Source organism: Equus quagga, unplaced genomic scaffold, assembly GCF_021613505.1.
Source record: "Equus quagga isolate Etosha38 unplaced genomic scaffold, UCLA_HA_Equagga_1.0 146_RagTag, whole genome shotgun sequence".
Lineage (NCBI taxonomy): Eukaryota > Metazoa > Chordata > Mammalia > Perissodactyla > Equidae > Equus > Equus quagga.
The window spans coordinates 7,707,961-7,996,318 of record NW_025796728.1 but is presented as its reverse complement, the minus strand read 5'-3'; the positions used below and the strand labels follow the sequence as shown (position 1 = coordinate 7,996,318).

The 288,358-nt window shown below is 38.5% G+C and overlaps 2 protein-coding genes across 4 annotated transcripts; one reads left to right on the top strand and one right to left on the bottom strand.

Moving 5' to 3' along the window:
• Positions 1-53,457: 53,457 nt before the first annotated feature.
• On the top strand, positions 53,458-57,908 carry LOC124232973 (protein shisa-3 homolog). Its single transcript, XM_046649953.1, has 2 exons — positions 53,458-53,745; positions 56,391-57,908. The coding sequence occupies exons 1-2, from the start codon at positions 53,469-53,471 to the stop codon at positions 56,828-56,830; spliced, it is 717 nt and encodes a 238-aa protein (XP_046505909.1). The 5' UTR covers positions 53,458-53,468; the 3' UTR covers positions 56,831-57,908.
• Positions 57,909-63,456: 5,548 nt separating this feature from the next.
• Positions 63,457-284,373, bottom strand: LOC124232959 (phospholipid-transporting ATPase IA). Of its 3 annotated transcripts, none has more exons than XM_046649924.1 (37): positions 284,086-284,373; positions 255,661-255,775; positions 254,360-254,459; positions 253,075-253,173; positions 246,072-246,117; positions 232,653-232,693; positions 226,366-226,439; positions 220,486-220,555; positions 219,264-219,391; positions 215,294-215,405; positions 213,783-213,948; positions 212,391-212,518; positions 199,060-199,137; positions 197,983-198,071; positions 190,971-191,015; positions 183,540-183,612; positions 181,222-181,327; positions 179,854-179,936; positions 177,384-177,433; positions 173,604-173,673; positions 167,628-167,712; positions 165,086-165,225; positions 150,487-150,625; positions 147,255-147,319; positions 131,535-131,707; positions 113,389-113,572; positions 113,186-113,296; positions 106,392-106,466; positions 106,165-106,287; positions 102,605-102,683; positions 99,311-99,372; positions 96,996-97,052; positions 95,973-96,080; positions 77,663-77,751; positions 76,871-76,963; positions 69,345-69,433; positions 63,457-68,132 (listed from the first exon to the last, which is right to left on the bottom strand). In XM_046649924.1, exons 1-37 carry the CDS (start codon positions 284,132-284,134, stop codon positions 68,035-68,037), a joined length of 3,492 nt encoding a protein of 1,163 aa, XP_046505880.1. In that variant the 5' UTR covers positions 284,135-284,373; the 3' UTR covers positions 63,457-68,034. The 3 variants fall into 3 exon arrangements, with proteins under 3 accessions (XP_046505880.1, XP_046505879.1, XP_046505881.1); XM_046649923.1 differs by lacking the exon at positions 226,366-226,439 and adding an exon at positions 223,118-223,191 and having other exon boundaries at positions 284,086-284,265; XM_046649925.1 differs by lacking the exons at positions 226,366-226,439; positions 254,360-254,459; positions 255,661-255,775; positions 284,086-284,373 and having other exon boundaries at positions 253,075-253,165.
• Between the last annotated feature and the right edge of the window lie 3,985 nt (positions 284,374-288,358).

The window sequence follows — 288,358 nt, the reverse complement described above, 5'->3', positions numbered from 1 at the left end:
TCTTGCTCTCTGGGGAGGAAGTCCTGTGCCTTTGGCCCAGTGGACCTCCACCTCTGGACCTGCCCACAGAGCAGGTAAACTTGCCTTTTCTAGAAGATCTTTGTCTTTGAAACCCTTAACTCAGTGATGAATGTTGTCATTAAAAGTCCACAGCTGAGCAGAAGCCCTCCTGGACTCTGAGTTATTGAGTCTCTCTGCCTCTGTGAGTTGGTTACTGGTCAGGTGGCTCTGGGTGACCCTGTGAACTTCCCTTACCAGTGCAAACAACCTCGCCCAACACGCATGAAACCTAGTTGTGCCATTTAAGAAGATTTCTTATTCTTCAGCTTTTAAAGGGTCCTAATTTGTGGCTTTTGAAGTAATTTAGTCCCAAACAAACCCCATAGACTGATTGGCTCTCTTTGGCATTTGTTTCCCATAAATCCAACTCGGCTTAGGTGAACCTCGACTTGGACTGGAAAGAGAATTTGTTTAGTTATGCTGGGCTGTAGGCACTAAATTGGGCCATATTGTCACTTTTCTTTGGTAATATAAACAAGCCCACAGACCGCTCAGCTCTTGTCAGTGACTGTAATCGGTCAAGTCTGCTTGCTGAGCTATAATTCAGAAGGAAAAAGTCTGATAACTTAGTCTGAGCTTCACCTTTCATGAGCCATCAGTTCATACATCACCCATGACATAAAAAGGGCCTCATTCCCACAGAGTTAGCCCCAGAAGGTTTTTCCTGGTGTTAAGTTCTTAAAAATAGCATCTGTGCTTAGGACATTATTCTCCAAAATTTTACACAAGTGCCAATGATTCTACTAAATCAGGCTTGCCGGATAATTCCTCAGGCCTCCTTCTGTTTATTTAGGCCAGAGTGAGTATCCAGGAAGGTAATATTTTGCAGGTCAATATTTTATTGCTTGATCCAGCCTACAATGTGTACTACACCTTGAACACCAGTCAACAGGGGCTCTGAGGGGGTAAGTTCACCTGCTTGTCATTTAGGACATTAGTCACTCAACACATATTTATTGAACACCTACTGTGTGCCAGGCTCAGTATCAGACACAGGGGCTAATGCAGAGAATAGGATGGGCAAGGCTTTTGGTCTCCTGAAGCTTGTATTTGTATGGAGAGAATAGGCTGAGTAAACCAGTAAAATAATTACAGATAGATAGTAGAGCTATGAAGGAAATAACTGGGATGATTTGATAAAGAATACTGAAGATGAGAATGGTCATGGAAGGTATCTCTGAGACAAGACATTTCAGCTGACCCTGAAGGGTGAGAAGGGGTCAGCTGGGCCAGCAGGGAGAAGTGAGCCAGGCAAAGGACCCCTTCCTCAGTTTAGTGGTCTTGGACAGACAATTGCTCATGGCTTTTTTTATCCACCTGATTGTTAGAAACCTGAGCTTTGTCTCCCTTAAAATATTGCTTGAAACTAAGTAGTTATGATGGTTGGAGATTCAAAGCATTATCCTGACTAATTGTGCAGTTTGGGAGAAGAATGCTCTTCCGCACACCCCCTGCTGGAGGCTGGGGGCTGTTCTGCCAGCAGGAAGAGTGAACCTAGATCGCCCCCTGCCTGGTTCACTGCAGCCCTGGGAGAACACCAAGAAGGAACTTGGTTGACCCACTGGCTCCCGGTGGAGAAATTACTTCCTGGTTGTAAATTAGCCCCCAGGGTGAGTTGGGTTTCCTTCCAGAGGTCAAGCGTGCTATTTAGTGCTGAGATTCCCAACTTAGAGAGAACTGGGACGCCCTAATGTCATTTGTTAGAGTTCATGATGACCTCATCCTCTGAAAGTGTTACAAGCCTTGTGCTGGTTTTAAGTATTTAACTGGATATAAAATTCATTTCACTTTGAGGAATTTTGAGAAATTCATGAAACCCCAGGTGTTGCAAAACTGTTGCTAGGAATTGAAAACTACGGTGATCCCTTCAGGACCCTAATAGCCAAAAAGTATAGCTAGTTTCTTAAAATGCTTATGTAGCTCAGGAAGGGAGGCAATCTAATTATCTGAAACAAGGCAAACTCTGAAGAAAAAAGAAGTGTGAGGCTTACATTTGGCTATTTGGGTAAAATGATGGGTGATTTGCCCTACCTTTGAGAAGTACAGACAGTTCCTGGGGTTACCACAGCTACACCTGGCTAATTCTTAGAGCTGCTGCTCTCCTCTGATGGTGGTGGTTACACTGGAGCCCCCATTCCTCCTTCCATGGACCAGGAGATGCAGAGACTTCCTCTTCCACTCCTTCCTGAAGCTTGTCCCAACATTTCACCAGGAGATGCTCAGTGAAATTTTTCACTTACTCACTGTTGTGGGTTGAGTTGTGTCCTCTAAAAAAGATGTTGAAGTTCTAACCTGAGTAGCTGTGAATGTGACCTTATTTGGAAACAGGGTCTTTGCAAATGGTCAAGTTAAGATAAGGTCATAGTGTTAGGCCCTAATCTAGTATGACTGTGTCCTTATAAAAAAGGGAAATTTGGACAGACAGATAGACAGACATAGAGGGAAGACCATGTGAAGACACATGGAGAAGATGGCCATCTACAAGCCAAGGAACACCTGAGGCTACCAGGAGTTGAGAGAGAGGCCTGGAACAGATTCACCCTCATAGCCCTCAGAAGGAACCAAACGTGCTGATGCCTTAATTTCAGACTTCCAGCCTCCACAACTCTGAACCAATAAATTTCTGTTGTTTAAGCCACCCAGTACAGTGTCATGGCAGCCGTAGGAAACGAATACACTCACCGTGCATTCTCTTACTAAATATAAAGTAAACACAAACTCAGTCAGGAAGCTTCTTAGACCTTCCATTACCTTGGGTTCAGAGGGGCCTAGAACCCAAAAGATTTTGTCATCACTGTCATCATAACATTATCACTGTTTATTCTGTGCCAAGCCCTGTATTAAGGGCTTTACTTCCATTATTTCATTTTTCCTTAAAAAATGGTATCCCAAAAAAAAGGTATCAATATATCCATTTTCCAGGAAAATAAACTGAGGTCACCCGTCTGATTAACAATGGAACTCGGATTTTAACTACTATACTTGGGGGCGCAGGATCTTGGCTTTTGGGCCTCTGAAAGACTGGGAGCCACCTGTCATGCTAAAGTACACTTCCCTATGGGCAAAGGAGTCTTAGGGGAGTGGCCTAAAAATCTACCACCAAAAATAAGATCATGACTTTAGGAAAGTATGTTCTGAGTTTCTTATAACTGACTTGCTAATGAATCTTTGAAACATGTTTATTAGTTAGTTGTGGTTTTGTTTACAGCCTGGGTCATTAAGTTGGAATGTTGCATTACTCATGACAGTTATTCAGAATTTTTAAAAATATGCAGAGGTGTGCTATATTTAAATGTATCTTTTCTCTCTGTTGGATGAAGCAAAGTGTTAGTGGAGCCATTTGATTATGGATTAACAGGATGGAAATGAAATTGGGGGGAGTGAGAAAAGCTTTATGTTTTAGTACAGGCACCAACTTTTACAAATTAAAAATGGGGAAGAGAGGAGCGACAGTTCCCAAGAAATCAAATAACCACACTTTTTGAATTGATAGAGATGGCCCTCTCCATTCCCTTTTCTCCCCATAAATATTTTATTCAGAAAAAGGAGTATAATTATGATAAATAAATGTATAGAATAAGGGTTTTTTTAACCTTAAAAATCCTATGACTAGAATTACTTAAGAAAATTGTAATCATAAGGTTGGTATATCCATTGAATAGTTATAAAAGTTACTCAATAGGTAATCAAAAGAGACTGATTTTCTCATTTTTTTGGTCAACACATTTTCTGAGATACTGTATTAATCAGAGCTCAATAGCATGCAAGTGTCAGAAACTTAAGTCAAACTGGCTTAAAAAATGGGGAATGGAAGTGGAATTAATCAAGTCACCTAATTGAAAAGTCTAGTGCAAGCTCTGTTACTCAGTAAAGACAGATGTATGAACCTAGAACATAACCAGTCTCATAACTTGTTGCTAATAAAAATGTGGTGTGAACGTAAATCTAAATTTCATAGTTCTTTGTTCATTATCTTTGTAAGAGTTTGAAACTACCCAATGGTAGCTTAAAGACAGACATCAATTCTGTGTAATTTTTTAATTACCATGTGTGTGTTGGTTGCTTTTGAATATCTGGAGAGCAATTTTTAAATTTGAAAAAATTTTTAATTTGCTTATAAAGGTTATTTTATCTTTAAATGTTAGGAAGAATGGGAAATGGATAAAAAGTTAACTGAATAGCACTTCAAATAAAATATCCAATGCTATCCCCAGGTAGTACTTGACCCTCATCACGTACTTGAAAATGGCCTGCTTCGATGGGATTGCATTTGAGCTGCATAATTCTTTGAAGACATTTTGCTTACATGTTGGACTCTTGTAGGTTGGAGAATGCCTCTTCTCTCTGTCTTACCTTCTAGACCAATGAATGTTCCATTAAGGTGTATGAATTTTACATGTATGTCCCTACATGTTGCGATGAGGCCTGACTTCCAAGCTGTAGATTAAAAGATGGGGAGGTGTGAGTTAATATGTAGATCTTACTGTTTGAAGAGGGAGAAATGCCTTCCTCAAGAAAAGATATTTTTCTTTTTATTGAATCATGGGACTTGAGAGATCCAAATTCTACAGACTCTATTTTGCAAATATTTTGCTCATGGCTGATAAAAACTTCACTTGTTGGTGGGAGACAGTGGGATGACATGGAATGAGCACAGGAATAACAGTCTAGGTTCCAGTCCCCATTCTCCCATCATCTCAGAGGCTTTTCTAGAAGGGTGGTGATGCTGTTCACCAGGGCAGAAAGTATAGGAGGAGGAGTGAGAGGGATTCGTGCAATCCCACATCCACAACAGAGCTGCCCAAATTTCCATCTCATTTCTACTTGAGATCGAGCTGTGCTTCTTTGACCATCTCAGCACTGAGTACTTTGTCAGTCCCTTTAAAAATGGTAGTAACAAGACTCTCACTCTTATATTATGCTCAGCCAAGTGGTAACCAGGGGAAAGCTACCTGGACCCCAAAGTGTTACCACTCTCAATAATTACACACATGAGGACGATTACCCAGGGGCAAATGCTCATTCCTGGGTGGCTGTGGTGGGTTTCAGTATCAGCTTATTCAGAGGCCTCCGATCGCTTAGGTTTTGTTGAAGACTCTGATGTTCAATGCAAAACAGTCCATTGTTTTGCATCTTCCTAGTAATGAGGACAGGCTTTAGAGTCTAAATTCCTTTTTTCCCAGGAAGTGCAACCATGCTTAGGAAATCTGTGTAGGCTCATACGTTTTTGTTAAGAAAAAAATGTCACCCATCTTCATTTACCATGAAGCATCCAAATCCCCAGTGAAAATGGTAAAGTTGTGAGAGAGAATTCCCAAATTCACCATTGGGGCCACCTTCAAAGTCGAGCAAAAATATCCTTTTACATTTGTTTTCAGCCTCAGAAATTCCTCAAATTTGGCAAATGTGATCCTGATGAGAAGGGATAGTAGACTTTTACAGAAGTGGCACATTCCACTGCAACGCGGTTCCCCAGGTTTTCTCATCCAGCCGTCTTCCTGCATGCTCTGGCCTAAGCAAATCCTACATCGTTCTGTAGAGTCAACAATGACCGTAACACTGTAAAAGGTCAAGGTGGATTGACAGACGAGGAAAGAAACGTCAAAGTCATCAACAGGACACAGAGATAATATGATTATATAAGCATATAATGAGGGGCATATGCAAAGACTAAGAATGTAACTTCTCAGAAAAGATTGCACAAATCTCTTATTTTTTCTGTCCAGAGTATTGAGTAAGATGGTGACCAGGGTTGTACCTTGTGTGTGTGGGTACATGTGTGTTTTGTTGTTCTTTTTTCTATTCTTGCTTCATGACCCTGTTACATTTTTAAAGGGTGCTCAGTAAACCATGTACCAGCACGGCAGGAGAATATAGTCGGAAACACATTTACAGACAGAAGCCAGGAGTTTGAGCGCTGATGGCCACTTGTTACCTCAGTGACTCTGAGCAAATCATTCAGCTATCCCTGCACAACAAGGGTAATGGTATCAAACCCCCATGTGGTTGTTGTGAGTATCAAATGAGATTATGTATGAGAACATGCTTTGTAAAATGGAAAGCCTTGAACAAAGTCTACTTGCTACTACGGGTCAACTTGTAATGGACAACGATTTTATACACTTCACTCCCATCGGCTTTCTCGGTCCCTCCTTTGGGATCACTAACTTCCAGTAGCCACAGCAAGGTGTGCCCAAGCATGGAAATCATCTCATCATCACCTACCATAGAAACAGTAGAAAAGCACTTAGGCACTCAAGAACACATTTGTAGTAACATTTCTGGGCTTCAAATCAAGTTGAAAACTCATGTCAAAAGGCCTATGCTCGATCAAACTGTTTTTTTTCTCACTCTTCTCAGTACCTAAAAAGGATCATATAGTCCTAATTAGGCCTAGAGAGGCCCACAAAAGAAACGTGTTTCTAAGAGGTTTGGATTTATGAACTGAAAACTGTAGGCTACTGTGTCCTTTAATATATTCAGAGAGACAATTAAGATAACTTTAGTTGTGGTTTTGGAAAACCGTCCGGGCAGCATTCAACTGAACATATAGCCTTTCTCTGTCAAAAAACAAAATGAAATGACATTTTTGGAATCAGCTCGCTCTGTTAAAAGCAACCAACCATCTGAAAACACTCAATGAATTGGAATAAAGTTGTACAAAGTTTTGTGATCCTCAGGAGAGGAACAAAAGTTTGGAAGAACGTTTAGCTGCCAAACTTCAGGAACAGACAATTCACAAAGAAGGAAGTTAAATGGCCTACAATGTGTGAAAAAATGTTCACCTTCACTGATATGTCAAAGATATGTAAGCTAAAACAATAATAAAATGCCATTGACAGAGATAAAAGTAAATTCCAATACTCAGTGTCAGCCAGGTTCTATAAATGTGGGCACTCCTGTGCCCTGTGGGTGGGAATGTAGATTAGTATAGTCTTTCGGATAGCAATTTGGCAAGATCTAAAGTAAAACTTTAAAGTCATAACTGTGCTTCAAGAAATTTGTTCTAAGAAATTTAGTATAGATTTAGAAAAATTATGAATGAAGATGTCCACTGCAACCTTATTCATAATAAGGAAAATTGGAAAAACCTAAATGTTCAATAACAGAGGAATAATTGAATACATTGGGCTATAATCATCTGTTATGAACTGCATGCTTGTGTGCCTCCCCCCACCCAATTCATACGTTGAAATTCTAACCCTCAATAGAATGGTATCAAGAGATGGGACCTTTGGGAGGTAATTAGGTCATGAGGATGGAGCCCCCAAGATGCAATTAGTGCCCTTATAAGTAGAGGAAGAGAGTTAGCTTTCTCTCTCCCCAGCATGTGAGGCTACAAAAAGAAGACAGCAGTATGTAAACCATGAAGAAGGTCTTTACCGGAACCCAGCCATGCTGGTATCCCGATCTTGGACTTCCAGCCTCCAGAACTGTGATAAATAAATATTTGTTGTTTAAGCCACCTAATCTATGGTATAGTTATAGCAACCAAAATGGACTAAGACACTATCATATAAAATGTTACTTGGTCTTTAAATTTTATTATTTTGAAGTTTAGTTAATGACGTGGGGAATATTGTTCTATAATGTTCATTATAATAAAGGTGGATGCAAAACTGCACACGATATATAATGCCTATCTGGGAAATCTATGTGTAGAAAAAGAGTGAAAGAGGAAATAATAAAATGTTAACAATAGTTGCCACTGTTAGATAAGGATATGCAAGGCTTCTACTTTCTCTTTTACATATTTTTGTATTTTCCAAATTATATATAATTAACACATATATATTATTATTTTAACAATCAATAAAAATGTAATATTAAACAGAGTAAATATTTGGTGTCCTCTCGAAACTTCCAGCTAAGGTAGCTTGAACTGAAGATGGAGGCTCCACCTGCCCAGCAAGAAGGGTCAGCCTGACCTCTGCTCGTTTTCCTGAGAAGGATTCCAGCTGGAGCAGGAGATGCATCATCAGAGTGAAGGCACAGGACTGTGAGTTCTGTCAACCATCAAAATCCTATCAAGTAAGTACAAGAATTAAAAAAGAAAAGGGTGAAAAAAATCCCCTTATAATATTTCTGTTCTTTTTCAGTTTTTTCCTCTCCCCTTCAGTGTAAATGCTGTTAAGTTTTATCTTTACCTTCTGGCCAATTGAAAATCTGGAAACAAAGATAAAGACAGTTAGACATTTAGAACTTTTCTGATAAAGTTAATTAAAATGGCCTGGGAAAGGCATGACTGAGATCTTTCTTTTTATTTAGGTTTGAGATGAAGCCGTTTATTTCAAGGGTTTAGCTGCACACTTGTGAGTCTAGTTGTTTCTAGTTTTGCTGATAAAAAAGTGCTTTCTCTTTTAGATCACATAGAAAATAACTCAAATCTTGTTCAGTACATCTAAAAAATAGGCAAGAAATCACAATGCAGAATCAAGAAGGAAAGAGCTAGTTGACATCTGTGCTAGAGGTTTTCCATTTGTCCCTCCAGATCTACTTTGCATCCCTCAGCCTGCTCTCTGTCCAAGAAGACTGACCTGGCTGCACCTACAGCCTGTGCCTTCCGAATCTGGTCGGGTTTGGCCAATGGAAGGCACAGACAGGAGGAGGGGAAAGACCTTGAAGTGTTTCCTCCCCTGGCTCATCTGCCTGCTGGGCCAGGGCTTGTGAGCAGCTGCATCTTGCAGGCAGCCTCTTCCTATAGCTACAGCTCTCCCTGGGTTCCAATGGCTGATTCCTTACGTAGCTACTTCCTGTGGGTGCGAGTCCCTAGGTGCTTTACCATCCCTTGTTGGTTTTCCTTAAACCCGCCCAAGCCCTTGTAAACAGTGCCTTCATCAAACTCTCTTTAATCTCCCTTTTGCATTTGCCATCTCTTTCCTGTCAGGACCCTGAGCTTGAAAACATCTTTACGGGACAGTGCAGCTTCATTCCGTGTCATGACTCTCCATGAGAATATTCTCACAGCGTATTTGACAGAGCCCACTTTTCATAATTATTATGGTTAATACAAGAGTTTTCAAACATCTCATGGTGTGACAATGGTCAAGCTTAGCCCTCAGGATCTATAATAATGGATCTTAGCAACTGGGCTTCACAAAACACTGGGTGTCAAAACAGAGGTATGCTGGAGTAATTTATTAATAATAATGAAGAACTGAGTTTTGTGCATTAAAAAATCAGCTAATAAGAGCAGATTTGTTGTTTTTGTAATTATGCCATTTTTACTCACAGAAATTCCATGCTTTCTTGAGACATAGGGAAAGAAGTTCCTAGGGAGAATTGCTAGGGAGTTCTGGCTAATGCACCTGAAATTGACTGTAATCTGCACGTATCCTTATCTACATGCCAGTCCATAGGAATGACCCTGGGAATATGTCCCACATGTGATATCACCTATCTATCTTACATGTAGTGCTGGAAAAAAGGTGGGGAACTATTGTTGGGTCACATGGCAATTCATTAAGGGAAGTCCTTTGACTCAGTAGCTCTACTATTTGTCATCCAATTTTTCTCATCAGTCTGTGTAGCATAAAATTACTAATATTCTAATTACCATACCACTAATAAGTACCTTAGATACATTATCTTATTTAATCCTCATAACAATTCACATTTTACCAATTAAGAGTTGGTCATTAGGCTGAAGGGGAGACAGGCTTTGGAGCACATTGCGTACCTATACCAAGGAGTTCCATCTTGGGTCTCTTGGTATATATCTGAGCTGGGTAATACTCACTGGACTACTTCCTGCTAAGGCTGTGGCTAATAGATCTCAAACGGTGCATAGAAAAAAAGTTCAAATCTCTTTCTCTGGTCAATTTCATTCAATTACATTGTTAGATCTTGAGGATATCAAGATGAATGAAATACAGTTTTGCCCTCCAGGAATCTGAAGCCTAGCTGGTAGACAGAGAGATAAACAAATAATGAGAGAACTATAATAAAACATGATTAAAATGATAATAGAAGCATGCTTAAAATTTAGTGGGGAAACAGATGAGGGAGCAATTACATCTTTGAGAGGCAGTGGAGTGTCATGAAAAATTAAGTACCAAAGGTAACAGTTAAGCTTGACCTTGAAGGGTGTTTAGGAGTTCAACAGTGAACCTAGTGGAGAAGAGGTGTTACAGGAAAAGAGCTCAGCAGGGGTCTTCTCATTCTTGCCAAAGGCTTAGAGTCTCCAATTGCTTTAGGTTTCCAATTGCTTTTTCAACATTGCATCTCCTATGGCCTGTCTAGATTTCTCACTCGATCCCCTTTGGGTCTAAAGAATTAAAGTAAAAGAGGTGCATTGGGAGAAAGGAGAGCTGGTTGGCCTGGAGTAAAATCCAACCATTGGTCTTAGTCTCAGCAGGACCATATACCAGTTACCTGAGAAAACCAGCTAGATTTCCCTGTGTTGCTGGTCTGGGTACCCTGCCTGGGCCCTGGGACTGAGAACGTGGGTCCTTGGGCAACCACAGGAAATAAGTCAAGTGAGAGCCACAGAATAAAGTATGAAACAGTTTTATAAACAATTAAGCAAAACTTAGATAAGGGAAAGGACCAGGCTACAGAGAGCCTGGGCTGTCCCGGAAAGCAGAGAGAGCAGCCTTGAGGTGGGTCGAGGGGGCGTTCTTTAAGGGGTTCTGGATGGGGAAGTGGTCGCAGCAGCTGGGGACTGGACCTTGGGATGCATGATCATTTGGCTGATTCATTCTGTAGCTGCATGTTCAGTTTGTGGTCCCTCTGATGAGTGGTTTGCAGCAGGCATGGATGGATTGCTGACTTGCTCCATGTCACAGGATGTGTGGCCGACTTCAGGTGGATGTGGCTTCCTGTATGTGCAGACTTGTTTGACCTAGGGCCCCACCTAGCCAACCGAGATGCCTGTCTCACCTGAATCTGACATCTGACATACATGTACAGTCTGAGATGTGGACCAAAATTCATGGGGCCTGCCTTCAACCTGGTTTTACAGATAGCTTTGGAGACAACTATCTATCAGAGATTCTTGTGGCCACATGGTGTTTGGATCATGAAAGTATTAGGGAAATATTAAGAAAGGAGAATTTATTGAAGGGATTTATCAACTCAATACTATTACTCATGAGTATACTGTATCATATCAGACCAAGAAGAGGAAGGAGGATTTAGAAGATTGTCCAAGATGTCACAAAGATTGATAGAGTTTACTTGACGGAGAAAAGCAGACCAGTTAAATCCAATTTCAGATTTTTAAATATGTGAGAGTCCTGCAACTTCTTATCTTTGCCCTGAGACAGATGTGAATTCTTTCTGCTAAGACCTGAAGACCTTATTCACCACTGTCTTATGTCATCTTGTCTTAACCCTCGGCCTACTATTGTTTCTTGTTCTCCCAATGTGGTCAATAGAGATACCCTCAAGTCACCCCAAAGAGACTAGTGGACCAGGCAAAGGGAGAACAAAGTGGGGTGGAAAAGAATATGTTACTATTTTTTTAGAACCCAAGATCAAGTTCCTGGATCAGCTTGGCTTCAAAAAACAATGGGATGTAGCAACAAAAAAAGATACAACATTTAGTAGTAAACATAAAAATAAGTGTGCAGATTTTGTACAGGAAAACGATTTTAAAACACTCTTAAAAGACATAAAACTAGACTTGAACAAATGGAAAGAAATCCCTGTTCTTGGATAGGATGACTCAGTATCATAAGTATCATAGAGATATCAGTTCTTCCTACATTAATGTGATCCCAACAAGAATACTAATAAACCTCTTTCTGGAACTAGGCAAGTTGATACGAAAGTTCATACACAGAAACAAAAGAAAACATGCAAGAATAGTTGGGAAAATACTCGGGGAAAAGAGCTACCTACCAGATACTATAATGTAGTATAAAGTCTCTATAATTAAAACAGTGTGATACTAGCACATGGATAGACAGTTAAACCAATGGAATAGGATAGAAAGTCGAGGAATAGACCCAAATATATGTGGAAACTTAGTACGTGGAATCTCCAATTACTGGGACAAAAATAGACTTTTTAATAAATATTTTGAGGACCACTGGAAAGCCATATACAAGAATAAACTCCAATAGGATGGATCAAGAATGAAACCCACCTGTGTTAGGAGAAAATATGGGTGACTTTCTCTATGACGTAGGTGGGAGGAGATGCTTTCTAAATACAACTCAAAATCCAGATGCAACAAAAGACTAGTAGTCTGAACTACCTAAAAATAAAATAAAATATATTTGCAAGGAAAATTAAAAATGATCATGACAAAGTCTAAGACAACTGGGAGAAATATTTGAACTGAGAAAACATGTGAAACATATATCAAAGTTAAAGGGCCAATTCTCCTAACACATGAAGAGTAACCGGATGTGGGAGGTGAGACTGCTTCTCCAGCTTTTTCTGAGCTTGTCATTCAGTCTTCACACTGGGTTTTGTACATAGGCCACGGTAATTAGCTCACTGTTGGGTTGATCTGATTTAACATTTCATGGCCACTTTTGTTGTTATTTTTTGCTAACTTGTACTTTCACTCCCTGGGACCTGTTTGATTTATAAGTGTTTTCCCAGATCACATTCTGCGCTCAGCTCTGCACCTGGTGTTTTCCCTGGGCCAGCAGCGATGACTGGTTTGCTGGGCTCTCATTTTGCTGAAGGTTTCTAGTGAGATCCGCCCCTGTGTGGGCGGTAGGAGACTCAGGGAAGGGGGTTGGGTTGAGGGGATCCTTTAGCAGAGTTAATACACTCCAAAATACGCTTAGTTTACAGACTTGGGGATTTCCAGGTGTTATTAGACACAGAGGACCCTTTATGGTGTCCCAATGGATAAGTTTTCAAAGGAGGGGGGTAAAATAAATAGGTTTTATGTTATAGATATTTAAACCAAATCTTCATTTTCATCTTTGTTACTTGAGGAATCATACTTCAATGCACACAGACTAAATTTCATTGTCATCGAATTCATTAAAGTGTCATAGATGGACAGCAGGAAGATAATGATGTTCTGGAATGAGAGAATGTTCTGGAAAATGAAAGGAAACGTGCCAAAACTGCCCCACCCCTACCCCCCTCCTGATGCTGGGGAGCAGCTTTAACCAGAGATTCATGTTCACATCAGGACAGACTAATGCATTTCCTGGAAATGTATTCTTGTAGGTCTTTGGTCTGGATTTTGAGCTTGGTTGACCCCCAACTGACCTGCTAATACTACTACAACAGCATTTTGCATTAGTCGAGGGATTTCAGCTTTTTGAAAGCTTTTCCACATCATCGATCTCATTTGATCAGTGGCCCTGTGAAACAGGCAGGGGCAGATACTGTCCCCATTTTGCAGGTGAGATGACAGGGGCTGAGAGAGGTTAACAGATGTGGAGAGACAGCCCAGTGGAAGACTCTGGATTAGGAATCAAGGCACCTGGGATAGCTTCCAACCTGGCCATTCACCGTATATGGTGTCTTGAGCAAGTCAGTTATATAAAGGTTTCTGAGCCTCTTCTCCAGCTTTGATTAAATGAAAGGTTGCACAAGATGGTCCTTGAGGGCCCTCCTAGGGTTACTGTTCCAGGATTTTATCACTTGCCAGACTTTACCAGGAATTAGTCAGTGTATGCAAGACAGCATACTAGGCTCCTGAGCCGCAAAATTCTCCCCCTTCTTCTACCCCACACAGTGCAGAACTAAGGACTCATTTGGGATGGGGGTAGAGGTTTTCCTTTTGTAGACTACAGATGGAAGGAATAAGCTTTTCTGCCTGATTACAGGAAATTTTTTAAAGTTTATTTTCTTGTAATTTGTCAATCCCTCTAATGTATTTTTTCATTAATATTTTCCAGGTTTATTGAAGTATAATTTGCATACCATAAAATTCACCCATAGTAAGCATATAATTCAATACTTTTTAGTAAATTTATGGAGTTTTGCAACCATCACCACAATCCAGGTTTAGAACTTCTCCTTCAAGGAACCTCCTTTCAGAAACCTTAGAAAGTTCTTCTATGCCCTTTTCCATCCATCTGCACTCCCTTCTTCAGCCCCAGGTAACCACTGATCTGCCTCCTGTCTCTATAAATTTGCCTTTTCTGGACATTTTATGTAAATAGAATCATACAATATATAGTCTTTTCCATCTGGCAGGTTTAACCTAGGATACTGTTTTCAAGGTTCATCTATGTTGTTGTGTGTATGAGCACTTCATTCCTTTTTATGGTCAAATACTATTCCATTGTCTGGATATACCACATTTTGTTTATCTGTTCATCAGTTGATTGACAGTTAGGTTGTTTCCACATTTAGCTATTATGAGTAATGCTGCTATGAACATTCATGCCTAAGTCTCTGAGTAGACATATATTTTTTATTTCTCTTGGGTAAATTTCTGGGAATAGAAATGCAAGGTTGTTTTTCTAAGTTTTTATGCAGTATTTGAATCTCTACTTTTAACTTTCAAATTTGGATAAAAGATTCATAGAAAATGTGTGGCAGAGTCAATGTACAACCTGTTTTAATAAGCTTTCTTCTTGCCAGGTAGCTTTTATAAAAGTGTAATCTGTCTTGAAGTAATGTAATCATGCAGAGTGCTGGTTGTTATGGACTGAACTGTATCCTCCCAAAATTCATGTGTTGAAGCCCTAACCCCCAATACCTCAGAATGTGACTGTACTTGGAGATAAGGCCTTTAGAGAGGTAATTAAGGTTAAATGAGGCCATATGGGTGGACCCTGATCCAATAGGACTGGTGTATTTATAAGAAGATGAAGAGACACCAGGGGTGCCTATGCACAGAGGAAAGGCCACCTGAGGACATAGCAAGAAGGTGGCCATCTGCAAGACAAAGAGAGAGGCCACAGGAGAAACCAGACCTGCCCACAGCTTGATCTTGGACTTCCAGCCTCCAGAACTGTGGAGAAAATGAACATCTGCTGTTTAAGCCTCCTAGTTTGTGGTATTTTATTATGGCAACCCTAGGAAACTAATACATGGTCCTATATATATATTTTTTCAAGATTTTATTTCCTTTTTCTCCCCAACGCTACCCAGTACATAGTTGTATATTCTTAGTTGTGGATCCTTCTAGTTGTGGCATGTGGGATGCCATCTCAGCATGGCTTGATGAGTGGGGCCATGTCCGTGCCCAGGATCCGAATGGGCGAAACCCTGGGCTGCTGAAGCAGAGCATGCTAACCTAACCACTCAGCCACAGGGCCGGCCCCACACATGGTCCTATATTTTAAGAAATTTTGGGGCTGGCCCTATGGCATAGTGGTTAAGTTCAGTGCGCTCTGCTTTGGTGGCCCAGGTTTGTGGGTTTGGATACTGGGCGTGGACCTACACACTGCTCATCGAGCCATGCTGTGGTGGTGACCCATGTACAAACTGGAGGAAGATTGGCACAGGTGTTAGCTCAGGGGAAGCTTCCTCAGCAAAAAGAAAAAAGAAATTTGCTGTTAAATGCTGTTGGCAGAGTGTTTCTATCATGTTAATCCCCTTCACACATCATATATTCTAGCGAAACACTCTTGTCCTTCATGCACCCCTTTCGCAGCCAGCCTTTATTCTGTTCTTTCATGTGGTGGGCTCCTCTGGGCATCACTCTAGTTCATGGTCACATCTCCAGTTACTCCCCATGGCAGCCCCAAGGCCACCTCCTCCATGAACACCTCCTCCCATTTGGAAGCAGTTCTCCTCAGAACTCCCCCAACCTTTTCTTTCTGCATTTTGATGGCAGGACTCTATCTACCCTGCATACCAACTATTGGGTACATCTTATACTTCATGCTAGACTAAGAGCTCCTTGTGGACACGAGAAGTTGTGTTTGTCTTTATTGTCCTTATAACCTAACCTCTGGCCCAATGTCTGACATGAAGTCATTAATTGTTTTAATTAATTAAAACCAGCAACTCCAGCTACCAAAATATTTATAAAGTTTCAGAGCTTTGTGAAGACTTGTAAAATACTGGTTAGTGAAGTATGAGTAGACAAAGAATGGCTACAAATGTGGGAATAGCTAAGTGCATACATCAGAAAGTCACTGTTAGTGACTTACAGCCAAGTCACTGACCTGCTCTAAACCTCAACTTCCTTATCCACCAGAGAAAGGGTTGATCCAGCAAAGGTCTGTTCTATGGCAAGTGTTTTATAACTCTATGGCTTTTCCCAGATCTTTGAAGTGCCTCCCTGGTTATCTGGCTGGCTGAAGAAGTTCAAGGTCTAAATTATACTACAACTCAATTAAAATGAGCTTAACATGAATTTTGGGTTTCTATTTTCCATGTAGAGCTTTTCCAAGTATATAGAATTTAGAAGTGCTAGTCATTGCCTTCTGGGGCCCAGACAGACCCTTAAGAGGGAAAGAAGGTATAGGAACCTATATCACCCTCCTTTTGACAATGAACAATTTTAAAGGAGTGCACACACACATACACACACACACAACCAGCTTGGAACTATAGGGCATCATTTTCAGATCAGACTCCACCAAGAGAATGGTTTGTGTGGGAATTACACCATAAAATAAAATAAAACACAAAAATTCCCCAAGTGATAAGAAAAAAGAGCCTGTGTGGTAAACAGCCCCAGAAGGGGCAAGTATTTCTGTACAAGTGGCCTCTGACTTTCTTGGCCCAAGTTTTCACTTCTCCTTTGGGTTTCTTTAACTTTTTCCTTCACTCTCCCTACCACACTTGGTCTCCAAGGATTTGTAGATCTTTATTTCTTTAGGCTGAGCACAGACAAAAATTCTTTTCTTTTCCTTCTTTCACTTAGCAAGTTTTTGAAACAAAACAGAACAAAAAAAAAACATAAGAAAAAGCAAGAGAGAAAAGGGAGGATGGAGGAAGGAAGTACCTCTCAGCTGGCCATTCAGGGTATGGGGTTCTGATCTCCAGGTGATTAAATTTCTACTCCAGGTTGTTAGGCACTGCTGGCAGGCCCATAGACCCATGATCCTTTCTTGCTAATCCCTTCCTCTTCTGGTCTATAACACCATCTCCCTGCTCCAGAATGAGTCCACCGAATTACCCTGAACCTTCACTGGCAAAGGAAGACCAGTTATGTGGCCTTTAGGAAGTTCCCTAATCCTCAGGGGTCTCCTACCAAATTATCTTTTTAGCTTCCATTTATAGTTCTTATTTCATTTGCTGAGCATCCATCATTGATGCAGCTAAAGCCCAATCGCTTCTAGACTGTTTCTCAACTCCACACACAGTTCAGATGTTCTAGTTTGCAAGTAGTGGGAAAGAACAGATTTCTAGCCATGCTGGTTAAGGAAGACTTGACTTCCTTTCTCCCTTACCCTATCTCTGATGGGAAGGGTCTCCTTGGTAGAGTAAGGAATCTGAGACTTTGTTAGTAAAATAATATATTGAAGTTAAATTAAGTAGATGGTCAATATTAAGAGGAAAAAAGTTTGTCTTGCTTAGAAGAAAATGCTAGTGGTTTTCCAAGTGTGGTCCCCAAACCAGCAGCTCTAGCATCACCTGAGAGCTTGTTAGAAATGCAAATTCTCAGGGCTGGCCCTGTTGCCTAGTGGTTAAGTTCAGCACACTCTTCTTTGGAGGCCCAGGCCAGGTTCCCAGGCTTGGACCTATACCACTTGTCAGTGACCATGCTGTGGCAGCAACCTACATACAAAATAGAGAAAGATGGTCACAGATGTTAGCTCAGGATGAGTCTTCCTCGGCAAAAAATTAAAAAAATGAAATGCAAATTCTCAGAATCCTCCTCAGGCCTTCTAAATCAGAAACTCTGGGGATATGACAGTCTGTATTTTAATAGGCCCTCCAGATGATTCTGACATATGCTCTGAGCAACTGGGGTACACAAATTTCCATTCTGCATTCTCCTCTTTTTTCATGATAACAGAACACTCAAGGCAGCAATGTGCCCAGCTAAAAGGTAACATTTCTTATCCTCCTTGCAGATAGAATTGGCCAGTGTGGTACAAGCAGAAGTCATTGAGTGAGGCTTCTGGGAAATCTCATTACAGAGGCTGCCTCCACTGGCTGGAGTACCCTTGTTGTCTTTGCCCCCTTCCTTCTACTTTCTGCCTAGAACTAGAAGTCCAGCAGCCATCCTGGACCATGAGGTAACCTTGAAGACGGAAGTGACAAACTAAGGATAGTGGAGCACAGAGATTGAAGGAGTGTTGGCCCCTGATAACGAGGTGCTGCCATACCAGCAGTGGACCCTCTTCCTTCAACTTCTTTAGAAGAGAGAGAGAGATCTCTGTCTTGGTTAAGTCACGTAGGTTTTCTGTTGTATGCAGTTGAATCCAATCCTAATACATTTTGTATGATTTTGAGTTATTTCTTTTTCACTACTCTGAAAAATGTTAAGAGCTAAAAGCCTTCTCCAGCAACATATGGTAAAGATGGCATATGATTCTCCAGGATGAGAAGTGGACATTGGAAGAAAGAGGAAGAAGAGAAAAAGTGGAAAGGATGGTGGAGGAATAAAGGAAGATGGGGAGAGACCAGAGAGAAGGTCATTCTCAGATGCCCACCCAAGATGGGCTCTTCAGGGACTCACAAGTTGACTTCATAAATAAAAGACATATTTCTCCCTATCCTCTGGACTTACATATATCAGCTAGTAATAAGAATTTCCTTCCAGTAAGGGATTATACTTACAGATATAACTTAGGGGTCAGACGTTTTTATAATATCTGAATTTTCTTGTGCTCCTCTTTCACAGGCTCCTGTGCCAGAGATTGTGGTAGGAATGCAAAGATGAACATTGCAAAGTCTCTTCCTTTGAGAAACTCAAGATTAAAGAAAAAAAAAATACATGTGCTCAGTAAGAGGAATGTCATTGTCTTTTGCAGGCATTCAGAGACTCGGCCTCAAGAATGCTTAACATTATTTTTTGTCTTTTTTACCCTCCGCTAAAAGCAGTGCCCCTCTGCTAAGGTTGGCATGATACTTCCAGGGTTTCCCCAGCACAGGTTAAGGGTCATTTTATGCGGGTGGTTAACAAAAGTGGCTAGCTTTGAGCTCTCTATATTGGACACCTGATTCAATTTGAGATCCAAGTCAATTTCCTCCATTGAGGAAATAATCCAAGGATGCTTCACTCTGTCCTTCTGAGTGTTCCTTGGGGTGACTTCCTCTGCATCTGACCTTAGACATAGCCCACCCACCCGCTTGGCCAGGGCACCCTCCTTAGAGCTCTCGCTCAGTGGAATTTGGAATCAATGCAGCGAAGAGCTTCTCAGAGCAGCTTGGTGCACTGGGCCTCTCTGGAGAAGGTAGTCCTTCATTTGTTTGTTCCCTAAAGGGACGTTTGCTGACTGCCTATTATGGGCCAGGTGTTATCTCTGGAGTTAAGAATTCAATTGGCTAGACCCAGTCCCTTCCCTCAGAGCCCACAGCAGAGCCAGGAGACAGGCTGGAAGAAAACCAAAGACAAAAAGTGAAACCCAAGAACTGAAAGTAAACCAGACAGTTACAAATTGTGATGGGAGCCCTGAAGGAAACACAGGAGACTGACAAAGAAAAACCAGGCTCGGGGCCACGGACCTTTGCTGGCTGTCAGGAAGGCTTCTCGGAGGAGGCAAAATTTAAACTGAAGCCCAAAGATTGAGAAGGAGGCAGCCAAGCTGGGAACCAGCGGTGAGGTTTCCTGCTGGAAAGAACAGCACGCTCAAAGGCTAGGAGAGCATTGTTGAATCCTAGGAAGTGAAGCAAAGACAGTGTGGTGGGACACTGGGGAGGGCATGAGGCATTGGGCAGTGGCCTGGTTACCATTTACCTTGGAACCTAAAGGATGAAAGCCTGGGCGGTCCCAGGGCAGAGAGTTGCTGCCCAGGCAGTTAAATTGCCTCAGGGTGGGGTGTCAGAGTCGACTCCTCTTTCTCTAGCTCCTTGTACTTTTTCCTTTGCATTTTGTTTCAGATATTTATTAAAAATCATTAAAGGATCTGCAAGTACACGCACAGGGAGATTGAGGATGAAAAGAAAATTGAAGACGCAGAAGGAAGGCGGGAAAGAATAATCGGAAGTGGAGGGGCATATGACTTCTCTGTCTCAGAGAAATTGTAAAGCACAGCCATTTGAAGGTAGATGCAAAATTATTATTTTCTTAAAGCTCAGTTTGTAAAGTAAACAAAAAATTTTCAAATTAGAAAACTTAAATTAATCACCAGTATGAGCTCTTAATCTACTTCGACTTTTTTTCCCTCCCTCAAAATGTAGAATTACATTTCATGTTAACTTCCAGTGAAATTGCAGTAACAAAATTGTTTTCCAAGGAAGGGGAGACAGTGAGAGGGTCTTGTCACATAATGTCCCCTCAGTCAGAGTCCAGAGAAGATCATGTATGGGACAGTCTGATTGTTCATATGGGCATAAGGTTAGAGAGGAGTTTTCAAATTAATTACAACAGTAAGAAAAGAGAAGCCATCAGGAAAAGGGTATCACATCACTCTGACCAGGGCAAGATGTCCATCATGTGATCTGTTGAGTGTGGAAACAAACAGCACAGGTCTCCATTGGAGATTGTGATGAGTGATCTCAGATTGCCAGGGGTGCACTGGGGGCCCAAGAAGAGGAGGGAAGGGTTTCACCAATGGTCAGGAGGAAAAGGGAGTAGGCCTTTCTTTTCCAGTCCAGTTCTCTCCAGCTACTCACCAACCAGATGTGTATATAGGAGGAAAATTACAAGCTGTCCTTTTCCACAACCAATGTCCAGTGTGGTTGCAGGTATTAGGTGGTTGGTCTCAGGAAGGAGCAGCATGACCCAGGTGACAGTCAGAGCTTTCCCAAGTCCTGTCTTTATCTGCCTCTTCACCAGCAACAAGCTGGAGTCTGGCTGGCCATCAGAGTCCAGGCACCTAACGCATTCCAAGACCACCTTGACTTCATTTCCAGATGCCCCAGAGTGAAGCCAATCCTCAAAAAACAGCCAACTTAGTCTGTATTGTCTTCCACTGTTCTAATTAAACTGTTCTAATTAAATATCTCACCACCTCAGAGCATGTGCTCTGGGAGTCAGATTTAATTTGATTTATTAAAATAATGTGCTGTTGAGTGAAATTTATATCTGTTTCGTTAAGTTTGTCTATACATGGTTCATGCAGAAGCCTGACCAGGAGAGGGCTTTTCCCTTCACTCTCTCCTCATAAGCACAGGCCACGGAGCTCCCTGCTCCAGCTGCTTCAGGGAAACCTGAACAGAAACCAAAGAGAGAAGTGAAGCAGCAGCAACAGCTGGGCCAGGGATGGAGGAGGAGAGCCAAAAAGACCTGAGGGACCGGGGAGGGAGGAGGAGAGGGAGGGAAATCAGAGAGGAGGGACAAGGGTAGACTCAAGGGGCAGAGCTGAGAACTCTTCCACTATTCTCTGGATTTTGTGTTTAGCCTGAGCACCCCATCGTAAGATTTTCCATCTGCTAATGGACAAGGGCTTCCCACCCTTACAGCCATTAGGGTGACACCGGGTCACATGACAACTCCTAGAGCCAGGAGGGTGGGGTCTACTGTCAGGTCAATCCATTGCTTCCTTCTATGTGTTGGCCTTCTTCTCTCTTCCTTAATTTGGCCCTTTTAACTCAGTGAGAGGAAAGTCACTCTTTCCATATCCATTTTATAATCCCAGGGAAGGATTCTGATTGACCTTCTGGTAATCCAGAAACAATAGCTCCCAAAGTCCATTAACCACAGTGAGGACAATGCCATGGGCAGTATGGGAGGTTGTGGGAAATACAGTGAGTGAAATAGTGCAGTACCAGATAATGGAGGCTGAGGAGTGTTAGCTGTTAGTGGTACAGAGCAGGGAGCAATGGAAAGTTCTAATCAGAGGAAGGCCATGATAAAAGGGTTCTAAGGAAGCTCATCTTGATAGAAGTATATAGGTTTTATTAGAGGGAGAAATAATCAGAGATCCATATGCAAAAAATGAATCTTGACCCATACTTCTCACTTTATATAAAAATTAACTTAAAATGGATTACTAAAAAAAGACCTAAATGTAAAACCTAAAACTATAATCATCTAGAAGAAAACATAGAAAAAAACCTTTGTGTTATGCAAGCATTTCTTAGCTAAGACACCAAAAACAAGATCCATAAAAGAAAAAATGGATAAATTGGATTTAGTCAAAATAAAACATTTCTGCTCTGCAAAAGATACTACTAGGAGGATGAAAAGACAAGCCACAGACTGTGAAAAAATACTTGCAAAACACATATCTGACAAAAGACGTGTATGCATAATACATACAATGCTCTCAAAACTCAATAATAAAAAAATAAGCAACTCAATAAAAAAATAGGTAAAAGATTTGAACAGATATTTCACCGGAGATATGTAAGAATAGAAAATAAGCATATACAAAAAGAGGCTCATCATCAATAGTTACTAGGGAAATGCAAATTAAAACCCAAGTGGGAAACTACCTCACATCTACTAGAATGGCTAAAGAAATTTTAAAAAATTAAACAATCAAATAAAACTGACAGTGCAAGTACTAGTGAAGATATGGAACAACTGGAGCCCTCATACATTTCTGGTGGGAATGTAAAATGGTACAGCCACAGTTTGGCAGTCTCTGTTTCGTAAGGAGAGAGATGTGAGGTATTAAGACCTATTCTACAACCTCAAGAATAATGGCGGAGGAAGTGATAAATATAGGAGTTACACTGAAGCAAAAATTTATGAGACTTACTGGCTAGTGGTTTGTTATTGATGATGAAGGAAAGGAATATTGGTTAAATTAAATGATTGTTCAGCAAACATTTACTCCCTTCCTTCTTCTCCGCTTGATGCATGGAAAGGGGGCATAGACTTTCTTGTCCCATTGACTCTGGGTTTGGGCTTGTGACTGGTTCCAAATCAAGGTTTTAAGAGGTTTGGCAATGTACAGATTCAATACAATCTCTATCAAAATTCCAACGGCAATTTTTACAGAAATAGAAAAGCAATCCTAAAATTTTTATGGGACCACAAAAGACCTTGAATAGCCAAAGCAATCCGGAGAAAGAAGAACAAAGCTGGAGGCATTACATTTCCTGATTTCAAACTATACTCAAAGCTATAGTAATTAAAACAGTGTGGTACTGGCATAAAAATAGACACATAGACCAATGGAACAGAATTGAGAGCCCAGAAATAAACCCTTGCAAATATGGGCAACTAATATTTGACAGGGGAGCCAAGAATACTAAATAGGGGAAAGGACAGGCTCTTCAATTAATGGTTTTGGGAAATTTGGATGACCACATGCAGAAGAATGAAATTGGATCCTTGTCTTACACCACACACAAAAGTTAACTCAAAGTGGTTTAAAGACTTAAATGTAAAACCTGAAACCATAAAACTCCTGGAAGAAAACAGGAAAAATGTTCCTTTAAATAGGTATTGGCAATCATTTTTTGGATATGACACAAAAAGCTCAAGCAATAAAAGCAAAAGTTAATAACTAGGGCTATATCAAACTAAAAAAGCTTCTGCACAGCAAAAGAAACCATCAACAAAATGAAAAGGCAACCCACAGAATGGAGAAAATACTTGCAAATCATTTATCTGATAAGGGGTTAATATCTCAATATATAAAGAATTCATCCAACTCAATAGAAAAAAATGAAACAATCTGATTTGAAAAATGGGCAGAGGGGGCTGGCCCGGTGGTGCAGCGGTTAAATTCACATGTTCTGCTTCAGTGACCTGGGGTTCGCCTGTTTGGATCCCGGGTGCAGACATGGCACTGCTTGGCAAGCCATACTGTGACAGGCATCCCACATCTAAAGTAGAGGAAGATAAACATGGATGTTAGCTCAGGGCCAGTCTTCCTCAGTAAGAAGAGGAGGATTGGCAGCAGATGTTAGCTCAGGGCTAATCTTCCTCAAAGAAAAAAAAATGGGCAGAGGAATTGAATAGACATTTTTTCAAAGAAGACATTCAAATGGCCAACAGGAACATGAAAAGATGCTCAACGTTGCTAAGTATCAGGGAAATGCAAATTAAAACCACAATGAGATATCACCTAACACATGTTAGAATGCCTATTGTCAAAAAGACAAGAGATAACAAATGTTGGTGAGGATATGGAGAAAAGGGAACCCTTTTGCACTGTTGGTTGGAATGTAAATTGGTTCAGTCACTATGGAAAACTGTATGGAGCTTCCTCAAAATATTAAAAATAGAACTACCATATGGGATCCAGCAATCCAACTTCTGGGTATATATCCAAACGAAATGAAAGTATCGAAGAGATATCTACACTTCCATGTTCATTGCAGCATTAGTCACAATAGCCAAGATAAGCAAACAACCTAGTGTGCATCACTGGATGAATGGATAAGGAAAAATGTGATGTATACACAATAGAATATTATTTAGCCATGAGAAAGAAGAAAATCCTGCCATTTGCAACAACATGGGTGGATCTTGAGGGCATTATGCTAAGTGAAATAAGTCAGACAGAGAAAGACAAATACTGTATGATATCATTTACATACGGAACCTAAAAAAGCCAAACTTGTAGAAACAGAGAGTAGTGTGGGGGTTCCCAGAGACTAGGGAGTGGGGGAAATGGGGACATGCTCGTGAAAGGGTAGAAACTTCAGTTATAAGATGAATAAGTTTTGGGGATCTAATGTGGTGATTATAGTTAACAATACTGCATTATATAATTCAAAGTTGCTAAGAGAGTAGTCTTAAATGTTCTCACCACAAAAAAGAAATGGTAATTATATGAGGTGATGGACGTGTTAGCTAACACTATTGTGGTGATCATTTCACAATCTATAAATGTATCAAATCAACATGTTGTACACCTTAAACTTACATGATGTCATTTGTCAATTATGTCTCAATAAAACTGGAAAAAAGAAGAGGTCTGGCAAGTTCCTACCCACACTCCTGAAACTTCCATCCTTTGCCATAAGAAGAGCACGCCCCAAGTAACCATTATTCCGTTACTCTGGCCCAAGAATGAAGATCTACGGAGCCGACCCAAACTCTACCTGAAATCCAGCCTAATCCAGCCAATCCCAGGTGAGATCATCTGAGCTGCAACTCCTTGGTAGACCTATAATTATGAAATAAATACTTGTAAGCTGCTGACATTTGGGGATATTGGTTACATAGATTATTACAGAAGAAATCTGACTAATACATAAAAGAATAGGACCAAGAATTACAGCTTGGATGAATGAGGGGCTGATTACAAATAGAGAAAAAGGGAGTTGGAAAAGAGAGGAACAAAGTAGACTTGGGGAACAAGAAGAGGAGCATGTTTTTGTTTTGTTGTGTTTTGCTTTGATTTACAAATAATTTGACATAGTCCTTACCTTACAGTTCTACTGAGCTGTCAGCTCTTGGAGAGCAGAAATGGTATTTTGATCATCACTGTATCTTCAGGGCCTCGCACGGTATTTGCCACATCATAGACACGCAATAAATATTGGTTAAATAAATGAATAAGTGAAATGTGGGGTGATAACAGGATAGCCAAGAAGAAGTTCTCTATACAGAAATGTGAATCAGAACTCAGGTGACAGAACTGAACTTAGAGATAACAAAATCAATTAGTATGAAAGTGATGATAAAGCTGTAAGTTATGCATTCCTGAGGGAGGAGTGCAGGGACGGAATAACAAAGTGCTCCGGACAGGCCCTTTGGGTGATCTAGTATCAGAGGATGGGAGGACTAAGAGGGGGCTGTGGAGGAGACAGAGAAAGACCGATGGAAGAGGGAGGAGGAGAGCTCGCGCCTCGTAGGGTCAGGCCAACCAAGGGAGGACAGGCTTTCAAGGAGTGAAGGGTCAATAGTATTAGTTGCAGTCCAGAGGTCAAAAAGTACAAGACTGGGGGGAAAAACCTAGAATTTCTCTCAAAATGAAGTCATTGGTGAACTTAGAGAGAGGTGATTTCTATGATGTGTAAAATTTTGAATTAAGATCAAACAGAAACTATAACGAGAGAGTTGAAACAATATAGAAATTAGTAAAGGTAGAGACAGCTCTCTTGATTTAAGACAGCAAACAGAACTGAAGAGCAAACTTTGGCTTCTAGTGTCATTGTCAAGAAAATGTCATATGAAACTGGATGCACAATAATCATTTTAGAAATAGAAACAGACACCATCACCTCCCTCAAATGCTCTAGAGGTATTTTATCTTTTTTCATTCTTTTCCCTTTGGAAACAAAGAAAGCAGCTACAGAGAATTCTAGCAGAGAAAACATCTATTTCCATCTAAGCCAAGTATTTGGAAAGCAGAGGCCATCTAGACTAGGTTAACAATGCACTAATTCACAAGAGCAACAGCCTTCATAAATAATAACTGGATTTCAAGAAGAGCCTCTGACATGAACTAGAACTTAGATGGCAAGTCGAGAGTGAAGTGTAAAACTAGTTAGTAAAAATGAACGTAGGGTTCCATGTTAAATGGGGATTATTTACTGGGCCAAATGTGGTAATTAACCAAAGAGTGATTATGGAGCCTGAGGGATTCATTTGTTTGATAGAGAGTAAGAAGCCTCTTTCACTGAGCTTTGTGATGCTAAAGAAGTGATAAGAATGCCCTGTGTTTGCAGCAAATTGATACCCAACTGTCAGTGAGCAGCTAACTTCAGATATACAACCAGAAGACTCTGAGAAAGGACTCTGTTGAAACAACAGTAAGAAATTCTACAGCTTAATAAATACCGTAGGGAGAAAGGAGTTAGAAATAGTGATAGTTTAAAGTTCAATTATAATGAAATTATTAGTAACTTAATAGTAATAGAGAAGGAAACAAAACAGTAACTCCTTAAAAAGGATTGACCAAAATATCCCAGAAGAGCAATATAACATGCCCATTTGTTTTTCGGTTTCTTATCATTATAAATGATGAACTATCAAAGCAACAGCAAGCCCATTAATCAAGACTGTAAACAATTAAAATCTTTTTCCAGATCCGGGAAAGCATCAGAATGATCAAAACAGTGCCAAAAAAAGGGAACATAAATTTCAGCCAGCTCTTTGGATCTGGGAAGTGTTTAGGCTACCCAGCCAAAAAGTCAGAGAGCAAAAAGTCTAAACTAAGCTGATAACAACTGATCATTAATTAGAACTGAAGCCAACTATCTCAGTCTAGAGAAATGTCTTGGCTACTCAGCTAAGAGCCAGAGAGCCAAAGGTCCAAGTTGGGTTCATGATAATTAATCACAGGCAAAGCCACTGCCCAGAAAAGCCCCTATTAATGAAGGGGCGCCTTTGAGAAGAAGCAGCCCCAAGAGTAGCTGGCAGGGACGCTCCTGGGGAAAGTGAAGAGAAGATGGGGACCTGTCCGCTCTGCTTAGAAGTTCCAACTAAGGCTGAAGCCCTGGAATTAATAATCACGTTTAACAAATTCTAGCATTAAAAGACGAACCGAGCATCTGATAATGCGTCTTTACTGAAAGGATTTTTTTAAAAGGAGATTCTGGTCTTTGTATACCATTGAAATAGGGGGCAGAAGGTACAGGTAGTAGAGCAAGGGGAGCAGTAACGGAGACTGTTTAAATAAAAGATGTCCAGAGGGAAATTAAATGATAGCACCAAGTGGAAATATGTAAAAACGACAGGATGTGACTGTGGGAGAGAGAGTTTGGAGAGGATTTATGAATTGGAGGTCATTTATAAGTTCATGCATACTGATGTTTAAATTCATTTCTGCATCTATAAGAAAAAAAGTGGTTTTTTTTCCTATCTATTCAGAGAAGGTACCAGTGTCTTTTTTATGCGCACATCTATTTTCCTTACAATAATACTGTATTTCATGGATTCTGGGCTACACGTTATTTTCACATTTTAATATCTCTGAAGTCAGAATGTGTCTTACAATTAATGACATGTCACGATTTAGTTGCAAGTGTTTTAACTTTCCCATTGGTACCAGAACAATGACATTTCTTACAATTGATGCCTTTTAGATATGATGTGGTTCACGAATAGCTCTTATTTGTTCAATAGTTACTGTATGTTTCACTAGGTGGTCAGGCTGTGCCATAGGATAGAATATAACATCAGCGGGGCCAAGGTCAAAAGGCAGGTAAATGCCATCAAGGGAAGAGACCAGTGCATGATTTGAGGTCACTGAGGACAGACAACACACACACCAGGCTCAAGTGATAACAGCATTTACTCACAGCAAGAGGGGAGAGAGAGTGCAGAAGACCCAGCCCCTTGCAATGTGTGGTTCCCGTGGCTATCAGATCCACTTTGCAGCGGGTGGGCCAGGTGGCTGCACCTACCCCACTTCGTGCTGCAGAGAAGGACCCCAACCCTTGCCCCCTGGGGTCTGAAATACAGAAAGTGTGCCTGAGGGCCATTGATGTATGTATTACTAAAGAGTTCCAAGAAAGGTTTGCATGTGTCTGATACAGAAGGAATAGGGGCATCATGTCTGTGAGCTGAGATCTGTGGAGGCCATGTGATCTGTGAGCTTGCCAGCACGTCCTATACCGAGCACAAGGTTCTTCTTGGGAACATAAGGGAAGAGTCAGGCAGCGCTTGGATCCTTCCTTCACACTATATATCTATATTGTGCTAAGGGCTCATGAAAGCCTCATAACAGTGCAGTACAGCTGGCACTATAGTATCCTCCCCATTTCCAGATGAGGAAATTGAGACTCCAACAGGGTGACTAACTTGCCAAATGTCACACTGCTAATAAAATGTGGAGGCCAGGACCTGAACCACAGGTCCATGTGGCTTCAGAGCCCATGCCCTTAATCTTTACATCACCCTGACTCTCCCAAGAAGACAGTCTTTGGACAAGAAATCGTATTGGTGATTTACACGGGCCAGGTAGGAGAGAAGGTGATGGAAGAGAATGGGAAAAAATCAATTTTAAGCAAGAGGAGTAAGTACAGGTAAGGAAGACCCCACCCTCAAGCTTTGATATCATCTATAATTGTGGGTTTTCATTCCATGACAGTGGCTTTGCGAATGGCGGGACTGGTGGCTCTGAGCACACTCTGCTTCTATGTCCCTGTATACAGGCCTCAGGAACCTGAATGAGTAAGATACTCAGTCCCTGGGATTCAGATGGTGTCTGTAAAACCTGTACCACTTTTCTACCACCAAGAGATGCAAGTTTTATTCTGGAATGGATTTAAATTCTCAATGTCTTAATTTTCCAAAGAAGGAATCAGGCAAACACTCTATTCAAAACTGAACTCTGAACTCTGTGTGTATATGTGTGTGGTGTGTGTGTGTGAGTGTGTGTATGTTCGGAGATTCATACCATTTTAAAAGCTGTAAAACGTAATTGCTTGGGTAAGCTTTGAACATGTGTGACATTTCACAAATACCACTCTGCTGTATCTAGGTCATGTTTACATATTTTAGGACACAGTAGGGTAATTTCCATTGGAAAAAAATGTGTATTTCTTCCCAAATTCTATGTAAATGGTAATTTTGAATGCATAAGTACATTTTTGGTTAAAGAGAACATCACTGTCACTTAATATATTACTGGAAATATACGCAGATGTTTATGTTTGTGTTTTATGTAAATTTCCTTTCAGTGGAGAAGAAATGTATACATAAGATTTAAACTTGCTGTGTTTTATGTATTTAGTTTGTATAGTTTGTTTATATTTCACAGAAAGCAAATATAGGAAAGCAATAGAAACTAGCATATTGCATCAAGTTTTCTGATAGTGTTAAATTAAATGCCTTGAATTTAATTTAAATTTAAAATGCCTTTACAAATGCTGAGAAATTATGAGACAATTCAGGAAGAGTGTATCTCCCACTGTACTCCATGTACACCAGTTTCAGTAGTTTAATGGCTTTTCACTGTTGCCTGAATTCAATCATTCCCACCTTTATTTCTTTGCTCACGATGTCTCTTCAGAATGTTCTTCCTGTGGCCTTGTCAAATCATACCTGTGTTAGTTTCCTGTGGCTGCTGTAACAAATTACTATAAACTTGGTGGCTTAAAATAACAAAAATTTATGCTCTTGCAGTTCCAGAGACCAGAAATTTGAACTCAGTTTCACTAGGCTGAATCGAGATGTCCGCAGGGCTGTGCTCCCTCCGGAGGCTGTAAGGGAGAATCCGTTCCTTGCTTTTTCCAGCTTCTGGTGGCTGCCGGCCATTCTTCACTTGTGGCCACATCACTCCAAGCTGCCTCCATGGTCACATTTCTTCTCTTCTTCTGTATTTAATCTCCCTCTGCCTGTATCTTGTAAAGACACTTGTGAATGGACTTGGGCCCACCCAGATAATCCAGGATAATCTCCCCATGTTAAGATCCTTAACCGAATGATATCTGCAAAGACCCTTTTTGCTTTACAAATAATATTTACAAGTTCCCGGGATTAGGACCTGAGATCTTTGGGTGGCCATTACTCAACCTACTACACTACCCATTCTTCTAATCCATCTCAAATCCCACCTTTTCCTTGAAGTAGGAAAATGGAAGAAGCTCTGAACTGGGAACTAGAAGAGCTAGACTCTACTTTTGACTTAGAAGTAACTTGCTTTGTTACCTGGGGCGCCTCACTTCTCTGGACCTCTGTGTCCTTGATTGTAAAATAGACGGGTTAGATGCAATTTTTTCAATAGGGCTGCCTTGGCATTTTGGGTGGGATCACTCTTTTCTGTGAAGGATTTAATACACTTAGCATACCTGACCCTAAATGCCAGTAGGGAGCCCAGTCAGTATTCCATCCCCACCCACATTTCCCAGTGTCCTGGGTGGGGTGGGGAACAATATTGCTCCAGTTGAGAGCCATTGAAATAAGACATCTCTAAGATCTCATTAAAAAAGAGTACCACATTTATTGACGATATTTCTCCCAACTAAGAAATAATGCATATCATGTCAATTAAAAAAAAATTGAAAAATAGTTGAACAAGAAAGAAAATCACCCAAGATAATTGCTGTATTTTGACATTATCCATCCAGTCTTTTTTCATCCATTTCTACACATTTTAAACTCAGATTGGATCTTGCCATACATTCTGTTTCCTAAGCTGTTCGTTACTCTAAACAAACTATGAACATTCTTCCATGTCATGAAATATTCTTCTGAGATGATTTTTAATGAAACTTAGTATTTCATATGTGTCATTGATATAACACTATGGCTCACATCACTCTCATCCTATGAATACATACTTTTTTCTCCTGTTTTCCACGCCATCATTTTGGCAGCAGATTATGTTGTGCTTTTTATTTTCCTTTTTTTAAAAAAATGAATGTATGAAATCCTTGAGGGCAAGTACTGCAAAAAATGCTAATTTGAATGAAAATCAACTAAATGTTGGAAGCAAATGATAGATTCCTATTTAAATGGGTAGGCATTCCTATCTAAATGGATGCCCTTCCTCCACTCTGTTCTATCCTGGAGGTGGAGATATCAGCAATAATAGTAATTAACACTTATGTAACATCTTTAGGTGTGAGGCACATTCTAAGTGTTTGACATCTATTAATTCATTTTACCCTCACAATAAGCATATTAAGTAGGCACTCAGATCAAAACTGAGACCAAATAAGTTGTCCAAGGCCACACAGCTAATAAGTGGCAGAGCTGGGATATCAGCTCAGGTAGTGTGGCTCCTGATGTCTGTCCTCTTAATCATTGTACCATTTAGTCTTAAAAGGGCAAGAAAAAGGAGAAATAGGGAAGCCCTGGTGGCTGGGAACCTTGTCTCTATCTCTCAGGGCTCTAAGAGGAGAGTCAGTCTGCGTCCTATGGGTGATAGATTAAGCATTTGGTGCACTTTTCACTGGAAACTCTGTAGATGCTTCTTTATTTATCGAGTTGAGTTAGGATTAACAAAAAGAGTTCCGTTATTTCTACTCTAGAGCACTATCTTCTTCTGGGTGAAGAGGATAAATTTAGATTTTTCTAGTTAGGTAAAGTCCTGTTTGGAGACCTGAGTTATTTCTCAATTATTTCTGATTTTTTCCCTCCAATATTTTAGCACCCTTTAAAGATTAGCACCTCAGTCTGTTGTGCAGCTGGCCAGCCCTTAATCTAGGTCTTTCTAGAAGCTGAGGATGGTGTTCCCTTGGCTGCCTCTGGCACCTATTGAGGAGTGGGCATTCTCACTTCTCTCTCTCATCGGCTGTTGACTGATGTTAAGAGTGACATTCTCCAAACTAGGAAAATGGGTGGTCAGGCCAAATATTATTTAAATGCTGATGAAATGCTTCAAAAGAGGAATCACATTTTTAAAATGTTATTCACATTATTATTACATGTGTTGTTTAAATGTTATTTATGAATAATTATTCCTTCAGTGATGGCATGGTTTTCTCTCTGGAGAGACCACATCAAATAATGAACAAAAGATGCTAGCATCTCTTTTTGGTTCTTTCTTAGGATTTCCATCTCTCTGCTTACATTGTCCATCTGTTCTTGCATGCAGTCTACTTTATCCATTAGAGCCCATAGCATATTAATCATAGTTGTTTTAAATTCCCAGTCATAATTCCAATGTCCCTGCTATGTCTGGTTCTGATGCTTGCTCTGTCTCTTCAGTTGTGTTTGTTGCCTTTTGGTATGCCTTGTAGTTTTTTCTTTATAGCTGGATATGATGTATTGGGTAAAAAGAACTGCTATAACTAGGCTTTTAGTACAGGCACACCTCGGAGATGTTGCCGGTTTGTTTCAAGACCAATGCAATAAAGCGAGTATCACAGTAAAGTGAATTATAGGAATTTTTTGGTTTCCCAGGACATATAAAGTTATGTTTACACTATTTTGTGCTCTATTAAGTGTGCAATAGCATTATGTCTTAAAAACAATGTACATATCTTAATTAAAAATACTTTATTGCTAAAAAATGCTAACCATCATCTGAGCCCTCAGGGAGTCATAATCTTTTTGCTGGTGGAGGGTCTTGTATTGATGTGGATGGCTGCTAACTGATCAGGGTGGTGGTTGCTGAAGGTTGAGGTGGCAGTGGCAATTTCTTAAAATAAGACGACAGTGAAGTTTCCTGCATCAGTTGACTCTTCCTTTCATGAACAATTTCTCTGTAGCATGCGATGCTGTTTCACAGCTTTTACCCACAGTAGAACTTCTTTCAAAGTTGGAGTCAGTCCTCTCAAACCCTGACACTACTTTATCAACTAAGCTTACGCAATATTCGAAATTCTTTGTTGTCATTTCAACAATTTTCACAGCATCTTCACCAGGATCAGATTCCATCTCAATAAACCGCTTTCTTTGCTCATCCATAAAAAGCAACTCCTCATCTGTTCAAGTTTTATCGTGAGATGGCAGCAATTCAGTCACACCCTCAGGCTTCTCTTCTAAATCTAGTTCTCTTGCTGTTTCCACCACATCTGCAGTTACTTCCTCCACTGAAGTCGTGAACCCCTCAAAGTCATCCATGAGGGTTGGAAGCAACTTCTTCCAAACTCCTGTTAATGTTGATATATTGACCTTTTCTCATGAATCACAAATGTTCTTAATGGCATCTAGAATGGTGAATCCTTCCCAGAAGGTTTTCACTTTACTTTGCCCAGATCCATCAGAGGAATCACTATTATGACAGCCATCGCCTTACAAAGTGTATTTCTTAATAAGACTTGAAAGTCGAAATTACTCCTTGATCCCTGGGCTGCAGAATGGATGTTGTGTTAGCAGGCATGAAAACAACGTTAATCTCATTGTACATCTGCATCGGAGCTCTTGGGTGACCAGGTGCAGTGTCAATGAGCAGTAATACTTTGAAAGGAATCTTTCTTCTGAGGAGTGGGTCTCAACAGTGGGCTCAACATATTTGCATTATCTGTGAAGCGCAGTAAAGTGAACAGTGATAAAGCGAGGTATACCTGTAATGTGGTGGCGAGGTGTGGGGGCAGCGGAAGTGTTCTATAGTCATATGTTTAGTGAGCCTGTGCTCCTGAACTGTGTACTTCAAGAGTGTTTCTAGTTCTTTTATCCCCCTGTGGGTGGGACAGGATGGCTAGAGTGGGCTGGGGTTGTGTATTTCCCTTCTCCTACTAGAAGGCTAGAGCTGGCTGGAGTTGGGTATTTCCCTTCCCCAGCTCAGTTAGGCTCTGATAATACCCCAGCAGGTTAGTCTCTGGTTAACTAGATTCCCCTGAGGGTAGGCCTTGTTAAGAAGGACAGAGTGTTCTGGCCTATTTCAAAATGGTTCCTTTTCTCCTCCACCTGCCAGAAGACCGAGCGGATTTTTCTCTGATATTTATTGTGGGAATCTGGTCAAGCTCCTGGAGGTGAATCTCACAATATCGTGGGGGTCCCTCTATGACTGGGTACCCTGGAGATTTTCACTCTCAGACCTGTCTTCACTGAGCCTCCAGCAAGCTGCCAATTGCAGTTCCTGTTTTCCTCTCCCAGCATGGTTCCTAGGATGGTTTCCACCCACGAGTCTACGCTTGATTAGGCACGACTACCTGTATTCCCCTGTCTGTCTTCTCCAATCTTGAGAGCCACGTTTGGCTCTGTGTCCTCCCCTCTCTATGGATCCACAAAAAGCTGTTGATTTTTCAGTCTGTCCCACTCTTTACCTGTTGTTACAACAGAGTGGTGACTTCTAAGCTTCTTAATGTGGAACTGGAAACTGGAAGTCTCCAGAGGAAAGAAACATTTCAAGTTCTGCCCTCATGGAGCTTATTCCCTAGAGGGAAAGCCAGACAATAGCCAAACAAACATAGGCTAGACTCTCAGGTAGTGGTGGCTATTAGGAGGAGAAATAAAGCGCAGTAAGAGGACTGAGTGGGTTGGGGTGGGGTAGGAGGAGCGGGGCTGTTTGAATAGGATGGTTGGGTGACGTCATCAGAGCCTGGAATGAAGGAGCAAACCACACATACATCTGAGGAAGAGGCACAGGCTATGGGACCCTCATGAACTTGATGTGATGAAGAAAGCCAGTGTGACTAGCAAGGGGTGGGCTAGGAGCAGAGCGATGAGAGAGGAGACTGGAGATGAAGACAGGAGCCAGATCACTCAGGCCCGGAACGTGTTGTTAAAAGCAGGACAGGAAGACCGTGATGGATTTTGAGTCAAGAGGAGATATGATTTGATTTTCATTTCACACATTTGTTGCAGTGCCCTGTGGAGGACAGACAGTAGGAGGAGCAGGGTAGGAGAAGCTAGGAGACTGTTAGGAGCCACGGCAGCAGTGCCAGAGAGATGATCGTGGCTCGACTGGGGGGCAATGGAAGGGGTGAGAACTGGTCAGATTCTGAACATAATTTTAAAAGTAGATAGGACGGATTGGTTGTGGAGGTGTGAGAGAAAGAGAGAGATCCAAACTTTGCGTTTTTCACCCCTCAGGAACAGGTGTAAGCGGGGAGGGATGCCAAAACAAAATCAAATATTAAATTTGGTTTGCCTGTTAGATATCTAAGTAAAATGTTGAATAAGCATTTGGATGTATCAGTCAGGTCTGAGTTTCATGCTGCAGATCTAATTTGTGGCATAGAGATATGATTTAAACCCATGAAATAAACGTAATCATCTAGAGCTGTGCTTTCCAATATGAGCTGCTAGTAACCATATGTGGCTACTGAGCACTTGAAATGTAGCTAGCAGGACGAAGAAACTGAATTTTATTTAATGTTAATTAATTTAAATTTAAATGTAAAAACTGTCACTTGATTCAAGTATTGGAAATCTTTTAAGTATGTTTGAAAAAACTTAGGTATGGTTTTCAACTGTAAATGTTATAAAATCAGGCATTTCCTATGAAATGGAGACCAGGCATTTCCTATGAAAATGTAACTTCTGAATTAAGATGTACCAGAAGTGTAAAATATCTACCATATTTCAAAGACTTGGTACAAAAAATGTAAAATAACTTATTAATAGTTTTAATATTGATTACATGTTGGAATGATAATACTCTGGATATGTTGACATAATAAATATGTCATGAAAATTAATTTTACCTGTTTCTATTGCTTTTAAAAATGTGGCTACTAGAAGATGGAAAATTACATATGTGGCTTGCGTTATGTTTCTATTGGCTAGCGCTTAGATGGACTGAAGAGAGTGTAGTAAAGAAGTGTCTGAGGATTGAACTGAACCCTTGGGGTACTCTACGAATTAGAGGTTTTGGAGAGAGGGATAGTTGTGTGAAGAAACCTCAAAAGAGGCAGCCTCAGAGGGAGACCAACTAGGAGAGTGAGGCATTCTAGAAACAAGTGAAAAAATGTGTTAGGAAAGAGGGAGCAAGCAACTGTGTTGAGGATGCTGAGAGGTAAGATACAATGTAGACTGAGAATTGGCCATTGGATTTAGCAACATGGAGATTGTTGGTGAACTTGATGGTTTCAGTGTTTGTGTGTGTGTGTGTGTGTGTGTGTGTAGCGGGGCACAAAAGGTTGATTGGAGTAGATTATAAAAAAAAATCAATTCAAGAAATTTTGCCTTGCAGAGAAGCAGAATAACGGAGCCATTGGGGAATGGGGAGTTCAAGGAAGAATTTTTGTCATTCAATGCCAAATATATTTTTATCAGAGCTACTAGCTTTTTACTTGTATTAAGTTTTTGACCTAAATAAGTCATCTTGCAAATATCTATTAGCTAGCAGGATGATTCTAATTTTATTTAACTAGAGTTGAGGAATGCTAAGAATTTCAAATGAGTACCTGTGTTTTTTTTGGTCCACTAAATAAGTGTGGACAAAGAGGTCTCAGATTACTAAATCCCTTTTTAAGGTTACTAACATGACTAATGACTAACACAATGGGCTGTATACAGGTCCCTAAAATATAAAACTGTGACATCATCTGTGTTGCAGAAGTGTGTAGAATTCTAGAACTTTGAAATAGAAGACAAGTGCCAAACTTGTGTTAAATTTTGATTTGTCACCATGGTTTATCTTAATTTCCATAACACTTAGTGTAGGTTTTGGCACATAGTAAGTGCTTAGTGTAATTGAATGAATGAGTGAAGATGCTCTCAACATGCTGAAATACTAAAGGAACTAGCAATACCCAAGAATTCACCAACAGATGGCACCATGCTGTTTCCTATATGAATTTATATGGAGACAATGTTAATATGGCCTTCAATTCTGAATTTGAAGTGCCGGTTAGGGGGAAAATGAAATCCCTGGGAATATATTTTGCTCCTTCAAATTTTATAATTGAATTATTAAAGCATATTCATATGTATTTATATATTACAAATGTCTATGTTTCTACTCTAAGTTAGACCCTTTCCTTAGGTCAGACCTTGAAAGAAAAGGAAATGATTGACTTATAGATAAGAGAGAGAGAAAATATCCACAGGTTATCATTTTTAAAGTGTTCGTAAACACTAAGAAGTCAAGTTGCTAGTTCATTCCCCCTAAGAGATTAATATCCTTCAATGGCAGTAAAACCAAGGATGTTTTGCATACATTTGGCGCACTGGCAGGATGCTGTGGAGAGCAGATGTTGCATTTTGCACTTCTAGAGTGTTCAGACTGAAAGTGACAGGGACTAAACACACATGACACTTTAAAACAAAACAAAACAAGAAAACTCCCAGCCCCATATGGTCTGCATGCCCAAAGTGTAAAATAATCATTTGAGTGCCATATGTAAACAGTGCTCCCATTACTACCCCCAATTACTTTGATTTTCTGTAGAATTGGTTGTAATTTTCATAATTTCCTATGCCCGTTATTTCACCTGCAGGTCTGAGACGTGAATGGATGTGTTCTAAGATAGCAGTGATGTGAAAAGCCAAGCCTGGCAGCTCCCGTGAGTGTGGAGTCCTGGTCACACGTAAGACAGACGGACAACAGCAGCAGCACAAACAACCTTGTAGTATTAGTCATCTGCCTAAAATTTCAGAACAGTGGTTACTGCCACAGTTAATTTTTTGATCTCATCAAGAAATCTGTATTTCAGGTGTGGATACATCCCTGCAGATAAATGAAACTGGTCAAGGTAGGAAAGTGGGTGCTTTCAAATTGACTGGGTCCTGCTATAGTGGAGCAAGACAGCAGATGCCTGCAGTGCTCAGCACCCACTAACTCTCTCCCTTGGTGAGCCTAGTGTCTAAGGTTTCAGGAGCCAAGCAGGGCTAGTCTGGGCCTCCCTGGAAGATCAGTGAGATTCACCCAGGCTCTGGTATATCTGATATGGCCAATACCTTGCCAGGAGTGTTATCACTGAGTTTCTTGAGAATAACACCACTATGAATTTAAAAACATATGCACATAAACTACTAAGTGTTTAAATGACATGTCAATTATTCTCTCTGTTTTCTTCTAGCTGAGCACACTCCTCAATTGTCTCTGTGGGTTTCTTCCATCTTCTTTAATTGATGCTCACCCCAGGGTTTGGTAACTCACTCATTGACTCAATTACCACCTGGAGGATGAAGATTCCAGACCTCTCCCAAGCTCCTGATTCTTCCTTCTGCCTTCTGAACCTCTCTTCTTGAATGTTCCATTAGTATTTCAAAAGCAATATGTGGGAGAAGAAAACACCTCATTATTCTCTTCCAAAACCTGCTGCCCTTCTGCATTCACCATTTGAGTGTTTGCACGTGTGTGCATGTGAAAGTTTTTCAGTATAATATTTGATACTTTCAAAAAAGAATATGACTTATGTAAGTTATGAAGCATAATTATAAAATATTCATGAAGACTTCACTTAACTTAGGAATTAGTACATGAAGCCATATTATTGCATCTGTATGGAAGTTCACTGTCTCAAGCTCTTGACTCATTCTCATAGTGTATCAATTTCCTATTGTTGCTATAACAAGTCACCACAAATTTAGGGCTTAAAATAACACAAGTGTATTATCTTACAGCTGTGGAGATCAGAAGTGTAAAATAGCTCAGCAGGGCTGCTTTCCTTCTAGGGGCTCTGGGGGAAATGTTGTTCCCTTGCCTTTTCCAGCTTTTAGAGGCTGCCTGTATTCCTTGGCTCATTGCTTCCTCCATCTTCAAAGCCAACAGGATAACTTCTTCAGATCTCTCCCTCTCTCTCTCACCTCTGCTTCCAGGGTCATATCTCCTTTCTGACTCTGACAGTCTTGCCTCCCTCTTACAAGACCCCTGTGATTACGGTGGACCCAGCCATATAGTCCAGGATCAACTTCCCATCTCAAACCCATGATTTAATTACACCTGCAAAGTCCTTTTTGCCATGTAAGGTACATTCACAGGTCGTGGGGATTAGGAGACGGATGTGTTTGGGGGGGCCATTATTCTATTTACTACACTATCTTTAATTGTGTGATTATTTCTTTAAGATAGCATTATCAAATATGTATGTATCCCTAAGATTTTAATGTTAAATTTTTTTTGGCTTTTAACCACAGAAAAATGGTAAAGTATAATACGTAGTCTTCAATTTTGCTACTTAATAGTATGATTTTGACTCACCCATGTTAAATGTAGTTCATTTATTTATATTACTGTATAATGCATCTTGTTAATATACCTAAAATTATTTATCCATTCTATAGTTGATGCAAATAGTGCTGCTATGAACATTGTTGTGTCCTTGGGAAAGAATGTACATGGATTTCTCTAGTGTTTATATCTAGGAGTGGAATTTCTAGGTTAAAGGGTACATTTTAGGGCTTGTTCAAAATAGTGGCAATTTATTTTTGAAGCTATTTTACTCTCCCACCAATAGTGTATAGATGTTACCATTTCTCCATATCTTTGCCATCTAAGCAATACAGTGAGTATGCAAAGGCATTTCGTTGTGGTTTTAATGTGAATTTTTCTAATTGCTTATAAGAGTGAGCATCTTTTCATAAGGTTTTGGCCAATCATTAACTCTTCTGGGAAGTGCTTCTTCATGTAATTTGCCCATTTTTTCATTTGCAGGACTTCTTTATATATTTTGTAGATTAATATTTCAAATTAAGTCTACCAGGCAGGGTCTTTCTTTTTTTTTTTTTTTTTACTTCTTTATAGTATCTGAGTATCAGATACGAAGTATCAGATTCTCAAATCAGACACACATGAATCAGAAGTCTCACCCAGTGTTAAGCTTTACTCATAATTCAAAGGATGCAGGTAATTTTGAGGCATAGGCAAAGCAGGGGGAGGTCAGGGATTAGTAATATCACTCTTCAGAGCCTTTCCTGCCACATTGGATGCACTCCAGATTAATACATGAAGTCTCTAAGCAATGTGTGAGATTCACATCACTTATACAGAGGGAGGTCATTTTGAAAATAAAATTTCTCCGTCTATGCACCATCAATCCCTAGATCTCAAGTTTGTTTACCGTGATCAGTTCTAGACAACCAGATCTATTCTGCTAAAAGCCTTCCACAGATAGGGACGTTTCCATTCACAAATTCCATCAATTCACTTGCCAAGATGTCTGTCATTAGTGTGTTTACAAAGAGATGAGACCATGTTCTTTCTTTCCTGGATTCCTTGCTCCTCATTCTCCTACTGGAGAGAATGAATTACAGGCCTGCTTAACCATTTATTTCCCAGTGTCTTCGATTAGAATGTATGGTGTGAGGTAAAAATCCAATGTATTTTTTTCTGTATAGATAACCAGCTGTGCCAGTAATTTGTTGAATTTCATGAAAAATTTTTCATAGATTGCAATCTATATGATACTCAGTTGTTGAAATATGAGTGATGTTTTAAAAATGTGAATCTTGGGGCTGGTCCCATGGAGTAGTTGTTAAGTTCAGTGCAATCTGCTTCAGCAGCCTGGATTTGTGCGTTCGGATACTGGGCATAGACCTACACTACTCATCAGCTATTCTGTGCTGGTGACCCACATATATAGTGGAAGAAAATTGGCACAGATCTTAGCTCAGGGCTAATCTTCCTCGAACAAAAAAAGAAGAGGAAGATTGGCAACAGATGTTAGCTCAGAGCTAATCTTCCTCTGCAAAAAAATTAATAAATAAATAAAAATGTGAATCTCATCATGCCGTTTCCCTAATAAACATCATTCACATTCTGGGTATAATTAAAACTCCTTAGCATGCTAAGGTACATAGGTCTCCATCTCTTTCTCTGACATCTCAGGTGCCTCATGCACCGCTTGCTCCAGTATTACCAACCTCATGGCCTTTTCACAGAGTGTTCTCTGCCCTCCTTCAGGGCAAAATGATTTCTGACTAGATATAAGTTATCAGATCCTTTTTCTTGGAAGTCTATTTATTCTTCCTTCTATGCAATAACTCTGCTCCAGAGGCCAATCACTTTTCAACCCGAAACATTTAGTGAGGGTTAAATATTACACAAATGTGAATGAAAGAAGAAATCTCCAAAGTCGATTTTAATATACTACGTAACCAATCTATTACTGAAAAAAATTGCTTTTAATTGCAGAAAGAAATATCCAAGGATGAAAGCTTAGTTCAGTTGTGATCCTTGAAATCTGAGCTTTTTAATTAAAAAAAATGAAGCTATGGAGTGACACTCCTCCAACACTAGCACGTTTAGACTGTCAGCCAGGCTAAGGGGTGCATAATGTTCAGTGTGAAGGGGCTGTTTGAGGAGCCTAAGTCCTTAGCTTACTACAAATCTGCCAAGTGACTTAAGAACCGTCTGGGGGCCTGGGCTCCCCAAGTAGAAGCTAATCAGTAGACTACATCTCAAACTATGTTGGGTGAATTGAATAAAAGCAAAAAGATAATCTATTTATCGAGAAAAATGAATCAATTCGAATTTCTGTATCATGTAAATAAAGCAACCAATTAATTAACGAACTATTTCCCCATTGTTCTCACTGTGTGGCAGTCTCATAGTGAGTGGACCACCCAGGGGATGGATTTAGACTCTGGAGTCAGTGAGAACATAGGTGCATTGGGCAAGTTACTTAAATTCTGTCTTCTCATAAGGTTGATGTGACCATTAAACAAGGTAACAAATGGCAAACACCTACCATAGTACCCGACACAAAGTAGGGGCTTAAACAGTATTCAGAAAGACCCTCCACACCAAATAATGTAATGTAAAATTAACTGTCATTTTGTGACCTTTATATTCAGAGGATTTTTTTTTTTTTACCTATAGCGATAACTTAACTGAATGCAAATAAGTTAATGTTTCATTTACAAAAAAGTGATCAAAAAGTTACCTTTAATGAATCAAAAACCCCAATGTTCACTAATTATCACCATTTTATATGAAGTTCTCCTAAACAGAGTGTTTCTTGTATGAATAACTTATTTTTCCTTCTTATAATGAAACCTCTGAGGTCTAGCTATACCATCAAGATGTTAGAATATTTTCATTCAATTAACTTAAATTATGTAATGTGAAAATGAATGATGGCCAGGAGGCTGATGGCCAGTGTAATTCTGGTGAGAAATTATATTTCACACGTTGGTTTATTTAGTTAGAATTTTCTTTGGGTAATAAAAATAGTGTTATATAGAAATTAGTTGTATCTAACCTCACACCTACTGCCATAAATGACTCTTGCAAATCCTAAACTATGAGTGACAGTGACAAATCTCCCAGAAGGCAATTTTATACTAAAACAGAGGTATCCCAGACCTGCTGGGAATGAGTTGTTCTGGATAGCTGAACGTTCCAGATAGCTGATTTAAAATAACAAAACAGTGAATGTTTCAACTATTTTGATTGGAACATTTTCTAATTGTATCATAAACTTAGTTTTTTCTTAAACAGATTGTACAAATTTATGACACAAGCTTTTCTTTCTTTTCTTTTGAGGAAGATTAGTCCTGAGCTAACATCTGCTGCCAATCCTCCTCTTTTTGCTGAGGAAGACTGGCCCTGAGCTAACACCCATGCCCATCTTCCTCTACTTTATATGTGGGACACTTACCACAGCATGGCTTGCCAAGGAGTGCCATGTCTGCACCCGGGATCTGAACCAGTGAACCCCGGGCCGCCGAAGTGGAACGAGGGCACTAAACCGCTATGCCACTGGGTTGGCCCCATATACAAGCTTTTCTTAATGACTCATGATGCATCCCTTTGAGGCCTGGATGTTAAGAAATCAGATTTAGATCTTGGTATTTGAATTATTTCCTCTATGTCACTCTTGAGTTCACTTTTCTTCTTATGGATTTGCCAAAAGCACAAGACAATTCCAGTGACTTGTCACAGCACATTGTTCTGGCAGGAATGCCACCCAGCTCAGCAAAGATGGAGGTCTCAGCAGACTGATCTTGCACCACCTTCTCCTCTTGCCATTTGAGCAGAGTCCTCCATGATGTGGCTTCTCTCAGTGAGTGTGCAACCAGGGAAGGAACTCAGGGGACTGGTGAGGAGGCATCAAGAGTTTCTGTGGGTCAGTTGACTGTATTTTGCAAATCTCGAAAGTTGTCCTCAAAATATCCAGGAAACATACTCATTGTTTGATGCAGATGTGTGATAGCATTTCTCTTGTAGGTGCCAACAAGGATGGAGAGGGTTGGAAAGTCAGTAAGTTAAAACTGGCCTTGGTTGCTGCCAGTGCTACATTAACTTGCATCTTAATGGGAGGAGAGAGGAAATAAAAATATCTAAATTTAAAAGGGGGATCTAGGGCAGAGGTTGGCGAACTATGGCTTGTGGGCCAAACCCAGACTGCTGCCTATTTTACATAGCCCACAGTTAAGAATGGTGTTCATGTTTCTAAATGGTTGAAAAAAAAAAAAAGGAAAATACGTTGTGACAAGTGAAAATTGCATGAAATTCAAATTCCAGTGTCCATAAATAAAGTTTTACTGGAACACAGCCACATCCCGTCACGTATGTTCCTCTATGGCTGTCTTTGTGTTATAACATCAGAGCTGAGTAGTTACGACAGAGACCATATGGCCCACAAAGCCTAAAATATTTGCTATCTAGCTTTTTCACAGAAAAAGTTTGCTGACCACTCATCTAGAAGAATAAATTTTCATTGGCTTCTGTCTAGAAATTTCTTTTTTGGACTGAGAAGTAGGGCTAATTCCATGCTTATAAAAGCCCACCCACTCTTATAAATAATGATGAGGAATTATCCCAAAATCTCACGGTGGAAATACCGAGAATATATGTATGTGTTTATGTGTAGAGACTCTAAGTATTTAAAATACCTAAATGTATTTCAAGATGACCACCACATGTGATGATAATTATGAACATAAATTATTCTTGTAAAAGGATAATATTTATTAAATGATGTCAATAATTTAAACAACATATTTCAATTTTTGTAACCTTCCCCCTGGCCAGCTAAGGGCACTCATTTACTCAGGGTGTTCAGAATTTGTTAAAACATGAAAGAAAGGAAAAGAAAAGGTCAATGCCCAAGTTTAGACAACCAATATGGAAAATTTTTTTAAGTCCATAGAGAAACAACGGTCTTGAGAATCTTGAGGATTTTCTAAATTCCTTAAGCTCTCCTTCACTTATAAAGTAAGTAAGTATAAAGTACTTATAAAGTAAGACACATATGCCTATGTGTCTTCAGGCTTATGATAAGTCACTGGTAGAAAGAACTCAGAAAATGATGTAAGGAAAGTCCCTGACCCATGGGAAAAATGGACAGCTAGCCCTCTCAGGCCCCAGTGGAGTGTGGGTAACAGAAGGGGACACATTTAAGAAGCAATTGGTGAGATAAGTGTGTTCTGGTTACTCCTTTCCAAGCCAAAGTCCCAGAGGGAGCAGGGAAATGGAAGGGTGTCAGAAAATTCAGAGTAAAGTCAAAAGCAGAGTGGGGTTTGCCCCTTTTCCATTTGGTACTCTTAGGGGAGACAGCCATGATAGGTGGCCTTGCTCCAATGTGAGGAAGCCAGTTAAAGTGGCAGAGAGGGGTGGACAGGCAGAGAGAAAGACTGAGTTAGCATTCTGGAACCTCTTCTGTCTCCTGTGTATTGTGGGGATCTAAAAGGTCCCTCATGCTATATAGGGCAACACAGAAGAGAGCTGATGGTGCTGGCTGGCGGGTTGCTACATTGAGGGTGATTTACCCCATAGCCAAGGACCAGGGATCAGCTGCTCATGACAAGCTAGACCTGAGGCAGAGGTAGAGGGAGGGTCAAGATATCCACAGCACCAGTGAGAGCCGAGGTGGGGCTGGGGAAAGCAGGGTCATGGGACCTTTCTAAGCCTAGAGTATAAACCACATGCTTGCCAACCCCAGACTTCTTCAGTGGACTGATTCTAGAAACCAGGTCAGACCAGCGCCCCTGTGACAGGTAACTGAGAATCTGGAGAGCAACATCTGCATTCCAGACTCTCTTTCCTGCCCTCACAGCTGAGGTAAGATGCTTCTCTCCCCAACCCCTTCCACCCAGGAGGAGGACCAGGAGGTAAAACAGCCCTGATAAAGAGAGGAACTTCAACTAACTGAATAAATTGACTTAGTCACTCAGTTAGGAATAGGAAGCAGCCTTTAATCTAGAAGAGCTGGATGCACCTTTAATTACCTACTTTAATTCCATGCATGGCTCCCACCCATCCTTCTTCCACATGCATATTCACCAAGGTCAGTACTAGGGCATCAGTTGTGGAAAACAGGCAGCTTCCTTTTCTTAGAACATAGGAATAGTAATGTGCTAAATATTTGGATTCTTCTGCTCTCTTCACTGTTATGATGCAGTTTTGTTCTAAGCAGTAACTATCAAATGTTTTGCTCATGCCCCTCAGTAGAAAAGACACTTTGTGGCACTATCCGGAACATATATACTTACACATACACCTGACATAAAATGTCTTGAAATCAAGCTTACCTTTACAAATGTGATGTATTCTCTATTTTGTGTTCTATTCTATCATCTTTCAAAAAATGCCATTCATGTCCCACTAAATTGATTTCATGATCCACCCAATGTATCATGACCTGCAGCTTGAAATATACTGTCCTAAAGGCCTAATGAGGTGAATGAAACATTTGTCCCTTCACAATATAGCACCAGATGCGCTTTCATATCGTTCTGTTTTGAGAGCTTTACTGCCCACCCCCCGGCCAAGGTCAAGCGGCAGTTATCTATTAAAGCTGTCTCCATAATATTTATTGAAGTAGTCAAGATGCTTTAAGTTATATGTGATCAAAACCCAACCCACAGTGGCATAAGCCAAAAGTGAGTGTATTTTCTCATTAACAGGGAAGACAAGGATAGTGCAAGCTTCAAGCACAGCTGGATCCAAGGACTGAAAAGTTTTATGTCTTTCCCTTTTGCTTCTTCTCTTGACTCTGCGAGTTGGCCTTTTTCTCAGTTAGGCCTACTCTACAAGGCAGGGATCATGTCTTCAACTGCCCCAAGCAAACATCTCCACAGTTCAAATCTAAAAGGATGGTTAGCTTTCCTCTCCTTCACTGTCCACATATCAAACCTCACGGGAAAAAACTCGGATTGGCCATGCTTGAATCATGTGCACACCCCTGGAACCAATCGCAAAGTCCAAGGAGATAAGGAATTCTGATTGCTTCACTAAGATCTCATGCCCAATCCTTGGCTAGGAGTGGAGCACCATGATTGACAGTCCCTCCAGGACCACATGGAATGGGGGAAAGTTGGGTATTACTATTAGATTAGGGGGAGGAATTCTTCTCAGGACAAGAGAAAAGTCAAGGGAGACAGAATGGATCAAAAGATAGGCCCTGTGTGAGGTGATAAATCACTCTCTTATCAATATACCAAATTTGGTACCAGACTCTGCGACTTTTTATGCCTTTTTAGGACACAAGGTAGGTGTGTGCGCGCGGTGAAGATTATTTCCTGAACTTCCCCTGTCTTCAAGAGAGCTGAGGCTGACAAATAGTTAAGTTCTAGATGGAACAGGCAGAATGGCACATAAATTAAAGAATTACCAAATCCTAGTTTTTTATATACTAAATTGAAATAGCTATGCAGACAGCTACAAATGTGGTCTCCACTTCAAGCTCAATTTAAGTGGAGAAGCCAAAAAAAGATACCAAGGACGAGTTTTCTTCTTGTCCTTGATTACGAAAACTACGTCAAAGAAGTAGAAAGTGGAGTGATTGTACAAAATGAATTGTTGGGTAAAATTAGATGGTGGAGCTGATAGAGCAGAAAGAATTCCAAAGCACAGTTCTGAGGACAGGATGCAGGGCACATGAGTGCTAGATATGAAACGCTGATATTTACGAAGATAACGCTGTTGACCCATTTGCTGTAGGCATGGATAACACTGAGTTATTTTCCCCGTGGTATATTTGATCCTGTCTATTTCAACCAAGTTCTCTGGCTGATGCCCTCAAATAACTCACAGCAGGTGTTTGTAAGCCAAGGTCAAGTGTGCCTTCTGTATTCCTGAGACAGAGGAAACTTAGCTGACCCATGGGGTGAAAATTAGGACCCTTGCCTCATTGGGGCCCCTTATGTTACCAACAGAGCTAACCAAATATGGCCTATTTGAAAAGGAGAAAAATTAAAAGATACCTTTGACAGCAATTATATAGTAGCTTTCAAAAGAATTCCGTATGATTTACAAACTTTGAGGGTGACAAAATTTTTCAAAACATTCTGTAAGGCTGGTAGAGGTGAGAGGGGGAGTAAGAAGACAGAAATAAGACAAGAACCCTCTGTTTCTTGCTCCTCTAAACACCTTCCCCCACCCAAAGAACACATGGCCACAGAGCAGCAACTTACCATTTTTCCAGGGTCAGTTCACTTTCAGAGCTGCTCTAAACCCTGCTGAAAACCAACTCCTTGGGGAGCCCCAGGAATTGGGGCTGGCCTCTCTTCAGTCTGCAAGCACGCAGAAGGAAATGCCCCTTGCTGAGAAAGGGGTGGCGTTGGGGGAGAATCCATCTACTGTCAAGGAAGTTTCAATTAAATACGGATGCCAATTAATTTAATTTATATTTCTGCATGAAAAATGGCATTTTATTATACATGCACTGGAAAGATGCCAGGAGCCCAGGTTAATAAATTACATCTCTACTGACATAATATGGAATCACAGACTAATCAGATACTTATTAAATGCCCACCTGTGCTTGGGGCTACACCTTGTAGAAGCCCAACTGAAATAAGGCCTGTCTAGCAGGGCCTGTCCCTACACTGTGATCATCTGAAACCCACCCTTATCCCCCTCTGCTCCTAGCTTTGGGGCATGTCTCAGGAGACCAACTCTAAAAATGAATAATCAATATTCAATTGCCAGCAGTTATGAATGGGTGTACTGAATGAATAAGGGAATGAATGATGGAGAACTGTAAATAATCCACTCGAATCAAGCAGGGCATAGGCCTATTCTAGTTAGCAGGAAACTTGCCATGATTATTTGACTATAGATTCAAACCAGCTGGTGGTGGGTAATACCTTCTGGTTCTGAAGCCCCTAGTCGGTGCCAGACTTGCTACATGTTTTATTTTGAATCCTTGCAACAATCCTTCAAGGTAGGAGTTAGTCCCTCCCACCTGCTCATTTTAGAGAAATGGAAGCTGAGGTTCAGTCAGCTGAAATGACCTTGCTCGAGGTCACGTGATCAGAAGGAGGCACACTCAAACCCAGAATTCTCTGACTTGAAACTAGAATATTCTTTCTACTGTGCTGGCTGATTTTCTCTGGAATATACCTCTATTCTTTTGGACAAATGTCAGCACTGTCTCCATGGGGGATCGGCTGGTGACTGCCCCGTTCTAGCAGTGCCGATGCACTGGACCGTTCTTGATGAGCTACATTTACAATTAAATCACCAGGGGTTGACTTTACAAAAATTCCCTGTCCCAGAAATTCACTCTACTCTCCACTGGTACGGCACCCAGATACTCACTTGCTGCAGCAAGTAGTGAGATGGATGTTACTCAGCTGTCACAAGTTCTCAACCGGTCATTTATTGTTTACAGTTAGTTATTTACTCAACATTTACTGAGCACTCACTATGTATGTACCTGGTGTCCTGCTAGGTCCCAGGATACAATAACGAAAAAGGAGGTCAAAGGAATGGGGAAGACAGATGCCCTGTCACCAGATTACAATGAGATGCGGTAAATGCTATGGAACTGCTAAGGGAAAACACTCATTTTGTCATTTATTCAATCATTCACTTATTCTCTCTCTGACTGTTTACTGAGTCCCATTGATGTGCTTGGTAACAGGCCCACTCTAACATGTGCGAGCCAGGGCAAGAATAGACATGGAGGCTACAAGCCTGGGTCTGCCTGGCCCTCTCCTTCCCAGCCCTAACTCCATCTTGCGCTGTGCAGAGGCCTCTCATGTATGTGTTTGAACACCCTAACTTGCATTTACAAATTTTTACCCATCTCTTCCTAGAGCAATTTACAGCCAGGAGGAGCCTTCTGCATACCCTAGAAGAAGGCTTGGGTCTGTTTGAGTGGGACTGCTGGGATCCCAGGCCCAGACTGATGGAAAGGGAAGAAATGGGCTTTAGGGGAAAACGTCCCTCGGCTCTGTTCATTCCTTCCCTGCATATGGGGACAAGGACAGAGGAGGCCCAGAGGGGTGCAGAGGATGGTCCTCAGACCAGCAGGCTTGGCATCACCTGGGAGCTTGTTGAAAACGCAGAATCTCAGGCCCCTCCGCAGACCCTGGGAATCAAATCTGCATTTTAACAAGGCTCCCAGGTGATTCGTATGCACGTTACGGTTTCAGAAACACTGCTCTAAGGGCCCGAGGTCTAATCCCCTCTTTATAAATGAAGAGTCGAGGCTGGCTAACGCGCAGGACGGGGGAGGGGCCGGGCTTGGGCTGGGCTGCCCGGCTCTATGAATATCCTTCTGGCACCTTGCTCTTCTCTAGTGGTGGATATGTGCCAAGGCAAATCTGAGAAAAAATACCTCTCAAATAACTCAGAGTGACACGGTCCTGGAGTAAGAGATGTATAGTGAGTGATCCAAGGAAGAGAATTCCACGAAGCAAAGGCATGAAAGGAAGGGTAGTGATAACAAGTCTCGCCAGGAAGGAAATTGAGGGAGGGCTGAGAAGCTTTTTGTTTTCTATTTTATTTCTGGATCCAATGCAAATCAGCCAGAGGGGACTTCCATAGTCAAAGTTAATGGTCGTTTTTAATGTATTTATTTTTTCATTTCTGCATCCTTTGGCCTTTTCTCCCCTCTTCCTGAGTGCAGTTCAGTTCCCAACCCTTTCTGATGCATCCATTTTGCCCTGTTTTCCTTAACTTCTCTGCTTTTGCTTTTCTTAAATCTTTCATTCTGCTCCAAAGAATATGAAACAGAGAAGAGAACAGGATAGGATTTAAAAATAAGGCCCAGGACTAGTTTCATGCCTACCAACTCCCATCGATTAAAAAAATTTACGATGTAATTTTTATTCATACATAAAAATGGAGAGAATTGCATTTTGATTTTACAAGTACCCTTCATCCAGCTACAATTACCAACATGTTGTCAATCCATCCATCCCGGCTTCACGTCTCCATTTCTCCTTATCTTTTTTTCCTTCCTTCCTCCCACATTCCCTCTCTTGTTTCTCCTTCTCTTTCTCTCCCTCCCTTCCTTATTTCTCTCTGTCTCTCTTTTTTTCTTTTCTTTTTTCTTTCTTGCCGGTGTTTATTAAAGCAAATCGCAGACATCATATCATTTAACTCATTTCCTATAGACTTTTCTGGAGGCAGGGCCACAAGAGAATGTAGCCTGAGGAAATGATGTCTTAGGATTGTGTTCTTCACCAAAATATGGAGTTTGTGTTACTGAGATAAGGAAAAATATAGAATTTCTAAAACTTCTACGTAATACCCCAGATGGTGTAGATTTTCCTTTCCATCTCCATGTCCTCCCCTTAGAGTCTCTGAGGGGGGCCTGCGAGAATTTTTAAATCTTCCTTGAGTTTTAAAAAATAACAAAATAACAGAAACTTGGAATGTTTATAAACCTAAAAAGTAGTGTATGTTCCCTGACTGTTTGCAAAGAGCATTCTGAGAAGATTGCTGTTGCAGTTAAAATTTGTCCATGTAAAATTTGAGGAGATTTTCTATGACTAGGAACTAAACACATTTTTCCCCCATGTGCAAACCCCTGAGTTGATTGTTTTAACGGTGTAAAGACACTTTGGGTCCGGATCTAGACATGAAAGCATGGCGCACAGTTGTTTTAACGTTCACACACATCAAATCTTTGGAGTATCAAGTAATCTGGAGGTTTGGTTATTTTCCACTAGTAAATATCATCCAACTAAATTTGAGTGAAATGCCCTCTAAATAAGTCAAATAGACAGGGGCTTTGAATGAGGGAATTAATTATAGCTGGTGTCCTAAGGAAAAGAATCCCTCTGTGGCATGGAGAATGTAATTAATGGGAGGTAAGCACCAACAAATCACTCCTTAAAATATTAATGCTATCAAAGAACAGCTGGATAATGAGAGAAACTTGACCCCTGGGGGACTAGCAGAGGCTGCTGTTGCTGCTGCAGACCTTCATGCAGTTGTGATGTAATGGAATGCCTCTAAATTTAACAAAAATAGTATTAGGAGGTGTGGTTCTGGGAAAGTTATTAGCAGTAAACACGTCTTTGTAGTTTTATTATCTTATTACGGTCCCTATGTCTTCATTTTGCTGTGGTTCTAAATGACTTTCCCCCTTAACTGCTCGGGATATATACAATCCAAACAAAGCTCCTGAAAAACAACTTTATCAAACCCCTTTAAGTCTGGTAAGAACATTTTTTTTGCTGTTTTGGTAAATAAAAACACAGTAACTAAAAAATTCCTGCAAAACAATTTTCCACATGCTTAATTTAAGTTTCTTACGTCAAGAAAAACTGTCCCATTGTTGTTTGTGGATAAAAGCCTTAAAAACTTAATCTGGCTTTACTTCATAGCTTATTATTGTCCCAAGAAGTATCTATTTCTAAGACAGCAATAAAGTTAAATATGTACACAGTCCGATAATATCTGAAATGTTGGACATTATTTTTACATTCTTATAACGAAACGCTAATCTCAATATTTAAAATCAGAAATCAGAAGTAATTCTTCACTTGGAGTATACTTGAACTTAGATTTTTAAAAAGAAATCGTTTTATTCAGAGTTTAAAGAAAAAAACGCTTCTCTGGACTGATTCGGACCATCGGGAAGCTGCGGGCGTGGTAAACGCTTTTGACGCTCACTTTTACTGCTGGTGCGCAGCAAACTTTGTTTTGTTTCAGTCCACTTGCCAACATCTAAATCAGTGACACGGGCATTCAGCGTTTGACAAATAGGTTAAGATACGCGGAACATATTCACACGTACCAGTAAACGATGAGAGGAAGTTCAAGATGCAGTAAAAATAAATTCTTGAGTTTAGCCCAGGTTTCACGTAACACCAGTTTCATAAGACACTTACGCCGCTAAAGGAGTGGTGCCCCTGAAAATAGCACACAGGGGACACATCGTTTAAATAAATGTGTTTCTCTGCCCGAACAGAAGTTCAGAGCTGCTCAATTATCATCAATTTTGTCCTTTTATTTCCTTTGCGGGCGCGAACCGAGAAGTCGAGCTCTCTGCGGTTTCGCGCGCTGCCCTGGCTGGTGGTGGGGACCGGCGAGGCTTCACGGGCGGCGCGCAGGTTAGGGGCGTGCAGGATAGAGTGCGAGGGCGGGTGGATTTGTAAAAATGTGCCGTCCCTCTTAGAAAAGTGGAAGAAACGTGGATGGAAACCTCAGTGCAAATGTTGGCAGCCCCTAAAAATCCTGTTACCCCTCCTGAACTCTTAGAATCGGTGCCCCGGGAACGAGTCCGGATCTGTGCAACAGGCGACAGAAGATTCGAAAAACCTCAATCACCGCGCTCGTTTTTCTTTTTTTTTTTTTTTAATCACATCCGTAAAAAGCAAAACCCGAGTGGATAGACACAGAAAGCCGGCAGCCCTCTCCCTCACTCTGCGGAGTTTTTTGGGCTGTGCGGAGGGTGGGGTGTGTGTGGGAGGGCCTGAGCCCCTCAGGTTTGGAGTTGGGTCCTGGGGGAGCCCGGGGGCGGGGGTGGCCGTGGAAAAGCGGAGGAGGCCCCGCGGTCCGCGCCGCGTCCGCCGTCATTAGCTCCAGCGGCGCGACCCGGGAGGGCGGACTCTTTCTTAACCCTCGCTGTCTCCCCCTCCCTCTTCCTTTTTAAAGGACGCTTTGCAGGCTGAGCTGTCAGCAGCCGGGAGGCCGTTTGTACTTGGCCGCGGCCAGGCTGATTCCTGCTCCCGTGACAGATAGGGGCGGGGGCGGAGGGGCCGCTGGTCCGGGGACACGCACGTGGGGGATCTCAAATTCTTCTTCTTTTGGCCTCGGCTCGGGGACCCGGCGACGGCCACAAGTCGGGCCGCCGTGCAGCCCTGGAGTGACCAGCCCCGGGGGCGATGGCTCCTTTGAGGAGTGGAGAGGGAGGTGGCCGAGGTTTCGGCGCGCCCTTCGCGCCAGGAGCATTATGAGCCGGGCAAAGGGCAGCAGCAGCAGCAGCCTCTGCCGGCGCCTTCCGCGGGCCCTCGCCGACTCGCCCCTGCGCACCATGCTGATCCTCGGCCTGCGGAGCCCGCAGCCCAGCCCTTGCCGCCTCCCCGGCCCCTGCTAACCCACGCGGGAGGCGCAACCGCGCTGCGCCCGGCGCCCGGCGCCCGGCCTCAGCCTCTCGCTCTCCAGCCGCGACCCCCTCCCGGCCGCCCAGGACGCCCAGCGGCGATGGGGGCGCTGCTGGCGCTCTGCCTCCTCCTGGGCTGGCTGCGCTGGGGTCCGGCGGGGGCACAGCAGTCCGGAGAGTACTGCCACGGCTGGGTGGACGTGCAGGGCAACTACCACGAGGGCTTCCAGTGCCCGGAGGACTTCGACACGCTGGACGCCACCATCTGCTGCGGCTCCTGCGCGCTGCGCTACTGCTGCGCAGCGGCCGACGCCCGGCTAGAGCAGGGCGGCTGCACCAACGACCGCAGCGAGCTGGAGCACCCGGGCATCACGGCGCGTGAGTGCGGGCCATCTGGGGCAGACCCCGCCCGGCCGCCGGCGGGTGTGCACGCGGGCGGGTGTGCACGTGGGCAGGCGCGCCAGGCCTTCCTGGGTCTGCGCAGAGTGGACACAGCGAGGTGGGGTATCAAGGGAGGAGTGGGTGGTCGCGTTTCGGGTCCAGGAGCCCTATTCCTTTGCAGTCCCAATTCCAGCCAGACGCGCAGTCTCCGCGGGTCGGCGGCCCCAGGGAAAGTTTGCAAGGGGCAGCGAAGACCGCGGGGCTTGCGCTGGGTGACCCTAGGGAAGACAGTTGGGGCTCCCGGGCACTCGGAAGGTGGGGAGAATGGCTGGGGGGGCGGGGGGGGTGCGGGCAGCGCCAGGCTGCGCTTTGGTTTTCAGGAGCGGTGAGGGCGCTCCATTGCGCGCCCTGCTCGCTCCGGGAGCTTCGGGAAGCGCCGATGGCGCGCGGAACGCAGCTCTTGGGACGCGCTCATCTGCGGCCCTGCAGGGCTAAGGAACTTCAGCCACATTTTACTCCTTTTCTTGTGGTCCTTTGCTAGCGTTTCTAAACCGCTGCCCCATTCTCGCGACTTCCTTTCATTTCTCTGCATCGAATTACCCTCTCCGGCCCACCCCCTATTGTCACGCCTTTCAGAAATGCCCAGGTCCTCGAGGTGGAGATTTAGAAACCGGGGTCGCAGGGGCTTCCCCGCCCCCTATTCTCACGTCGGAAAACACGGGTCAAATTTCCGCTCACTTCAGAGCGGAATAAATCACGACCCCAGCAAAGCAACTTTACACCTGGAAAAAAAAAGCTTTCCACCTGAATCGGAACTTCAGGGAAACCCTTTAGAGCTGGAGGCGATGCTTTTACCGCCGGGAAACGGGCCGAGCGGGCGGAGCTCAGAGCAGCGACACCCCGGGACTCCAGAGTGGAGGGCCGAGCCGGGAAAGGCGGGGAGAGGTCGGAGACTCAATGGTGCCGGCGCCCCCCTCCCCCAGAGACTGATACCCTAGGGGAAAGGGGAGCCTGCTTTTCTTAGAACTCCGTTCGACTTTTAAGGAATTTAACTTTGGAGGTCAAAATTTCCAATCTAGAGGATTTGGGAAGTGATTTCTGGAGAAAAGATGCTCAGTGGAACGTAGGGGAGTCTAGGCCCTCCTGGCTTGTTAGAAAAATGCATATTCTTCCTGGGGCCCTGCTCCTCGTGGGGCCGGTTCCTCTCTCAGAGTAAGTGCCCAGTCTGCAGCAGGGACTCCTTCCCGGGCTTCCTTGCTCTGCTCGGAGGAGCCCGAGGACGGCAGGAGCGGGGGCAGTCTCCGCGCTCACTGAGGCTGGCATCTGGCAAACTCACGGACCGCGGCTCTGTCGCTTGCCAGCTGCGCAAGCTTGGGCAAGTTACCTAACTGCTCTAGGCCTCCTCTCAACTCTAAAATGGGCATATTGCTCTCGGAGGAGTTGGGATGCGCATTATGAGAGTGTATGAACGCTTAGCACGGTGCTGAGTAAGTGGTTAGTTGGTCACTTTGGCCTTGCCTTCCCCAGGCTGCTACTGTACACGCAAGCATGGGTGGTACCCTGAAGAACTTACACCTAGGAAGGAGCCCACAGATCCTGAGGGTTGATAGTTAACTGACCGCCTGGGTGTTTTTGGGAAAGTCAGAAACTCTCTGGTGGGTTTCCCCATCTGGAAAATAGAGCTTATCATGCCCACCTCACAAGGAATCCATGAGACTTGAGTCAGATAATAAATAAGAGAGAACCAGACACAGGGTACAGCCTTAGTTAATGCAGGTTTTCTTTCTTCTGCCTCTAAGCGGGAAGTTTCCTCAGAGTGTGGCTCAATCAGACAGGGCAGACACCCGGAGAACTGCCCCCAGGGTGCCTCTGGGGTGGGAAATTTTGTCTGCCTTGTAGAGAGAGAAGGAAACGGAGGTTTGCTCTGTCTGAGGGATGCTTTCACAGAAAGCCTGGGCCACCAACACCCAGAACTGTGTCGTGATCTATTTAGAGTTCAGCCTGATCTCAGAGTGGAAAAGGTGGGTGGAAATCGAGAGGCAGAGGCATGGCAGCTGGAGTAGGGACCCCAAATCATTTCTGGAAAGAAGCATCCAGAAATAACAATGTGTGATGCACTAGGACACATGGTTAATTGGGGCCCACTATGGATTCTTTTGTACTGTTCTTTCCATAGTCTCCTAAATTCCTGGGGGATCCCATGTAACAGGCTTAGATTGGAGGTTCCTGGGATGAGAGATGAATTTTCAACCTCAGAGATGGGTCAGAGCCCTAAGTGCCCCACTGTGATAAAACTACCAAAACTTGGATTTAAGCCCAGAATTACCGTAACCAAACCACTTTAGCTTTTCCCTCCCTCCGGTGGGTGAACAGGAGGATAGATTCTGTTCCTTCTGACTTTCAGATGTGCGATATGATGGCTAATTGCTAACAGAGGCTACAATGTCAGTTTGCTTTCTCCTCACTAGGAGCAAGAATATTCCATCCTTATAGTTTGCACTTTAGAGGTCCCAGGAATAAGCTCTGAGAAGTTGGGCTGACAACGGTAGTAATACTCAGCCCCTGCCCCGCTCATCCTGAGCTGCCAGGAGTCTGGGAGACCCTTGTCCAAGCCTCTGTGTATGTCTGTTTTTGCCTTTTAGAGCCTGTCTACGTTCCCTTCCTGATCGTCGGCTCCATCTTCATTGCCTTCATCATCCTGGGCTCTTTGGTGGCTATTTATTGCTGTACCTGCTTGAGACCCAAGGAGCCCTCGCAGCAGCCAATCCGCTTCTCACTCCGCAGCTATCAGACAGAGACCCTGCCCATGATCTTGACCTCCACCAGCCTCAGGGCACCTTCCAGACAGTCCAGCACGGCCACCAGCTCCAGCTCCACAGGGGGCTCCATCCGCAGGTTCTCCTTTGCCAGGGCAGAGCCAGGCTGCTTGGTGCCCTCGCCACCCCCGCCTTACACCACAGGCCACCCAATCCACCTGACCCAGCCATCTGGTTTCCTGGTGTCACCCCAGTACTTCACTTACCCGCTGCAGCAGGAGCCCCCGCTGCCTGGGAAGAGCTGTCCGGACTTCAGTTCCAGTTGACAGGCCACGGTTATAGGTCCACCACGTAGTACAATGGCAGACAGGTGGAGGGCTGCTGGCATTGCCACAAGGATTTCTGAGGAAAGTTCCTTGAACCCGGCAACGTCATGGAGGAAAGTGCTGGAAAATACAGCACCTTGTAGTCTTAAAGTTCCTGGCTCCACAGAATGGCTGTTAGATAATTGCTTTCTGGCCTGGAAAACATGGTGATCATTATATTTCAACTTATGGTACTTTTATTAAAAATATGCAGCACTTCGACTTTCAAGTTACAAACTGGCTGAAGATGTTTTATTGGACAACTCCACTCTACTGCTTAGAAAAGGGCTACGTGTTCTTTTTTTCATTATAAGTTGTTTAGTGAGTTATAATACAAGTAGATACATAAATAAGCAAAGAAAAATACCTGATTGTCATTATCGAAGGTTCACTTAAAAAATTAACTACTAAGTGAACTGAGGGGACGGTGAACAACCTATTTATGATTTTGGGGACAACCTAACCATGAATAATATTAGCTTCAAGAGAACAGGTACTTTTTAAATTAATAACTAAATTTCGTTTAAAATATAAGAGGATTTTCAGAATACAAGGTTTCAGTAACCACATGAGGAGTTGAAAGTTTTACGTATTTACTCAGATGTCCATTGTGACACAGATCTCGTGAAAACATTTCCCTGTCCGCCCAAGGGAATATTTATTGCAGACTTTTGTCCAGCAACGTTTAGTGTTTAAATGAAAGTTGGACATTTAAAAACATTTGTTTGTAAAATGAGTTATGTACAGATGTAAAGATTTGTAATTTAATGTATTTACCACATGACGGTACTAATTATTTAGTAGTTACACTGTAATTTTTATGTTGATAATAACTGTGGAGTTTAAAATCCAGCTCTTGGTTATAAGCACCTAATATTACATATTTTAAGTGCCACTGAATTCCATGTCTGATGACTACATATTTGGGCATATATCCTGCTGGGTTAGAATAAATAAAATACTTATGTTTTCGTGAAATCTATTTGAAATTTTAGATCACAGCACTTCATTTTATCTCTTTAATGATACTATTTGCTATTCAATAAAAGGCAATGTCTTTACTTAATGCTTTCTATTTTGAAGTGAAGAAAAATCCTATGTTGATTTTGAATTACGTTAACAAGCTATGTTTTGCATTGCGGCTCATGAAAGCAGCAAAGGAAGTGAATTTTTCTAGAAGTGTCAGCCTATAGGTTTCATGCAGACTTCAGATGTATTATTTGGCCTGCACAGATTTAAAATTGGGATATTTCTCATAAGAATCTGGATTTCTGACTTCTTGTGACCCTAGGAAGATCTTGCATCGAGGCACGTGTACCGCCATGGGGTCAGGCCAGCCCTTTTCAGACAGGACATTTGCCATTTGCCTGCCTCCTGCCTGGTCTCTCCCACACCTGGCCCATCTCCCTCAGTTTGGTTACCTGCCTGGCCCCTGCGGGTGTTGTTTGGGAATCCAGGTGGATATGACTTCATACTGTCATGTGTCACCCTCCATAGCTCTTTTCTAATACAGCCAGTTGGAGTAGAATTCTGACCTAAGAGAGTCATTTGGTCCTTGGTTTCTAGTTGAGGAAACAAGTTTGAAGAAATTGTGCCTGTGCCTGGCCTAACAGCAGAGGGCCTCTGGCTTCTCATCTCCTGCTTTCCTGAAAGTGGCCTGACTTCCGGGCATCCCAAATTAGCCAAAGTAATTAAGGAATGAAAGAAACGGAAGGAAGGAAGAAAGGAAAAGAGAAAAGGTGGAACATGAAAGGACAAATGTTTGTGAGCATTCTGGAACACAACTTATGGCATTAGGCTGGTTTTATCCATGTTCGTTACATGCTGCTCCTTTGATATTTTTAAGGTAATCTTTCCTGGGCTCTTATGAGCCAAACGCTATTCTAAATATTTACATGCTGTAACTCATTCCAAACCACCCCCACAGGGAGGTATTATAATTCCTATTTTACAGATTTGGAAACTGAGGCACAGGAGTCAAGTAACTTGCCCAAGATCCCACAGCTCGTCAGTACTGGAGCTGTAGGCAAAAACATTCAAACAGCAGGAAGCACCTGCTTTGAGGTTTTGCTGCCTCAGTGCAAGAAATCACGGGGGAGTAAAGCATGAGGGCCAGCCCCTCTCTCTAAGGCAGTCATTCTCAGCTCTGTTGGACCCATCCCATGAGCTCTCCAGAGAACAAATATTTTGTGCCATCCCTTCAACTCTCCTTAAATAAAATCCATAGATAATATCACTCACTACACATATAATTAAAAAAAATCAATACCATGCCCTCATGATGAATAGAAAGGAGAAAGAAAAGGAAAATAATTTATTTCAAAATATCATGGCTTGGACTAAACAAAGGATTCAGATGCAAACCTCTTATGAAGAATCACCGAGATGTGACAATTCCAAAAAGGGACCCATCAGGTTTGCTAGACTAGCAACTCAAACACCACAGTTGCACTGTCGCTATTAATGTGATTTTTCTAAAGAAAGCAAAGTTTGATCTTCCTTTGATTTGCACAGTAGTTATATATCTTGAAAATTCAGTGTATAATATAGGCAGTGCAAAACATAGTTTATCAGTAAAATGGGGTTAGGTTTTTCCACTGAAAGGAATGGCGGGACATTGCAAAGTCAGGCCAATGGACCTCAAGTCATTGTTGTGCAGACTGTCCCATGTATTGCAGGATCTCTGTTATAACTGAGTCCCACCCAATGAATGTCCATAGCACACCTGCCCACACCCCCAAACATTCAGATGCCAAAGATCCCCTCACACAAATCCACAACATCCTCTAGAGGGCAGAACTACCCCCACTGAAAACCATCTATTTTGTCATTACTGAACCATCTATTTTGTCTCTACTGAACTTTTATTTGCCAACCCTCTGGGAAGTGGTTTATATCCATCAGGCAGAATAACTCTAAGAATTCAGAAAGCTCACGTTTGCCATCTTCCCTTCCTTAGCAGGATGCTCCAATCAATCAAGTTAACTGGCTCTAAGTTGTTTAAAATTAGGGAGGCATTGTGTACCTCACTGTAATATTTATTCAGTGACACTGAATCAAGTCACATCCCCACATAGTCGTTGACATATAACATGTGTCTTTGAACTTCTCTCTGGAAGCTATGTAGTTAATATTATTATTGTTTACGATCCTAGGGTGATCAGGCCATCCTGTGGCAGATTTCCAGTTACCGTCCCATTCAACAAGCATTTGTTGGACACCACCATGGGTCAGGCATAGGCTGGAGGTTGAGAGTACCAAGATGAATAAACCTTCGTTCTGACTCAAGGAGCCACTATCTTCATGCACTCAGGCATGACAGCAAATACTTGTGATAAGATGTTATAGGTGCTTTATAAAAGAAGCACATTACCTGTCCTGCTTTCCAGGAGCTCACAGTCACACAGGGGAAGATGACCCCATCAGTCAACACTTAGAATTCATTTTGGTAATTGCAATGATCGGGGAAGTGCAGACTGCCCTGACAGCACGTATGAATGGCACCTAACTCATCCTGGAGGGGTTGAGATTGGACCTGAGCCTTGAGAGATGAATGGGATCTAAGTGAAGAAGGTTGGGTAGGGGGAGGGAGAGAGGAGTGCTGGAAATGAGGGGAAGAGCATATTAGGCAAAGTAAAGAATTAGTAGAAAAGCAGAGAAACACCCGTGAACATGGAATAAGGAACACTCTGGAAACTAGACAAAAAATTCAGAAAAAGAATGAAAGTAGAGAGAGAAGCAGGGCAGATGAGAGATCTTGAACACCATGCTGACTGGATATATACCAAATGCAAGGGGGGGAGCCTTGAAGGATTTTATAAGGGAAAGTTACTTGATCACTTCATTTTAGAAAGATGAGACAGCAAGGGTCAAGTCAAATCACTTGAAGTTTCCCAGACGATGTTCACCACAACCTGCCACACCACCAAATACAGTGGAAACTTAGCAATGCTTTATTACTTTCATAAAGCATTTGAGTCCTAATATCCTGAAACCACGACTATTTTGAAGAAGTTCCATATTTCGAAAGATAGTTGTGCAAATAATGGGTAACATTTATTAAGCACCATGTGTGTGTCCCAAGCGTTTTATGACTTCTAACATTTAGGCTTGACAACCCTGGAGTCAGGACCGTTATCATGCCCGTATTGCCGATGAAGAAATAAAGCAGAAAGGTGAAACACTGTGTCCAAGGCCAGGCAGTAACAGCAGAGCCCAGATTTGAACCCAGGCGGTCTGCTTTGAAACTCCACATTTTTTAGGATACACCTAGAAGGTCTAATTTTCTCAGGAAAAAAATATCCAACCTACTTTTCAGAAAATCTATTGAGGCAAAAAGGATTGTGTAATATTGTACATACCCTATAGATAGCAGGGGATTGTAACAGTCAATAGAGTTTGTGCTACACTATGAGAACATAGAATAATATAAAATGCAAATAGAAATACTAGATGAAAAACATCTCTCCCTTTACACATGAGAAACTTGAGAGACCAGAAGGTGACAGCATGGATTTTGCAGTCACAGTGTCTGGGTTAGTCTTCTGGCTCTGTCACTTGTAAACTGAGTGACTTTGGGCCACTTACTTTACTTCACTGTGTCTCCGTTTTCTCATTTGTAAAATGGAGATGTTAATGGTACCTACAGCTTAGGGTTGTCTTGAGAAATAAGAAGTTAGAGTCACTGTCTCAAATCACTTGCCTTCTAGTGGGGAGGGAGTGTGTAGTAAATTAATGATAAATCACAGAATGTAGATGAAATATCCTAGAATAAAAATGGAAGGCTAAGTACTGGGGGAGGGCAGATGTAACTGTTGATTGGAGGGCAGGGAACGGAGAAAATGGCCCCACGGTTTGATGGAGTCAGCCTGTGAAAATCCATGACCTCCTCTGATACCTGGCCAACTTCTGTCATTGCTTGGGGTCAAGCACTCTCCCACTCTGTTGGGCACTCATGGCCTGTATGTTTATTTTATCATTTGCTTTAAAAAAACGTATTTAATAAATTTGCTTTAAAATGGTTATTCATTCCAAAGCCAATATTGTACTTTTAATTGTCCAAATGGAGAGATTTATCTTCCCTGTTTACTCTTTATTGGTGTTATCATTAGCTACTTCTTATGGTGGAGAATTTGCCAGATTAACTTAAATCCATAGGAAATTTTCTTTCTAAAATGGGACAACCAAAAGTTTCCTGAAAGTATAGACAATCACAATAAGGAATTTGATACATTTCATTGAGTCAGGATTAGTTTACTTAGGCGTAACCTAAAAAGTTTATTTAGTATACGTTCAGGAAAAATAAGAATTTCCAGGCATGTTAAACTATTAAGGGAACAAGCTGTTAACATATTTTTATATGTACATGGCTATTTTAAAAAGACAAACAGTAGTTATTAATGAAATTATTCTGACAGAGAATTCTTATTTGAATTGCTAGTTACATAGTTTGTACTTGAAATAAAAACTGGATAGTAAAAAAATATTTCATACTTTCCAACAAGTTTTATTAGCCTACTAGTGAAATTATCCAGGTTAGGAAGATCTTTCTTCATTAAAATGAGTGGGCCTGCGTTACCGAAATGGAAGCTTTAGGTTAGAGAAGCCATAGCATACAAAAACAAACTTTAAATGGGGATGATGTATTGAATTTATGGGAACGTATTTCAAGTTTGCTGTTTCCTTACAGCTGTGTTAGAAGGCATCTTAAACTACATGGTCAGTATAAACACAGTACTTATTTTAAGGAGATTGGAGTTGACTGTGAAAGTCATTTGATATAATTCGCAGGTAACTTTTCTGTACATCGTTCTGCCATGGTTTTGCTTGGGGAACCCACACCAACGGTTGTCCCTGGGAAGGAAGACTGTGGAAAGGACATGGGGCCCCGAGGGCTAAGCACACACTGCCTCATTCTAATAAAACCAGGGGCTCCTCAGCCTGCTTCCTCAGTGCCTCTCGGTGAAGGAGTCCTGTTCTAGCAGTTTCCCAGATGGCAGTGTCAGTCTTTTCTCTTTTACCTAGGGATGCTGATTTTTGATAAAGCTCTTGTTCTCATTTCTGATGTTTCCTATACTTTTGTCTCACATGGCAATTTTAATATTTTCTGGTTACTTGCTTCAAAGGTTATTGGCTCAACTTGGCCACTTTCTCATGAACTTAAAAAAAGTGGGGGGTTTAGAAAAACTTAAGAAATTCATCCTAAGTGAAAGGATGGTGCCATGAATTAGCTGTTGACTTGCAGGCTGATTTAAATATGTAATGAGACAGTCCTGGGAGACTTTTCTGACTGAAGAATCCAAATACAGTAATTTTATTAAAAGAATTCTTTTTTGATACTTAATTATCAAAATGACTCTTCTTGTCAAACTAGAGTTAATATACCCCATTTAATGTTTCATTTAGCTGGATAAAAATGAAGGAATATTTTGTATATCAGTGGAGTTGTAAACAAAATATGTTAAAAGGTCATTGAATGGATTCACCTTCTCACACTATAGTTACCGTGGATTTGAATGTTTTATAAAGGAATATAATTTCGAAAACTAGCAATTAAAACTTCAACAATTTTCTTTACGTAACGGTAAAGTTTATTTCGTTTTTAATAACAATTAGAGGACAAAATGTGTAAAATTTGTAGTTTAAAACATGCACATTCACAAAAGGCCAATGACACATAACACTGCATAGAATTGGGTATCACTCAACTTTAATAACTATTTATAAAACACAGTGCATTGAACATCGAGATCAACAAACCTGAGAAAACTACTATAATCACAGATTCAATACTCTCCACTCATGCAGCTTCACAATTTCTACAGCAGTTTCAGCAGGAATGGTTTTTAATGGAGCTGAAAATACTATTTTATCTTTAATGCAAACTGCAATTTTCCATAGTAGCTGCCTTCCAAGGCTGCCTTTTTTTTTAACCTAATAAACTTGAAAATGTGAAAAATGAAGCTTGAAGTAGTAAAACAAACAACAAATAGTATTTACTGCATTTCTGCCTTCTATTCTAGAACCACGAAACATAAAAATATTTTTTAAAATATTCTGCTCACATCTTTGCAAGAGCAGATTTACCTACGGAAAATTGCTGTTAATTCGAAGTAAGCAAGTACGAAATCTAGCTTTTTCCTACTTAAGGGAGATTTATTTGCTGAGAAGTTTTGTGAGCTTTATTAAGAAAAGTTCTTAGAGGCAAGCTAAATAAAAGTTTCAATTAAATTTGTTCAAATTTGTTTGTAAAATAATTTACTTATTTAAAAAAGTTGTGCAGAGAACCAATTAATTTGTCCACTGAACATTAAATTCCAGGTAGGCCATGATAGAATGTTATAAGACAGAAATAAACATCAAGATTTATAGCAATAGCCATGCATTGGCCGAGACCACTTTAAATATTAATTCATGCAAACCATAAACCTATCAAAAACACAGCTGCTCTCATACAGAAAATAAATCAAGACGAAAAATGGAAAACATTTATTTCCTTTCCTTCAAAATTTAACTTACATTCCATTTTAATAGCTGTTGAAGGTTAATTAAAATGCAGCAAAGTATAAGTTTCACAAGTGACTTCAGTTATTTTAATGTGAGAAAAATCAGACTATGGTCTCTTTAAGAGGCATTATGGAAATGTTCATCATTAAAAAGCATTTATTAGGCACCAGACTGCATGGTGTTACATTAAGTAATTTACAAAAAGAATTCCATAGGCGTGATCCATATGATGTGAATGGGGTGGGCATTTTCTCAATAAATTTTGTACATGATTACAAGATTATAGATTTATTTGATAATATGAGTTTTAAAATCAGGAACTATTAAAGGGCAACTGCACAAAAATAAACACCAATGATTATTTAGCTTTGTAATGATGATGACATTGTTATAATTTAAAAACTATATATATACATTCTATTACTTTCAGACTAGCATTCATTTCCTGAAAGCACATTTTAAATGACAAACTATAACTGATATGCAGTGCGCACGATGCAGAACAAATTAACATATGACTTTCATATTGGGTATTTAGAATGCTGAGTTGCAAAATTAAAATATAAAATGTAATGATGAGAATAAATGTTGGTTTTTTAAATTCCTTTTTTTCCCCTGGAAATTAAGAGGAATCACTGATTCCATTTAATGACCCTACAATTCATGTAAATGGCTAATATTATTGAGCAGAATACACGTTCACCTGACTTAATTAGAAGTTCTCCATGAACTTGGCAACACTGCTGAAGGAGGCTCACACCACACAGGGCGGGGCGTGGGAGGGCGGGCAGCATACACATCATTTTAAATTTACCACATTCCTGAGAAAGACCATCTTCCTGCTAGTAATTTCTACCATAAAGCATCTTTCTGGGTGTGAGACACAATATATTTTTATGTGTATATATAAAACATTTAGAAACTTCATGCTCAATATCACTGTGTACCATTCAACATTAAAGAAGCAACCCCAGCTTTTCAACGGGAGAGGAAGGAGGATTTTCTGCGTAAGTAGTATTTTCTGAATTGTAAACATTGTAAAGCAATGGCGTTAGCATCTGCCACAGTCCCTACCAGGGACTTTTTAATTGAAGAGTACCTGTCCTTATTTCAGAAAATAAACGTTAAAAGTCACTTCAACTGTTTATTTTAATCCTGGTAAAACTGTGTTACTTTTTTCCCCCTTAGGAAGGTTAAAAAATCAGAGGGTTTTCTCTAACTTAACACTACAAAGTCATTGCAATTGCAATGTCATATTTTAAGTTTTACCAAGGAGGTTGACCCCCTATACCCACCCGAGAAGCAAAGAAATGGACTTAACATTGATAATTCAAAAATAGGACCATGGGACAAAAAGACATAAATTAATCATATTTCAGATCATGATCTTACACATTAAATTATTAACTATAAGTATTCTACTCATGTTGAAGAGCTCCACAGAAACAATTCATGTTTCAAGATAAAAATAAAACTTTTAGCTTTCTTAAGTCAGAAAATTCAGTTCTATTATATTCATCACATTGATATTAAAATTTTGGAGAAGGATGCCACTGATGAAGTGAGGGCAAAGGGAAGTGGCTCTTCTCTGTAATTGCTATAAAGTGTTTCTCTGGAGGGATGTACTTCATTCTTGTTTGATTTTTGTGGTTTGACCTCAACTATCACCATTGGGAGGCTCAGAGAAGCTGCTCTGAATATCCATTCGGTACACGGTTAAAGTGTGTGACGTCAGAATTTTGAAGATGATCTTAGCCTTTTACACCTGTGCTCTTGCTAGAGGTTTTGATTCCCCATTCTCTTAATCTGAATCCCCAATGGGAAGGCTCTGGGAAGGGATGTCAACTCCTTGCCTCCTTTCGGTTAGAATCATGTATGTGTTATAACTTCTCTTATTTGTAGAAAACATGGGACGCATACCTGTAACTAAATAGCTAATGGAGAAGGAAATGATATATAGCCCAATTTTATACCTAGATTGAGAAAAAGGGTGAAAAGAATGAGAAATTATTAAACTCAAGGAGTGATTTTGAAAATCACCTCTCTTCTCAATTCTAGTTGACTTTGTTTTTTAAAAGAGTAAGTTCTACCTATTTTGCTGGTAAGTCCACTTAAAGGCAAACAGGCTTTTGAATAAAAGGCAAAAAGTTTGCTTCAATCTCTGAAGTGTATCTGAAAACTAGAATTCCTTTTTATTTTTTTCTAAATGAAAGCGTTATTTTAAAAATAGTGTAGAAAACCGGTGGTGGTTTTTAAACAGCCCCTTCATATATTCTTGGTAGCAAAATAGGCATTTTCAGGAGATGTCTTGGAAATGCTGAAAATAAGTAAACTGAACATACATTTTAAAACATATTAATGAAAGCTACTTATGATGAAAAGTGTTCTTTGACTGTAAAGTTACAGCCTTGAGTAAAATAGGTGTTTTTAAAATGGGGAAAATGTACTACTTCTTTGTCCCAATTAGCAGCATGTGACTACTTTTGGGAGCTGCTTGACCAGTGAACTGTGAAGTAATGCTCCGTCTTAAGCGCAGGGGCAGTCACCAGAACACGGGATTGCTATATAAGACAGCAGGCAGCTCCAGTGGGAATCATAGGGAGACCCAACATACAGGACAAAAGCCGAGAGTACGTATGTTACAAAAGCCCATGCGTTTATCCGACATGGTATTCCAAACATCTCGACAGAAGCATTGGACATCTCACATAAATACATAAGCATATTTTTCTTGAGAGAGAAAACATTAAGACAAAATGACATCACTCAGTCTACAGCAGAAGCCAGATTTTTAGAAGAATCTAAACAATGATGAAACTTCATCAGAAGTGACTGAAACATAAATACAGGTTTGAAAAATCAGTATCGTAGCGACAGTCACATTACCACATGTGCCCTATAGCTTTAACAAATAAACAAGACAAACCAGAAAGAAGCATTTGTAAGGCCAAAGGTGCAACATGACAGATTTTAGTAGCAAATGCCTTGAAATACTCATTTTTGTATCACTCTTACATTTGAAAAGTCAAGCATGCAGATCTGACAGCAGAACTGGAGGTAAACTTTCTCTTAAATTTCCGGGCAAATGACTACTGAGTGAGAAATACATTTATTGAACTTCTTTGGCAAACATTTATCAAGACAGTTTTTGACGCAAACACTTATTAATGTCTTGTTTAGAAATTTTGCTCAAAGGTGAGTCAGTTCCTTAAGAATGCTGGTTTTTTTCAGCATATTCTGAAATCTAAGTCTGGATTTCAAGAGTCCCTTTAACTTATTACCAATTTAGAGTTTTTTAAATGGTGGGTTGCCTTGTGGTATATCCAATAAATTGATAGTCAGGTACAGCCCCAGAGTAACGGCATAATACTGACCTATTCTCAGTTTAAGAAAGCACTCTGGCAAGATACAAGGTCATTTTCAATTTCTGTTTACAAAGACTTAGCAAATACTTTAAAACATCTGAAAGAGATGGTGTTACAGTATAGTTGCACAGTGCTTCTGTCTATAATATACATGAATCTGAATGTCAATCAACGAGATGAGCTCAGATCCACCTTTCCCCTCCTTGGACCAGACTGGAATTGGTCAGCAGATTCCGGTGAAGACCTGGGAGCTCTCCTTAGACACAGCAGAGCCTGCCTCGCAGCTCCTTCCCATCACCATTCATCAGGTCTCTGCTTTGTGGTGTCATATGCTCTAACCACTTCAGACTGTGAGACAATTCCATTTTCATCTTGAGAGAAAGCATACCCATCTGTAAGTGAAAGATAAAATAGAAATGGCCATCATGAAGTCACTGGAAATCTCTTGTTACTCTGAGTTTTGAGTGCTCATTTTCTAACTTGGGAAACTAATACATCTCTCCCATCTTCAAAAGCACGAAGACATTAATTTTTAATGTCTAGAAAAGACGCAGACTCAGCTGCAAAAGGGAGAGTGGGATGACTGTAGGTTGCCAGCTTAGATTCTACAAGTTTTGCTTCTAGATGAATGAGTAGGCACTCTCAAGTCCCCTCAATTCTCTGTTCAGCATCTCAAGTCCAACCCGTCTAATTTTTGCTTCCCGAATACTAGAGAGGGTGGGAGAGTCAGTCACGTGAACACACGTATTTCCATACAGATCAGGTGGAGGAGGGGGAAGGGAGAATAACAGTGAGGAAGAGGAGCAGATGGAGATAAACACACACAACTGCGAATGGCGGAAAAGTGGTCTCTTGCCCTCCGACAACATTCTCCTTGGCTCCCAGCATCTACAAATAAACTCCCCCATGCCCCGGCATGGTTGGAGGGGGCATGGGGATAAGAAAGGGCCCCCAAAGGGATCACATCTTTAGAAAAGGCCTCTTGAAGTATAAAAAGCAAAAGCATTAAACATGAGCATATATAAATGAAAATAAATTATATGTGGAAACAACATGAAACAAAAGATATATTACTAACACAAATACATCTACTACAGGGCTTTATATCTTATATTCTTTTTTAGATCCTTGAAATGTTAAGAGGGCGTGATACCCAATAATTTCCTACAACTCTAAATATTCATAAATATTTTTGAAGGGGAAAATATATGTTTCACTGTGCTGTACGAAAGCTGAAAAGGCTCTTGCAAAGTTATTCAAGTAGAAAAGATAACAATACAGAGGCAGCTTTTAAGAGTTAAGATTTATTTTACTGGTTCTTTTTAAGATTTAAGGTAGCAAGGGGCATGTGGAAATGTTATTTTCCTTTAAGTGAGAGCAGCAAGATTTTAAAATACTCTCTCTCTTCTGCTAAAAGTGGGATGGTTGTGGTCAAAGGATTTGCTAAACATTTGTTATTTACATAACATGTTGCAAATATGCAAAACTTGCTTTAGGTGTTAATTTTAAATACTTAAATATCCCTAAAGTCAAAGTACTGCTCTCATAAATGCTATGAAATAATGCCAGAGAATTTTTTAAAGAATAAGAACTCAAATACTTACGGAGGTTATGTTGCACCGATTCAGACCGGTACAAATTCACGTGGTTCTTCTTAAAGACGTTCTTGAGCAGTTGCGCCCTCTCTGTGAGGCTGCAGAGCAGGTGCAAACGTGTGAAACGAATTATCAACTCGGCAGAGACCCCAGCATGCCCAAGGACCACCAGACAGAGTTAGACTTAAACAAAAGATTGCTTGAGAAATCAGGAGTCTAGTGATTTTTTTAAATCCCATTTTCTCAGTAAATGAGATTTCAAGTATTTAGATAAATACTTTTGAGGCTATTTTTTTCCATAGCTAAGGAGAATTCTGTCTCCAATAATCCAAAGACTTCCCTACCTCCCAGTTATATTTAAGTCAAAGGGAGACACAGAACCTGCACAATACAATGAATAAATACAAAATCTCCCAGTAGTTTATTAGCTTCTAAAATCTTGGTTGACTTACTACTTGGTTGAATTGCTTACCATATTCTAAGTATGCATTTTTAGAGTTAAAAAATTATTACTAAATCTTTTTTCTACTTTGCACATATTTTGGTGCACAATATTTTTTGTTATATAAAGAAATCCTAAAAATTATGCAAGGAAGAAATTTCATAAACTTTTTAATTAGAAAAATTCCACTCCTCCTTCGATCAAGTATGAAATGTATTCCTTAATTTGATATTAAAATAAACTATTTTCAGAAATTATACTCAGAAATATATAAATTATATTTTCAGAAATATAAAAGGTAAAACGACATGGAAAAATATTTTTCAATAAACATTTACAATAATCTTCTCCAAGGAAACAAATCCATTTAATTAATTATGTAACTTTGAAAGGCACACTGCAAGAAATAATGCATCTATTTTGTTCCCACTGCACATAGAACAGTGTCTCGCAGAGCAGTAACTCAAGTGTTCGCTGAATAAATGAATTTGAGTAATAACTCTGAAATGTATTTCTATTTTTTTTTTGTTTGTTGTTTTTTTTGAAATGTACTTTGAAACACCATCAATCCTCTCAGTCATGCCATTTCTGCACTGGCTTATTTATAAAACTCTACTTTGATATCAAAGAACATAATCAGCATGAAGAGCTAATAAGCAATCCACATGCATTGCAGCAAATGTTTATGCAATTTTGTTTTAATCATTGGAACTGACTCAGTTGAAAAATTTCCATCTTGTATTTTCCCCACTATAAAAACTTTAGTTAAACTGCTGTAAATTATGTTAGTTCTGTATTTTGCCAAATTTTTGAGACATTGAAATGGAACAATTTTTATCATACACACACAAAAAAAAGGATCCTCTGCAAAATGAACTCATAATTACACAAACATTTAGGCTTTTGCTGAAGTAAAATATTTAGAAATGTTGACATTTGTAGTAATCTTCTACACATTTTTTTTAAAGTTTAAGGGGTGTTAACTGGTACTTATTAGACATACTTTATTGTCACTGGGAATTAGCTACATTAAGGCAAGAAAGCTAATTAATCTAAAACTCCAGTGGTTTTGCAAATACTTGTAAAACTTGTTTTTGCCAGTGAAATAAACAGAGATGGGGAATTGGAAAGGGCCATTTTTACAGTCACTTTTCTGACTCGACTCTTAAAATGATCTAACATTACAGACCCCAGGACCCTGAGGGACATGAAAATATGGAACTGCTTTGAGGAAGTCGGCAGCTTTGGCAGCAGGTGGCCTGATTTTGTTAGCAGAGCACTGCGGATGGGGTGCTGGGAAGTCCCGGGTGTTGAACACTGAAATGACTACAGAAGACTAGAGGAAGGCGACGTATCATTACGCAGCTGCTTCTTCCCAAAATACATTTTCCAGGTTTCAGGCTGGCCTTCCTAAATGCATAATACTTTAATATTACAACACGAAAGTGTTAAGAAGGCAGATGTGAGAATTTCATCTTTCCTCTTACGGCAACTTAAATATATGACATAACGTAATTTTGTTTTGTAATGGTTCACATAAGGCTGTACTTTCACTCGGCTGTTACATCAAGTTAATGTCTAGTGTACTCATCATACACACAAAAAAGCAATAAGAAAGTCTCTTTCTTTGGAAAGGAGCACACTACTGTGGCAAGAGCATGGGCTCTGCAGTCTTACTTTGGTTTCATTCTGAGTCTGTCACTTATCAGCTGGGTCATCTTAGGCGAGCCTTTCTTGGTCTTCTCATGGATAACAGGACAAGCCCTCAGGCTGACTGTGAGGATGCAGGCAGTTGCACATCTTGCAGCACAGTGATTGGCACTTAGGAAGCATTCAGTAAAGGCTGTCCCTCCCATCCTTACCACCCCCCAGATCCCAAGAATTTATTATAAAAAATCCACTAGAACAGAGATTATCACAAAACAAAAGATACTTTGCAAGGATCATTTCTGATGCCTTGGTTTAGATTCAACGTTAGCTCAACACAAGATGTCTATGGCTGCACAGGAGTTTTAATTTATAATGACCCTACTCCACTTCCTTAGTAGGAAAACTACTAGGTTTTTGTTGTTGTAATGTTTTTTGTCTTAGCTACACTGAACCTCTTGCTTTAGTTCCTATAGAGCAAAGAATCTCTCCCACAGAATACAAATGCCATTCACAGGAGGCTGCTTAATAAATAATAAGTGATGATGATTTGTATTTCTCTAATCTTGTCCTACCCTTAGGGTACTACTCATCATTTCAAAATTATACAATTCTGTGCCATCGACGATTGTGGGTTCTGATTTTACTATCAAGTCACATTATAAAATGTGCTGGTAACATATGAACATTAATAGACACGTTAAAAGTTCAGTTTTTGTTGAACAGCTTAACACAGTATGAGAAGGGAAAAAAAAAGACTGTAAGATACTTCTAACTAAAACCACATCCTATTCACAACTCTTGGTCAGTAGTTTTACTCAATTTGTATGGTCTTTCATTTACATACCAAGCTATGCAAATTCTGGATTTATTTAGTGCAATCACACAACTACCACTTAAATATTGTTACCTTATTGCCAAGCCCGCTAAAACGTTGCAACTTAAGATATCTGGTGGCGGGGATGTGGAAAGACACCATGTTTTAAAATAAGATTTCATTTAGAGACACTAAAAAAAGTATAGATAAAAACCCATTATTGTCCCGGGACGCATCGTCTTAAGGTATTTTCAGTAATCTTTGAAGAGCGGTAAATTTGCATTTGTCTTTATATTGGGTTGCCAAGTTATTTTGGTTGACTCATTAAAATGGATCTCCAGAAAGTAAATCACCATTCATTCATGGAATGTTTTAGGGTATAGCATGTGACAGCTGTCCTGTACTAGATGGTGGTGGCGGGGAGATAAACAATGACTATAACAGGCTTAATCTCTGCTCTGGAGGAGATAACATTTCATTGTTCTGTCAGTTTTCTCTGCAAATGCTGGATAGAACCATTAACACCATGATAAGAATAGGCTGGGGGAAAACAGTTGATACATTCTCCTATTCGAAACCCCTACCAAAATAGTTGTGTAATACTGGTATAAAGTCCAGTGTAAAAATTGAGAAATACAGTTTCTTTTCTATTAGTTTGGCAGCAATGTTAAAATAGCTTTTTATTAAGATAAAAAATACAGAAAAAGGCTGGGATAGACCATCATCACCACCCACATGACCGAATTACCTGACATGTGTACTTCTCTACGCTCTTGATCAAAGCTAAGGCTAGGGGCCAAACAACGGTAATGGACAAATTAATGAGGACTGACCTGAGGCTCCTGGGCTAAAATTCTATATAGTAATGACTGCTGATGATATGCTGGCTAATGTCTACAGTTAGATATGAAAAAAATTATTAATCTCATTATCATATTTGCCTGTCTAGAAGATGCATTGCTTCTCAAACATACACAAAAGATATCCAAAAATAACTGCCTTGTCTCCAATGAGCCCACTGTCCATAATCCCTTATTTTAAACTTTTGTGGATTTGAATTCACTTTTGTTTTGTTTTGGAAAAGGTAAAACATTACATACAACTTATAGACATAATAGGCCCCAGTGGTATTTGAGAGGCTCATATTCCAAAAAATTCATGTTTTTGCTATAAAGTGTATAAATATTTTACATTGCAGAAAAAATAAAGACCATTAACACCTTTATATTTATATAACAAATGATTTAGATTTTTTCAGGAAATGTTTCTTATAAACCTATGGAAAAGAACTGAATTTCAAAGTTTTTGGATTTTGGAATTGAAGATGCTAATGCTCCCTAGTGTTAGAGGCTGCCCACATAAAAGTTACTGCAAGGAACAGGTTTTTGCAGCTTCTAGTCATTTTCTTAACCAAAAATAATAAGCCATGGCTACACAGTGATCAGGAGGTAAAGTTTGGGCTTATTCTGCCAACATTTTAGACTTAAATCGATTTCTACCATAACCCATGGCTCGAAAACAAAATACCTAGATGATGAAACACACCTCTCTCCTCAAAATTTCCATGTAAAACTTGAATATATCTAATTTGCTGGGTAATATTGTAAGTGGCATACTCCTTCTACTAAAAACGACTAATTATTTTAACCAAGATGTTTTAATTTTTAAAAATGAGTAAAGATGAAAAATTAATACTAATCTGGATACAGTGCTCACAAGTTATAGTTTCTCTGACACAGTTTCATTTTATGTATAGCTTGACTTCATAGGAGTGCTTAGTGAAGATTAAAAGAAAATTGAGGATGATCAACTCACAAGATGGCATCATTCTATGACAAAAAGTAAACTGGTGTTCCTTTGGAGATTACTAGTTTTGGAAACGTAACCTGTATAATTGTGTTCTTATGTACCACATTTTTATTTAACTACCCACAGGTCAATCATCTATTTACTACCCTCTACTCAACTATCCTTTTACTCACTCATTCATTCATTCATTCCTTAGTTTACTCTCTTGACCATTCGATCATCCATTCAACAAATATTTATCAAATGCTACTATGTTCCTGGCGCTGTGCTATGTGTGAGGTTGCAGTAAAGACTAAGACAGAGGCCTCTCCTTCAAGGAGCTCAATTTAGTAGGGGAAACAAACAGGGTAAACAAGTAGATTATAATACGATACAATAAATGTCACAACAAGTATCAAGCACAGACATAGCAGAGTAGGAATTAATTTTATCTGTGGAAGTTGAGGTAATTGCATCTGAACTAGGTTTTGAAAGCTAGGAACTGGACTGCCCAGTCTGTAAGAGGCTATCAGCTTCTACACAAGCAAACAGCACATGCAAAGACTGGAGGCATAAAACAACGTGGTGTTTGGGACTAAAGGAGGTCTGATATCGCTAAATACATAGAAATCACGTCTCCCACTTTGAAAATGTAGATAAAATTAGCTAACTTTTTTTGAAATTTGACTTCAATCCCGTTCTCCAAGGTTCTTAAAATCATCCTGACAGTAAAATCAATTGGACAATTCTTTAGTTGATTTAGAACATAATTAGTTCAGCGTGAAGACTTTTCCAACCAGTTGCTGCTCTATTTTTCTCCTTTCACAGATCCTTTTTATTTCCCCCTCCTCTAGCTTTCACCTTGCAGGAAGACACGATGGTCGCCCTGACCAGGACCACCCTTCTGATCACTGATAGGCAGCAATGGCAACACAGGGTACATGTTGTACCAGGGTTTTTTGTCTGTGGTATTCAGTTAACAAGTAACTCATTCCTGAGTTCTTGAGAAAAGTTGAATAGCTATTTTAGGCAAATGAGCTGGGCAGCAGAAGCAATTTATCTGATGCATTTTCTATGGAGAAGTTGGCAGTCATTTATGGTGGAATTCACTTCTTTCCTTTTTAGGCTCTGACTTATTGTATTTAATGGAAGGGGCTACATATATACAGACTCCCTGAATCTTTAGGACCTAGAAGTCATTACATTGAACTCTCAGCCTGATTTATGAATTGTCAAAGCCACCGACATGCTACAAACCACAAAAACTAAATATCACACAGAAGGGCTTAATGTATGTTGTAGCAACATACTTACACATATGAGAAATTTACTCCTAAAGGCAATAACAGTATTATCCTTTCCCTAATAATTGTTAATAAATGGTTTTATTCACAATTTTGTGAACTAGAACTCTTACCACATCCTTTATACAACTAAAGTGAAAGAGGAAACATTTACTGAGGGACTACTAATGCCAGCCAATGGAGCAGATGCAGACTTTTAGATGTAGGGACAGAGATGCAGGGGAAGGTGGAGGGAAGAGAAGACCCATAACCCTGAAAGCAGGTGTCATCATTCCCATCACACACACAGAGAGGATAAGGCCCTTTTCAAGCTAGTGGTAGGCTGTCTTGGCTGCTCTACCACATTCCTGAAAAGAAGCAAAAGGAGGCAGAACAGTGAGTGGTTAGAAGCAGGGGCTCTAGAATCAACTGACGTTGGCTCAAGGCCCTGCTCTGTCACTTATGACTTTGAGAACTTAGACTCTCTAAGACCCGGTTTCCTCATCTGGAAAAAACGAGGATGACAGATTTGTAGAGGCTTGTTATAGGGATTCAGCGAGAGAGCACACAGGAAGCGGTAAGCTCAGCGCCCAGCACGTCGTGAGCGCTCCACAAGTGCCAGTGCTATCACTTCTAAAGGAGAGGCACAGACGGGTGTGTGACATGTTCCCCTGGCCTAATGAAAGCCAGTGAGGGCTGCAAGCCAAGGTCTGAGTTCCCAGTCTGACACCTACTCCATTGTGTCAAACTGAGTAATGACAGTGAATCACGATGCAGGTGACACATACCGGTGCAAAACGTTCCCTGTGGTTTAGACAACACTTGAGCTCATTTTAGTGTGATGAAAGAGAAGAAATACAACATATCCCTGGTATTCATAATTGTGCTTTATTATAGATGGCTTTCAAACAATTTTAATTTCTTTTTTATAAAGCTCTGTGAATTTAGTAAATTTGGTTAGCTTTCTAACCTTGCTTTTTTGGGGGTGGCAGAGGTAAGAAAGAGGACTTAGAAGTCATAACTCACTTCATACATGATAGATGCCTATGTCGGTGCCTAAAACGCCCTGAACCACAGCAAATGTAGGGCAGTACGCCCTATGTAATGTGCTGATTTTCATTACATACTACTTCATCATGGATACTGTTTCAAGCTAAAAGTCTTTTTTCCCCCCTTTCAGTTTAAGAACACAGTAATATTGGTAACTATCAATAAACCATTTATTTAATGCTCATTAAGCACCAGGCACTAAGCTACCTGCTTGATCTATAGTATTTTATTCAATTCTCAAAAACTAGCCATGAGGTAGGTATTATCATGCCCATTTTATAGAGGAGGAAACTGAGGCTCAAGAGCATTAAGGAACTTAGCTAAGGTCACACACAGCTTAGTGAATGACGGATCTGATCAGAATCCACATCTCTCTGATACCAAAATCTGCCAAGGACACTGCTGGCTCCAGGCTAAACTGCTAAATGTTTATCACTTATTTCCAACCACTAATAAAAGATAAATTTAACGCTCACTTGGAAAAGAACATATTCAATGTGTGCTTTACCTTTTTCCAAGCACAACTGCTCCTGGGTCTTGAGATTTTGCCTCCAGTTCCTGAACTTCATCTACTAATGTTTTAAAAGCAGTCCTCTTGATACTGCAAAGGAAGGATTGGCATGGAAATATTTGTGTGAAGACTTAAGACTTTACGAAACTGGCTTATTATCATGCCGATGCTAAGTACAACAGTAAGCAGAAAACAAGCAAGAGTTTCTCAATAGAATCTAAAAAATTATAGTAATCTTGAGTATTAACATAATTATAGAAACAACAGTCTTTGAATCATTCAGGTTTATAATATTAAAACTCTCACAGTTATACATAAATGTTGTATAATTAATGTTAATGATGTTTCTTGTGGGAAGAGATAACATTTTAAAACTTATAATCCTTGAGAAAAATTAGTAAAATTTTAGGTTCTATATTTCAAATATATGTTTAGATTCAGGCAAGCAAAAAACTTCTTTTCATAACTATTGCTCACCAACAAAAAATATATATGTGTTTGGAGATAGAATTTTTTTCTTTTACCTTGAATGGGTTTTTCAGGCTGACATCTAAAAACATACTCTCTGATGGTAACTGAAACTATCTGCCTTACTTCTCGTTTGGTCTTTTAAGCTAATTTAGTTTTCTAGTTTCTCAGTCACTCCTTTCTTCTTTACTTATGTAGAATTAACTAATATTACTAATTCCTAGTCTGCAAACTACATTCTGGAGTTGATATTACAACTAGGGTAATCTGAGGATTAACATGCATCTATATTTTTAGCACGTAACTGGGTATTATACTTACACCTTGTACGCCACGTCAAGGAGCAAAGATGTCACAGGGATAAATAAAAGACCCATCCAAAAGATTCCGGAACTAAACAACATGGCTGCCTGCGTAAACCACCAGAAACAATATTAGAACAACTTTAAAAACCAAGAAATACATCATTCAGGTTTATTATTTATATGATTTTAAGTAAAATGATTTTAAGAATCTCATTCTGCAAGATAGTACATAATAACTCTGAATTCAAACTTGTGAAACATTTGGAATTAAAAGTCAAATGTGTTAAAACATGCATTGACTATATATTTTTTTTCCCTCAGCAGCTAGTATAGCAAAGTTGTGTCATGTGCCAAATCTTTTTCGTATTTTTATGTGAAATTTTTATTACTGTGGTCAATACATGGAATAATAAACTTTGACCTTCATTTATAACTTAGAATATAAAAATCAATCTTTGTGAGCAAACTTCAAACACACTCTGGATGAAATTCTCTTATAACACAACATGTAAAATAAATCCTGGTTAGAAGTTAAATTTATTATTTCTGACAGATGAAAATCAACTGTACTTTTGTAAAATATTACACAATATTAAAAAATCATCCAGATAAATCATAAACATAGTATAAACAAATTAAGATATATATGAAAATAATAATTTGATTATTTTTGGCTGATATCAGGTAGGAAAAATCTTAATTTTTGTTCAAAGATTTACATAACTTGTATCGATGCATTCTGGTATTGCTAAAGTCAAACCAAATATCTAGTATACAAAACCCAAATAAAAGTGTGTTAAAAATAACTTTAATCATTCCTTTGTATTAAATCCCAAATTACCACATCAGAGTCCTTGAGTTGCAAAGAAAATGATTCCATGATTAAAAAATCAATAAAGTCTATTAGTTATTTGCGATTATAATAAAAATCCCCTAACGTAATTAGATTACACAGAGCTTAAAAGGAATAATATTATACAATAAAATCAAAAGAAATATTCTGTTTCACTTCTGAGTCTGTTTATCAAGACTAAGTATGCAGTACCTATTTAAATCCATAAATGTATTGTTATAATTCCATTAAAAAGCAGCTGACAAACACATGCACATTTATACCCTACTAAAAATCTCACAAGAAAAATTTTTTTCACTAGGTGTGATTCAGGAATTAAAAATGACCTAGAGTCTAATTCTTACAGGCAATTTCACAATTACACATAACAGTCCTAATCAATCAATCCTTAAAATATAAAGATTACTAATTTTCAACTACGCTTCAGATTACCTATTCATTTGGACTCTCAACCGAAGACCAGGAACTGCTGTTCACGTTTTTCTATGGAGACATGGGCTTCCTTATACAGACTGTTGGTTCAAGGATGCTAAAGCTTTTCCCCATGTAGGATTAAACAGCTCTGACGACGTTTAAAACATACACATGTATCACCCAAAATTTCAGAAAATAAATATTGCCTCATGGATTCAATAGACAAGCACCCATATTTTAGACACCAACAAAATGAAAAATATTCACATAAAAGTCACTTTATTTTATAAGCAAAACATGATCTTCAATATGTTTGCTGACATCCTCAATAGTGAAAACCAACAATAACAATGTAATAGGAAATGTCTCTCAAGTCAGTGGGTTTTATTTAGATTGAAGGAAGCTTTTTAGCACGGTAACGACTGTAAAAAAACCCACATTTCTTTTTCCTTCAGGGTGAGGGGGAAAGGTAAGATAAGATTCAGTCAAGTAAGTGAAAATACCTTTACGTGGCTTAATTTTAATCTATTTTAACTTGGGGGGCAAGAGAAGAAAGATTTATTCTTGCCTTTGCCACCTTGTATTAAATGTCCGCTGGTGGAAAAGGCAGAAGTGGTGGTGGAGCCCGAGGCTGCTAATTCTGACCATTGTGATGTTAACTATGAATGGTGAACAACTGGCACCCACTATTCAGTCCACCAGCCTTTGGCTTTACAAATGAACAACATGAATTGAGGGGAAAAAAGTTTTTCTGCGTCATATCTGAAAGCCTGTCAGATTTTTTTTCCTTTTGCAGAGTTAATCCAAACCTAAAAGATTTAAAGCCGACATTCGCATTAAAGACAGAGAGTCTCTTTGTATTTTTTGGATGAAGAGGGGAGAAAAAAATAAAATCCCACAGAGGTATTTCCTTCCTTTCTGTACAAGAAAGCTCCCCCTCACTCTGTAGAAAACATTTTTGTCTCTAACTTTTCACATCTCTCCCCTCGCAGGCAGGTCAGCTGGGAAAAGCCGCCCGATGCCCGCAGACAATGGGGGTAACAGGAGCAGCCTGTTCGGGGCTGGGCTCGGGCTCCCTCTGAGAGCAGCCTGCAAATTGCTCTTAACGTGGGAGATCGGTGGGCCATGCCAGGGGGCCCCCACCGCCCCTCCTCGAGGCCCTGTGAAACCAAATGGAATCTGCCACAAAAGTGGCTCCCGGGGGACTTGAGAAAGGCTCCGCCGAGGGAGCCACAGAGCCCGTGCACTGGAGGGCACAGCCCCTGCGTGGGGAACAAACACCCGCTTGTCTCTGTGGAGATGCTGGCTCAACGTTGGACCACGCGGGCTGCTTGAAAACACAAGTCGCAGCAGAGGAAAGAGGGATTGTTCTGAAATTTCCATGTGAACCCGCAGAGAAAGAACGTTTGAGAAAATCCGCGCTCATGTCATTTAGCCAAGCCAAGGGGCTTGACCAGATAAGAGGGGCTTACCTTCTGACCCACAGTGAGGTGATCCCTTGCACCTCCGTTCCCACACCAGAAAGGAACACTTACTTCTTCACCTTCAGGGGCCCGGGCCAGTCTTGCAGGAGAGAGAATTTCAATGTGCTACCTGCCTCCAAACCTTCAGGATGTGGTTCTTAAGTCTACCCCTCCTACACTAGAGATGCCAGAGTGTGCACTAGGACTCTTACTCTTGGATAAGGTACAGACGCTGTCTAAAAAAGAAGGCCCTTTGGGGAATCCTAAGACTCTATCGGTGGACCCTAGTTGGAGCCGGGCTGGTGATAAACAGCCCTGGAAGGAGTCCTGGCTCTGCCCTTCCCAGCTCTCAGACCTGGGGGAAGTAACTTCTGAGTCTCTGCTTCCTCAGCTGTAAAGTGGATTGTGAGAAAGAAACTTGAGAATGTTTGTAAAGTGGATGCTTTTATTCTTCACACTGATTATTAATAAACTTTCCTTTCTTCATTTTAATTTTCAAATATCTTTAAACACGCTAGTCTTTTGTCTTTTCTAGTGATCTCTCCCATGAGCTTCAAGGACGGAAATTTTTATTACAATATCAAATTAAGTGTAAGTCAGTTTATAAATGTCATGGTTTTCATCACATGAATATCACAATATATGCTCATCTCCAGACTGAAACCGCCATTCAACTCAATTTGCTAATTTAGGAAATGGAGATAAATTTTTTTTCATAAAAATTATGAAAGACTGCACAGGCATAATATGTTAATTTGGGAAGAGAAAATTATTCAGAAAACAGTGCTGTAAAACTTGGTTAGTTATTTTTTTGGAGGGGAGAGCAGCAAGATAAATGAATATAAATTCCAGAGGGGTTAAGAGTTAATGTTAATAACAACAAAAAACCAAGAAGTGATTATTAAATGTCTAGATAAAGCTCTATATAAAGACCTTCGAAGCTTAAAAATAGTGAAAAAACTACAAAAAGAAATGCTTGAACTGACTCATAAAAATTTAGAAGTTCCACATGTTCAAAAAGAACATAACTAAAACATAAAAGATAAACAAAAAACTGGGAGAATGTCACAAATACATGACATTCTGCATTAATATCTCATTATAGGAATAGACCATTTATGTTCACAAGAATAGCTAAGGTGCCAACAGAAGACCCGAGAAGGTATTCACAAAAGCCGCAGCAAGTAAGGAATAACAAGGAAGAGTGCTGAGCCTCTCCGTAGTCAGAAACACCACCACATTAGATCGGATTTAAACAACTAGTGAGTTGCAGGGGGGAGGAATGATGAAACAGGTCTTTCTAACAGTTTATATTTCCATCAGCAATAGAATCGCCTTTGGGAAAAGTATTTCACAATGCGCATCAAGGACACAAACATTCATTCCTGTTAACTTGATAATTCAATTTCTGGAACTATGTGTTGAAATCTGGGACAGCTTTTGCACCCAGGTTAGTATCTCAGGAAACTGTTCTATAATCACTAGTCCTGAAGGCACTGCCCCCAAAAGGCACGCCACGGCCCAAGGCTGAGAAAAGGTATAAAAGAACCACAGGAGCATCCTCTCGGAGAGTCACAGCGCAGAGTCGCATATTTAAGGCTTTGAGAAATCACCACAAAGAACTCTACCGAATAGTTTTTTAAGCCACAGTTTCCAAATGTATTTATCGACCATGAAACACTTGTCCCATATACTGCTTACTAACACCCCATGGAACTAATTTTGGGGAAGCAAATATTCTTTGTAGATTTTTTAAAATAGTAAAACCTTAGTGAAAACTAACAAGATACTATGTGACTGGTTAAGTAAATGTACATCCATCTGAGAAAATATTATCCAAGCTGTTAAAGATGCTGTTCACAGAATGTATTATTAGAAAATCGTCTGGAAGAGTGTTAAGTAAAGGTAAAGGTAAGATACCCTGGTATTGTGTCAGGAGCCCTCTGTTATCATATAAATATACTCCCTGGGAAGACTGGCAGTTTCTATTATTTATATGGTGATCAGGCACAATCTCACCCTGTAGCTTAGATCTCTTGCCTGCATAGTCATCCCTTGGTATTTGCAGAAGATTGGTTCCAGGATCCCCCATGGGTACCAAAATCTGTGGATGCTCAAGTCCCTTAGCTTGTCCTCAGCATCTGTGTGTTCTATACACGTGTCTGGGGATGCAGAAGCTGCGGATACGGAGGGCCAACTGTACTTCAAACAGACTATCCAGCTCTAAAGTTTAATATCGCACAGATTCTTTGAACTTAACACATCCCAAATTGAACGCACATTGTCTTTTCCCAAAACCTGCTCTTCCTTTGTGCAATCTATCCAGTGAATGGCTTCATCACCAATTGCCTAAGACAAAAAACTAGGCTTTATTCTTGAATTGTCTCTTTACACCACACCATCCAGTATACCACCATGTTCTGTTGTTCTTTAGTATCTTCCAACCTACCCACTTCTTGCCAACCCTGCTGCCATTATGCTAGTCCAAAAACTTGCCTGTCCTCCTAACAGCCTCCTGGCTGGACTTACTGACTCCAGTCTTGCTCTGCTTCTAGCCATCTCCACTCTGCAGCCAGAGAGATATTTCCAAAGCACAACTTAGATTTTAGTAGTTCTTAGGTTAAACCCTTTCAATGGCTTCATACCACCCTCAGGAAAGAGTACAAAACCCTTACTATGATTTTAAGACTTTTCCTACCTGACTTCTGATTGCTTCCCCTGTATCATCTCTCAAGCCAGCCCCTGTCTGTAGCTACACAACACGTTTCAGTCCCTGGAATGTGCGCATGCTTACTCTCATCCTTGGGCTCTTGCATCTGTGACTCCTGTTGCTCCTCAATTTTCACGTTGGACGTCTCGTCCTTCCTTAGACTTGGGTTAGCTGACCCTACTTTAGGATTCCATTTTGGTGGCACCTATCACCCATTTTCTACTTGCTCCTTTGTCTTGCTGTTAGAGTATAATCTCTGTAAGACATTCCTCTGTAAGAGGAAGAAACATATCTTGATGAATTCTCATAACTCAAGTGCTTAACCACCATGCAGGTGTTCAATAAATAATTGTTGAATAAATAAGTCCTTACAGTCTAGTGTTTGGAGAGATTAAAAGCCAAAAACACCAGAGCCTTGGGACTATGTTCCTGAGATGTAGCGGTTACAGTTTGACTGGTTTTCTTGTGTTCTGGCAGGGAGTTATCCTGGGAGCAATTATAACTAGATATTTATGTTATACTAACACAACATACTAACATAAATATACTAGATATTTAGGATTATTTCCTAGGCTAGATTACAATCATGAGGAGAAGATGTATTTTCTTTTTCTTTTCCCACAGTGGTTCTCTTAATTGGGAAGAACTGACGATTCAATAGTGATCGTCCTATTCAGAGAGACGGTATGTTTATTTTTTCAACTTGTTTTTTCTCTTTCTCTCATTTTTGTCAGATTTTCTAATTTTCTTCCCGTTAACTATACACATATCTGGCTAACGCCTCTCCTTGTTGTTGCTGTCAATGGAACCCTTCACCTTTCTTTGTGTAGGAGGGCTATTTTACCTTTGAAGACTTAGAGCTTTTCCAAGGGAGCTAACAAGTTTTGGAGAAAATTCCACAAGCTTTCATATATATATTTCATATATAGCTTACATATCCCATTACATGCTTCTTAGGATTTGGTCAGTTATGGTGTCAGATCCAAGAGTTTAACTGCTCTTTCTGGCTATGGCTCCTTTGCGACATCTTGGTAGAGCAACTCTTGGGAGCTGATTTGTACTATGAGGTGGTTTGGTGATCCTCAAAACCCACAACTTCCATCTTTCTCTTTTTTTAAAAGCCATCTACCATGTAACAGGATCGCAACCTCGCTTGCTTCCTCCTATGTCTCAGTTAATCCTTTTGGTCTTCTCAGGAAGCATCATCCTCATGAAATTGTTTTCATAAAAAAAAAAAAAATCATCACTAAACTTCAGGTTTGCAGGTATTGTTTCTTTTTATACAAACTTTCTGGATCTTTCCCACCAAATTGGGGCTCTTCCTCCCTACTGCTCCTCAATCATTGGCCCTGCTCTGTCAGCTAGACATTTCTTTGGAAAAGGTGGGCTCTGTGTTGCTGTATACCCATTTCATCCAACTTCAGTTAGCCATCTGGTCTTTTCTCCTTGAGCTTCCTTTTTCAGTCACCCAATCTCAGGGGACTAGAAAAGGCAGTTCACTGAACCTGAGACACAATGATACTCTCTTTTTTTTTTTTTTTAAGACTGGCCCTGAGCTAACATCTGTTGCCAATCTTCCTCTTTTTTTTTTCCCCTCTCCAAAGCCCCAGTACATAGTTGTATATCCTAGTTGTAAGTCCTTCTAATTCTTTTATGTGGGACGCTGCCACAGCATGGCTTGATGAGTGGTGCGTAGGTCTGTGCCCAGGATCCAAACTGGTGAACTCCGGGCTGCTGAAGCAGAGCACATGAACTTAACTACTTGGCTATGGGGCCAGCCTCCACAATGATACTCAATAGCACCTTGAAAGCTGAGATCCACAGCTTTAACATCTGTGTTTTTATGGCAAAATATAAATTTTATATAAATAGAATGCTATTTACTGTATCAGAATTGTGCCTTCTCCCTGCAACACAACCACGGATGTACAGGAACTTAACATTGGCTCATCAAAATCAACTCTCCTTTCAGACAACGAAATGCTGTGTTATTTGAATTTGAACTTGCAAACATTTCTGAAAGTGTCTTTGTGTCCAAGGCCTGGGAAACAGCATGGTGTGACACTGCCAAGGTCTCTAAGTTATGTGAACCTTTCCCAGAATCTTGAGTCTTTTTGTCTGAACACATTACGGTACCTGAGCATGGGGCTGAACTTGGAGGTACATAAGCATCACTGGTCAGTCCTAAGTGGTAAATCTGCGACACTGCACTTTAACCAGAGACAAATTTCAAACTCTCATGAACTTTGTCTTAAAGACGTGAACTTCCACTGACATCCTTCAGTGGCTGTACATCTTGGGTAGTCAAGCTCAAAACTTTCCTCTGATAAAACCCATAGACAGAGGAATGTACACGCTAAGTTCTACATTCTGGTGCTTATCACTGAGAAAGGTCCTTGACGTCTTATTTTAAAGAATTCTTGTAAATTTCTAATTACATTATATGATCTATATTCATGTTAAAATATAAAAATGTTTTCATCATTTACATTAATAGCATTTATTTTATCATGTCCTCTGACCCAAATCTTTACACTATGGCTTCAGGTACTTTCTGGAACACTGTATATTTCATAATGAAAAGCCTCCTTGCCACGGCTTAATGTAGTGATGTTAACGGCATTCAAGCAACATTCTGTGATCTGGTCTTTGCTTAACTTTTCAGTTCTAGCTCCAACCATTCCCTATACTGAAAACCCCAAACTCCTTCTTTGCGTGGACTGTTGTCTACCTGGAAAGCCCTTCTCCCACTTGCCTTGCTGGACAGACCAGGGAACAGCCTTACCGAGAAATCTTTCCAAACTATCCAAACTATAGCCTGGGAGTTGAGTGCCCTCTCCCCTGCTAGCAATTGTGCATCCTGATCATAATAATTAGCATCTTACATTCTAATTATCCGTTGATCTGTTGGTTTGCTCCAGGAGACTCAAGTTCCTCAGAAGGAATCTTTCAATTCTTGATCCACTGACACCCAGTGTAAGTACTGACACATAGGCACACTCCATAAATCTCAGTTGAATTGGGCTCTTATACAGGATGAATTATTACTTTCTCCATAAAAATAGACAGGGCAGAACACCCAGAAAATAACTAAGGAGAAGGGTGTTTTGGATAAACTTCAATATGTTTGCAATTATTCCCAGAAGCTCTTGATTACTCAGAGACAAAGAAAACTTTTGGCTTGGATTATCCCAAAAAAACAAACAAAAATCTTAGAAAATATGCAAATTGTTCCAAACAAAGAAAATCTTAGAAAATAGGCAAATTAGATACCAGCTCACAGCATTTATGTGCCTTTTTCCCCTTGGACATTTCTGGGTGGTGGGGAGGGACTGAAGGAGGAGTGATCACCCTGTGGGACTCAGAACCGGAATTCAATCTAGCTGTACGATGCAAGAAACTACCTTCGCATCTCCACCCTCTTGCAAAGGTGGCTGTGAGAAAATAGATGACTGAGGAAAAGGAGGAAGAGCTATTTGGGACCCGGATCAATCAGAAGTTTTGTTTTTTTAAAAAAAGTAAAATTTGACTATATATCAATATATACTGAGAACAGAACATGCAAAATAGTCTTTCTAAAAAGGAAACAAGAGCACTAGGAAATGTGTGGTTCTGAAACTTTATTTTCTAGGGATATGGTTCCCAGAATAGTAAAAATAATTAACAACAGAATTCGTTGGTTGTTTTGTTTTGTTTAAATCTTCTTTACTGTGTTATTTAAAAAACTTAAAAGTACCAGAAAAATGAGGACAGAAGTGGTAACAAAATATTCTCTTTATTATGAGAAATATAATTTAAAAATGTTATGATGTTACTGGATAAGTTGGATAAGATAGGGTATGTTATCTCAATGCTCAGTGTTTACTTGTTAAATCACTCTTACAGGTTTTTATAATTTTATGATGGCTTTATATTTTATCTTTTTAAAAACCAACTCATAGAGCATCAATTGTTTGATTACTAGTAATTCAGTCCATGGTCTATATTTCAGATTGTAGGAAACTATTCTTTTTTCTTTTAAAATTTATTATTTTCCAGCTATACTGAGATATAACCGACATATAACATTATTAAATTATGTAAATTTAAGGTGTACAATGTGTTGATCTGATACATTTATATATAGCAAAATGATTACCACCATAACATTAGCACCTCTAGCCTGTCACATAATTACTATTTCTTTTAGGAAATTATTTTTTAAAAACTCAAAACTTTGAAAAGCACTTAGCTACAGACAAACATATAAAAGCCAATAAATGGCTTATGTAGACCAATCGTTGACTTTCAGGGCAGAGAGTTCTAGTTGCCCCCCAGTATAGTCCCTCTCCCCTTCTTCTTAGATGCAACCACATGATTCTTGGTTGGACACCCTGTCCTCCAGCTCAAAGACTACATTCCTCTGGCTCTCCTGTTGTAGCTAGCTGTGGCCATTTGACTAGCTTTTGTTCAATGAGATCTAAGTGGAAATGTGGTGGGCAATGTGTAGAAAAGATCCTTGAAGAGAAAGAGTTAATCCTCCTTCTCTTTCTTGCTGGCTAGAACGTTGCTAAAATTGCTAGAGCTTAAACAGCCATTTTGGACTATGAGGAAGTATGCTAAGGTTGGCAGTGCAGCAAGATAGAAGAAACCTAGTCCTTGATGACTGCGGAGCTGCCACACCAGTCCTGGACTGCCTGCCTCCACCAGATGGCTTTTACATGACAGAAAAATAAGTTTCTATCTTGTTTAATCCACAGTTCCTTTTTTTTTTAACATAAAAAAATATGCCATAAAATAACTTCCTTGGATGATACATGCTTGGGAGACTAAGTGATAACTTGGAACAAAGTGGCTTTTGACCACTCATTGACGATCTCTTTATCTTACCATCTCACAGAACGCAAAAACTGTGTCCAATTATGAGCTTTATTGAAGCAGATGGCACAGTAACATTCATGGTTTCTTTTACAAGCATTTCTGATAGCATCCCTGGCATGCAACTCAACACCAAGCTGTACTACTTTTATGAGCTAGAGAGCTGAGCTTGGAGGGGTGGCTTGCCCTCTGTCTATCTCACTGACCCCATCTCATGCTCTTTCCCACCCTCTGCTCCAGCCACACTGGCCTGTTCATCTTTGAACCTGCTGGGCTCATTCCTGCCTCAGAGCATGGACACCTGCTGTTGCTCTAGCCCCGAAATGTTCTTTTTCACATGGCAGGTATCCCCACATCATTTGAGTTTCAGCTGAATCATTCCTTCTTCAAAAAGATCTTCCTGGAACAACCATTATAGCCCTGCCCCTTATAATATCCCCTGGTTTTTTCCTATCACTGATCACTTTGTGAAATTATCTTTAGCCATTCATCATTTAGTCATTGGATAACTGATTTAGTGGCCTTTTCTCCTTCCCATTCCCTGGTCCCCACAACCTGAATGCTCATGGGTATCAAGCTTAATTAACTCATTACCTGGACATGGTGCCCAGTACCATTTAAGCACTCAACACATATTTATGGAATGGATGAATGCGAGAATGAACTGATTCTAGAGAAGAACCAAAGCTCTGCCTCACTAAGAGCAAGCTTCATTCAGTTTTCCATGGCTTGCTCACTGCTACAGCACTTTGGGTACACTACAGCATCTCTCACATGTATGACGTCAACACCCCATCCTAGCAATGAGATCCTTAAGGGCAAGGGACCAACTCCATTCATCTCTGCATCCACCACTGCCTAACGCAGAGCCTGGGTTACACTAGACAATATACATGTGCTCTGTACTGTAGGAAAAGATGATGTGCTTACAGAGAGCAATGCCAGCTCTTGTAATGACTCTAAAGAAAGTTGTAAATTTAAAATGAGTGCAAACGTCCTGATTTGCCAATTATGTTTGTCATTGCCATGTCTCTTTTTCCTTCTCAGTGTTTCTATGCAGGCTTCTCTTTACAAAATGGGCTTGGAAGTGGCTACACAGCCAGCTGCCTTAAGAACTGTGAAGGTCTGGCCTGTCTCATTTACTGTGAGGGGCACAAGGACTCTGACCAATGACATGTTTTACTGGATGGGCTCACAATTGTTGGCTCATTGAACAACATCTGACAGAGTTTAGGGTTGTTGTTCCCTCCAGGCTACTTGGCTAAACACAGTAATCTTGGATGAAACTCCATTGGATCATAACACCGCCCTACCCCATCCACAAGAGCTGGTCTTGTGACCAATAAATTATTATATCCTATCTAGGTAATTAAAAACTGATAGAGGAATAAGGACTATTTTAACCAGGAAATTCCTCATATGTAAAGTAATTTATTGTGTTGGTAAAACGGGCAACAGCACAATTTAGGGAAATCATATCACTAACGTTGTTTATTAATACCTTTCCTACGGGGGTGACACCAAAGGGTTCAACAAAGATTTTTATTGTTTTTCAGAGAGACTTTACAAACCTCAATCAAGAGATCTGAAATTCTGTAAAACACATGCTCGTTCCTTAACTTCAATTTCCTTCAGTAGTTTTATAGATCCCTTAGGCCAGGGAGAGCAGAACCAGATGGCGCTTGGGAGGACTTTACCGTGCATGTCTCTAACGCCACGATAAATTTAAACGTTTTGCCAATCCTAAGCTTCTGGTATTAATCGTGATATGAAATGGTCCTTGATGTAGCTTGCTATGTATTTTTTAATCTGGTGTACTAATCATAGCGGTTAAAATATTTTTAGTGAAAATTCAAAAAATACCCAGTAACATCATCTAGACGAGTCAGAAAAGCAGGCCAGCATATGTTTATATAACATAGCACTTCTCCCCAGGGCCTACCTTGCCCCATAAATTGTTGTACTGGTGTGAAAAAATACAAGTCAGGTCTGAAAAAAAAGTTCTCCTCTTAAATCACAACCATATTTGTGAGAGAAGAGGAAGACAGCGACATATTTAAAGTTGCAGCCAAGCTCGTCACACTGTTTTCTCTGTATTTTCCTTTCCTAAATAATTTCTTAGTGTTGTATTTTCTCCCTTTGTATAACCCACGACCAGCCCCCCCACCCCCCAATCCCCATGTCATAATTCCTTTTCAATAGCTAACTATTCCAATAATTTGTGGTACTGGGATACTTGTTAATCATTATCAGTTGAATCATTATTATGGGCAGAGATGTAGAAACAAAGCACAAACTATAGGAAGGAATGTTTCCCAAATGGGAACACCCTGCCCACCAACTGAGAATAACCCACTCTGGCTGTGGCTGGAGCAGCTGAAGTCTGAACTAAACTCTGAGATATTTGGGGAACAAATTTCTGGTGACTTTAGGCATATAGAATGTGCTGAAGGGGGAAAGAAACTATGTGATGCTGTGAAAAGGACTCCTGAGCAGTGATACAGCCAGCTGAGTACAGCTGAAGATGGAAATATCACATGCAGATAATGGACTGCTTACTTTACTCACTAGATGGAAGTAAGTACTTTGACTGGTGGCACTGACACTAAAAGACTGTCACTCTTTTAAAATTAATAAGGCTAGGAGAACAGCCTGAAGGGAAGGGAATGGAAAGGTGAGAGAAGAAATGTAAAAGGAACAGAGACAGTGTGTGTGGTGGTTAAGGGGATAGACTCTGGCTGGGTTCCATTCGCAGCTCAGATACTTATAAGCTGTGTGACCTTGAGAAAATTATTTAAACACTGTGTGTCTGTAAAATGTATAATAGGAACTATCTCACAGCGCTCCTGTTAGGTGCTCACAGTGTTAAATGAGTGAAGACATGCCAAGTGTTCTACCAGTCACTGGCCTTCAGTCAACGAGACTCTATTATTATCGAAGTGGTAGCTCTGATAAGCTAGGATGATTGGGTTTTCAATCTCATGTATATATTTTAAATGACATGGGTATTATTTATGCTAATATTGCTGTCATGGAGAGGCAAGAGGCTAGGATACAAAGTCATATGGAATTCTATAAAAGGGGATGAGGGAGTTAGGTGGGTGTTGAAAAGAGGGAATTAAAAATCTAGGCACTTTTAAAAAAGAGATGGGCACAATTTTATATTTGGTTAACTTAGGGAAATTGATCAGGGCCCTAGATACCCTGGGAAATAACAGGGAAATTGACAGGATGCAAGGAAGATGGGTGCAAGAAGAAAAGAGTTCCTGCCTGGGAGTAAGGAATAGCACCGGGCCCCAAAGAGAAGGTTTTTAGTTCTTCAGGATGTTAGAGGAAACCAACGGGGTTTGAAAAAAAAACCTGGAATGAATTCTCTGGGTCACTTGCTATTGCTCTGCTTACCACAGAACTTTGTGCTATGGACTTAAATAAAATAAGGACTGCCTGGGATCAAACATGGCGCCTGGAGAGCATAGTGGGTGCATAATAAATTTTGATTCCCTTCCCTCCCCCAGAAGAAGAAAGAGCAAGCCTTTTCCTTCAACACATTGAGAGAAACGGCTCTGTGTTCAGATGGAGCTGCAAAGATGAACCAAGAATGTAAATTGGAAATGACTATAAAATCCTGATACATGTGTGAATATGTGTCCAGCTGAATATTGAGGCATGAGAGCTGTACCTGTAAATTGCCTAATTTGTGTATAATTTGCACCCTGAGATCCTGTTAACTAGAGAAAAATCATCTGTGCCCTTTCAACAGTTAACATAATATAGTGAAGAGAAGCACACCGAGAATCCGAATCTTAGGAGCTGGAAGGCAGCACCGGAGGTGTAGACAAATGAGGCTCTGCCTACATATCACTAGTGGCCAACAGCTCATTAACGATGGGCACAGGAAGGATTAGTTAAATGAGATTAGCATCCTGTTCTGCTGCTGGAAATCTCTGGATGTTAGGAAGATGTTCTATTTGAGCTGAAATCTGCCTCGCGGTCAACTCTATCCCATTGTCATTTGTTTGTTCAAAACAAACAAGAAAAGCAAAAAAAATTAGTTAATGATCATTTATTTAACAGTTATTTATGGGGCACTAGGGGCCCGACATGGTTATGCTGGGGTGAATGAGTAAAGAAATGAAGAGGCAGTGGACTTTGAGAAGTGTAAGCATTCTGGATTGGTTCGCACAGCTCCGATGTGGAGGACAGACTGAGGAAGAACAAGACCACCGAAACGTCTATAGAGAGTAGAATTGTGGGGGAGGCAGTGCTGTCAGGAAAACAGAAAACAAAGATTTCCTCTCCTACACAAATCCTTGAGATACCTGCCAGGAAGGACAGTCCCTTCAGACTTCTAATTTCCAGATTATATACCATGGATTCCTCTGAATAACACTGATCAGAGAAGCAGCATAGCCCAGTGTCTAAGGTAGCTGACTCTGGGACCAGACATCTAAGTCAAAATCTTATCTTTGTCACTTAGTATTAGTGGGATGTCAGATGAGGTACTAATTTCTCTGCGCCTCTGTTTCCTCATCTGTAAAATGGTATAATAACAAGTTTGCAGTGAGGGTCCAGTGAGGTGAGAACAAGCACTCCCTGACAATGTTCACGGTCAACATGATGGAGTCGTCCTTGACTTCTTTTCCTCACATCTAGTCTGTCAGCAAATCCTATTGGCTCTACCTTAAAACCAGATTCAGAATCTGATCACTTTCACCACTGCAGCCTTCCTGGTCCAGGCCACTATTATCTCTCACCTGGGTTATTGCAATAACCTCCTAAGTGGTCCATAACAGAGCAGCCGTGGTCCTGCTGTGGAAACATAAGTCAGATCACGACACCTCTCTTATGCCCCTCCAGTGGCTCTTGATCTGACCATGAGTAAAAGCCACAGGGCTCTACGGGAAACACAACGGAAAGCTCAGCTCTCAGCTCCTCCCAGCCTGCTGTATTTTTCTGTACAGTACTTTTATCTGTCTATATTTATCAGTTATTTTATTTATTGTCCATCTCCTTTCACTGGAGGAAAAGTGAGCTGAGAAGGGCATGGGTTTTCATGTTTTACTCACTAGTGAATCCACAGTGTCTAGAACAATGCCTGACCCAGAGAAGAATCTCAAAAACTAGTTGTTAAATCGATTGAATGAATGCATATACAGCACTCAGAGAAGCACGTGGGATTAAGTGTTTGATAGACCTGAGGTATTACTAGTGATATTCTTCTCAGATCTTGGCTGCCACTTTGAAGAACTTCCCTATTGTGTTGATATCCCTTTAAAACCACCCACTATCTCATCCTTCAAAATATCACCTGAACCAGGACAGTGGGGGACAGGGTTGCTATTTTCAGTTTCTCAACTCCATCTCTATTAATGCTGGACCATCCTGGAGGCCCTTATTAGGCTTTTAGGCAACCAAAACACACATACATAATTAATCAATTAATCAGTTTTAGAAGGAACTGCTGCCAAATCCATACAGGAAAGGACTGCGAGTCCTAAGGGTATGATCTTTGGATTAGACACTTATGACCCTATTAGTGGTGGTGACAGAAAGTTGCCTACACACCACACCATGAATCCTGTGGAGTAGCCTTACGTTCTGAGGGCTGCCCGTGCTGTGTTTCATCATGTGGATTACATAAAACATGTCAAGTCAGAGAATGCTAATATTTATACTTATCCTTGTGTTAGTCACAATAATATATTACTATATAAAATATATAGTAATATATATGTAATATATTACAATAGTATTTTGCTATGAAACATGAATAAGCAAATTTTATTTAAGATGGCTGGCCAATTATTTATATATATATATACACATATACACACACACACACACACACAAAAGTACAAATATTGGCACATAAATGAATTTTTCATATGTATGTAAGTATTTGGCTATACTCAACTAAAATATAAAATTTTAAGATTAGAAAAATGTAAAACTAAAGGTAGTTACTTCTTGCTGTAATTAACTGGATTTTAATAGAACTAGTGACTCTCTACATATAATAAAAATGCTCAAAAATTGAGTATTGAGTATTGCTACAACATTTTTGGGGATCTATTACCCGAGTGCCCAGGAAACAGTAAATGTAGGCTATCTATCCTTGAGAATCTGAGTAGTGTTCTTGTTATTTCTTGTAATCATCTTTTTTGGGAGTTGTTTTGAGGATTATTTACACACACACACCCCCACACACATATATATCAAAATACTTTGCAAACACTAAGTACTACATAAATTTAAAGTATTATTCTTTTCTTTGAATCAATTAAGCAGACATTTTAGACAAGCTAGTTAAGCCTACAGCTGAATTAATCCATTCTTCATATTTTCAAGGGAGCACCAGCTATTTAAACATTATATTCAAAGTATCAGTAGTAATAAAACAACAAGAAAAAGAATCCCTGTTAGCACTCCCCACCGTATCTGTAGTGAAGAGACACGTGATGGTGTACTGATATTCATTTCACTTTGAATTAAACACAGCATCACCACAAATCTCAGGAGATGATATTAAATTTTGTGTTTGGGCAATACTGGGAACTCTACAGGCAAGGGGAGAATTATATTTGGTTGGCAAAAAGCCAGTCAAACTTCACACTTGTCCTAGAAGTAGGTGGTCAGAAACTCCATTCTTGTCATCAAAGCTATTGGCTACAGCTGCTTCAACTATCCCACTCTCAAAATCTTATGTCATTGATTTTGAAGATAAAACATTAAGAAATGTGATAAAATGAGGTCTTATGAGAAAGATATTAAGTTACAATTGACCTTGGAGAAAAGCAGGTCCAATCAGAGCACAACAAATAAAAACAAAGAACAGAACTGGATTTTCCAAGAGGCATCATCAGACACATATAGTCTTTGATTTTTGTTTCTTCAGGGAAAAACAACTCAGAAACCAAGGTAAGGAGGAGATGCATTCATGGCTTTCTCTCTGTTCTCCTCAAAATATATGCTGTAAACTTTCTAGAATTCACAGACCATGTATCACTAGAAGCCTTCACTTTTGGTGGAAGGAAGTACATGATTCTTGATATGTCTGGTTTCGCTGTAATAGTATATAATGTCTTTCTCTAATAAATTTAACCACAAAATTTTTTTTTAATGTGTCTGCATTCTGCTAATTTATAAAAAGCAGGATGCTGTCAGATAAAATTTCATGAAAATGATCTATAAACCAGACTGTCAAAAGTGAAAGGTACTCAGGCAGTACTTAGGGGCAACAAATACAGGGAAACCACTGGAAAAGTTTCCGGTGACTGCGGGAAAACAATGTCCTGTAACGGAGCTCACATTACCTTGATTTGCAAGTTATTGTGAGGTCACAGGAAATCCTGAAATGTTTTCCACATTTTCTTTTATACATTTTATGTTAAATTTCCTGCAATTGAAATCATAAACCCTCCTACTGCTGGAATCTCTTCTGAAGGAAAGGAGATCCTGTGACACTCCCCCATGAACACCTAATAACTCAATTCCTACCAGTGTAACAAGAAACTGAAAGACAGAACTGAAAATGGACTATGACAAGGCTGAAATGTCAGACGCCCTAACTCTTTTAAAATGAAAACCAAGCTGATGTCATTACGACAATGCTAAAAGTGCATTTAATATAGTGACAGTAGATTTCTCTTTAGAATAAGAGATAATAAAAGAAATGACAGACTGTCCCAGGGACACAAGCTCACCACTTCCCAGACCTCTTATCCAAAATGTATTTGGGGATTTATGGTTTAATTTTAAAATGGCATTTTCTCTATGGATATTCTTAACATGATTCAAACTCCTGACAACCATATTTTATTGTGCCAGCTACAAAGAAAGGGATAAGTCAGATTTAAGTAAAATATCCAAGTTTAAAATATTCTCTCAAGATTTATCACTCACGACTGTGGAATTTAAAAACAGCTTTTAAATTGTCAAATACTATTTTAATATAAATCCAAGCCAAACAATTAAAGTTCATTACCAACTTTTAAGGATGGGGGGAGCATGATTTATTAGGACACCTTACCTCTCCTGACATATCAGGGGCCATCGGAACACTGGGCCACAGGCACGAGTAGATTCCAAAAAACACCACCCAGAGCGCGATGCTGCCCCAAATCGCTATGTGGCTGAACTGTGAAGGAAGGGAATCTGAGTCAAGAGACTTTTAGATAGACTGAGGACACAAACACTAATGAAGTTTTCATAAATGCCCTTATTAATTTTTTACTACTTCCACAACATATTATCATGGGAATTTGTAACTGTTTTAACCAGATCTTTCATTAAGTGCTAACCTCTCCTACAACAGTTAGGATGCTTGTGGTATTGGCATTTAGAACTATTTCTTCTCTACCTCCTTTGGTGGGTCTCTCCTCTTACTCATTTTTTTTTTTTTTTTTTTAACCTCCTGCCATCTTTAAGCCTCCTTAATTTTCCCTCTGCATGCTCTCACTGAAAGATGTTAGACCCTTGTGTGAGTACGGTCTGCATGCCGATGACCGTCAAATCCAAATTTCTTGTGCCAGTCTTTCCCTGTGCATCAAACTTTCATTTCTTTTTGTTTACTGGGTCTCTGTACCTGGATGAGACTATACTTCAAAACTAATGTATCTGAAACAGAACTTGTTTTATCCAGATTGAATATTTACAAATGTTTGAGGATAAATCTTTTGCTAATACTAATGGTCTTCAGAATCATTTTCCAGTGGGTTTTCTGCCCAATGCCAGTCTTGTGACACCCTCTACTAAGAAAAGATTCCCAGTCAGTAAGTTTGAAAGTCTTCCCCCTTCCTGGGATAGTCACGATATACAACAATATATTAAAGGCTCTGAGAAATCTTGTGGTAAAAAAACTTGTTTGTTTTACTCCGTGTTTCCAAACTAGAATCTCCAGTTCTCTCCCTTCCACCCCTGATTCCCCACAATTAACAATCTGTGGAACTAGGGCACAGGGATGCATAAAGTTAAAATGAAAAACAACAACAAAAAAATCAGCAAGAATGCATGAGTAAATATGACATGCGTAGGGTGTGATCAAAACTCTTACCCATGTCCAATATGATGTCTCCAATCCAGCTTTCAAACACACAGTTATCACCACAAACTAAAACAGAAAGGAAAATGTTATTTTATTTAATAATCTAATAGTTCATCGAATGATTAAGAGGGAGATTTATAAAAGAACAAGCGTCTCTGAATTAGACTATGGGATGGTAGATTATTCACAGTTTGCCTTGTACATCCAATCAGCAAAGAAACAAGTGAATTAGCTGGGTGGCTGAACATTATCACCATGACTAGTCAGAGCTGCCCATTCGCAGCATCACACTCCTGTCTCCCTTCCCTGCCTCTCCTTACCTCCACAGCCTTACGGTCCACCCACAAGGCTCCAGAGCATGTCTGCCTGCTTCTCGTATAAGTCATGAATAGCAACTGAGAATATACGTCTACAGTAACATGGGTTTTCAAGCTTGCTTTAATTTTATTTTATCTGTAATACTTAAAGCCCCACTTTGTGCATTTTGAAGATAAATTGCAAAAGTAATATAAGTGGATATTTAGAAATCTAAACACTTACTCTGTAACGTTACTTACCGAAACCCGGCAGAGCAGGATATAAGAGCCCGTTATACCTCCATGATGTACATACCCACCGTTGCCAGTGACTATGCTACTAGTTCTGAAGTAAGGGACAGCAGGACAGCATAACGGTTAAATGGACTAATCTGAGAGTCAGACTGTTTGTGCTCAGACTCCATCATTTACTAGCCGTTTTGGTTAAGGAACAAGACAAGTTACTTGACCTCTCTGTGTCTCAGCTCCTTCATCTGTACACTGGGGCTGATAAAGCTTACCTACGTCACAGGGATTTGAGTCTAAAACACTGAGAACACTGCTTAGCACTGCAGCATGACCTATTATTATCTATCTATAATTCATAATAAAATTTTAGATGTTGTTGGCAGCCAAGGGAACTCTGGGCACTTTCAGCAGTTTGTGGCTATGGAAGTGTGATGTTTGTCTAGCACTGGTGATGAGTAAATGCTTGAAGCGCTCACTCCTACTTTCAGGTACTTTAATGGTTTTCACACAGTATTTGCTTAGAGGCTTCCCAGTGGGGTCATAAAGGCAAGTTAAAGTGGAGCATTGGGCTTTCTCAGTAGGATATCTAATGGTAATTTAGAATTAATATTCGTAGAAATAAAACTCTTATTAAAATGTAAATATTAACTAACTTAAGCTATACAAAAAGTTCCAAAATAAGAGATATAGTTCGACATAAAATTAAAGAAAAACATCCTCCTGAGACTTGGGTACTTTAATGTGTCCCTAGGAAACACCTATGATATATACTCTGATTAATTTCTAAACTTACTCTATCAAGTATTTACTTATTTCTGTTTTGTACTCACGTTGTATGAGAACAAATTACCAGCCCCTCTAAACATATTTTTCCTTCCTGTTACTACTTCAGTGAGTTGATGTCAATGGAAAGGAGACCTCTGGAAAAACCTGCTCCCTCTGTTACTTAATGACCTTAATATCCTATCATTCAGTCATTTAAATATCTGATATTTAAACATCATATTATAGTTTTTCTAACAACTGAGTCAGCCATATGAACAGCCACTTAGTATTTAGAACAGCACACTGCCCTGTTTGGAGGTCATGGGAAGGACACACGAGTAGAGAGGAAAGGTTGGTCTGGGAATTCAGAATTGAAGGTTGGAGTAAACTTTTATCAGATACCAGCTGTGTGACCTCGGGCATTAGCATTTAAGTAGTGCTTTTGACTGTTAAGGAAAAATGATTTAAAAATATTTTTTGGCTCTTTATGGCAGGAACGAGCTTGCATTCATCTGTGCATCTTCCACAAGCATTTGGCACAGTGACTTAACACAGTGCGTTCCACGCCTCATGTGGGTGAAATGGTCCCAAAGAGTGGAGATTTCTCTCCCATTTTAGTTATCATGAGACTCTAGAATAATTACTGGTTAAACAACCAAGAATAGTATGATAATATTTGCCATAAATTCAGGAAAGCAAGAAAATATTAACAAGGCCAGTAAAATAAAAGGGACAAGGAAGAGAAAAAGGGCAAATGGGGGGCAGTAAGAGCAAAGAGGGAATATTGACAATAATAGCAACCAAAAGTCCTATAAAGTCAGCGAACCTAAATGACATTTTTATCACCTAATACAAAAGAATCTCTTAACAGTCAAAGCATCTCATTTCATTTTTAAAGGGAAGTGTAAACAATCCTTAAATTCACAAATGCACACATTTAAATTTGAAAATAAAATGAGCACATATGAAAGGATTCAATTTTATATGCAAACCAGGTAAACCTCCCATACTCACAGTGTAAACAAAGTTTCCCAGCAGCAGATAATCAGAGGTTTTCCCATTTCCAAATACATTACCTGTATGAAAAGAAGAGAGCCTTGTTAGAAAAGAAAATAAATGAGGTCCTTTAGAAGCCTTTCAAAGATCAACTAATTTATAAGTGTTGAACAAAAGGGGAACTAAGGGCCACACAAGGGAGCCAGAAATGAGGCTAATTAAAAAAACACTGAGTTAAAGGTTGGCATGCTGTGCTTTGGCGGCCTAGGTTTGGTTCCCAGGCACAGAACCATACCACTCATCTGTCAGTAGCCATGCTGTGGTGATGGCTCACAAAGAAGAGCTAGAAGGACCTACAACAAGAATATATGACTATGTCCTGGGGCTTTGGGGAGGGAAACATACAAACAAAAAAACAAAAAAACCCCCCCCAAAACACTGTAAGAAATCACACAAAGTTGCCATTAATATGGTCATAAATTTAAAACAAATTTCCAATAGCCAACAAGAAGAAGAAAATCTGACTTGTTAACCAATTCTTTCTCAGGTTCCATGAAATTAAAAAAAAAAAAATCAAACTACTTGTTCAAGCAAAGCTTAATGTTATGGGCATTGAGACAGGAGAAGACATTCTGATCTCTTAATAAAGAACTTTGTTAACAATACAGATGAGGGTTTTGGGAGCCTTCTTACTATCTCTCAGTAAAGTTGTTGGCATTGCACCAACAGGGATTCATAAAAACAACTCATAGAAGACTAAGGAGCATCAATATGATTCCAGGCATACGGCTCTTTGAGGATACGGCTGAATTTAGGGGTATATCTTAAGGTATTTTGTTATTCCAGCAATGACTAACAAACTTGGTTTTAGATGAAGGGAGTGGTAGTTAACAAACAAAAATTACTATTATTGATAAAATAAAATGAAAAAAATAACAATAATTAAATCATTGGCACCATCGAAAAATTTAAACCTCACGGTACGCATAATACAATATTTTATTTATGCACATTTTCAACAATACTTATTCAAATACGTATTCAGTGCATAAGGACAAAACACATTAGAATAAAGTATGGGACAAGTCAGGGAGAGTGATGCTGGTATGAAGAGAAGAGATAGTCTGGTGAGTTCTGGAGACATAGACTAGGCTTGGTTCCGTTACTAGTTGTGTCATTTTGTGTTATTTATAATCAATCTCCATGGGACTCACTTTCTTCACTTAAAAGATGGAGTGAAACTACCCACATCAGAGAAGTTCTGAGGTTAAAAAGATGTTTCATATGTAAAGCACTGAACATGGGGCCTGGAGCATGGCAGATGCTCCATAATGTGACGCTTCCCTTTCTAAAGTATTTGGTTAAAAGTAGCCAGGAAGGGTTGCTTAACAGTCAGTCCAGCAATCTAGACCCCATTCTCTGTGGGGGTATTCCATGATTAAGGACATAGGATCTGATGTGCTATATCTTGTGGGTATATTGTGGACAAACTTATAAATGTCTACAACTAATCTGCAAATTTCCATAAAAACGAATGAGGTACTGATTCACGCCACAACATGGATGAACCAAGGTCACATATTATATGATTCCATTTATGTGAAATGTCCAGAATCGGCAAACCCACAGAGACAAAAATTAGTGGTTTCTAGAGACTGGGGGAAAGGGTGGGGAGAAACGGGGAGTGACCGCTGATGGATATGGGTTTTCTTTATGGGCTGATGAAAATGTTCTGGAATTAAATAGTGGTGACATTTGCACAACTCTGTGAATATACAAAAAAAAATTCTATTGTGGTTTTCCTGGCCTACTGTGTCAATACTCTATACTTTAATTAGATTTTCTTACCACACTCACTTCCACGGCCTATAAAAAGAGAAGTATTTACTGTTGCATTAGCAGAGCAATTAATAAAGAAATGAGATGGAAATCTCTAACTAGGACATAAAACCACTGCTTTCTCTGTAACACTCTCTCACCCCACCCATGCCTCATGCTCTCGTCATTCACTGACAATTTACTCAGTGCCTACGATGGAGCTAGGCACTGTTCTAAGCACTGCAAATACAACAGTGAACTAAACTGACAATTCCCTACCCTTCTGGAGCTTTGACTCTAACAGAGGAGAAAGACAACAAAAAATAGACACACATATCACACCCTACTAGGCAAGTACCAGGAAGAAGACACAAGAGGGCAAGGGGACGGAGCAAGAGAAGCGGTGTGGCTCTTTCTAATGGGGTGATCTGGGAGGGCCTCTCTGAGCAGAGACCTGGGAGTGAGGGAGACAGCCAGCTGGTATCTCCGGGTGAAGAATGAGGGATCGCACAGAGGCTGGCAGGCTGAGGAGGAAAAGCAGGGGAAAAAATCAGGTGGAGGATTTGGGTAAGGTTGGGGCTGCGGATTTCCTTCTAAACGTGATAGAAGTCTGTGGGTTTTCTGAGGAGAGAGGCACCTGGTCTGATTTACGTTTTACAAGGATCATTCTGGTTGCCTGTGGAGAATAGACCGTAGGTGGGCAGGAATGGATGGACAGCAGGCTCTTCTGCTGGCAAGCATTACTCAGAGGCAGCGAGGTATGACCTGTACTTCTAAAGGACTGATGAATCCTCCAGTGGAGCATGTGTTGTGTTTTTAAGTACTGTAGTTTGGGAGCAGATGCACTGAATGGTTGGCTGTCTTCCTCAGGATCTCAAGGCAAGGTCTGCTCTGGGACACAGCAGCACCAGCTTAAGCATCACAGGGATCTCTATCCTAAAGTGGCTACTTACTCATTTTTATGTGAATAGGAAATTCACCATGATCCTATCTCTCAAAACTGACAGAATAAAATCACTCCCTCAAAACAAGCAGAGGAAAAGCCTACACTCCAAGATGAACATAAAAACGTATTAAAAATCTCATTCAAAACATCGGCTCCAGTATACTTGAAAATACTAGCACTGATTAGGTTCAGTATAAAGAGCCTGATACAAGCCTCATAGGTATCATAAACAGACTACATAAAATATTAGCACTATTGTCTTCAAACTATACATCAACAGAGGAAAAAAGGGCCCTAAAATTTAACTCTGTAAGTTTGGAAAACATGAGTAGTAGAGAAGAAAGGCTTTGCATATATTAAATCACTTTGCTCCCAAAGGAATAATAAAACTCTTTAAAGTGTGTACAACTTTTGAATGCATGTATTTCAGGTTAAGGAAAATACCATAAAATGTAACACTGCTATAATTTTTAACATATATTGACAATGAGTTATTTTCCTAAAAAAGTAAAAAGTCATCTCTTAGCATTCATATTCTTTCTACTTACCATACTGAAGGGCTTTTAGTGGAAACCAAAACAGAATAACTGAGTGGAAGAGGCCATTTAAACAATGAACCCAGAAAACCTGAGGGAAAACAAAAATCCATGAGAACCATTTGCGATAAACTAGCTCTGTGAACTCTGACCTTTCTTTTTATCTGTGAGCTGGATTCACAAAACGTGTTTCTGTCGGGCCACCACTGTGAATTAATAGAACTGACAGACACTTTCTGCCTCTTAGACCTTCAGGGGTCATTTATTTATTTTTATGTTTCTCAAAATGTTTTTTCAGCTTCAGTGAAAATTCTTCTACTTTTTAAAAACCAAATATTAAAAGTTTAAATTTCTGCCTGAAAAAGAAAATAAAATTTAAAATAAATGCAGATCCTGAAATTCTTTACGTAGGACTATGTTCGTAATTCCAAAAGAATGAACTTTTGAAAATACTGTAATTTGGTGAAATCTTTACTTTCTCTTTCCCATGTGCCATAAGTGTAAACTTCTCAATGGTAAGGATACAATGCATTTTCTCCTTGTCTCTATATATCTATACACACACATTATACAATAAAAATAGCAGGTATAAGATTTACATTGTATAATTCTTTCAAGTAAAGTACTGTCACTATGCTTGAATTTATAAAAGGCTTTCACAATTTTTAACACCTGGCAACATCAAACTTCATACAATTATAACATCATTTAACAGTTATCACTTTCTATATCTATTGTATTTTAAGGACAAGAGAGCGTGCATCACTAGCACTTTCTGTGCAGCATAGATGTGAGAGATTAAGTTATAGAAAAACTGTTTAGAATTCTTATGGCCCTTTGAAGAGCAACAGCTTTGTCATTTAAAAGTGCTTCTTGCAAGCAAAACTTATGCTAAATAAAATTGGCATGTATTAATAGTTTTAAGCTGTTCAAACAACAGAAATTAAGTTGACTGCCTCCCAAATTTTCCACCGTGATCTCAATCTCCTTTGTTAGTTCATCCAGCCACACTGGATTGTATGATCCAATTTACGCTCCAATACATTACACATTTGAACTTGTGTTACTCATTAACCTTTGTCTCTTCTCCTCACTATGTCATTACCACAAGTTTTTATTTGACAGAAAGCACAGGTGGGTGCAAGAAAAATTAGTTCTACTTTTCCATTTTCCTGACCGATACTTATTGTCACATGCTAATCCTTCGACCCCTGTCATGACCTCAGAACCTCCGACCCTTCTTACCATAACAAACGCAATCATCATCATTCAGGACAACAATGCTTCGACACTGGAGACCCACAGCAACTGCTGTGTAGACAACTATGCATTTTGTAGCCATTTGTCCTTGAATTTTAAAACACTTATATGGGATTTAATCAAAGAATTTTCACTGAAATCATTAGAAAAATCCATAAACCCTATAAAAAATGGTTGGTAATTTGTGTAGACATAAATATTCAAATGGATACAGAAGTTGTATAATTTATTTGGGTTGATCTGATGACATTTCGAAATGCATGGGTTGTGCAGATAATGAAATACTTTGTAAACAACAAAATAGCCAAGGATACAAGGAATGATGCTTCCACACTAAAACTATATCCTACCTTTTCCCTGGCCACGTAACTGTCTCCAAGTTGCCATGTGCAAAGGGCATGAAAGGATGTGACTTTCTGGGAATTGCTTTGGGTAATCCTGTGAGGGTCAATTTATGTTTATAAGCAGGAGTACCATGGCCAAGTCTGCGGCCATAGCGTTTCCTCTCAAGTGAGCACCATGCAGCCTGAGCTATCGTAGACTGGGGACCTGTGGCTGGGGCTGATACAACTCTCTAGATCGGTGAGCATTATTGTTAGTATGCCAGGAGGCCTGGAACTCCCCCAGCTCTCAGATCACCTTTCTAGGGAAACAAGAGCTCAAAGTCCATTTTATCTGCCCTGATTGTGGCTTTCCATCACATGAAAATACCTAACATAGGTAATGAAAAACATTCCAGCAAGGTGGTGGAATTTAATATAAACTGGACATCATAAATAAATTTTTTTAAAATCCCCAAATAAAACATTCAAAAATGGGGCCAGCCCTGTGGCCTAGTGCTTAAGTTTGGTGCACTCCTCCTCAGCAGCCCAGGTTTGCAGGTTCACATCCCAGGTGCAGATCTACACCACTCATCAGCCATGCTGTGGTGGCAACCCATACACAAAATAGAGGAGGACTGGCACAGATGTTAGCTCAGGGCGAATCTTCCTCAGCAAAAAGAAAAAAACAAAACAAAAAACACTCAAAAATAAAAGCATAGATATTGCATTTTATACAGTAATAGTTTTAAGAGACCACTAAAAATACTTTTCAGAAGCAATGTAAATCTAAGAAGACTTCAGCTCTTTTAAATTAACCAAATTCAGTTATTTAAAATGCCATCAAGTTGTCTGTGTGTGCACACCTGGACACGCATGCACATTGCATTCATGAAGACCTAGTCTCAGAAGATGAATAACATCCTGGCTATAAACTTAGCACTGTCATCTACGGTGTGAGGTTAGAGGCACTGAAACACCTGTTTCACTTTATTCCCTTAGTATACGGAGAACAAATGTCATTCAAGAGCTTTATGAATTAATAAATATTAAAAATATCCTACATTAACTGCCCTAAATTGAAAACATTGAATTTAGGTTACATCTAATTATTAGTAACATGCTAATAAACATATGATATATGAGATGGAAAAAAAGTCTGTGAAAGTGTATTATATTTGTTGCTTTTATTATAGTTTCAAAATGGCATCTACCTGGACTGTTATAAAATTAAAAATTTTTTCCCTCACTTACACTGAACAGAAACCTGAATTACCAACAAATACCAGTGGAAACGCTTTAGAATATATACTTGCAAAGTAAACTATGCAGAAAACGAGATATTTTTTGTTGTTAGGATGAATAAAAATCATGGACCACAAAAGATAACAATAGGCCATGGCGTGTTATGTAGGATATAAACCCAGATAACGATTTTATACAAAATGTTGGATATTTTATCTTGTATTTTAAACTTTACGGCTTGGAAATACTGAGTCTTATGACTAAATGATTATTTCCCAGAGACCATAATTTTAACGCCCAATATAAACAACCTAATATTCGATTGAGGAAAAAGTTATTTCACAAAATAGAAAATTAGTAAAGAATGATAAATCACCCCTTGCCACCTTATACTTGTAAAGACAGTGCTTGTCAGTCCTGGATGACTGACCCCTGCGAAGAATGAGCATTTCCCCACAACACTGCAAAGACAGAAAGTCAGAGGGCCAAAAGGACATTCACTTCTGTCTGCCAGACTCAGTTTACTGCTGCCTGGCAAACTCCAGTGAATCATGGTTACATTTTAGTTTTATAACAAAACACACAAACAAAAAACCTTCTCGGTCCGAATCAGAACCTCAGGCAAATCTGAGTTACCATGGTCGGCACCCTGGAGTTGTTTCCTCAGCTTAGGAAGACCAGATACCCCGTGTAATCAGAGCAGTAAAGTAAGTTTCCCCAAACGTGTGCCGGGGTATCGTGTCCTACCTTGGTGTTGAAGTCCAGGGCGTTCTGAGATGTTCTGTATAATTCAGGATACTTCAACATATTCTCTTTTCTGCATGATCTCTCAAATATTCCGAGAGTTAAGGGAGGCATTGCTGTAAACATCTAAAACGCACAAACTGGTCATTATACCAAGCAGCCAAATGCAGGGTGAATCTTTATCTCAAAGAATTCAACAAAACAGGAATAAGCAAATGTCTTAAACTTACCACATTATAAAGACCTATACACCATCTCTCAAAGAGGATCTGTCCAGAAAAGCCATTAACAAAGGCAAACCAGATCTAGGAAGAAAACAACCCCCAAACGCCAAAATTAGAACACAAAAAACACAAATGCATTGCTTAGAATCTGTTTTATACTCGACCATTGCATAATAGCAGCGTTAACATGTTTTCACCACTATCTTGAAAATGGCATATCTTTGCTTTACTTTTTAATTTGAAGGGATGTTTTCATAAGGTATTTGCTATTTAAGTCAGAATTGGCTCCTCTTGTCAAATCAACAAAGAATTATATCAATAGGTAATTACAGATTTAAAAAAAGATTAAATATAACCTTATTTTCTAAAAGGTGCTTTATGAAATATATTTTATGTCATTAAATTTTTAGTTTTAATTTCCTTTTAAAACACTTATCCCCTGATAGTTATTTAAAGATTATTGTTTTTATTATAAAATATACTTGTCTATCTAGAAAATAATTTACTATAATAATACAATCACCATTTTTTTCTGCATTGGACGTATTCATATAGTTTATTCATATACATTCATAAACTTACCTTACTGGAAACCTACTGTATATAGTGTCCTGTCCCACTCCTCTCCTCTTAACATTATGTAACATACATTTTCTTAAGTTGTTACATATCCTTTAAAATAATGTTAATGGTTCTATAACCTCTACCATGTGGCTATAACTATTTTTAGATATTCAGCTTGTTCTAGTTTTCACTATTATACATAATTCTGAGTGGAATATTCTTGTACAGAAGTCCTACACATCTCTATTTGCTTATGATGAATTCTTTTTGTAAAAGACAGCTTTACTGAGGTATAACTAATATACAAAAAACTGTACACATTTAATGTATACAATTTGGTGAGTCTGGACAAATGCATACGCCCATGAAACCATCACCACAATCCAGACGACAGACATATCCATCACCTCCAAAAATTTCCTTGTGCTCCTTTGGTTTTTTTTGTTTGTTTTTCGGATGAATTCTCAGAAGTAGAATTAATGGGTCAAAGTATATGAGCTTGTTTATAATTCTTGATAATCACAGCCATCAGAAAGTGAAATCTGAATTTATACATTAAAATATTTTATAACCTAGATTTAGGCTTTGATTAAAAACAAATCTTTAACTAATAGAGCATAATGTTCTTATATATTTTGCAATTCTCTTAAAAACAGAAACCTAAACTGTTATAACTGTAATAAAATTAAAGAGCAATATAGAGAAACTTTTTCCAACATGTTTAACATAAATGGAAAATTACGTAAATGTTAGTAAATCAATAAAACCTGAATATAATTTTTTGAAAAAGTAGACCTAAAATGTAATTAAAAATCAAGTTGATCTGAAAGAGTAAAAGTCTGGCTTGGCAATGAGATTACATAAACACATCCACAAAACCGAAACCTAACAACAGCAACAACAAAACCTGTCGGAGGAAAGCAGTCTTACATGCCGATCAAGTGAATTTTTGAATCGGAGTTACAGGGACTTTTCTACACTTCGCGTTTCATTTAATCTCATTATGGAAGCATGAATTGCTACAAATTCACCATTTATCAATATGTACCCAGGCTGGCCTCCCGATGAACAGTTTCTGTACCCACACTGATCTTTCTTCTTTTTATAGTGGAAAGGAGTGATTGAGCATAGATAAAAACCAATGTCTGCTTCATGAGATGGAAAAGAAAACAAAGTAGCGATAGCACATGAAAAATAAGTCCAAATTGTGTTAGGGTTGTAACACACATTAACAAGGACAATAACAAAAGCATAGAAATTGGAGTCAAATCTGAAATTCTTGCTTGCTTTGCTACATATATTTACAGAAAAAAATTTGAACATCCACCCTAGAGTAGGAGCCAGATCCTTCATTTTTGCACGCAAGCTTTAAAAGAACGTAGCATCTTACGTGAAGTTAAGTTTATTCCTTACTGTGGTGCTGCTGACTTTACACTTTTTTTTAAAAGCGTAAGTAGACACAAGTTGACAAAACAGACTTTAATGCCCTCTATTCTGTTTTCACATTTGGCCTTTTTGAGATGTGGATTATGTAAATACATATTTGTGATACTCTGGGTGATGGTAACTCCCTGAAGGCGACTGTGTTCCATTGTAGTAATACACGCTAAGAAGCTCTTTCAGATTTCTTAGGTATGATGGAAATATAAGGAATTTTTAAACACAAACTTTCAAATTATGGCCTTATTAGTCTATGAAGATGGGGTCTAATCTTTGTTGCTCTGAAGAAAGCCAAAGCTACATGTGTAAAACATTCATCTAATGGACATGACTTGGCTCAAAGGTTACAGTCATAAATGCATTTGCAATAATCAAAACTGTATAAAATGAGAAAACTATGTTAACAAATTTGTGAGTGAGTAAACATTTGTAAATGTGAATGGTCTCCTAGCTTCTCTGTACATAACATTTGGTGCTGATTCAAATGATACTGAGCTTGAAATTTATGAACCTGTCTTAAATCAATGAATATTTACAGAAAGTTTCAAATTCAAAATAATTTGCAGACAAACTAACATATTTGCCTTCAAAGTTCATTTTAAAATGCATAAACTGCTTTATGACAGAAATGCAGAAATTTTTAAGTGGAAAGCTATCGATGTATTTTTACCTTTTTATTTTTCGTACTGAAAGGTACGTGAATGTGTTTTTAAAAATTCTCTTCCTGTATTTTAAAAAGTTATTCTAATTTCTCTTTTAAAAAAGGAGAAATGACTTGATAAGAACAGAACTTTCCAATATAGTACCCTACACCTTCACTCAAATATTTTGGCATTCATGTTTACATATTTTAAAGGAGAGAGAAAAGATGTTTAATAGTGAAGAAGTCTACCAGAATTCAGTGAGTCCGAGATTTGTAGTTAAAAGATCTATTAGAAACCTATTCCTTGCTAAATAAAACAACACCTAAATTACTATAAACACATAAAAGTCTCTCCTTGGACTCAATCAAAACCATAGTTGCAAAAAGAAAACATGAGTCCCCTGGGGAGGCATCTAGATTGCTTAAATTCACAGGAAATCTATAATCCAGCACAATGTGCTGGGAAAGTATCACCTCATCGACTTAATCAAAGCTTCTGGAAATTAGAAACACTACATTGTTTTGGGATCTTACCAGAAAACCAGGATGAGACCAATGATTTTAAAGAAAAGGTCTTATTTTGCTAGGAAGGAGTGAGATGTTTCAGAGAAATAATTTTAAAAAATCTCTTTAGAAAGAGCCAGTAATTTCAATGAACACCTAGAGCGGCTGCTGAGCGGGTCACCATAAGTAAGTGCTTATACGGCCACCTGCCAAATCCGTATTTATTTATTTGGCTGTAATTTATGGCAATGGAGTAGTTAGATAGTGACATTCCTGGCACCACAGCAATGGGAAAAGCAGTGTTTGCAGATAATCTATAAAACCCGTAGTGTTCCAGACTATTCCTTTATTAGTAGAGAAACTTCAGACCTGCCTCTCCTGGTATTATTTTCTAAGTTCCACGTCCCAGCAGAGGCGTGGCATTTAAAGCTTCACAGAACTTTTCCTGATGGAGCATTTCTGCATATTAAACAGCAGCTTACAAATAGTCAATGAGTCCTCTGCTCCCACGCCTGATCAACACAAAAAACTGAAAGGAGAGATTCGAGACTGGCAGTTGTCCTCACTAGAGACATTCAATGATGTGTTTTCTGTCTATTCATTCACAGTATTGACATGAGCCATTAACATCTGCAGAACTTGTTTTAGCTGGCAAAAGTTGGGTATCTGGGAATTGATTTAAAAGGTCAATTTGTTTCCAAGATAGTTGAATTATATTCAAAATATGTTTCCATAAAGTGCTAAAAGAAAAAATGAGGTTCCCAGTAAAGTTTAGGACTTTACGTCCTTTTCAACGTGTAAAAAATCTGATCAGTGTTAAATATCTCATGAAGAGGCTTTAAATTCAAAGCCAAGTGAAATTTAGGGAGAATCGACCACAAATTGCGTAACTCTGCATTTGAAACAGAGCGTGGAGATTTAGCTCCTCATTTGAGCTTAATATATTTTATTTCCCCCATTAGTACATAAGTTTTGCCCGCTTCATTGTTGGCTGCCAAATAATCTAGATTATAAAAAGCAGCAAGTTGAGTATTCATTTCATTTTACAAAATTAAATTTTTGTGAGCAGACTGATTGCTGCCAGTGGCTTTAAACTCCTTGTATCTTCAAAAGTATATGTAAATAAACCGTATAAATTGATAGTCACTTGAATGTCAATGTTCTGAGATGAGAAGAAAATATAATTAGAAAAGCTAGAACTATAGGGGAGATTGGGAATCAAAAATAATTATTTTAGAAAAGAATCACAAATTTACATGTACAACAAAGAATATATATTTTTTGGATCTTATAAGCTATTTTGGAAGAGCATTTTGCTTCAAAACACAGATTATTCCAGATCAAATTCAGCAGTAATGAACAATAAGTAATTCAGATTATCCTGTTTATCTTTCCAAGCATTTTATTATTTCACTTAATGGATTGCAACCTAATTAGAGATTTTTAGTGACCAATAAGTGGAACTTCCTGCACACTTCAAAACTCAGTTTCAATTTTACTAGCCTGACTCATAATAAGAACTCTGCTCAGTCAACATTTTAACAAGGAGATAAGCATTCTGACAGGGACATAAAGAAGAGCTGAACAAAACATACGTTAGTTCCCAACTAACGTGTCAACAGGGTAAATGTGAAATCTACTGATTTTTTTGTTTAAAGTGATACTTCTCTGGTGTAAAGTATGGTATATTATTTCCATACAGCAAATGGTGAGGTTGTGTCTCTTCTGATAGATGTGTAGAAACAGTCAACAGCTTAAAGGGCAAGGTGGCATAAACAAACATCTGTGAGGGAGCCCTGGGCAGATTTATGAGGGTGTGAGCAGGTCCTCTGACAGGAGCAGAAGATGGAGGGTGTTCTTAACAATTTATGGAGAGTTCATTGTCATGCTCTCTGAAGCTGCAAGAAGAGCAAGACACTGATAACACCTAGAGTTTAAGTATTATAAATACAGCTTCTGACGATAAAAGGGCCATATGTTGGGGGAAAAAAATGGTAAATAACTTATCTATCACGACCTGGTTAACCAATCAGTTTAGTTAAATTTATCCACTAGTGCTGTGATGTCCCGTATGGCAGCCACTGGCCACATGTGGCTCCTGAACACTTGAAATGTGATTAGTCCAAATTGGGATGTGCTGTAAGTGTAAATTACACACCAGATTTTGAACACGTAGTACAAAGAATGTAAAATATCCCATTAATAATTTTTTACAGTGATTACATGTTGAAACGATAATATTGAATATACTGAGTTAAATAAAATAGCATTTAAAAATTAATTTGAGCTTTAATTTTTACTTCTTGCTAATGTGGCTCCCAAAAAACTTAAAATTATACATGTGGCTTGCACTGTATTTCTATTGGCAAGTTCCTGGAGGACGTGAACCATGCTTGATTTACTTTGTAGTTGTAAAATACCTGGTGCCTGGCACCCAGTAGGGCTGCAAAAATGTTTGCAGAACAAAACGCATCCTTTTAGAAGTGATATTCCTGACTTAGGCTAAGTTTTCTTTTTAAAAATGTCCTATTTGATACCTGAAAAGGAATGTAGAAATTCCTTGCTATCCAGGCACAGGAACTGAATGTTCTAATTCTTAGACAAAATCCTCACTGTCTGAACTCTTGCTACCTACCAACCTCAGAAACCAAAACAGATCTGGATAGCAAGGGATACTTGTATATAAGTATCAAAGCTTGAAACTTAATAAGAACTATAAGATGAACAATACTAGCAAAACTGCATGAGCATCTTTCCTGATTCACCCCTTAGTAGAACCACTATCCTCAGTTTTAAGTCTATCATTCCCTTACTTTTCTTTTTAAATAGTTTTCCATGTGTGCATCCCTAACCAGTGTATTGCTTTCTCTAGTATGTGTCTGAGCTTTATAAAGAATGCTATATAGTTTGTAGTCTTTTAAAAACAGAAAACATTACTTCATTAGCAATTCTAATTCAACATTTCTTACCAAAGCAATATAACATTTTTAGCTGGAATTTAAACATTAGTTATTTTCCACAGCCAACACACTTTTTTTTTTGAGGAAGATTAGCCCTGAGCTAACATCTGCTGCTAATCCTCCTCTTCTCTTTGCTGAGGAAGATTGACCCTGAGCTAACATCCGTGCCCTTTACTTTATATGTGGGATGCCTGCCACAGCATGGCTTGCCAAGTGACGTGTAGGTCCACGCCCAGGACTGAACTGGTGAACCCCACGCTGCCAAAGGAGAGCGTGTGAACTTAACTGCTATGCCACTGGTCTGGCCCCAAACTTTCTTTTTTTTTAAAGATTTTATTTTTTCCTTTTTCTCCCCAAAGCCCCCCAGTACATAGTTGTATATTCTTAGTTGTGGGTCCCTCTTGTTGTGGCATGTGGGAACGCCGCCTCAGCGTGGCCGGATGAGCAGTGCCATGTCTGCGCCCAGGATTCGTACAAACGAAACACTGGGCCGCCTGCAGCGGAGCGCGCAAACTTAACCACTCGGCCACGGGACCAGCCCTGGCCCCAAACTTTTTAACATGTTTAGAAGTTATAAAGAGTAAATGGGCAAGTGAAGGATTAATTAAAATGAGAAAATGTCTTCATAAAGAAAATTTCTTTAAATATCTATGCAAGCGACAAGGATTTTAAACTTAACCTGCAATTACCTCGATAATATAGAGGACTATATTCTTGTAGAAGCAGTACAAAATGCACTTGGAGACTCTGTTATAGTTCCAGGCACCATGAACCATCAATAAATTCTTCAAATACTTGAACTAAAACAAGAGTGGAAAAAAATTAGTATTTTTCTCTTCATAGTGTCAGCTGACTGAGACAAATGGTGTGTTTTGTAGAAATGATACTTTACCTGCGCTATGGAGTAATCAGAAGAATTAGCGGCCTGAAGGCCTTCATTGCCACTTATACCAACACCAACGTGCGCTGTCTGAATCATGCTGATGTCATTTGCTCCGTCGCCAATTGCAAGCGTTATGACTTTGACTTGTTTCTTAACCATCTCAACGACTTCAGATTTTTGAAGAGGAGTAACCCTTAAGTTAGAACAAATTATCAATTATTCTGTTTTCCGAAAAAAAGGAATTTGGAAATGTCATTGTCTTGAAGGAAAAAGCAGCAGAAGATTCAATTGACTAGATCTCTGAAGAATCATTATGGAAAAGTCTTAGGTGTACAAATGTTTAAGCTCTCTGTTAACCTGGTTGCCACTTTAAGGGAAAAATAAAGTCTCCAAAGCAAACCTCTAGATGACAGAAGCTACAATGCCTTGTTAGCATTAGTTTAACAGGATGTTTGCATTAATTTGTTTCAGAAATAACATTTGAGTTCAGAAATTCCATTATTTTCTAACAAATAACATCAGAATTTCTAATTCTTCACTTTTGAATGAAATAGAAGGTCAGAAAGGCTGTTGAATAGTAGTCCAAATACTAACTAAATCCTATTCTGTATGTGGGAAATAAAAGTTTTGAGCCTCTGCAAGCTGATCTTAGATAATGTACTCTACATTTAAAACAACTTCAGACTCTACTTAAGTTAACAGTAGGGAACCGGCTAACCTCTCGACCTGTTCTCAGCCACCATATGAATGAACCAAAGTAAATACCAAGTGCTTGATGATATAACTCATGTACCTCAATTTTCTTCCACAGCTACTGACTAACGGCCAAGTAGGATCAAGCAACCTTTTATACAAACGTGGATTGGGAACAGAGAATACCAGCATCCAAACTAAAATCATATTTGGTATTAACTTTGGAGTAACTTATCACAACCACTTAAGTAAACTCCATGACAATGACAGAAGGGCTCAAAGACAGAAGGCATCAGCGTCATTAACTTACTATATTGTCCACACTGTACTGGCGAGTAAACAGAAAGAAAGGAAAACTCAACAGTGAACTGGCTCAGTAAACTATTAAGATAGTAATTAAATACTAAGAAACTAATAACACATACAATGTGAGTGGACAAGAAAAATAACTTGGAGCTAAGTTCTTTATTAAGGTTAAGTGAAGTAGGTGTCAAAGATCTGCCAGAACATCTGGCAAATCATTTATTATTTAAAAATGAAGATCATGACTCTGAAAGACTCAATACATCTTTGCACATTCTCCTGATTATTTTCTTAGGAAAAAATTCCTAGCAGTGGATACTCTGTACAAATATGTGCCTTTAGGAGGCCCTCTGCCCTTCCGAAAGGCTTCAGTGAGAGCAGCTCCAGTCTGAATTTCACGTTTGAGAATCATTGCATTAGACTGTGAGCTGCTTGCAGAGTGAAGCAGTCTCCTCAGCTTTGTATTCCTAGTGCTGATCCAGAATAGGTACTCAATAAATAGTTGCTATATGAAAGAGTTATTTTTAAATCTTTCTTTGGATTTCCTTTCAGAGTCTGGCAGCAGTACAAAATGACACAACTGTGAATACAGCAAGGAAACGAATGGATGAGGATCAGGCCATTAATGGTTTTTTTCGCTGTTAGCCCTCATTTTTCTTTGAAGCAATTTTCATTTCATTTTCATGTTTTATTTAATTTTTCTTAACAGGCTAATATAAATTGGTAAGCCCGCTGGCCATAGGCCAATGTTTTAAACACGGACTATAGCTGACATTTAGTAAATGTCAAAAAAGAATGCTCACCAAGAAATGATCTAAAAAGCAAACGGGAAATGGGTCTGAAAAGAGAGAAGCATTTGAAAACATTTAACAAATTCCCTTCACAATTTAAATACATTGTGAAGTCACACCATGGGATCAATGGAGCTAGAAAACAGTGGTATTTTTTAAAGCGAATACGTAATAAAGGAAATCTCTGCATGATGATCTAATATTAGTGACTTAAGGAAGCATCGGAAAAGACCTGGATTAAACTTTGTTTTCTTTCTTCATGGCTATTACAACCAACACTGCTTTCTCTGCCTGACATTGCAATTTTCAATACCCCACAATTAAAATTGGTTAGGGATTTTCACCAACTCCATGGGTGTGGTTAATTCAGGTGATAAAAACAGAATACAAATCCCCTTGTCAAGAACAACGGCTGTTTTAAAAAAAAAAGATGATGTAGTGAGAGGGATCCTCAGAAACACACTGCGATTGCTACTAGCAAGGGCATCTGCTTCCATTATCAAGCTAAAAGTAGACAGCTGGCTTGGAAGAAGATTCAAGAAAAGGTGGGAGAGCTCGTATCTGATGGGTTTGAAATAGCAGTTGTTTGCTAAACAAAGATAATCAGATTTAAGTGGGGATTTATAAAAAATAAAATATACATATTTAAAACATTTAACTCAAAATATAAATGTACAAACTTGTGATGTAGGGCAAGGAACCTTCCTTTGCATAGGGGTCTGCTGTTGGAAAGTCTGCATGTTTTTGCTACAGAAACCTCACTCATGAGGCACAATCCATGGGTGGTTTCATTAAGTGGACTAGAATACAATGATGCCCTTCACCCCAGTTTATTGTTATCTGACTTCAAATTTAACAGCAAATTTTTTAGCAATTCAATAAGTCTTTCTAGAGTATTTATACCAGGTTTTCCTAGCCACAATTTTGCTAGATTGTTATTTCGATGACTTACGAAATATTTAATTAAATGAAGATTACTTTAAGAAGTATATTAGGAATAAACAGATTAGGGAACAAGCACCTAGTGATTCCCAATAAGCATCAAGTTGACTCATGGAAGCAAATGTGCAGGTGTGCACTGAAGAGCATCCTTTCAGCTCTGGGCATGATATGCTGTGGGCATCCATCAGCGTACCTCAGGGAGGGAATGTGTTTTAAGGGGACTCAGATTAGTCAAGCTGAAATCAGTTAAAAACATCTTCTACAGCATCCATTCAAAAAATTGTTCCTTGCTACAAGGGGGTTACAAGATAGCAAAACAAAATTATAAGACACTAAAAATGATTGTACCAGAAAGCTTTTTGATATAATTGCCAGTACTTAATAATTTCAGAGGACATATTAGCATGGGCTGCAAGAGGCTTCCTTGATGAGTCAGAATTTGACTTGCCTTTGGCAAGGAGAGGAGAGCTCAGGTCAGGTAAAAGAAATGGCATATATTAAATTTAACTTCATGTTAAAAATTCTCCAGAATATTCCTTTCTATTGTGTTTCCACCTCAAAAAAGGTTACTCACTTCACTCATTAGAGTTTATTTGCTTTCTTGACTTTTGTACATCTGCTTCTATATTTGCACAATTTCCATAATAGTCTAGAACAACCTTACCACTCAAGTTAATTCTTCCAAATGTCTATTAAAAACCACATATCCATGGCTGAGTATATTTAAACCTAAATTTTACAAATACCAATAGTGACCCAATGTATAATTCAGAAACATAAAAGTGCTCTGTTTTCCACCCTAGGTATTTTTTTTTTTTACCACCCATGGGTCTGCATCAGAACTTAAATTATTCACAGTTCTCTTCTCTTTCACTGTTGCTCTTTCTTCTTCAGAAGAAGTCAAAGCCTCTATGGAAAAAGACTACATACCCAGCATGTGCTGTAAAGCCCAGTTTTCTTCCCCGTGGCTCCACAAACAGAGGGTGGTCCTTTGCGATACACCCTCACAGCGCACTGAGTGCAATACGCTTTTCAGATATTATTTTGGCTGTAGTTTCTGCACATGTTATTCATTATTTTTCTTATTTGCTATGTAGTAACTCTCACTGCCCTGTGAACATTAGATCAGAGTATTGGAAATTTTTACCATTTAGCTAGAAAGTATATAGGGTGGCCATGAGCCTCATTTTTCACTCTTTTAATGGGATTAGCTAAATGAATCACCTTTTAGAATGGAATGTGGATAAAGATTATATGTGCATGTATATACACAGACACATAATAAAGAATATTTTAAGGGACTTTTTATAGGTAGCCAAGAGGAGTACAATAATTTGTCTTACTATACTGTGTTTTAGGTTAATAACCTTAAAAAAACCATATATACACCAAAAATTATGCCAATAATACAATATTATCTCAAAAAGCTGTACTGTAAACTCAAAAGTTACTATAAAGTTGCCTTTAGAAGGTGAATCTAGAAAAAAATTTTAAGAATATGCAAGAATATACTATTTCTTAATTATCCTGAAGTGTTTTGTATAGTGACCCTGCATTTACTAAGCTTGAGGGCTGCTTCTGGTGACTATTTAGAGATCAGGATCGTTAGTGGGGGATCTGCTGTACTTTCCTTTGCAACAAACTTCCTAAGACTTCTCCTTGTGAATATCAGACTATTCCCCAGTGAGTCATATTCTCCTGACTAATAAAGAAATTACAAAAAGAGAGAAAAACCTAAGAGAAAAACTTATGAGATCTTACTTGACTTCCCTTTGAACTAAAATTTGTTAGGCTCTTGTAAAGTTTTGAATTAAAGAGGAATTAAAATATGGCCAAAAAATCTGTTACATGTTTCAAAATTACATAAATATAACACTTCTAGAGACTCACCATCAATTTATTACTGGAATGAAAACAGTCACTTATATAGCAAATTCTGAAAACCATACTTAGCATATGGTATGTAATGAAATATTCAATCACTTCTAGATAAGAGAACTCTGTTATTCAAATGACTGATGAGTGAGCACCTTCCTAGCCTCCAAAAGCAACATCTGTTAACGTACTCTGTAGTCAGAGGCATCAAGGGGATATTATAATATAGGGATTGAGTCTACAGAAAAGAAACATAGATAATCTTTCCACAGGACAAAAAAGGAAAGCAACTTTTAAAAGATTTCCTTTTGAAATGATGAAAATGTCTCTTTTGCGGAATTTATGTTGTTACAGGTAAACTACTACTGTCTTCAGTTTCTATAGTTCAGATATTTTAAATAGTGACTGATCATATTGGTAGCGTATATTTGAATATGCACGCATGTGTGTGTATGTGTGGGCACTGCAAACTATTACTGGCTAATGTATCTTACAAAAGGCATGAAAAAGAAAACTCCTCCTAGTAGAAATCTCTATTATAGTATTCACACCATAGAGCAGTTAGTCCCCATTGCTACTGTTCATTAAAAAAAAAACCTATCTCCATCTCTATCTACCTATCATCTATTTATCTAGAACCTAGCACTATACTCAGCCCATAGCAGATGTAGAAATAGTAGTGGAACCAAATAAATGGGAAATTTTGCAAGGAAGAGAAATTTATCTCATTATCCTAATACAGTTCATTCATTTTTGACTGTTTGCTGTTAGGAGGAAATGTGGTTAATCTTCTCTGCATCTAGAGTGTAGAGGAACTATGTAAAAGATATTGGATTCTGCAGGCTTTCTGATATGGATGGGAAAGACAGACAAAAAATTATTAGGTAGAGAAGGAAGCATACTACTACTTCAACAGAAAGTGGGTATATTCAGAATGGATTAGAGCCAGATGACAGAGGGCCTCTGCATGCCACGATAAGAAAGGCTGAATGTCACAGATAGCTCTAAGCAACAGGGAACACTAAAAGATTTTGAGCAAAAAAAGAGCATGGTAGAAGGAGTGCTTTAAAAACATTTGGATTGCTCAAAAGACATATATACATCGCTTTGAAATACAGATATTTATATTTTATATTTATATCTATCTATATATAAAATAGCTATAGATGTCTATCTATACATCTGAATTTTACCTAGGATAAGGGCAACAAAAATGGAAAGAAAGGACATATGGGAGAGTGGGGGGTTTTGAATGAAAGTGCAATCAGGGGTTTCAAATTTGGGTGACTGGGGAAATAATGAGGGATTAAACATAAACAGAAAAAGCAGGAAGATTTATGGAGGAAAATTATCAGGGAAGTTCTAGACACTCAGAAGTTCAGATAGTGGTGGGATATCCTAGTGGAATCATTAAGCACGCTGACTGAAAAATTAGAACTGAGCTCAGAAAAGAATGCAGAGCTGGGGATGTGCATTCAGGTGTCACTCATTAATCAAGTAGTGATCCTTTGGTATGTGATGAGATTTCTATGGAAGAATATAAGAGAAGAAAGTAGATCTCAGGATTCTCCTTCTGCCCCTAAGAGCTATTAATTTAAGGACTTTTATTGAGCTACTGTCTCAGGAGTTAAATATTAAGATCCTATACGACAGTGGCCTCTCTAGGGATGCTTACTCCAAGGAGACAGAAGTGGTAGAGAGAGACAGAAATTTCTCCTACGTGGGACAAGCCCAAGCCATTTCCGTTTAGGCAGTCTTGTATTTGGAACTGGTGTGCTCCCAACTGGGGAGCACACCTACTCAAGAAGGCCTAGAATTCTTCTCCCTTCTAGTTCTCCCCTTTCGTGACCTCGCTCTCAAGAGTGGTAAGATGTATGGTCTCCCTCTCTTCCCATTCTTAATTATCTGGTTGAAGCCCACATGGGTACTGGCTCTCTTTCCTTTTCTCATGACTCTGGATAGGTAAGGAAGGGCTGGAGCTTGCCTTTCCTTTCTTCCTTCCCTCCCTTTGCTGCTATGTGGATGGGTTTCTCCAAGGAACTTTCTCTCGTCTTAGAAATACCTAGTGGAAGATGGAACAAGTGGTAGCACAGGCTATTGACAGAAAGTGGAATAAAACCCTGAAGATGCCAGGAGTTAAAAAAGGAGTTCAATAAATTTCAGGGTTACAATTAGCAAAAATCTATGAGAAACCTTTGGGAAAAAGAAGTGGTGCATATCTGTTAGAAGGTAAATGGCATAGAGGGAAAGAGTGGTATGCCAGGGGCCACAGATTAACATACACGTGTGGAAATCTTTTCAGCTTTACTGTTCACTCCCCATGGTGCCTTGTGCAAGCTCTGGCTGACCAGTGTAAGGGGCAGTTTGGGCTGGATGGAACTAAGGAGCTCCTCTCATTGCAACTGTAAACTTTGGGTTAGGCTTGGAATTTGTGGAAACTCAAAGTCCCCAAAATAACATGCTTGAAAAACAAAATGCCACCCCAATTCCAGGAGTATCTCCAACACCCTAAAGCTAAGATCCCAGGAAAAGTCCCACCTCATGCCTTGGAACAGGAAAATCAGAGCTTTCTGGTCAATCTCAGGGCATGGAGCTAGGTAGGAACAGGTGCTAATGACATGGGTGTGTTGACAAACCCTCGAATGTTACCTCAATTCCATCAGAATGCAGCAGCCTCTAACAAGGGCAGTGCTTAGCTAAAGGAACTAGGGGAAGAGGGATTTACTAAGCTCAGATTGACCCCTGACTCAACTTTATCTCAAGTTAGGACCTAGCTTTCACCTTTCTCCCAAAGGGACATTACTGTCATTAGGGCAAATGGGGAATAATGGTCTCACAGGGAAAACTTTTAAGACAGGAAATCATGAGCACAAAAGAAAGACAACTTATAGGAAAGTAGAACTAGTAAAAACAGATGTAACAAGAATTCAAAAGAAGTATGATAAAAAAGCTAGGAAAGATATGGGAAGATACTGGAAACATGAAACTACAACAAGCAGTTACAATGAAGAACCAATTGAAAATAAGTCATATGAAAATATAACTTCTAAAATACAGAAGCCAATGGTAAACTGAGTAATAAATATGATAGAGCCTGAAAGTTCAAAAAACTGTCCCAAAAGATATTAGGAAATCAAAGGAAAGATTGTGAGAAAAATGAAAAGAAATAGAGGAATAGAGGCGACTATACATATATAATGGGAAGTCCAAAAAGAGAATAAAATGGGACAAAATGAAAAAGACTGATTAATAATTTTCCAGAATTAAAGAAAGACATATGTCCCAGATTGAAAGGGCTCATACAGTGCCAAAAAGAAATATAAGAAAAACAGACCTACCTTAGATACATTACAGCTAAATTAAGATTAAGAAAAATTTCTAAAAGCTTCCAGAGAGAAAAAGCAGATTACTTACAGAGAAGCAAGATCTGTCTGACACTGGACGCATGCACAAAACTAATATCTGCAGCTCTTGTCTCTTTATGGGGAGGCAGGGGAAGGAAGACATACTAATACATATAGGCAATAAGCACAAATATGGTTATCAAAACTTTAGAATAACCAGACATAGAATAGATATAGACTGCAAAGCTTTCAAACCAGCAGAAGAAAATCTGATTTAGACAGTGGAAGGTAGAGGGAGAAAAAAAGAAACAAAAAGCATAATAAATGGAAAGCACAAAATAAAATAGAAGAAATGAGGCCTAATATAGCAATAACTATAATAAATATAAATGGATTAAATTTACTGATTGAAAGAGATCTCAGGTTGTAGTAAAACAAAAAAGATCTGGCAATATGGTATCTAAAAGAGATACATTTTATAACAACAGCTAACTAAGATACACTTATTTACTCACTACCTTCTAAGCTCGTTTTAACTCAAATACTCAATTCTCAGAAGAACCCTATATAAGATAGTTACTGTTATTGCTATGTTACAAATGAGGACACTGAGGCACAGAAAGATTATATAACTTAAGCAATACAGCAAGTAAGTGCTGAAGTCAGGATTCAACCCTAAGCAGTATGGATTTAGAGACAGCTTTCTTAATCACTATATTATACAGAAATATTGAACTTAAGGGTTTAGGAAAAAAAAAGATCAGGCACATATGAAACAAAGGAAAGTCAGTTTAGAATTTTTATTTTTTGGGCACCTGAGCTAACAACTGTTGCCAACCTTCTTCTTCTTTTTTTATTCTTCTCCCCAAAGTGCCCCCGTACATAGTTGTATATTCTAGTTGTGAGTGCCTCTGGTTGTGGCATGTGGGATGCCGCCTCAGCATGGCCTGATGAGCGGTGCCATGTCTGCACCCAGGATCCAAATTGGCAAAACTCCGGGCCGCTGAAGTGGAGCGCACAAACTTAACCACTTGGCCACGGGGCCAGCCCCCAGTTTAGCAATTTTAATACCAGACGAAATAGAACTTAGGACACAGCAAAGGCGATAATGGTCAGAGAGAAATACTTATGTATGATAGTATTCCCCTCACCAGAAATAGTCGATTAGACCATATAAAAGAAAATTTGATGGCATTTCTAAGAGTAACAATTTTTAACAACAACCACTAACACATCCAGTACATATATTAACCCACTCATTCCTCCCAACTCTATGAGAGCAGTTATTTTTATCTCTATTTCAAAGATGAAGAAACTGAAGCCAGAGAGGTTAAGCAACATATTATTCACCTAGTAAGAGGTGGAGACTGAACTTAGATTCTGGAAAGTCTGGCCCCAGAGCCTGAGTGCTAGAGCATATGGTATCACAAGCAGAGGGAAAAGGGTGGAGACTGTTTAGTAAATGGTCTTGGGAGAATCTGCTCACTATGTGGAAATGAATATCACTGGACCACTTCTCCTTCACAAGATAAACAAGAATAAACTTCATATGGATTAAAGACCTATACGGAAAACAGAAAGCTATAAAGTTAACAGAAGAAAATGTAGGAGAATAGCTTTGTGAGTGGGAAGTTCTTACTATCCAAAAGGCACAAACCATAAAGGGAAAAATTAATGGAATTTGACTATCTCAGGGTCAACGATTTCTGTTCAAGGAAGAATATCACAGGCAGAAGTAAGAAGGGAGCCAGACTAGAAGATATTTGCCAAGTCTATAACAAAGAATCAATATTCAGAAAACACAAAGAATTCTTGTACACAAGCAGAAAAAAAGATAGGAAACCCAAAAAAAGTTCAGTACCCCTTATCCCTCTTCAATGTAGTACTTTTCTTCATAGCATCTGTTACCATTGACTTCATATAAGTCCATCTGATATATAATAAATCAGTTGTTACTATTCTCACACACACATACAGAGTAATTATTGCTTTTTGAATGTGTACGTGTGTATTTATTTTAGTGAAGAATAGCTACAATGTGAAGGCAGGGATTTTTTCCTATTTTTCACTGTTCTATTTATAGCACTTATAAAGGTGCCCATCACAAAGTGAGTGCTCGAAAAACATTTGTTGAATAAATGAATGAAAAATTGAATGAACTTCAAAAGCAGAAATCTAGAGAGGTAAACAGTTATATGAAGAAATGCTCAATCACCCTAGTAATCAGAGAAGTGAAAATCAAAACAACAAGGTGCCACTTTTCAACCATCAAAAGTGGTAAAGTTATAAATTCAGGAATGCCAGGTGTTGATGTTAAGGTAAGGAAAACAGCAACCCTCCTACATGGATCTGGGAGTACACACTAGTGCAGCTGTTTTGCAGCAATGTGGCAATTCAGAATGAAATATACATACGGCCCACAGCCAAACACTTCCATTCCTAAGTCTATATCCTAGAAAAACACTTGCACGGGTGCATAGAAAAGATATTCATTTCAGCACTTTCTGTGGTAGCAAAGATTTAGAGGGAACTTATGTGGCTGTCACTGCGGCAATAGATAAATAAAGTGATGTGTAATAGTAAGCAGTGGTGAGAAGAAATAAACTTGTTCTTCACATGGTAACATGAATAGGTCTCAAAATCGTAAAAAATAAAAGAGGCAAAAAGTTTATGCTGGGATATCATTATAAATACACATGTATCTCTCGATTCAACACACATGTAACAACATTATATATTACTCATAGCTACACATATATACAAATAAAGTATGGTAGATGGATGGGAAAGTATTAAATACTTGAGAATGTTTTCCTAAGGTGGAGGAAGAGAAAGTGACTGGTGATGAAGGGCAAAAACGAAAATAATATATAAAAATCAAAGCAGAAAGTGCTTGAGTTCAAGACTCTAGGATTCTTCCAGTTTGAGGAGAAGGCTAGCTTGTGTACCTTCCTGCCTCATTCCTCTGCTGCCATAGTCCTCTAGCACCTTGCTGGCACTTCCCCCTAGAACAGAGGGAAGGCATTGGGTGACAGGGCAGGATCCAGGTTTGGTCCTGGGCTCCTCATATTTCTCTTGCTAAGATATATAAATATCTATTGACACCTCATTTTAAAACAAACTGACTTCTGGAAATATCCACATTTTAAGGAGTTTTCTTGAATTCAAGGGCACAGAAAAATTTAACGGAGAAGCCAGATTCTGTAGCTGTCACCACAGAAAGAATGTCAGTCATCCTTGAAGAATCGCGGAGAAAGGGAAACATGTCAGGTAAGGAGAGATGGGCAAACGTCTCAGTTTTCAAGAAGAGAATCAGGAAATTACACACTAGGGAACTTGGGGTTAACTCCACCAATATTCCAGAAAAGTTCTGTCAGAAGCAACTCTGTCATTCATTCATGAGCCAGACACCCCACAACAGCAGACTGTGGCCCCAGGCTCAAAGCAGGGCAGCAGCTTGTCTTTTACATAAAGTCTTCTTGGATCACAGGGCACATCCGTTCGATTCCATATTGTCGAGAGCTGCTCTCAAGCTACAATGGCAGAGCTGAGTAGTTGTGACAGACTGTATGGTCCGCAAAGTCTAAAATATTTACTATCTGGCTCTTTACAGAAAAAGTTTAGCCCACCCTTGCTCTATAAAATGCTCCCTCTTGGAAAATGCTACCTGGAACCACTTCCTTTTTCACGCCTCAACTTAAAGCCTGTTGTTTTACATCCATTTCTTGTCTCTCTGACTGTTCCCATGCTAACATGCCTTTTGTTTCCCAAGCCCACCTTTCCCCTAGGATGCCATCTCTCTTTTCTCTCTACTCCATGCCCTACAGCTGCTAGACAGCTATGACCCACATCCTACCTGGTCTTGACTCCTGGAACTCAAGCATGGCTCACAACACCAAGCCTTTAACTTGCCCTAAGTGGGTGGGGATGGCTCAGACAGGTTTATTTAAAAGAAGGTAACCACTAGAAACCATCATGGGTTCACGGAAAACCAGTTATGTCAACTAACTCTGCTTTCTTTTCCCACACAATCAGAGAAATGTCAGAGGTTCTATATATCACGTCCTTAGCAAATTGGAAACTGAAGTCCTTTCATTCTATCACTGTAGAGCTGAAGGAGAACTGCAAGCAATCTATCAGGTGGATTTGTGTTTGACTCAAGAATATATTAGAGTGTTGATTTATTGATTTATATAAAGCTTTAGGGAGGCCTTTAGTGGAGAGCTATAGAGCTCTGAAATTAAAATTGTTGAACAGAAAAGAATTATCAAGAATTTCAATGTAGTTATGGAAGATACATATATGCTTATTCAAATTTCGCAAGACAGAAAACAGAAAAAGACTAAAATAAATAACACAGCATTTAAGAGGGATGGTGATGGGAAATCAAGATAGCAGTTACTTACCCTTAGGGGGATAAGAGAACTACAGGGAGCATGAGGGGATTTCTGGGGTGCTGGTCACGCTCGGGTGCTCGATATAGGAGTGTGTTCACTTTGGGAAAATTCACAGAGCTTCATACTTAACGTTTTACATACTTTCCGGTACAGATTAACTCTGCTTTATCAGAATTATATAATCTGCGGTTTTAATTGGTGTGTGTGATGGTGGTTTATTTAAATTGAGTCACATCTAAAACTACATAATGTTGAATTACAGTGGGATTCTGTGGCATTTAGATTTCTCATATTTTTAGAAAATTCACCATAAATACGGACTCCTCTGGTGGTGTACATCGTAACTGGCTACGAGGCTGTAATATCGCCATGCAGTTCCTTTAACATTACTCAGTAGAGGTAGAATAGCAAATCAGATGGATAGAGCTGAGCAGCTCATTACTGTATTATGCTAAAGCAAAACATGGGCATTTTATGAAGTTATAAAATTTATTCAGTGTGTCCTCTTTTAGCCATACATGTATGAAAGAAATATTCTCTCGACATTTCCAACATTTATTCATATTTTCTTGGAAGCAAATATAGGGTTGACATTCATTAACAGTTTGTAAGTCTTCTCAAAGCCAAACATCTGCTTGGCATCCAATGGTGTTCACAAACTTTTTTCTTTTTTAAAGGAATGTCTGTTGCGCATTTATTAGCTTCATTTGTGCTTTATGACCACTCTTTAAGTAGAACATGTATTTTGAGAAATCCTTAAAGTTTAAGACAATCCCAAAAGATTCAAGAAGTAGATCTGCCTTGACCCTTTCTTTAACATACTCAGGCTATGACAGAAAGTATTCAAGGTGTCCCTTTAGACTTCTTCTTGGAGGACCCCTTGATCGGACTAAGGTGAAGGGTTTTGCCTGGAATGCCACTCCCGACTGACGACACTCACTGAAGTCAAGTGTTTTTTTATGCATTATGGAGAAAATGGCCTAAAAGGGGGTTAAACTTTGACTAGAGATATTGCAAGTAGGGAAAAATGCTTACTTCAATTTAACTCCTGCGTTTCAGAAGACGTGAGCACATAAATTATGTGGAAGAACAGTGATTACTAGACAGTCTAAAAGCTGGAGGCTCTGGGCCAATTTTGAACCAACTGTCACAGAACGTAAGTTTCAAAATATGTTTAAACAAAACTGACAACTGCAGAAAAAATGTAAGATTCTTTGAAAGGCTGGGTTATGTGAACTGACCAGGATCTCAGAAACCACATGCTATTTAACACACAGCAATACTTCACTGCAACTCTTCTGGAGGGAACATTAAAAGAGGTAGAACAGATGCTTCCCCAAATTAAGCTGATCCAGGCAGTAGACAGATTCTTCCTAGCACAGACTGGCCAACAGAAGTAGGGTTCGTCCAAAAAACAAAAGGCCTAGAAGAGGTCCTCTGGCCCAGAAGCTTTCAAGCTGGAAGGAGACAACCCAGGAAGGGTGCAAGTGTGTGTGTAGGTTTCCCAGCTTTCTATGCCAGAGAAGCTCCATTCTCAGCTGCCTTAGACAGCCAGGCTCCCGGAAGTATTTGGATCACTGCTATATGCCAGTCTCTTCACCTTACAGATCACAAAACCAAGGCCAGAGAGATTCCATTAGGTATCCAAACAGCCCGAGAGGCAGAGTTAAAACAAGAATGTCACGAATCCCCAGCTAAAACACCATTACACCAATTATACAAGCTGTATTTTAGGGCATAAAATATTGGTAACTGAGATGAGGAATTATTTGTCTGGTACAGTTACATTGCAGAATAGCTCTTGATGTTGGCTGTGTACACGAGTCTTAGAGCAAGCTTTTTTCCCCCCTCTACTCTGTCCAAGAAGTTTCAGGGAGTCTGTGCAACTTCTAAAATGGTGCATTTAATTTTCCATGTTGGTGTGTAAGTGTATTTTTTGGAGGAGATGGTCCATAGCTTTCATTTGTTCTTCAAAATGATCTGTAATCACACCAAACAATAAGAATCAGTGTACCTGAGCAAGGCAACAGAGGGAAGAAGGACCACAAAGGAGTGGTTTATAACCAGAATAACTTATCAGAAACTACCCTAAAACCAGAGGCATGTTTCCTATGAAACTACTCAGGTTACACAGGTAAATGTGTACAGAGGTAAAAACAAAAGCTACAAGGGATCCATGAAAATACAGGACTTGATACACTGATAAAAATAGATTTCATTTTACTTCTTGGGTTTTATATACTTAAAAACATTATTTGAGGTATAATATGCAAGCTTCACTTTGTAAACCAAAACCAGGACTCCAAAGCCCTGAATAATTTGGGAGCCCGGGGATTACTTCTGTCTTTGAATATTTCCTTCAGAAAATGGTGGTGAGTAAGAGACATAATGACTACTGACTGAGAACAACTCTTTCTTTCAATTCCACTGTAGACTCTTGAGGGAAAATGCTCATCTTTATAACTGTGTCAATTAGGCAAACACTAAAAACGGCCTTCTGCCCTTTATGCTGATAATGTCAGGGAAGAAAGCAGCTGATGTAATCGTAGAGATGGAACTAAATTGAGAGCCTCATTATCCATTACGAGAAGGCTTTCTCCTCCACTTTCACTCTAGCTATGGCTCAAGAGAAGACTGCACAGGAAGGGCCGATTCTGAATTATCTTCATGTGTGGACTGACAAGAAGGAGACTGGAAAGTAGTTTGAGGGGAAAACCCATAAAGCCAGAATGAACATAAATGAATTTGGGAAACAGGACCGTACTGTATTTTGAAATAATATTCAGTATTTATTTGGAGAGTCTCTTATAATAGAGTGAAATAGAGAATTTCCTGAGGCTGGGAAATTGTAATCATCTGAGAAATCTGGAGTGACACTTGAATTTAATTGTAAAGAATGACAGACAGAATTGCCCACCTCTTCCTCACCAGAGATGGAAGCATTATCATAGAAATTATACTGCGAGGTCAGTAGGCTAAATGACACGAAGATGGTCTGATGCCAAGAGGCAACTGGCCAAGAAGGTGCACCGACATCAATCAGGCAGTGGCACTGATGTAATTAAGGGCTTAGATGAATTCTCAAAGCCAGACCGGAAGTTGAACCACAGTCATTATGGGAAAAGACAGAGTATGAAGGTAATTAGAAGAAAAAAGCTGCGGAAAGATGTTTTACTTAAAAAAAAAAAATCCTAAAACTCTAAATAAAACTGAGTGCCTGCATAGGGACCTTCACGGTCCTCAAACATGCATAAAACAGGACGGAGGGAGGAAGGGGCCACACACATCTTTATAAGCTCAGTTTCAGAGCTGAGCTGCACGTGCAAGGCAGAGTATGATTCCCTCCCAGGGGCCTGGGGCCTGGAGGAGCCCTGAGAGCCATGTGACTTGTGAGCATCCAGAACAATGATCTCGGGAGAGAACTTCACAAGCACAGAACATATTTTTTCTCCCTTGACTCTGCTTTCTAGTTTTTCTCTCCCTCTGCTATTGTTTAATTTTGTGGTTCAACGTTTTGAAGAATGGTGGGAGGTACTGTTAAGCAATACTCTAAGAATGAGGCTCAGCTGCAATGACCACATGATGAAAATTGGCCTCCCACATCTTTCAAACCAACTGTGATTGTACTTAAAAGAAAGAAAGATACATGAAGGAGAGCAGGGAGGAAGTCGTATTCCTCCTTGTATGTGCAGCATCTATGCCTAGCACACAGTAGGCACAGAACAGATGCCAACTCAAGGGAACTGGTTATTATATCTAATTAGCTCTGTATTCTGTTTTATTTTGTTTTGTCTTGTTTTTTTAAGGAAGATTAGCCCTGAGCTAACGTCTGCCACCAATTCTTCTGTTTTTGCTGAGGAAGATCAGCCCTGAGCTAACATCTGTGCCCATCTTCCTCTATTTTATGTTAGAGGCCTGTTACAGCATGGCTTAACAAGCGGTGCTAGGTCCACACCAGGGATCTGAACTGGCGAACCCTGGGCCACCGAAGCAGAACATGGGAACTTAACCGCTGCGCCACCGAGCTGGCCCTCTGTATTGTTGTGTTTCCAAATAGGAGCCAACAGTCATATCACTTAATGTGCTTTAGAGCAATTTTCTGTTGATCCTTGCTATCAGATTAATGAAAGTGATTAAACAATCAAATCTAGCACAAAATTACCTTGATGGAAGAGTGTCAGAGTTGAACATTACTGACACTTGGTCAAGAGATTAGATAGGAATCAAGAAAAGTCACTGGAAAAGCAGATTTTAAAAAGCATGAGGATACCAAAGTGCAGATGAGACAGTCAAGATAAAATAATTTCCAGTTCTTTCTTCGTGATGATACAAAGAGCCTGATCATTACTAATATTAAATATCTGTAAAATATATTGTCCAAGAGCTTTATAGTGATATTATTTAACACATGCCACAGAGACGAAAAATAAATGACTAAAATAATTAGATTCCTGGGAATAACAAGCAACTTTTAATTCTCTGAGTATGAGATACTTTTATAGACTGAAATGATGCTTATAAAGGGTACTTACTACGTACGGTTTAAATTATATTTTACAAAGTATACTTCAATTGAAACTTAGGAAATATTTACAAGGCATGGCTTATAAGTTTGGAGACATATGATATACAGGATATTTAAGTGAATAAGGGTGGACAAAAAAAGGTTTAGAAAGCATAACATTTTTTTATTTGTAAATAAATTTTAAAGATAATAAAAGCAAATAGAACAATTTTAAGATAATGTTAAAAGAACAGATTCAGAGAAATTCTTCAGAAGCCCTGCTAACATTTCATCTCCCAGGAAGACAAAGCAATTTGAGAAACTGCTACCCTGGACCTAGTCTGACCAGCTGGTAAGATTTAATAAGTAGGTGACAGAGAGGAAAATCCTTACATTTCATGGTGAAGAGGTTGGGCACAGTCATGAATACACTTTAAATTTTAGGAAGACATAGTGTAAACAATTTAGACAAAGAGATGGGAAAGATTCTTTGACAAGATATTCAGGAAGGATTGGAGCTAAATAGTTTACAAAAATACAACTCTATGGATTAGGCCTGGATAACTCAAAATAGATTTTAATTTAGGATACAGGCAACATTATAAATTAGAGGGAAAAAGACTATATAGTCAATAAACAACCTTTAAGAAAATGCTTAGCTTTTTGGAAAATGATTCAGTTAGTGCCTCCCATCCTGCCCCAAAGTAAGTCTTAGTAGCAGAATCAAAGATTTAAGTGTAGAAAATAGAACATTTACAGAAATAACTCTCAATGGAAATTCAGGTAAAGAATCGATTTTTTTTTTTTGGTGGGGAAGATTCACCATAAATTATATCTGTTGCCAATCTTCCTTTTTTTCGCTGCAGCAAGATCAGCCCTGAGCTAAGGTCTGTGCCAATCTTCCTCTATTTTGTATGTGGGATGCCTCCACAGTGTGACCGATGAGTGGAGCAGGTCCCTACCCATGATCTGAACCTGAGAATGCGGGCTGCTAAAGCAGAGCATGTGGAACCTTAGCTGGGCCATGGGGCCAGCCCCAAGAATTGATTTTAAACACAGAAAATTACAAGAAACCTGGTGACCCAGATTACAAAAGATAATTATTAATGATTGTTAGGATTCACTTTTAAAAACTCTACTACTAAATTCTATCCCAGTTTGTGAACCTTAAGTCTTGAGTGAGTGAAATAATAATAACCTGACATTTACAAATTCTGGATAGAATAACTTCAAGGAACTTTAAAAATCAAGAATTTAGGATTAAGGCGCTCTTTACTGAAATCTGACATTATTAAGGACAACTTACCTGCAGCAAATAACAGCTTTGCATGACAAAGCTAAGTCCAGGAAATACTGTCGCACTCCGAAAGTTAAGGCATATTTGAGGGTCTTCCCATCAATTATAAGAGCACAATTATTCTCTTTCCCAAGAGTATCACCGAGGGTAGTGCAGTGACGACTGAGAGTTTCCCTTGTTCCCTATAAAATGAAACAAAAACATCCTCAACATTTACTCCCATCTCTTCTACTACGATGCCTCAAGGATGCTGCGCAACCACATTTAGTTATTTTCAGTGCTTTTTATGTTTCAAATGGCTTTCATGTACGTGCACTCATTTGATTCTCACAAAAGCCCCTCAAAGGAGATTGGACAAACGTTATCAAAAAGGAAGTTACTCACTGAAAGTCACAGCTGTTCCTACCAGGGTTGGGGACAGATTACAAGTCACCCATTCCTCTGCAATCTTTGCTCATTATTCTAACCACACAATCACAATACTGCAAAAATATCTTCAGTAAATTATCTTGTTAAAAGACAACAACATTGTCCTAATTTATGAACTAGTCAAAATTGCTTAGCCATGAATCAAGGGGAAAAGTTGGAGAGTATAATTTAAATAATTTATGGGTATTCTTTCTGAAGTATTCAATGCTATTGAAACTTAATTCCCAGTACCAACAGGAGGAAATGCAGTATCTGTAATCTCTTGCCATTTCATGAATTGGCTTCTGTACCTTTAATCATGATTTCATGATGCTGTATTTTAGTTGGGGATGGTGACATGTGGCTTGGTAATCTTGATGGGTCAAATAAAAGAACCCCTTCCATCAATGATGAGTTCACTTTCAGGCACAATAAAATCCTTTAGTGTCAGGGAAAGCTTTGTTCATCTGAACTACACAGAGGGGTTCTATTTGTCTCTCTGTCAAGAACTGCTTTCCCAGCTCTTCAAAGGCAAAAACTTTCAGGATATTTAGTTTTTCTCTCCAAATCCTGTAGACTCTTCCTACAACCTAACGGAGCCAGCTTTCTGTTTCACAAGAGCCCTAACATTGTGAAGAAACAGAACAGTGGCTCTGTACAAGGAAATCTAAGGAACAATCCCCCTCCTATTAGAGTTTGGTTCTGAGTGGTAATATCTAAGCCTGTAATTTTTACATAATAAATACAAATATATATTTCCATAATAAAATACACCTACAATAAAAACAATTATATAATTTTCATTATATTCAAGAAAGATATAATTATTATTCTGATTTAAGAATGTGTACAGTCATTTCAAAGTTATTTTCAGAAGGAGGGAAGTAAAGGCACAGGTAATTCAAATTTCATATTGGGGATTTTTGAAGGTCTTCCTGCATTCATATTCAAATCTGGGTTATACTATGTTCTGGAATTTTAGAATTTGTTTATCAAAATAACAGAGCCACGTTGTACTGCAGAGTTGGACTGCCCAACTTTCCCAATACTGGAACTTCACTTAATGATTCCCCTATTCCCTGTCACACACAGTGACACCAAGGACCACCATTCTTTACAAAATTTTCCATTCACTCTTTACATCGGGGAGAAGTAGTTATTTTAATTTACAGGCCTCACCCTCCTATTTTCTGCTGGAAATTTTTGTCCCAGGAAGACTTAAGAGGCAAAAAAAATGTCAGCAAAATTCTGACAATCTATAGTAGACTGTCCTGGATTGTTGTAAAAGCAAATTCACATACATTAAATGAACAAACAAGTCAGTCAATGAGTGGATTAAAAAAATAAAAAAAATTTATTTTCACATGGACCACACACGGCATGGTTCTAAGGGCTACACATATAGACACAACATCCCAGCTAAACTTATTACAACCCTACGTGGGAGGCACAACTGTTATCCCCATTCTGCAGATGAGAAACACGAGACAGAGGTTAAGTTCCTTGCCCACAAACACATGCCAACTAAGTAGTGAAACCAAACTCAGAATTACATTTCTGTGCTAGCTTGTCTTTCTCTACACAATCCAGCAAAAACAAACCCAACTTTAGACAGTACCAGGCATAGAAAAGCATCAATGGAATGCCTGCACCATTCCCTCTGCTGTTTCCCTAGGGCTCTCATCATCTGTCTTGCATCTCCTCTTGACCGCCAACAGAGATTTCTCTTTATAAAACAAATTTAAGACACAAATCATTTCTCTTCTTGCTCTAATATTTTTCTATGGTTTCCTACTGTCTACATGATATGGTCTAAACTCCTTACAATGGCATTTAAGGCTTTCCACACTTTAAACCCAACTAACTTTTGTTCACATTTCCTTCACAATCTTGATTCCTTTATTCCCTCTCTCTGGAATGCCCTTCCCTTTAGAGGATAGCTATCACCTTCTACACCAAGCTCACTGTTGTAAAGCCCTCCTAGACTCACTCCACGCTACCAAGTGTCATTCACTCTATGCTAACAAGGCCCTCAGTTCCTTGAGGGCAGAGACCACATTTAACCTGTTTCCAAGCAACAAACACAGTGCCTGCAATTATAGATGCTCGGGAAATACATATATATGAAATGAGAGCACTGATAAATTCTGATTTCATCCCATTAGCAGAAGTCCATTTCCCTCTCTATTATCATTTCTGTTTTGAGAGACAGAGCATGAAAGAGACAGAGAGGCAGACAGGAACTTCAGCATCTGGCTGTGCTATAACTCCTGCAGCAGCATCTACAACATGAACTGGGAGTACCTAAGACCTGACCACTGTGGGTGCCATCACCCAGTACCATAACATGGAGCCCAGCAGTGAGCTCAGGGCCCCTAGATCCTGGTCATGGAGGCGGGGAAGATCTTGGCCAGCAAGTGCAGCCTACTGGTGATCAAGAAGTTCTATGACTCCAAGATCAAGTTCCTGCTGCCCCACCAGCTCCAATGTTGCCAGCACAAGCCATGCTTCACCACCAAGAGGCCCAACACCTTCTTTTAGATGCAGGGCCCTCCCAGTCCCCAGGTCTGCTCAAATAAACTCCTTGGGGAAAACAAACCTATGTGTAATCCATTACTTCAACAGTCTTTCAAACCAAGGCATTGCTTACTAAAATGCCACCATATTTTTTTGTGTGTTGTGTCCAATTTCTTTTCTTTCCTTTTTAAATGAAGTATAATTGACATACAATATTTTATTAGTTTCAGGTGTACCATATAGTGATTCTATACTTTTATACATTACAAAATGCTCACCACAATATGTCTAGTTACCATCTGTGACCAAAGTTATTACAATGTTATTGACTATATTCTCTATGCTGTACATTACATCTTCATGACTTAATTTATTTTATGATTGGAAGTTTGTACCTCTCAATCCCCTTCATCTATTTTGCCCATCCCTCTACTCCACTCCCCTCTGGCAACAACTAGTTTGTTCTCTGTATCTACAAGTCTGTTTCTGTTTTGTTTTGTTTGTTCTTTTGTTTTGTTTTTTAGATTCCAGATATAAGTGAAATCATATGGTATTTGTCTTTCTCTCTTAGAATTATTTCACTTAGCATAACACCCTCTAGGTCCATCCACATTGTCACAAATGGCAAGATTTCATTCTTTTTTTATGACTGAGTAAAATTCCACTGTGTGTGTGTGTGTGTGTGTGTGTGTGTGTGTATCTTTATGCATCTTCTTTATCCATTCGTCTATTGATGGACACTTAGGGTGCTTCCATATCTTGGTTATTATATATAATGCTGCAGTGAACACAGGGGCGCATATATCTCTTAAAAGTAGTGTTTTAATTTTCTTCAGATATATACTCAGAAGTGGAATTGCCGGGTCAAATGGAAGTTCTATTTTTAATCTTTTGAGGAACCTCATCACTGTAGTTTTTAAGCTTTTTCCCAAGTGACTCCTGAGTTGAAAACCCAAATGAAACCTGAGATGGACCTCAGGAGGACTTCAAATTTCTTTAAGGATCAGTTGCAAAGCAAGACTAAAAGTCAAGCCCTGAGCTGTGCAAGCTCCTCATTAACCAGCCTGTGGGACACAATCCTGTGTGCCCCACTCTCTCTCCTTTTCAAAGGTGTTCTCTAACACCTTAAAATTGGTTGAGAACTCTCTTATTTGTGGCATCAGTACCCCCAGGTTTCCTTGGTGATTATCACAGGTCTTCAGCAAATCAAAAGGTGTCAGGAGATGTAACAGGGATAACATTTCAGAAGATGAGTCAAAAAATCCCCACAGTGAATTCTCCAGTCAGGCCACCTAGGGTGCAAGGTAACAACAACGAACTGCAAACAGTTTATTTTAGTCTACAGTTTTCTTTTCTAAGTAGCTCTGTTGGCTGTGTGCTGCCAGTTACAAGTTACATTTTACCCTTATTTTTACTGCCAGGAGTATTTTAAAATTCTTTCATTTACGAAAGTTTATTGCTTCTCCCCTAAGCCTGGGAGCCATACTTTATGGCCATATTGCATTGAAGCTTATCTCCTGTAGCTAGAAATAAATTTATTACTATAATAGCTGTTGCTTTGTTTTCTTTTTGGCTACTGAAGGGGGAAATGTTTAAACATTTAAACTTAGTGACATGTGAAAGTGAAAATATATAAATGAGAAGCTAAATCAGAAAAAGGATAAAAAACCCACATAATACAACAAAAGAAAAGCTCTGTATCTCCTTGTTCTACACAGTTTTATTTGCTGCTATAATCAGGGAGAGTCAGAAGTAAAGGCAATTTGGGGAGACAGATAAGGGGCAAGGGGCCAGGTCCGGGGTTCAGGTGCCTTGCCAGGTGGTGATCTAGGGAAGGGGGTAAGCCACAGGGAAAGTGGGATTTGCTTGAGCCTCCCTCACCCTGCATCCCACGTGGACACTCTAGTCAAGCATTCAACTCCACTCTCCCTATCCACCATCCTGCACACAGCCAAGTGCTCACTAGAAGCCCTTAGCCCCTGGACCTCCTGCCATGCTTTCCTGCCTTGCCAATTCCCAATTTAGGCCACAGCCAATACTTCTCCTTGGTTCTTAGTCTTAACAACACAGAAGGGAAAAACCCTCGCCTCCTGAGGACACGCTCTGTTCCAGCTCTCTCCTCTTACATGGGTGCTCATTACGGCTGCTCTACACTTTTATCTATGCCCAGTGGATTCCATTTTTCCTAGAGGCTACTCCAGATCTTTTCTTCTCAAAATTCCAAATTTGGCCCCTGTCACTTCAGCAAACATCTACCTGCTTTACTGAGAACACTTATACTAAAAAGAATTCTCTCAACTTTCCTCTCTTAACATCAAAACTGCCCTTTACCTAATCCTCCCTAATTCTTGAGTCAGGGGGAAGAACTGCCTTCTTTTCTCACCTCTATTCCTCCCACTTCTCTCTTGCATCTTCTTTCTCCCCACTGTCACTATTTTTTTTTCCTTTAAGACTACAGACTAAAAACAAGGAACAAATAAACCAAGAAACGTCCCCTTGACTCTATTTTTCCTGAGTCCTCCAGGTGACAGGAATACTTCCATCTTTTGGATTCTCCAAATACTTGTTTTTATTTATACAATGTAGCATGATGTATAGTAGCTTATCTATTTGTATGTCTACTTCTCTTTGGGATTGAGGCTCTTGATGAAGAGATGAAATACAATGAATAAAAGCTTGGTAATGAGAGAATAATCAAATCATTAAAGATTGGAGAATATCTTGTGGGAAGTCATAATGGTTTTCTCATGTGACTATTTTGAGGATTGTTTTCTGCTGCTTGTGGAACTCCTGTATAATCTTGGATACATTTAATTAGAACAATAAGTAAAACATTAATGTGTTTATCCTATTACAGAGGAAATGGAGAACAAAGTGGAAGTTATGATCCAACATCTACTTCTGTCTCAAATAATATAAACAGTCTAATGAATAGAATAGATGTCTAGACTATACTTAGTGATCAAGCCAGGGTGTTCAACAGTAGGCCAATGATAAGTAAATAATGTTTATTTGGTTTATAAGAAACATGCTTGGAAAAGAAAAAGAAAGAAAGATGGTTAGTACATAATTAGGCCAAGTAGAATTTCTCACCAAGATAATTCTGACCAGAAAGCCTTAATAGTTCCGTGAGAATCTTTATGGTATAGCCTGGCAAAATAGATAACATGTTCATAAAACAACAACAATCTTTAAGAAATCAGAGACTGGCAGCTTTATGGTAATCTTTTACATTACTTTTACATGACCTTTATCAAGGAAACCCTTGATAAAAATCACAGGGGGCAACCATGACAATGAAATCTGACACAATTTTATACTGAAATAAACAGAAAGCCCTGATTTGTTTGGAAAGTATCACAGTATGCAAGATGTCATTTTCATTTTGGCAAAAACTCTCCTTGGATCAGTCTAAAGAACCGAAAGGCCAGATGTGCAAAGAACATGTTAGGCCACCTAAGAACTATGTTTTTGATGGCCCAAAATGCAATGTAGCAGAAAGCACCTGCATAAAAATGGCCCTTTTCAGCTTCTAGCCTTTTGGTTTTCTTCCTGCTTTCTTTCAGAGGTTTACAGGACAAATAGTCTTACTTAGGAACACATCCAAGGAACACCCTAGCGGAGAATGTGAATATCCCTAAGGAAAGGAAAATAAAAGCCTCTAGCCTCTGATTAGAAGACTGGTTAGCTAAGTCCAACCAGCAGAGACGAGGTGAAGATTACAGAGAAACAGTCCGACATGCAACACCTAATGGTCGTGGCTTCCACACCTTGCTCTGGGGCTCCAATTACTTATAGTAACAGTAAATAATGTGCGATCACTCATCTATATCCCAGAGGGTGTCATCAGCAAAGCTAAGTCCAAACAGCAAAAGTTAAAGGAAGAAAGTATATTTATACTTGTGTAGTTCGAAGCATATGTTGGTGTTTTGGTCTGAATTCAAATAAGCACATGGCATTTATATTTATTCCTGGGAGTTTGTTAAATGTGTGCAGGTCAAATAATAAACGTAACATTATAAGGAGGATTCCATTCCCAGAAAAAAAAAAATCAACATTCTGAACTACACTTTGACTTTCAGACACAACATTTAACAATGTATTTCATTGTTCTTGGATTTGTTCTTTTCCGTCATGAGTTCAACCCCAGTTAGGGGAAATAAGCATATAATTGGGCTAATGATGAATCACTTTTGGAAGAAACACAACTTCCACCCTTGTCAGAATGGCCTTAAGCTTATGAAGCCTGCACTTTGTACGTTAGTATCAGCACCACAGTTTTCTGTTTTCACTGACTTTACTAACTCTTGAAGGCAATAATATGGTATCAGAATGGCTCGGGTTGAATTGTTGCTCTGCCATTTATGGCTATCTTTCTTCAGGCAGGTTACTTAACTCCTCTGAATCAAAATTTTCTCATTTGTAAGATTGGGTTAATATCTGTTTTGTAGGGTTATTGTGGTGATGAAATGTGCTAACTCTACTTCTGAGTCAAGTGCCTTCTCCAGTGCTTGGGTCAGAGTTGACACCCAAGGAAGACTAGTTCTTTCCCTTCCTCTGACATTAGGTGTAACAGAGGTGCCAACACATGAGGAGGAATGATCTGCAAACTGTCAAACACTGCACAACATTAGTGCCATCCAAGTGGTATATTACTGAGATAATTTTAAGTTTCCTTTTGAAATCTTCCAATGGCAATTTTATTTCAATCTACCTTTTGATTGCTAACATTCAACTCTACCAGCTACTACTTCTGTAGAAAAAGTATCTGGAAACCTATTTTTCCCACAGTTCTAGAAAAGATAGACTTATCTTTTCTCAAATGGCACATAGCTCTTGGTACATGGTAGGAGGACAAATATTTATATAACTCAGACTGTTTTCTTTTCCCTATTAATTTCTATCTCCAACCTGATATAACTCAAGAGGAGAACAGCTTGAAAGTTACAGACTGATTTGGTGTTTCTCTTTTCTGATTACATGTTTTGCATCGATGACCACATCAATATATATGCTACACTTCAAGCTTCCATAAAGAATACAAAATTATATATATATATATATATATGTATAAGTTACATAAAGTAGTACTCTAAGTTACATGAAATAGCACTATATGCAAACGAGCACTTCATAAATACCAGGTTTAAGGTAACTAATGATAAAGAAAACACAGAGGAATTGTTTCGCTAGCTTGTCCTTCAGATATAACACTACCAACTTAACTTCTTAGGTACCGATTGTTTTTAAAAGCACAGAAATAAATATTCACTGGGGGGGGGTGAAAAAACTTTAGTTTGCTAAGGGTTCACCTTTTAAAACCTACTATAAGTTAATTGAAAATGTCAAATAAGAGGATATATATAAGAATCTTAAACGAATGTATATTTTATTAGCTATTTTGGTGGTTTGCGGCCCCACTTCATCATCATTTAAGACACAAGGTATTTACAAATTTATGGCCAAATAATGTTTCATTCTTTCTCTACTTTTACACTCTCCAAATGTTCACACCCTAAAATTACAAATTAACAGAACATTCCAAGGCATTCTTAATAATACATTATGACCATATCAAGTATGGACAATGTTAGCATGCTCTTAAAGAGTGAGTTATGACTCCCATAATAGCAACATGGATAAACCATTGGGTAATACTTATTTTTCGACAATGTGTTGTTGATTCAGTGGAACACTGGACATTCCATATACCCAATGCAACACATATATCAACTACTCTTTTAGCTACTGCAGGCTGTAGTAAGTTGTAAAGAAGGTACGCCTGAGAGTAGAGAAAAACTATACTTATATACACCTAGTCCATTTAGTATGCATCCCAGTCAGGATCACTAGCTCCACTGGACATAGTTTTTGACCAAAAAGCCTTGGTGTTTCTAAACTCCCAGACTATACTAGAACATAACTTTCAAAAACATATTCATACAGAACAAAACCAACATAAAGTAATTTTTCCAAAATGGGTAAGGGCAGACAGAAGGTGAAATCATTAAAAACATATGGTCAAAGAGGTCCTTCAGAATAGCTTAGTGGAAGGCAGCCAAGTGAACGCATTTAATCAATACATATTACTAAATATAATGGAGAGGGAAAGAGACAAAAAAAAAAATTTCCATGCTTTGCTGATACACAGATACAGACTTTCCAGGGCGGGAGTAGATATAAAACACTGTAATTGAGGAAGTGGTCCAATCTCCCAGAAGGGTCATGCCATCTGAAAAAGGTCAAGGGTTACAAAATGGAAGAAAGTAAAAGAGGAAGTTGCAGTGCTGGGTAAATTGCTCTTGGCCCCTTGGCAGAGGTTTGGGATTTGGGATTATGATAGGTTCCATCAGGCAAATAACTCCTTGTGAGACATCTAGTCTCACTTAGGGTACACTAGAGAGAGAGGCAGAGAAGTGCGAATCTGGGTCTATGTTTCAGGTTTGGGGTGGGGGCACGCAACCAAGAAAGCAAGATCCAGGGAAAGGAAGGAAGAGGGAGGTAGGGGATATAATTATATAATTTAAATAGTTGTGTGGATAAAGGCTTTTACCAAAGCCCTCATGGTAATTATTTTAAACCACCACTGAAAGCCTCCTAAACACTTATTTTGAGCTTGTGTTAAATATTCTTCTGTGGCGGCAGTGACTCAAACGCAGAAGGAAACATTCTGGAGAAACTGGGTCGGCAGACATCCAGTCTCTCGGATTGTCTTAATTCAGCCAGGAAGAGGCGGCTCAAAATATACAACCATTTTTTTTTTTTTTTTTGAAAATAAGCAAATTACCAAATCAACGTTTTGGAGAAAGTAACAACCAGGGCCTGTGAGAAGCTGTTACCCAGAACCGCAAAGAGAGCTAACGTTGGGCCCACTTTCCTAACTGTTTGAACTAATTAATATAGGAATACGGAAGAATCATTAGCTTCTGAATTTTCTCAGTGCAAATCCCAAATGCACACCATTTCCATTATTTCATATGTACATTCAATAAAATTTTATGTACAATTTATGTATTAGTAAAACTAAATATAGGGCCCTTTCCTGCATTCCATAAATGCAGGATGCCCAAGCACCACCATTTTCCAGACGGGTATCCCTCCTTTAGCTGCTTTGTAGTCCTGGTATGAGTGGGAAAGGAGGTAGGGAAAAATCAGAAAATGTAAGGGAGGTTTCCCAGAATGCTTCCTTCTGTGATTGAGTCTCTGCTGCCACTGGAGAAGGTATGGTTATTTAAAAACAACAAGGAAAAACAGCTTTGGACTTAGAGTAACGTAGGTTGAAATTTCAGGATCCTGTACTTCCTAGCTATGTGAACTCAAAGTCTCTATCTGTAATTGACACAAACACCGTCAGCACTATAGGAGCAGAGACTAACGTATGCAGATATACCTGTCACGTATTAGGCTTCCTATACGCTGTCAATGTGATGGCTGTGCTGACTCATCAAAAGATACGGGTGGCAAAGATGCAACAAAGTCACAAGGCATGGCCTACTCCTCTCAGAAAATTCAACAAGCTGTGGGAGACTGGCAAGTGGGCAGACTGCTTAGAAAGCATTTATCTGTAATTCTAGGTCTCAGGGCACTCTTGGACTTCAGATGTTTAGCCAAAAAAGAGATAAAGAATATTCAGGCTTGGGAGGAGGAAGAATTTCTCCAAGCAGAAACACTATGAATTTGAGAACAACTTCACTTAGGGTTCTGCACACAGCCAAGATTACTGAATTTTGGTTAAGAAAAGGGGACACATTTAATTCTTATGAGACCAAACAATGGGTTTGATGGCACTTTTTCAACCACATACTTTGGCTTGTGGCAGACACTGACCTAAATCAGAGGAAAGAAGAGGAAAGGAGAAAGAAAGATTATTTGTTCATATATTATTTTCACTTTTTGCCATGTTTACATTTTTCACTAACCCATTTCTTTCAAATGTAACGAAGTTGGCTTTCTTCATTGAAAGCTTCTTGGAGGAAGCAGTGTGCCAGACAGTATTTGAACAATCATCCTGTAATGGGACATTATGAAAACATATCTTTGATTCTAATAGGGATACTAACACCTTAAAAGTTAAACTAAGCCCTTAAAATTTTGGGGCCAAAAAGCTGAAACTACTTTGCTAATAGTAAAAGAAAATTCACAATACTACAGCTCCATGCTGGCAATGGTGGAAAACAGTGTGGTTTAAAACCTGCCTAAACTATTTTTCAAACCAATACAAAATGTATTGTATTAGACTCATGGGACATATCAAGGCAAAACCTAAAGTAGCCCCAATTCTCTTTTTTCTCCTCCTTTTCTGGAGTCAAGTCAATCACTTGTTTATTCTGGATTCCTTTCAGAGGCCATTGCACAGTGGCTGGTTCCCCAAACAGGGAGGTTTGTCTGCATAACACATTTAAGTTGAGCTTAAAAGGGTACAGACGACAACTTCACCATTTATGTATGAATGCCCTATAAGTTATATTTGAAGCTTCCATGATGTTAGAAAATCAAATTCAGCTAGGAGAAAAAGAGCAATCCCATAAAGGGCTTTCTTTTACCAGGGTGTTGAAAAATATATATTCTTATGCTTGTTAATGTCAAATGTGGCTAACAACTCATTGACATCAGTGAGGGGGAACACTGGTATCCATAATCAAACCTAGGTTGGTTTGGGGTCATATGATCAAATTAAGCAGAGAAATTTAAGTAGTGAGAAGGGTGGCTGTTTGAAATCACCTCTTACACTAGCTGGCAATGAGGAACTCCTCGACTCCCGGAATAATAATGCTAAAAGAAGTAATAATAATGATGATCATGATAATGGTTCATATTTCTTAAGTGCACACTAAACACCGGGCATTGCTACTAAGTTTTTAGAGGTACCATTTTCGGGGCTAGCCCTGTGGCCAAGTGGTTAAGTTCAGCTGCTGCGCTTTGGCAGCCCAGGGTTTTGCCCGTTTGGATCCTGGGTGTGGACCTAGCATCTCTCATCAGGCCATGCTGAGGCGGCGTCTCACATAGCAGAACTAGAAGGATCTACAACTAGAATATACAACTATGTACTGAGGGGCTTTGGGGAGAAGAAGAAGAAGAAGAAGAAAAAAGATTGGCAACAGATGTTAGCTCAGGGCCAATGTGTAAAAAAAGAAAAAAGTAAATAAAAGGTTTTGTTTAATCCTCACGATAACACCCTAGAGATAGATATTATTATTACTCTTGTTTTACAAGAGTAGCTGGCAGGTGAGACCCAGAAAAATCTATCTGCTTTGACTCTGGAATCCAGTGACTGAGATACGTCCTTCAGCGCTGCTTCCTGGAAGTCAAGTTAACCTTTCATAATAGGATCTGCCTACTAACGTTTTCAGGTGTAAATGTGATTGTCCCTGTAAAGTTCTTAGTCCAGTACCAGGTACAAAAAATAAGTACTTCATAAATGTAAACTAGTGTTTTTCTTATGGCTGTAATGGCAATGCATAGAACCCTGCAGGGGTGGCAGAGTTCCTTTTCACAGAAAGTCAGAAAGCTGCATTTCCTCTTGGGATCCATACACTACTTTCCATATATGAGGTGCTGACTCCTAATCAGGCTGAATGTGAATGTCAACGGCAGTAGAAACTATCCAGCAAAACGGAGCGCAGATGATCAGCAGGAGAGCAGGGGGAGGGTTTCTCAGGAGTTAAACTTAGCAACACTGGAAGCCTTTTGACTTTGAGTGGAGGGAATTTAGTCCTCCGAGCTCTCTGCATACATATTTAACCATCATTCCTGTTGACTCAATAAGTATGTAGTAAATAATTTTCCTTTCTGCTTCTTTTGGTTTCCTAGGGAAGCCAGACAGTAGGAAGGAGGAGGAAAACTAGTAAGAACAGATTTACGATCTAGCTCTATGTCCCAGGACAGATGCCACAACTCTCCAAATAAGAGAGATGCTAGAAGGAGAGACCAAGGTTAAGGGTACATCATGTGAGACTCAAGAAAATGGCTTAAAAGATTACAGTCCCTCCCACATACCCTAGACTTTCCAGATGAGGGGAATGAAATCTTGAGCTATATCAGTGAAATAAGTCTTCAAACTTTTCTACCTTTTAGAAGAAGGCTAGACCATATTGATTCAAAAATACATATATACATATTTAGAGTTGCCTGAAAGTATTTCCAGAGATTCACAGAGTTGGTATGCTATGGGGGATTTGAATAACAGAACAGTCACACTCCTTAATATAACATAAGTCCAATCTGTCCAGAATTGTTTTAGTACATTTTGAAAGACCTTAATTAGACCCTGGAAGCTAAAGATAGGTCACATATGAGATTCTCCAGTTCTTAGCTCACATTTTTAGATGTTTCCAGTTTTAACAGACAGACTTTGAACAAATTACTTTATGACAAACTAAAGATATAAACAAGATACTAGAAGAATCCTTGGATCTAGGTCATTAAGTGGAAGGGGTTTCTAAGAAGCTTGTGAGATACTTCCTGACCACGGCTGTGGAGTGAGGGAAGAAGTACAATGCACCCTTCAAGCCAGTAATCTGAAATTCCTGCCTGTGCAGACCCGTAAGGAAATGCCTCATACCAAGATCATCAGAACCCCTAATAAAGTGGTTCAAAGTAGTATGATAGAAAATTATACAAATTACCTAAATTATCTATTGATTACAAGTGTCTAATAGATTTTGATCAACTTTAGATGATTCTTAATGATGCTTATCCATGAAATTCTTACTTTTTAAATTGAAAAAAATATGATTAAGCTTTCTAAGAAACTCTTTTGCTGATACTGCCAACATTTAACAACGGCTTGGTGGGTAACGGGGTCAGAATACCCAGCTTTGATCTCGGGCATCACGCCAGCAGGGGGTGCTGCTCTTGCTAGGAAAGGAGCTGGGAATGGGCAGAGGGAGAAAAGTCCATCAGATTTCCATAGCAGATCTGCAGAGCAAGACTTCCATTCTGTTTGTTTGTATTTTCAACTGTAGTTTGGTTTTATATGCTTATTTAAAGATTTTAAAAACTGCTGAATAGCCACTGATTTTTCCCAGGGTCCTACATTCAGGTTACGGCAGAACTGTGCTTTTAACCACTGTGTTATTTCACAGAATAATTTGAGTACATTCATTAAAACTGTCACTTGACAAAACACACACGCACGATTTATTTCCTAAGACATTATGTTCCTAAGTTTATTACCTAAATGTTAATTATTCTTTGTGCTGATGGAATGGTAATCCCATATTTTATTATTATCAGTACAATCTGAACACACAGGATGCTTTTCTTTTCCATGCCAATGAAAAAATAATGATTTACTTACAGGCATTCTAGCACATCTAATGATTTGCCTGAAATCTCAGCCCTGGTTTTTAGGAGACAAGATCTGAAGGAGCTACGCAAGGTGATGTTTCCCTTCCTGCTGAGAAGCAAATGAGTGTACCACAGAGAGCCTGACCTCAAACAGCCAGATTTGTAAAGTCACCACTTAACGCCCTGGGAGAAAAACCTTCCCCAGACAGCAGGGCAAGAATGCTTGGCAGTCCCGCAGTCCAGAGCTGGACAAATTAGTGTAATCCATTCAGCCACAGTGTTCGCCTGTGATCTTCCACAGCAAACTGTCACCTGAATTGCTCAGGACATTTCTAGTCACTTTACTTTTTAAATATCAGATGAGACTGATTACTGCCAAATTTAAAACTCATCAGTGCCTAGCAGAGGGCCTATTAATGAATAAATAAAAACGAAAGTCTTCCAACCACAGGCTAGCTTCTTTTGGTTTATGTTTTAGGATAAAAGAAAGCTTAGTTCACAAAAAAGTATTTCTCCAATAGTAAAAGGCATAAACCACTCTTTTAGTTGCAGAATCATATATGATTCTTCAGGCTACAAGTTGCTCACAGACTTCACAAGAAAGGGTAAAGTATCACAAGGATTGTTTTGAGATCAAGTAATTAAGAGATCATCATTCCAACTTAAAAATCTGAAGTCAAATAGTTCTTACACATAATTCCTAGTCTATACTTGACTTCTAAATATTTGCCTCTTCACCATCCCTTCAACACAGTTGGCCTCTCGGCTTCACCAACATCCTTAATTATCAGGTTTTCTCTGCTATGCTCTTTGCGTCACAGTGACTATTTTAAGCAGTTGTATAATCACCTCTCTCCTGTTCTGTCTTCCACCTTAAATTACAAAAAGCCACCTTTACTTTAAAATACTTACAGGTCATTTGACCTACATAATTTTTGCTAACTTCTATTTTACACTGTATATCTAACAAGTCTTTCCCAAATATAACTTCATGTGATCACAGCCATGAAAAAAGACATCCTAGAAATTAATATTTCAGCCCAGAAGTTAGGACATTAAAAAAACCCAAAAACCAACTTTTCTATTAGGACTGGTTATTTTGCGTTGTTTAATAGCTTTCACCAATTTTTTTAAAGAAGCAAAAGATTAATACTGGAAGCTAAAGCAGATATTAAATGCTTAATATATAAAATACCCAGATAGATACGAATAAGTTGCAGTCAGTCAGCAACTTCCAGACATAGCGTTTTTGTAAAGCAGCTTTTTTGTCTCACATCATTAAGCAAATCATTTAGCAATTTATTTTAGCTGTCACAGACACAAAACTGGATCTATTTACATCAATGTGATTCAAAACAGTGCACATTATGTTACAGCACATTATGTTACAGAACAATCATAATAAGGTATCTTTTAACCTCTGGAAGATAAAATATTTCCACAGCTATCTGAATATAAAATAAAATACTATAAGATGATTACATTAAAAGATTAAAAAAAGATAATTTTACTTACATCAAGAGAGTCTTCATTTATAACAATCATTCCCATGTTCTTCCTCAAAAGTTTGCAGGAGTGTCCTATGTCCAAACATAGAGTAATTAATTGATATAATTAATTTCTTTAGAGAGAAGAGGTGAAGATGTTAAAGTAATAATACTATAAAAATATCTAAATTTTATCTATTTTATTACATAATATTAAAATTTTATCTATTTTATGAGGATGATACCCAGCAGCTGTTTTCCAGGTTTGCAGGCAGTTAGAAACGAAATGTTCTTTCTTGCTATAGGAGGGATATGATACAAAGACAATAGCTGTCTTGATAAATAAGTATGGAAAGAGATTGTTGTAATGATTCTCAATTTCCTGAAAACTACAAATGTACATGGAATATCCATCATGCTGACCAACACGAAGAGCAGAAAATGGGCCGATGGCTGATTCCGGGGAATGGTGCAAGAGGGCTGTCTGGCTCTTGGACCACTGATCCCACCACCGTCTCTCTGCCATTGGACAGTCATCACATCCTCTACTTTCCTGCCCTCTCTTGCTTTGCTGTACTTACTGCAGGGCAAAATCACCCACTGATTAAATCCAACTCTGCCTACTCTGCACCTGTTCACATACAGCTGAATATGGCTGGACAAAAACAGGCAACCCAGCTGACTGGTCTCCCATTTAAAATAATGCCATCACATCTAAAACAATACCATCTATCCTCACTCTCTTTATGATCTCATTCCATCCCTGGTTTTAAATACCATCTCAATGTCGACCATTCTAAAATTCATCTTTCCCACTCAGACCGTTTTCCTAAACTCCAGACTCTCACATCCTAGTGCCTACTTAATAGCAGACACTTCGGTGTAAAACAGGCAAAACTTAACATATCCAAAAACAAGCTCCTGACTCCCCTCAGAAAACCTGCTCCTCCTTCACTCTTCCCCATTTTGGTTAATGGCAACTCCCACCTTCAGCTGCTAAGGTTAAAAAAGCATGGAGTTACCCCTGAATTCCTTTTTTCCTCTCACACCCTACATCTAATCTATCAGTCAATCCTGTTGGCTTTACCTTTAAAATATATCCAGAACCCAACCATTTCTCACCACCTCCACTTCTGCCATCAATGTCCAAGCCAACACCTTGTCTCACCTGGATTAATGTCTAACAGCTTCTTCACTGACCTCTCTGCTTCCACACTTGCTTCCCTTCAAGTCCATTCTCAGTCTAGCAATCAGACTCATTGTTTTCACAGGAAAGTCAGATCATGTCTTTCCTCTGCTCAGAACCATACAATGGTTTTCCAACTCGCTTGGGGTAAATGCAACACCCCATCCAAACTGGGTTCTGTTACACTGCTGACCTTCTTCTATTCTCCCCCTTGGCATTTCTGCTCTTTCTCCCTAGAACAGAAGACAGCCTCCCCTAATCATCCAAGCGACAAGCTCCTTCTTCTCTTTTAGGTCTTTCCTCATATGTCACCTTCTCAGTGAGGTCTTCCTGACCTTGTTCTGAGCAATGCCTTATCTCACTTTCCTGCGTTATTGTTCTTTATAGCAATTATTGCCATCTAACACACTAGGTGTTTTTCTCATTTACTTTCTCATCTGCTTCCCTGACTAGGAGCTGAGCTCTAGGAGGGCAGAGATTTTGTTTTATTCCCTGCTTTTAACTGGTGCCTGGCACCAAAGGCACCATAACCATTTGCTGAATGCATGAATCTTACCTACCTTTTTCTAGGAACAGTTATGGCCCAAGATTCTAAAAGTTAAATGTGATGAGAAACCACCACCATATTCTTCTTTTCATAAGATCTTTCAAAAGGGTTACATATCCTGGACTATTTTCAAAATTGCTTATTTTCCTCACATATTACTCTTTACCACCATATATTCTCCCTTTCTCTGTAGTCGTTTGTTCTATCATATTTGTGTTTTTCAGGTCTCCCAATTCTAACGCATTCTGTATTCTCGCACATTTCCTTTCCATTTCGTCTCTTACACCAGAGATAGTTTTTATCATCAAAATTAACAACTTGTGTGGCTTGTAGATTTAAACTTTTACTAGTTACTATTTTCTAAAAATTCATTTTCCTTTATTAATGACATCAATTTACTATAAACTTCGTAGTTGTTTTATATTTACAGAATACTGTGATTACTAATACTTTTAAAAGGGATATTAGCTAAATGCTTTTTAGATAGATGATCGTAAAAAATGACTTTCTAAAAATGTAGTTTCATGTTGTCAACACCTCTGAAATGGTTTCTCCAACTCTGAGAGACTTTTGCAAGTAATTCATATCATTAATATCCAGAGATGGAATCTACGGCAGGGTTTACAGTGCTCAGGGAACCTACTATAACTGAATTTGGGGAAAAAAAGTGCTATTTTCTTGCTTATTATTGGTACTATAGGCCTCTAACACCAAATATCAACTTTCTCCTCTGTTATGGATTGAATTGTGCCCCCTCAAAATTCAGATGTTGAAGCTCTAACTCACAATGTGACTGCATTTGAGACAAAGCCTTTAGGAGATAAATGAGGTCATGGGGTGGGGCTCTAATCCAACAGGACTCGTGACCTCACAAGAAGAGGAAGAGACATCAGGAGGGCGCATCCATATGGGAGAGGCAAGGCGAAGAAAGAGTGAGAAGATAGCCATCTGCAAGCCAGAAAGGGAGGCCTCAGAAGAAACCAAATCTGCTGACACGTTAATCTTGGACTTCTAGCCTCTAGAATGGTGAGAAAATAAATTTCTGTCATGTAAGCCACCCAGTCTGTGGTATTCTATTACGGCGACCTGAGCTGACTGATACAAGCTCTTTCCAAAAAACTGGAATTAACTGTAGGATGAATGAAAACTGGCAATCTTCTTACTTCCCATTTCAGAAATAACCTTTGATCACATAAACAAATGTCAATACACAAGCCTGCCATAAGCCCAATCAACAGACTTTCACAGACAACTGCAGAAATGCTATCTATGTGTGTCAATTATGGATGGAAGGTGGGAGTGGGTACAAAGGTGAGAGAGGGCATTATCTGATTGCAAGAGCTAAAGTTTGGCTGTAAATATAACCACTGTAACTTTAAAGAGGTATTGGGGCTGTGAGGAAAGAGATAAGCCCAATAATACTACCGCTATGGAAAACTCAAAATACCAAATCTTTCAAATCTTAAAATATCTCAAATCGAGCTCCTGAAATATATCAATGATTTAAAGTTTGAATAGGTATATTACCAATGTTAATGGCAGTTTCTTGCTTATCCCCTGTAAGGATCCAGATTTTAATGTCTGCTTTCATCAGAGTTTCTATGGTTTCAGGCACTTGATCTTGTAATTTATCTTCGATGGCTGTAGCTCCAAGGAGCTGAAGATTCTGGGGAAAATAAGAGGCAAATATTTAAAGAAGAAAACCAGTTTAGATTCTTTAAGAACAAAAAATTGAAGTGTGTATATGTTTTTAAATTAGAGACCAAATAATAATTCATGGATTTCATGTAAATTCCAACTATCCCATTGAGTTTTCTTTCTTGAAGATCCCTGACTTTCATCCAGTAGTTTTGGTAGAGGACTGAGGTCCCTGAGGCTACCTGTCTTACCTTACTCCTCCCTAAGATAAGGAACTGATTCTAAAAAAAAGCCACACATGAATGCAAACTGGTGCAACCACTATGGAAAACAGTATGGAGATTTCTCAAAAAATTAAAAATAGAAATACCATATGACCCAGCCATTCCACTACTGGGTATCTACCCAAAGAGCATGAAGTCAGCAATTCCAAAAGTCCCATGCACCCCTATGTTCATCGCAGCATTATTTACAATAGCCAAGACGTGGAAGCAACCTAAGTGCCCATCAACTGACGATTGGATAAAGAAGATATGGTGTATAAATATATATACAACGGAATACTACTCAGCCATAAAAAAGAATAAAATCGTCCCATTCACAACAACATGCATGGACCTTGAGGGAATTATGTTAAGTGAAACAAGCCTGATAGAGAAGGAAAATCTCTGTATGATTCCACTCATATGAGGAATTTAAACATGTGGACAAAGAGAACAGATTAGTGGCTACCAGGGGAAAGGGGGGGTGTGGGGTGGGTACAAAGGGTGAAGGGGTGCACCTACAACACGACTGACAAAGAATAGTGTACAATTGAAATTTCACAAGATTGTAAACTATCATACACTCAATGAAAATTAACTTTAAAAAAAAAAAGCCACACACATATAGAAGGGAGAAAGCATAAAGTCAGTTAAAAGTCAGTTAAAAGGGAGCAGGCACCTACTAAAAACAAAAACAAAAACAAAAACTATGGAAGATCACCACAGTGAAGAAGCAATCTTGTTGACCTGTTCAAAAAAGAGTAAGGATATCTGCTGATACTATTAACCTGTCGTTTGATGTGCTGTCAGGCAATGTATACGCATAATACAATTAGAAACGTTGAAGAAGAGAGCAAGACCAAAGTGACAGCATTAGTCTCTGTAAGAAAGAACAGGCTGAGTGTTTTTCACATTGCTCCACATTTGCATGGTAGAAGCTCAGAGTTCATTATAGATCTCTCACTCATTAGATGTATCTTTCATACAAGACTGAATACAACCAAGACGCTCTTCAGAAAGCTGTTCTAATCTCTCACAAAGAAAAAGAATGGTTTCTACTCTCATATTCCTAAATGGAAGAAAAAAGAGAACAATCTTTGGCTGTTAGGGAAACTTGGAGTGCCAAATAGACACAAGTAAAGGTATTCTTGGTCCTAAACACATAGGAATGCACAGTGATGGACTAAGATTTAAACCTGTCTTTCCATCGTGTGACCAGGCATTGTTACTAGTAGGACACTCTTCCCAACAGTGCTCTGCAAGCCACAACCAACTGGTTCTCAGGTTTTCCCTGTAACCTAACCTCCAGCATAATCTGCTTCAGTATTTATCCTTCTTCTCAATTTTTTTCTCCCCTCTTCCTTCAGTTTTTATTTAAAATATCCAACAAGGACAGAATGGATACAACAGAAATTAAATGCTAAGGAGAGTGTCTGGTTTGATAATAACAAAGATTAAGCATTCCATTTGGTATTTTCCTCTAACATTAAGTTCTGTTTACTTTTCACTAAAATGGAAGTCTAAAATTAGTCTCAAGTCTTGGTAGGCCTAGAAAATAAAGTCAAACGTACACACAGACATGAAAGAGTGTATATGTGTAGCTTATGCATGTATTAATTAGAAATGCTTTTGGCTACAAGTAAAAGAAAAATCGGACTAACAATGGCTTAAAGATTTAGTTTTCCTTCCATAAGTAGTATTGAAGTAGGTAGTGGTGGACATTAGATTGGTGGCTCAACCATACCTCAAAACTCATTCCCAGATCTCTCTCAGTGTCTCCAGGTGGCTGTCACAACTCTAATTTTAACAGCCACATTGGAGACAAGAATAACGGGGTAATTCCAACTGTAGCCATCTCTTATTTGAAAAGCAAAAGTGTTTCTAAAAGTCCTCAGCATATTTCCAAATATGGCCATCCCTAACTATTAGTATTTAGTTTTTCCAGCCACTATAGCGGAGGGGGCAAGGAAGGAGGAGGATGGGAGCGGGTGGTAAATTAGCCAGCCAACAGTCCTTTCATAACGCTCAAATATAGATGGGCATGCATATGCATTAGCATTTGTATGTACCTGTGTGTATGTATTTACACGTGTACATATGTATACAGACACACACACACACATCCCCCACTGCATTGCCTGGCAAAACTTGGCTTGTCCTGTAAGGCCAAACTCAAAAGTTACTGCTTCTTTGAAGCTTTTTTTACTTCTTAAGTAAAGAAAGTAAGACAAGTTTTCCCCTCTACTGTGCTCTGATAGAAATTTGCTCATCTTTACAACCCTTAGTCTATCATATTAACTGTTTAAATGTCAGATTCTGGTAGTTTTATTCAAGAGTAGGGACTATGTCTAGCTCAACTTTATACATTGCATTTCCATAACACTGACTGTCAGCATTCAGTATGTTTGCTGAATGAGTAGATGACCAAAAAAAAAAAAAATCCAAAAGCCACGTTATAAAGTATTGCTGCAATCTAGACCATATTCTTTTTGATATATTCCAAATAACTTCTACAGCTATTAGATACACTTGATGCATGACTTCTTAGTTTCCAATATATAAGACAGGAAGGCAAATTTGCTTCTTTATGGAGATAGTACTATTTTATTATCTTTAATGGGAAGCAGATTTGAAATCTATCATAACCTGATGAATAATTATCATCAAGAAGTTCGAGAATGAAAAGGAGGAGAACAGTTCAACATCAACTATGCCAGGATCACAATTGCTGTATTTCAACATTTAGACAACGATTCTACCAATTTTTTCAGCTACTTTCAGGGCATTTGTAGCTAAATCATTCTGGCCCACATCCAAGGGAAGATCAGGATATCACTGCATTCAAATCTTAAATATTCTACAGAAGACATGATAAGATTTTTAAATGATCATGGGGATAGTTCAGTAATACAAGCTCTCAAAATTTTCTAAACCAAAAAGTTATTTTTTGTAATATGTTTCACAAAACCTTGTGGTAACTAGACAATGTGAGAGCCAAGATGTGAATACACATTCCTTAGAAATTTAGAAACAGGTATATTTGTATATCGCTCTACTTTAAGTGGAGAAATGAGCTCAGGAAGCATACAAGCATACATTACCCTGCACAAATCTAATAAAAAATAAAATGACTGCACTGGGGAGATCACGTTGAAAACACATTTGAAAGAAGGAAAGCACCTGGTTTTGCACAGGTAAAAAGGAAACATTTTTCAAACCAGACAAAAATAATATAAGGGACAAAGAGGTAAGGCCAGTAATGCAGATGCTGAGAAAAGTTCCATAAGTAGGTAAATTTGGAGTGTGCTGGTGGCTATGAAAATGAATTTCTAAAAAGGGTAATGAAACATTTCTGAATATTCAGCAAAATTGCAGAGGGTCTACTTTGATGGCTATAGAGAAAAAACCATGTTCCAAAGCCTGTTAATTTTCCCTGTAGGGGCCAGCCCCGGGGCAGAGAGGTTAAGTTCCTGTGCTCCGCTTTATCGGCCTTGGGTTTGCCAGTTCAGGTCCCAGGCGTGGACCTACACACTGCTCATCAAGGCATGTGTGGCAGTGTCCCACATACAAAATAGAGGAAGACTGGCAAGAGATATTAGCCCAGGGCCAATCTTTTTATACTAAAAAGCATAAAAAAATATTTTCCCTTTATCCTAAGTGCTCCTCAAGTACAGCACTTATTAATTTTAGTGCAAGGCACTGCAGCCTTCTTTCCTTTGACCCTGGGGTCACTTACTGTGAGATTAGGATCTTGAGTGATAGGTTGCTCTGCCTCTGGAAATTAATATCTTCAGCTACATAATGATCATCAGGAAAAAAGATTTGAACTTTGCGTGCTTTTCCTGATCATAACACATGAGTGTTTAGGCTATAATCAATTTCATCCCAAACATGTATTACCTTACACAGATGGCCACTAATGGGCACTATGGGAATTACATATTCAGCAAGTGTTGAAACATGATAAAATTCCCATGGCATTTATGGAATTAAAAAAAAAAAAACCCAAACACTAATTTTACTTTCAAAATGTCACTATGCCAAAAGTTTATAAAGGTTTCAGGTTGATGACTCTTTGACACAATATAGATTTAGTTATCACTGAAAAATCATGAAATAATATTTATTCATCCAGTAAAGCCCTCAATAATCTTATTTTCTCTTTTAGATGTTCATAATGTATGCAGAGTTTTAAAAAAGGCATATAAATGTAAAATTTCTACCTTGGTGATGATAAAAAGCTTCACACAGAGTATTTAATAACTGTATGGTAAAACATATTATGACAGATTTTTAAATTGTTTTTTCCCAATACATGTATATTTTGTTCAATAACTGAACCTCAAAATGACCTGTTTCCATATGAGCAAATATTTTGTCAGTGCTTAGATTATTTCATATTTTTTAAAAAGTTTGTGATACACTCCCAAATAAGAAAAAGTGTAATAATCGAATTCATATCAATTTAGGCTTCAGATTACAACATGGACTATTTGGCAGAAGTTTCTTTAAAGACAAATAAAGAAATAATACTAGCAAGCAAGGTTTTATCACTGGAGTAAATGTGGGTAAATACTGGTAACATTTGGTAACCTCTATTTTAATTTGAAATAAAATTGTGACTGGGAAGATGAAGAAATATTTCCTTAACAGGGAAAATGTACCAGACACTCCTAAATGCTTTATTAATCCAGTTAATAGCTTCGGGGAGGTTGGGTAAATGATCTAAGGTCAAGTAGAGGTATAGCTGAGCTACAACAGTTACAGCAAAACAACAGGAGTCAATACACACCCAAAGGCAGTGAATGGGGAGTAAAACAGATTAAATGAAAGTTAGAATTTTATTCAAATGAGGATTTTAAACATTTGTCTCTGTTCTTCAGTCTTTAGTACTTTGTTCCCATGAATGGGTTTTAGTCTCAGTCCTGGGCCACCTCTGCCAGGTGTACCTATTTCCCCGTTTCCACCTGCAGGCCCCAGAGTCACCTTTTGGAACAGGCTCCTTTTCAAGCACACATGCATGCCTGCGTTCACTCACAAATACACACTGAGCAGATTAGTTCTGGGCAAGACAGTGGGATACAATGAGTTCCCTCCTTCCTGGAATTTATACTTCAGAATGCATCAGTAAAGACTCATCTTTGGATTCCTTCCTACCTTGTTTTCTGATTGTACTCCTTTCCTTTTACTGGCATCTGTTTCCCCTAGACCCTAGCTGTCTGGCTGTAGTCAAGTCCCAAGTAATTAACCACAGGGCCAGGAATCTAGAGTGGTGGTTTTCAGAATCACCTGAAGGGCTTATTGCACACAGATTGGTGGGCACCACACCCAGAATTTCTCATTGAGTAGGTCTGAGGTGATGCCGGGAAACGTGCAATGGTTACAATGCTGCTGATAGGAAGATCTAATTATGAGAACTGCTTATCTAGAGCACGGCTGACAAAATTTTTCTGTAAAGGGACAGATGGTAAATATTTTAAGGTTTGAGGGCCACATATTCTCTGCTGCAAATACTCAGTTCTGTTGTGGTAGCATGAAAACGGCCAAAGACAATTTCTAAACAAATGGGAGTAGTCATGTTCTAATAAAACTTTATTTACAAAGATAGGCAGTGAGTGGATGTGGACCTTGTGCTGGAGTTTGCAGATCCTTGACAGAGAATACTTGTGAGCAGCCCATGTCTGCATGGGCTCCAACCTGACTAATTGCTCTGGATAGTTCCTTGTCCAACTCCTACCTTTCCTTCTTAGCCTGACCTTACATCCTCTGGTCCCAGTTCTCTCTCCTCTCCTGGCAATCCCAAACTACAGAAAAAGTCTGTTAACTGTAATATAGATTACGATCTGAGAGAAACAATGCTTTCCCCAAATAATCACATTATTGTCTGTTATACACTATCTTAAAAGTAAACACAAAATTTCCTGTGAGTACAAAGGATAAACAGAAAAAAGGTATCTTCTTAGTCTGGGTGGCTCAAAAAATCCATCCAACACCAGTTAGCACTTGACCTTAAATTCTAAACGAAGAATCAAGAGTTAGCCAAGCAATTGAGAGAGGTGGGGAAGGATGAGGGAAGGAATTCCAAACAGAGGAAATCACATGTACAAAGACAGAGGTATGCAAAAGCATATTGTGTTTGAGAAGTTGCCATTTAGTCAATATGGAAACAATAAATGAAGTGAAGTGTGGTGGTAGTTTAAAAAATACTAATTTAATAGGGTTGTTCTGAGGATGAAATTAAGTCGGTCATCTCAAACTTTGAGTATTAAGTCAGGAAAAGATGAGGCTGGAAAGCTGGCAGGGAACAAAAATTGAAGGGTCTGTGTGTTATGTTGTGGATTCCCAAGGCACAGGGTGTCTGGGGAAGAATTTTAGAAGGGGAGGGACAGGCTCAGATTTACGTTTCAGAAAGCTCACTAGTGGCCGACTGGGCGTGGATTATGAAGAATGGAGGCCTCAAGACCAGGTAAGAGGCTACTGCAATCATCATCCTCTTGAGCTTTAAAATGCGGTAACCCTGGAATACAGATACACTGGTGGCTATGGGATTCTTAGAGTTATTCTACAATGCTGCCTCTCAAAGATGGCCAGGCTCCTCTCTGTTCTGCATTCCACTGGGTATCATTTCTTCCCTCTTGTGCTTTCTCTTCTCTACATCTCTTAGCACACAACAAAGGGGTTTTATTTAAAAGTGAATCTCATATCTCTTTCATTTCAGTTTAAGCTGGGCTACAGTACAATCAGACGAAGAGCATTAAATCACTGGAATGGCTCATTTGCCTGCTTCTGGAGAAATGCAACCAGTTAATTTTTCCAAGGCCAAGAAGTAAGTTTGAACTTGGTACTTTTTGAGCCACAGAAATCATATTTGAACTCTCACACAGCCAAGGCTTGCCAAATAAGGCCAGAATTCATACAACCAGCTGAAAAGAATCAGGATTTGAGAGGCAATTGGGTGTAGCCTGCAAAAACAACACATCTATCTTATCCAAGTGAGAAGACAGCAATACCCAGTGTGGGAAGTCTACCACGAAGAGTTCGTAATAAGAAATCTATCAGGCCAGAAGGAAGAAACTATGTGATTAGAGATCCAAGGAAATCTTAAGTATTTTAACTAAGATTCTAAAGACCACTTGAGGGAAAATCATAAAAAACATTTTCCGCCTTTATTTCTAAGGAAAACAGAGTACAATTACATTACGTAGAGTACACAGAGGCTACATTTACTAAGTGGATGTGTCCTGAATGCACCAATGCCTCCCAACCTCAGGCCCAGTGATTCCACAACTACAGACTTGGTTCCATTTTCTTTTCAAGTTTCCAACATTTTACGTACATTCTTCCTTTCTCCTAAACCAAGATGGTGGAATAACATACCGATTATTAATGGGGGATTTGGAATTAAGACAGAACTGGGATTTGAATCCCTGTTCTGCCAACCACTGGATATGTGTCCTTCAGCAAGTAACTTAACCTAGGAATTTCTATATCAGCAAAAGAAGGCTAATAATACGGATTTAATAGGGTTGTTCTAAGGATGAAATTAGATCAGTTATTTCAAACATTTTTAGTAGTATGTTAGGAAAAACTGCTGAGTACTTACCTATGACATAGGTATATTTTTGTATAACACGTTTGTTCTGTTAATACTAATGAACTATGTATATTATAAAATGCAAAAACAGAAAATTGCAAAAAAAAGATGAGGTAAAACACAAGTAGAAACAGAAGTTCTGACATTTTCTTGCTCACCCCAATGGATCACCTTGTATACCCCACTTTACAGGCCCTTGAATTACATAATCATGGTAAACAGTGGAGGCCTCTGAGCTTAGTAAATGCTCAAAAAGTGACTGGTCTTATTAGCGGATGAGCTGACAGGCTGCAAATGTTCTTAAGCAAACAGTAACACAGGAAACTACTGGAATTTTAAACCACGAAATCACCAGCACATCATATAAATTTTCATCCAGTACATTTCATTTTTTAGTACAAATGAAAGTGATATTTGCAGCTACTAAGAATAGAAGTGGTAGTTTTATCTGAAAAAGCATTCCTTTCTAATACAGAAGTTACTGTGAACTTGGCAGCCATAGATGTTCAAGAAAAATTCTGTTTTCCATTAAGTTTTATATTTCGTTAGGAATCCTCTAAACCACTTGCCACATGTTGCAGAGGGTGCTAAACTGTTGTATTTAGTCACACTGAATGTAATGGTTGACCTATATTATGCCACATCAACGCAGTCTTTAAAAAATCCCAGAAATGTCAACCATATTTTGGGGAGGAGTAAAGGAAATAATGTAGAAAAGGATCGGTACACCTCACTGTCCTATCTTAGTGCCTTACCTCAGTGCCCAGGGCACCAAGCCCTCACTGGAATGATATCTTCCAGTTCATAATTTTACTGCCTAGCTCTCACACTAAAATGAAGACTGGGATTTTTCTATCTTCTTCCCCTGCTGTGCCCCTGAGCCCAGAACAGAACCTGCCATGGCCTGAGGCATTTATTGTTGAATCTTTCCAACCACGTGATTCTCATATTCATATATTAAATAACTTGGAAGACAGGTTTTTAAAAGACTGAGTCTAAATTTCTAAACAATGCACTCTCTAAAATTATTAGCTCTTTTTCTAACATATCCCTAAGTTAATCCTGAGTGACAACACATTTAATATCAACATTCTCAACGTATAGAAAGTATGAACTGTATTAGTCATAGGGGCCAGGCTTTCATTAAGCAAGCACATACTAAATAAATTTAGCTTCTGAATAAATTATTTAACTGAATCATTTGTTTATTCATCAAATATTTATTTGGTGATTAACATAACAGGCAGGCACTGGAGATAGAGAGGAATATGATAAAAATGGTCCCTGCTCTCATGAAGCTACAATCTAATGGAGGATTTACATAATCATAAATAACAAAAGGTATGTAAAATACAACATTTCTATCCGATTCAAGGGAGAGCTAGATGATGCCAAAATTACAGCTTTCTGATTACGCTTAAGCTCAGAAATAATCCTCTCTGACCCATAATCCATTAAAAAAAAAACTTTAACAGATACAAGTGTTGGATACATTTTCCTTTTTTAAAAAAATATTTTGCAATCCATGCCTCATAACAAGAGAGAAAGACCAGTTTTATCATCAGGGAATTACTGCTCCAATCATTGCCCAATCTAGACAGGTATTATATCTCTGTTTCCTGTAATGCTCAAGAAAAATAACCTGCTTTCATACACATTACAAGTGATTAGTAGATAATGTATGCAATGCTAAAGATATAATTGCATCTTTCTATTGAAGCAAATATTAAAAAATTTCAAAAAACCATATTTACCATGAAGGCACACCTTCGTATTTCAACCAATGGTTTAATTATAAAATCTTCTGTGGTAAGATCAGAGCCCTCTGTACTATTAATTTTCAAAGAAACCCAGCAGCATACCATGAATATGAGCAAAAAAATAATCTACATGTCATAGAAATATGTTAGAATAAATGTAAAGTGGCAGATCAAAGAAGGAGGTGTGCAATTTCAGAGAAACCACTGCTAATGAAGCATAAAGCTTCATAACTGTTCTGTTACTTATTTGCATTTTTCCTAACTAAATACAAATAAATGAATTCTTAATTTAATTTTAAAAATAATCAAATTTTAAAAAATATAGACCAACAAACTATAAGTGCTTTCATCATCTAAAACTACAAGTCCAAATACATTGTCTTTCAAAAGAATGAGGTTAAAGAAGGTAAAACGGGTCAAGTTCGTCGTCTGAAAGAATATGACTGGAAGTTCTCCCCGGTGGTGACGAGAAGAGATGAGAAGGCATTACTGTCCACAAAACCTGAAGTGATGCTACAATTCTCCTTCTCAAATTGGGTCAAGACACTTCAAGTGTCCGATCTGATTCTAATAACCCCTTTTGCATTTTAACTATGTGAACCTTCTTATTCCTGAACAATTTTGCCTTCCTAGCAATAAATGTCACTTCTTGGCCTATATCTGGTAACAGAAAAAAGATGTTTCAGTAACATCTTGAAAAAACTCATAAGAATTTTTTTTTTAAATCCTGAAAAATTTACCATCTGAATGCAAGTGTTGGAGCCCAAACCGTATAACCTCATAGCAGAGATGATTTTTATAGATGGATGTAAAAATCCTACATCCTCTCGTCTCACAGTGACTGTCAATGGGGATAACAATATCTGGAGGACTTTTTCAAACCTCTCACATCCTTTCTTCTTTCGTGTGCCCCAGAGGGTGATGGGAATGCATCCTAGCGCTCAGCTGCACTGGGGTAGGAAAGTAACAAAGCATTGCACCAGAGGACAAATGTCATTCTCTTCTTGGATGCTTTTGGCCTATTTGGATACTTTTTTTCAGCTTATGCTAGGAGTTACAGCCACCAAGGGAATAAGTCTTTAACCAAATTTCAAAAACTGAATTACTTGTTTGAATAAATATTGGAGGATAAGATAGAGAGTAAGGTTTAAAAGCACAACCTTAATCATTTTACAAAACTTTCTCTTATTTTGTAACATATTAAAAATATTCTTGTTTTCAGGAAAAACTCTACAAATCTTTCAAATTTTGAATGTCTTTAATGTAATGCTAATGTGTCAATGGTATTTTCCATCATTAATTCAAATATTTCAGAAACATCCTTATATGACCACAATGATGTTCTGATCTTTTGTTGAAAAATGAAGGAAGATGTCTATAGTAACTCTTGAGAAGCACATTTTCTAAAAACTTCATGCAAAGATGGACTATTATGTGGTGTTCTTTTTTTTTTTTGGCGTGTTTTTTTTTTGTGTGAGGAAGATTGGCTCTGAGCTAACATCTGTGCCAATCTTCTTCTACTTTTTGTACGTGGGACACCACCACAGCCTGATGAGTGGTGGGCAGGTCCACGCCTGGGATCCGAACCTGTGAACCCCTGGCCACCCAAATGGAGCAAACGAACTTAACCATTACACCACCAGGCTGGCCCCATATTATAGCATCTTTAAACTGTGCTCAGTGGAGCCCCAGAGTAGTGCTCACGGGCCATGATGAGGGCAAGACAGAGGCTGAGGGGAGGGCCCATCTGGGGCTTCTCTCCATCCCCCTACCCCCGCCTCTAACCAGAGCAGCTTTACTTTTATCTGCTATATACATCATGATTCAGGCAATATTTTGTTTGGAAAAATGGGTTCTGCTCTTTAAAAAAAAAAAAGAAAGAAAGATGTGAAAACCACTCTTGGTTTATAATTCATTATCTTAAATGCTAAGTTCAATATTATGGTCTACCTAAAAAAACAGATTTCAATCATATCAAAACCAGATTACATAATCAACATGTCTCATTTAAAATAGCCAAGGAAGAAGCCAAAATGGATGACCCCTAAGACCATGAGAGCTGAATTTAAAGCCACGGCAGCATCCTAGCAGAATCTGTGCTCTGACATGTTGAAACTGGCCTCACCAGCGTGGTTTTAATGGCAGTCATCCACAACTCCTACTGAACACTAACCCCAGCTGATTTTAACAAAGACTAGAAGCTCAGACCAAGGAGGAAGTGATATCACTCTGACTCTAAATACATTAAAAACCCTGTAGTCCTCCAACGATCAGGGTTGGGAAAAGCATTTTTCAGAAGAATAGCTTTCAGTTGCAGAGACCCCCACGGTATCACTGTGCCCATTCTTTTTCCCTAAAAAAAGACCTCTGCTCCTCTTTAACTGGTAAAATAATCTTTTGTGGCTCATTTCAAAAGTTCTCACCTCTCTGAAAACTCCCTTTGGACCAAGTTCATGAGTTATTCCTCTGGGTTCCTTCAGATTTCCTTAAGGAATTGTTCAGACAGTGACACTCAGAGCGCCACGGCCAAGCATTCCTTATTTGCTTGTGCATCCCCAATAACTAACATCTATTAACCACCGCATGAAAGCTCATTAAGTGAATAACTGAATTAAACTATGGTTTTAGGGGTGGAGGTGGATCTGGAAAACTAGTCCTAATTTGGAACAAGCTGGGTGAACAAGGGAACCAATCTCTTCACCTTTGTGGGGTCTTAGATTTTTCAATAAAACTTAGTGAGACTATGGCTTGTCACGAAGAGGAACTAGCTAGAAATTCCCTTTTCCATTTATTTTAGGCAAGAGGCAGTCATAAGGAAGGCCTTTGCATTTGTAAACTAAAAATATACTCATATATATTATAGATTTCCCCAGGCAACATAAATTTCAAAGTGACTCATGATCGCCATCTGCTGGAAAAAGGTTGAACATCTATTTCATTTAAAAGATGGAAGTCACAAGTCTTTTAGTAACAGATATTAAACATACATAAACATATACACACAACAACAGTTGTTAAACCTATTAAATCTAATCTATAAACTCTAGGACATTCAGAGTAAAAATTTTAGGCACACTAAACATTTAACCCCAGAATTTTTTACAGTATGCTTCACATAGCAACAAAATTTAATGTGTGGAATCCATTTTCAAATCTTTTGTCACTTGTTACATATAAATTCTATCTCATTACCACGAGGGAAGAGACTACATCATATTCGGGCTGTGTAGCAAAGGAGACATGAGAAAAAGAATCATTTTGAAACAGGGTAATTTCTTATTTACTTCCCAAATGAGTAAGAAAAGTAAAAGATTAAAATCAACGCCATCAGTGCTTTAAGACAACAAGCGACTTTAGTCGGAGAGATTGAAAGAGATTATAGCCATGGTCTCATAAATAAAATATTATTTTATCTCATCATATAATACCCTCAAGACATAATCATATATAAGTACATTAGGAAAAAGAGAGAGAAAGAGAAAAATTCGATAAGTTGATTGGTAACAAGTCCCCTGTTGGGTGTGCACATCTAAAATCTGGGACAGGGTCATCAAGTTGGAAGGTATCACACATGCTGTCACAAGTCTTCTGAGAAATAAGCAGGATACAGGAATAAGCTCAAATATAAGGGAAGTCTGAGAAACAAACCAACTCCTAAAGTGATCACAGTCTGTCAAGGAGACAGGAGAACAGTCACATACGGCACCTGTAGAATAGGGAAAACCACCTGTGGCTGGGCATGTCATTTCCAAGTATTATAAGGTGGGGAGGGTACGTGGGGAGAGGAAGGGCAGAGAAGTCCAGGGAGGTATCAGTGGTGCTGGTTACCTTTCAAGACAGGAAGTACATTATTTTAGAGAGAGGAAGGAGGAAAAAAATGCTGGCCTTTACTCACCTGAAGGCAAGATCAAGTAAACTGTGGTTAACAGGAAGCTTGATGCTATGCAGTACAAATGTGAATATAGTTGAAGGAATTATGCAATTAGGACGTTAGTTAATGGAAAGTTAACGGTTAGAATGAAGATACTTGAGCGGCTAAGAGCAGGAACTCTGGAGCCAGAATGAGAATTCTGGCTTGCTCTCTTATGAGCTGTGTAATCTCAGCCAACTTACTTAACCTCTCTGTTGCCTTGATTTCTTCAACTGTCAAACTGGGATAATGAACAGCACCGACCTCAAAGGGATGTTGTGAAGATTAAATAGGTTAATAGACCCAGGTGCTACAAACAGCACCTGGAACACAGTAAGTACTGCGTAAAATGACTGCTATTCTTAATTAAGGAAGCAAGATTTCTTACTATTTATACAGCATCCATCACAGTGTATCCATCACGTTTTGGCTAAATAGCCTTGGTTTCTTTATCAGTAAAATGAGGATATGTGTAGTTGTGACAGAAATGATGGATGTATACAAGTGAACAGGGACTGGCCAGGTATAAGCACTGGATTGTTCATGTAACTTTATTATTAGCTAGAGTCACACAAGCTGCATATTTATTGTATTATTTTGTACTACATATTATACACCTTTATTAACTATATGTACACATGTATGTGTGTGTAACTTGTGTGCATTTTTGTGTGGGCGGAGAGGTGCATATCTTCCGTGATGCAGAAGCAATGGAATACACTGGCCAGGAGATGGCTAGACTGGCCTAATTTCCAGTGAAGATCTATACAAAGTAACCTCAGAGACTTTTCAGCAAAAACTTTAACCAGTATTAAGATTTGTCAATGCTTAGACCAGAGAAGATTCAACAGTGAGTGGTGTGTCAAGGTATTTTGATTTTTATTTTATTGGCCCCTTGAGTAAAGACTGAAGTTTTCTGGAAACCAAACTTTCCGTACGAGCAAAAGAGTCATCCATGTACCTTTTCAATTAACTCGTAACTCTCTTCGAGTTTGAGCAGCCGGTTCTGCACAGATGTAGACGCACGCTGATAGACTGCTCGCCACTCCTGAAAGTCACTCTCTGAAATCTCAGCCACAGCAAAACATAAAGTTCTTAATCCTGAAAAAAGACAGCATGCACCCCCCAACACCAAATAAGATGTTATTCAGAAGTCTGACACTTTTATTTTTATTTAACAAACTTTCATCTTGAGAATACTGATTCAGTTCAAATAATACATTGAAGGCTGATTCAAGTCTGACAAAACCTTAGGTAAAATATATGTTAATGTTCCCCAGCCTTTTAAAATTGGCACCCTGATGCTAATTCTCAGCTCTCAGTCCATCCTCCATGCCTAGAGTGGCTTTTCTAAAATCCTAATCTTATCTGGTTATTCCTTTGCTAGAAATCTTTCCATCGCTCCCTAGGATGAAGTCCAAACCTCAAAGTCTGGCTCATTCACCACACAACAATTGTCTTCAACCCCATTCTCTGTCATTCACGTCCTACGTACCAGGGTCTTTGCACATGCTGGTCACTTTTTCTCCATTCCGCCCTCTTCCACTCTCCTCTGCTGTCTGCCTTGCATCTACTTTAAGACTCAGTTCTTAAAATCATCTCTTTGAATCATCCCTCTCTAACCCCAACTCCACAGGCAGAAATCCTCAAACACTCCTATGGTGCGAATGACAGCAATGTTTCATATTGTTTCTCCTGAGGTTCTCCTATGTGAGCTAAACGCTCCTGGAAGGCAGGGACTTGGCATTCTTCTCATCTGTAACTCCAGTACGGAGCACAGTGTCTGGCTCATAACAGTGGCTTCAGAGATGCCTGTGAAGGAAGAAAGGGACTCCCGTGGAGTCTATTGGGACAGTCACGTACCTATTATGGGATATACGGTTGTATTTGTTACTGCTCTTTACCACTGTAAATCTGTACTATAAAGAGCCTAAAATAAATTTGGGATAGTGACAAAAAAAGCAATACTCCTCAGAAACACCCTGGGGAAACATTGTCAAAGCTGATGTTTGAGGTGACCTGCTCTCAGTGCTTGGTGCCTGTCAGTTTCATAACTCACTGGAGGTTACTCTCAGCCAGAAAAAAAATTGGTGGGTTAGAACGACAGGCAAAGGCATTTGTCAGCCATGACAAATGCAGTTAACTAGGTTCCTGAGAAGACAACGCCCTCACTCAAAGTCATTTAACTCTCAGAATAACTAGGGTGCCGGTAATTTCAAGTCAAATAAAATATGGCTGGGGAACACGTCAAAAACAAGAAGAACATAGACTCTATCTTCCAAGAAAGGAGAAGGGTTATCTATTGCCAGATCACTGAGCATAGAGCTTAAATCACTGGGGCCACATTAGGATGAGTTTTTCTCTTTTGGAAACTTGGCTGGAAACCTACTCTAGGGTAGCCATGGAGTAGTGTTGCTCAGCCTAGGGCCAGAAAGAATGGGGTGGAGGTGGAGGCTAAGCCAGGAGCTGGAATATCTTCAACATCACAACCAGAGAAGACAAAGATGCTCCCTTAATCCTCAAAAATAAGAACCCGTGCTGTTTGCTGGGTAGGCTGTACCTGCCAACCCTGGGCATCTTAAGGAATCTGAACTCCATGAACATGTGTGTCTCCACACTCTCCCATTTTTGGAGGACAACTGGGAGAAGGTTCTTCATGTTCTTGCTTTTCAAAGCCTAGTCTTTTTTAAAACATTCCTATCTTTTCGCAGCTTGGATTCAGAGGAAAAAGCATTTGGTCAGAGGTCAGGCTTGGTGCTATTGGCATCAGTTCCAGCTGAAGCAGACAAGAGTGAAAACTGAGATGGGAGATTCAGATACAGCTCTGGCCACTTTTGTTAAATTCAGATATAAAACTCTACGAAATCCTGTAGTAACTGACCCTAATGTTTCACAGCTCTCACTTCCTTTCATCTAATCCAGATCATCTCCCCAGACGATGTAGTGTTTGGTTGCACAGATCATATATTTCAGTAGGACCAAGAGACGGGACTGAGCTCGTTCATCATGGATTCTCAGGCCTCACACACAGCCTGGCATGTGGTAGGGGCTTAAGGAAAAGTCTGTGGTTGAAACAGTGTTGGATAACTATTTTAATAGTTCTATATAGGTATCTTTATTCTCCTCTTTCATATTCAGATAAGAATATCCAGTTCTTTGACTCTTGTTTCTTTTCCTTCTGAATTGCTTAAGATACAAAGCAAAGTATTTAAACTGTAAATCATATCCATTCTAAAAAGTGAACAGATTTATAGGCCCCATATCCCCTAAAACACGGGGATGAAGTCTCTCAAAATTTTACTAAGTACAGTTTTAGGAAAGCAAAATAAAAATACTGGGTGGGAACAGCATATAGCATAATCTAAATTATCCAACAATAATTACTTAGAAATTATTCTTACTTTAGGAATCTCTAAGTAAAATAATAACGATGATCCTGCAAGACACCAGTAGCACAAGATTTCTTTTTATTTTAATCATCTTTATTGCCATTTTATACTCACCCTCTGTAGCGAACTGTTCTAAATGTTTTAGGGTAATTTCTTTATATTTTGAAGTCTCTGCCAGTCGATCATAAATTACAGTGTCCTAGAAAACAAGCAGAAGGTATAACACACTGAAACAGAGCATTCTGAGTTTAATCAAGCTGATGTTGGAAACGTGGTTAGCAGCAAATCAGTACAAAAACAACCAATCACTTTTAGCATTAGTTTTACAGCAAAAATATTTTTCCCTAACAACACTGTTTCCCCTATGACCCTAAGGAATAAGGTTCTAGTCTTATGTTTCCATCTTTCTCCTTTCTGAATAAATCCGTAGTTACTCCAATGCCCCAAATCTCATATTCTATTAATACTTCACTGACCTCCCACGTGCTACAAGATCTCCTCCTACCTCAGAAGGTTTTGTGGGACACTGCAGGGTTCATAGGTGCTACAAGGGAGAATGGTCCAGCACTCAACAATTCTGGGAAGTGCTGGACCGAACAAAACTAAACAGCTTGCCCTACTGCAACTTCTTGGACCCTTGAAAATGCTAATGTGCATGGTGGGTCTCTAAGGTGACAATATGGTAAGTGCCCCAAACTCACTCACCATCGAACGTTTTAGGGGTTAGGGCATCTTTATGGGACGGATGCTCACAAAAGAACAAACTGTGAGAAATACAGAACTAAATTCATTGAGGGGGCTGGTAGGCATAGTGGGGAGAACCCTGGACAAACCCAGCATTGCCTTATAGCTGAATACTTCTGATTGTGTCATTTTAGCTTTAAGACTCAATGTACTTAGTCTGTAAAATTCAATTACTGGATTATCTTTAAAGTCCTTTTCAGTTTTAACTTTATGCACTACTTATGTTTCTCTGATTTTGCCCCTTTATAAAATGCCTATTTTTCTTTTAGTTATTCTCTGGTTTGGGTTTAATGTTTTAAGAATTTTAGTATTTGGCTTTCGTGGTTTTATGAGATCAGGAAAAAATAAATCATTTACCTGCAATTACTTTCTCAGTGGTATTACCCATTCTGGGTCTCGAGTCTCAGGCCTAAGATTTGGAAGCAGACTAATGGAGTATGATTTAGAACCCTTGAGAGAAACAGAGCTTAGTGACCTCAGAACAGATGGAATATTCCAGGTCCCAATTATGAATTTCTTTTCATTTTTCAGTGGCGGAATGGGAAGGGGGGGCAAAGCAAAAGGAAATGATAATTTCCCCTCATGGCTCCTTTCTGACAATGAAAGGTATAACTTATGAACTCTATTTTTTCCAGAGGCTAATGAAATTTTCAATGAAATTAAAATAGGCCATTTTAAAACTAAGAAAATCTTCAAAAAAAATTAAAATCATGAAAACAAAAGTGATAAGTAATAAGGCTAGGGAGATTAAATTCTGCAATGTAGCCAAGCATTCTAGTAGAAGAAACTGGTGCTCAGAATAGGAGAATTTTCTACCTTCTTTATAGTATCAAGGAAAACAGGGGAGAGAATGTGGCCTTTTACATGCGTTGTATAGTTTGTTTTTAAACGACCATCATGATCGGCCATGTTTACATGTGGAAATAAATACAGTCAGATACCTTTCAATCCAAAGCAATACTAATTTATTCAGAGGGCTACATCAAGTATTTGGTACATTGTTAGGAACCAAAAAAGGTTTCTTCATAAGAACTAAAGCTTGTGCATCTCCTAGGATCAGACTTAGAACCTGCTGAGTCTACATTTACAGAAAATCCTAACTGGATTTACTTATCTGGTAGCCTGGCCCTTGGCAAGGTAAAAGTGAAGAATCTTGGTGAGGGGATGCTCTCAAGTGGCATGGCACAGTCAGATTACAGTCACTTACATAAAGAGCCTAGGGCTTCAAGGTGAATAACTCATCTTAGGTGAATTTTCCTTCAAAAAGTTGTTTACTGATTTATCTTTTAGACTGAAGTTCCAATGCCACTCTATGTGCACCTACAGTACCTTGCACATGGCAGTGTTCAAAAATAATGTGTTAAATGAATAAGAAGCAAAGTAGTCCTCAATCATCCTGAAATTTCACTTGTATGGAAGACCAATTATACAATATTATACAATTATACAATATTGCCAAATAAAGAAGGACTGTACCATGAAATGCAAGAGTCAACAATATGAAGGTAGCAAGTAGGAAAAAAGAGGTCTTATGTAATTACTTATTTAAGCACTGCAATTTATACTGAAGTTACCTAGATAATCTTGCTATAAATTAGCCAATTACTACCAAGGACTCTGATCATGCTGTCAGGTTAAACCACATGGTGAGACTGTGGGAAGCTTGGTCCCTGTGAAGTGGAATGTTTGCTAAAGACATTAGAGACATCTATATTTAAATAAGGAATTTTATTTAACATACATTTTCTGTGTTTATGTGCACCATTCAGATTTATCTTACTTTGCATCCGATGTGGTGGTGAAGTGCTAAAAATAACTAATTTTAGATGTGGCCTTTTTTGTGTATGGCACCGAATTTTATTTAGGGAGCCCTTAATCTGAAATATTCAGTTACTTTAAGGTCTCTGAAGCACTAAGTGTAATAGTCAAGTGTCTAATTTCGCCTCTGGCATATAAGTATTGGAATAGGATTTTTATTTTCTTAAATAAATTGAATTTTTATTTGTTATAATAACTTTTCCTAAATTGGCTACTATTGCCGACATAAATTGTGTATTATATATTTTTCCTTTTTTCATTTAAAAATTAACAAAGCAAGATAACCTCATTGCAGAACATCCAGAAAAAAGCAAGAAAATAAGTCATCCATAAACACACACACGGTCACCATCTCTGTACTTTATTCTAGATAAACTCTTCAGTACTATCTTCCAATTCACTAACTCCACCCCCAGCCCTTCAACTCCGTGTAATCTAGACTTTATTCCATTTACTGATGTTTTTTCTTAAATTTAATTTTGATTTCTAACTTACCTTACACATATCCCCACTCCTCCCTTCCCCTAATTTCTCTGTGATGAAAAATAATTCTAATTTCTTTATCACGTTGAGCACTAAACATCCTCTGTCAGACTGGTCTACACAAATGATTTCATCTGGATTGAACTCATGCTCCAGCCACTTATGTGCTTGTTCTCTCTTTGGCATGAGATTTCCTCATGTGTCTCTTAAGTTTTGTACTTGCTTTCTCCCTCTTTGCATGTATCCCAACCTAGTGGTTTTATATAACCTCCAGCAGAGGCATGAGCTTTCCTTAGCATCTTCCCATGATTAGGAAGCTCACGACTGTCTTAGGCTACAAAATGGGGAGAGTAGCTGTCATCTGTATTTGACAGACAGCACCATTTTCCTCCTTTGCCCCACAGAAACCAGACTCCAGCCACTGCTCCTTGATTCTGAACCCAGGGCCTGGCACTCCCACTTCACTCAGCTTGAGACTTCAGTTCAATGTACCACTTTGATTTTCTATTGATATTTTGGTTTTCAAAGATGCTTATCTTGTTTTTGAGCCTGGTTTTATCTTTTGTGTTTTCTCTTTATACTATATCTTCACTGCCATGATTTTCAAATAGAAAAGATACATCAAAGTATGAACAGACTATGCTACCTTGACTGGAAAGTATTATTGATGACTTCTTAATTGACTTTATTACTCAAGTATTCTTTTTTCCTTTTTTGAGGAAGATTAGCCCTGAGCTAACATCTGCCGCCAATCCTCCTCTTTTTTGCTGAGGAAGACTGACCTTGAGCTAACATCCATGCCCATCTTCCTCTACTTTATATGTGGAATGCCTGCCACAGCGTGGCTTGACAAGTGGTGCGTAGGTCCACACCCAGGATCCAAACTGGCGAATCCCAGGCCGCTGAAGCAGAATGTGTGAACTTAACCACTGTACCACCGGGCCGGCCCCTATTACTCAAGTATTCTGTTGCACTTGTCACTGTTGATTATTCACCCTACCAAGGAATCAACAGACTCCTCAGACTCTCCTCCAAATTATAATCTCCATTCTTGGATCCTCTACTTTTCCTCATTAGCCCTCCTCTTTTTACGTAATATTTTCTTCATAAGAGATCTCATCAGCCCTCTGCTTTTAGTCAGTTAGGAGTTAACACCTGTTTTTAATTAGTTAGGACTTAACAACTCCTAAATCTGTATCAGCACCCTAGATTTCTTCCCCCATGAAATCAAGGTACCTCTGCCTTAGGGCCCAGATGTAGCTCCCAACCCTCTGTTTTGCTTAAGCTTATCACTTAATCTACTCAGCCAAGTAGAAATCTGATAATAATCCTTGATCATATCTTTTCCCTCACCACCCACATGTAATCAATTACTAGGTCTTAAATCTCTGTCCTCTCAATTCTCTCTGCAATTGTTTTGATTCCAATCCTTATCAACTCTTTCCTGGACTATAGTCAATGGCCTCAACTGGCAACTCCGTATGCATCTCCTTTCTGCCTTAAATCATCTTCCTAAATTGCATCAGAATGATCCAGAAAAAAAGTACAAGTTCTTGGGCATGAAAAATAACCCATGACCTAACTTATGCCCACCCTTCCATCTTTGCCTTCTGCTAGCCCCTGCCAAACTACATGTAGTTCTCAAATGTACCTTGCTGTGTTACATGTTTACGCCTTTTTAGTATTTAGCCACATTTCACAGTCAATTTGGGAGTGGGGGGAAACAATACTAAAAGCAAGTTAATATATGCAAAACATCTCTGTGATTATTCAAAAGGAAGCTCAATGTTTTAATTTTTTATTCAATGGTTTAACTCCCCAAAGTTTCTAGGTAGAAGATTATTAAAACTAAGAAAGGAAGGATGTGAGTTGGGGTAGTAAACTGGACACATATCAACCATTTAAAGTGGGAGGTCTCAAAGGTTCTCTTTATTCCCTTATCACTAACTGTCACTAGTGGGATGCGGAAGATCTTTACAATATATGCTAATATTGTAATCTAATTTTCTCTTTATATACATTTCCCTGACTAGTCTTAAGCTCCTGACAAGTCTTGGGTCTTATCTTCCTATCTCCAAAATCCAGTTCAAAGTCTTGTAGATAAAACGTACACAATGAATAAAAGTTACATGTCTGAATCAAGAACAAAATGAATTTTAACACAATTCATGAGACATCACAAAACAATTCTATTAAAATGCTTTAAAACCAAGCACTCAAAGATTGCATTTTAATGCTTTAAAACTAAGGAACTGAAAACATTCTGAGCAGGAATTTAAGTGGTAAGCTTGGGCTTCTTAATAAGTTCAGTTTCCAAGTTCCATGTGATAAAGCAAGGTTGTTGATTATATTTAAAGTCAAAGTTCCAAGTTGGCAAGTTACCTGACTAGTCCAAGTAGACTAGGCACCAGTAAAGGATAATTCAGAAGGAACACACTAATTTTAAGAACAAAAAAAGCCCCTGGTCAGTAGATTTCTTATTTTTCCATGAGTGTAAACATATTTTAACTAGGAAAACTCAGAATGAAATATTACTATTTCTGTCAATATAACCTGCTAGTATACCAAGGCCAAACAATAGTTAGAAATTCTTTTATAATTAAAACAACGCAAGACAAATAGTAATCACCACATGAAGAAATTATAGCAGTCACCATGATCCAATTTTTTTCTTTCCATTTCTATGGTCTCTAAAAAATTAGATTCAAAGTGGTGTGGATCACTACATTTCTAATGCAATTTAAAAACATTTTCTGTATTTGTCTTCCAACTTATTTATATAATATAAACCTCAATTATTATGTATCAAAAATCAAATTATATAAATAACCTAGGCTAAACTTTTTCAAAGTACCTAATCTACCCAGAAGGAATTCCACATTTTACCAGGAGAGGCTGAACACTATTACTATAAAACACCAACAAAAGTGGATGTCAGCAACTTCATGCTAAACATCTGTGTTACATTTCCATAGCAGAATGCTTAACATATACATTATAAACCATCATAAATCAACACTGTAAAGGACAAAAATAAAAACTTACAGCTCCTTTGCAGTAAAGTCGTAACTTCCCGGATGGAGTGCGAACAATCACCGACATTCTTTTTCTATCGCTGAAAGAGGTTTTCCATAATGTATCATCATACTGAGCATATGCATATATATGTTTGTCATGCCTCACATATTTTAATGCTCATAGTGAAAAAATAAATTTGACCAAATTATGAGCGCCATCCTTCCACATATACAAACTATCCCCTGGTTGTATCGTTGGGTACCTTTGGAAGTTACATATGTTTTTTAAGGCACCAGGGTACCACCTGCTGCCCAAGAGGAATAATTTACAAAATGGCTCCCTAGAAACCTGCAGGAGTTAGTACCCACCAGGGTAGAGGAGAGTTCTGGTTCAATGTTTTCAGATTTAAAAAATATTTAAGCCAGTATCTTTCAAGATGAATTGTATGTTATAGTTTTTATTAAAAACAGAAATGACAATCAATTTTAAGTGCATACCCAATCACATATAAAGGCAAACACTAGCACTTTAAAACTGACTCAAGCATTCACAACTATTGTTTTTCAAAGATTACTGGCAAACCATTGGAATCATGTAAAAACCCTAATTTATATTACAAAACTAAGCTAATGAGCACAAACATTTTAATACTGTGTTGGCAATGTAAACAGTTTAATAAAAACTGCTAGTCAAACATACAACATCTTCCAACACATTAGCAAAGAGAGCAAATAACACAGAACAGAACAAATTGGTAGAACACTGCAGAGGAAAGGCCTCACTTGGAACCAAGCATGTACAGGCATTCTCTCCAGCAATTAGGGGAAAAAAGGACTCCTCAAGTGTCTGTATCTACTTGTTTTACCTTATAATGTTCTGCTGCAAAAAAACTGAGAAGAGTCCACTATACAGTAGCAGTAAGATATGGTGTCATAGCATATAGTTAGGAGCTTTTTTCAGAGGTATCTAGAAACATTTAGTCCTCTCTTTCTCCATGCATAATCCCCATTGTACTAATATCTCTGATCTCCATCTGTGTGCTTTAGGAATACATTAATTGCTCCCTGTCCTTTTGTAATGACATGTGTATATTCTATCTCAGCCCTTCTTGACCCTTGCCTCTCTTAACCCAGCTTTCACAATATGGTCCCAAACTTAGCATCTTCCTTGGTCTTCTCTTCTCCTGGCATAACTCCCAAATCTTGAGAGAACAGGAATGCTTTCTGTGGTACATTGCGGTAAATGGACATTGCTGGAGAAAATTCACCCAGCCACAGATCAGTAAATACATGATACCAATGTCAACTGGGTGTTCCATACTGCCCTGCAGCCAACTACATTTTCCTAACAAGCTTGCTCTCTCACTCTCTGCAGGACTATGAACACCTTCTCCATTCTCCGAATCTTCAATGCACCCTCGGCACTCAGGATCCTTTGAATTTTTGCAATTCACCTTGACAGAAGCCTCAGGCAAGAAATCCCTATTCTTTCTGCCATTAAAACCTGAACATTATCCACAATGCACCATCTTTTCTGTCTCTTTTCTTGATACAATGGAGGAAACATTTCTTTTCTTATCAGAGACCTTCCTATCACACGTGCTATGAACATTCTCACCCCTCTTTCTTAGCCACCTCACTCCTAAAGTTATGTGGCTCTCCCCTGAATCTGCATCTTCTCTTTCTAGAATAGATCCTTCTCATTAGTATTTAAACATGTTCCAGTCTCTCTCCTACAAAACTCATCCCAAACAACCCTCCCCGCATTGAGGAACACCCCCTTCCAACTCTCCCTCTTCCCCTCCACAGCTCAACTTCTCAAGACAATCACTATGCACACTGCCTCTTCCACTTACATCCCCTACACTTTCCAGTCACTCCCATCTTGTTTCTTTCCTCATCATTCCACTGAATGGCTAAATCCAACACTTTTCAATCTTCACCTGACCTAACCTTTCAGCACCTCCAACACAGATGATGACTCTCTCCATGAAATCATCCTCTTCTCTTGGCTCCGTGCTATTACTCTCTCTATTCTCTACTTCTCTGACCACAACATAAAGCAGGCTCTTTTGCTAATTCCTCTTTTTCTAACCAGCCCTTAACAGTTGGAGTTACTCATAGCAAAATCCCCAGCATTTTTTGTTTCCTTCATTACACAGTTTATCTCCGGGAGATCCAACTCATTTTCACGGCTTTAAATAACACTTACAGGCGAATGACTATCAAATTTACATTTCAGCCATAGCCTTCTCTTTTATGTTCCCGGCCCCCTACATCCAATTGCCTGTCTCTGGCACCTTAATTGTATACCCCACAGGCACCTAAAACTGAACAATTCAAACATATCACCCTCTGCATTTATTCCTATATCTGCCATCTGTGTAAATAGTATCTCTATCCACCCAAGTGTTCATGTCACGGACCGTAACCACTTCCTCTTTCCTCCTTCCACATCCAATCCATCCCAAAGTCCCCAGACATTCCCTCCAAAAGGTATCCAGATTCTATCAACTTCACTTTACTTTCTCTACCATCATCCTACTCTAAACCACTAATGTCTTTCACAAAGACTATTTTAATAACATCATGTTCACTTTTCTCACTTTCAAGCTTAAGCTTACCCCCATCAGAGCATCCTGAAAGAGCTTAAACTCCTAACCTTGGTTTATTTTTCTTCATGGTATTAACACTTAGCATAGTGCTCCTAAGTGTATGTTAATAAACAAACATATCCAAATGCTAACTGATATACTATCTGTAAGATATTACAGACATAATACAAGCAGGCTTAGAAAAAACAGTCACTTTGACATGATAAAAAAGAGATGGGGGATACACTTTGGGAATACTCTCTTACAGTTAATCACCTTACTTCTTTTTATGCATTTTCCCTTGAGCCTTTCAGTGCATACAAGTAAAGAAAACAGTGCCTAAATGGTAAAGTTAACAGACCCCATTACTTTTGATATTAACCACTGGCATGTGGTCACTCGCAACCAAGACAGCCACTAAAGTTGGCACAGAAAAGGAAATACCTTTTCTAGTCAGCATACAGGTTTGCCTTATGCAGGAGAAAGTTCAAGAAAAAAGACAGTCACTTATTTCCTTGAATATCAGCGTTACCTCCTGGCTGTGGCCTTGAAGATATTTTTAAGTGTCCCGTGAATGGTGATGCAATCTTTAAAGACCCTCCTGTCTGTAGCTAAGGCCTATCTGCCCCTAGAATGTAGGTTAGTTGGGTAACTACATAATCACAGGGGAATAAAAAGCCAAAAAAGGCCTTTATTATTTCACCCTAAGAAACAAAGTAAGGAGGATAATCTCTTTGCTTTCTGCTGTTTTCTACTAGATGGTAACTGATTTTATACCTAATAGGGAGATGGATATGGCTTCAAAAATCTCAAAGACAATTAGATACAATGAGCAGATAATTAGAATGGTGGGTTCCTCACTCTGATTCATCTAACTCCACATAAATCTTGGCACCTCTAAGTATAGCAATGTTTTCAGATCACTAGCCATAAGACTCCCAGGACTATACCCCATAGTTGTGATACAGATAGTTGTGTTCACAAATATTTTTACACTGCCTCCAGGAGTCATGCTGTGTGACACTCTGAAGAGAGCTGGTTATAATCTATCTACAGCTATGACAATTAAAAACTGTACTGAAGATTTTAATATTTTGCTTAAATAAATTTAGTTAAATAAAAATAAAGCACACTTTCTACTAATTTAAAAGGGAAAAAATAAAAATAAATAGAAATTTATCTCATACACACAAATCACAGAGCAGATGTTTTACCTGGTGAACTCCAGGACATTGAGCAATTCGTATCTTTCTTCTTGCCCCAGCTAAGAAGAAAAGGAATACATGATTACACAAAGCTGAAGTATCTCTGGCTTCTTGGAAATAAACCTCAGTCATGAAGTTTTAATGTAAAAATGTCAACACAAACAAATCGTCCTTTCTGAAATACATCATCTTTAATTGAACTTACTAACTTTCAGATTAAGATGGAACACTGGACATACACATTTCCTTTCTGTCCTTCCCAAAGCCCCACTAAAACTACCGTAAACACTTAAAAAGAAAGAAAGAAACTCATAATAGCAGGAAGATAAGAGATAATAGCACCAAAAATTTGGAAGCTAGAAAACAGATCAATGAGTGCTATCTTTCTTAGCAGATACAAGAAGGGTAAATGCTACAGCAGCCATGAGAAAAGCTGAGAATCAACCCAGTTTGTACCACATAATCCTTAAAAGGCTTAAGGAAGTGAAATACCAGACAGCTCTAGAATTGTGAGGTAAAGGAAGGCCCTAAAATGGGGAGGACTGGGTAAAAGCTACTTGAAAAGCAGCTCTCAGCACTGGCCCTTCCTGCATACTGGCAGAAGAGCAGAGGTTTTGCTCTATAAACAGTAAGGCAGAGGATTTTTCACCTAGAAGTTGACTGGCACAGTTGAAGAAATGGCCTGGTATCATATTTATATGAAACGCTCGGCCCCAATACCCCAACCTGCTCAGCTCCCTACATTCTGGCAGTGAGATCTTTCTTGGCAGAAACTGGAAGATCACTCTCTGGGGAATCCAACAAGCCCCAGAGAAGCCCTAAGGGTTCAGACACAAGAAGGATGTCTTAAGGAAAGAAGTGCCGACTGACAGATCATCTGCTGTGACTTATGACAAAAGTGACTAAAAAGGTATAGGAACAATTAGTAACAGGTAGAAAGAAAATTAAGTAATTGAAAAAAAGATGAGGGATTTATCTTTACGCAATAAAGGAAAAAATTATTTTCAGGAAATAATTTTATATCAGGAAACATAAAAATAAAAAATAAAATAATTACTGTATACAACAGTGTTCAGCTACGAATACTGGTACAGGTGTAATAACACAAACACTAAACAATGATCTCTTAATGAGATACGACTTATATACGATAAAGTACCTAGACTTTAAACGTCTAGTTCAGTGAGAATTGTAGAGTTTGACAAAGGTATACTTGGTTTAACCGCCACCCAGATGCAGACCCAGAACATGCCCATCACCCCATAAATTCCTTTATGCCATTTTCCATTCAATCTTCTCCCTGACCCCGAGGCAACCACTGTTCTGAATTCTATGAGGACAAATCACTTTGTCTGATCTCGAGCTGCCTATAAATGAAATTAAAGAGTATGCCCTCCTTTGTGTCTAGTTTTTTTTGTTCAACATAATGTTTTTGTGACTTATCCATGCTGTTGATGAGTCAAAAATTCCTTCCTTATTATCATTTAGATATTCCATTGTACGAGTTCATCATGATTTGTTTATCCAGTCTGCTACTGATGGACGTTTGGTTTCTTTCCAGTTTGGGGCTACTATGAATATTCCATTAGACATCTTTTTGTGGACATAAGCTTTCATTTCTCCTGGGTAACTACGAGTACAATTACTGGGTTGGTTGCTTGTTTACCTGTTTTAGAAAACTCTACAAGGTTTTCCAAAGGGATTGCATGATTTTACACATTTACCAGCAATATACGGGTATTCCACTTGCCCTAATTCTCATTAACATTTGGTGCTGCCAATGTTTTTAACTTTAGCCTTTTTGGTGGGCAGGTAGTAACTCACTGTGATTTTAATTTGCATTTCCCTCATGACTAATGATGTTTTTTCATTGCTCATTGGCCATCCATATATCTTCTTTTGTGAAATGTTTGCTCAAGTTTTTCACTCATTTTAAAAATTGGGTCTGGGCTGGCCCTGTGGTGTAGTGGGTAAGTTTGGTGTGCTCTGCTTTGGCGGCCTAGGTTTGTGAGTTTGGATCCCGGGTGTGGACCTACACCACTTGTCAGTCATGCTGAAGTGGCGACCCACAAACAAAACAGAAGAAGATTGGTACAGATGCTAGTTCAGGGCTAATCTTCCTCAGGAAAAAAAAAAAAAATTGGATCTGAATACTTGTTTAACCAAAAATTGTACATAATTATATAATATTGGGAAGGGACGGTGAGTTGAGAGAAATCCTCATTTAACATAATAGTCAGTAGATATGCCTAAAATTGAAAAATCAAAACATGTATCATTAATAACATATTTTTGGAAAATATGAAATGTATAAATGCCTAAAGAAATAGCTAAAAGAACAGAAAGTGGTTGCTTCTGGAGAGGGGAACTGGCATAGGGAATCTCTATTTTATTATGAGCCTTTTGGTATTATTTTATCTTTGAAGCTATGCGTATGTATTATTTTGATGAAAAAGAGACTTGGAAATAAATAACTTACTGAATCTATAATCACTGAGTCAGGCGTTCTTCCAGTGAAAACAAAATTCAATTGTTTTGCTGCTCTGACCAATGCTCCCTCATCTGTTTTAGGAAAACAGGTGAAAGCAAATACATGGTGAAAAAAAATTATCTCAAATGCAAGAGAAATACGTTATTGTAATATAATTTTCTGTTTAATTTTAAAAGAATTAAAATTCTTTTTATTCTGGCCCTTGTGATAGAAATCTATTTCTTTTTAAATTATATGACAATGCCAAAGGAATGAGTAGAATAATCTTAAGGATCTGAGACAAGCGTATAGACTTCAGAGTCCTATTTCTGATGATGAACTCTCACTGTTAGTCACGCACACCTAAGAAGGAAAATTTAAATGTACCCCTTGGTCCAGCATATTTTCTAGAACCCTTTCTCAAAATGAGTAACACAAAATTGCCTTCTTACATTTTATGCTTTTCCTGCGAAAATGGTGAATGTAGAAAAACTAATACTACTAATTGAGGGTTCAATTTAAATGGATATAAACGAATTGATGCTTTATTTTATTATATTATTTACTTTCATTGCTATGCTATATCAAACTTTCTCGTTGCTGAGGGTAGGATGTGAGATAAGAAAATATTCATATAGTTTCTATCCTAACAATAGGAGATGTAACATTTCGTTTAGGAATTTGGTCTATTTTACAAGCTCAGCAGGCGCTGTTTAGAATACACTTTAAAACACTCACAACAAAGTTCTCCAAAGTGTTTCCTCTTTCCTAAAAACTTACAATCATCAAATTGACTATTTATCCCATTTTACATTGAAAATAGGTCTAAAATTAAGCTTAAGTATTAAATATTGATAACTATGCTAATATATATTTTTTGGAATCCCTTCAAATGTGAAAACTTTCCTTATCCAAATAAATACACGACAAGCTCCTTGATTATCATTTCCAAAAGAGAAAAGCAAAATTGGTGCTCTCAAATGGACACTATTCAGGCAAATAGATCTTCCTTTTCCTGTCTGCTTATGTGTAAAACCAGTTTCTGACTAATAGGTTATTCTTAATTATTTATAAAGAAGGGAGAACTTACTATGTACATATAAAAAAGTACTTTTTACTTGTGAGAATTTTGTTATTCAAATTTCCATGTTATTTACGTCATATACCCAAAATTACATATACAAAGTTATGTATTTTAACATACATATATTTAATGCTGAAAGCCAAGTTTTTTGTAATTAGTAAATAAAATTTTTTATCTAAGAAACATAACTTGGTCATTTTACTTTTTTCAAATTAAATAGATTTTTTTCTAGACAATCTCAAATTTCAGAGCAATTTATACCAAAAAATACATCACAACTGCTTCATTTGTACCTGGAGATGATGCCTGATAAATAATCTTATCACCTTCTCGCTCTGGTACCGCCGTGTGACAAACTGCCATCATTGTAAGAAATTCACATATTATAGGTGCAGTTGGCTGTAAGAAATAAGCACATAATTTAGCCCTTTTCATTTAAACATTTTGACACTAATGATAGCAATATTACTTCATGTCTATCTTTTAAGAGTATAGATGTTAAGCCTTGAGGGTGTGAGGTTATAGTCAACTAGGAAGTCCACATCTATTATGGAGAAAATATTTTAAACTAAAGTTATTCCTTCTTGAACTCTATCATTCATTTTCTAAACATTTATGCAGGACAACTTTGTGCTGTCAAACAGAAATAGTATAGTGCAAAGGCAGATATGGTTGAATCCTGTCCTCAGAAGACAGGAGAGAAATTCTAAAGTGTTCATTTACCTGGTTCTAGGTCTGATCAGATTTAAATTTTAGGCATCTGATCTCATTGTGGATCCACTGCTTTGGGTTGGGGTGACGATGGCAGGGGATTCCTCTCTAACGCTTCGTCCTCCTTCTCTCCCAGAATGCCAGCCTTAACGTGATATATTTTTTACTGAATAAAAAAGAACTGATTGAACAATTCCTATGTACAATGGACTCTTACAGCCTGAGGAGGACATAAGAGTAGATCCTTTCTGCAAGTAGCTTAGAGTATATAGGAGAAAAGAAGCCAGATCTTCTAAATTAAACATCTTCCTGTATGGCTCCTGATGAAGAGAAATGTCAATTAATAAAGAAAAAATATTCCACTATGCTTTTGGACTTTAAAAACAAAAAAGAATGAAGCGATTGGAAAGGTAAATCAGAATATTATTTGAAAAATCTGAGTTCAGGCTAAAACAATAGATAAAACAGACATGGTTCCTAGGATGTGAAGCTTAGACTTGCGGGGAAGACAGAACACAAATAAACACACAAGAATGATGTATTTATAGTGCAAAAAGGGCTATAAAGGAGAGAATGTGCAACTGTCATGTAATGCAATTTGGGTCAGTCTGTGGTTGTTCTCAAGAGAACGTGATATTTAAGCTGATGAGGTTTCAATCTTATGAACGACTGAGCAAAGAGTCTTCCATCAAGAAGAAATCAGATATGACTGAAAAGGTCCTGAAGAAGGAAAGAAAAGAATGAAGTGTGTTTGAGAAAATAAAAGAAAGCCAGTGTGGCCTGAAGAGAAAGAAAAGGCAAGTAGCTTCAACTGAGGTTAGCGACTTAAGCAGGGGCTAGATCACGTAACTTTATAAGTTAAGAAGGAAGCCAGAAAATGGTTTTAAACCAGGAAGTGATGGGACTTAACTTTCATTTGCATCTTTCCAGTCACCATATGCAACCGGAGGGGAGTAAAAATGGAAACAAGGAGACTAGTTAGCGTGCTATTATGGTAATTCTCATGGGGGATGCTGATAGTCTGGATCAGAGAAGCGGAAGTGAGAACGAAGTGAAGACGACATTTCAGGATATATTAAGAAGTCAGTCTTGACAAGGGCTTGGTGATTCTTTATAGACCTAGTGGTGGAGGGAAAGGAGGTATCAAAAGCAACCCTTAAGTTCTTAGAAAGAGTAATTTGATAGGTGATGGTGCAATTTACTGAACCTGAGAACACATGAGGGAAGAGGTGGTCTAGTCTAGTGAATCTTGAACCTAATATTTTGTTGAAGGCTTTCTTAACAAAAACGAACACAAAAATACCCATCAGAACACATTGCCAGGCCCCTGGCCAGCGGCACAGGTGATAAATTTATCTATACTAGAGAGGCAGCATGTTTTAGGGTAATGATTATAAGTTCAAGTTTTGACATATGGAGATCAAACCAATTGTGAGAAAAAGTTCTGGATCTCGGAGACCATATCACTGGATCTGATGGAATTTTAATAAGTGTCAGTAACTTCACAAGTGGAATGTTCACATTGGGTGGCAGATGTCTGAAGTTCTCATTGTATAGATTTGGTACTGGCCTATAATTCTGAGCAGGTAATTCATTTCTACAGATATTTTGGAAACTGTTAATAGTAAATTGTTTCATACAAATAGAGTTCGATAATTATTTAATATAAAACATCTTAAAAAGAGAGAATATTGATTGATACTAAAACAAATTTCTAACAATGATAAATTTATATTGGCCAAGTAAAAAGGATTCAGCAATAACAGATTTTGATAACTATTAAAAATGATCGTGAAACTAAAAAGAAAGTAATATATAAATACATAAACATGGAAGATAATTCAGAGAAACACTCAGTTTTTATTAATTAATGAAAAGATAATGGTTTTATGTTGCTTACATGATTATTTTGGAGGTTTTCCAGCAATGATGAATCACTAAATGTTTTTTCATCTCCAAACTGTGAGCTCTGCCTAAAGGGGAAAAGAAATGAGGCAAACCTGGTTCATTTATACAAGTCTACTGATCTATTTGAAACTTGCTTTTTAAATTAATCATTATGCCTGTAAACCCTTAATAGATTAAATGTAATTTAGTCTGCATTCCCAAATAAGACATCATAGATTCATGATTCAATCATAAATTTGTTTTTAAGCATTCTAATATGTGACAGATTTTTGCAGCACAATGAAAAATAGTATCTTATAGTTCATTTTCCTGGAGCAAAATTATATTGTAGCCACATGAAATTTAAACAATTAATTTAAAAAATGTAATAAAACTGCTAAAATACCTGGAATTGAATTTCTTCTACTTCCAAATTTTTTTAAGCTTTTAGAATTTTGAGGACTAACAAAGTTATTATAAAAATTATTCTTTTACTTTAGCCTATGAGAAATCTTCATTGTATTAACACTACATAATTAGCATATTAAATACAAAAATATGAATAAACCGTTTACATATTTTATCAACATCTATCACTAACAAATATCTAATATATTTATGTACATATCACATTTGTTCTGTATAATTAAGGAGAACAAATCATAAAGGTGTACGGGATTTTTTGTGTTGTGGGAACACCCAGATCAGCAAACACATTATGTATTCCATATGAAATAAACAGAATTGCCTCCTTAATCTAGCTATTATTAATCTCATGGCCATGCAATTTAATATCAAAATGTTGAGATTCAGTGGAAGAACAAGGAGCATTTCAGCAGGAATGTCAAACCCAAAAGGTATACTTTGCAATTCTCAGTGAAAATATATGCATGTAAGCTTCTGTGCATAGAAGAAAATTTCAGAATTAATTCACCGAGGAAAAAATAATGTGTCCAAAACTAAATAACTGCAATCCAGAAAGCTTTTAATCACAATTTTTACAGGTTACAAAGGGTAATATTAATGCCAATGTGTCAAATATCAAGAGTTTCACATTTTAAAGTCAGTAGCTTGAATGGAAGGAGAAAGCAAGGAAGAAAAAAAGAATTAGAAGTAATTGAACATACACAATATCGCCATTGAAATATATTTTTCCCATAAACAAAGGAGGAAGTTAGAATGTTTATAATAAAATATATCTTTATTCACATGTAGTTGTTCGGTCTATTAATTCTCAAAATTACAATATAATGCATCTTTATTTGCATGTAGTAGTTTAGAGTGCTCAAAATTTTCCTGGGAGACAGAATAAACACATTATTATTATTATTCCTCTTCCTCTAGCTTTAAAGATGGAGGGAAAAATCCAAGACCTTTTAAATGACTTATCAGTGGGGAGACGGAAAAAATCAGCATATTTCTCCTCCAAATACTATCACTGCTTAAAAATAGTTAATTATTTGAGGTGTCATAAAATCTCCCCATTTTTCAAATGTTTTCATTAATGGTTCTTAGTTATACTTTCCTACATATTTGTTAGATAAATTGAAACGTCGAGGAATATTCACAGTAACATCTTACATGTGGAGGTCTATTTTCTTTCCAAAGAATTCCAAACTAAAAGCCTTTATAAATCTGAAGACATGCCTTAATAATCTCACCAGTAATTCTTTCATTTCATAAGTCATGGTTACCATAATTGATATAACTTTCAAATGTATTTATAAGAAATAACACTGGATAAACAATTGAAATATTTACATGGACACAGTCCACCCTCCATGCACCCTTGAAGGTTTCCACCATGGATCATGGCTAAACAAGAATGCTTCTCCCAGAAAGTGGCTTTCTTCCCAAGATCATAAAAACCATAAAAAACTCATCTGCTGATCACATAGCCCAGGTCAGATAACTCAGGCAAGGCACTCTCATGACTCTTCTCTGAAATCTTACAAAACTTTTACTTTTAGTAAAAGTAAACAGATAAAATTAGGAAGCTCATGTCATTTCAAAATAAGAACCAACTATATTAAAAGCAAAAGTAATAGTTTAAACTGTTAGTTGACAAAACTACATGAATTTGCAAACTGCTCACAAGTAAAAATATAAGCAACATCTATATCTTGTTAAATTTTTCCATAGAAATTTTCAAGTGACACTTTGCTCACAAGGAGACAAAGAAATGATGATGTTTTGTAAGAAGCAATAAGGCAGAGACTGTAACAGTTAAAGAAGGAAGAAAAATGAGCTGTTAGCCCATGTCAGAAAACTTGCAGCTTCTTGCAGGCTGATTTAAAAGCTATGGAACATTGTAGATAATTATTTCTTGATCTTACAAAAATGAAGAATCCCCATAGCAATAAAGATTAAGAGAAAATTCAGAATGTATATGGCTTAATTAGTATTAGCTATTTTCATATATGACAGTATGGACTACCAATTTTTTTAAATTCAAAATTGGTATCAACAAGAAAGTCCTCAGAAGAAAAAAGAAAAATGTTGGATCCATACTTTTCACCTTAAACCAAAGAGGTTTCCACCTTGGATGAACAATTTAATAGAAGTATTCCAGATATGTGAAAATTTAAGAAATAACTTAGGGGTGGGAAAGGCTTAAGTATCATACATAATTCAGAAAACAAAACAAATAGACAAATTTGATTGCCCATATAGCTAAAACATTTCGTCATAGAAAAAACTACTGCAAGCAAAGTCAAAAGCCAAAGGCAAAACTGGGAGAAAAATATTTCCAACTCATATAATAAAAGTTAATTTCCATAAAATAAAAAGAACTCATGGAAATCAGTAAAAAAAAAAAAATCAACAATGGAGTAGAACAACAAGCAAAGGATATAAACACACAGTCCACAGAGAAGGAAATACAAGTGGCTTTAAATATAAGTTCAACCTTATCCCATAATGAGAGAAATGAAATTTAAATTTATCAATTTGGCAGAAATAAAGTTTGACAAACTCTGTGCTGTTGTGATTATGGAACAAGTTAAGTCATATATCACTGGTGAGAAGGAAAACTAGTATAACTTCCAAAAAGCGCAGTTGGGAAATTACTATCAAAATTTAAAATGCATCTATCTTTTGATCCAGTATTCTCAGTTCTAGGAAATTATGTTATCTATGGTACAAAATGCTGTATGTACAATTCATTCTTTGCAGCACATTTTTAATAGCAAAAGATAACCCAAGTTCTATCAGGGATGTTGCTTTAAAAAATTGTGGTACATCCACATAACAGAATACCACACAAAAAATGGGAAGCTTTTCATGGAATATTGACAAATCTCAAAAGAAAAGCTGATGCAGAACTTGTGTACAGTAGGCTTCACTTTTTGTAAAAACATGAAAGAAAAAAACACATGCATGTACATGTGGAGAGTAGACCTAGCAAGATACACCTGAAATTGGTTACAGCGGCTGCCCTCAGAAGCGGGGGAAATGGAGGGCTCTAAGACAGGGAGCTCTTTCCACCCTTTGAATTTATAACATGTTAATGTATTAAAAACTTAAAAAACAAGTCAGATTTAAATTAAAAATTAAAAACTGGAACAAAATCCACATCGGCCACATGAAATAAATACACACCCTACGTATAAACTAAATGCACACATTATATACATTTCTATGCTACACACATGCACACACGGGAAGACCACGGTGTGACTGCAAAGCACTGTTTCTTGAAAGGATCTGTACCTCCTGCTTTCGAATGGTGCTACTGGTTCCAAATCAAAATTCCTTAAAGGGAGATTTAATTTTCAGAGACGAATTTGTTATGCACAGTCAGGTCCAGTCAAGATCAAGAATTTAAGTAAGTGATTGAATTCAGTAATAATATTTTTGTTAGACACTGGTTTTGACCAAAGTAATGAGATCTGCTTTCTGCAGGGCTCAAAGTATTTCTGAAGGCAATTACAAAAGAAGAATTACAAAAACATTCTGTAAAACGGCTGCATCATTGGAATAAATAAATTACCTGTCAAAGTGACTACTTTGAAGACTAACACTAATTTGGATGTGTTAGATCTCATTATTATACAGTACACCTGGAAGAAAATTTTAGTGAGCCTAGCTGCTGCAGCAGAATAATACCACTTATTCCACACATAATTATAGACCAGAATAAAATGAGAAAATAAATAAGACCAGAAAAGAGTACTATCCACTGATATAATGATAATACTAAAAACCACAGTGAAATGATTAAGCATAGAACAATTTAAGGTAATCCTTCTGGAGAATCATGCTCACTAGCATTAACTTAAAAAAAAACCATTAGAAAGAATAATGTGGAACTATATTAAACAGTTAAGAAAAACAAATATGTTATCTGGGATTTGCTTCAAAATAATAGTGGGGGGAAGGTGTAGCTGAATTGAAACTGGTCTTGAGTGCATATTACTGAAGTAAGTAGATGGGTACATCTGTCTACTTTTGTTTATGCCAGAAATTTTCCATAACAAACATCAGAACAAGAAAAAAACAGTTGTGGAAGTACATAGATGTGGAAAATAATCATATCTTAGGGCTTCATGAATGCTGAGAATAAGCAGACTTTTTTTCTCCAATTGTAGATTTTTAATGGAAAAGAATTAATCTAGAAGGTTATATGTTAGCCGATGGTACTTGGCAATAACAAGAAAACCGTGCCAATTTTGGAGTAAGTGGCTACCGGTTGGGAGATGATTTTATCTCCATAAACTATGTATATTAATATATTTAAGCAACTAGAGCTATAGCCATCATCCAATTGTCTTCTTGTCAAGAGAGCATGTTTGAAAGGACTACCACATTACAAGTTTGCCTTCAAGTTGACTAAATGTAAAATAATCTAAATACATTTAAGTGTTAAATATCATGTGTTTTTTTAACTTGACATTTTTGTAGTGACTATGGTTCAAGTAGGACAGTAAAGTATAATATAATACAGGTCACAGGCTTTATATATGGAATTCAGTGAACTTCACATTGAAAGGTGAAGCTGCTGACAGATAGGAATGAATTTCCAGATTCTGGATTTACACAGTCACGATGCGGTCAGGTGCCTGGAGCACAGGATCCAACCAGGATCGTCTTTCCATCTTGGTTTCATTAGCAACATGAAATCAACTGGATGAGACCTGGGGGATGCCAAACCTATAAATGTGCAAAATTGTGCCCCTATGCTAACTTTTCTCAACTCAGTAAAATTTCACCTGCTCTTGCTACCTTAACAAGAAAGAACGAAAAATAAAATGACTGAAATAGCAAGGATATCTTGTGCTCTAAAAGCAGATTCTCTTTAAAGTTCTTTAAAGTCTATAGGACGTAGTGGGACTAGGCTGAGTGAGGTTTTAACTCGATCTTCCATGTTTACTGGTTGTACTCTTTAGGTCAAGTTATATATTAGCTTCTTTGCCTAAATTTCACCAGTTTCAAAATGGTCATGTCAATCATAACTCATTAAATACGTCATGAGGATTAAGTGAGACACACCAGAGCTAACACTCCCTCTGAGCTTGCTATGTCCAGACACTATTCTAAGCACTTTAAAAACAGAACTCACTTCATCTTCACAACCTCCCTGTGATGTCTACGTTGTACCAGATGAGGACAGGCAGGTAGAGAGATTACGTAACTTGTCCAAGGGCACCAGTAGGATCAGGGTGTGAACCTGGGTGTCAGAATCCAAAGTCTGCATCATGGCCGTTGCACAGGACCCAGGGCATAACAGAAGCTCAAGAGTATCTATATTCCTTCATCTTTTCAGGCCTACAGGTAACCATTTGATAGATGGGGAATCCAAGCATATATTTAAAATAAAGCTCACTTTATTACAAAGGTGGCAAAACCCTTCCCTAGTGTTTTATTGTTTTTAAATTAAATCATTAACATCTAAGTTTCTAAGCAACTGCAGGTGGAAATGTACAAGCAATTTCTGAAAAAGCTGGAATTTTTTGTTTGGAGTTACCTGGTTTAGAATGTCAAATATCAAATTTTCCAAAAGGGTGTTTCACAAAAAGAACTTATTAAATTAGATAAAAGATCCTCTTTTTCCAACAGTGATAAAAGTCATGAAACCTCCATCAGAAGTAGAATATTTTAAATGACCTGACTAAACAAACAATAATTTTTAACATTTCCATTCAACATTAATAAAAATATGGTAAAGGTAACTTCCCTAAGAATAAATGAGTTATCTTAGAAAAATGTATATTAATTCTATACTAATGGACAGGGTTTAAAATTAATATGCTAATATTAGAGAAAAGCAACAAATGAGAAGATACAGTCAAAATTTTAACTACATTCTCAAAGGTTTAAATAAAAGGGAATATTTATGCCATTAAAGTTGAATTATCCACCAACAGTAAGACGCTTTGGCACATTTAAAAAATACTAAAAATTATTCAGTTGTGTGTAGGTGTCGAAATGTATGACACGCCAAGCAACGACCTTTAACGTGATGACTCATCAGTTATCACATGAACCAAACAGCTGCCTCTGGCATTAACCTAGGTGTTATGAGGTTTACTGCAAACTGTTTCTGAGTCTCCACTTTACTGAAACAAAATCCAAGTTGAAAAATATCAAATGATGTTACTGGATTTCCATGCATATTGGAAATGTGGCTTAATCATAAAACACACGTGTAATCTGAAAATAAAAACATGACCACGTAGAAAACCACAATATTTTCAACAGTTACCAGCATTAAAAGAAACTGTTTTTGGAAATTTCATTGGCCAGTAAATCATGATGAACTATGGAAATATCAAAATAAACTTAGACTATTCTAAATGAAAATGTAAATCCATGGAAGCGGGGATTTTAAGGTAACACAAACAAAAAACCCAAAAAGTTATTGAAATTAAACCTATAAAATGCCATCTTTAACAATTCTAAAATTAATTATGTTTCAGTTAACTCCTGTCCTTGGTAGCATAGTCTTCCAAAATTTGTCCCAGACATTTCATTAAAAAAAGTTCATTTCCTAGTCGCCAAGCAGATTTAGTAAACTAGTTGAAAAGGAAATTTCCACTCCTTGGTGTTTCAGCAGCATTCTGCTAGCGCTGTAGAGTACGTACGTAGTGGCAGAAGGTGGCAGTGCTGAGCTAAAAAACATAAGAAAGCTTCTGGAGCTGCAATTGAAATCCTAAGTAATCCACGGCCCAGGGACTCCGAGTTGATCATTACAGACTTTATTATGGGTATGTAACATAAAACTCTAATAAGCCTAACCTTTAAACTAAATGTTTTAAAATGACTAAAGGTGATTCAACACGAAATCATGGGTAGTCATGGTTTTCAAGAAATACTTACTTTATAGCATTGTCACCCTACCTGACCAGTAATGCTTTTGTCAAAAGTAATGAAGTGTGTCTAACAAAACAATAACATGCAAACCTTTTAAAGGAATCAGTGAGACAGAAAGATCCATGCAGCTTACCATTCATCAGGAGAGCAGCCATAATCCTCAGGTTCAGGGACATGGCTTCAGAAAGCAAGAGGAGGGACAGAAAGAGAGGAAAAAATAATCACAGAAAGGCTGGAAACATAAAAACATGAATAACGGAAGTACTGAAAGACAGATCTCAAAAAAGTTAAGAAAATGAACTTTTAGTTGCTTATGAAAGAATGGCAGTTAGTACAGTAAGTAGAACATGGCTTATGGTAACTAAGCAGGTTTACGAAGTTTGTTCTATAACTAGATAGTCCACTTGCCTCTTTGCCATGAAATTTACTGATTTTTATGCACAGAATTCAGTATTCAGTATGAAATATTTGAACTTAGCAGTTGAAATACAAGCTAAAGCCAACATAAAATTAATCACATATTGTATACTCAGAATAAAGTATTTTAATGAAAAAAACATGCCATTACCCAGGAACGAACTGTCACACTGATAAACTTTGCCAAATACATTTTAGAGGTAAATCTGACTACCATGAGGTGATGGTTCTTTAAGCAGATATACTAAAGTAAAAGTTAATTACATTTCTATAATTAAACGGAACCAAATTTTAAAAGATTGACTGATATTCCAAACTTTTCACTTAAATATACATCAGTCACTAAACCATTTATCTCAAACAGAAAACACAGTTGTCAACACTTTCATTTCATCCATTAGCTCATTTGAGCGCTAGGAAAGTTTGATTGACGCGTAGCTTTTATTTCAACCAGCCAGTCATGTATTAATTAGTACCCATAATACATGACAGAGATTTTATTTATTTATATATTTATGTATTAAATTTTCCTTGTTAATTGTTCAATTTTTTCCAGCTTTATTAAGATATAATTGACATATAACATTGTGTAAGTTTAAGGTGTACAGTGTGGTGATCTGATGCATGTATATATTATAAAACGATCACCACCACAGTGTTAGCTACCACCTTCATCCCATCACATAATTACCATTTCTTTTTTTTGTGATGAGAACATTTAAGATCATTCTCTCAGCAGCTAGAGCAGATTTTCTTATCTCCCATTTCTTTCATTATATATAACCATTCAATATTTTTCCTTTAAATTAAATATATTAGATATAGGTAGATTTTTAAAATATGTGGAACTCAGTACAAACGTAAAATCATTGTTATTTTTGAGAAATACACAATAAACCTCATTGGGATCCTTTCACTTCCTAAGTGTCCACCTCACTCTCTTTACCCTTCCAGCAAACTGGCTGTGACACGGGTCTCATCATTCCAAGCCTCCTCTTCCAGCTCCAAAGCATTAAACTGCCTCCAGTGCAGTACCCACTATCTTCACTCCAATCACCACAGAAGCAGTGGCTTTTCCTGACTATTCTCTCTCTTACCAAAGGAATTTTGTAGATGCTTGAGAGGAAGGGCTAACCAAGCCTCTTGTGGGCTGGACTCCCAGAAAAGGTGATGGCCTACTGCAAAGCTCTGCGGAAACTGGCTGCAGCCCAGTGCTTAAAGCAATTATTCCTGATCAACCTCAAGGTGTGGACTCCAGCCTCCAGACTGTACCAGGGGAAGGCCTGGTGCTACCCAAGCAAAAACACTGCCAAGGTTCTGCCACATTGCACTGGTATTATACAGCACCCCTGATCTCACACCAGGAGAGGGGCCAGTGCTCCTCAAGTCATGCAGCTTAAAAGTCGCGGAGCTCAAGGCTCAAGGTCCCTCTCCCCAGGTCTGGTCCAGCCTTGGCAGACACTGAGTGCTACTCAGAATGTGATGAGCAGCAGACAATCCAAACACCTGCTCCTGATCCTGTCTGCATCAGCTTCCCTGAGATGGCTGTTCTAGCAGCTCCGGTGTGTATGCGCTTCCTGGTTATTTGCCTTCGTTTGCAAATCCCTGCTGTTACATCTGCCTGGAAAATGCTTCACTTAAATTCATCCTTAGATCTCAGCTCACATATCATTTTTTCAGGGGGCAGTCCCCGACCTTCCTGCTTAGATCTGTGGGGGACTGGAATTGGCCACCCCAAGACATGTCTCTTTGGCATGAGGATTATTTTGGGCTGGTTACTTTTAAAAACTGCAGACAGGAAAGAAACTCTGAAAAGTAGAATTTACTTACCCTTTGTAAAAGACATTTACATTTGTAAAGGAAATCTCCATCTGTAAAGGTGTCTCCCTCTCTGTACCAGGAAGAAGGGGGGATAACCTTATCTCTAGAAAGTCATTAATGTGGAAGGCAAGGACTCAAGTCTGCATAATTACCTGACTCTTGTTTATTGTGCTTGTGTGGTAATCTCCCATGATCGACTCCCCCCACCCCCAACATCTTCCTTTGCCTTTAGTTGAAGATGATTTTTAAGATGGTGGCTTCAGCCATTTTGGCGAATTGCTCAGTTTGCCTGAGCCTCTCCCATGTATACATGTTATAAAGCTTTGTTTAATTTTCTCCTGTTATTTTGTCTCATGTGAATTTAATTTGTTTTCCGGCCAGAAGGACCCAGAGCAGGTACAGGAAATGTCTTCCTCCGCTACAGATCGAATCCCTGATAACAGACTCACATAGACCTTTGTACTGTGTCAGGATTTTACACTTGTCTGTATGATTACTTAACTAACAACCATTAACCCTCAATTAGACTATAAACTTTAGGAGGGCGGGAACCATGTGAACTTTTGCTGATCATAACATCCCCATCGTTTAACAAAGTGCCAAATACAGAGAAGGAGATAAACATTTGTTGAGGTATACGAATGAACAAATGAATGGTGTTTTACCAGCTTTAACCATCAGTCATGGTGAGCAGTAAGATAAATTTGTTGGTTATAATCTCCCTTGGAGCTAAGTATTATAATTATTGTGAAGTTTCTCACGGTGAATCTCTTCTTGGTGTTAAAGAAGCAGCTCATACTTTCAGTAAGCATACTGCTAAATAAAATATTGTCAAGTAAAGCTACTCACATATGGTATTCATATATAAACAAAGACTGCTTTTTTTTTTTGAGGAAGATTAGCCCTGAGCTAACATCTGTACCTATCTTCCTCTATTTTTTTCATATGTGGGATGCCTGCCAGAGTTTGGCTTGGTCCGTGCCTGGGATCCGAACCTGTGAATCCCAGGCCCACAGAAGCAGAACATGCGAAATTAACTGCTAGGCTACTGGGCCGGCCCCCAAAGATTGCTTTTAAGAACATTAATTTTTCACTTAAAGGGAAAATGTCATTGAAATGCTTTTAATACTGATTAAGTGACTTGCTCCCACTAAAAGTAGTTTAGTTTGCTTAACAGAATTTTTTTAAATCTTAGAGATTGTATCATGTTAAGCTTTGCCCAGCTCATCAGTTCATTCTAATAGTAAGGTCTGAATTATCAACAAAGATGGCACTTAGGATTTTAGCCCAGAAAGAATATCCGCTGTATTGAGAATCTTTGCCACTGAACATAAAAGCCTTCTTACCTATTTCTGGTATTTAAGGAACAGTGATAAAACTGACTTATTCCCTATAGGAAGCACTTTGTGGAAATGTTAAACAGTGGAATTTCTAGTTTGTAGTTAAGTTAGATTTACAAATGACATCACAACTCATTTATATCTAACTAAAGACAATGATCAAATGAAACAGTCTATACATTTAAGCATGGTGGCATCTCTGATTCAACGTTGATCTCTGCAAAACAATCAGCATCAGTACATGTGCACAAATCTTTTTATTTCGTTGCCCCTCATGAATCTGATTTGGGGCAATGATTATGTGAAATGAGAGGAAACTTACCAAGACTAAATTTTGAAGCATTGTTTTAAGTGTTCAATATTACCTTCTTACAAACCTATGGAATACACAGAACTAGGCAAAGATTGTACTATCAAGAGACTCCAAGTCTTGCCTTTCTGTTAAAAGTCATTAGAACTCACCTTTGACTCTATCTGGGGTAAAACTAGGTTTTACCTTACTTCTTAAAAAATGGTGAAGAAGCATTAGCTCTGAAATCGTAACCCCAAAGGCATTTGTTAGAACATGAAAGTTTGTGTTCTTCTCCTTTGTTTTGCTACATCCTGGGGGGATAAACACCATGCTTTTTTCTGTGGGAGCTGGAAGTGCACGTACTTAATAGTTCCCCTTAATAAACAAGTGTCAACATTGCTGTGGGGCAAAGGGGATAGTAAAAGTATGTTATTTCCCTGTCTGGGTTCTTACAAACCAAGAGTGCCCAGAGGAAATTCCCAAAGAAAGGTGGCTGACAGTAATTACTTTTTCCTGCAGAGTCTGGCGGAATTAAGTTGCAGTGGTGTGTCTGCTATTGCGAACACCTGAACAGTCTGAAGTCTCATGGTTTGTCCAAAGCCTTCATATATCAACAGCTCTCTACAACGCTGACATTCCAATTGTCCATCAGGATGTGTGTGTGGCAGAGGGAGTGTTGATAAAAACTCAACCAGGGTTAAGGATCCTAAAAGCACATACACAGCCAGTACATGATTGATTATTGGAAGCAGCTTAACAACTAGCTTCACTCAGCAAGGATTCTGGTCTTCTCAAAAACATGATACATCATCCAAAGAAGAAACATATTTCTGTTTATATAGTTAAACTTTGCAAGCAAAGGAATGCCTGCTTTTTCCTTCTTAACATGTTAACATTTTATGTCTGGAAAAGAACCTTAGAGATTATCTGGTTTTACCACCCTCATTTTAAAGGATTTGGAATATTTGAAAGGAATTGTCTAGGGTCACATGGTGAATTAGTGACAAAGCTAGGACTAGAACTTATGCCTTATGACTGCACCTCAATATTAAGAAATGTTAGTTTCCCAAGAGGAAATCTGTTTCACTGGAAACTTTATCTAAATGATGACAACACTTGACTCTTAATTCTACTTTAATATTAACCAGTCTCAAACCCACTCCAGCAGAATACAGTTGTTAATGACAACATCATCAATAGATAGGAGAAGAATACTGCCTGGAAGTGTTTAAGGACTTTTATTCCAAGAACAGGAAGAAAAACCTGATAAAGTGTACAGATCACTCTAAAAAATAAGATTTATGAATGCACAATTTGCGTAAGAACAAACATCACCATAAATCTCTCAGCAAGTATATTACAACAAACTCTAGAATCACAACAGGACTTTCCTTCTCTGAGATAGTTACGGGTGGAATACATAAGTATAAGATGTCAAAAAGTGTGCTGACCCTCTCCTGCTCCAGCAGCTAATCAAAATACCAGCCGCCTGCAACAATGGGGGGAGGGGCGAGGAGAGCCTCTTTTGTCTATGGAGATTAGGAGATCTTTAGATAAAGAGGAAAGATACAAAATGGCATCCAGCTCTGGAAACACTAAGCATCCTTCTTAAATTAACAGCATGTCTTTTCAGTGTGAAAAAGCCATTCAATTGAATGTCTTTTTAGCTTCATTTACCCACACAGTTTGAAGTCATTTTTAGTCACACTCTTTGCTAACCCAAAGTACAAAGATATCTGCCTGCATCTATTTCTCCTAGTAGACTCTGCATATAGAAGTAAACATACGATTCTAGAATTTTTTACCAAATGGTTGTTTATTTATAACTTTAAGGCATTTTCAAAATTCAATATACTATTTTTATACTAGCTTAGTGCTTGGAGACAGAGTGTGAGTGGGGAAGAGTGGGTACAAGCCAGAAAACCCAAAAGCAAGTGTCCCTGCTTGTACGGTGTAGGGGAACAGTATTTGCAACCTCCAGATGTATCTCCGGCACGAGGATTATTTTGGGCTGATTATTTTTAAAAAACTGCAGACATGAGAGAAGCTCTGAAAACCAAGTAGAAGTTACCCTTTGTAAGAAACATTTACATTTGTAAGGGAAATCTCCATTTGTAAAGGTGTCTCCCTCTTTGCACCAGGAGGAGGGGGATGACCTTATCTCTAGAAACTAGTATCAATGCAGAAGGCAAGGACTTGAATCTGCATAATAGCCTTATTCTTCTTTACTGTGCTCTTTCTGATAATCTCCTATAACTGACTCTCCCCACCCCCAACATCCTCCTTTGTCTTTAGCTGAAATAGTATTTAAGGTGGCAGCTTTCACCACTCTGGCGAGTTACTCCATTTTTCTGGTTTCTCCCATGTATACATGTTATAAAGCTTTGTTTGGTTTTCTCCTGTCATTCTGTCTTATGTCAATTTAATTCTTAGACCAGCCAGAAGGACCTAGAGGGAATAGAATTGAGGGTAGAAGAACTGTCTTCCTCTCCCACAATGGTTAAGAGACTGATATTTACCAGTCTCACTTGTAGAAAAGGGGTTTGGAAAATTTGATATATATGCCAATGTCAATCAATCAGGAGGTGTTTCACCTTTTGATCATGTCTTCTTAGGATATGTAAAAATTAATTTTCTCACATTACCCTATAAAATATTTAAAAAAGAAGGATTTTGAACAGTTTAGGCAAGCATACTTGGAAGTAAGAAATAAACGGGTGCTCAAGCAGCACATTCTAAAGGACATTAAGAGCCTGATAAAAGTTTTTGATGATATTCACTATCCCCCATATTTAAGAGTTTCGTATCCCTTCCTCCTTCCATTGTCAGATATTTAGATTGCTCTGTGATTGCAAAGAGGAGAAATGATAAAAGAAAAAAACAAATCAAAGGGCTAACTATCAGAAACAATCATATTTTAACTTGAAAACTGCCAAGGACAGACTGCATGTTCTTACCACATGCAAGCCGCACTCTAACTTTATGGCAACATAGAGAGAAGCATACATGTACTTTATTACCAGAGTCAGACAGAGACCTTCGGCAACTCTAAACACTGAAATATTATTGGGCAGAGCCCCCACCTCATAGGTAATTCCAAATGAAAAACAATACCAAACTATAAAAGACAAAATGTATATGGATACTGAAATTAAAACAGTTGCTTTCTCAATTAAAAAAAACACAACTCCCATAATAAGAATTCCCAAAATGTATCAAATTGTTAGCACTAACTAAATGTGTATTTCATATTCTAATTAAAGGGTAAAACTCACCCATAAGCAACTCCAGCTATGGTGCACTTCTTAAATTGCATTACATTGCATGTCAGAGTACCAGTTTTGTCAGAAAATATGTATTTTACCTAAAAAAAGTTTAAAATTTCTCATTAAAATTTCAGGTCTTTTTAAGCCAGTCTTTTAAAGATGGGGGAAAAAAACAGTCCTACATTATTCTATTTATCAATTTTGTTACATTATAGGGACACAATGAATACTATTGACTGACTACTTTCTGTACAATCATTAAGGAATATGTTCGACTGTATTTTTTTAGTATTTTAGCAATGAATCATTTAATATATGAACACTGTCAAGACTATCAAGATGTTAGAAAAACTACAGTCATATAGAAATTTGTCTTTATATGGTCTGAATTTCCACTAGAAAGTGCCACTCCTACTGCTTAACATTTATAGAGCACTAAAACATCTATTAGCATTTCTCAACATAACAAACAATTATGGAATTGGTGATAGCTTAGCTTAAAATTAACTTTAGACAACATCTAAGTTGGTAAGAAAAAGGATAATTCTGGCCTAAATACTATTTGAAAAGTAAGAGTTAGCAGAGGGCAACACTACAAAAAAAACAACAACCATACTTTCTCAGCTAGTATGTATAAATGGATTACAAATATACACATAAGTGTAAATATAGCATGAACTATAAATCTAAAATTCCTGCATGACTGCTATTATACTTTGACTTACACAACTTCACCAATCAACTTTAACTTTTCCTTCCTTTCTGGTCAAAAGCTATTAATGATTCTAATGTTGGGAGTTTATCACTCAAAAAGAGCCAACACTTTATATACTAATCAGACTATATACTGAAGGACATCCCTCAGTGCAATACCTTAATCTGAGAGCAAACTACGCTTTAAATAAAGTTTTAAAACTTCATTTACTAAAAATGAAAATTGATAGTTATGTACTAATGTGTATTTATGCCAATTACTCAAAAAATGGAAAATTAGGAGCTGTCAATTCACCTGAAATTGTCACATACTGCAGAAATTACACCAAATCTGACTTCTAATTCAACATATCAACAAGAAATTTAGTTTACCTGCCCAAGTTCCTCATTCAGATTAGATGTTCGAGCCATAGCAGCAGTGTCTGTGGGTTCATAATGCATATCAAGATCCTTTTTAAAAAAAATAAACACATCATTGATTACAACTGGTAATAAGAGTTTGAGTGAAATTTTACTTAGCTGGGGAGCTATAAATGAAATTACTCTCATCTCTTGCCATTCTTATGCCATTTCAGTTGATTACCCTGAAAAGTATTCAACACAGAATATATAATATCATATTTCACAGTAAAGGCAGTATGGTAGTTAAAATGTCTCTAGAATCAGGCAATCTTGCTTTATTATCATTCCACCATCTCCTAGATATGTGACCTATTATAAGGATTAAATAAGATAATGTGTAAAGTGCTTCCTACTGTGCCTGACACAATGTCAGTGCTTAATGCGAACTAAAATAGCCATTAAACATTGTTCAAATAATTAAGACTTTAAACCTCTGGAAAAATAATCTAAGTGGTTCTATCTTGTACTTTCTTGGCCAAGTTTCTTACACTTTATATACTTGAAAGCAAAACGAGTGCATGTCTCAAAACCCAAACAAAAATGTATAGTTCCTGTACCAATTTGTACTCACTTTGTACCCAGAAACTATGAGATTTGACTATTAATCCTATAAAAATTAATATTTCCTATGGTGGAACATTTTATCGACAAGAGTGGAAAGCAGAATTTGCCATGCTAAAATGTCTCTTTGATTTGAGATTATTTTGGGCAGATTACTTTTAAGACAGGAAAGACTCAAGAAGAAAATGTGAACTTCTAACTGCCTAAAAGAATTTGAGACAGGAAGGATATCAGCAACATGGCAGAGTGAACTGTTTGCTTTTCTCTCCCCCTTCTGAACCACAACTAAATGTACATTCAATGATCAATGGAGGAAGCCCACATAGCACAACAGGACACCTGAGAGATGCATGCAGCTATACACTGGAGGGTGGATGGACTGGTTCCCCGGGAAGTGGCAGAGATAGGTGAGCATACCCGGAGCCCTGTGCACCCACACAAATGCTTTCCAGTCTGGCGCCAAAGCACCCCAAAAGTGGGAACACGCCCCTGGGTGACTGTAGGAGGAGACAGTGGTAACCTTTGCTGGTGATCACTCTCGCTCACCCAGTGGGAATGGGGTGTCCACCATGCCCCTGCAGTGCCGAGAAGTGGCTCCAGCTTGGGTCCCAGCAAGGAAGCCCTGCCTGTCAAGGCACAGTGGCACCATGGACCACGAGCAGATCACGCAGTGGGCCAGGCACTCCCCAGGCCCCTAGAGAGTACACATAGGGCTGCTGAGCCCTGAAAGAGGGAACGTGTGCTGGGTAGCTGTGGGGAGAGTCGTGGCAAGCTTGAGCCTGGCGGGGATGGGGAACCCATTGTGCCTCGGAAGCACCTAGGAGTGGTCCTAGCCCGGGTCCCAGTGAGGAAGTCCTCCCTGCCAAGCACAGTCCACACAAGTGCCTCAACACACCCCAGGCTGGGGCAAGTACCCATAATGCACCCACAGCCTCCAGTAGACAGGGTGGGGCCAGAAAGTCTGCTTCTGCTTCCCCCTAGGGGTAACAGGTGGAATCTGCATCCACAAGAACACTGACAAAACGTTAGCTTGTAAAGCACCATGAGAAACAGCAGCAACAATTCAGACTAGAAGGAAAATGACAATTCTCCAGAAAACAACCCTGAAGACACAGGAATTTATAACCTAAATGACAGAGAATTCAAAATAGCCATCACAAGGAAACTCAACGATCTACAAGAAAATACAAAAAGACAATTCAAGGAGCTCAGCAATAAAATGATTCTCTTCACCAAACAGATTGAAACTATAAAAAAAAATCAAGCAGCAATTCTGGACATGATAAACACAATTAATGAAATAAAAAATAATCCAGAATCATTAAGAAATAGAAATGATCTTATGGAGGAAAGAATTAGTCTTCCTGAGCATAAAAATGTAGAAATTCTACAGGTGGAGGAGGAGACAGAAATATGGAAGAGACAAAACAAAATACAGATACCCTGAATGCTCCAGTGGACATCATAGAGGAGCAAATCAGCATAATCAAAGATAGACATGTTGAAATGCTCCAGACAGAGGAGAGAGAACTAAAACTAAAAAGAAATGAAAAAGGTCTCTGAGAAATATCCAACTCAATGAAGAAATGCAACATAAGAATTATAGGTATTAGAGAAGGTGAAGAGAAGGAGAATGGAGCATGTTCAAAGAAATAATAGCAGAGAATTCCACAAATCTAGGGAAAGAGAGGGAAATATGTGTGGAAGAATTTTCCAGATCGCCTAGATTTGTCAATCTAAAAAGACCTACTGCAAGACATATAGTAGTAAAACTGACAAAAATGAATGACACAGAAAGAGTACTCAGGGCAGCAAGGCAGAAGAAAATAACCTACAAAGGAATTCCTATCAGGCTTTCAGCAGATTTCTCTGCAGAAACCTTACAAGTTAGGAGAGAAGCAATGCCATATTCAAAACTTTAAAAGACTAGAATCTTCACCCAAGAATACTCTATCCAGCAAAAATATCCTTCAGATATGAGGGAGAAATTAAATCTTTCCCAGACAAACAAAAGCTAAGGGACCTTGTAGCCACAAGACACCCCATACAAGAAATCCTCAAGAAAGTCCTCATACCTGAAAAAAGAAAAAAGAGAGAAAGGGGTCACAAAACACAGACTAAGGAGATAAATAGTTAGAATCAGAATAGGATAGCAAATATTCAACTATAGCATTAGGCTAAAGGGAAGGAAAACACCAAAAGCAAAGACAATCTTGTCACTTTAACCACAAACTCACAACACAAGCTGGAATAAGATATGAGAAAAACAACATGGGAGGGGAGGAGGAAAGGGACTGAATCGGTTTAGACTAAGGAAGTAAGAGGCCATCAGAAAATGGACTATCTTACACCTAAGATTCTGACTACAAACTTCAGGGTAGCCACTAAACTAAAAACCTAAAAAGCAGAAGAGAGACACAAAAGATAAATAAGGAAAAAACAAAGAAACATATCATAAAAAAACTACATAATTCAATGGGTAGACCAAAACATACAGGACAAGAAACAAAGGAAACGCAGGAAAATCAGAAAATGAGTGATATAATGACAGCATTAAGCCCTCACACATCAATAATCACCCTAAACATAAATGGATTGAATTCTCCAATAAAAAGACACAGAGTGGCAAGATGGATTAAAGAACAAGATGCAACAATGTGCTGCCTCCAGGAAACACATCTCAGCTCCAATGACAAACACAGGCTCAGAGTGAAGGGGTGGAAGATGATACTCCAAGCTAATGGAAAACAAAAGAAAGCAGGGGTCACAATACTTATTAGACTTCAAGATAAGGCATGTAAGGAGAGACAAAGAGGGGCAGTATATAATGATCAAAGGGACAGTCCATCAAGAAGAAATAACACTTATAAATATCTATGCATCCAACACAGGAGCACCAAAGTTCATAAAGCAACTATTAACAAACCTAAAAGGAGAAATTAAAAATAACAGAATAATAGTAGAGGACCTCAACACCCCACTCACATCAATGGATAGATCATACAGACCGAAAATCAACAAGGAAACAGTGGAATTAAATGGAAAGCTAAACCAGTTGGAATGAATAGACATATATAGAACACTCCATCCAAAAACAGCAGAATACACATTGTTCTCAAGTGTGCATGGAGCATTCTCAAGGACAGACCACATGTTGGGAAATAAGGCAAGCCTGTATAAATTAAAAAAATTGAAATAATAACAAGCATCTTTTCTGATCATAATGCTATAAAGCTAGAAATTAATTACAAGAAAAAAGCTGAGAAAAGGACAAAGATGTGGAGACTAAACAACACGCTATTGAACAAGCAATGGCTCATTGAAGAAATTAAAGGAAAAATCAAAAACTATCTGGAGACAAATGAAAATGATAACATACCATAGCAACTCATATGGGATGCAGCAAAAGCCATGTTAAGAGGCAAATTCATCTCAATACTGGCACACCTTAACAAATAAAAAAAATCCCAAATAAGCAATCTCAGATTACATCTAACTGAATTAGCAAAATAAGAACAAACAAAGCCCAAAGTCAGCAGAAGGAGAGAATAATAAAAATCAGAAATTAATGCTATTGGAACAAAAAAGGCAGTAGAAAGGACCAATGAAACAAAGAGCTGGTTCTTTGAGAAGATAAATATAATTGATAAACACCTAGCCAGACTTACAAAGAAAAAAAGGGAGAAGCTCAAATAAACAAAATCAGAAATGAAAGAGGAGAAATAATAACAGACTCCACAGAAATACAGTGGATTATAAGAGAATACTACAAAAAACCACATGCCAACAAAATGGATAACCTAGAGGAAATGGATAAATTCTTAGACTCTTACAACTTCCCAAAGCTGAGTCAAGAAGAAACAGACAATCTGAACAGACAAATCACAAGGAAAGAGATTGAAACAGCAATCAAAAGCACCCCAAAGAAGAAAACCCCAGGACCAGATGGCTTTCCTGCGGAATTCTACCAAACTTTCAGAGAAGATTTAATACCTATCCTTCTCAAGCTATTCCAAAAAATCAGGGAGGATGGAACACTTCCTAACACATTCTAGAGGGCCAATATCAATCTGATATCAAGGCCTGACAACGACAACACAAAAAAAGGAGAACTACAGGCCAAGATTGCTGATGAACATAGATGCAAAAATCCTCAACAAAATTTTGGCAACCCGAATACATCAGCAATACATCAAAAAGATCATACATCATGATCAAGTGGGATTCATACCAGGGACACAGGGAGGGTTCAACATCCACGAATCAATCAATTGGATACACCACATCAACAAATTGAGGAATAAAAGCCACATGATCATCTCAATAGATGCAGAGAAAGCATTTGACAAGATCCAACAGTCATTTATGATAAAAACTCTGAACAAAACGGGGATAGAAGGAAATTACCTCAACATAATAAAGGCCATATATGACAAACCCACAGCCAACATCATACTCAATGGGCAAAAACTGAGCACCATCCCCCTGAGAAAAGGAGCAAGACTAGGGTGCCCACTATCACCACTCTTATTCAACACAATACTGGAGGTTTTGGCCAGGGCAATTAGGCAAGCAAAAGGAATAAAAGGAATCCAAATAGGGAGTGAAGAAGTGAAACTCTTGCTGTTTGCAGATGACATGATCTTATTCATAGAAAACTCCCCAAAATCCATATGAAAACTATTAATAGAAATAATTAACAACTACAGTAAAGTTGCAGGGTACAGAATCAACTTACAAAAATCAGTTGCTTTTCTATACTCCAATAACGAACTTACAGAAAGAGAACTCAAGAATACAATTCCATTTGCAATTGCAACTAAAAGAATAAAGTACCTAGGAATAAATTTAATCAAGGAGGTGAAGGACTTATACAATGAAAACTGTAAGACATTACTGAGAGAAATTGATGATGACAGAAAGAGATGGAAAGAGATTCCTTGCTCGTGGATTGGAAGAATAAACATAGTTAAAATGTCCATACTACCCAAAGCAATCTACAGATTCAATGCAATCCCAATCAGAATCCTAATGACATTCTTCATGGTAATAGAGCAAAGAATACTAAAACTCACATGGGGCAATTAAAGACCCCAAATCACTAAGGCAATCCTGAGAAAAAAGAAGAAAGCTGGAGGCATCACAATCCCTGACTTCAAAATGTACTACAAAGCCATAATGATCAAAACAGCATGGTACTGGTACAAAAACAGGCACACTGATCAATGGAATAGAACTGAAAGCCCAGAAATAAAACCACACATCTAGGGACAGCTAATCTTCGACAAAGGTGCCAAGAACATACAATAGAGAAAAGATAGTCTCTTCAATAAATGGTGTTGGGAAAATTGGACAGCCACATGCAAAAGAATGAAGGTAGACCACTATGCCATACACAAAATTAAACTCAAAAAGGATCAAAGACTTGAAGATACGTCCTGAAACTATAAAACTTCTGGAAGATAGTATCAGTAGCACACTCTTTGACATTGAACTAAAAAGGATCTTTTCAAATACCATGTCCTCTCAGACAAGGGAAACAAAAGAAAAAATAAACAAGTGGGAATTCATCAGACTAAAGAGCTTCTGCAAGGCAAAAGAAACTAGGATCAAAACAAAGAGACAACCCACCAAATGGGAAAAAGCATTTGTAAATCATATATCTAACAAGAGGTTAATCTCCATAATATATAAGGAACTCACACAGCTGAACAATAAAAAAAAAAAAACAGTGTGATCAAAAAAGGGGCAGAGGAGATGCACAGACATTTTTCCAAAAAAGATATACAGATGGCCAATAAACACATGAAAAGATGTTCAACATCACTAGTCATCAGGGAAATGCAAACCAAAACTACACTTACACCTTACAAAGATACCACCTTATGCCTGTTAAAATGGCTATAATCACTAAGACTAAAAATAACAAATGTTGGAGAGGGTTTGGAGAGAAGGGAACCCTCATACACCGCTGGTGGGAATGCAAACTGGTGCAGCCACTATGGAAAACAGTACAGAGATTCCCCAAAAAACTAAAAATAGAACTACTATATGACCCAGCTATCCCACTCCTGGGTATCGATCCAAAGAACTTGAAATCAACAATCCAAAGTAACATATGCACCCCTATGTTCATTGCAGCACTATTTACAATTGCCAAGACATTGAAGCAACCCAAGTGCTCATCAACCGAGGATTGGATAAAGAAGATGTGGTAAATATATACAATGGAATCCTACTCAGCCAGAAAAAAAGAGAAATTCATCCCATTTGCAACATCATGGAAGGACCTAGAGGGAATTATGCTAAGTGAAATAAGCCAGTCTGAGAAAGATAAACACCAGATGATTTCACTCATATGTGTAATATAAACAAAGACATGGACAAAGAAAACAGTTCAGTCTTTACCAGGGGAAGGGGGATGGGAGGGGGGCACAGGGGGTGAAGGGGAGCACTTATGTGGTGACAGTCAAGAAATAATGTGCAACTGAAATCTTGCATAGATGTAAAATATTATGAACTAAATTAAAAAAAATTGATAAAAAATAAAACCAAAAAACAAGACCCCAAAATATGCTGCCTCCAGAAAATGCATCTCAGCTCCAAAGACAAACATAGGCTTAGAGTGAAGGGATCAAGTACAATACTCCAAGCTAATGGTCAACAAAAGTAGGTGTTGTCATAATTTTATCAGATAAGGCAGACTTAAAGTTAAAAAAGACAATGAGAGACAAAGAGGGACACTATATAATGATAAAAGGGACATTCCACCAAGAGGACATAACACTTATTAATATATATGCACCTAACACAGGGGCACCAAAGTACATAAAGCAATTATTAACAGACCTAAAGGGAGAAATTAACAGGAAGACAATAATAGTAGGGGACCTCAATACCCCACTCACACCAATGGATAGATCATCCAGACAGACAGTCAATAGGGAAATAGTAGATTTAAATGAAACATTTGATCAGATGGACTTAATAGATATATATAGAACATTCCATCCGAAAACAGCAGAATATACATTCTTCTCAAGTGCACATGGATCATTCTCAAAGATAGACCATATGTTGAGTAACAAGGCAAGCCTCAATAAACTTAAGAAGATTGAAATCATCTCAACCATCTTTTCTGAGCACAATGCTATGAAGCTAGAAATCAACCACAAGAAAAAAACTTGGAAAGTCAGAAATACGTGGAGACTAAACAACATGCTATTGAACAACCATAGGATAATTGAAGAAATCAAAGGGGAAACTAAAAAATACCTGCAGACAAGTGAAAATGAAAATATAACATACCAATTCTTATGGGATACAGCAAAAGTGGTTATAGGAGGGAAATTCATAGCAATACAGGCTCACCTCAACAAGCAAGAAAAATCTCAAATAAGTAATCTTAAAATGCACCTACAGAGATAGAAAAAAGAACAAAGCCCAAAGTCAGCAGAAGGAGAGAAATAATAAAAATCAGAGCAGAAATAAATGAAATAGAGAAGTAAAAAACAGTAAAAAGGGTTAATGAAACTAAGAGCTGGTTCCTTGAAAAAATAAACAAAATTGACAATCCTTTAGGCAGACTCACCAAGAAAATAAGAGAGAAGGCTCAAATAAATAAAATTAGACAAAGAGGAGAAATTACAACAGATTCTGCAGAGATACAAAGGATTATAAGAGAATACTACCAAAAATTATATGCCCACAAATTTGATGACCTAGGAGAAATGGATGAATTCCTAGACTCATACAACCTCCCAAAACTGAGTCAAGAAGAAATAGAGATTCTGAACAGATCAATCACAAGTAGAGAGATAGAAACAGTCATCAGAAACCTCCCAAAAAACCAAACTCCAGGACCAGATGGCTTCTCTGGAGAATTCCACCAAACATTCAAAGCAGATTTAGTACTTACCCTTCTCAAACTATTCCAAAAAATTGAAGAAGATGGAATGCTTCCTAACACTTTCTTACTGTGATACCAAACCCAGACAAGGACATCACAAAGAAGGAAAACTACAGACCAATATCACTGATGAACTTAGATGTAAAAATCCTCAACAAAATACCGGCAAACCAAATACAGCAATACATTAAAAGGATTGCACACCATGATCAAGTGGGATTTATTTCAGGGACATAGGGATGGCTCAACATCTGCAAATCAATCAATGTGATACACTACATTAACAAATTGAGGAATAAGAATCACACGATCATCTCAATAGATGCAGAGAAAGCATGTGACAAGATCCAACAGCCATTTATGATGAGAACTCTCAATAAAATACATATAGAGGGAAAGTACCACAACATAATAAAGGCCATATAGGACAAACACTCAGCCAACACCATACTTAATGGTGAAAAACTGAAATCCATCCCCCTGAGAACAGGAATGAGACAAAGGTGCCCACTCTAACCACTCTCATTCAACATAGTACTGGAGGTGTTGGTCAGAGCAATTAGGCAAGAAAAAGAAACAAAAGGAATCCAATTTGGAAAGGAAGAAGTGAAACTTTTGCTATTTGCAGATGACATGATTGTACATACAGAAAACTCTAAAGAATCCACCAGAAAACTATTAGAAATAATCAACAACTACAGCAAAATTGCAGGGTACAAAATGAATTTTAAAAAATCAGCTGCATTCCTATATACTAACAATAAACTAGCAGAAAGAGAAATCAAGAATACAATCCCATTTACAATCACAACAAAAAGAATAAAATACCTAGGAATAAACTTAACCAAAGAGGTGAAAGACCTGTACACTGAAAACTATAAGACATTACTGAAAGAAATTGAAGAAGACATAGAGAAATGGAAAGATACTCCATGTTCATGGGTCAGAAGAACAAACATAGTTAAAATGTCCATAGTACTCAAAGCAATCTACAGATTCAATGCAATCCTAATCAGAATCCCAATGACATTCTTCACAGAAAAAGGACAAAGAATCCAAAAATTTATATGGAACAACAAAAGACCCCAAATAGCCAAGGCAGTCCTGAGGAAAAAGAACAAAGCTGGAAGCATCACAATCCCTGACTTCAAAACATACTACAAAGGTATAGTAATCAAAACAGCATGGTACTGGGACCAAAACAGACAAACCGATCAATGGAACAGAATTGAAAGCCCAGAAATAAAACCACACATCGATGGACAGTTAATCTTTGACAAAGGAGCCAAGAACATATAATGGAGAAAGGAAAGTCTCTTCAATAATAGGTGTTGGGAAAACTGGACAGCCACATGCAAAAGAAGTAAAGTAGACCATTATCTTGCACCATACACAAAAATTAACTCAAAATGGATTAAGGATTTTAATGTAAGACCTCAAACCACAAAACTCCTAGAAGAAAATATAGGCAGTACACTCCTACACTGGTCTTAGCAAAATCTTTTCGAATGCCATGTCTACTTGGGCAAGGGAAACAAAAGAAAAAGTTAACAAATGGGACCACATCAGACTAAAAGCTTCTGCAAAGCAAAGGTAACCATGAACAAAAACAGGAAGACAACCCACAACTAGGAGAAAATATTCACAAACCATTTATCAGACAAGGGCTTGATCTCCAAAATATATAAAGAACTCATAAAACTCAACAACAACAAAAATAAACAACCTGATCAAAAAATTGGCAAAGGAAATGAACATTTTTCCAAGGAAGATATACAGATGGCCAACAGACACATGAAATGATGCTCAGCATCACTAATTATTAGGGAAACACAAATCAAAACTACAATGAGATATCACCTTACACTAGTCAGTGTGGCTACAATTACCAAGACAAAAACCAACAAATGTTGGAGAGGATGTGGAAAAAAGGGAACCCTCATACACTGCTGGTGGGAATGCAAACTGGTGCAGCCACTATGGAGAACATTATGGAGATTTCTCAAAAAATTCAAAATAGAAATACCATATGATCCAGCTATCCCACTACTAGGCATTTATCCAAAGAACTTGAAATCAACAATCCAAGGAGACTTATGCACCCATACATCCATTGCAGCATAGTTCACAATAGCCAGGATATGGAAACAACCCAATGCACTTCTACAGATGAATGGATAAAGAAGATGTGATATATATATATATATATATATATATATATATATATACACAATGGAATACTAAGCCATAAAAAAAGACAAAAGGGTCCCATTTGCAACAACATGGATGGACCTGGAGGGTGTGATGTTAAGTGAAATAAGCCAGACAGAGAAAGACAAACATTGTCTAATTTCACTCATATGTGGAAGATAACAAGTACATGGATAAAGAGAACAGATTAGTAGTTACCAGAGGGGAAGCAGGCTGGGAGGTGGGCAAAGGGACAAAGGGGCACATATGTATGGTGATGGGTAAGAATTAGACTACTGTGGGTGGGCACGATGAAGTGTATTCAGAAATTGATAAACAATAATGTACAGCCAATATTACACAATGTTATAAACCATTATAATCCCAATAAAATTACTTAAAAAAAAAAAAGACATTACCAGGCACTTCACAGAAGAGGAAACACAAATGGCCAATAAACACAAGAAAAGAGGTTCAGTCTCATCAATAATCACCAAAATGCAAATTAAAATATTATAAGATATTTAAAAAAAAAGAATTTAAGACAGAAGCCCTGTTCCAGGAAGGCGTTATCATCACAGATAATTATAGTATAATATATACTAGGTGTGGCAGACAGTGAGGAACCTAGCAAGGCCTGTTTGATCAAAGTCCTCTCTGTGTCACACTGTCTCTAGATGGCCCAACAAACACTTGTTTCCCAAACATTAACTCTTTTCATCTTCTTGTAAATTGCTTCCTTTCCCTTTGAAGGCTCAGACCCCTTCCCCCTTCTCCTTAGTCCAGAACAACATACGTACCTCATTTTTGCCTGACTGTCTGGCATTTTTTCATGTGAATTCTCTGTGTGCATGTATTACTTTTGACTTCCTCCTGTTAAACTGCGTTATGTCATTTTAATTATTCGACCAGCCATAAGAACCAAAAAAGGAAGCAGGAGGGAATTTTCCCCTCCCCAACACAAGCCAGGGTTGACTGACTTTTCACATATCAGTGAAAAAGTCCAAATCTGGTCTCTCCCACATCTGTATTTCAGACTGATCATTCTCAGCTCTGGAATAGGCTGTTGACTTACCATGTTTTAAGAGGAACAGTAAACAATTGGGCAATGTTTAGAGAGGAGTGACTGGAATGCGGATTAAGTTTGGAATCATGTCAAATGAAGAACAGAATGAGATAGGGGACATTTAGTTAGGGGAGAAAGATATGATAGAAGAATACGCATGATAGCCAACTTCAAATATTTTGCAAGTCTATCATTCAGAAACAAGATTAGACATTTTCATAAAAGACATAAGAGATGTATATCGGACAGAACCAGAATCAAAGGGAGCCATTTACTAATCTCATTTCTACAAAAGGAAGAAGCTGCCTGGTAAGGGAAGATCAGTCAGGAATGTTGTAAACTCTCCCCGTATCAGAGAGGCTGTTGAAAAGCATGAGTCTGATGGGCTCATCCAACGCTAAAATTATACGATTATTTGAAGGAAATATTATTTTTGAAAATCCAAATAAAAAGTAATAAAGTCACGGACTAGTTATTTGATTTTCACAATGTTACCTTATTATTTCAATAAGTGGGAAACATTCAATAAGTTTTAATTGTACTTGTATAAATTTTATTATATAATTTTTCAGCAATATATCTCCTGCATGAAATAAGCTATGCCTGCAGCTCATTTTAGACTTCTAAATGACACGGCTCTTTTACCAATGAATTAAGAGATTGATGGTTGAAGTAGATCATTTACCATGGGAAGATAATGAGCAGCTGCAAAAGTAGCATGAGTTATATTTTTTAAAATCCTAATATTATTCATATTGAAAGACTTTTACATGATTTAAAAAGAAACATCAAAAGATAATATGAAAATTTATCAAAATAAAAGACAATTAAACTTTCTGGAAGATTAGGTCTAAAGACATTTAATTTACATAAATTCATTAATTTCAACTTTGGTAAAAATCAAATTGAGGCAGAGTAACATATTTTATTAAAAAAAATTTAGGAAACAGATGTCCAGTACATTTTTCCAAGATTTAAAAAAAAAATTAAGAAGAAAAATTCAAGCATGAATGAAATTGTTTACAGTGTGGAAAAACAGACTATATAGATGCATAAAATGTGATAGCCTGGTTGTTATAAGTAGTGAACACAGTACAATTTCTACAGTGCTCAACGGTTCATGAACCTGTCTATATCATGAGATTCCTTTGATCTATATGACCACTGTGAGGTGCAGGTAAAGCATGTTTTATCATTCCTATATAAGTGGCCAAGAAAATAAGTCTCAAAAAAGTCAAGTGGTTTAGCAAAGTTCACACAGCTAGTAAATTACAGCAGTAAAACTACAATCTAGATGTTTTAACTCCAAACCCCATGGATCTCCTTTTCCCCAAGATTACTATGTAACCCAAAAGAGGCTTCCTGACCTACAGGCCTATTTTTCCCAGGAGGTCTGTGTGACGTTAGATGAAACACTTTCTTATTAGGCTGAAGAATATTGTGAAATGTAATCTTGTAGTCAATAAAAATTAAGGTATAATTGAGATTTTTTTCTGAGAGATCAAAAGGCCCTATCAGGAAAAAAGACAAAAGCTATGTTTAGAGTGACGGAAAACAATAATAATACATATTTACCCAATTTATGAAGTATGCCTGAGTAAATTTCACCACTTCTAATGTAACCAACAAGCTGATAGGAATAAGATTGTTGAAAAGAATGATGAAGGTCAAGAAATTCAGTCCAAAATTATTAGCGCCACCATCTGTTGGGGGAGATGGGAAGAAAGTCATTTGCATATTTTATTTGCATTGATCAGAACTTAAGCATAATAAAAATTTTCCATATTATACAGCATATCTAGATAGTTTGGGAGGAACACTGGGCTGATAACATATCCTTATTCTCAAATACGTTCTTCAAGATGGGACAACATTTGTGTTCAACATGTTAATCCTACTGAGAACTGCGTAATGGTATGAAAGAGTGAAAGGGCTATTATGTATTTCAAATCCTGTTCCAAACAGGAAGTTTAGAGATATCAGGGATAGGACTGAGAGTTTATAAATGTAATATCTCAATTGGACAGAATCACTTTTATATAAATTCTTGAAAAGCGTTTCTAATTTAAAGCATGCCTTAAAAGCAAACAAAACAGCAGCAGCAAAACCAACTCAAATAGAAAAACAAGGGAGGGCTGGACTCCAGGTAAGTTCAGCCCTGGGTAAGTTATATTTTTCCTCTTCAATAATGAAAATAAGACAGCTATCTCAGATACACTGTAAAGCATATGAAGAAACAAACTGATGGTAGCCCTAACAGTTGTAATGTTGAAATGGCAAATCAATGACTGTAAGAAAAGCTGGAATAGCTGCAAAGCTAAATCAATATAATAAAAAAACTGAACAAATCAATTTTGCTATTAGACTTTACCAGAATTTGTTTTCATGCTTTGGGAAATTTAGTATTTACTGGTTAAGTACTCATCAAAAGGCAATGCAAACTTACTTCCGAGAAAAATTCAAGGGTGATACATTAATCTATCATCAGGAAAAGGATAAATGCTCCAAAAGAAAATTATTTAATAGTACTTTCCCTAAGACAGGATGGCCATTAACATAGAATTCATTGCATTTATGAATTCAAATGAAAACACATTCAATTTAAACATTTTTAAAGAACATAAACTACTTTTCAGTGCTTTAAATACACTCAATCTGCTTTCTTTACCAGATAGCTATCTAATTACCAGTGTTAAAACATTAAAAAAATAAATTAATAACATTAATAAAATAACATTTTATACTACTATGAAAGCCTCATTATATTTTTAAGGATTTTGAAATTTTAGAGATTCTAACATTTTACTTACTTTTACTGGAAATTGCATTGAAAACTAAAGATTAAATGCCCAGTTATCTTGGCAACAAGGTTTTCATTTTAGAAACAATAGGAAATTCCAAGATAAACTGTGAAACAAACACATGTTTTAATGAAAGAAAAAGGTCAATAAGCACTTCAATGCTTACAGTTCAGATTGAGATACCAGTCTTTTCCAGAATGCCTTCGATTCCAAATGGCTGAGCCCACAGAACAGATAAGAGACATGGCAATTAAGATACAAAACAAAATCAAAATTTGTACATTTGTAATCCGTTCCACATTTGAGAGTTTAAGTGGTGGACTCGTTGAATTCTGTAAAAAGAAATAAGATGAATAATAAAAGTGCGTACAAATGATTAAGTAATGAGTATCTAGTATTTTGATGAGGATGACAAAGTAAGTCACAACTCAAAATCTAGGCATGAGTAGACAAGATGAAAATTTTACTGAAAACAATCACAAATGTAATAACTGTCAAACATTAACCAAACATTAACTCGTTTTCTAAAGGCCACTATAGCACCCAATGCTTTTTTATAGGATGTAAAACCATAACAAGAAGAGAAGGAAATTTCTTTTTGTAGACACAGCTCTTGCACTGTGGCAGGTAGGATGAACAATGCATTACTTGACTACTTAAGCAAAGAGGGTAGGCTAGAAGCATCTATCATCTCAGCTAAGAGAGGCAGAGAAGGTGGCCTATGCACCCACAGCCAGAGACCTGGAAATTCCAAAGTATGAAGGCAACATTTAAAGGATCTCTGGTTTCCAGATTTCTGGTGGCATTTAGAAATTGTTTTACTGAACACAAAGGCAATCATAGTAGTCCTGGCTATAAAGAATAACAGGGGCAAGTTTCCTCAGCTGTATTTAATGACAAAAAATGATTATGCTAGATCAAGGCTTCCACAGGACAGAAAATTAAATCCGTCATAATCAACATAAAATGTTGACTTATAGAATTTATAGAATGGTTAGGGGGTAGAATCATTAATAGAAGTCCTGTTTGCCTGCTGACAACATCTTCCTGCCTTTACAATGTACCAAGTTACCAGCCCTTAAAGCAGATCTTCATTTAATATCTTAAAATTGAGTTTCCCACACCCATCTAATCACTGAACACTGAGGATATTACAATGTAGAGAAGGAGCATCCATAGGCATGTGTAAACATTACAAGTGCTAGGGTTAAACTTGATTAAAAATTGTCAAACATAAAAATACTATGAAAAAATGGTCAACATTTGATTCAAGCTTTTCTTTTAATTTTATGCAAAAATGAAAATAAGTTCTAAAATTCAATCATTGTCTTAAAATTATAAGACAAATGCTTTAATGCAGGGCACTCATTGTTACACAGACAACTTGTATCAATCACTGTAATAGTCAGTATACTAACGCTGCCAAAGGACCAACACACAAAATCATTAAGAGTTCATGTACTGGGTGGCCTCTTGTGAAAGCTTCCAGGGTTCTTGCGTGCCATGAGCCATTTCACAGTCCCACTCACTGAAGAACAAGATTCTGGATGTACAGAATGGGGCTCAGGAATCTGTGACAGATGGTCTGCTATGTTTGGGACTACTGCACCAAGAGCTACAAATAGCACATTTTCAAAAGACTTTGGTCCAAAAGGTTTTCATAGATAAAAATCCCACCTGCATCAGCTTGGTGTCATGTCCAGTGTAGACAACTATTCCATGAACCCACTGTGTATTTCTCAACTGAGCGCCTCGAAGAAGAATCTGATCTGCTCCCAGGGGAACAGTGCTATGACAGATTATGTTGACATTAGAAACAACATTTTCTAAAATGTTTAAGAATTCTACAGCCACTATATAGTTCCAAAAAAGGTTCTGTTATTAAAACAACCCTTCTTACATTTATGTTTAGCAAAGAAGTAATTTTCTTACCAATAAGAATAATTTCCTTACACAAGGACAGCTGGAGGGAAGCGTTTCAATTGCTTCTCCTTAACACCGAACCTGACATTTCCTACAACTTCACCGTCCAAAATAGTAGGCAATGTTTTGAAATTCAGAAGCTATTTCTCAAACCTATTTAAAACATTTCCTGATTTAGTAAGTCCATTTGGGTTTCTGAGATGTTTGGAAGTAGTGAGGTTAGGGGATCTGATACCCTTCTCCCACCTTCCTTTAAATTAAAAATGGCTTTGTGCATAATAAAGGTTCAAAAACATACACAAGGTGAGATAAATACACAGATCTCATCATACACTTGCATTGCCATCCCTACCCTCCAGAGCAGTCCTGTATCTAAAATCTCTAGGACTTTCATTTGATTGTATTTGAAGATCAGTTCTCCAAGAACTGTGAACAAATTTCCAATAAATGGTAAGCATCTAGAAGTCTTAACACTCCTTCGAAATGACAGCAAATTGAGAGTATCCATTTCATATAGCTGAAACCACATTTTTCATGAATGGGTTTAGGTTGTTGGTTGACACAAGCTTACACAGAGATATCAGAGGGGTACAAGCTATCACAGATATAGTGGGATTCTCAGTGGAAATTTACTACACAAAATACAATGGCTCAAGGATTTCTATCACCATGTCTTCATTTTAATAAGAAAAAAAGCAAAAAAGAAAAATACATTCAAAAACACTTCCAGGAAAAGAAGGAAACAATTTCCTCCAAGAAAATCTTGTGGGGAACACAGAACTTCTTTGTCAGCGGAGGCAGAGAGACACTGAAGCTTTCATTCCTGGTGGGCTTCTACGGTTGAGTAGGCTTCTAAGGCGAGTAACAGCTTGGGCCTTGGACCTTCTTTCAGGAACTGCACAAATATCACTGGCCAGGTGAAAATCAATCCAGATGGGGGGTTAATAACAGCACCTCAAGTCTTCCATTTAAATGGCTAAATCTTTAGGAAACAGTGTATTCTCATTTAGAAAAGAACACACAGCAACTATAACTTATTCTTTATGCACAACAGCATGTCTTTTGGGATCCATCTGGATGGGAACCTCTCCTGTGTATGTCTCAAGATTTGGAGTACACTTCAGAGTTGAGAGCGGGCCTCAGGCAGGTTTCCAAGAGGTTCTTGGGAAGTTGCTGGACTATGCTCTGGGGCACATCTGTGCCAACTCTTCCTTATGTATCCAATGGGGTATAACATAGCAACTGTCACCTCAGCATTTGTGGTGTGGATTGATTAGAATTTGGTACAAACTCTTCAAAAGCAAAAAATAACCATTTTCAATCATAAGGACTCAACAAGAGTCAGTTGTTACTAGTTTTCATGAGAGTTGAAATTTCAAAGCTTCTGGCATTAGACAATCCCTCATCCTAAAAGGAATCAAAGCACACTGATTCCAACAAAGGGGCTCCAAGAGTTCTGGATAATCATTGTAAAAGTCAAATGAGCTGCAAATATGAAGGTATCGAAAATCTGTCTCCATTTTTCATATAAATTAAAGCGTAATATATAAATTCTATCTGTACCCTAAATTTTGGCACCATCATACAAAATTTCTCCTTCACTGCATAAAGTTGCTTGGCATTGATTTGATGGGGAATTGATAAGAAATGGAAACCGGCTAGTTAGGAATGTCAGACTGCAGAAACATTACTTGTATAAATGGCCAAATCTATCATTAGTCTATAACCATATGTTCATGGAAAGATCACTCTGTACAAATTTTATAATAATATATAATTACTTCAAAAATTACAGGAAAGTTTTTGATGGATCTGAATGAGGATGACAGTTCAGGGTATACTTCAAATGTCCTTTAGAATGCAAAACTGTAATAGTGCAACTACAAAATAATGAAAGCACTGATAATCTCTCAGGCTGGTGGGTTGAATGAGTGCATTTAGCTGCATTTAGTTGGCCACTACCAATGCAAAATAGAGGAGGCAGGGAAATAAGGAAGGGGAGAACCAGAGGAAAGAGAAGGGAGGCAGGAAACAACCCGACCTTTACTGCCAGGTTCTGCCCCATTTCCCTTTCTCCCCTTTGCAATTAAACTCCTTGACAAAGTTGTCTATATTTGCTATTTTCAACTTCTTCTGTTATCTCAAACTCATTTTCCTTAGGCTCCATCTTTTCTAACAGAGTCAAGGATAACCACGTGCTAAATCCACCTGTTAATTCTCAGCGTCACTGCACTTGAACATCAGCAACATCTGATCCACTTTGGTCACTCCCTCTGCCTTCGTACCATTTCTTCACTCTCTCTTGGTTTCTATCCTACCAACTTGATCTCGGTCTCTTTTGCTGATCCCTTCTCTTTTTCCAACTTAACGCTGGAGAGTCTTAGGATAGTCCTTGGGGCTCTTCACCTTTCTATCTATACCCTTTCACCCTCGGTGATTTCTTCCAGTTCCATGGCTTTAAATATCTATACGAACTACTCGCAAATTTATCTCATGAACCTGGACCTCTAGCCCACACTCCATGTTTATATATTTAACTGCCCCCTTGGCATCTCTGTTTGGACACCATAAATTTACTAAGTTCAAAACTGAACTGCTGACATTCCTCCTCAAAACCCTCCAACGGTTCCCTATTTCATTCGGAATAGCAGCCTTACAATGGCCTGCAAAGCCTTGCATGGTCTCTCAGCCCTTCTATTACTCCCTTCTTTGCTCACTCCACTCCAGCCACACTGACCTCCCTGACATTCCATCATTACTCCAGGCACTTTCCCACTCTAAGATGATGTAAAGATATAACTAATAATTTGCATTGACTATTCCTTCTGTCTGGAATCCTCTCCCTCCAGATATTCAAATGGCTAACTTCCTCACCTCCTACTCACCTGTGCTCGAATGTGACCTTCTCCATGAAGCTTACTGCAACCGCCCTAACTGAAAGTGATTCCCTCCCAAGGATTCCCAATCTCCCTTACCCTGGGCAATGTTTTCCAAAGCATTTATCACTTTCTTACATAGTATAGAATTTTATTTTTCATTTTATTGTTTGTCTGTTTGCCCTTCTTTTACTCTAAGAAAGTAAGCTCACAAGGGCAGGCATATTTATCTGCTTTGTTCACTGTTGTCTCCTTAATATCTGTAACTGACCTAGCTGCTATGTGCTTAATAAGTGCTGGGTGAATGGCAGGAAATAGGAGAGGAGGGGAAGGGAAAAAGGCAGGAAGCAGGTAACAGCAAAAGATGACTATAGATGATAACATGGCCTAGAAAAGAGCATATGCAGTTACAAAGAGAAGACAAGAAATTATCCAGTACAATGAGCCCTTTGGGTGCAGTGCCTGAACTCTCTGAGGCATCTAAAGATCCCAAGAAAGGTCCCAGGCCACAGAGACTGGACAGTTAAGCCCGTAACATAAGTATCCTGGACAAAGAATAAGTCACCAAACAACAAGTCAGAAGCCTGGCATATCCCTGAAAACATCCAACTGTCAGGTTGGCAGGAACCCTCCTGAAACCTTGTGCTATACGGTGTGTACAGGGTTAAGAGCTAGCATTTTCACAAAAGGACTCTGGGTGGAAGTAATACAGAAATGCTCAAGAAAAAGGTTTTGAGTGATCATACTTAGAGCACAAGAAAATAATATGTACCCAGGCTTGGCAGACACTCAGCAATACACTGTGACACAGTGGACTCTGGGTTTTTATGAAGACCGATTTTACATACCCGTGTCCATCAAGTCTTATGTTCCCAACAAAATCGTAGAGATGTCTGTTTGGACTTTCACACTCGATTCTGCCAGAAATTCTCATCAAACTGTCAATGTCTTTTATATCTGATGTTGCTGGTAAGCCCTGTTTGGAAAGTTTTAAATACGCAAAGAAGGTATTAATTAAGTTGTGTGTAGGGGGGAGAGGGAAATTTGAATTCATCCAGGCCTGCAGATCTAAGGGATCCCACTATTCTGTAGGCAATTCTCTTCCCTTATACAATGCTCTCTTTCTCAAATCATAATTAAGGACACCTTCTTCTACACTTGAACACAGGTTTTCAGCACAAGGATAGGGCAGCTTTCATGAAACTTCTAAAATATATTAAAGAGACTATAAACCAGTCTGCAAAGATATTTGAAATAAGTCCTCAAAGAACTGTTCGCTTCCAAAAATAAAATAAATATTTAGTATTATACGGTCTGTCGAATCTCAAACGGGGAAGGTGAAATGAATAGAATCTATGTCCAAAGACAGTAGTTATGTTTCTGCTCTTTTAGCTCACTTAGAAGGGAAACTCCAAAATAGTTCCTCCCTCTGGCCAACCAGAACTGGCTCGAAGGGAAGAGTCCCCGCTTTCTGCAGCACCCTGAGTTCAGGTGCTGTGATGACCTTCCTTCCACCACATCCCCGCCTTCCCACATGCCACTTTCACCATCCGCCTAGAACCCAAGAGAACACATTTTTAAAAGTCCCCTTTAAAACTTCCAAAATAAAAACCTTACAGTTGCTTTCTGTTACGGATGGTACGAGAAGTAAATACAGAAATCTAAACTATCCCCTGAGATTAGTGAGACTTTTAGAACAGTAATGCAAACTAGGTCTTTTCAATATGGCAAAGTCAAATAATTTGGGCCAGGTGAATAGGGAAAATAAATATGCTAACACGTTTCAAAATACATAGAACTACTATTATCATCATCAGAGGGTTGGCTATTACACAAAATTTTAAAAATACTACAAAACTATTTGGACTGCATTTAATTAGGCAAGTAGATCTGAGTCTTCCATAATATTTAACAATACCAGGTGATAAAACCTCTTAATAGTAGCTCAGTGAGAAAAGACTTGCAATTGGACAGAAATGCTTCAACTCAAGACAATAACACTAACAAATAAAGTTCTTAATTCCATGCAATAAAACACCAATAATTATACAGACTTGCATTAGATCTTACCTGTCTAATTTTCAGGTTTGTTTCACCATCTAAGTTGGATGTTTCAATGTAGCACACAGCCTGGGGCTCACTGTTGTTTAAAATTGAAAAGCACAAAGATTTAGCGAGGGAAGAAAAGTATAATAATAACTTACTTAAATGCTCAGACTCTCTGAAGCCTTTCGTTCTAAACAAAGCTTTAATCATCTAGTTTCTGGATGATTTTCATTCTAACAGCAAGATGCTGTGAGGCAGAACCATGCATAACAACTCATGGATCAGCTTTTCAGCCAGAAGGACCCAGAAGCAATTTCCTGACAACAATCAGTACTGATCGTCAAGATAATGTAAATGATTAGATTTGTCACATTATATTTAAATTGTTCATCCATATAGACACAACACAGACTGTAACTGAAATGTGAACCAATTTTGTGTCCAAATTTATCTTTAGCTCAAATTATCAAGTGAGATTTCATGCTCATGCCCACATGTAAGTTGGTTAAGGAAAGTGGTTGATTAGAAAATTCCAGCTTGCTGCTTCTACAAACTTGCATTTACCACCCTTTTAGAAAAGATGAATAGGATCGCATGAACTATAATATTTAAATTTTAAGGCTACTTTAAAAAACTGTATGAACAGATTTTACAGTGAAAGGAGATGTACACTTTTCTCTCCCTACTTTTTCTGCTCCTGTTCTCCTATTTCTTAAAGTTGCTCCAGAGATTCTTGTGGCAGTAAAAGTTAAAACTAAAATGAGCCAACTTGGCCATATTGCTCCCTGACCTGAACGCAGAGGATCCACTGCATGGGCCCCCACCAGACAGCCCTAGTAAAGTCTAGTGTGCAGTGGCTGGCGTAAGGGGCCCATGTTCTCCAGTTTTATCACAGGCACCACACTCGGGGCCGTCTTACATGCTGCCCCTTCACACTCCAACTTTACTTGCCCAGCAGTGGCAGACACGTGAGCTTGCAGCCCAACTGTACAATGTGATCCTCAACTATAAGGAAAAACATTTTGAAATTAAATCAATCCTATTAGCACTTGGTTATCTAATAAGCCTAATTAACAGCATGTAAGTAACTACGAAAGTAATCTCTGATAAGCATGTGTACTCAAAGTTAGAAAGAAAGAAATTTCTATGGCACAAACACCTGGAATTTTATAATCAACTTCCAACTTCTATGTGTGTAAAACAGACTATTCCAAGTTTCAGAAATGGGCATGTAGCTTAGTTTTGTGACCTGAAGATTTGTGAAAATTACTGAAACACATGATCAATAATCAAATATTTTACAGATTCATTTTAAAGTAACTTTGCAAGTTCTCCACTTTACTTTATGGACTTTTTTCCCCCCAATAAGGGCTGAAACTTTTTCCCAACTGGAGAAGTTTTCAATATTTATATTTTCACTCTATTAATTATTCAAAGTTTTATTTTTTATTACTGTCACAATAATAATTTGCTTCTGGCAACTGCTCCCAATTGGAATTTACTTATATATACATTTGAAATATCGATGGTTTATGAAATTATAAAACATATCTTCTGATAATATAGAAGCATGATGACAAACAAATGCTAAACGAACTATGTTGGTCCATCTTTCGGCAGTAAAATGCATTAAAATTTTACAGGTAAGTATATCCAAGGCCATTCTCATATTAAAATGAGAATAACCTTCTAATTCTATTTCCATCTTTTTTTTTCATAAAGCAACATTTTTAGGACTTTAAATGGCTAGGAAGTTAGAAAGTTAAGTGGCTGACTTCTATTTGAAGTGGGCATATACAATATACATCCAAATTCAGCACATTCTTAATCCCTTAAGACAGCTGTTACTGAAGCAGTTCTGAACAGTGCTATGAAAAGGCAGCAAGAAGTCTCAGAAATCATGCTGGATTAATAAATATTTCAGCAAATTAGGATGACATCCAAAACACAAACTACAGTCAGAGAGGCAAAGCAGGTTTTTTGATTAGTAAGTGGAAAAATGAAACAAGATGCATATCACAATACAGACACTAGTAGACAGCTGAAACTTATCACAGTAACGTGCACTTTGTCACTAGTTACAAGTGGGATAAGCACTGATCCCAAAGCATGCGGTAGAAAATGTACAACATCCAGCTTTGTGCAGGGGGTCCTCTGTAAACCCTATACAAGCCCAAATTAAAGTCATAATTGCTGAAGGGATTCTATAGTACAGAAAATTTTGAATATAAGAATAAGACAAAAGTTTAAAATCTTAAAAATTTCTCAATAATTTTTTTTCATGTAAAGCTTAACATTGTTCAAAACAATGTCGTGGAGAGGTGATAAATCAAGCCTTAGTATTCAGGCATGTTGTTAAATATGTACATTAATGATGCATAGGAAATTAAAATCTACCTTTACTGGCATGCCTCATGGACTCCTATTGATAACAATAGGAGCTGAATCTTTTCACTTGAGGGATGAATGTCATCCAACATTGTATTCATAAAAGGCCTTTAAAACATCTGTGAAATGTCCATCACCAAGAGATGAAAAAAAGTTTTGTGTTTTAAAGGAAGAGACACAGAACTCAACCAGCGTTGGGTGCAAACTGTTCTCTGGTGTAGGGTGAGGATCCACATACACACATCCTGTACGACTCAGTGGCTCTAACCTTGAGGACAGGCTGATGAGATCTGCTGGGAGATGTTCCCCATTGGTCACTTTCACTATTTCCCCTACTGCCACCTACAGGTCCCAGTTTAAAATAATTAAAACGGAAAAAAAATGAATAACAGAGAAAAAAACAAACAAATGGACAAAAGAGACAGAAAGTCTGAAATTATTATAGAAAATAATACATGTTAATAAAAATGTCTAATGTCAATTTTTTCAAAACTTATTTGATCAGGTCTAAAGGTACAAGAAAACCTAAATATTTGAGGATTACTTATTTAAGCCCAATCTTCAATTTTTAATGCAAAAGCTTAATTTTTAAAAGTTTACTCAGAAGCATATCATATCAAATTAATAAAAACATTTTTATATAGAAATCTACTTTATCTTATAGATTTTCCTTTTTCCAGTTCCTGACTCTTAAGCCATCTATTGTATGTCTTTTCCTACCCAAGAAGAAAAGAAATAACCGTGGAAATCACTTTTTAGGCTTTTGAGAAAAAAGTATACTATACTATTTCTCCCCCTTACACACATCCTAAAAAGATTACGTTATTAAACATTTTCTGATTTCAAACTGTTTTCAAAGTTAACTGTATAATGTCTTATTAATTTTAATGCAAAGCTGCAAAGACATGGATCTTAGGAAGCTGGAAGGCGTAACTGCAGCCTTTTGAGTTATTTAATAATTAATGTTAAGTCTATGTAATGCATTGTTTTGGGAGGGTAGGCCTTTGAATCGAGGATTAAATTTTCAGGGAGGGCATGAAATAGACACACCAAGAACCTGTTTTGACTTGATTTAATAACATGAGTTATTTTACTCTATACTTTCCAAACCCATATATAGGTTAAAACTGCAGTTTCTTTAGTTCAAAAAGAAAATCAATGAGACACAGTAACTTTCAACTAGGTTTATGCTTTAATTTAGAATTGCCTCAAAGAAGATGCACTATTAGTAATTAATAATTGAAAAATATATGGAAATTAAAATATTATAAGCTGTTGTTTATGCTTACTACTAAATGGTGCTCACCTGCAGGTGAAAATCACCATGTCCTTATTTTGATAGTAGACAGTGTGGTATAATGAACATATTAGATTAGGAGTTAAGTACTCCAACCTCAAGCTAGTTATCAGCTAAAGTGAAATAGCTAAAAACAGGACAAAGTCAAAATTCTTCTTTCTGTTAAATGATGACAAAAACTTCTACGTACTTCTTAGGGCTAATGTACATTCAAAAGAGACAAGTAAATCAAAAACCTTTTGAGAAAAAACCAAAACAACTGAAAGGTAGTATTTTGCTACTTGGATAGAAATATCTGACAGTGAAAGCTTTATACTTTGAATCCTACTAAATAACAAAAACAGTGAATCAGATAATCCTTGTAAAAATAATAATCTTTAGAGGATGTTAATCACCATGGATGCCATATTAAGATAGAGAAACTATTCTGATCTACCAATATTGGTAGCCACCAGTGAATGTTTTTAATGCTGAGATAATAAATCCTGTAAAATTCTCTGAAGTTTAAGAAATACAAGCATAGAGCTTACTGGGAGTTTCTGGGATTGGATAGAGGAGATGAAAAATATTTTGAAAACTTTCAACTTAGAATTAAGTATAAAGTCAGGGCAGTATAGTCAATTATATTCATCTTTTTGAGTATACAAAAAACATTGTAATTAATGCTTCAGCATATATAGTGCTCTCTATAAGTTACATCTCTATTATAAGTTTGATCAGGAAAACATCAGCACTCTTAAATTGCTGGAATGCTTTACTATCATTTTGAATTTCGTTATATGACATTCAGTTGGTCAATCATCCGTTACATTTATCAAACTTTTACTTAGTGCCATCAACGGCACTTTGTTCTGTTGGTTACGCATTCTTAAAACTTAAATGAAATGTTATCTATTTAAACAAATAGGACAGTCAGGGAATATTAGAGTTTAATCATTTAATGCATCTTTCTCACTTTAAAAGATGTGAAACCAAGGCCTGAGAGGTTAAGTATTTTGTTCAAAATCACCAAACCAGGATAAGAACTCTGGTTTTCTGCTTTCTAAGCAGAGCTCTATCTGGTACCTGATGCTGCCCAGTACCTGAGATAATGACAGTAAGCCCACTGTTAAACTCATTCTCACATGGCCATGTGTGGACCATTACCTTTATTTGTTTTAGACACTTAGCCTGATAAAGCTATAAGCAAAGGAAACTAATAGCATAAAGACTGGTTTAAAAACCTATTAATTTTAATTTTCCTGAAATCAAAACCTATAGGTAAGTGGCACAAAAAGCTTCTGACTATAAAATATGGAAATATAACTACCTATAGTTACTTTAACTATACACTTACTTTTATAAATATTTAGATAACTCTTATTTGCTCAATTAAGTTTCACTAACTTGTCATAAGTCCAACCACTTTAAATAATGACCTGATTAAACAGATTTTGAAAAAAGGACACTGTCCATATTTACATGTAGATTTTACAAATAAAACTGTCCAAGGAAATGATGATAAACAACCTCTAAAACATTAAAAACATTCTTTCTTAATTTATAGTAGGACTAGTTTTATAGTTTTTAAACCTAAAACCATTTGAAAGTGACATTCTTTAAAGGGTAACAGTGCCATATGTTCTGAATACTAATTCATGACTATCTTAAATATGAGTAAAACAAAAATTATCTAAATCCAGTACCAGAAAGAACTTAAAGAGCAAAGTACTTTGATTTTTTCTTGAAAGAGTATGGCATTTCAAAAGATATGATGACAAAAAAGAAATCATTCATCCATTTTCTTGTACCAATGCACCATAAAGATCAAGAATCTTTGGAGGGATATACGAATGCCTCATAAAGGAATTTATCATGAACGAGGATTGCAAGACAAAATCAATAGAACCCAATCCATGTATTATATAAAATAAACAACAGGAAATCTCACAAGAGTTAGTGGTCCACACAAAAGGATCTGGACATATCCAGAGGGAGAGTAGACTCTTAATTGTAATTATACCTTTTTAATTATAAAGTATAGTACCTATCACTTATTCTATATGGCAAACATGAAAGAGTCCTTTAATTCCAATCAATTTTTTTAATGCTTAATTCAAAATTGTTAGAGAGGTTTAAAATTCTTCGTTTATTCCTTATTTCCTTGGAGAAATCATAAGGTCAATGCAGGGTAGAGAAACCATCCTCTACACTGTTTGAGCATCAGTAGGTATCTCTACCTTGATGAGAGAAGTACAGTGTCAGCAGGTATATACTCTTTGCCTTTTATTAAAACTATATCTCCAACATTTACCTGAAAGAAAACTGGGAATTGGTTAATTATCTGCATTGAAAGATAGTTACAAATAAACAACCCATTGTACTTAAGCATAGAATACAGTAAAAATTGTAATTGGCAAACAAGAACCACTTATCTTCACAAAATGGCATAAAATGATCTAGGAGTCAGGCCAAGCATGGGGCAATCCTTTAAAAAGTGAATGTTGTGTCTGTTTTATCAGCTGTATAACCTAATAAAATAAATCTATTCATTCTATTCACTTAATTGACATCTCAACTTCTCATATTCTCTCCCTTTGACATAAAAATAAAAAGGAAGAATTTATCAAATGAAATTTACCCAGTTTAAGGAAATCTCAATACAACTGGAAAAATTATCATCCATATGATCATTACTCCTTATGATGACCTTATGAAACAGGCGTTATAACTCATAATTTAGAGAGGAAGAAAATGAGTTTTAGGTTGTAAGTTATTTGCCCATGATCACAGTGAGAGAAAGAGCTTAGACTTTAAACCCACATCTGACTGTCTGCAAAGCCTGATTTTGCATAAGTAAATATAGTGAAACTGGCACTGTATTTTAAATTTTAAAAACCCAGCTTAATCTCTTTCTCATTTTACTACATGTTAGCATTTTTTTGTGAGCCTGGCTTGAAAACAAATTGAAGATATACTATGGTCAGAAACTGTTAGAAGTAATTTAAGGGATAGGTTTGTCACAGAGCTTTTGGCAAACATTACAACTCCAACTAAGTAACAACTTGGCTTGTTGACCAAACTACACTCATAGTCAACCCATTATATCATGAAATATTGCCCTCTCTTTTAGTAGCCTAATGAATCTAAAAATAAGTTTCAATACTTAATCAAGAGAAGAAAAGCTTTTTTCTTTTTGGCAAAGCCTTTTTGTTTTTTCCCCTCCCTACTTCCCCTTGAATCCTAAAATAACATTTTATTGGGGAGAGGAGAGAATGGTGTCCTCAGTGGGAATCACAATAAGAAATGATTGCAGACACAGCCCACAGTGGTCTACTTCATGCATCAGGGGAGGAGTAGGTTAGGGAAGATTGCAGGGTGTCTTCCCATCTGTGGTACGTGTGCTGGTTATCCAAGTAAGCAAGCTCTGGATGCCTTAATTCAAAAGAGATTTATTCCAGCTGAAATCTGGACCACCTGAAAATTGACAAATTGCTAGGGACCTTGAATCAAACAGCCCCTTCCCCCAAAAGGGCAAACTAGGGAAATAAAAAACAGCAAGTATAGGCATAAACTGGCTCTTAAAGTGTTGTGAAAGTACTCCGAGAGTACCCACTGAAAGCAAGGTAAAGAAATATAATTTCTTTGCATACAAGGCACTCGGAGAGAATGCTACCTTAGTTACCACTGAATTGTACTTTAATTGCCTCTTGTGTGCAAAAATTCTTTGACCACATGTTCTAATTGGAGGAACATCATGACAAAGCAGTTTTAGTCTCCCAAATACTGAAGGAAATATTTAGGGCTTTAGGCCACTACCTTGAGCTTTCTCAAGTCATTGACATTAGTAATTATAATTGAGTATTATGTAAAGCGTAAGCTTATCAAACTGACTTAAAATCTGTTTTTGTCCAATTGTAGGCCCCAGCATATTTATATTTTTACTAGGGAATTTTGGAGATAACAAATTTTTAGTCCAAAGAAATACATTCCATGGTGGAAACTTCATGCATTAAAGCAGCTGTATAGCGTGAGTTTTACACATGCAGACAGCCCACCACACCATCTTATCTACAAGCCAGAGGAATGTGTTGATTCTAAGATTCTTCACCTAAATTCTCCACCTGGAACTATCTCAAAAACCTTTGAACAGACTCAGCTGCATCTCAATTTGAAGAACTGGTCTTTGTGAGAAGACCAAAGAAGCCATCTGTTTACATTTCAAGAGTGGAAATGGAGTGCTTTGAATAGGGCTTTGTAATTGCAATACTTTCTTTAAAAACCAGATACTTGCAACTTAACCTTCAGCAAGAGTGAAAAGGCTTCAGGATAATAACTGGCAAGATGAACTGTTCATGTTTGAGAGGTGAAGTCTGCCCATCTATGAATGACTAGATGTACACTGTGTAAATTTGTAGGTCCTTTGAGAACCATTCAAAAGCAACCACAGTAGCCACATGTTTAGAAAGGCAGAGAAAGGAAAAACCCTGAACTAAAGCCCATTTGCACTAAGGTTTATCACATTACCTTGGCATGGGATCAGACTCTTGGTTTTGGTTTATTGATTTTATTTTTAATTGCACAGAATACTACATAAGCTAAAGAAAGAACGTGCCCCACAATCTGGCTAACCCAACAAGCAATGCTGCTTTCATGTCTATCCACTTAGTGTTCAATAAACCATTTTTACATAGCCGGCATCTTAGTGTACACGTCCTGTTCTTCTCATCTATAATTATATTTTATGACACAGGAACCCTCATACATCTTGCTTGCTGCTGTGAGCTCACTGCTTGGCACATAGGTTCAATAAATATTTGTTGAATGAACGGTATAAAATTTTTCTGTGTTGCCACAGCATTTGAAATTACAGCTTTTACTTGTCACAAAATATACCAGAGTGTAGAATGTCATTATTTATAAAGCCTTTCTCTACTGTTGGATATCCACATATTCTAACTTTTCACTGTTACAAATAATGCCACAGTAAACATTTTTATACATATACAAGGTTTTTCCTCACTTTATGATTATTTTCTTGGGATAAATTCCCCTAACCCCCTTTTTATGGTTGTCAGTATGAAGAACTGCTAATTCACCACAGTATATAAATGAAATACTTATAAAAATAAAAATTCTGAAGTATGAGTTTGTTTTTATTTATTGACTATGGTATTGGCTCAATACAAGGTTGACATAAGGGAAGCCATGTTGTAGAAAAGAAACCATACTGTTAACTTTGAATGATTTCTGCCTAATTAACCCAGCTGGATATGCACTCTCCAGGAGATCCACCTGTTCTGTAGATTTTATGACCCCTGTTGTGCATGTACCTTCCAGCTGCGATAAGTTGATAACTTCATCCTTTCGAGTTCCTCAGGAATGTGATGACCCCCGAACAGAGTCTATGCTGATAGCCATCATCAACGAAAAACTGAAAGATCTAGTGTGGCGACTCCTGGGTCAACATTCCTAACTCCCTCCCCTATAACCCACTGGCCTATATAACTGCTTCAAGATTCTGTGTCCCCCTTAAGATGGTTCTTTTCGACATTAGTCAGCCATCTTCCCTCTTGCTAGCAAGCTGGAATAAAATGCTGTTTCTTTGCCACCATCTTGCCACTTGACGATTGGCTTTCACCTCACAGTGAGCAGATGGTGCCCGTTGTGTGGTAACAAATACCAAATGAGATCAATATTATTTATTATACTTTTATTATTGGGTTGAATACTACACTGAGTCTGATTGCTTATTATATTTCTTTTTGCCTACTGCCAGCTTTTATTTCCTTTTTATATAGGTGCAAATATTTTCCATATTCTGCCTTATTTGTGGTATTTTTTTTTTTTTCTGAGGAATATTAGCCCTGAGCTAACTGCTGCCAATCCTCCTCTTTTTGCTGAGGAAGACTGGCCCTGAGCTAACATCCGTGTCCATCTTCCTCTACTTTATATATGGGATGCCCACCATAGCTTGGCTTTTTGCCAAGTGGTGCCATGTCTGCACCCAGGATCCGAACCAGTGAACCCAAGGCCACCAAGAAGCGAAACGTGTGAACTTAACCGCTGTGCCACTGGGCCAGCCCCCGTGGCAGTTTTTTTTGCGTGTTAGTTTTAAATTTTATATAATCAAATTCCATAGATCTTGAGATCTTGCTATTCTCCAAATATTTATTAAAGTTTTTATTCTCTTTGTTTTTCAAAAGCAATGTTTTAAAATTTAACTCTTTTAGCCAGTTGGAATTTATTTCAGCATAGGCTGTGACTTAGATATAAACTGTTATTTCTTGAAACCAGTAATCTGTGATCCCAACATGATTTATTAAACAATCCTTTTATTGATGATTTTTGCCTCCTTCATCAAATATGAAATGGGCTTTATTTCAAGGCATTCTCTTCCATTCTATTCTACTCTATTTTACTCTATTCATCAATGTCTGTCTTTTTCTTTTGCAACAGATCCACACTACTTTAATAACTTTTGCTTTCCCCTTTACTTATAGTCAATCCTTCCACACTATTCTTTGTTTTATCCAAAATATTCTTTTATTTTCTCGTTTATTTTTGAAGTTAAGATGAATAATTTGGTCAACCCGAGGAAAAAATGATAATTTCTCTGGGATTATATTACACCAATACTTTGGAACAATTGATATTTTTAGTTTTTCTAGGAATATGACATATTTATACATTTATATGACTCTTTAATACCTCAAGTTTGATGTTTTCTTTACAAAGGTCATATACGTATTTTAACTTTATTTATAAGCATCTCACATGCCACTGGGAATGAGATCGCTTTTTCACTATATTTTTCTAACTTGGTAAGCCAACAAAAGAATACTGTTAATTTTTGAATATTTACCTGAATTCACCATTGAGCCAACTTTATTAGTTCTAATTAATTACCTAATTCTAATTATTAAGTAACAGCAGCTCATTTTGGTTGGATGACTTTTGGCAACAGTTTAAATTCTATCCCTCTGTATCTCAAGGTGGGATGCCCAGGTAAGGTGTGGCACTGACTGCCAAGACCACTGAAAATCCTATCATTATGGGTAATCGTGGGCTGGTATTTTGATTTTTTTGCCTGTGAAAAACTGAAAAAGTAAGTTACAATAATTCAGGTGGTTTAGCACAATCTTGAAAAAATGACAGTCTATTAGGAAAATAAGACATTTTAACAAGTTAATTTTAAAGTAGTAGATGGTTATCTCTTGATTTTACAACTGTTTATTTTCTGAACAAGAACTCTAGGTAAGAAGAGACTGGTCAATTTGTTAGGATATGCATTTATATTAACTACACTGACAACCCTAGTAAAGGAAATTTACTTATAACAAAATTCAGTTAATCCTCTTTGATTATATCCTGTCTTCTCTCTGAAATGTTCACATCCACAAGTGCCAGACAAGAGCATAAAAGAAACTTTTTTTGAAACAGTATTTTGAGCTTTTTCTTTTTTTTATCTTGCTCCTCTGCCACAGAGGTGACTATTACAGAAATAAGGAAAGCACAATCAAGGTATTTTCCTTTGTTACTTTTATGTCAAAGACCAAAGAGAGAGAGTGGTGAATTTTCAAATAATCTGGAAAAGGAGATGTCAATCTCTATGATTTAAAATCAACAAAAATGCAATTAATTCAGAGAGAATCTTATTCTCTGCAGGGATGCAAGAATGACTATGAGCATCCCAAGACAGAATCAAGGGCATGGTCTTTAACCTCCTGGGAAACACTGGAGTGCAAATAAACGGACTGTGGGCTACACCTCTGTTGTCCTAGCACTCTCAGAAACAAAGAACCCTGGGGAGAGTGGCCTCACCTCCAAAAGTTTTTTACCAAGTTACACAGGTTGTTCATTTGGGGATGACTAGAGGTTAAATGTTCTTCCAGAAGTAAGGGAGAACGAATAATAATTGCTTACCTTTTGAAACTGAGGTCTGAAAAGCCTATGAACACTTGGATAATACTTATTAACTTATGACTCAACTCACTAATTGCCATGTTAGAAGTCCTACGGGCAAAGTAACCTCTTGATGTTACAAACTGATCTCCAGCTCATTAGAAGATGACATTTAGTTAGTAAGACTTTTTTTTTCTTAAGGAATTAGCAGTGTGTAAACGATTAGTCACCATTTATGAATGTACAGTAAAATATACAAATGTGAAAAAACAGAACTCTAATTTTTATTTTTACTTGGACAGTAGATGATTAAAGCAAAAAATCACAACACAAAACAGTTCATGGTTAAATGAGATCTATGACAACAGTACTCAAAATATACTATGAAAGAAACAAAAAGTTCTAAATATTACTTTTCAAGATAATGGTCTTTCTAGCATGTTGCAGAAATAGTAAAGGAAAGTTTAACTGAAGACGCCATGTATATTTACAATTTTAATTACTAAATAGCTTTCAGATTAGTGGAGTTCTTGATATTTGCTTATATAATATACCAAAATTACATCTACTAGAGTATTCTATGCATTCCTTCACCTGGAACAAAATAAAAATCAATGCTTACCTTTTCCCAGTGAACAATTTCCCAAGCACCATTTCTCAACACTGGGAAGAGAAAAGGCGACATTTTTAAGATCATTTTTATTACTTATAAAAAGCCTATTTCTGATGAAATGATCATTTTAAAAGAACAGTTTAAATTCACTAGTAGCAATTTTTACTAATTATGACAGTAAAGATAAGAAAAATTATACAAAGAATTAGGAACAACCAATGTACATTTTAGATCCCACAATAAAACATTGCTAACAGAGAGCAATCCCATTGATGTTGCCAAGGGCTTTCTTCAGCACACAGAAGAATTATAGGATTCAGCTGGAGTAGAAAGCCATAAACAGGATGTGAAAAAGGGAGTGACAAGCTTAAAAAACATTTCAGAAGCCATAACAGTAGCAATGTTCAAAAACAAACAAACAAAAACACAAACACAGAAGGAATAGATTTTAAATTGGTTAGTAAAAATTTAACACAAAAACCAACAGACAATCTGCACCTTTGGCTTTATAATAATGCAAAAGTGCAAAAGTTTCCATATTTGGTTTACTAAGAAGAAATGAAAGAGGCTACTATTAATGTATGATAGAGGGGTTGATATTTCTTAGTGTTTCATTACTGCTTTGCAACAGTAAAGTTACTCAGTATACCTTTGTTTTTCCTATGTGTCTGTGGTGTAATATGGAAAATTCCAATAGACACTAAGAGATAAAACTAAAAACAGTAAAGAGAATAATGTGAGGTAGACAGCCCAGCTCCTAGTACGTAAAAAAAGGAGTAAGTTAAGGTCAGTCCCAACAGTAAATTCCATGAGGGAAAAGCTCATGTTTGCTTTGTTTAACACTAAATTCCCTGGAAACAGCACAGTACCTGGCACAAGTGCTACTCGATAAATATTTGCAGGATGGATAATTTACAGGTACAAAAACATTAGATCCAGTTTCTTTCGATATTAGAAGAGATGAAGCCTGAACCCTCTGCATCAAGTAAATCACAGCGCTAATAATCCCCCAATGAGCCCCTCTTTTGGTGGGGCTCACCAGTCTTCCACCATATTCATGGTTTCCTGCTGCTTTATTCCCAGACTGCTTCCCTTATTTGCGGCACCTGCCTGGCTCATGCTCATGAGATTTTTTGTTAATCAAGTTATAACTTCCAACAAAATGTACAGATCTTAAGTGCTCCACTCAATGAGTTTTGAAAATTATAAACACCTGTGAATCCACCACTCAGAACAAGATATAGAACTTCAGAAAGATCCCTCATGCCCTTCTACAATCCATCCCTCTGCCCCCCAGAGGCAAAAATAAATTAGTCACCATAGTCTTGCTTTCCATAAATATTGAGTCGTACACTATGAATGTATTTTTGTATTGAGCTGTCAATCAACATATCTGAGATTCTGTTTAAAAGACTTTTCTTTTCCCATTAAATTGACATGAGCTATGGTGGATCGATATCTGGACTCTATTTATTCCATTGATCAATTTGCATATCTGCACAAATACACACCATCTTGATTACTGTAACTTTATGGTAAGTCTTGAAATAAGGTAGGGTAAGTTCTCCCACTTCATTCTTTTTCAATATTGTTTTGGCTATTCTAAGTTCTTTGCATTTCCATATAAATTTTAGAATCTAACTGCCAATTCTTAAAAAAACCTCTTGGGTTTTTTATTTGGGCTCATGTCTTTTAATTAGTGGATAAGCTATATCCGTCCATTTACTTACATCTTCATTAATTTCTCTCAGATACGTTTTTGTAGTTTACAGTGTATGGGTCTTTCATTAGATTTATTTCTTGATATTTGATGAATTTTTTCTTATGTTTTAAATGGTATTTTTTACTCCATTTTCCAATTGATCACTAGTAGTATGCAGAAATGAATTAAACTTTTGTACAATGACCCTGTTATCCTGTAATTTTGTTAAATTCACTTATTAATTCGGGTAGAGATTTTTAGTTGTTTTTATAGCAATATTTTCTAAGAAACTTAATTTCTGTTTGTTAACAATGCTGCATTATGATTTGGGCCAGCTTTATTGTGCTCATATGCCTCATTGTTTATTTTTAAACTCCTCTGCTCTTATGCAAAAAGAAAAATCTTTGAAAATCAGGAATAATTTTTACTACTAAAAATGTCCTGTTGGTTTTATGCCCTAAGCATCTCAAATTCTGCCAGGTTTTATCTCCTCCACCATCACCAACACCCCTACTTCAAGCAATCATCATCTCTGTTGGGAGATGCATTAGAGGTCTGCATTAACCTCTCCACTAGTTTCCCACATTCACTCTTGATCTCTTTTAAATTTAGCTTCTACATTATAGCTATAATGACTACAGAGAATGATTTTACATATATGTACAATTATAGGTTATCATGTATCAATCCATATATCCTCACACACATACATTTATATACAAGATTAGGTCACTCCTGGATCAAAACTCTTCAACTGTCTTCCCTTGGTTCATAAAATAAGTCCCAACATCTGGAAGGCCTTTGATGAAGCAGCTCCTGCCTATTCTCCATCACCATCTCTTACCACTCCCTCTACCCGCTCCACACACTCTCCGTGGTGAAAGCAATATGCTCTGTCTTGCCTCAAATCCTTCACACGTTTTCATGACTGGAACACTCACTCCCTCCATCCTCACCTAGAAAACTTCCACATATCTTCTGGATCTTAGCTTTAACACTACTTTCTCTGGGGACATTTTTTTGACACCTATTCCTTTACCACTACCCTCAAGTCTAAATGAGCTTCCTGAACTTTTCCCTCAGTGTACTTATGACAGTTTCACCATGTATGTAGTTGAGAGAGGATTTATGTAAGAACTATCTCCTCCCCTAGACTGTAAGATTTGGGACAACAGGAACCTTCTCTACTCTGTTCACTGCTGTATTCCCAGTGTTATGATGCAGTGGCACAAAGGTGCTCAGTAAATCCTTGTTGGATGGAAAGCTGGATCCACTGATGTTCGTATATGTTTGAGACCATAGGAAGCCACGATAATAGTTACATGGATTTACTAAAGATACAGCCCTGTTCCCTAGTAGATCTCATGTTAAAAACAACATACACAAAGTGTTTAAAAAATAGCTACATAGCAAAAGACTTTGGCAGTTCCTCAAAAAGTTAGGCACAGAGCTACCATATAACCCAGATATCCCACACCTAAGTATATATCCAAGAGAACTGAAAACATATGTTCATACAAAAACTTGTACACAAATGTTCATCACAGCATTATTCATAATAGCCAACAAGTGTAAACAACTCAAGTGTCCATCAATTAATGAACAGTTAAACAAAATGGGGTATAGCCATACAATGGAATATTATTCAATCATAAAAGGGAATGAGATGCTGTTACATGCTACAACATGGGTGAATCTTGCAGACATGCTAAGTGAAAGAAGCCAGACACAAAAGGCCACATATTGTATGATCCCACTTATATAAAATGTCCAGAATAGATAAATCTGTAGAGATAGAATGTAGATTAGTGGTTGTCAGGGGCTCATGGAAGAAAGAAACAGGGATTGACTGCTTACACGTATGGGGTTTCTTTTTTGGGTGATGAAAACATTCTGGAATCAGATGGTGATGGGTGCATAACTTTGTGAATACACTAAAAAATACTGAAATGTATACTTGAAAATAATGATGTTATGGTATGTGAATTATAACTCAATAAAAACAGCTACATAAGAAGATGCAATGAGCTATTTAAACATTTGCTTAAAATAGACTTCTCAGTTTTATAAGTTACTAAAATTATTCCAGTGTGAGCAGTTGGAAATGGTTATGCAACCATTAGATGCACTAACAGAAGTGTCCTCTGATGTCAGCTCAGGGCCACCCCTTCCAGCTCTGTAATCTAAACTAGCTCTCTTTGAAATGCTGCCACTTCGCATATGTTTGTTAGTTCACATCTAAAAATAGCCACAAACCACTCTGCTGGGTTCCATTTAACAGAATGGAAGTGTCACAACAGGCTTCCCAAACTCAGCAGACCATGCCAGGAAGTCTTTGCTCCACTACGAAGGGTGGACGCCTGTGGCACTTTCACGGAACCATGAAAAACAATCCTCCAAATCTGCTTCATTTCTCCATCTTCTGCACTCATTCATTTCCCCTCAACCTTGCTCCAATCACTTCTCTCTGCACATTCGAACCTACTGAGCTCCTTCGTCTAACTGATCTTTCTGCACTTCCCTCTCTCAATTAACCTGTCCCCCTTTCTCCTAGGGGATCTCTGCCTCCACCCAAACAGGACACCGTCCCACTCTCTTCTTCCTCACTCTCCATCCAAACATCTTCTCTCAGTTCATCATTGAAGAGATAAACTGGAAAGTGTGGCTTGCTGCAAAATTTTGCAAATCTAAGAAACTTTTAAACACATATTCAGTTGACAGTATTTTCTGTCAAAATACAAAATCAATGTACATCTCTTACAGCCAAAGAGAGGTATATATGGGAAAAGCTGGCATTCTCTCCTCATCTCATGCCACTTTCTCAAGGTAAGAAACACTAACCGATGCATCCTCACATACCTTTCTCTAGACAAACATGTAAATATACACTTTTGTTTTCTTTCCTTTTAAAAACTTATTTCTCTGCAAATTGGTTTTCCACTTAACATATCATAGATGCTTTCAGGACAAAGCATACAGACAACCTATTTTTTAAAAATAACCCATTGAATGGATGCATTCATTACAATGCGTCAGATAACTGAATGAACTAATGAGAGTGCACAGGATATATTCACAAAAATCTTTAATCAAAGTAGAAGATATGATACAGCAGGAAAATAAAAGCCCAGGAAAGCATCAGGGGCCAGAGAAACTTCTAGGCACAGTTCCCCAAGGTCCCTTCCCATTCACTAGGACATGGACTTTGAACCTCCGTGGTATGTACGATAAATCTTAATTTCAGGGAAGTCTGGGAAAAAGTTTCCAAGGGGTCTTTTATACCCCCTTGTCAATCAGCCCAGCCAGACTGTGTAATAGGTTAAACGTGGTTAAGCCATCAACCTATAGACATCCTTAAACTAAGTAGAGAAGCTGGTCTTGGGTGCCTCCAGGAGAGTTTCAAACCTTATACAGTACACTATGAGTCACCAGCTAATCCATCTTGTCCTTCTCTTGGCCAAGGTTCAGCATCACACTTCCATGTTTCCCAGAGCTAAGCATAGAGCAATTTCAGTCCAGCTTTGAAACAACTATTTTACACAGCAGCATATCATCATTTATTCTATTATCCTCCTCTCGATGGAAATTCTGACTTCCACCTCAAACAACACTGAAATATATTTACACGATGATTGTATTCTATAGGAGAGAATCCCAAAAGGAGCATTGCTGGCTCCAGGGTTCCTGCGTTTGTACTTTTATCAGATACAACCAGATTACTTCCCTAAGAATCTACTGCAATCCACTCTCACTAGCAATGTATGAAGTTCCACTGCCTATAAACCTAGACAAGTTACAAATTGTTCCGAATCACTTGAATTTTGTCAGTCTGATGGGTATTTGGTATTTATTATGAAGGCTACAGTGGCCTGGATTAATCAAAGTGTAAATTACCTTAGTGTCCTACACTGAGTTAGAATTTGAACTAAGTAGAGGATCATTTCTTTGAATGTACTGCACAACTTTGCTATGCAACAGATGGTCCAGGGACCTGTAGCATCAGCATCGTCTGGAGGCTTGTTAGAACTGAGACTATGTTCCTACCCCTTCCACCTCCCATTGCTTTTGTTCTTGAAATACAAAACCAGGACACAGAAATAAAGACTGGAAGTGCATAGCTTCTTCAAACTTGAGGCTAGACCCATCTTAGCATACAGAGAATACAGCATTCTAGTGAAGTTAAAAATCAGCTCACAACATATAAAAGGTGTGTATACAGATCAAGGCTTGAATACTGGCCAAGGATAAAACGTCAATCACATAATTCATGCTTGTCTTTACTTTGGAACTGGTTCCTAAACATTCAACTGTACAACAATTAAAATGAACAATATCACATATATTAAGCTGGTGACTAAAATAGCAACCTAGTTATTTTTAATCACTGACCTCCTCTGACCCAGCTCCAACCAGGTTTAAATGAAGCACAAAATGATGCTGAGTCTTTTGCTAAGCTTTTAGCTTTCTTGGGCCAAAAGTACACCTACTTTACACTTCTAGAGTATAAGAGTTCAAGAAGGTGAGCCGTGGAGGAGACGATTAGTGATGCCTGGTGACGGAGAGGGAGAGCAAGCTATCACAGGATTAGGAGCAGGACCTGTCCGATGGTGCTTTGACAGCTCATTCTTTTAAATGCAAGCTTCCGCAGCTCTCCACAGTTCCAGACAAACACACCTGCTATGGTTTCCATATGGGCTAATTAGTCTGACAGTATGCATGGGAGAGCTCCCTTTAAACAAATGTAACCTGTTTTTATTTATCAGGATACTACTTAACAGCTTTTTGTAATAGATTTCTTTTTTGAAATAAAAACATTCTGTTAGAGTCCCTTAGAAATTCCCTAATCAACGGCCCTGGAGAAACCAGCAGTCTCTCGGGACTCAAACGTTGCAGAGGTACAGGTGCTCACGTAGCATCTAACACCAGCTTCTCTGAGAGAAGCTCTCACCACTGCAATCAAAATGGTCCACCACTGGGGTCATTACCGAAAAAGTCAATGGGGTGCCATTTCTAGGCAATCAACCCACTTCTTGAAGTGGGTAACAAGAGGCAAGTTATCCAAAAGGACAATGGGCACTACCGATGTCACAGAGGACAGAGAAACCACAGAGAAGGTAGTATGCTCCACTTCCTATCTGAGAGTAAACACTGAAGAGGAACTTCAGCACATCGAGAAAGATAAGATGGCAGCTGAGACTATGGTTTTGAACTGGGCAAAGAAGGAAAACCAACATACCCACATTAAAGCATCAATTCATTCACTATGTAGATCTTTACTTCCAAAGACAATTTTAAGGCAAAAACCTCTTGGCACAAAGTGACGTTGCACAAGTCTCCTGCATGAAGTTGCCTATAAAGGTCAAGTCAAACAATGACCTGCTTGGAGTCCACTGACACAAAGGATAAAGGGAACTTCACAAATTCCACTGTCCATATTTTGTATGTAGATTTTCAATTAGTTGATACTACTTGTATCAACTCACTTATAAAACTTTTAACAATGATCCTCACCAGCAGCATCAGTATCACTGAGGATTTCTTAAGAATGAAATCTGGGGCCCCATGCGAGGCCTACAGAAAATCCAGGGGTGAGAACTAGTGACATAAAAAACAATGCAGGTGAGAGGACGTGATCAGAGCACAAGCATCGGCAATCCCCTTTTCTCAAAATGTTTTCCTTCAGTCCTGCTCACAGAGGCATGACTCACTTGCTCTTTCCTTTACTTGAAAGAAAAATCTCCCTCGCCAATCAATCACTCCACCATTCCTTGCAGTTGGGCTTCAGTTCTCACAGCTCCACAGCAGCTCTCCAGTTTAGACCTGGAACTCCAGTTAAGAACTGTGACTTCTTCAACGCTGACTGAGTGGGTGTTGCAGCCCTGGCCCTCTTTTAATTGAGCAGCATTTGGTGTTTGATAGGGTTTCCTCTCCTTTGCCAAGTCCAGGTGAATCCACCCACTGTGTATTTTCCTCTGCCTTCTCATCGTCATCACCCTAGTCCTCCTCCCTAATTCATCAAAAGTCAATCTCTCTGTGCCTCACCTCACCCCCTCCTCATGCAGCTGTCAAATTCTTCTTTTAAAATTACAACCGGGAACCTAGCCATCCTCTTCAGAAATTCTCTCCAAGTCCTACATCCTGATTTTCAAAAGCCTCCAAAATACGACCCTAAGTTGCCTTTCCATCCTGACAGGCATCCTAATGCTCTAGCCAAAACAGACTATTTGAGATTCCCAGAATATATCTCACGCTTCCCCCTTCTTCCTGGATCACTCACTGCTACCACTCTGATAACTCTGCTTACTGCAAGGCCACTTGTCCTTCATGAACCTTGCAAATGAATTTCTGAACCCCCCCCTCTCTCATTTAGCCCTTATTAGTTCTTCTGTCTTGTATTATAATATCAGTGGGCATCTAATCTTCCCCACCAGACTCTAATTTCCTGCAGGGCAAGAATGAAGACTCGTTTCTTTGCGTTTTCTGCACTGGGTCTCACACAAGGGAGACGTTAAGACTTACTGAAGTGAAATAAATGTTCTAACTTTGAGTCACACCTGTTTTTCCTCTCTCACTTTATGTCCCTGAATTTCCTCAGTGGGTTTTGCTCCTGGGTGTGCGGCTTTTATTTATAGGCAAATGAAAGACAATCCGGGGTTGTATTTCCCCACAAACAAATGCCTCCTCTCCATCCAGAGCTGCTGTTGAAAATATCTAACCAGTTCAATTTATATAACCCTAAAATCTTTGTGATAATTTGAAAATACTTACAATCTTACAGGTGTCTGAAAATATTTAGGCCATATATGTGCTCAATTTTTAAGATCATGGAAACAATACGTTCTAAGAACTATTTACAGGTAAGTTGATGTACATGGTGGCAGAGTATATGTTCTGTCCCACTGAATGGATCAGACGTGGGGATACCTCCAGGAAGACAAAAAGGCAGCACACCGGCTTTTTCAATAAGCCAGGAAAGTGGCGCTATTTTAAGTTTCTTAGCATAATACCAAGTCTCCTTCATACAGCACCGAAATGAAATGAACCAGATGGACTCAGCCCTGTTAGTAGGTCATTTCAGGCTTAACAACCTAAAATATATTCAACTCTCACCAACTCAACTCCTTTTTCACAAAGGACTTTAAAGGTGAAATGGTTTCCAGTGGGAGATAAGCAACTATGTGCCCTGCAAGGAAGAGGCCTTGTTAGTGCCTATCAATCACTATCAACTCAATTCTCTTTCAGCAAAGGCTGATGTAGCTCCAGGGAAAGAAGACATAGGTGGACACAAGATCTATTATTTTTAGCTATGTGCCTTGTCTAAAAGAATTTCATGTTGTTCTTTCCTAAAGTAAAACAAAGTAAAATTGCATTATTTATTTATTTAGAATATACTTTTTTTAATGCTTTTTTTGGTGAGGAAGATTGGCCCTGAGCTAATATTTTGTTGCCAATCTTCCTCTTTTTTTTTTCCCTCCCCAAAGCCCAAGTACCTAATTGTATATCCTTGTTGCAAGTCATTCTAGTTCCTCCATGTGGGATGCTGCCACACCATGGCTTGATGAGCAGTGCTAGGTCCATGCCCAGGATGCAAAGTGGCAAACCCCGGGCTGCTGAAGCACAGCACATGAACTTCACCACTCGGCCACAGGGCCGGCCCCACAAAGTTGCTTTATTAAACAAAGACTTATTCTAATCTACTGCCTACTATATGATAAAACAAGGTATTAAACAATCTAACTGTAGTAATGGTGACCCTCATTCAAATACAGCATCAAATCAGGTGATCAGTGGGCTGCCTGATGCCACAGGTATCTCCATACATTCTCACCTGAAATGTGTACACACCACCATTCAGGGACTATATCCAAACCTGAGATTTTTAAAAAGCAAATCTATTCTATTAGGAGGTATTTTTAACTTTCTCAAATATCCTTCTTCATCTACACCTGAACCCCATCCTTTCCCAGGCCTCAGTATTGTGATTTTATGTGAAACTGTCATTCCACTTGAAACATTGGCATGCTGGCCATAAGAGCGTTTCACAAACACATGAAAGCATATTTTTACAATTTAAAAGAGAACTAGCTTACCCACTATCATAAATTCACATGGGGATTGGCTTCAATTTACATATTATAATGACAATTACAAATTTATAATTTACAACTTCCTGCAGAGCTAAATTTGGCAAAACCACCCATTTTAGGGAAAATAATGAGAGACTGCCTCCAGTGTGTGTGTAGAACCTGGAGGAAGTTATGTCAAGCACTGTGAGTTTAAATATTGGGGTCAGAAACAGAGAAAATGAAGGTATATCTAGACGCGAGGAAAATTAGGGCATTCTGAATATGGCGGTGCTCTGGCGCCTTGTGTAACGGAAGTGATAAGCGGACATAGTACTGTGTTCACAGCGGGCAAAGCAGGGTAAAGCAATGATACGATGACTTTGACAGAGAAGGTAAAGAGGTGGCAAGACTTCCACCACATTAATATTTTATCAATGTCTGCAAAAACGGTTGGGGACGCCGTTATGAAAATATTGCTTTTCATCTTGCTCACACCCCAGATAATAAATTTTCAGGAAGGCTCCTTTCATTTCTAGTCTCCTTTTCCTTCATTATCTGTACTCAAGTTTCTATATGGAGAGTGGTTCATTCATCATTCATTTGCCATGCACATACAGAGCACCTGCTAAGGACAGGCCCCCGGCTAGGAGCCATGGAGACCTCAGAGATGAGTAAGAGCGCAGACCTGCCCTCTGAAGTGTTCCCATCTAGTACACATAACCATCACACAAGAGAAATACAGGAGCAAAGAGAAGCAGTCACAATTCACTCGGAGGAGCGGACCACAGAACTCATCGAGATTCATTCTCTCTGAACTTCTGAGCATCAATTTACTCTGCCCTCCCTGGACAACTAGGCCCTCAGAGAATAATACACAAATTTGCATTTGCCAGCTCACCGAACCATCAACCTAACAACTTATACATCTCCAGGACAAGAAATGGCTTGTATCCAAAAGTGTTGATGATAGGCTCAAAATGTAAAGTTTATGAAGTCCTGAGTTAGGTCCAAAATTCATAATTTAATCTCTGATTGAGTTCATTAGTGGGTGAAAATGAGGCATGAGACAGGCACTAGTCTACAGTTAAATGGCTGAAAATGTTGTAAATAAAAATATGGATTTATATTTCTGAAGTTGCCAGGGAATGACAGACAAAAAAATCACTCTAGTGCCTCAGTGCAAAATAAGGAGAGAAAATATTCATTTCTCTAAGAATACAGAAGGATTAATATTTAAATCTGAGGGAAAGGTGTCCTCTTACATATTACATGGTCTTGGTAAACATTTAGAAAGTAAAAATTTAAGTTAAATACTTCAAATGTCTGTCAAAAATTAATTATCTGACACAAATACCCCCCCTTCCTACTCCTACATCCATTCCTGCCTCAACGCAGGAAAGCAAATTGAATCTCATTCTTGTCTAATGACAACAGATGGCTTTCACATTAAGCAATTTGAGTTATCTGACAGCAAAAAGTGTCCTACTCAAACACTTCTGTTATCTCCTATCAACCGCAAAACCAAGAAAATGACCCATACTCAAACCAGGCAAAGAAAAAAAGAGATACTGTTGTCTTAGAAAAGAATTTCAAGTATCAAACTAAAAGCCATAATTTCTTGGATATGGGATTCCCAAGTATTCTGCTGATTTAAAATGGCTTTTATAGCTGGTAAGTCCTAATACTTTCCTTTTGACACAAGTTTTATGTAGAAGCCTTCCCTCTCACTCGCCTGTTCTTCATTTTCAGCCATAGAGCGAATCCTGCCAATCTACGATGAACTGATGACCCAAGAATGATAACCAAGAAGGAATATTTTCTCTGAATAGTAGACAAAAGGGAGTATTTCTGGAAGTAGGTAAATCCCTGGAAAATCAGAGAAGCCATCAGTATAAGGTGTGGTAATCTAAAATCATCATAGCTATGACGGCTATTCTTAACTGTACAACGTTGACTTCTTGGGCCAAGGATTGAAAATAACTGCTAGTCTCTGAAGATAGGAGTCTTCTGCTACAAGAAACATTATGTATTAGAAAAACAGTTACATATTCTTGGTTCAAAAGCCGTTACTGAATATTCTGAGCAACATGGCAAGAAATGCAAAAACTGCGTATCGCCAAAAATAACAGCACCAGAAACATCTGGGTTTTTTCTCTTTCAATTCCTATGGTTGTCCTTTCCCACCTAAACTCCTGGAGTAGCTTTGTGCCAGTATTCTAACAGCCCCTACTCTATTTCATTTAGCTCTCCATCTTTAACCTGCATGTTCATCCTGTCTCTTTTGGCTCGTAAACCTTCAACAGCTACTCAGTATACACAAGAAAAGTTGGAATCTCCTTGGCCTGCCATTCAAGGTCTTGTAAAATTTGACTCTGGCCTACCTTTTAAATTATGTGTTTGCTTCCCTTTGATATGAATCTCCTTTCTCCATCTGGTACTCTCGTAATGGTTCATCAAAGCAATTCAACATCATCTTCATCTCTGTTCAGGATAACTTCCTTTCCCCCTTTCTCACTCAACCCACACGTAATGTCTGCCCTAGGTGACTTTGCTCATCCAAAGGTTTCTTAAATTCAAGATCTAGCTCCAGTTACCCCAGAATTTTCTCTCCTTCTTTTGAATTCATATAGCATTTGACGTAGGAACCATTACAAAATCTAGGGAGACATTGAGATCATGTAATACAAACCCTTCATTTTCCACACAAAATCATTTCTTACCTTTTGCTTTTATATGGTTCCCAAATTATACTTTTTCATATGTCCCATAATAAATAATATAATCCCAGTAAATATTCTATTAATTTACCAGGTGATACTTTAATAAATATACCTTTTTCAGTGTATCAAAAATCAACAGATAATCCCTTTGATGGAAGATGGTGAGAAGCAGAGCATTTTGACAGCATCCCATAAAAATCACAGCAATATAAAACTACTATTTTTAATTACCAGCTAATTTTGGCAGACATGGCTGATCCTCCTCACACCAGGGAACTTCAGAGAGAGATGAGATTCTCAGAAGGGGAGAGCTCAGGGATGGGATAAGAAGTCTCTTTCACATGTTGCTGGGTATTTTTCAAAAATCTGAGCACATGATGATCTATTTTCTCATGTTGAAGGTCATTTTGGTTTTGGCTGTGTCAAAATGAAACCCACAACAAAACAGCCATGGCAAAATGCCGTGTACTTTCCAGAAGCTTGCTTGGTTTTAACAATTTTATTTATTTCTGGAGTAACTATCACCTGCAAGCACAGCATAGCTCAAAGTGCTTCCAGTATGCCTTTTACCCAAGCAACATCACATCTGATTCTCCATAAACATTTTCTAGAATAACATCTATAGATCACAAACAAAATAAAGACATTTTGCAGCATTTGATGCTGTCAAAACAACTGCAAATTTTATGGACAGTACTTGAGAGCACATTGTTATAGGCACTTATATATATTAAAAATGCTACCTTTCAAAAATATTACAATCACTCTAATGTGAATTTAAGTGTCATGCTAATAAATGCTACAAACCAAGAATTTACCCTGGAAAAAAACTTAAGAGATACACAGAATTCCCAATTGAATTACATTTAATTGCAGTGATTTGTATATATTATTATAAGTGTATTTGACAGATAAGAGAAATAAAATGTGAAATTCCTACCTTGTGTCTGTTTCCTGTTCACTGCATTATCAGCTTTATGTCGTTTCTAAAGTTTAAAAGCAAAACAAAAAGTTTGAAAAAGTGAATGAGATTAATAAAACAAAACAGCACCTATAACAAAAGAGATTTCTTTTAACTTTTCTTAAGACTTTTATCCCTTCACACCCATAATCAACATTCTAAGTATGCCAGGAGTGGGGTGATGGAAGGGCTCAGCAGGTACTCAGGAATTTTGAAATTGAAAGCAATCCACATTATCTTTATACAGTCTCTCTCTTCTGGGAGCACAAGTGTGTGGTCCTCAGAAGGATTTTACACTAACATATAGGTAAGATTAAAATTTTAATGTACTAGAAAAGTTTGAGCTGAAAGGCTGATTTAGTCTTTTGCTTAAATAACTCACTTAAAAAAGATGATCACCCAAGAGAATTATCTATAATAACTACCATTTAATAATGATATGGAAATATTCCAACTTGGGAAATTCATTACCTAATTAAGCTTAATACATCCTCTATAATTTAATGCTGTGCTGTCTGTCAATGACTAGAAGCAAATACATCTATCATCTACATAAAGTCTTTTCTATCTACTGCTCCTCAGCAGTTGCCCTCCCCCAAAATCACAAGCCACTAAATCACACGATCCTATTCTCTTTCTTCCCAAAAGCACCAATAAAAATTAAGTGGTAAAAAGGTGATTTAGTCTAAGTGTAGGTGGGTGAGTTTGAAGAGTTACATAAACCAAGGTTTTATAGCAGTAAGAAAAAGAAACCAAAGGTCAGAGGAAAGGTGAGAATTTGAGTGCCCCAGGGAAACTATCTCTTCTCTATGGTTCCATGAGAGGTTTTCCATGGTTTCTGTCTGAACATCAAGGACAACATATTAGGCTCCACTGACGCTGAAGAAAAATGTTGAGTAAAACTAACTCTGTGCTCAAAGAATCTATCACATAAAGCCCAAGGTCAGATTTAGCTGCACATACCTGACTATAAGGTGGGTTGGAACCAACTTAAAACAAATGAGTTCCTAAGTTTTCCATTTGAGAAGATACATGGCTTTTAGAATTACAGTGCACATATGAAAACACTCTCCAAGAGAAAAGCCTGGAGTTGCGGATTAGCACTCCTCCAAGACACAGCAATACTCAGGAGGAGCAGAATAATAGCTGGCAGTGTGGACCCAGTCCCTCCAACAATCAACCACTGAGCTGCACAGAATGCACACAGAGCGTTCAACATGCCTCTGTGGAAGGCTGGCTGAAAACAATGCTTGCCACATCCATAGGCAGGAACACACTACAATTCTTTCTCAGAAGAAAACACTCGCTAAAAGAAGTGTAAGAATGTAGACTTTTAACAGGAAATTATTGCTTCCAAAAGTACGAACATGATTTGCCAGCAAATATTCTTAAATGAATTTTTAAAGTTCTGTTAAATTTGTAGCATCAGGGGGCCATCCCCGTGGCCGAGTGGTTAAGTTCATGTGCTCCGCTGTAGGCGGCCCAGTATTTCGTCGGTTCGAATCCTGGGCACGGACATGGCACCACTCATCAAGCCATGCTGAAGCGGCATCCCACATGCCACAACTAGAAGGACCTACAACTAAGAATATACAACTATCTACCAGGGGGCTTTGGGGAGAAAAAGGAAAAAAATTTTTAAAAATCTTAAAAAAAAAATTTGTAGCATCAGTGAAGAATATTTTCTATTTGAGAAAACTCTAAAATACATTCTCATTTTTGTGAATAAATATCTTAAGAAAACGAAAAGTAAACCAAAATAAATTTTAGTCCAAAATAATGGTCCAAGGTAAAATTAGATATGGGAAGTAGGTGCAAATATTTCCAAAACAGTGCACATTTATAACAGACTTCTAACTGAAGGAGACAAATAAAAGCTAATTAATGAAACATTCCACTTCAAACAGGAAATTTAATCTTAGTGAAACCTAAGGAGATCCTGAACATTACTTTCCATTTACAGAGAATTCTTGTACAGGAGCATCTCTTTCCTCAGCCTTCCTACTGCAGAATAAATTAGGTTACTTGTCAAGAAACAATTGTGTTGAATATACCTAAGGATCTACCCAGTTAGGCAGGTTCTAACGCTATGACTGCAAAAAGCATCTGTGAATCCTAAAGAGATCATTATTCCTTCAGAAACTAATAGTTCAGAAAAAATTAATATAGTTACTCTCTGAGTTCAAATACCCCTACTGTCCTGTAATCAGAATTCATTTAATATCACTGAGAGCTAGTGAATTATTTAATATTATCAATATTTAATTGGCAGTGTACCAGTAAACTAGACCGTATAAATAGTGCCATGAACTTTAGGACACTTAAGTATGCAATGTTGACCACTCCCTCCTTCTGGGAACTCCTCCTCCCTAGGCATTTCTTATCACATCCTTGCCCAGGAACTCCACCTCTATCTTGGCTCCTTCTTCTTTGTCTCCTCACTTGTTATTCAGTGATGGAATTCCTCAAGGCTTACTCCCTGGCACACTTGGCTTCTGACTCTACGCCCTCTTCCTAGCTCAACTCATTCATACCTGCAGTTTCAATTACAACCAACATACAAATATATACCAGCCAAGACTCTCATCTGAGCTACAGACAGTTATATCTGGTTGCCTCCTTGACGTCTCCCTCTGGTAGTCTCAAAGGCATCTCAAACTACATCTAAAAGGCAACCTATGACTTTAACTCCCAAGACTTGGTCCTTCTTTCAGACATGGAAACATATACCATCCACTAGCACAAACTAAGAATCTGATAGTCATCATTACATCATCTTCTCCCTCTCACGCAATCCATTTCTTCAATTCAATAAATGTTTACTAAACACTAAGTGCCAGGCCCTATTACTATTGCTAAGGATACACAATGAACAAGAGACAAAAACTCTTGCTCTCCTGGAGCTTACATTCCAGTGGTTGGAGACAGAATATGAACAAAATAAGTAAGGTATGTAGCATGTTGGATGGTGTCAGTCTCATCAACTTTACTCCTGAATATACATTGAATTCATTTTTTCCATATTTGTTTATCTCTACAATACCACTTAGTCTAAGTTCATTTTTTCATATCAACTACTACAATATTCCTCTAATGAGTCCACGCAAGTCCTCTCTCTTTTACTTCCGATCCATTTTCTATATTTTAGTTACAAGGATCTTTGGATGATGACAATACAGTTAACATTTACTCATCACTTACTATACACTAGGCATTGTTCTAAGGACTTCAGTGCATCACTTAATTCTCATAATAGCTCGTGTGGTTGCTTAATATCTGTCCCCTCTACCGGACTGCAAGCTCCATCATGGCTACTTTTTCTCACTAGCATATTCCCAGTATTTGGTCTCTGAACACTGTAGACTTTAAAAGGATTCGTTTTATAATGAATAAAGTTTATCAGTGTTTAAGTTAACAAGTGTATAGCAAAGAAGGCGTGTTTTTAGTGGTGAACATTATCAATTGAACAAAGAACCCTGACTCTTACCATAAGAATTGGCATTTGACAAGATGCACCTTTTTAAAAAAACAAAACAAAGCGTTCTCCATCAATTTTACAGTAGTTTCAAGTAAGTATATTTATTATTTGTTAGTTACACATAAAAATAGGAACTCATATTATGTTAAGCTGTCCAAAGCATCATGAATTAAAATGCACTGAGTGGGTAAGTCTTAGGTATCTCACCCTAAGGTAATTCTTACCGTTTTATTGTAAAATTTTAAAAAATGTTTAATAGAACATACAGGATGGCTTACTAGAATGTAAGCTCTGTTTTATTCACTGAAGTGAGAGTGACAGACATTGCTCTTCACCAACATCTGGTTCTCCTCTATTTCCACGGACATGGAGATTACATCTCCCTTTTGTCACGTCACTAGTTCTAATATTAGGGTGTAAGCAGATGTGATATGGGCAATTGCTGGACCAAAATGAAGAAACGAGACCATCATTCTTTCTCCTTCTCTGGTTTAGTGACTACAAACATTACATACAGCAGAGCCTTGACTCAGCTGCATCCCTGAGTGACTACACAAACAACGGAGTCTCCTATCCTCCCTTCTCCCAGAAAAAAGCCTGCAGTGCCTTTCAGTATGTGAAAAATAAACTTATCTCTAAGCCACAGACATTTGGGACGTGATTATTATCGTAGCGAAAGTTTAACATACTCTAATACACATCCTAATGAATGCCTGGTATCTAAGAACTGCTTCATTTTTTTTCTTTAAAGAATTTATTTTTTTCCTTTTTCTCCCCAAAGCCCCCCGGTACATAGTTGTATATTCTTCATTGTGGGTCCTTCTAGTTGTGGCATGTGGGACGCCGCCCCAGCGTGGTTTGATGAGCGGTGCCATGTCCGCGCCCAGGATTTGAACCAACGAAACACTGGGCTGCCTGCAGCAGAGCACGCAAACCTAACCACTCAGCCACGGGGCCAGCCCCTGCTTCATATATTTTTGTTGAATGAATGAACGAATATATGTATTCATTATAATTATTGATAAAGATACTCTTTGTCCAACTAGCTAAACAATTTTTGATTTTTTTCCTTTTCTAGGGAGTAACATTTCAAACTTTCAAACTTTATACAGTGATATAAACTTCTTGTTAAACCATTCTTACAGACAATTTTTCTTTTCCTTTTTTTTTTTTATGAGGAAGATTGTCGCTGAGCTAACATCTGTGCCCATCTTCCTCTATTTTGTATGTGCGATGCCACCACAGCGTGGCTTGACTAGAGGTGTGTAGGTACACACCCAGGATCCAAACTCATGAACCTTGGGCCACCGAAGCAGAGCATACACACTTAACCACTATGCCACCAGGCCAGCCCCTAATCGATTTCTTAACACTGATTTAATTGGAAAACTACTTCACATGATACTATTATTACCCCAAAATACTATTATTACATTCTTTAGGAAGTGCTTAACTGCTTTCTAATAGCATCCAATTATTCCATCATGCCAATAAAAGTTCTGTTAAAAAAGAAAAGAATTCTTGAATACCATTTTATTTATCAATGTATCTTCAGAGAGGGGGTACTAGAAACCACAGCTAGAGAGCTTATAGTTTTGCTAGGGAAAAGAAGTTAAAAAACATAGGAGAAGTAGTTTAGAGCAGTGATTATAAAGCAGGGCTCTGGAGCCAAACTGCCTTGTTTGAATTCTGACAGCCACAGTTATTAGCTGTGTGACCTTGGGAGAGTTACCTTACCTCTCTGTGCCTCTTATCACTCATCTATAAAATGGGGGTAATATCAATAATCCTTTAGAAGATTTAATAAATGTAAAGGACATAGAGCAAGTACATGGAACCTAAAGGCTCAAAAAATGTTATTAATACTATTGTTGGTGACTTGTCACAATGATACAGAGGAAGAGCACTGGATGGGATAGAATTCTGATTCCAGTGATTTCTTAGACAAGTTACATGACCTCTCCAAGCCTAAGCTTCCTTATCTTTAAAATGAGGTAATATCAACTTTCAAAGTTATTGAAAGAACTAAAGGAGAAAAACATTTGCAACAATAGTGTAATTTCTAGTAAATAACAGATGCTCAATGAAAATTAGGTTAAACAAAGAAAAAAAAGGGAGTACATAAGGCCAAGAAAGAGACAAAATTGGAGTAAAGACCAATCTTTATTTAAAAAATTTTTTTTTAGGAAGATTAGCCCTGAGCTAACTGCTGCCAATCCTCCTCTTTTTGCTGAGGAAGACTGGCCCTGAGCTAACATCCGTGCCCATCTTCCTCTCCTTTCTATGTGGGACACCTACCACAGCACAGCTTGCCAAGTGGTGCCATGTCCGCACCCGGGATCCGAACCGGCGAACCCTGGGCTGCCATAGCAGAACATGCACACTTAACTGCTTGCCCCACAGGACCGGCCCCAAGACCAATCGTTATGGACTGCCAAATCCAGGTACAGTTTAAATGATAGTAAGTCTGTATGGAGCAATACAGGTGAGAAGAGAGCCCTATGCATTTTCAGCTAGTGGTCCCCGTCAAGTATGTCATTTCCAATCAAGAGGACTATGATTCAAACACACACACAGACACAACTTCTGTTTGTACGCTTAGACACTTGGATGCTTTTGAGTCTGATAATCTAAAAGGTCAGTTGACCCATTTCTAATGGGTCTGGTGATGCCATGGGCTCATGTGTTTTTAATGAGATCTCAGTTTGAATCTCTACAGAAATAATGTTAATGTTTATGCAACTTTATATTGGAGCTTTCTAAAGAAGGTCTCAGCCTTTCCTTGCCTGACCATCTGACTTGCCTAAGGCTTGAAGAAGGTCATTTCAGACAGGCAAAGTATTTAAAGGACCTAGAAAAAAATTATTGGTTTCCTCAACTAAGGTAGTTTAAAAAAATGGTAAAATATTAGGGAGAAAAAGCCTGAATTTATTTCAGGGAACTTATTTTATAAAGGGCAAACTGACTTCCTGTTTTCTTTGCTACTAAAGAATAATAAAAGTAGCAAGTTTGCTGTTACTTTCTTTTAATAAATTAAGATAAAAGGAAACTTAGAACTACTAAAATAAGATGAAAAGGAATCAAAAGTATTTAATAAGGTGAAAACTATGGTATATAAATTTTAAAATAAAAAACTACCAAAAAAAAAAACCCCTTTACATTTAGATAATTTGGAGGTTACTGTGTTTAACTTAAAATAACGTTCAAATTGAAAATGTAAAAATGTTCAAATATAGTTTTCTCTCCAACTAATTATTACATTCAAATTAACTTCTTTCATTAATAAACTCCAAACATAAGAGAACACTGTAAAAAGCATTCTGTGACATTAATTCTACAGAAATCAACAAGCCTTAGTTCCAGGATGGAAGCATATTCTTTACACTTTTAAGTTGATAGGCATTTTAAACAGCCTCTGCCAACAATTAAATAACTTAAACTAATATTTTAAAATATGTTATAAAAATAAAAGTCTCTTTTATAATGAAAAAATTAAATACTTACAATATCTTCTATTATCTCTTTGATAGCTGCCACAGCTAAAATAAATAAGAGAGGAACCAGTGTGGTGTAGCGACCTGTTGGTGATACATCAGGTATTTGCTATTTGAATTTAAAAAAAAAGGAAGAGAAATCCAGTGAGAACTAGAAAGTTTACGATAGGTTTAAAAACAACAAAGTATTAGCATCTCCTAAAATGTGCCCCACTGATTTTACTATCTGGGCCGACTAACACTGGGTGGGGCAATTTGCTTGCATCTAATAAGCAGCTGGAAGAGCATATGAATTAGCTTGACTGCAAGCAGTTGTGTGTAAGACTAACCCCTACAAAGGATGATTGGTTAAACAAATTATAGCATAGCCACATATACCATACAACCATTGAAAATGATATTTCAGAAATACAATGAATCACTTGGGAAAATATTTGCACATTATTATACGGATAAAGCAGATTATAAAACATATGTACTCTATGATCCCCATTTTATAAACTAAATCAATAAACAATGCTTGGGAGGAAAAAAAAAAAAGACCAGAAGAATATATACTCAAATTTCAAGAGAGTAGTTGCATCTGGGTGGTGAAATAATAAGAGTTTCAAGCTTTTTTCTTTATGCTTTGTTCTATTTTCTAATTCTTTTTACAATGAATGTACGCTATTTTTTAATACAATGAAACATCTTTTTCTGATTATAACTAACTCATACAAAGAGAAATAAGATTTAAAATGGTAATTCTTGTATTCTAAGGTTCAGAACTGACAGCTTTACTGTTACCAAAATAAGTTAATATTTTAAGAATAAGTCCCATCCCCCTTTAGCACCCAAAATGAATAGTCCTTGCCACATAAAATTTACAGAATGTTTAAAATAAGCTGATACAATTGAATCAAAAGGCTTGAAGAGGTACAGTCATGCACCGCGTAACGACATCTCAGTCAACAATGGATCACACACAGGACTGTGGTCCCATAAGATTAGTAGTATATAGCCTAGGTGTATAGGAGGCTGCACTATCTAGGTTTGTGTAAGTGAGCTCTGTGATGTTTGTACAAGGATGAAACTGCCTAACGACACATTTCTTAGAATGCATCCCCGTAGTTAAGTGATGCATGACTGTAGTAGAATTCTGACGCTACTTGTAGCCGGAGCCAGAGATGTCCACTCAAACCAGCTCACCTCTCTGCTTTTAGATAAGCTTTAGAACGTTGGTCATGGCTTAACAAAAACATTTATTAATATCTGAACATTTCACTTTGAACTAAGGTTTTACGACAAGACTTTACCTGAAGCAGCGCAATAAAGAGAAAAAATGAATTAGCAGCTCTTCTGAACTGAGAGTAGAGAAATCTTGGAAGGAATGTGATTATGTTGTATTTTGCAGTGCTAGAAAACAAAAATCAAAAGTAGCATAAAACACTTATTCCACAATTAGCATCCATGTTTACAAAATTCTATTACCACCATAGAAAAAATCAGATGAATATTTGCTCTCTATTTCAAATTGAGAGAATACTGCTAATGGTTATTAACCTAAATGAAAGGAAGTGAAAGGACCTGGTTAAATACATAGTAAGAGTTTAATTTTCTGCATAATACCCTTGTTGTCTTTGGCCAGTCATCCTGTTTATCATTACCAGGAGTAGCTTACAAAGAAGAGCAACTTTAGTTAAGATAGTGTGTCATATGTTAATAGAAAATAAAAATCTTGCAAAAAAAAAAAAATCAGCAATTTGAGCAGGACCAGAAACTTTAAATAGAGATGCCTTCCCTGGATAACTTCAGAGAAATGGGGAGTTTTCTGGGGTTCTGTTTGAATTTTCTTCATGGCCCCTGTAGGAACTGGGTTGACTCCACACTAAACACACCAGACATGTCCGCAATCAGTAACATATCACCACTTAGGTCTTGGAAACATCCAATCTTCCTCTTGTTAATTAAATAGAAAGGAGATTAAAGGGACACAGGCCACACTCACCAAACTGAGAAAAGTTACTCTAGAATTTGAAGTTGTAAATATTAATTCTAAATGAGCATTTCTCAAATCTAGGAGTTTTGCGACTGGAGAAACACTAGGCTGGCAGGAGGCATGTGCACTCGGTTCCAGAGGCGACTTAGTGAACAGTGCTTCTAACAGTGATCCTTTCTATATTATTGTTGGAATGAAAATATAACAGTGAAGTAATTCTCACGGCCCTCCATTCCTCAACATCCTACCAAATGTTGCAGCTATCAAAAGCCAAAATTTAAAGACTATTTAACAAAAAGGAGTTCTCAGTGAAGAATTGCAAAGACCTCTTCTAAAATGTTAAAACCTGTTAACCAATAACAATAATTCATCATTCTATTAACAGGTTTAAGACAAAGGCATTTACCCAGGAGCAGCTTTCATTATTCAGACACTATATTTAGAACTGGTAGAGTATGGCTGCTTATCTTTTCTGCTCCTTCCTGCTTCCAGATTCTTATTAACATCTCCTTATTGGCTGGAAGATGGACAAACAGCCAATTCTTTCATTTCCACCAGGCAGGGGGAGAGGGCCTATCGGGTTCTGCTGGTCCCACAGTATTCTTTGGTAGTTCCTACCTGACATGGTTATTGCAAAATTTTGTTAGCTGGGGCTGGTTGATGAATATAGTTCGTATCTCCTCCTGGTCAGCCAGTGAAGTCTTCTCTGAGACATCATCGGTCTTCTCATAACCTTAAAGAAAGAGAGTCTTCTTATTCAATAAGAAATGTTTCATTTTATTATCTAGACCAAAAACACATTTTGTAACTACTCTAGAATCGAAAATCTGTTAAAAGGTACTTGCCTGCCCTTTATTGGTGTCATTTCTGTTACAGAAAAAACGAAAAATCCCACATGTAATATTTCTACTAAATTTAAAAGGAAGCATTTAATACTCATGTAAAAATTGACCCATTTCAAAAACAGTAACATCAATCTTCAACTTTTACTCATCTTTTCCTCATAAATGTTAACTTATTTCCTTCCATTACATAACAATATGTCCAAAAGTAACAAAAAATTTTAAACTGGTTTACATTACAGTTTTAGACAAGACTAACAAGACAGAGGGAATTTCAAATATTTAAAAAATTCAAGAGACACATTTAATGCTTTTCTGTTTTTGTTTTGTTTTTTCCTTTTGGATGAAGACAGATAAAGGATACACATTTAGGTTTAAACAGGCAACCACCACAATTGTCTAATCCATTATGATCATCTTAATCTTTCCATGAATTAGAATGTATGTTCACAATGAATTTTAAATTTCTTAAGATCTTTCAAGTCCTCTCATAATCATGGTAACAATGCAATAAATTCAGGCAATTTCAAGTGGGAACACCTTGTTGCAATGTTGACACCGCTTTTTAAAAATACATACAAGTTCTAGAAGAAGAGAAAATTTTAAACTGCTTATATTACCTTCTAGTGGCAATTAAATGAGACTGGATTAAATCAGTCCTTTATCTCTTTACTAGAAAGGGTCACCACCAGTACTCTATCTCAAATACCCATTTTTTCTTTTCTTTTCTGCCTATCCACTGTCAACTCTTTGTCTCTTCTAAAGTATTCTATGATGCCAAAGTCATTGGACTTTCTCTATGTTGCCACACCTCTCTGTACCTCCCTAGTCCCCAGCAAAACACTTACCACAAGGTTTTGTTACTGCCTGCTTATTATCAGTCAGTCTTCTCCCACCAGAATGGGAACTCTCTAGAGCCATAGCCTAACACCAGTACCAACAAACAGCAGGTACTCAAATGTTTCCCGAATAAATCCCAAATGACAAAGGAGTGGTTACTGGCCCATTTTTTTGTGTGCAAAAGAATGCTTCTCCACCCATTGATAAAGACCATAATGACAGCCATGTGCTGGTAATAAACTGTACAAGAAACCTTGCCTGTGGGGTTTTGTTATTATATGAAACCAGATCATTTAGGCTTTCTACAAAGCTAAGCATAGGGACCGGGGGCAGTGAGGAACCGTGCAGTGTGTGCAGGGGAGTGAGAACAGAGCAATACTGCTGATGCACAGACAAGGGGCTGGGTAAAGACAGGTGAGGTGTGGAGCAGAGAAAGCACCCAGGCTGGATCCTGGAGGACCTCGCATGCTTGTGCAGAAGTCTGAATCACATCCTCCGGTTGGCAGCGAGCCACGGAAAGCTTTCCAAGTAGGGGAGGCACAAGGTGAGTCACATTTTATACTTTCATTACAAATTTTATACATTTATACACTACTCTGGAGATCATGTAAGGGCACAGCAAGAAGACAGCTTATGAACCAGGAAGTGGGCCCTCACCATAAACCAAACCTGCTCGTGCCTTCATCTTGGACTTCCTAGAATTGTGAGGAATAAATTTCTGTTGTTTATAAGCCACCCAGTCTATGGTATTTTGTTACAGCAGCCCAAATGGACTAAGACATGGATTAGCAAATAGAGGCATATCAATTCTAAAAATTCTTAAAAATCTTTTATTAGATTTTCCTTAATGGGAGCACAAAGTTCATAATGTTCTGTTGCTGGCACCTCAACTGGACAGAGAGCCTCGGGAAAACCAGCTCTCCACTCTGCTCTGAACTGATGTCCTCAGGTTGTGGTTACTTTATGGAACTGGGCTTTTGAGGGCCTGGGTCCTGGATGTTCTAAGCTGAGGGGTTAGGTGTCACTCCTCGCCTGACATACCCGTTTACATTGGGGTCTCAAATGCTGCCTGGTGGAGGTCGACATCACATCTTCCCCTTACACATTAATTTGTATCCAAATATTTTTATGGAGCAAAGCTCCATAAAAACTCTCCCGGGACAAAGAGATTACAATCAATCCTTTCCCTTAAATGGGAATCAGAGTAATCAGAACAATCCTAATGGACTATTAAGGCCCCAACTAAGGTCTGATAATAATGGACCTCTAAAGAAAAATCTCACCAAAATGAGGGAGAAAGTCTAGACTGGTGTTCTCAAGAGTAGGGCCAGTGAAGGGGCTGGATGGTTCTAGGCATAGAATACTGCTGACGCCTTAGGTTTTCTTCCCTCAGGCACTAGGGAAAACCTTTGGAAAGATGATGCATGTGAAGCTGAGTTTACGGAGCAGAATCCTTGGGGCTCAGGCAGTGGGATGAGCAGGTGTGATACTGGAGGAGGGAGAGAGATCTGCACTGAAAGCAGGGAGTGAGGCATTCAGCCAGTGGGAGCAGGTGGTCTCCCCTGCTCTGTCTCCTCGGGGCTCCAGTCCACTCAGCCACACAGGTTTCTCCATCAGCAGCGACACAGAGCCCCACAGGTACCTGAGGCCCACTCCTGGGATGTCTGAAGACCAGAGGTTGCAGCTACCACTGATTCCCTAATTACCCCTAGCAGGCAGTAAAGCAACCTCAGAGATCCTCAGGAATATCTGAATGAATGCACCTTATCCCAGAGGTCCTCAGCAATAGTCCATGAAGCCATCTGGGAAAAAGAGTGATATTCTTACTAATTTGGAATGTGAGAGTTTGCAACTATTATAATTAGAATCTTCAATGAGCCCTTACCTTGCATTGCAGAAACAGGCAGGTGAGGTCTGGGCATAGGGGTAACATATCAATCCAAATGCCCTCCGTGTAGAAGAGAAACAAGGCTCTTCTACCAGAATTCATGAACCAACCCTTTGAGGGAGGTGGGTAGAGAAAACTATTTTTATGCTTTGTTTTCTTTTTAAAATTTCCTCTGCAAACTGCCCACCTTCAACAGCTATGATGACCACATAAAGAGCTCTGCATCGACATTAAGGCAATGCCTTCACTGAGATACTGATATATAGTGGTGGCAAAGGTAATCAAAGGGAGAATCCACCCCGCCCCCTACTCTGCCTCAAAGAAGGTAAAACTTCGAAGGCACATTTGCTATTCCTTCCCATACATGGTCTATCCTTTGTTTTAAGGAGGGAAGCTCTGTCCCTTAGGATTTGTTTAATAATTTAGAGGGCTTGTTCAGGTAAGTCATTAAAATTCACTAGCAGCTCTTAATCCACCTGACTTTACTCCTAAGGACTGCTGAGGACCTAGCCAGCTTTTGTGTCATCCCCTCACAGATGCAGTGGCAGAGAGTGAGGCTGTGTATCTACTAACAGTTTTCAGAGTCTTCCTGGAAGGTCAGGCCTTCGGAGCCTTCTTTGTCCTTAATTTATGTGAAAGATAAAGTTTGCCGAGACAAAGAAACACATCTTAATCACTCTCTTCAGCATCTCCCACAGCTCTTCCTAGCACAATAATTGCACACAGAAGGCACCCAATGCTTGTGCATTCATGAAAATGGACTCAAAGAGGTTAGGCTGACTGCTTCTGGGAGCCCCTCAGTGACCCATCCAGGGTCAGTACTGAGATGGTCCACAGCGAACTCCGAAGCCCATCGTGAAATACATTCAAACCTCATATCAAGAATACTCAAATAGACACTACCTGGTAAATGGCAAAGCCAAGAATAAAACATGATGTTAGGTAGTTACTCTCTTTAGGCTTCAGTTTTCTAGTCCATAAAACAGAAATATTGTATGGAATAGTTGGTACTAAATAGAAGTATTTATGCAAAGTACTTAACAAAATGCCTAATATTCAAGTACACAATAAATGCAATCTATTATACTTAAACAGTCAACAGCAGCAGACAATGATAAATTCATATGTTGAGCCTCATAGAAATGGGAAGCTGGCACACTGCCTCCCAAGTAATGTCCAGAGTGGTAATTCTTTACCTTGAAATTGCCAATTCACCTGCTTCCCCTGTTACACTGAGAGTTATCCAAATATTAGACCTCTGGCTCACAGTAAGCACTCAATGTCTGATGAATTTACAAATGAGCAAAAACATATTTAGCAATATCAAGAATAGATTCCTCTCTTAGAAGCAGACACAGGTTATCCAAGCCTGTAAGATTGATGCACAAATCCAAAATGACAATTAGTAAATTTATGATGAGAAATAATTGCCATAAGAACTAGAGTAATTGAAGTCTCATAATTAATTCAGTTCTCCCATGTTGGCCTATGTGGAAGATCAAATGACCAAGTGAAACTGAATGGTGAGCATCGAAGCAACACCACTGGTGGATGACATAAGTCTAAGCATCGGGCTAGCACAGCCTGATGCACCCAATCCCACGACAGGGGTAGACGCACCCATAGGACCAAAATCTTCTAAGTCTCTTGGAATACTTTGGCACTGGGGCCATGATATTTCAAATCTGTTGGCCAACATATCTCTTCCCCTCCACAGAGCTGAGAAGAGTGCTGCCAATGTTTAACTCTCTGACTCATCCCTTTCCTGACCATCACCATCTCCTAATTTGAATTGACATTTAATCTGCAGTGGGATTACCATCAAACCGTGTAGGTCGAGGAACAAATCTGCCCCTCTTGCAGGTGACTCTGCTCCTATCATGTTTGATCTTACAAAGAAATAAGAAGGCAAGTTCATTTCTCTCATTTGCAAATTTTGGGGGACATCTCAACATGGTCCTCAAGTACAGACACACAAACTAATGATGGTAGTGATACCACATACACACTCCTTCCCTACATTTTGGATTCTCCAGAAGAATCACTCAGGCATTCACTCCAGTGTCCTCAGTGCTCAGTCAGGCATTTGACATCCACTAACAGCATCATTACTCTTAATAACCTACAAGTTCTATAGAGAAAATCTTGGGACATTCACATGCCCATCACTTTCAGGAATAGAAAGGAACAAGGCTTAACAGTGGCTTCTGAAACATCTTAGCTTCTTTCAATGTTGCACTCTCCAACATCTGTAATATCTTAAAACCCACCAGAATCAAACCAGTCTCCCAAAAGAAACTATTCTGGACTCCTTTTTATTAAAATGAATAAGAAAGCTTTTCCTCATTTCAGTCAAATAGAATAGACAAGGATTCAGTAATTCAGAATTCCAGGTACATTGAAAATTCCATATTTAGTGTTTGTAATATCCCACTTGACTATTATTTCCCCCAGTGGAAAAGCAGTTTTGCCTTCTGAATTGTGGCTTAATTCATAATAAAATTACTTAGTATTGTAATGACAAAATTCCTTAGAATAAGCACACACCAAACTAGAGACTTTACCAGGCCAAATTCTGCATTCTTAGTTATAAAATTATCAAATGCTATTTCCAGACTTCAGAAAGATGAAGAATTATAGGGAAATAAAGAGTCCTTTTATTATATTATATAATACATTGTATATATATTTTATTTATTTAAAATATATTTTATAAACTTCATTTTATTATATATTACATATCATTATATAATAAAAATAAAGATGCCGATGGGTCATCATCCTAATTGTGGCCCTGAAGTGAACAACTGTCCATCTTCCCCTAACAGTGGTCAATCATTAAACCCACGTAGTGGTTCTGAGGTGAGCTCTGGTTCTTCCACTGATCACTCACGTGACCCTGCACAAACCACTTACTATCTGGGGATTATTCTCTTCCCTTGTGAAATGAGGAAGCCAGGCTAATAATCTGACATTCTCTTTCAGCTCCAAAATCCTGTGCAATTAGTATCCGCTAGGCACCAGGAAGAAAAAAGTCAGTATCTCATTTGTTCATAAGAACAGGGAAATTTTTAAAACTAAATTAAAAAGTTTCCCTACTTGAGGCAGACATTTCACAGCAACAGCTGCCTTATATAATCTGCAGCCAGAACTCAGTCACAAAATCAAATGGTATTTTGTGATCATGGCTAAATCTCCATATTTGAAAAGAAGACAAGTAGTGACTATAATCTGTTGCCAGCAACTACCTGGCATCCACCTATTGACTACAGGGTTACTGAGTATGTTGATATATAGTTTTCCTTTCTTCCTCTGCCCAGATTCATGGTCACATGCTTCTATGCACACAGTCTAATGTAACAGAGAAGAAAAATGCTCAACTGTTATTTAAGTGAAAGGCTTTTAGTTCTCTCATACAATTACAGCAGAAGTATCATCTCTGAAATTCCCATTTCTCATCACAAATATCATGACCCAATCAGTAAGACCCATTGTTCATTAGTTCAATCATTCATTCAACACATTTCAGCATAAGTTGAATGTAAGTGCCTACTAAGTGCCAGCCATTTTTTTAAAAGCTGCAGAAAATAAGATAAGGTCCTTTCTCTCAGTGACTTATTTTCTAGAGGAGAGGAAGATAATTACACATCATGGTAAGCGTGATGAAGAAAATAAGTGATTAATAGAACTCTGTGCTTTGGCTTCATCATCCATACAATGGAGATGATAATAGTACCTACTTCAAAGGGGGATTGTTGAAGACCCAGTGAGCTAATAAACGCAGAGCACAATGCCTAGCATACACATTAACTGTTCTCATTGTCGTTGCTGTTATCACTACTGCTGTTGCAGCTTTACACTGAGTGATAAGGAAAGGCCTCTCTCTGGTGTAAACCCAACCAGGGTTGAGCAGGAGCAGAGCCCTGGAGGCAAGAATGAGCCTGGCATTTCCTGGTTCATGAGGACCAGTAACAGTGAACAGGGACAGCATCAAACAAGAAGAGGCAGGGCCAGGTTAAAAGAGATTTGAATTTATATTCTTTACACAGTAGGAATCTGCTGAAAAGTTTCAGGCAGGAAGATCATTTTGAGGCTACTGTCACAATCCAGTTAAAGGATGATGGGGCCTGGGTGAGGTTGCAGTGACAGAGATGAAAAGAAGTGGATGTACACATGATACTCTTTGGAGATGAAGCTGGTCTGACCCACAGAGGTTCCCCATGTCTCTCACTATTATTCCACCATTGTATGATGCCACTTATACCCACTGGCTGACACTACTCCAAACAAAAGCCCAAGACTTGAAAGAAACTTAGGATTTTAAGTACAACCAATGATTAACCACTTAATAGAATTCTCTTTCCAGTCAAACAATCCTGTCCTTAGACATTGTGCATCTTTTCTCTTTATAACATGCTAATCAATAATACTGAAAACACCAGGTACACTCAAGGACGACATTACAGAATCGTGACGGGGAGCACAGAACACGGAGTGAGAGAGACTGTTTAGGTCCATCAGTTATGAGCTCTGGTTACCTTAGACAAATTATTTAACGTCAGCTGTCCACCTTCTTTTACAGGTTTTTCTGGGGATTAAATGAGATAATGCATGTGTGTAAAGCACTCAGGACAGTACCCGACCCCTCATGCACATACAAAAATTCTAGCTATTATGTTTATTACTGAAATCAGACAGGCAGACTGTGGGGCAAAGGAATAGGCTTTGTAGTCAGATCTGTGTTCAAATTTAGATGATGACACTTTTACATAATACTGGGAATAACATAATTTTATGTTCTGAGCCTCAGCCTCCTCCGCATAAAATACAGTTATTGTGAGGATGAAATGACATTATACTAGCAATGTAGCACAAAACTTGTCACTCAAACCGTTCCTGTCACCCTACCCCATATCCAGAGATAATAAAGTTAATCGCCCCTTCAACATACTTGAGATGGGAAAAACAAACGTCTTAAGGACACTAATGTAAGTATTACTATTTTTTAAATTTTTGGATAATATTTAATTAAAGCTGCGACCAATAAGTAGACAGTAAAAGAATGGATTTTACCTAATTTTATAAATTAATATTAAAAAAGTACATATTTCCTCCAAATTGTCATCTGTATGGGGGTTATACAACAGAAAAACAGAGGAGGGTAGGTAGGAGGGAGAAGAGAATAAGATACACAATCATTCTGTTGCCTGGTAATATGGTTATAGAACCATTGAGTTTTTGCAGACTCAGCTTTACTGCAGTTACAAGTAAGGCTGTAATTGGAATCAGAATATCTATTATATTATCTCCTAAATATATTCAGGAGAGTCCAATTATATCTCCTTTTACTCAATGGCTTCCAATATTAGACATTAAAGAGACCACATTAATTGCTTACGTTTCTTGAGCTAGAAGGAGGTCATTAGACAAACGGTCATGCTTGCAACATCATAGGATCTGATGAAAGAATATTGACTGGAAAACTAGCCAGAGACTTTAGAGGCACAACTGTAGAACTTAGGTGTGATTAAAGGCAGGTGCTACTTAGTAGGAAATTATGAGCATTACCCAGGGTCCTTTCCAAAGGTTTATGTGTTTTTATTTTGTTCCCTGAGAAAAATAAGAATAATTAAAAGTTCTCATCTAATAATTATTTTGGCTCAAGTTTCTGGAAGAAAACAATCTTTGGCTAAATAATTTAGGTTTGTCTTTTATTTATTTTGTTTTTAATGGTATCTTACTATACATATATTGTTTATATAATTAGAAATGCAGAGGCAGGTACTGGAACCACGGAAGAGATCTGAAATCCCATGTTCTGCGTTGTTGGAGCAGAAGAGTGATTTCAAATGTTCAATTGTGAATCTGACAGCAGCTGCTCAGACAGAGAGGGTACAAAAGGAAGAAACCACCACTCAGGAAACAATGAACTGTGTACTTTAAAGGTTAAGACTTATATACTACATTTTCAAATACGGCATTGAAGAAATCAAACACCTTTAAAAGGATAGAAATTAAATAGAAACCACTCAGCAATATGTCTCAAATTTCTAGACCACGACTGCAATAGCCAGAGGGGAAATGAAATTTTCAATTGCATCAATATACCTTCCAGGTACCAAGTGTTGATTGAGCCTCTATGCAGTAGGCATCTACTGCTCATTTCAGCTCAGCATCTGCTTCTTCTGAACAGTTCTTTGGTTTTCTTTGGAAAACTCTCCTTCCCCAACTGTAGGCAGTCTTGAGGGACCTGTTCATCAAGATACCAGTCTTCTTTCTGACTTAAAGGTGGGCACATGGCCCATGCTAAGCTAATCATAGTCAATTTGCATTCTGGACACATGAAAAGGCTGAGCACAGATAAGATTGATTCGGTGGCACCTTGAAGTAACTATCCATTAGTCAAGCTGCCTTGGATCACCCTTGACCTTCCTGTAAAGCTTTTCATTTGACTCTGGGAACTACTCTACCTACTTAAGAATACACTCAGCTTCCACATTATGGAATTTTAGGGGAGGCATTTCAGTCCTCTGCTGGAAGCCAAGTCCTGTCCCAACGCCCATCTAAAATAGGTGGGCATTGACCCTGGACCTGGACTTGGCTAGTCAACTTCTTCAGGAAGCTGAACTCTGTTCCCTGTACCCCAATCACTAGCTGGCTTTTCTGCTTTGCTTGGAATGATGACCTAGAACCACAATGCAACTACCCTGCCCAAAAAAATCACTAGGGTGCCTAGAACCTTCCCCAACAGGCCCTACTTGCTAGATCACATCTGCTCCAACATGAGCAGACGCCCTAACCAAGCCCTGAGTCCAGCATTTTCTGGGATAACCGGCTTGTTACCCTAAGGAAATGGCACAACAGCCAAAAAGCTTTCCACATCCCTAGCTTCCTCTCCTTTACCCTCTTTTTCTGCAAATGTGATGTATCTAAGTTATAATGAAGGTTGGAACAAAGAATATCCACTTACCCTGATGATGTAAAACATGGTTATCTACTTCAAAAAACTGGTTGCTTTTCATCTTACAAAAGAGTTCAATTTTTTTAAAAGAATTATTGAGTGATGAGGAGAAGGGAACTTTCCTTCTCATATGGAGAACTGCTCGTGGTCAGAGAGCCAGTGAGTACCAGAACCAGGCCAATATTTGGAAACTGATAAAGTCCAGCCCAGCTCTAAAGCTTTAACATTCATGGATGCATTCATTCATTCACCAATTAAGCTTGCTCTGACCTCTCCCTCTAACTCTGTTTCTCCTCTACTGGGCCCTATTCTACCTCAACACATTTTTTCCAACCACGACCCTCTCCTACCCTCATGACCTTGTTAGATGCTTAGATATCACAGCGCCCTCCCTGATCATTCTTCCTTGAAATGTCACCTACAAAGTTTTAAACATATAGTGGTTTTGACCACTTTTGACCACTCCAATAGTAATCTTTTGACCTATACACATAGGTATATAGCAACTGAGAATAATTAGTAACAGATGTTACAGATGTACCTAACTTATGCACTGAGGACAAGACAGACATAAGAGCACATGTAAGCATCTATCAGGTAGGTTACTCTAATACGGAAGTACATAACACTTCAAAGAAGTCTCTTGCACGTAATAAATGTTTACTAAATTTTCCATTTTAATATCAGGCATGCAAAAATTTCTCATACTTAATAGTCTTGTCCCTATCCTGATACCCGCGCTAATATATTTTCCTATCAGGACTCGTCATTACCATAAATGGTAATGATATCTTTAAGTGTCTCTGTGGGCACTGATCTGAAAATAAAGTGTGACAACAACATTTCTTGTCTAAAACAGGAAAAAAAAAACCAGTGGCTTAACACTTCCTGAACTCATGCTGAATTGCAGCAAACTCCAAAAGTAGTACTATGAATTGTAAGTGGTAGACACTGGAAAAAGCATTCCTGACATTCAGAGGAAAGGCCATCCTTGAGCAGCATTACATGAAAATCTATGGCATGTCTAGTGTTGGGCCTCACACATAGGAAGCACTCAACTTCCTTGGCTGCCAGCCTTGGCTATTAACCCAGGAAAATAATCATCTTGGGCATGCTGAGTTACCGGAAATAAAATAAAACATTTATTAATGCCAAATCATGCTTAACAGGAAAAGGAAGAAGACTAATGAAAGATGAAAGGAAATTAATGATATTGCCTTGGGAATATCCCATAGATCACTTGGTCAGATAGAAGAAATAAATAGCATGTTCCCAATATAGATTTAAAAATTGGCACAGAAACAGATTGCATTAGCAATGAGGGCTTTCAACTACCAGATATGTACCAGGTATCTCCTGAAAATCTCAGTTAGCTAAAAGCATCGTTGACTTGTCTAGGCATCAAATTTATCTCTGGGAAGATACAGGAAACAAGATGAGGAACTGGTATTATGGACTGGATTCTAATCAATGCAAAAGTGATAAAGTAGTAATGATACTCATAGAAAACATAACTGTACCAAGGATCTTCTGACACTCAAAGAGGGGAACATCAGGCCAAGCTAGACATATCTTCCAGAATTCAGGAGGACACATTTCAAGTTATCATCAAGACCCGAAATGGCAGAAGTCCAGAAGGCTATCTAAAGCAACACACTGACTAATTGTGAAAGGTCCTAACAAGGAGGAAATAGGAGGCATATTCAAACAGACCACTGCTGCTGCACAGGAAGACCGTAACAAGTACAAGAAGATAAAAAAAGACCATGGGAAACATTGGAAATTGGCTCACATGTTCAATACAAATAACAGATGCACAGACATCTGAGAATAGAAGAAAGGTGTTTTCAAAAATGTTAGAGACTACCGAAATGTTTTCTTCCTTCCATTTGGAATGCAAGGAATTGATGAAATAGGTCTGTTGCCTGCAATAGATGGTGTAATGTTAACAGATAATAAAATAAAAAGCAGAACTTCTCAACTCCTACTTCTCCTAGGTCACTCCATCCTCTATCAGGGATAATCATCTTAAGACTAGAAAGATTAGAACAAACATTAGTTGGAGGAACTACAGCAAAAGAGAAGGTAGGAGATTATCAACAACCACAAAAAGAAAAGCTAGCACGTGGCTGCTCTAAATGATTTCATATCTTGTAGCATATATATATATATATATAATTTTTAGACCTACAGAACTGTGAGAACCTGCAGAATAGTTAAGTAAACTGTCACTTATCATAGAACTATAATGAAGGAAAGAGGTTCCAAAGATACAGGAACTACTGCCCCAGTGTTCTAAAAAGGAAAGAAGATGCATCCTGTACATTATAAACTACTGTTAATGAAAATAGCGGTCCACAGACGTGCTCGCAGAGTTCACTGATTTATATAATGGGAACTACACCTTCTATGGTAAAAAAAAAAAAATTTTAAATAATTAATTCAGAGGTTAAAAAGAACATTTCCCTTTTGTATCAAGAATTCAGTTAACACTGAGTAGGACTTCACTGTTTTGAAAGTCGTGTTTCTCATACACAGGATGTACACTCAGAGATTAAAAAGGAAATTTTCACCTTTAAAAAAGGTCCTTTACATTACTAAGCCTGAACAATAATGTTATTGGTCAATGAGTTTGAGGTCACTGCCAGTGGAAACTCAAGTGTAGATGATTAAAAGGGAGGTAGGTGTTGACCACCTGGGCACAGAAAGCTTTCACAGACTTTCTTTCCTTCTCTTTTTTCAAATACAGCCCTCAGCATTGGATTTCAACAAGGATTTCAAGCTAGGCCCTATTCTTATAAAATCGAGACCCACAATTCTAAGATTATGTAACAACGCAGACTCACAACCATCTGACAAACATGCACAGAGGGGGCTGGAGTTGGAGCACTCCTTTGGTTCCCCGCTGCCCGCAAGACCCTCTGAAGGAGTCTACCCTGGGTTACACTCTCAACTCCTGTCCCTCTTCCCCTCTCCTGGCCTAGTACCCCGGGCCTGGGTGTCTGGGTCAACATGGGGCATCTGACCAGCCAGGCCAAGTGGATTCCCTTCTGGGGATGCAGACTTGTGATCCAGAGACAGAGGCAGAGGCAAGAGACTCGGCACTCAGCAGGTACTGTGACGGAGAGTCGGGCTGGGGGTCGGGGGGCGCAGCACAGCACCCTGAAGCCACATGCTTGCCACAGGTATTAAAAGGAGAATGGAAAAGACGTACAGAGAAAAGAACCAAGGTAACACTGGGCAGAGGAAGAGACCTCAACAACCGAGTCACACGAGGCTCTGCTGGGATCCAAGAGGATCTTTTGGACAGTTAAAGTCAAAGCCTAAGGTGAGGAGGGCTCTGAAGCCAGACTGCTGGGGTTCCAATGAGAGGATAAGGACACACATGGTACAATTAATAAATGCACAGATGACATGAAAAAAATCAGAATTCAGGAAGGTTTCAAGAGGTTGAAAAAACTGAAGGTCCCCTACTAAGGCCTAAAAAAATCAACTGCGCAAATACAACATGGGGGACAACTGGCCTAGCAAAACGTGGAGCGAATAAATGGTTTCATTGCTTTCTTAGCAAGAAATAACTTGCAAAGATCTAGAGCTGTGAGAGAATGGAATGGGCTGCCTCAAAAGTGGGCAGGATTCCCACCACTGAGAGGTACGCAGGCTATAGCAGGGATAGTGTGGCACTATATCACTTCTAGGTTTCTTCCAACTCTAGAATTCCACGATCGTACCCTTTTAAGAAGATTTTTTTAAAAAGACAATTATGAAGTCATCAGAGAACCACTAATATAGAACGAATGTATGAGCAAGTTTTCACCGCTTTGTATATGGAAAAGAACTTTAGTTGATAAAGTAGTAGATAAAAATGCTTGCAGGATAGTTAACCCCACAGACTTCAGTAGCACTGCACACACAGGAAGATACAACTGAATGATAGTTCTCCATGAGCCAGCCCTTAAAATGTACTGGAAAAAATACAAAAAAGCAACCAGGAAAGTTATCTGAATTATCACAACTTTCATTTTTAGAGCTATTTATGCATTTTAAAAACAGGTGGAAACATGACTGGTTCCAACAGACTAGCCCTCCTTTTATTAAAAGCAGCAGAAAGTTCCAAATAACATCATTTTTCTACCGTATTATTCTCAGAATGAGTCAGTGGAGTTTGACAAGCACCTGCTTCTTCCCTCCACTGTGACTTTACAAGAGAGAAAAAACAATTCATCTTTATTTTTTTTTAAACAAAGCCTTAACAATCAGACACTGAGAACACCCAGTGAGGAAACTAAAGCCTACCTACTAACTATGACTTTGGCAGAGAAGTCAGTGCAGCACACACAGCAATATAAATGGCCCAAAAGCAAGAAGAGCTTTTTACTCTATGGAACCAGACACTATCCGGGATAAAGAAAGGTGTGACACACTCGTCTATCTATTGAAGACAAGCACTGTCATAATCTGGCATGTAAAATAGCCAATGATTCCACTGAACAAGGTTAGAAAAATAAGAAACCCATAAAGAAGCACTGGAGAACTCCATCACGTCCCGACACAGCCCTGAGAATGGGTGTGGCCCTGGGATGGCTTGTCTGCCATCAGCACTGTGGGGAGTATTAAAAAACCCACTGAGACTGGGTAGACAAGACAGACTCAAAGATCTAGGTGGCACTTGCACAAAAGCAAGTAAGGCAGGTCTGGCATCTTTCAGTTTGTCAGGATGTGGCTGAAAAAAAAAAAAAAGACAGAAACCTCCACTAAGCAGATTAAACCAGGATGTGTGAATGACAGCTGGTGGGCTGCAAAGACTTAAAAGACCCAGCACAGTGCTCGGTGACATTGAAGCAATGACACCTACACATGTGTGAGATTGCCATCAGCTCTACCCAACTCATAGGTGAACAAGAACAATGAGAGGATAGATTGAACAGATGCTTCACAAATCTTCTAATGCCATAAATAAAAATCACCCAGTGAAGAAAGAACCTCTTAATGCAATGCTCGTGCCTCCACATACTACCATCACTAATTAGAATCATGAAATCAGCCCCTTAGATCTGCTGGAATACCTGTAGCCATCATTGAGTAAAGTGCAACGGGCCTATACACAATAATAAGAAAACTCCATGACATTTCAAAACCACTCCAGCATGTTAAAAGTTCAGCTTCCAAAATCTGAACAGCTTGATTATCCCAATCACTCACCAGACGCAGAGTCAAGTAACATTTGTTTAGCACCTACGTTACAGCAAGTGCTTTCATTTAATTTCTCCACTCTGAAGGATGTCCCTGCAGTTTGGAGCACCTCAAGAGTCAAAAGAACACGATGATGACATGAGAAACTGCTCTCATCAACTAATCATGGAGTGAAAAGTCCTGGCAATAGAAATTATCAATCCCAAACAGATTAAACCCATGAAGTCCCTACATGTCTATGATCCATAGCAACGAGGAACAGGTAAGACACTAATAGTTATGTTTACTGAAGTTCTAAAGAATATCCAGAGAAAAGAAGATGGAAGAAGTAGAGGACAGAAATCTTGATTTTAGAATAAAGCAATACTTTCTAAGAGAACAAAAGAAATGTATGCAAATATACATATTTTGGCACATGTGGCTTTTCCCACTCTTTTCTAAGATGCAGGGAGGTTTTCAGTCCTCATCCCAGTGTTTTCTTAGGAAATGGCACCATCATTTCGGGCTCAGGGCCCAAAACTTTAGTCATTTTTGACTCCTTTTTCTCTTTACCACTCCATGTCCTATCCATTAACAAATTTGTTAGCTCTACCTTCAAACTATATCCTGAATCTGACCACGTGTCATCACCTCCACTGACACTTACTAGTCCAAGCCACTATTTTTCTCCTTCTTTCAACTCCTATTCCCAAGACGAAACCAGAATCTCTAGGGATCAGCGAGTTTAAAGCTCCTCAGGAGATTCCAATGTGCAGCCAGCACTGGTCTACTCTCTAGCCAAAAGGCAGATGATTTACTGGTAGGTATCGTTACCATTTTGCCAAAGGAGTCTGAGAGATGTTACATGATTTGTCCAAGGCCACACATCTTGGAAGAGCCAGAAGTCAGATATTACTCTGGGCCTATTGGGAGCCCCAAGTGCCTCATTTCATTTTCTCTTAATTATTTATAGGGTGTTAACTTAAGATGCTGAGGAAAGTGGGGATAGCACTAAATGAGTTATAGTTTCAAGTTTTGTTGTTGTGTCACAAAACAAATGCACTCTACTTTTTCAGTGGCTACTATGTCAAATAGTCTAGTACCAAAGACAATAAAGACACGTGAAGTGTTAACAGTTAAGATGGTGATTCTATTAGTTTGTGTCCATGGAATTAAAAAAACAAAAGGACAATTCCAGCTGAATATATGAAAAAGTGTCGGTCATCTTATAAAGAAAACTGTTAATTCAGACTGAAGATCTTGGTGTTCAGACTTAGTTAAAATTAAAACACATAGGGGAGCAGTTCACCAACCATAAGGATAAATTCCACAGGGAACGTCTCTTAATAGGATCGAGGTAAATTCAACTCGACACCTGGGGAAATTAAGAAAGCTTTGTTCTCCTTTGCTAATTATATTCACTTGGAAGTCACCAAAAGGCCAACTGTGTAATAATTCTTTCACTGAACTTTAAACAAAAAGACAAGAATCAGTAGCCATCCGGGGTTGAACTGAGCTAACGATTCAGAACTTTCCCTCCCCTCCTAGGTCAAATTCTGGCTTTTTAAAAGGATTCCCATCTGTAGAGTACAAGTCACAATAGCATCTAAAAAAGTCAAGTCTAAATGCAGATACAGTAAGGAGAGAAGAGAACTAAAAATCAAAAATAATCACACAAAGGTTAGACACAATGCACTCGCTCTAAGGCACTGTGGGCTCGTTTTCTGATCCTCAGAGGTGGAAATAATCATTGCATCCTGAAGCTAGAAACCCAGCACCCATCCATGGAGAAATCACACTAGGTAAATTAAGAGTCTCAAAAAATGGGCTTCATCTCAGCAATCAGGGAAGGCAGGTAAATTGGGGCCTGTGGTAAGTTTTCATTTTCTGTGCATTAACCTGTAAAAGACTATTTAACATCACAGTGGGATAAATCAATAATTGTAAACTAAAGAAAATAAACCTCTTGAAAATAAAGTTGCCACAGAAGTTTCAGACTTTCACCAAGTTGTTAAGGTATTTCTTCCTGGTGAAAATGACCACATATGTAGGCTACAAATATAGGATGAATAAAGAGATTAATTACTCCAACATACTAAAAGTAAGTAGGTTAGCAAAAACTAGTAATGACACTGCAGAAAAGCTCATATTCATCAAGCTCCCAGTGTAGATACAGCATCAGCTAAAAATAAACTACACGTGTTTACTTTTCACTTGGTTGAACTGAATGTTTAATTCAGAATTTTAAAGAAAGTCTTCAAAACCTAATAACTGAGTATCATTATATAAACCTTATCATTTCCGAGAGGGGAAATTAAGAGAAGTATAATCAGATCTATTAAGTACCCGGGCAATAGACAAAAAATTTACCAAAAATATCCATACTTTCTTGGTTTCTTGGCTGGCAACCTACAAGGCTTTATACAATCTATTCCTCATCCTCCCTACAAGCAAGTAAATTCAAGGATGTACACCGGTGTTTTTCAACATTGCTGCCAATCAGAATTACCTGGGAGATATAATATCAATGCTTGGTCCGTATGCCCAATGGATCAGACTGACCGATTCCATTGGTCTGTGATGGGCTGGACATCAGCATCATTTACAAGCTCCCTATTTGATTCACTGTGCAGCCAGGGCTGAGCACCACTGAGGTATACAATGTAGCTATAAGACAGTTCGCATTACACACGTCTCCCACTGCTCTGACCACACTGGACACACTTTTACTAAAGATGGCAGACAGAGTAATTCTTCCTCAGGTCATTTCTCTAACCATTACTCACAACTGTGAAAGTTACAAAAGTTGAGTAAGTCCACCTGAGAACATTTCTCACAACCATTCTGGCACTGATGGTGGATTGAACCCAACTTAAGCTTAAAGTATAGAGCAGCACATCAAATTTTGGGTAAAACCTATACAGAGAGATCTGTTTGATTTCTTTGGTCAGAGACAGAACATGCCTGGGTTTTTTGTTGGTTTTTATTTTTTTAAGTGGAATGAGACGGACTAGAAGGGAACTAGAAAGGGTTAACTACTCACAGCAGTTAGGATGACAACACAGTGGCAGAGCAAGGGATCCAGGAAAAATGGTCTTGGACAATAGGGGCACTCAGAACCAAAGAGCTCTAACATGGGGCAACGAGTTTGTCCAGATGAGCTAGCCAAGAGCAACAGTCGGGAGAGTGAAAGCAAACGATAATCAGAACCCTTGGCAGGCCTGGTTTGGCATCAGAACTGCTCACAAGCGCATAGCCCTGAGTCCAAGCTGGGTCAGGGACCAGGGTCTCCTCTCCCAGAGCAAGGCAGGGCCTCTAGTTCTGGAGCTCTATGAGTTGCTGTGACAGGGACTCAGGGTGATTTATGCCACATCCTTAGAGGGCTAAGTCAGAGCTCTTTAAATATCTCCTACCTCTAAGGTTTTGATGGCTGGGACAGGGCAAAATCTACATGAGGGTGAAGGAAAGATGAGGGGAAAAGATGGACTGCAGATGCTGGAGGAGATTTCTTTTACACCAAGTTGCCTTTCCTTTAAGACCAGAGTCAGCCACAGGGACCTGAGCCAATTACAGAAGCTCAACGATTCTAAATTGGTGTTGGAACAAACTCTCTCTCTGATTACCCTTGCATACCACTGTTTGCTTGCTTCACTCATGACAGCCAACCTTGTATTCTAAATAGGCCTGACCCACTAAAGTGGTTTCCTGGTCTAGACCCTAGGCTGGCTTTGACCTTCTTATTAATAGTCTCCGCCTAAACTGTCACCTGACTAACCCAATCTCATTATGCACGGCCCCAGATGGATCAAGATCAGTCATCTTCAAAGACAGGCTCACACAAAACAAGGAACAGAGCCTTAATTTAAAACAGACACTTCCCTTTGCCCAATTAGCTGTGAAATGACCCATGAAGCCAAGTTCTATAGTCCCCTTAGATCAATAAAAGCGATGGGAAGATTGCATATAAAAGCATACTACTCAAAGATACTATCTATGTACATATATTTCATGTTAACATTTAAATGAAAACTTACAGGAAAGTAGGGCAGCATGGCTTTTGCTTATCAAATCTATTAAAAAGAGATTTTTTTTTTTAATGGGAACAAAACAACAGGCTTCAAAAGATGCCATATGTACTTACATAAAACCTCTAAATTGCCACAGGGGCCATGTCAAAAGCAGTATTATGTAAGTACTAACATACTGTGTAAGGTTTTATGAGACCTTCTGTTGTAAGGAAGGAAGTTGAAGGCTTAAATCTCTACTTAAGAGCAGAGTATACCCATATGTGTATTTTTAATAAGCTTACTTTAAGCCATGATTTCCATTGTAAAATTTTATATTCTGGAAAATTCCAGTAAATCCTAATATGTAAGCCCCTGCTAGAGGTATAATCTACAGCTGCGCTGTCCAGTATGGCAGCCACTAGCCACATGCAGTAACTGAGCACATGAAATGGGACTAGTGCAAACTGAGATGTACTGTAAATATAAAGTATACAGTAGATCCCAAAAAATTAGTACAAAAAAAGAATGCAAACTATCTCATTATTAATTTTTATATTGATAACATGATGAAATAATATTTTGCATATATTGGGTTAAGGAAAATATAAAAATTAATTTCATCTGTTTCTTTTTATTTTTAAATGTGGCTATTAGAATATTTAAAACTACACACATGTCTAGTATTTGTGGCTCACATTTTATTTCTCTTAGCATTAAGAAATAAATGCCAATTCGATATAAGTAGATTCCATGGAATCATTAGTTAAATCCAGGTTGGTCTAAATTCTGATCTCTTCTGCTAGCGGAAAGGATAAAAAAGAGTAATATCCCTGCTATTATGTAAGGGCTACTGTATGAAACCTTAATAGTAAGTTTGTACTTGTATTTCAGCAGAGTCTACAAAAGTTCAGCAGATAAAAATGAACCAATCTTTCTGAAACAATAGTATACCCAAAATATACCTGGTCAAGTCTAACTAATTGAAAACTTCATTTAAAAATACTTTGTTTTATGACATATGATATAATTTTAAAACTGATGGAGATGAAAATCAACTAAAAAACTCTTTAAAAGGAAATAATTCAGAATGATGGTCAGTTTCAAAATCAATAGCTTCCACTTTATATGTGCTCACAGTCACAAACAAGAACATATAATTTTAGAAAGGATCTCATTCAAAATATCTTCATAAAATATAAATCATCTAGGAACAAATCATTAAAATGGGTAACATTTATTTTAAGAAAACTCTCCCCAGCACATGAAAGAAATACCTATTCATTGGCTTCAATGACTCAACATATGAAAACTAGGCTTCAGTGACTCAATATATGAAAGATGTCAATTCTCTCAATATAAATTTATAAACATAATGATTCAATGATGCATTTGCTGGTTCAAGTGGAAAAACAGAGATGAAAATAACAAGAAAAAAATTAGGGAAAAGAGCAGTTAGAGTAGAAATGTCATGAGGATATGTTTTATTAGTTGCAATAGAGGAATTTGATAACAGGGGCCAAAAGAGACAGACCAAAATAGAGGGGGAAGGGAGAAAAGAGGGAGAAGACGGACTCCAGACATGACTCAACGGTATATGTACATTCAGTATAAAAAAAGCACCTCAAACCAGTACGGGAAGGATCAACTAATAAAATATATGGTTATCATGTCAGGTGGATAATAATTTGAGAAAAAATAAAATTAGGCCCCTACCTCAGATCTCACAACAAAATAAATCCCACGGGAATTGCACATTTAACTGTTTAAAATGAAACCTAAAAGTACTAGAAGAAAAATGTAAGTGAAGAATGATCATTTTCTTCAAATAAGAAATGACATTAAAGAAGACATTTTAAGGAAAAAACTGAAAGATTATATTTAATAAAAATGCATGTGCATGAGAAAACACTATAAGAAAGTTAAAAGATAAACTTTAAACAGAAAAGAGTTAATATCATCAAAATATGGGAAGCACTTAAAATTCAACACCAAACAAACTTCATAAGGGGACATGAATAAACAACCCAGAAAAAAAATCATCACTAAACTTACCAAAATGTGTTCAATCTAATAAGTAAAGTCATGTAAACCTAAAGTTTCTTTTTTTCATTGTCCCTTCACAAGGATGAAAAAGAAGGCTCTCCAGTGCTGGGGCAGGGGTAGAGAAAGGAGCACCTTGTTCACTCTCAGTGGACGTGTAAACTCGGATCATCTTTCTGGCAATTTTGAAATATGTATAAGCATTCATTTAAAAGGTATATACTTTTGACCCAGAAATCCCTTTTCTTGGGACATTTTACAAAGAAATAATTAGAAAAGTGTACAAAGATGTTATTCAAGAGTGATTTGGTTTTTTTAAAAAAAAACCGGAAATGACCCATACGCCCACCTATAAAGGATTCCTTAGTAAATTATTATATACTAACAAAAAAAATGCTAAGCTGCCAAAAAATTAATGACCTATGAATTCAACAAATAATTACCGAAGCCCTACTAAGTGTCAGGCACTGCTCTAGACACTGAAGACATAAGTAGTGACAGTAGACAAAAATCCCTTCCTATGGGTGAAGGTGGTCAAGAGGTACAAACTTTCCAGTTACAAGATGAATAAGTCCTGGGGCTGTAATGTACAGCATGGTGACTATAGTTAAAAATACCATATGGTATATTTGAAAGCTACCAAGAGGAGATCTTAAAAGTTCTTATCACAAGAAAAACATTTCTAACTACATGAAGTGATAGATATTAACTAAACTTATTGTGGTAATCATTTTGCAATATATACATGTATCAAATCATTACGTAGCACACCTTAAACTAATACAATGTTAGTTATCAATTATATTTCAATTAAATTAGAAAAAATAAATTTAAATATCTCATTCTTCATGGAGTTTACATAAATTTATACTTGATAAGCGAGGATGAAATACTGAGTGGGGAAAAAAAGACTAAAAATAATGTAGACTCTGATGCACTTTTCTTAACAAATAAGTATATTTCTCCTCTCCTGGAAAATAGTTGGAAAGGATATATACTAAAATGCTAACAGTGGTTATATTTAGATGGCATAGTCTGGGGTGATTTTCACTGTCTCCTTGACACCTTTTTGCAGTGTGAGTTTTTCCACTGAGCAAGTGTTACTTCTACAATCAAGAGAACAAAGTTAAGCTCTTCCACTAAAAACAAAGTTCAGAGTTACCCATTCATCTGACAAACACGGCAGGTTACTCTGTGGCAGGCAAGGCTGTTAAGTGTAGAGCATACAGCAATGAAGAGATCACACCAAAATTGTTCCCTTCGTGGTGCTCAGGTTCCAGTAGGAGGGTATCAAGTGGGTCTGATTATAAGCCATCTCAAGTTCACCTCATCTCTAGCTCATAAGATTCATTTATCCATTCAACCAACATCTGAGCTCCTACTATGTGCCAGGCAATGTCCTCAGTGGGAGCAATGCATCAGTAAACAAAACAGACAAAAATCCCTGCCTTTAGGGAGCTTCCTATTAAGAGAGAAGAGCATTGAAAGATTTGGGCTCAGTGAACAATGAAGAATGAAACTGTTGCCTTGACAACATTTACATTGTAATGAAACTACGTGAATAGAGACCCAGGAAGAAAACACTGTGCTAACTCCAAAGGTATATTCTGACCTACACAATCTTTCCTATGGCTGTAAGGCAGGCATATGATTCAATTCTGTTTTTGCGACAAGATCATGAAAAAAACGACTGATGTACTATAGATTAGAAAACCTAAAATAGTTTAGTTCTGCCATACCAAATATCTCCAGAATTACACTAAGTAAAATGACATGTTTTTGGGGATTCTCAAATATTAAATCAATTATCACTATGCTCACACACCACCTCTCTCATAGTGCCACGTCAGTTAGAGATTTTTAACTCTTCTTCATGTTTCTTTTGGGACCTCCTTCATGTTCTTTTAGAATCTCCTTTATTCACCAGATCTTTTTGTCCTAACTCCCAATTAGCTGGCAGACAGCAGGTGCATAATACATGCTTTGTAAAAGAACAAAGAGTCTTAGTCATCTTTTACCTGGACATCTGAAATAGCCTCCTAAAATTTTCGCTTTAACAATTCATATAGAAACTACATCAGTGATCCTTTTGCTATCTTTTAAGTAAATGAAACATAATATTCTATATAATTAGAAACATTTTAAAGTTGCCATTTATACAGACCAGTTTAGGAAAACAATCCCTAAAACAAGTCCTAAACTTATCACTTAAAACGTTTTACATAACCAAATGAATGTTTTACATTTTAGCAGTATAATATTCAGCAGAAGAAAATGCAAACCATTGGACAGGTATGTATTTTTTGTGCATTTCCTTAGTTTTGAACAACTGAATACTTAGTATTTTGTAAATTATGAGCTCTACAACAGTTCTCTGATTCAAGCAGGAGCTGTGGGCAACCTGAGTACCTGATGGTGACTGAGCCTATTAGTTGCCTACCCAACAACCATTCTCCCTTCTTCCTTTGGTAACACGACACTGAGTAATGTGCCTGGCTAGAACACTCCATTTCCCAGCTTCCCTTGCAGATGGGAGACAATGCAAAATAAGCAGTAGTCTTTGTGCAACACTTCCAGGAAAAGCCTTTCATCTCTTACTCTTCCATTTTTTCCTGCCTGGAACTCCTAAACGATGGCTGGAGCCCCAGGGACCAACGTCATGACTTTATGGAAGTTATACCCTCAGGATGGAGAAGCAGAAAGGCATAGGAGCCAAGATCCCTTACTACTTTATGTAATGGGCATAGCCAACCTGGACTGACTATGTGCATACTAGTTTTGTTTTGCTTCTTTTGTTTTTTGGGGTTTTTTTCCTCCTCCATATTAGTTTTACAAGAGTCAGGAAAAACTCTGCTTTGTATAAGTCGCCATTATTTCAGTCCCTGTTTCTAGCATTATTAATGCTGTGTTCAGAGACTCATTTGATTTAGCTGGGGGTAGAAGTGAAGAGATCTAGAATTCCTAGCCTTCTGTTTTATCTAGTCTTGCTTTCTGGCAAATTTATCTTCTATCAGAGTTTCAACTATTATCTCTGAAACTTCAGAGTCCCAAGTTTGGTTTTTTCCACATCTAACCTCCAAATTTCTAAGTATCTTCAAAACATTTGCATGTTCCACAATTACTTTAAAATCTGAATTAATATTTTCTGTTATTGATCCTCGCCAATTTCCTTAACTTTTAAGAGATTCTCCCAATCAATCAGGGTAAAGCAGAGTTCCTCAAACTGTGTTTCACCTGCACCAGAATATCCCGGGAAGCTCATTAAAAATGTAGTCTCCCAGTCCCACCCAAGATCTACTGAACAGAATTGTCACGAGTCAGCCCAGGAAACTGCAGTTTTAATGAGATATCTAGGATCTTGTAAACATTAAAATTTGAAATTACTGCTTGAGAATCTCCTTTTATTTTACCACCTGTCTCCTGCCCTATATTCACTACGTCCACTGATGTGAGCTTTGTGACTTCATTTCCTACCATTCTCCCCCTCACTGTTCCTTTTTCACACCCGACTCTCTCTTGCCTTGAGGCCTTTGCTCTGGCTGTTCCCTCTGCCTGGAATACTCTTCCCCCATATCTCCACCAAGCTAACTCCTTCATCTCCAACTTTTTATTGAAGGCTAGCCTAACCAACCTATTTAAACTGCAATCCATCCACCATCCTCACACATCTCACCTTCTCTTTATTCTTCCCACAGCACTTATTACATAATGAATTCTATAATTTGCTAATTTACTGTGTTTGCTGTCTCTTGCCGCACTAGAATGTAAGGACCTCCAGGGCAAAGCTTTTTCTGTTCCGTTAACTGATGTATCCTAAGTACCTGGAACAGTACTTGTATGAGTATGATTTACTCAGAAACATCTCTGATTCTTACCTTCTCATTCTCACTCTCCATTTCACTGATAATCCTGGCCTTTGTCATTTTTAGACTTTTCTTTTTTTTTACAATAGAGTCTACCGCCAGTGCCATTCCCTCCGAACTATGCAACATACTTCGAGACTTATCTTTCTAAGACACTCTTTTGGTAATGTCACTCTGCTTATAACATTTTGGCTCCTAACTGACCCTGTTAGAGACATTACACATTGATGTCATGATTGAATGAGAAATTGGATTAAATGAACTCTAAGACCCTCTTCAAATATTCAATTCTATGTCTATTTGACTCTTGGCATTCAAAATGCTCTGTAATCTAGCAGTGCTTTATCTATCCAAATTGACATCCTACTCCTTCCAAGTTTCCCTCTGCTTCTGGCCAATTTCCTTAAGAACTCTCAAATAAGCCATGTTCACTTTCATCATTTTTTCAATTGGTTACTTTCTGCCTTTAATATCCTCCCGACTACTGAAAAAGATGGCAACATCATTTAGAGCCTTGCTACTCAGGCCTGCAGGGCCGCGTCATCCAGCATTACCTGTGAGCTTGCCAGAAACGCAACTCCAGCCCCACCCGTGATCTACTGATTTAGAATCTGCATCTAACAAGATCCCTGAGTGATCTGCGTGCACCTTAAAGTTTGAGAACACCGATGAGTGCCATCTCAAATCCTTCCTCAGTGAAGTGTTTGCTTGGTAGACCTCATGCTGTCATGTCCTGACCTTCCACAGGACTTACAGCACCCACAGCAAGCACAATGTCCAATTAATAACATCCCCTCTTAATTATTTATTCCTTATTTCACGTAAGTCCTTTTGCCCCAATTTGGTTGTAAAAAACTTGCACATAGGACAGCCATGCATCTGGCTAACCTGCATGCAGGGATCAGAAATCCATTCAAGTCACTTCAAAGAAAAAAGAGCCTGTTCTAATGCTACTTAGGACTGGGACTAGGAAAGTCAGGGAGGGAGGTAATCCAAGGTCTAGCCATCCTCTCTCAGCATTTGTGTCTCTCTGCCCCATTCCTTCCCTCCAATCCATTTTCTCTCCTATCTTCCTCTGTTCACTCACAGCTTCTCCTATCAGCAGCATTTGCATGACCTATTACACCCATTCTATCCTCTACCAGCCTGTTCACCTCTGCCCCTTTCTGCTTCAATTTTCACTCTAAGTCTCTAAGCTTAACTCTTCCCATGAGAGAGATGATCACAAGAGAGAATCTTTTTGAGCCAAACCACAAGGTTACAAGTGTCTGAGCACCTATGGATTGTCTGCCCTTGGGTCAGGAGCTCATCCTGGCCCAATCAGCTGAAGCCAAGGAGGCTGCAGTTCAGAACAAGGCCCTTCAGGTAATGGGAGCTGTCAGAGGAGAATATTCCTTCGGAAAGAAAAGTGTGGGCAGAGCAGGCAATGAGCCACATTGCCAGCCCACAGAGTCATTGTTTATGTTGTCCTCACCACAGTCCTGAGCAAAATGCTGAGCACATAATAAACTGAAACCAACCAATATGAGAGGGAAGGGTCATTCACCAAGCACTACTATGCCCCTGACACTGTGCTGGATGCAAAGGGAATACAAAGATTAAATAAGAAACAGCCCTTGTTTTCCCAGCATTCTTAATCCAAACATGTCACTGAACTAGCTTCGACCTTGGACAAGTACCACAGTTTCCTCAACTATCAGAGGGGACCACCTTCATCAACAGGAGCATCATAAGGTTCCATAAGGTAATCTTTGTGAAAATGCTTTGAAAAATACATATGCCAATCAAAAACAATAACGTAGTCTCTCAATACTAATAAAATCCTCTCACATGCCACAGGTTTGCATTGTTTTCTGGTCTTTTCTCTTTTCCCATTTCCCACAATATACAATCCATAAGTCGCTATTATTTGAGAGAACAATCCCAACTGTTACCACTGTATTTGCACTACGTGTATGGCTCACTCAAATGATGATTAAGAAAATTCATTCATTTCATTCAGAAGTGTCAAAAGATACATTTTTTACTGTGTACATTTTAAAATAACACCATCATTTATTCAAATGTGCATCTAAAACTGTAATGCCCTATATATTTTTCCATTATATTACAAATAACAACAAGTATGTAATAAATTCCTAAGTAGGACACGGGTCAGTTTTGACTCTTTTGTGGCCTCTCCAGAGCGGTTTCATTTAGCATTTCCTAAGCGCTGTGATCAGAAATCACAGATATTAGAGGCCAGTGCCCCTGTCTTTAACATGGGGACTCTGAGGAGGAAAAACAATAAAATGGACTGTCTCAAATCCCTGGAATCCTATGCTCCTAACTTCTGTATCTTTTATTCTAAAATCACTTTACCACCTGCCTCACATTAGAGGGCAGGATGGGGGAATGGTGGGAATCAGTGATGATGGCAAGATAGATTAGTTCTCAAAAAAACATGTTATTCCACCCTTTGTGGGATTCAAGGATGGGTTTACGGGAGAGAATAAAACAGAAGAAAATAACACCCGAGATATGTACAATTGTGGCTTTGCCATGAACAAAATCAAGAAATATTAATGGAGTGACTGCAGCATGCTAGGCAGGATGCTGAGGGCTCCTCGGATAGGATGAAGAGAGTGTCTTGGTCCTCCAAAAGCTTACTTGCCTTTACCCTTTGGCATCTGTTGCTCGTTGCTGATAAGTGTAGCCATTCAACAGCTGGCCCTGGGTGGAGCAGCTTCCACCTCGCTAAAGAAGTCAGCTCAGCTGGCCAAAGTGCGGGGACCAGACAAAAGGCAAAAAAAAAAAAACCACAACGAAACCTCAGACCAGAGCCGGTGAGACTCCACTGCAGGAGGCAGAACTGCAGAGACTCTAATGCACAGTATCCGCTGAGCACCCAACCCCAATTAAGGCTCCTCGCGCTCGGAAGGCAAGGGGCTGGGGATCACAGGATCTTGCAGCCAGGGAAAGACAAACCCACTCTTCGGGGGGACGTGGGGGGAGAGCTGCAAAAAGATGGGCGGCGGATTGGGGATCTGGTCACCGGAGTGAGGAAACTGAGTGGAGACGGGAGGTTTGCGCGCTAGTGGGGAGGGAGGTGGGCAGCGTGAGAGCGCTCGTTGACAGGGACCGAATGGTCACGCTGCGGTGCAAAGCAAGCCTTGGGGCTCCCGCTGAGGACACCAATGCCGGGGCTGGAGCTGGGAAGGGGTCCACGAGCGCACTGCAGGCGGCGCAGGGAGAAGGGTCCGCCAGGGTTCACGCTCGACCGCCGGACTTGCCCTGGGGAAGTGGTGGGTCGGGCATCTCTTCCACAGCACACGCAAGCGCGCACGCACGCACACACACACACACACACTCACACACGCATGGCCCGACCCCAGGCTGGCTCCGAGCCACCTCCGCCCGCGCCCCGCGCGGGGCTGCGGCGGCTACTCACCCTCCGCGCGGGAGCGGATCTCCGACACGGTCCTCCGCATGGTGGGCATCGCGGCGGCCGCCGCAGGTGGGTCCTCAGCCGGGACTCTGCACCTGTCACGGCGCCGCGCCGGCGGGAGACCTGGTTCGCGGGAGCGCTCAGCCGCCAGCCGCGCGGGCAGCGCCACCCACCCAGGACAGCGCGGCGGCCGGGCGCGGCCCCCGCACGCCGGCTGGAGCAGAAGGAGGCGAGAAAGGCGGCGGCAGCGGTGGAGGTGAGCAGCGATCGGCGAGGGGCGGAGCGCGGGCGCCGGCGTCGGGGGAGGGGTCGCGGGCGCGCGCGCTCGCTCCCGCGGCAGCGCGGCGAGGAAGGCGGGAGACGGGCGGGTAGAGACCCGGAGGAGCCTCCTCCGCCCGCTCGGCTTCGGACCGTACCATCTCTGCGCGGGGAGGTGGGATCAGCGCCCAGCCTCCATCTCCCTCGGGCGCCCTCCCTTGGCCCCGCGACTGGGGCTTATCCAGTCCTTCCTCAACGGCTTTCGGACTTTCCCAAGTCTTGGCCGGAGAGGAATGGGTGCTCTGGCTCCTGCATCCCTGCGTATCCCCTCTCGCCACCCTCTGGCTTTTAATAACAATGGAGTCGGCCTTGGTCTGGAAAGTGGAGTTGGATCTGAGTGCGCAGGGGAGGGGCGAAAGGGGCTGGGACGCCGAGGGTTAAGTCCCCGCCTGAGCAGTGGAAGGGCGCCGCTTGGTTGCCGCCGGGGTGGAATTCTAGCCTCCGTTTGCGGAGCCGCACTTGCTCCCTATCTGGCCCCCGAGCAACAGGCTCTGAGGCCCGGGGTTCCAGGGCGCTGGTGCGCCTACTGCCCGTCGTGTTTGCGTGCATCTGGGGTCGGCCTGCGCGTGGGTCCGGTGCATCCCGCTAGTGCGTGCTCTGCAGCCTGACAAAGCTCTGGAATTGCAGTAAAATCACTATTGGGCCAGGTGTTCAAAAAGGACTTTTTTGTTTTGGGATTTTGCTTTTAGTAAAACCTGCAGGAAGTTGAGTGTAGTAGTATTACCTAAAAAGGGAAGGGGGATCCTAGTATAAAATCCATAAATATATTAAATTTTAATTAGTTCCATATCCAAGAGATCATCATAACCTCCTTACCCTTTATTTTATATACTGAGATCCACACTAAGAAGTCATGAAAACATTTTTAATTTATTGCTGATTTCATCTTTAGTTAGGATATAAGGTTTTCTGTCGTTTCTGGTGAGCTGCCTAAATGGCAAGAAAGGAATACGTTAAATTAGAAGCAGTTTGCTTCTTCCCTCATCGTGTGCTCTTCCTCCAGCACCCAACAGAAGAGGGCCTTACATGGAGGCCTTTTATGTGAACTGCTTTCAGATCCTGAAGGGAGAGATGTGGAGAGGTTTGACCAGAGAGATAAGTGATTATTCCCAAGCCTCAGGAAAAAATATAATAAAATCTACTAATAGCATCTTATCTCCGTTTGTGGTATTTCCTCAGCCTCCTGCAGGTAGCATTTGCTAATCAGAGCGCTGTCCTACATTAATACTGAGTCAGGAGGTCAATGCATATTTATGAAGAACCCACTCTACTTGGCCCTGATTCAGGGGCTGGGATTAGAACAAAGAAAATGTATTCCCAGTGTTCATGAAACATGGCAGGGTAGAGCAGCACTCAGGATAATGTGTTTGTTTCAGTGATGGTCATGATTTACATGTATGGTCTTCTAAAAGTAAGAAAGGAGCGTACAGCCTTTTTGGGACTGTTGTCACTGGCCATCTTTATTCCTTCCAGGTCTGGGACCTCCCTGTATAAAGTAGGCTTCCTCTGGCTTGATGAACATGAGTCTGAAGCAAAATTAAAAAGGTAAGTACAACAAGGAAATAGTGAAAATTCAGCTTTAAAAGTTAGTGAACAGAAACCAGAGAAAATGCAGTTCTTTTATGATTAATATTTTAGGTACAGTTTTCTATAAAGCCAGAGCCAGTTTTTATTCAAAATCAGTGCACAGCAGCATGACAGTATTTGATTTATAAGCAATCATCTTTGTAATTCCTGATGAGCCTTCAAATGACGTTCAGTTCTCCTTATTTATAAATAACCATTAGTTAACTAAAGGGAGTTCCAGAGATAACCTCTGTTTTCTAAAGAGCAATCCATTTTATATATGTCTGTGATGTGTGTGTGTCCATCCCATTAACCACCCGTCAACAAAGTTGACAACATATGTCATTCATACAGGAAACGACAACGGTCTTTCATATAGAGAAGAAAAATGCGTGATGTAGTCTATAGTTTACTGTGCATCCTTTCCTAGATATTTCTATCTGTTTGTCCATAGTGGGTAAGAGTATCGCAATTAATTCATTTCTGAAAAACCGCTCATTCCTGATTGCTAGAAATAACCCACATTTTTATTGGTTAAGAAACCTGATTGAAAGTTGGGTATTGCACTAATCTGCATCTGCTGGATTTCAAAGTCCTCTCAAATCTTCTCATCTTCCATTCTAAGAAGCACAGTGTGCCAGCCCCTGGCAGAGAACCCTGGTTCCAGCAACATGACCTTGTCACAGAATCTGTAGTACAATTCAGATGTCAGCAAGATCATTTAAAGACTTTCAGATCCTGTGACTACACTGCTGATGGACTTAGAGGAAGAGGGTTATTCAAGGACAGCTTCTCCAAGGACCAGTTTTTATCATCCTCCACAAAATATACATTGAATGCATAATAGGTGTGAGGTGCAGAGCTAGGTGAATGCTAGGTTACAAGGAACGCTTCGTGCACATGTGGAAATTAACCAGCAATGTAGCAAGATGGCTGATACCTAATGCCAAATAGACCAGGGGCACCAACTACGGACATTGAAAGAAGGGGAGATTCCAAGAGCTGGGGTGATCAACAGAGTTGGGCTAGGTCTTGAAGTAGGGCTTAAGGCTGTAGAAATGAAAAGGAGGCATCATTCCAGATAGGGATTCTTGGCATATAGCAAGCACTCAACAATGATTGTTTAATGAATATTTGAGGTACATGGAATGGTAGAAAAGCATATATATTTGGAAGAAACAAAAAGACCAATTTGACTGCAACAAATGTTCTCATTGTGAATCTTTACACTTTAAAAGGGTGAATTGTGTGTTATATGAATTATATCTTAATAAAGCTGTTAAAAAAATTATCTTCAGAGGTGTCAGCCACAAAATTATCAAGTCCAGAAAGTCAAGAAGAGATGTCAGAGGATATTCCTACCTTGGTGGGTTTCCACTTTACGTCATGTTACCTGAGTTTGTTGTTGGTTGGGGTGCTCAGGATTAATAATTTGTCCCCTGGGAGGAACTCATAGTCGAGTAGGTGAGAGTGTCATGCTCACTAATTTACTAACTTATTATACAGCCAGAAGTCCTTTGGGAATTTGTGGCCTGAAGATGGTTATAGACATGCGTGAGAACCCTGCTCCTGATTGAGACTGAGGTCTGGAAACTTGATGACCACACTACCGTGAAATGCAGACATTTTAACAGTGCTGGCCACTATAAATTCTTTTGCAGAAGTACAAAATAATTGGGTAAATTAATCTTAAGTTTTAGATAATTACAGCTTTTAGTTTAAAACTGAGGTTAAGATATAAAATTCTATCAAATTGCAAAGCTACTTGGTTATTGTAAGGAAAGATGCTTATTACCTTTGGTGCATAGTTGTTATATTGGTTCAGTGGATAGTGTATGGTTAAGGTATTGTTATAACATTAGATTGTAAGGCACTTTCCCCAAGTCTTCCTGTCTTAACTGCTCTCTTTCTGTTGCCATCCCTTATGTGCATACCCCTCCAATACACCAGCAAGATCTTTAGGCTCTGTTTCTAACATATATCTTAATTCTGTCCACTTCTCTTCATCTCCACTTCTACCACTCTTGTACAGGCCACCATCATCGCTCACCTCCAGTGGACTCCTAACTGATCCCCCTGCTTTTATTTTTGTCACCCATTTATCTCACAGGAGCCATTGTTATTATTATGTTAAAAGTCAAATCTGTTTAGTCATTTCTTCAGACTCTTCAGTGGCTTCCCATGGCACTTGGAATGAAACCCCAACCCTTTATGATGTCCTTACCTGCCTCTCAGACTCATCTCCCTCTACTCTTTCAGTTGGTCATTGGGCTCGGATTATCCCAGCCCACCCCAGCTAATATTGCCTCACTTCCCCCAATGCTAGCCACCACCACATTGCCTTGTTCTATTTTTCTCACAGCACTTATCTCTATCTGAAGTTTTTTTATTT

Bases quoted from the DNA above. Each gene is read 5' to 3' on its own strand.
- LOC124232973 (XM_046649953.1), top strand. From the start codon at position 53,469: ATGGGGGCGCTGCTGGCGCTCTGCCTCCTCCTGGGCTGGCTGCGCTGG. The intron at 53,746-56,390 runs GTGAGTGCGGGC...TTTGCCTTTTAG, and splicing joins GCACCCGGGCATCACGGCGC to AGCCTGTCTACGTTCCCTTC.
- LOC124232959 (XM_046649924.1), bottom strand. From the start codon at position 284,134: ATGCCCACCATGCGGAGGACCGTGTCGGAGATCCGCTCCCGCGCGGAG. The intron at 255,776-284,085 runs GTGAGTAGCCGC...TCTTTCTTTAAG, and splicing joins GATCCGCTCCCGCGCGGAGG to GTTATGAGAAGACCGATGAT. The intron at 183,613-190,970 runs GTAAGCTGCATG...TTTCCCCTTTAG, and splicing joins GGCTGCTCTCCTGATGAATG to GCAGAGCTCACAGTTTGGAG.